The 280621-nt window shown below is 47.3% G+C and overlaps 11 protein-coding genes across 30 annotated transcripts in view; 8 read left to right on the top strand and 3 right to left on the bottom strand.

The window, feature by feature from the left end:
- The window catches only part of DEAF1 (DEAF1 transcription factor), a 77797-nt gene extending 5775 nt beyond the window's left edge, over positions 1–72022 (bottom strand). The window contains exons 1-12 of one of the 5 annotated variants that reach the window (XM_079308301.1): positions 13212–13616; positions 12408–12505; positions 11920–12049; positions 10884–11030; positions 10096–10235; positions 9422–9487; positions 8385–8511; positions 6379–6507; positions 5519–5647; positions 5313–5429; positions 3425–3757; positions 2429–3386 (exon numbers count right to left, since the gene is read on the bottom strand). In XM_079308301.1, the coding sequence (XP_079164427.1) occupies positions 3453–3757; positions 5313–5429; positions 5519–5647; positions 6379–6507; positions 8385–8511; positions 9422–9487; positions 10096–10235; positions 10884–11030; positions 11920–12049; positions 12408–12505; positions 13212–13431 (1608 nt within the window). In that variant the 5' untranslated portion in view covers positions 13432–13616 and the 3' untranslated portion in view covers positions 2429–3386; positions 3425–3452. Of the gene's footprint in view, positions 1–2428; positions 3387–3424; positions 3758–5312; positions 5430–5518; positions 5648–6378; positions 6508–8384; positions 8512–9421; positions 9488–10095; positions 10236–10883; positions 11031–11919; positions 12050–12407; positions 12506–13211; positions 13617–13702; positions 13832–71550 lie in introns of those variants that run through there. The other 4 variants (XM_079308302.1, XM_079308299.1, XM_079308303.1 and 1 more) reach the window with 4 other exon arrangements.
- On the top strand, positions 13831–19771 carry TMEM80 (transmembrane protein 80). 3 transcript variants are annotated; one of them, XM_079308304.1, is made up of 5 exons: positions 13831–14063; positions 16240–16256; positions 17468–17561; positions 17663–17755; positions 18677–19771. In XM_079308304.1, exons 1-5 carry the CDS (start codon positions 13838–13840, stop codon positions 18880–18882), a joined length of 636 nt encoding a protein of 211 aa, XP_079164430.1. In that variant the 5' UTR covers positions 13831–13837; the 3' UTR covers positions 18883–19771. The 3 variants fall into 3 exon arrangements, with proteins under 3 accessions (XP_079164430.1, XP_079164432.1, XP_079164431.1); XM_079308305.1 differs by lacking the exon at positions 13831–14063 and adding an exon at positions 14927–15643 and having other exon boundaries at positions 16240–16336; positions 17489–17561; XM_079308306.1 differs by lacking the exon at positions 16240–16256 and having other exon boundaries at positions 14020–14063; positions 17489–17561.
- Positions 23754–72010, top strand: EPS8L2 (EPS8 signaling adaptor L2). 3 transcript variants are annotated; one of them, XM_079308294.1, is made up of 21 exons: positions 23754–24067; positions 41993–42057; positions 43127–43182; positions 53267–53331; positions 57340–57501; positions 57790–57939; positions 58061–58140; positions 58273–58412; positions 59752–59831; positions 60293–60419; positions 60754–60842; positions 62352–62426; positions 62966–63114; positions 63260–63386; positions 63743–63858; positions 65669–65774; positions 66499–66606; positions 67468–67609; positions 68688–68871; positions 69275–69407; positions 69766–72010. In XM_079308294.1, exons 2-21 carry the CDS (start codon positions 42014–42016, stop codon positions 69835–69837), a joined length of 2205 nt encoding a protein of 734 aa, XP_079164420.1. In that variant the 5' UTR covers positions 23754–24067; positions 41993–42013; the 3' UTR covers positions 69838–72010. The 3 variants fall into 3 exon arrangements, with proteins under 3 accessions (XP_079164420.1, XP_079164421.1, XP_079164422.1); XM_079308295.1 differs by lacking the exon at positions 23754–24067 and adding an exon at positions 25692–25703 and having other exon boundaries at positions 41992–42057; XM_079308296.1 differs by lacking the exon at positions 23754–24067 and adding an exon at positions 40226–40327.
- A 5003-nt stretch (positions 72023–77025) lies between the features above and the next one.
- Positions 77026–100751, top strand: BUB1B (BUB1 mitotic checkpoint serine/threonine kinase B). The gene is made up of 23 exons (XM_079308644.1): positions 77026–77192; positions 77741–77915; positions 78250–78309; positions 78519–78663; positions 79267–79463; positions 79541–79719; positions 79835–80028; positions 82629–82723; positions 84530–84756; positions 85032–85141; positions 85688–85785; positions 86051–86103; positions 86900–86978; positions 87346–87451; positions 87946–88232; positions 89126–89304; positions 91329–91475; positions 91622–91737; positions 92008–92169; positions 92879–93021; positions 96073–96244; positions 96603–96709; positions 100255–100751. The coding sequence occupies exons 2-23, from the start codon at positions 77773–77775 to the stop codon at positions 100442–100444; spliced, it is 3189 nt and encodes a 1062-aa protein (XP_079164770.1). The 5' UTR covers positions 77026–77192; positions 77741–77772; the 3' UTR covers positions 100445–100751.
- Positions 100752–119439: 18688 nt separating this feature from the next.
- LOC306803325 (serine/threonine-protein kinase PAK 6-like) lies at positions 119440–145265 on the top strand. 6 transcript variants are annotated; one of them, XM_079308632.1, is made up of 10 exons: positions 119440–119512; positions 120110–120174; positions 128723–128931; positions 132802–133395; positions 136580–137071; positions 137313–137446; positions 140107–140233; positions 140419–140544; positions 141211–141345; positions 143244–145265. In XM_079308632.1, exons 3-10 carry the CDS (start codon positions 128728–128730, stop codon positions 143409–143411), a joined length of 1980 nt encoding a protein of 659 aa, XP_079164758.1. In that variant the 5' UTR covers positions 119440–119512; positions 120110–120174; positions 128723–128727; the 3' UTR covers positions 143412–145265. The 6 variants fall into 6 exon arrangements, with proteins under 6 accessions (XP_079164758.1, XP_079164757.1, XP_079164759.1 ...); XM_079308631.1 differs by lacking the exons at positions 119440–119512; positions 120110–120174 and adding exons at positions 124577–124706; positions 125069–125260; XM_079308633.1 differs by lacking the exons at positions 119440–119512; positions 120110–120174 and adding exons at positions 124785–124802; positions 125162–125260.
- A 3252-nt stretch (positions 145266–148517) lies between these two features.
- On the bottom strand, positions 148518–189776 carry PLCB2 (phospholipase C beta 2). Of its 4 annotated transcripts, none has more exons than XM_079308624.1 (34): positions 189534–189686; positions 184870–185035; positions 183108–183910; positions 179548–179625; positions 177965–178033; positions 170786–170926; positions 170044–170123; positions 169699–169752; positions 167591–167666; positions 167129–167229; positions 166670–166836; positions 166335–166481; positions 165948–166105; positions 164014–164096; positions 163573–163657; positions 162288–162459; positions 161420–161517; positions 160657–160753; positions 160456–160540; positions 160055–160179; positions 158969–159123; positions 158487–158651; positions 157444–157543; positions 157076–157180; positions 156106–156191; positions 155917–156013; positions 155705–155758; positions 154971–155181; positions 154623–154794; positions 153659–153735; positions 151973–152068; positions 151625–151682; positions 149734–149820; positions 148518–149522 (listed from the first exon to the last, which is right to left on the bottom strand). In XM_079308624.1, exons 3-34 carry the CDS (start codon positions 183189–183191, stop codon positions 149250–149252), a joined length of 3636 nt encoding a protein of 1211 aa, XP_079164750.1. In that variant the 5' UTR covers positions 183192–183910; positions 184870–185035; positions 189534–189686; the 3' UTR covers positions 148518–149249. The 4 variants fall into 4 exon arrangements, with proteins under 4 accessions (XP_079164750.1, XP_079164748.1, XP_079164749.1 ...); XM_079308622.1 differs by having other exon boundaries at positions 183108–184543; positions 184874–185035; XM_079308623.1 differs by having other exon boundaries at positions 183108–183915; positions 184874–185035.
- Positions 189777–189816: 40 nt separating this feature from the next.
- INAFM2 (InaF motif containing 2) lies at positions 189817–190850 on the top strand. Its single transcript, XM_079308643.1, has one exon. It carries the CDS (start codon positions 189985–189987, stop codon positions 190369–190371), a length of 387 nt encoding a protein of 128 aa, XP_079164769.1. The 5' UTR covers positions 189817–189984; the 3' UTR covers positions 190372–190850.
- A 5106-nt stretch (positions 190851–195956) lies between these two features.
- On the bottom strand, positions 195957–233829 carry CCDC9B (coiled-coil domain containing 9B). Of its 4 annotated transcripts, XM_079308626.1 has the most exons (15): positions 233670–233829; positions 227297–227487; positions 219457–219570; positions 218967–219071; positions 218207–218269; positions 217652–217816; positions 214299–214448; positions 208452–208526; positions 206378–206562; positions 204989–205050; positions 204429–204482; positions 203911–204016; positions 203284–203341; positions 202164–202967; positions 195957–197737 (listed from the first exon to the last, which is right to left on the bottom strand). In XM_079308626.1, exons 2-14 carry the CDS (start codon positions 227369–227371, stop codon positions 202194–202196), a joined length of 1986 nt encoding a protein of 661 aa, XP_079164752.1. In that variant the 5' UTR covers positions 227372–227487; positions 233670–233829; the 3' UTR covers positions 195957–197737; positions 202164–202193. The 4 variants fall into 4 exon arrangements, with proteins under 4 accessions (XP_079164752.1, XP_079164754.1, XP_079164753.1 ...); XM_079308628.1 differs by lacking the exon at positions 218207–218269 and having other exon boundaries at positions 233670–233807; XM_079308627.1 differs by lacking the exons at positions 227297–227487; positions 233670–233829 and adding an exon at positions 221759–222129.
- DISP2 (dispatched RND transporter family member 2) lies at positions 232744–251509 on the top strand. Its single transcript, XM_079308621.1, has 8 exons — positions 232744–232892; positions 239992–240438; positions 242719–242748; positions 244487–244610; positions 245264–245379; positions 245638–245756; positions 246667–246764; positions 247737–251509. Exons 1-8 carry the CDS (start codon positions 232813–232815, stop codon positions 251154–251156), a joined length of 4434 nt encoding a protein of 1477 aa, XP_079164747.1. The 5' UTR covers positions 232744–232812; the 3' UTR covers positions 251157–251509.
- A 1390-nt stretch (positions 251510–252899) lies between these two features.
- KNSTRN (kinetochore localized astrin (SPAG5) binding protein) lies at positions 252900–256924 on the top strand. Its single transcript, XM_079308637.1, has 8 exons — positions 252900–253017; positions 253874–254006; positions 254151–254207; positions 254430–254517; positions 255546–255663; positions 255967–256019; positions 256147–256221; positions 256759–256924. Exons 1-8 carry the CDS (start codon positions 252954–252956, stop codon positions 256888–256890), a joined length of 720 nt encoding a protein of 239 aa, XP_079164763.1. The 5' UTR covers positions 252900–252953; the 3' UTR covers positions 256891–256924.
- Positions 256925–257144: 220 nt separating this feature from the next.
- Positions 257145–271718, top strand: IVD (isovaleryl-CoA dehydrogenase). The gene is made up of 12 exons (XM_079308645.1): positions 257145–257319; positions 260093–260182; positions 261469–261520; positions 264127–264296; positions 265711–265804; positions 266056–266192; positions 266715–266811; positions 267885–267978; positions 269060–269141; positions 269604–269708; positions 270341–270413; positions 270511–271718. The coding sequence occupies exons 1-12, from the start codon at positions 257191–257193 to the stop codon at positions 270642–270644; spliced, it is 1257 nt and encodes a 418-aa protein (XP_079164771.1). The 5' UTR covers positions 257145–257190; the 3' UTR covers positions 270645–271718.
- Positions 271719–280621: the final 8903 nt, after the last annotated feature.

Genomic DNA, 280621 nt, shown 5'->3' with positions numbered 1-280621 from the left:
AGAACTGCCAAAATACTAAATTATGTGCTAAAAAACCTCCCTGGTGGTGAAGCCTTTAACTCCAGCACTTAGAACAGCTCCTTCAGAAGGGATAAGGATGATCCCAGGCCCTGACACAGGGCTGAGATCTACGAGCAGGGAGGCAGAGTGCAAACCCCTCACGTTAGACACACTCCAGAGCTGTGTGAGTCCCACAATACTGATACTGCCCAGCACAGAGCACAGCTCCTGCTATTTAAAGCTAAGGCAACCTAACTGCTGCTGTATAGGAGCAGGACAGCTCATTTGCGATATTTAATGACTCCAAAGCTCATTAAATAATAAATATAAATACCATAGCAAATCACACTATACTGAGTGATGTGTAACATACAACAAGGCACCTAAGTTTGTGTATCCAGTTGGGAACCAGCCTGTTTCTATCAGATCTCTACAACAGTGCTCTGTACTAAGTCAGTCTTCCAGGAAGAGCTGAGTCTGCAGCTCTGTTATCATCTCATCTGTGGCCCAGCCTCACCCTGCAGCTCCAACACAAGGACACCACCAGGAAAGGCTCCCCCTGTTTACTCATCCTTGGAAGTTCTGTCAGTGGAACAAAGAAAGTGGTGATTAAGCACCGATTTCCTTTGTATTAAACTGGTCCCAAAAAATCCCCTACTTGAAGAGCAGGAAGACCCCTCTGTCTGTCTCTCATATACTTTAACTGCCCAAAAAGCCATGGGACCACACACATACTCAGAGTGGGAAAGAGACTCATATTACAAACCACTAGGAAATTGGGAAAGGCCCTTGGACCAACACAAAAGCAGAGCCAATTCTTTGACCTTTAGTGTAATTGCTTCCCTGTACCAAGGACACAGTTTTGTCCAAATATGGAATTCACAAGCAGGAATTAATTCAGAGATAGCTATAGAGTGGTACTGACTGGATGGTTCCAGCCGCCAGCAGAGCTTAGAATTGTCTGGATGATAAAAAATACCACCATGAGCATGTGGTTTCACCACAATGCACAAGTGTGGAGTCCCCATTACACAGTGAGAATGGTGAGACACAAGTAGTGTAACTGGGGATGCAGCTACTTCTGGAAAATGAGTTTTCTCTGGAAACATCACGTGCTCATCCTTCCCATGTCAAGTAAGCTTGACACAGGAGGGATTTTAACTCCTATTCCCAGGACAAGAAGTAACTAGAAGAAAATCAAAGAGAGCTGGTTTTGGATCAGAGGGTGTGGAGAAGGAACTGAACAACCATTCCAGAAACCACTGTGAGGATAAACAGAAAGGAAGATGCACACAGACAGGAAAAAGAGCAGAGTGAAGTTCAACAAATGCAGATGTTTATCTCTGAATTGTGCCAAAGCTTCCAATGTTTCAGTGTCTCACACTCCGTGCAGCTTCCCAGCAGTAGCCCAAACCTGGACAGCAGCAGTGGCACCAGTTCTGCAGGAGCAAAGCAGGGAAGGATTAGACTCCCAATGTATCACACACCTGCACATCAAGGATGCAGCGTACAAGAGAGTTTAGCAGAGACAATGTGGCAAAGAGGCTGCAAAGACTGTCCTAGGGGTCCTCAGCTTCCAGCAAAGTCTTCCCACACCTCTCTTCCAGGCCAGTCACTGCACACTCATGCCTATGGATTCAGTGGAAAGCTGACATTAGCACAACACTAATGGCACCAGCACGAATGTGGTGATTGGGAAGGGAGCTCAGCAGCTACCAACGGTGACACCAGTTCCAACACTGCCCCCACCTCTCTCTCCCCAGTCCACAGCAGCAGTTGTGGACCTGTGGGAGAGGGAAAACACATCCAGTATACCCATACTTGGGTGCATGCATGACCTGGTCAGAAGGATCTGAGATCCCTACCGTGCATCAGTTACAGAGAACAGCAGGAAGAAGAAGGCAGTCCTTGTGAAAAATCCCTGTCCACAAGAAAGAGGAGACGGGAATCAGTCAGAGCTCCTGTGAGGCCAGGCAGCTTGCCAGTCCTACCACAGGACTTGTGTGAGTCAGCTTTGCTTGCACAGTCCTCAGCAAGACACCTCTAAAATGTACTGCTTATTTTCCTAAGAGGGATTAATCTGATTTTTATTTATGCCTCAATGTATGCTACACATGAGATGAATGATTCCTGTAAAGGCTGCACAAGAACTGCCAACCCTGCTCCTGGGAAGGCTTCGCCTGGCAGTCAAAAGGGGTAGAAAAAGCCTCGGTGACCAGGCAGTGAGCGACCCGCCCCACTTGCCAGAGGGGCAAATGTCCGGATGCCCATGAAGAATGCCTGGGAAGCCGGGCTGTGGAAGGAGCCCTTAGCACACAAAAGCAGCTAACTGCGACAAAATGGCGAGCCATTTTGCTTCGGGTTTCTTGGAGAGATCAGGGGCTCACTCAGAGGGTCACCTGGGCCCTTCTTCCCCTCCACTCCTCACCTTTTCCTCCCTGCGGTCCTGCTTCTCTGCCCCTACCTGCTTTGCCCTCCTTCACTGTTTCTGCGAACCAGCTCACTGCCTCGACGACCTCGTGCTCCGCTGTCTCCCCGCCGGGGCGAGCTGCCTCCACCGCGTTTCCCAGGCGCAGCTGCAGCCGCCTGTCCCCAGCCGCGACCGCCGCCACCCGCCACTGTGTTTGTCACCAACCCGCCACAGCTCCAGCCCGCAGCGAACAGCCTGTCCTCGCTGCCTTCGCCCAGACAAGCCCGCAGCTGCCGCCTGCACCCACCGCCAGCCGCTCGCAAGAGCCGAGGAGCGCTGCCGCCGCCGTTTGAATCCTGCGCCCGACCACTCACAAAAGCGAGAGGCTCCCGCGGCTCCCAATTCGCACGCTCCGCCTGCTGAGCTGGGGCTGACACAGCGCCGCTGTTCTCGTGGTAACGCTGGCCCTGTCTTCTGTTTCTTTCTCCGTCTCTCTTTTATCCTCTCTGCTCTCTTAGCCCCCTTCAAGAGGACACTTGCCCTTCTTTATATTCAGATATAATACTGTCGCATTTGTGCTTTATTTTCCTCTGATAAATCTATCAAAAACAATCCTCCCCGACTGCCTCATTACATTGGGACAGAACACTTCCCCCTAAACCCTGGGGAGTTTATGCTGTTCCACATATCCCATTGAAAGGCTCTAACAGCCCAGCTCACCTGACAGCAGCCACTGCACCGCTGAACACTCACCAGCTTTCTCAGACCAGGACTCAGTGCCCACATCCCATAAATTTATGGACAGCTGATGGGAAAGCTCAGGATCGTGACACCAAACAGTCTGTACAAGCAGCCTGCTGCCCACACCTCTGGGAATCCCAAAGCGCTTTATTCTTTCCCCATGATACAAATAACTTGGGAAGATTTCTCTTGCTAACATTGCTTTCAAGGCTTGGAGAAACAATTTCCAGTATCACTGCTCCAGGAAGTATTCTGCTCAATTTCCAGTATCACTTGCTGCAGGAACTACTCTGCTCAGCACTCAGGCCCAGTGGTGCCCCTGGCTGAGCCCCCTCAGCCCCTGTGGCACAGTTACCTCTTTCCTCTCCACATCAGCCTGGATCTTGGCCTGTGTAACAGCGGCCTCGCGGAAGGAGGAGCTGGCCTGCTTGGCCTGCTCAATCAGAGTCTTCAGCTGCTGTGCTGTGCTGAGCAGGGAATTGACCATCTCCTCCAGGTAGAGCCAGCTCCGCTGCTCCGTCACCTCCAGCCTGTTCACCACCGAGGGTGACATGGCTTTGGTGGGCGTCGTGGGGGGCACCGCCAGGGCAGGCAGAGAGGTCAACACTGGACATAAGGAACAAAAGAGAATATATAGACACTTAGGGTGTTTCATTTCCACAAAGTGTGGGGGGGTAGGTGTTGGGTTTTGAGTTTATTCTGTGCTGTTTGGATTATTTTTTTAAAATATGGTTTTCAAAATTTCCAGTCCAGGAAAGTTTTTGTTAAACAGATCATTCCTTCTGCAACATCAAGTGCAGGTCTGTGCAGAACAAGCCCATGGGAAGTCTGAAATCCACAGGATAAGAACACCTCCTCTTGAGCTGGATGGCTCTGGGAAGAGTTTAACACCTGCCTGCACTGCTGTGAAGCACCATGATGCAGTGAAAGCAGCATTCCCAGGAGCTCCTCCACCACTGCCAACAATGTTTCCCTCAGCCATGGCTAGGTAAGGTCAGAGTAAATCACTCACTGACCCAATACTTTACAGAAACATCCTAATGTTCCTACCCAGATGTTAATTCTCAGGTTCAAACAAAAAAATGCAAATGTGTGATCCACATCATACTCTCTGTGCTTCCTGAATTCTGACCTCTACATAAGCCTGGCCAGACACTAGACTTAACCCCACACAGGCACCATTACTTCCAAGTGAGTGTATTCCAAACAGGGACTTCCCAAAAACATGGGCTGGGAAGCCCTGTAATGACCTAGCAGTTACTGTGTCACTGAACCACCTCTTTTTCACATTAGGTTTGCATGTAAGCTGGGAGATCAGGGTATGATGGAATTAAATCCAGACCCAGAAACTCCACCAGACACAGTGTCAGCTCAGCTTAGGTAACATTCTGGGAAGAAATGTTATCTGGCTTTATTTTTCCAAAATGTAACTCTAGCAGTAAATAATCACCATCTGCTGTAAAATTCAGTCCAAAACATTCATATCTACAAACAGTGACCTCGACATTCCTCACTGAATTCTTTACTAGCAAAAAGAAGGCACCACCAGCTTCAGGGTTGTGCAGGGTTCTTACCTCAAAATACCCTTAATTAAAACAGCAATTTTAATGACTTTGCACACAAGTGGCGTTGAACTATTTGCACTTAGATATGAGTACGAGATAAACGGGTCTTTTTTATCAGTGTCTGTTTGCACAAGAGCCTATCCCACTCTCCACTTCCAGCACAATATTTATCCCTGCATGACATTTGATAACGTGTCAAACAGGAATTACTTCCGATTCCTTATTTTGGCACAAGTACATCAGGCAAGAGAAAGAATTCACCGGTGAAAAAACAATCAATGTTTAATTAGTAACATCAAGATCTGATTAAGTCTTAAACACAAGAAGATCTTACTCTAGAGACCAGGAACATCCTGTGCTGCTCCAAATAAAGGTCATACAGAAGGGATTGAAAACTGACACCAAACCTGCCCAAAAGTACCCCCAGCATGCACCACTGGAGTCATAAAGCCATGTGAAGATGTCTAGAAAAGCTTCTATGACATGATTTTAACAGGGGCTGTTCTCCTCAGATCGAACACTAAATGTTTATCCCAAAGAGAACAAAAGTCTGGAAGCAAGAACTTTAGAAAAGGCAGGGATGCAAGATGACTCACAATGCAAAATCACAGCAGCCGCCTCTGGCAGAATCAACAAATCAAAGTTCACAATAAAGAGTGAAAAACTTCCCACAGAGGAGAAACCTGCTTGTCCAAATCTTAGTATCTGTAAAACTCACAAGCAAAATAGAGCAAAGTTTAATTTTCTGCCCTAATCTTTACCTTTGCTGAAAAAGATGGGAGGAAATTGAGAGCAAACGTACCGATTTTGGGATGAGATGTTGGCAGTGCAGCCTCAGGGAAAGGTGAGATCTGGCAGTTGTCCTGGTAACTGGGATAGTGAGGCTCTGGATGAGACACTCGGCAAGGCTGTTGGACGTTGGTGTCCTGAACTGCAGGAGAACAAGGGCCTTGGGAATCACTAACACACCTGGCATGCATTTCTTATGCTGCATTCACCCCTATTTTTTTACATTTTACACAAGTTCCTACACTCTCTGGTAGTTCCCAAGGGTTGGAAACGTGAAACAGCAGCAGGATCTCACAAAGTCAGCAAGCAAGGAATCCTGATCCTTGCTCCACCATGCTCTGCTTTAACCATTAGAGCCACAGGTTCCTTGGTTCCATCCCATACACCAAAATATCCACGATCATCACAGGGTTCTGGTTCTCAGAGCAGGATCATTCCTCCAGGAGAGCCCACAACCCAAAGCATGACACAAACTGAGAGAACTGAAATGTATGCCATGCATTTATACTTTGTTTGATTTATCCTGGAATTTTTCAATCTGTTACAACCCTCACCTAGTTTGGGCTTTTTGGAAATATTTTAGGTTAAATGAGGAGTAAAAAAAAAAATTACAGAGGTGAACATAAATCCTAGGAATTCAGCAGAGGTGAACATTAGCAGCTGCCACACCTGGGCAAAGCTTCTCCTTTGGTGCAACTGCTAAGATTTCAAACTGCTGAAATGATTTCACAGGAAGGACAGTGCCTTTAGCAGTGATTCCCTTGAGCAAATAAATCCTTTGCATAGCATTCACAATGTTCCTTCCTGCAGCAGTGGCATCCAATCCCCTTTTCCTCCTCCCCACAGCTGTCTAGGAGACACCTGAGCTCTTACCAGTGGCTCCAGTGAAAACATCCCCCTGTGCTGGGCTCTCTGAGATGATGGCCGTGGCCTCCACGGTGGATGCCCGGTCAAAGGTCAGCGCTCCGGAGGTCGTGATCTGTCCAGAGGGAGTCACGGTGACTGGAAACATTAAAGCACTTTCATAATTAACACTCAGTGTGGAGAACATGCCTGTCCAGCTGTTGATATCCCTGGGCTGTGCCATCCCAAGCTCAGGGGACTCACAGATCACCAGCCTGGGATAACCCAGTTGGGATCATGCCTGTGACCAGCGCAGCTGGAAATGGGAATAAAAGCCCCAATGGGCTTCTGAAGGCTCTGCTGTCCTTCCAAGGCTCTGGGGGCACGAGGACAAAACGTTAATTTGCAACCTAGTACCTCCCAAACCACCACCTTTTCAGTTATTTTATGAGCTATAACTTAACACCTCCCATAAAGATTCAGTGAGGCCACACACTCCATGAATTTCTTGCTGCTTCATGACAATTTTAGCAAGTGTTTGTTGCTACTTAAACCAACATAACAACCTGTGGATTACAGCTAATTCCATGACAGATGGACAATTTTAGCTGTTTATCTACACAAAGTGATAGAATGTGTTCAGCCAATGCAAGGAACGACGCACAAAATCCTTTTGGATAATTATACCTGAGTGGCTTCAGAATGTTTAAACCCATTTAAAAAAGGATTATTTAACTGGTACCATTAACTGGTGATGGCCTGATTCTGTGGCACACAATAATTAAATTTTAAAATACTGTAGCTACAAATTTCTGGCTGGTGAAGTATGTGGCCACTAAAACAAGAAGTTCTCTCTTCCAGTGCCAGTTAACTCTTCCCAGAGAGAACAAGCAGCCTAACAGCACCTCACAGAACAAACCAATACAGATTAAACCTATTTGGGGACTCAAGAAACCAAAGCCATAAAACAGCTCTGCAGAATCCTTGTGTGTTCCTCCTCCTACTGTTGCTGATGATCTAATCTTGCTTTTTTTGCTCCTTTTTTAGATTTCTGTTGCTTCCTCCTTGACTCACTTTGTACTGTTACCGTGCAGATGATGCCAGTGTGCCGAGCAGGAGGACACACGGATGTGACCGGGGACGTGTGAGCTGCATCAGCTTGCAAATTAATTCCTGTTCTCACACAGATGATTTGTCAATCAAAGCAGTAACTAACAAAGCTGCATGTTGGAGAGGGATGTGGAGATCAAAGCACCACCTTCTGTCTCCTTCATTAACGACTTTCAGGCTGCGGGTTTCTTTCCAGCTGTTTCCAGATTTTCTTCTATGTATTACAAGGAATAGCACAAATCTTACTCCAGCTTCTAAGGGACACAAAGCTCAGGGGATGGAATGGGGATTTCTGGCAGAGCAGAGAAGGGCCAGCCTCCCCTAAAACCTAATTCCAACTGGAAATTTCTCAGTTGTTATTTGCGAAAAATCTACCTGAAATCCATTATGGATCCAGGCCAGGACCCCATAATTCTCCCCCCACTGAGAGCTGGTGCAAGAGGCAATACAATCATACACTGTAACCATAGAATCCTGAAATTCTAGGGCTTGGAAGGGGCCTTAAGGTCATCTCCTTCCACTGCCCTGCCATGGGCAGGGTTACCTTCTACTAAACCAAATTGCTCCAAGCCCCATCCAGCCTGGCCTTGAACACTTCCATGCATAGGACATTCACTTTTAGCACAAAATATGAAACCTACTATTCACAGTACAAGGATGTCATAATGCTTAAACATGAGTCTAATGGAGGTCTAGAGCTGCACTTATTCCTATTTAAGGTGTGTCCAGATGTGGCAACACTGTGCTACTTTCTATAAAATCAGAAGTGACACTGAACCAATAAAACCATCCAATGAAAATAATATGACCAAAAAAGTGGTATTTTTTTCAGCTACACAGTTCCAAGGGGCCACTAATGGACATAAAAAACTTAGGGCAACTCTCCAAAAAAAGGAAGCAATTTTTATCAGAAGAAAAGAACCTACATGTAGTTGCAGCAGTGGCCGGAAGCAGAGTGATGTTTTTGGAACAATTCTTCTTCACTGGAGTTGCAGGTATTTCATTTTCTTTTTTCCGCCTTTTATATGGCACAAAGAGTCGTATAGGGCCACTCTGGGTAGAAAAAAAACACAAAGAAAATGAAAATAAAAAAGGAAAAGGCATTAACTGAGGCACCTTTTTGGAGACTTTGGGTTTACTCTAACATTTCCAGGAACAACAGCACGGATTGCCATAGATGATGTGTGGTTTGCAACAATAGACCAAAGCACTCAAAAGTTTTCCAAATAAAAAGAATTTTGAAAAAAAAAAAGTTAAACTCAGCTCTCTCTAGCTGAAGAGGCACAATTTCCCCACTATTATTTAAGAAGCAGAACTGGGCAGATAATCAGCTGCTGGCCAAAGTGGAAGAAGAACAGAGAAAAAGAGGGAGCAGAAGAGAGGAAGAAGTTCCAGACTAGGAAACAAGCACATCAGTCAGATCATAGCAGAAAAGAAACAGAAAGCACCAGGTCAAGCCAAGGTCTTCTCCTGCTTCAGGATTTAAAACTAATTTTTGAAACAAAGTGGCAAAAATTCAAACCCCAAATCAACTAATCAAAAGCCCTAAGCAGTTTTAAAATGAAAACATTGATCTATTGTAAGATTACGATGTCACTTCTTTACAAAAATATTTTTCCAATTCAAAACATTGTGAAATTTGAGTCGAAAATCATGAATAGCACTAACATGCCCAAAAGGCATTTTGCATTGATATATTAATTAGAAAATAAGAAAAAAAAAAAGAAAAAAGCACTAAGTATGACCTACTTTTACTGAGGCTGTTCTGCAATAATGCCAGCAGCTCCTTATCTCCTTTCTCTACGGGGCAGGGACAAAGCACTTGTCCCTGAACTTTCCTGTGTCAGGGCACTCAATTCCCAGGACACTCATGACTGGCCAAGAGCTGTGGCAGCTTGACCAGTTAATTTGTCCAACAAAATAATTAGTTCCTAAAGTAATGGATGTAAAGCCTCCCACTCACCAGTGTCATGTCGTCACAGCAAGCAGCACAAGTACACGAGGCAGCATGGGGATTTAAAATCCCATCCTGGAATCAGAAGTGACCAGTTCAGCATGAGAGTCACCAAAACCACCCAGAGCACACCATGATCCTGCTAAGAAATGTGGATGGCTCCTAGAGTGGTACCCTGGATACTGTGCAGTAACAGAAAGGACAGTTCCCCACACCAGAGAAATGGGGTGAAAGGGTCAGAGGAGAGAAAAGGAAAACCAAACCTTTTCCCCACCCAAAGGCCAGGATATATGAATTTGAGACTTGATTTCTGCCCAAACAGAAATTGACTGTCAGCCTAGTGGCAATGCCAAGTTCTCCAGAGACTCAAATAAAGGACCCAAATAATGAATGGTGAAAGTGAAGAATATGTGGCAGGCAAAGACATTGAAGAAGATCAGGTTACTGAATTACAATGTTGTGGGTAAGAGTTCAATTCCTGTGGCACAGCTCAAGGCTGGGCTTCACTCTGCAGAAACTCTTTCCAGTATAAGCAAGATTCCCATTGCGCTATTTGAGATAAGTCAAAAAGAATTCCCCAATGTCACTGATTCTCAACCAAACCAAGTGCTGCTTCTGGTGCCATCAGCACCTGGCTCCAGCTGCCCCTTCCCACAGAAAGGAGGGAGCAAACTTAACCTTACGTGGATAAGGCACTGCAGGGGCCGCCCGGCGTAGCGGATGCTCCTCTTCCAGTCCTTGCTGCTGGCTCGCCCCGCCATGGCTTCGAACTCCGTGGGGCTGTACCAGTTGTCTCCTTGCTTTATGCACCTGCCACGGCCTCCTGAAGTAAAGCACCAAAATACACTGTTAGGCCAGCTTAAGGATGAGCTTGGCGTGGTCAGAGCTCCAACTCTGGGTTTCAAAAGACTATTAAAATTACTCCTCCACAAGAAAGGTCTTTATTGTATGAACCTCACAAATTTAAGACTTTACTCGATTTGCACTTAAATTTCTGATATTTTTTGTGTTGAAGAAAACTTTCTGTCCATGAAGCAAGCACTGCACTGGGCAGCCAAGCTGGCTGGCAATTTCTGCTGCTGCTTCCCCAGCTTCCCCACAGGGATAAAAGACAAGAGGAACAGCTCAGGAGCCCCATGAAGAGACAAACTCTCTATTTGCATTCCAGCAGGGATTCTTCAGAGCTTTGCAAAAACACAAGTCTACTCATGAGGCAAAAAATCTTTAGAGGAATCTGCCTATTACTGAGGAGACTCATGGCGTGGCAGCCTGGATATTGGCAGGTTTAAGAAAAGTTAAAAAGCCTCTGAAGAAAAAGCAAAACAAAAGGGAACAATAAAATCAAAAGGCGCTGGGCTGGCTTGGAAACTCTTTTGGCTTATTTTCTCTCATGATCAGCCCTTAAGAACAGCCTGATTAAAAGAAGGGCACAGAAGGAGCTGTGCCACCCCTCAGCCCCGGTGGCAGTTACCTGAGCCCAGCCTATTCTTGTACAGAATGCCACTGATATTCCGGCACCGCACCGGGAGCTCGTTCTCGTACACAGACGGGTCCCAGTTGTACTTGGTTCCACTTTTCCCCTGGACAGCTGTCAAAGGGGTAGGAGGAGACTGTGGTCCTTGGAGAAAAGAGAGAAGAAAGGTGTCAGCCACCAAAAGGCAGAGTGGTGTTCCATCCCATGCTCGGGTGGGTGATATGCCAGGGGGTTGACTGGAGCAGCTGGAACCTCCCCCACAATGAGCAGCACACAAAATCTCAGCCTGAACGAACTGAGAAGGGCTGATAATGAAGCAAAGAGATCCTGAGGAAACCGGCTCTAATAGGGAATAAGTGCTGAGATTGTGATTTTATCCTTACACCGCCTGTAAGCCGTGGTGTAAGGAGCTGGCTGGAGATTCCCCTTCCCAGAGCCCATCCCATGGGGAGTTTTAGAGCACTGAAGGTTTGCTGTGCCATCTCGTGGGCAGCCAGGAAACTGCCAGGCAGCCCTGAACAAAACCTCAGCCCTGAACAAAACCAGCGACAGAGACACTAAAGGATCAGCTAGCGACCTGACTGGACATGAAAGTGTGTTCCAGGACCCTTGGAAAGAACTGGGACCATGTTAAAATGATCCGTCTGCCCTCGGGGGTGGAATGGCTATAGAAAGCTCAGTAACGGGGCAACATTTTTTTCAAGCAGTTTCTTTACCAGGGTTAGGGCAAAGAATGAGGAAATTAAACACATTTCTGACAGGAAAAAACAACAACAACAATAAAAAAAACCCAACAAAACAAAAACCAAAAGATAAAAAAATATTCTTTAATTCCCAAGACATACACACAATACTATGTGAGGACTTGGTATCTTAAAGGTTTTTTCCAATCTGAACAACTTTATGGTTTTAAGAGAGGGCAAACCATCTTTATAAAATTATGCACTTATTTTTGGATTGCAGAATGACAAGTAGAGTGGAGAAGCAGCCTGCCTCTGGGAGAGTGACCCAGCACAAGCTGACTGTCTAATACCTGGTGTGAGGGGTGCTGAAGGCCCCTTGATCCCGGTGGTTTCAACAATGCTGCCATCTGTGTGCACCACTATCAGAGTGGCTTTTTCAGGGTTCAAGCTGTCCCCAATTTGGAGGGCTGTTCTCCCAGACTACAGAAGAAATAGAGAGTTTAAACTGATTAAAATACTTCAACACAAATAGATTTCAGTAAGTCACAGGTACCCCAAAACTTCAATCAGTATGGCAGTTATTAGGTTAATTTTTGAGTTTTCAGACAAGCAAATTCAAATATTTCATGTTCCAGGGCATCAGTTCTGTTACAGGATGAGCACGTGTGGGTGAAAAAGTAAAAAAGTTAGGAAGAAAATCCCTGTGTATCCCCCAGCTAATGAGTTTGTGGCTTAATGCCTGGATATTGCAATGTAAACAAGACTTTGACCTTACTACAGCTCTTCATTTACACTGAGAAATGTCTTCAAACGTCCTCAAATGAAAGGACAGACTTACCAACACATGTCCTGAAATTGAAGCTGCATTGGCCACAGATGTGGTGAAAACATTGTCTGCAGAGGCCCCCACGTTGGCTACTGTCACTGTGGTGACTTCTGGAATGTAAAACAGGATTAATTTAATGTTCTGCTACATGCAGAGAGCCTGATGAACAGATTAATTTTATTTTTCATGGCATCTATAAGTTGTTATGAACATAATCACTCTTATTTCTATTGATCCTTGGGTTCAGGCTTTAACCTCATTTAAGCCAGAGCAGTCACTATCAGGTGTGATGAACTAAGGGAAAAATAAGTGTTGCACCTGTACTAGGGATATTCCGAGCTGTGATGCTTTTATTTACATAGGGGTGACTGGAAAACATCAGGATAAACTAAACAACAGTGTGCCTCTGTCATGTATTAATTCCCATGGTGCCATGGCCTGTGCACTTCGTCCAGTTAAGAACTGTCCAAATGTACAGCCCAGCGTTTCTGTGGTGTGCAGAGCCCGGCTTGGCTCAAACCTCTGGGTTTCCACGTGGGGCGAGGGTGAAAGAACAAGCGGCGCTCGGGCGGAGACACCCAGGCTGTGGCGGCCGCGGGGCACGACTCGGCCGCCGGCTCCGGGACACGGGGCCGCGGCGGGGCGGCTCCCGCTCTTCACTGCCTGTGAAGGGGCGGAGTGTGGGATTCGCTGAGGGGGTGGGAGCGCTCCCCGAGGGAGCTCGCCGCGCCAGCCCGAGCGCCGGGGGCGGTGTGGGGGCCGGAGCCCGGGCTGCGGGAGCCCCGGGCGGGCTGAGGCAGCGCTGCCCGCCCTGACCTGCGAAGGCAGCGGCGGCGGCGGCCTCGTCGGCGCTTGGCATTGGCGGGGCTCCCATCTCGATGTGCTCGGCTTCTGCCGCCATCACCGTTACCGCCTCCTCCTCCTCCTCCTCGGGCTCCGCCTCCCCCTCCGCTGCCTGCGGCGGCTCCTGCTGCTGCCCGGGTCCCGCGGGCAAGCCGAGCTGTCCGGCGGCCGGGTCGCCGTCGCTGTGCTCCATGCGCGGGGCCGGGGGTGGCCGAGTCCGCCCCGCCGCCCCCCCGGGCGCGCCTGAGGGGGGGTCGTGCGGGCGGGGGGGGCCGGCGAGCCGAGCGGAGCCGAGCCTGCCCGAGCGCTGACGAGCGTGTTCGGGGCCTTCCGACCGATTTCCGATGAGGCCCGAAGCGGCCCGAGCCGCTCGGGCCTCGCGCGAAGGCGGCCGGCGCGCGCGCTCCCTGGCGGCTGGCCAAAGGGGTGCGGCCGAGTCCGCGCGGCGCGGCCCGAAGCGGTACCTGACGGATCGGGTGAGACCCGAGCCCGCCCGAACGCGGCCGAGTCCCCGAGCAGTGCGGCCCGGCGAGGCGAAGAGTCCCGAGCTCGTTCGAGCGGTTTCCGATATCTGCCGAAGGCGGTAGCGAGGAGCGCCGATGTGTGCCGAGTCCTCTCCGATTGTACCCGAGCTCCGCTCGCCGGCCCGAACGGAGACGCCCGAACGGGCAGCGTCCGAATCCGCCCGAAAGCGACCGAACCGGGCCGAACGCTCCGATCGCGCCCGAAGGCGGGTGGGCGGGGCGAGTGGCCGCGCGCAGGCTGCCGGGACGGCGGAGGAGCGGCGGGTGGGGCGGAGCGGCAAAATGGCGGTACCGAGCCGAGGTGAGCGGTGTCGCGATAGCAACACGACAGCGACACGACAGCCCCTTCCGGGGTACCGGGGGGGCTGTTGCCCACCGGGGTGATTTCTCGCGGGGGGACACGACTAGAGCGAGGTCGAGCCCAGCCCCGTTGGCAAATCGCGACAATCCCGACACGCTGAGGCAAAGCCAGGCGGCGCCGTGAGCAGGGGCTTGGCGCATGGGCGGGCTGAGGAGCACCTTGACTCCAGCAAAGACGCCTTCCTGAGGCCGAGAGACACCCTCTGAAAATCCAGATCTTTCCTTCAATTTGGTAACTGCTGGGATTCAGAGCGGAAAAAATTCATCCTTAGTGTGATCAAAATTATTACTTTTCAAATCTTTCAGAGGTCGAAGTCTTCTTCCGAAAGTGTACATTTCTGTCCTGGGTAGATAAAGGTGGCTTAGAAAATTTTTGCCGAATTCGTAAAAAAAAAGAATCCTAATCCCAAATCTGTGCAGTGAGGTGCTCTGAGTGATGTTAACCACAGCTGCTGCCTTTAGTAGAGTTTTATATTACAAGTTAAAGCATTTTGTTCCCCATGGGCCATGTTCCACTCGAATCCCTGTGCGCAGTGTTAGCCCGTGTGAGCCTGATCGATGAGCACGGCAATTGTGCATTCGGGTTTAATAGTCCCTTTGAGTCAGTCGCTGTGCCGGGTGTGTTCGGGATCCCGTTTTTCCCTGTGCAGTGTCCCGGTCGCTCGGAGGGAGGCAGCGCTTCCTCGGGAATGCAGCCGCCATCCCGCCTGCAGCGCTGCGGGAGGAGCACTGCCCTCTCCTCTTTCTCAGGAAAGAGAGTTCAAGTATAAAGCCTTTTGAGGGGATTCCGTGATTGATTATCATACAATTCAGCATCAGTGGTGTAGCTGCAGTTTTGGATATTGAATGAACGTGGAATCCTGGAATGGTTTGTTTGGAAGAGACCTTGAAGCTCATTCACTCCCACCCCCTGCCATGGCCAGGGACACCTTCCACTATCCCAGGCTGCTCCAAGCCCCGTCCAGCCTGGCCTTGGACACTTCCAGGGATTCAGGGGCAGCCTCAGCTTCCCTGGGAAACCTGTGCGAGGACCTCAGTACCCCCACAGGGAAGAATTTCTTCCCAATATCAAAGCCATTTTTCTTTGTCCTGTCATTCCGAATTGCCAGGATGGGTTGGGAGCCCCCAGTGCCTGTACAGAGAGCTGAGAGGAGAGGATCAGGTCCAGGAGACATTTCAGATCATGGACACATGAATCACCTAAAATCATGTCCCTGTTCCCACTGTGTTCCTAAACTGAACACCTTAATTAGCTGCCTGGAGTTAGGGGACATTATTTTGGGCCTAAATGCATAAAAGTCTGAGGTGAAGAGGACATTGACCTCAGGAATTCAGGAATGAGGATGGTGGGGTGACAATGATGAGCTGTCCCTGAGGAGACAGATGAAATGAAATTAAATGAAATTAAAGGCATTTCACAATTTTTACTCTCCCTGTAACAGAAATCTTGACTGTGCAATTCCTCATGTGTCTGAGAGAGGCCAGGAATATTAATGAGGGTCTCAAGAGGTGCTTTAGTAGGTCAGTGCCATGTTACACGAGAATTTTATGTGATTTTTGCAGAAAATAATAAGGAAAAAAGTGAAATGTGTTGATTGGATCATTGGAAATACTTGGTTTGATTTCTGTGGGCCATCAGAACACAGTGAGGTTGGATGTGGAATGATTTTGTGAAGGGAACTGGTTTGGAGGGATGGTATTTAGAGGAACCCAGAAGTCCTGTGTTCTCCACAAACTTTCTCACAATTTACAAGCAAATGGATCCAGTGTTCACCTCCTTCCTGCATAGTTAGAGGGAATGAAGTGTCATCTGCTAGGAAAGGACAGGATGAACAAGTTCTGGATAATGCCTGTGCACTCCTTCAGGCCTTGAAAGAGCCTCAAGTTCCTCACTGAAAGTGGCTTTTCCCAGTAGGGATTTTCCCCAAATTATTTAAGGCTTCATCTAGTTGAAAAGGTTATTTTTGGAAACTGAAGTCCACGATTTGGAAAACAATAAATGTTCCTGAGAGATGAAAAAAGAGATTCCTCACAGAATTTAGGTATCGTTAGAATGTTTCTGGATTTAGCCTTTTTTTTTTTTTTTTTATTTTTATTTTCTTCTTCTCCATGGCAAGGAAGAACATCAGAGATTGTATCCTTTCTGTACCACTGCTCCCTGCACGTGAGAATCCTGGAGAAGACTGCCTCAAGTGGATTCCTATCTTCTGCCCAGTAATTCTGCACAGTACTGGGTCTGTGCTCCTGAATTTTCCATCAGTGTTATCCCCAGGAAGCACAACTGAGAACACATTGGTTCCAAGGGAAGATGTTTTGTCCAAGTTTAGCAAGGATTTGCCCCAATGAGCTCCTGCTCCTGCAGAAACCCCTTTAGCCCCCCTGCAGTCATGACTTGACTCTTCTTCATAGGAAAGGAGATTAAAAATTGGATTTATGAACTGTTGATGGAGGAGACACACCCCCTCCATCACAGCTCACAGACAGCTGACACAGCTGACAAGGGGTAGTAAAAGCAGCTCTCAGTAGTAACTTCCTCCTCTCTTATGGTAAGTCACCCCACCTTTACTCCTGCCAAGATGCAAGCAACCTCCTAGGAGGAGACACCCTTGGCTCTAGAGATTTCCATGCTTAGAACCTATCTAGTAATTTTTTGCTCCACCTTCCTTCAACTGGAAAAACCCCAAAACCTGGTTTTGTGTTAATAAAATGAGCTGCTCTGGGAACTGGAATCCATCCACAGTGCGTGGGTGGGTTTAGAAACGGGATGGGCAGTTCCTGTAAAAGATGCCTGGGATGAAATCCCTGCTTGGAGATACTCCTAGGATTTTAAAAGGGCTGGGGGAGAGAGGGGAGTGAACTAAGGCTGTTTCTTAGGAATTTGCATCTCAAAGCTGAGCTCAGACAGGTATGGAGCACAGCATTTCCATGCTGTGGGCAGGAACAAGACCTGGCTGCTGCACAGAGCTGCCTTTCTCCAAACACAAGTTTGATGGGGTTTGCCAACTCTCTGTCAACTTCCTTAAGGCTGACTGAGAAGTGTAGAAGTAGTCTGGGGCAATTACACGGATCCCCCTACTTCCTCAGGCAAATGGGTGCCCCACTGCAGACCAAATAAAATTCCTTTAAAAAGGAACTAAAGCCAAGCCTGAAACAGCAAGCTTTTATCCCAGCCTGTGGTGTTCACAGCCTCTAGTTCCTTCCTGAACCCTCCCCACAGGCCAGGCATAGCTGGACCATTCAGTATAAAGAAGGAGTGCAATGTATTTTGGGGTTACTGGGAAATGGTGATTTTATGGAATAGATCCCACCTCATTGCTATGAGAAATCCTTAACAAGAGTTTTCAGCTGTCATCGCTTCCCTTACAGATCCTGCTTTATGTAAATGGCATCTATTACATCTTCTACTTCTTGGCAACTCTTGCAATGATTATTTACAAAAGTGAGTTGCAGGTATTGTCCCCAGAGCAGGCTGTGCTGATACACAGCTGGGTTTTGTCCTGCTGTGTTTTTCTGCTTTATTTACTCTGGTTTATTTTCCAGGTCAAGTTTTCAGTTATCCAGATGATCTTTTGGCTCCTGATGTTACCGTGCTTTTTCTTATGGGCATCCTGGAAGTGCCTCGATTGTACTTGGGTAGGTCATGTTATCAGAGCAACTGGAATGTGATCTGTAAACATGAATCATTTGGAAATGGAGTCTGTCAGTTGAGCAGATATTTGGAGACCCCTACACCTTTTCTTTCACTCTTGGGAACACCTGCAAGCACCTACACCTTCCTTTCACTAAGGACGGTGGGAAAGGCCTCCTGACCTTGTCCAGAGCTTGCTAAAACTTCCTCAAGTCTAGCTTTTAAAAAAACCAAATCACTATTAAAATCTGCTGAATATTCCAAAGACATTTCCGCAGGGCCTTGGATCAATCTGAGTGATTTCAGGGTTGGATTTATTCTGCTGCCTTAAAGCTCTCTGTGTATTTGTTTGGAGCCTGGTCCATGAATAAAGAAGTGGGCTTCAACTCTAATGTATTTAAACACCAAAATCTACTGAGCTAAGCTTGGAAAACAAGCTGCAGGGAAGACAGAAGGACAGCTTCTCCATAATGACAGTCATCTGAAACAGGAATAGATTGGCAGGGAATAGACTCGAAAATGAGAACTGGACTCCAGGAGTGCACTGAGTGTTGAGTGCAGGGCTGGGGGGCTCAGGGAGAGTTTGATGGTTGAAGCTGAGTGCTCAGAAAGATGCAGCTTCAGAAGTGATTCTGTGTTGTAAGAAGAGGTGCCCTGGCTGTGACTATCAACTGATGAACTTACTTAGATTAACTTTGGTTAGTTTTCCTGTTTTGAAATGGATTGTCCATTGGTGTTGGGCTTGTTGTTTGCTGGCAGAGCCTTGATTCAGGCTGGTATTTCAATGTATTTTGAGCTTTTTAGGACTCAGTAAGAGCAAAGTCTGAACCAGGACCATTTCTGAGCAGGAATTATTCTCGAGTTACAGCTTGAGCTGCTGTCAGAGCAAATTGGACAGAAAGAGTTTGGTTTGTGTTTCCTCGCAGGTTTCAAGGGTAACCTGACAGAAGCAGAGGCGCCGCTGGGGCTGAGCCTGGGGCTGACGGTGGGCAGCGTGGTGCTGAGCGTGTACCTGCTGCTGTGGCAGACCTACGTGCTGTGGGCTGATGTGCTCCTCAATGCAGTGCTGCTCTCGACCTACGGGCTCGAGTCGGGGCTCAAGGTCATGGCCATTGCTGCCTTTGTCAGCTGAGCCCCTTCCCACGTGCCTGCCACACATTCCTTCTATGAAAGAGTGGGGCTTCATTTCCACTATCAAATTCCTTTGTGTGAAAACCTAAAGCTTCTCTCTGTTTAAATTTTGGGGACATAAATGTCCTGCCCAGGAGCTGTGTGATGCTATCCACCACTGGCTTATTTATGGGCAAAGGGATGAATTGCTAAACACCCAACGCTCTGGCATTCACCAGGGGTCAGTACTAAATATCCATTCCCAAAACAGGATAGGAGCCAGTGCTGCTGGTGTGGTGGGAGTTTTCATGGCACAGCAGCAACATGCAGCCCAAGTGACACAGAAATGAATCAGGCCAGGGCTCAGTTGTGCCTTGCCACGCACACGTCCGTGTTCGAGGGCACAGCTGCTCTGCTGCTCTCATTTGTATTTCCAGACCTCAGTGGTAATTTCCCTGACTTTTGTAGGGCAGAACCTGATGTATCCCAGAGGGGAAGAGTGGAACTGGGTTTTGTGCATACCTGGAGAGCCAAGCCACAAGGTTTGGCAGCCAGTTCTTACATCCTCACTACGTGAGGGGATGTTTGGTTAAACAGGATGGCTTTAAAATGAACAAAGCCATTCATTCTTCCTTCTGTCCTCTTTAAAAGTCCAACAGCATGTTGGCAGTTTTATTTCTCTTTGGTGTTAAATTTGCTTATTTCTACTATTCTGCAAAAATTACTACATTCAAGCCTGTCTTTTAACTTCTGACTGGTGCAAGTGCAGAGTTTTTTACTGTCTCAAAAATATGTGTTAATGGAAAGCTTCATGAGTTCCTGGGTTTTTGAAGAAGCCTATTTTCTATTCAGAATTTCCTATTTTTGTATTTATTTATTCATCCAAATAAATAATGGTTTAGATCTAAAAAGTGTTTGAAATGCAGAGCATCTTGTTCAGATCTTGGGCTCCAACTAAGTCACCCAAAGGAAGGCCATGGCAAGCCTGGATGTGTGTGAAAGCCTCTTCTGATCCTGATCCTGCTGCTGTGTGCAGCCCTTCTCCTGCCCTGAGAAGGTTAGAGCTGATTTGCATTCACCAGGGGCTGAAAATTGTGGGGTGCAGGCCTGTGGCACCTCAGCCATGCTGCTCTTTGCTTTCTGGTGGGGTAGAAAGGGACAAAAGACACAAATTCTGTGGAAGGGTCCAGTTGCATCCCTCAGTTATTCAGTGGTTGGATTTGATCATCATAGAGGGCTTTTCCAACCCTAAGGATCTCAGTTCCTAAGGGGGGCTTACAAGAAGGGACCTTTCACACGGGCATGTAATGGCAGGACCAGGGGGAGTGGTGTCAAGCCAAAAGAGGGTTGGTTTGGATGAGGTACTAGCTAGAAATTTGTGACTCAGAGGGCGCTGAGGCCCTGGCACAGGTTGCCCAGAGAAGCTGTGGCTGTCCCTGGATCCCTGGAAGTGTCCAAGGCCAGGTTGAATGAGGCTTGCAGCAGTGTGGCGTACTGGAAGATATTGCTGCTCTTAGCAGGGGGTTGGAAGGAGATGAGCTTTAAAGTCCCTTTCAACCCAAATCTTTCTAGTCCCAGGCCAGGTAACAGCAAATTCTGTCCACATTGCACCACCTGACAGTCACAATCAGAGTACAATCAGGGCACAAATCCCCTTGGACAGGTCCTGCTAAGCCAGGGCACAGCTGGCCCTTTGCTGCTCCCACAGAAACAACACAGCAGCAGAACTGGGGCTAAGGAGCACCCTGGAAACTGAACGAGCAAATTCTGTGCTTAATCTGCCTGAATAAAGCTCCCACCTATTTGTCCTCCCACATTTGCTTGGCATGATGGAATGTGCCATCACATGCTTTTTACAAGGAGTGACCAACATACCGAGCTGTCCCTGCCCCATTAACGATCAAAGCACACAAGCAAAACTTCCTGGGTGGGCACAAAAAACCCACAGACTTTTCCTGGTTTTTGCACCTGCCTTACACAATGGTCTGCCCAGGGAACAACTGACATGTACTAAAGGGAATATTGCAAAGTGGAATTTTTACCTGAATGCAGGTGATACAGCAAACAGGGTCACACAGGTTAATGTTGAGTCACAGCCCCTGTGCTTCACCCTCTTGGGGTGATCACCGCAAACAAACACAAAATATGAATTACAAAACATGGCAAACCCTTTGGTCCCTCCCCATCATCCAGGTGAAAAACAAGGATCAGCAGAGAGTACCAATACTTGGCGATAGTGAGGCATGGGGTAAATATGCACATAGGATAACAAATTGAATTTTTGGGCTCATTTCAGAGCAGGGCCTGATGACTGCAAATGCTCAGAGCCCTGGCTGGCTGTTGGCAGTTGCTGAGGTCAGCTGGACTTGCATTCTCACAAGGGTAGGACAGCTGTAGTTTCAGTTTTCCAATTCCAGATAAAATTGTCCATGAACTCTTGCGTGGGGTACTGCTGCTGCAGGCAGCCCTATGATCTGTGATGAAAGATGGAGCCTGGGAGCTTCAGACAACTCCATCCCAGGTATTTCCAGGCTTTCAATGAGAATTGCCATTCTCTTGGTGTCTCTGATTTCATGGTGGCATCTCTCAATACTGAGCTGGTACAAAGACCCAAGTGAATCAGCTCCAGAGAGCTCCCCTAACCAGAAGCTCCTTTCCAAACTGTTCCCACTGCTTGGCAGGGCACACATAGCAAAGCCATTGATGACATTTGCCAGACATACGATTGCTGGAGCTTTTAATTACGAGGCCCAGCCCTTCTGAAACAGGACAAGCAAGTTGGATGCAAACAGCATTAAAAATTTAGAGGAACACATATTTTGAGGAGCTGGGTTTGGGTGGTGTTTACTCGACAAGTCTTTGTTCTCGAGCCATCACAGAGCTGTCTGCCGCCAACCTGATTTTAAACCTGATTTAAAAGGCTGATCCCAAGAGGCAAGTCAGCCTCCTGGGATTTCCAAATTTGAGATACTGGGAGATAGGGTGTTGGGTCCATGACTTTATGATGTCCCTCTGGAGGGGCCTGGTGCTCCAGTAAAGGAGGGAGGCCGAGGACATGCACTCAGTTCCACACCAGGGAGCCATGCCAGGAACCGCCACCATACCACAGGGTGATTCCCTCCTGCCAAACCATTCCATGATTCTCCAGTTGCCTCTGGCCCACCCCCAGTGGCACCAGCTGTCAGGTGGGACAGCAGGGAAGGTGTAATAAGCTCTGCTGTGGTTTTCTTCCCTGCCCAGAGGAAAAGCTGCTGCCTCTGCAGAGCAGTTAAGAGATTTGCTGTGGGGCACAGCAGCTCACAGTAGCTCTGTCTTCATTGTGAATGTGGAGCTGGATAGGAAGCAGTGCCTTAAAACACCATCCTGTCAACTCCCTGTTTGCACCCCAGGGAAGTCAGCCCAGCCCAGCAGTTCTCCTGAAATGCCCTAGTGATTCATTTCAGGGAGTAGGGATCTTCTGTACAAAACCTTCCACCAGGCCCCAGCACAGCTGACATTCCCACTGCATTTTCCTTGTATTGGACTGATATCCCTTCTCCTGCCAGGTACGGCATGCATTCCCGAAATGCTGCTTTCCCAGGGCTGGCCGTGTTCTCAATATATCCCCTGGGCTCCTGGCGAGGAGGATGATGGGGCACTGGGTGGGAGTGTCACACTGGGTATCGGTTCGTGCTCCCCCGCATTAGGAGAGGTTGGTCCTGGTCAAACCCGAGCTGCCGAAATGCCGCCTGCCAGGCAGGGAGCTGCTGTCCCGCTGCCCGCCCGGCTCACCCGGCCGCATTCCTCCCGCAGGAACTCACCGGGGCGGCTCCTCCGTGCGGCGCCTGGACCCGGGCCAGGCCCTGCGCTGGGCATCAGCCCCTCAAAGAAACCCGCAGCAGCGGGGAACTCAGCAAATGTCGGGCTAAGTAAGGAGTTTGGGATTCTCCCAGACCCCTGTCCTGAGGGGGAAGCTTTTTCTTGTTTCTTTCCCTAGTCTCAAAGTTACAGCTGTTTCCTCCCAGGGGTCTCGCTTCACATGGTGACAGGGGTTGAATATGCAGTGTGGGCATGGTCGGGAGGCCTGCAGACGTGCACTTCCATAAAACACTCTCAAAAGTCTCACTTTTGGGAGAGGAACAGCTAACCAGAAGGATCCCAGGCTGCCATGGTCACATCGGTATGACCCAGCTGATATTTTCCCCACCAAGGACACCTTCCATTATACTAGGTTGTTCCAAGCCCTATCTAACCTGGCCTTGAACAATTCCACGGACGGGACAGCCACAGCTTCTCTGTGCCGGAGCCTTAGCATCCCCACAGGGAAGAATTTGTTCCCAATATCTCATCTAAACCTACTGTCTTTCATGGAAGAGATGAGGCAAAACGAGGGGTTTTATGGCCACATAACCTCAAGGAGCACAGTGCCAGAGAGGGGGTGCTCCAAAGGAGACTCTGCTCCGCACCCCTGATTGCTTTGGGGGATGTGAGAGAAAGGACGCTTTGCCTGCTCCCTCCATCTCCCAACACCTTTCCTTGCCGCAGACGTCGGGACAGAGAGCAGGCAGGGGCGATGCTGGAGGAAAACAAGCCGCGAGCCAGCGCTGAGGAGAGCCCTGCACAAAAGGTGCCTTGTTCCCCCCATGAGGCGGTTGGGCAGCACGTCCCCTCCCTCACCGGCGATGGAAAACTGAGCTCCGAGTACTGCTTCACCTCCCCTCGCCACCTTCAACCTTCCCATTGGGTACAAAATGTTCTCGGGAGCAAGAAACCCGAAGTTTAACACGTCCCCCCTGGGCTCTTGGTCGCTTTGCCTGGGGAGTGGGCGAAGGCTGCAGCAGCTCCCGGCGCTCCCGGGGCCACCGGCTCCTGGTTATACAGTAACCTGTTGCTCCGGGTCCCAGCTCCACCTCTCGCTGCCTCCACATCCCTCCCCTCCTCTCTCTGCCAAGGAACCTCTGTCACCTGCTCTCAGACACCCGGGGCGAGCGGCACCGGGAGGAAAGGGCAGCGGGGAGCCGCGGCACGGGGACCCCCAGGCCGGGCGCCGGGTGGGCTCTGCCTCCCACTCTCCTTCAGCGCTCGGGGCATCGGGCTGTGCAGGGAGAACAGGGAGCTTGACTGCTGGAGAATGGCAGCAGGATTTAACTAGGAAGGCACGGAAAACTGGGAGAGAACTCAAGGGAGCTGAGTGAACTGCGGGAGACGAGAGACGCTTCTCAGCACCGGTGAGTCCCCTCTTTGCAAATCCTAAAACTTCATCCCCTTCCCTAACTTTTATCCACTTCGAAAGTCTGTCTGATTCTGCTGGGTCGGGAGCATAGCTGAAGAGGGGCTGTAGCTAGGCGAACTATCAGTATAATTTTCTAATGTTTTAGCTAAAAAAAAAGATGAAAAACTTACTTTCCCCAGCATTGTGTTTTCTGGGTTTGTTTCATGTCCTGGTGATTCCCCACCGGGAGAGATCCAGTAGGTGGCAGTTTCTTGGCAGTGAAATGTCCATTTGGCACAGAACGAGGCATTTTTTCTGCTCCTAATGAAGTCTGGAGACGTAGTTTTGAGCAGCTGTTTGTTTGCAAACCTCGGGATTTCCTCTTTTGGGGACATGGGTAGAATTTCTGGCCGTTCCCCGCCGGGCCCCTCAAAGAGCTGCTGCTCTTGGTGGGTTAGCTGTCCCTACCCCTCATCCTGGCAGGATTCGCCACCCGATTTCAGCACGGAGGGAAGCTCGGAGCTACCCTGTTCCCTCGCCTGACAGCTCTGCCTCCTGATGAGATTTCATCTACGTTAATGAGTCACAGCATTCCCGTCCCCTTTCTCTTATTTTCCTGGAAAAAGCCGATGCAAACTCCACTGAGGACAAGGCTCAGGGACAAATGATGTGACCGACATTATTTTAAAATACTGGAAATAACTGTGACACAGCACAAAAGTAAAATCCGGTGATTGCTTTGCTGTAATTAGGGCAACAGGGAGTTAACGCTTGTGTTGCTGGGCTGCTCCAAAAGCAGGGGTCAGATCCATCCATAATTGCTCATCCAGGAGTGCCAGAACTTGGCTGGGATGTGCCCCAAAAAGGGACTTGTTCTGAGGTAAAGAAATGACAGCGAGAGGCTCAGCCCCCAGCTGATACAGCAGGGACCCGCCAGCAGGGTTTCACCTGCGGATGCTGCAGGCAGCAGCACATTCCTGGCTCTGTTTTGCTCTGTGATTGAGTTTTCAGTTGATTAAGAAGGAAAATTAGTCTTCACAGACAGAAAGGGTAGGCAGCAGTGTTGAATCAAGGAGCCCTTGAAAATGGGACTGGGAAGAGGGATTTGGGATCCACTGTGGGAAGGTGTCTGTGAGAGGCAAAGGTTGTTGGTTGGCCATGTTCAAAAACAAGGCTTGAACTGATGTTAGGGACAACACTACAGCTCAGTTCCACTGTGCTCAGGTCTGCATTGTTCCTGCTGCTGGTTTCCACAGCTGAAGCCTTGGGAAGGAGCTGGTATTCTTCCAGCTGTATCTCAGCTCTCCAGGTGGTCTAGAGCAGGATCTACTCCACTGTACTCAGCAGGGCAGGGTGGGTTTGTCATATAATCACAGAGCTTAGAGGAACAGGGGATATTTTTGGGCACCTGAGGAAAAGTTTAGCATCAGCATTGTTGAACTGGCTGTTGGTGAAGTCCTGGGAAGGGAGCAGCTGTGAGTGACACTGGAACACAGCTGTGATGTGTGCACGCTGCTTGCGTGGGGCCATGGAGCAGTTTGCCAAGACAAGCTTTGAGTTCTTGGCTTTCTGCCCCTCTGCCATCACCCCTGATGTCAGGTTGGGCACAGACACCATGAGAGAGGAGGGCAGCCTGGATTCTTCTCAGCACCAGGAGGAAACATCTTCTGAGCTACGGGATAGGCATTGCAGGAGCAGACAGAATGTGCCTTCAGTGCCCACCTTTGCTAACTGCAAACCACTCCCCATCAGTCAGAGTGACAAAGCCCAGCCCTGAGCCTGAAATAGCCCTGCAGATCATTGCTCCTGGCTCTGCATCTGCCCAACTCCCATGGATGGTGTGATGGGTTGAGGGTTAGGACTAGATGATCTCAAAGGTCTCTTTCAGCTATGACAATTCTGTGAGGGACATTGCAGAGCAGATGCTGTCTGTGGTGATGTCACAGCAGCCACCATTGTATCAGGCTGTGACAAATTGTCATGGCTGGCTGCCTGGATTCGTCCAAGGGCATGAAGAGACAGGGAAGGGTTGTACAGGAGGAACCCCAGCCTGCTTGCTCCACTCTGGTTGCTCAACCAGGCTGTAGGTCCTGAGAGGAGACCCTGCTGGGCCATGGCTGCAGGACCAAACCTACCACAGGTTTGTTGGCATCTGCCCCTGGATGAGATGGCTTGGAATATGCTGGAAAACAAAATGCTTTTCATAGGGTCAAGAGATTGTTCTATAAAAGAAAGATTCAGAAGAGACACTAATGCACTGTAGGACTTGGGAGGTTTCAGTCCTTGTGGCAAAAAAGAAAGGAGTGAAACAGGGAGAACAAATGCGTTGGCTTGTGTGGGCTTGAGAAACATCCATACGAAATAAATCCTGAGTGCGTGGGGGACTCTTGGAGTATTATTCTCAGAGGGCTGGATCCAGGGGTGCTGCTTTGGAGCACTTTCTGTCACACTCTTGGCTTTCTCCCTTTCTCCAAACTGCTGGGTCAGGGCAGGTTTGTGGTTTTGAAGAAGGCTCAAAACCACCGTTTTTGTCCTTGAACGGGGCTGATCAGGGCTCATGACTCTTTTCCACAAGTGCAGTCAGCAATGCTGCCCTTCCCTCCAGGGTGAACAGGAATGCACGGCCTTTAGCCTGCGACTTTGGTGTCATTGGCAATAAAACAATCACTCTTGGAAAATACTTGAGCTAGTCTGGTGACCCTCAAAAACAGAAGTGCCAAGTAAAGTCCACAGACTTCCTGAAGCAACAGGGATGACCTCCTGCACTCTGCTCCCATGGAAGAGCAGCAGCACCTGGCTCTGCCAGCACGGCCTCCTGAACCAACTGTTTGACCAAGGTGCAACAGGTGCCCAGAAAAAGACCCACCTTCTTGCCCAGGAGGTATTAATGTTTCCCACTCCAAAGGAGAAGGGTGGTACTCTAGAAACCCTCCCTGCTCATCTGACTGCGTTGTAGGAGAGTCCTTGCACCATCAGAAATGGTGCCAGACACTGTACAAAACCTGAGAGACGCAGGAGACAAGATCCAGGGAGGCCCAGGAGAGCACAGTTTGGCTATGGATCTCCACCTGCCTACAAGACCATAGTCAGGAATGCAGTAGAGCAGAAGGATTTTCATGGAGTGGGGAGGCTGTGAACAGCATCTCTGTCTGCTTTCAGGGGGTTTGAAATGTCAAGCTCAGGGAAAAACAAGCTGTCACCCATCCCTAAAATATTTAGGTGTTAAGAGGGAAAGAAAGGGGATCCAGGGAGAGCTGTTCCCAGGACATGGCTGCCTCTGCACATAGGTGAGGGTTTGTCTTTTCCCAAGGCAGAGAGAGTTTTCCTTTCTCCTGGGCTGGCGACAGTACCGCCTCCAAAATTAAAATGCATGATGCCAGGGGGGCAGCCAAAAAAATCCTGTCCTTTTACTTCCTGGTAATCCAGATAAATTAGGAAGAATTGCAATTAAAGAAGGGAGGGAAGGGTGTGTAGCTGAGCTGGACCGGTTTGGAGATATTTCCCATTCACCTGAACTGCAATTCCCCAGGAGAGCCCAGCCCTTGTTCCCATTCCCCAAGTGCTCCCAAGGGCGTTACTGCAACGTGCTCACTGCCACTGAGGATCTGCCGAGGAACAGAACAAAAGCTTCCAACCCCCGGGAAGAAGTGGGGAGTCACAGGCTCTGCCTGCTCAGCTGCTCTGGGACAGGGACTGAAGTGCCCAGACAAGCTGCTGGAGCCCTGATTTGGTTGGAAGCACCAAGAGAGGCCTGGAGGTGCCTGTTCCTGCAGGCACAGTGGGATCAGGGGACCCTCACAAGGCAAGGGGCTGATGGCAGAGGCTGGGCTGCTCCAGCCTATCTGGCATGGAACTAGACCCTGCCTGGGATGCTCCATGCCCTTACATCCATCCTTGCCTTAAGAGGATCAACCCCTCTCACCAGCATCTCTCACAAAGGTTCTCCTTGTCCTGCTGAGATGGACAAACACATCTCACATGTGAGAAATCCTCATCTCCAGTGCCAGGGGCACATTCCCTCATCCAGTCCACACTTGGGATTTCACCTGTCGAGGCATTAGCCCACCTATTCACCTCTCCTTCCCACTCCCTGGACACTGCCACAAATTCTAGCAGCAATTTCAGCTGGAATGGAGGAGTTGAGCACCCCTGGGGCAGTGGGATGGGATTTTGCAACAGCCTTGGCTGTCGTGATGGGCAGGTGTGGCACAAATGAGCCCTCACGGCTCATGGGCCTCCAACCCAGCCTTGCCCCAGGTGAAGGCAGAACTTTCCATGGCTAGTGGAACAGGAACACTCCACATTTGTGGGCTGAGGTCTTTCAGTACTGCCTTGGAATGGGACAGCAAATTCTTTCCTATTTTTTGTTTCTGGTTGAGGCATTGACCCTCAAAAGCTTTAATAATTTAAATTTGAGTTTAGTCCTTCCTGCTTCCTTTATTCTTTTTTCTTTTCTCTGTCTTATCAGTCTCAACTTGTCCAGATTTATATCCTACAAAGGTAAAGTGCAGCCCATCCAACTGGCAATAAACCAAAGTTCACCAAACCACAGCTGATTCAGAAAGTGAAATAGTGCTGCTAGTGGGATGGCGATTAAGATCAGGCTGAGTCAACACCACCCTCCCCCAGACTGTTTACACCTAACTTCCCTGTCGCTCAAGATGGACAGAAGTGGGAATTATCTGGGAGCTGAGAATCTCTTCATGCCTTACAAGTGTTGGCTGCTGGAAGTAGAGCTGACTTCTAAAATCGTGGGTGGCTCCAGATTCCCTCACCAGCAAATGCAAAGTGAATTCCAAGCCTCACCCACCTCACTGCTGTGGACGTGCCAGCGGCTTGTCCTCATCTCTCACTCATTCCTCATTGCCACCATCAGGACTCTCTTGGGTCACTCCTCGTCCTGCCACTGCTGCCACCCAGAACTGTGACTTGTGAACACAAACTCTTTCAAGTCCTCTGAACTCCTCTGTGCCCTCTTCACAAGGGCATGGAGTGACAGGACAAGGAGGAATGGCCTTAAGCTGAAGGAAGGATTTACATTAAATATTGGGAAGAAATTTTTCCCTGTGAGGGTGCTGAGGCCCTGGCATAGGTTTCTCAGAGAAGCTGTGGCTGCCCCATCCTTGGAAGTGTTCAAGTCCAGGCTGGATGGAGCTTGGAGTAACCTGGGATAGTGGAAGGCATGGTCCATGTCCATGACAGGGAAATGGAACTTTTTTCCAACTTAAATTATTCAATTTATGACATTATAAGTCAGGTTTGAGGCTTTCAGTGGTGACTCTATGGAGGCAAAGCAGTGACTTCGCTGTCAGTGCTGAGATAAACACAGAGGTGTCCATTTGCCTGAGCCAATCCTTTCATCAGTAAATTCACTTCATAAAAACACTAGGGAGAGGAGAAGAGAGAAAGGTAATTGCACCCATGATATCTCTTAATAAATCATAGGCTGGAGCCTACTCTCATTCTTGACACTGCTGCCTCTTAATTATAGCTGTGTTCAGCTGAAGAGACAGAGGAGGAGAGCTGGGCTCTATGCAGAAGGGAGAACTAATTAAAACCTCTTTTCTCTGGGAAGATATTAATGTCTTCCTCTGGGGCAGAAGCAAATGGCCTTGTCCGTGGCCATTCCCGCGGGTTAACTTATAACTCTGACTTTCACACAGCCAGGCAGTTTGTCCTGTTTTTGGTACCTGGTGCTCTCAGCATTGCTTCTGGGCTGAGATATGGGACTTTCAAAAGTCCTTGAAAACGAAGAGGAATAACATCTACCCAGGCCTGTGCCTGTGCCTGCCTGTGCAGGTGTGGAGGTAAGGTTATGTAGTAGGGATGGCTCCTCAGTCCAGGTACAGACCACAAAAGGGTTTTTCACACTATCCCGTGATATGTTATAAAGGCAGATTTCTGACATGGAGAGAATATCCCAGACTGCACCCAAACAAATCCTCTGATTGGAGTTATGTGGACTTTAACCATGATCCACTTCCCCATGAGAAGAGAATCCACAACCTCAGGCTCATAGGGGAAGGAGTCTTGTACCACCAGGCACCTGCACACCAGCATCTCTGCCTGATCTCCTGATGGGTTTGGGACCTGGTCAGACAGGCAGGCACATTCCTGATTCACCTCTTTTTCCAGCTTAGGAGAACAGAAACCCTACCAAACTGTGGGAGGGGAGTGGTACATCTGAGCCATGGAAATGACAGTTTGACCCACTGAAGTCAAAGGGCTGATTTTATGATTCTATCTATTTATTCTGTGTTTCCATGATTCCCAAAGAGAGTAAGTCAGTAATGCCAGGTAAGTCCAGCTGCCTCTGGAAAGTTTCCATAGCAGGGAATCCAACTGGTGAAGGAAGGCTCTAATCCAGCATCCAGTACATGCTCACTCCAACCTGGCATTCAAGCCAGAGTCAAAACACAAGGAAAATATTGGGTTGGATTCCCCACCACCCACTTTTTCTTTTTTTTTCTTTTTTTAAGAAAGTGCAGGGCAGGAGCTTAAAAAAGTAACATGAAAGGCTTTCAGGGATAATTTCAAGACTGTCAGGTTTGCTGTGAGTTGCTGCTGCTGCTTGGAAACTGATAAAGTTTCATAAGCTAAAAAAAAGCCAGAAAAGCTGTGCCTCTGTCAGAGGAGCTGCTGCACAGAGCGAGGCAGGAGCAGGTTCAACAGGATAAATTGAGAGCAAATGTACCAGAGCTGTGCTCACTGCTGGTCTCTGCCAGAACCAGCAGGGAACACCCAAGGTGTGGTATGGGCCATTGGCTCCTGAGCAATCTCTTGACAAGGAAGCACCTCTTGCCACTACTGTGTCTGCTCCAAGCTTTAAAATGAACCAGGAACAGCCCCTGTGTCTGTGACAGCCCTGACACTTCCAGTGCTCTTCAGCTTGGGAGAGGGACACTGAGGTGCTGCTCTTCTTGAGACTGTGATACAGCCCGTGGCATGGAGACAGGGAATGAGGGAACAGCTGCTTCCTGATGACAGAGCTGGAGGGGATCCCATGAAACCAGCAGCTGGTGAGTGCAACAGGAACAAAAGGAGGTGGCTGAGAACACCGTGCAGAGCCAAGTGTGGAGCATCCTGCCACAGGCCATTCAGGATGTCCAAAGTTTACACAGCTTGGCCAAATGCAGTTGGAGAAATTCAGAGATGGAAAAGGGTACCAGGAGCTCTTCATTCCCATTGCTGGAGGCTGGGAAAATTTGCAGAGAGGCTTCCTGTATTCCTGTCCTGTTCCTGGCTTCTCCTCCAGGTATCCATGAGTGCTGCAGCTGTGTGTGGCCCCAGCCTGCCACCAAGCAGAACTGAGGGCAGGTGATAGAAGAGGTGATGGCCACCCCAGGCAGCTGCCCTGGCTCCTCTGAGCCGAGGGGAGGATGGAAGGGAGGAGAGGAGCTCTGGCCTCAGTGAGTGCTCAGTGGAAGGAAATGTACAGGTTTAGTCACAGCCCAGGAAGGGAGGCTTGAAACCAGCCAAGCAGCCAAAGCCCTGCCACAGCCACGTGCAAACTAGACCAGACAGATCCCAGAACATCTGCCCTACACCTGGCACGAGCCTGGAGACACTCCTGCTCCCTGATCCCTTCTCCTGCCTGCCAACACCTGGTGAGCAAACAGTCAGAGGTGAGAAGGACGATGTGAAGCAGGAGAAAGCTGCGGGGGAGATCTGGGCTGCCACCATCCTCAGCAGTCCCTGGTATTTTCCCAGAGCTGCCTCTGACATGATCTGCCCTTGCCAGGTGCCTGTGGCTGCATGGATGCTGCTCACAGGGGCCATGCTCTACTCCAGCACCACGTGGGTGATGGGCACACAGCTCCTTCTCTTGGAATCCTTTCCTGACAGCACAAGCTGAAGGAGCGCTTGGGTAGCTCAGGACATCTCTCAGCATCCATGAGCTCAGCTGTAAGCCCCCAGGGCAGGATTCAGGAGCACCTGGCTGGGGAGCACCAGGAACAGCCCTCTGTTCTCCTCAGACCACAGGTATTCCTGTGCTCTCAGGGCCGCCTGCCCCTCCCTTCAGAACGACCTTCCCAGAATATACCAGGCTCTCCAGTGTGCATGTTTAGGCACAACTCTGCTTCTGCCAACCTTTCTTTGCTCCAAAGGGGACCCATAAACTTGTGGCTCTTTTAAGGATCAGACTCTAATGACAGTCAGGCCAGCAAGGAAAGTTCAGTGGTTTTAAACCCCAAGGCATGGTAAGCACCACCTGACTCCCCTTTGGCACAGGAGTGGTCAGGGAAGCCTTTGCTCTTTATGGCACTGCATGAAACTCTTCTCTCCTCTTCCCAGCCCTGGAATCAGTCTGGTTCCTTCTAGCCCAGTGCAGACTCCCATCACAGTCTCTGCATGGACCAATTGTGCTTTTTCCTCCTCGCCCTTGCAAGAGATTAAAATTTTTTTGGTGGCAAGATTGTTAAAAACATTTCTGCACTGCAAGATTAGAAGCTGCTATTTGAATTATTTTGATAAACCCAGCCTCACACATCCTTCTATTCTATACAAAACAAAGGGCAAAGGGAATGGGGTTTATTTTGGTTTTGGAATGATCTCTCCTGGGACTGTTTTGGTTACTGGCTAACTGGATGTACAGGCTGAAAAACCCTTCTGTGGTCTCATCCACAGCTTCACTGTAAGCCAAAACATTGGAAATCAACCCAGTGATTTCCTGTGACTGTACAGTTTGTCTTCTGACCCCAGAAACAGAGCAGGGCATCCTTCATGGGTGTGAGTATTTTGAAGCAGAATATGTTTGTACTGTCAATGAATATTATGGTTACTATAGGGACTCTGTGAAAATCCAAAAATCTCAACATTTTGCATGTAAAACAAATCAATGATGGACAGTAAAAGTCCCTTTGCATGAACTCCCATTTCTGCCTTTCAGAGGTGAATAGGAAGGGATAAATCACCATTTTCCATTTAATATTTTACCCTACCTTGATAATATTTATGAAAATACCAACTACAGAAGGAATTAGACTACTACTAAAAAAGCTCAGGTGATGTTTTCAGACCAGAAGCTGACCCGAGCCCCACTGTGTCTCCAGAAGCCCCCACTGAGCTGGTTAAACTGGTGTCAGGCTGTTTTCCTGCAGTGAAACTCAGAGCTGATTTCCCATGTGCCAAGTTTTAGCTCAAATGAATTGTTACAAATAGCCAAAAATACCCGCACAGGATATGAGTAGGAAGCATAAAATAGGATGGGAAGAGATAGCAACAAATGTTGTCATGATTAGCTTAAAAAGGCTGGAAAAGCCTTAAATATCAAATGGGATTTTTAAGAGATGAATCTCCTCCCTTAAATCTTCTGCCCCACCCTCCCAGCAAAAAGCCCAGGATGAGTTTTACAGCAGGAAATTAAAATTACTGATGCTTCCCAAGCTCCTATTGCTATGGGCAGAGATTTGGAGCAGGAGCAGAGAGGAATAACTCCTCACTGGTATTGGCAGAGGGAAAAGGAAAAGATGGGATTCTGTGATCTTCCTACATAGACAGGGAAGGATTTTTAGTTCACATTGACCAATTACTTCATGCAGATTTACCAATCCTCATCCCCAGAGACTTTGAGCTGACATTGCTGGAGAAAAACTGAAGCTAAACATGGCCTCAAAGTGGCTCTCAGCCTAATAACAGCTTTTCTCTGATAGAGAAAAAGCTCTTGGCACACCAATTGCCCTGCTACATGCCTGAATTTCTGCCAGGGAAGTGAATCAGCATTTCAGGGAGTGACCAAAAATGCCCTTCCTTTAGGAGGAGGTGGTGGAAAGGGCCCTTGGATCTCAGCAGCTCTGCCTTGCTCATGAACCAGTCAGCACGGGGGAGTGCACTGACAAACAAGGGTTTGTCATCTCAGGGGATGGGGAACCAGCCACACCCCCACCTTTGCTTGGTGCATTTCAGCCCAGTTTGGGATGGCAGTGGCCAGGCAAGGATAGTCAGGTGGATCATGCTCTGCCTGGGGCTAAAGGTTGGGAATTACTGTGGAAAATGAATCTGCCTGCCAGATACATCTGTTAGGCTTTACAGCTGTCCTGTTAGGGGTAAGGAAGCAGGAATGCTAAGGCTGGCTCATAGGGATTGCACAGTATTGCATATGAGGAGGGCACCCTGTACTTACTCATTACAGCAATCATTTAATGGAAAATTAAGACACTTGAGTGATTAGCTCAAAAACAGCAAGGCCAACCTGTCCCCCAGCTGTATGGCCACACCTAGTGAGAAATTATTGATCCCCACCAGACAAAGCAGGACCACCCAGGGGATATCAGCACGGTCCCTGTTGGACCAGGAAGCTTTGAAGCTTCTGGAAGAAGCAGTTTTGTTGTGGGTGCTTTGCATAAGCAGAGCACCACCTTCCAGCAAGGATGTGACAGTCCTGAGCTTTGTTCCTGGAAATCCCTCCATGACAAACACCACTTCACTGTGCTTCTCTCCATCAGAGCTGTGACATTACTGCAGGAAGCAGTAGGGACACAATGGGAACCATCACAACTCCATCTCAGCTTTAGCCCATCCTCACACACTCTGAGATGGTTTGGGTTGGAAGGAGCCTTAAAACCCATCCAGTTCCAACCCCTGCCATGGGCAGGGACACTTTCCCTTAGACCAGGTTGCTCCAAGCCCCATCTGACCTGGCCTTGGACACTTCCAGGGATGAGCAGTCTGCAACCCCCACCAGTGCCAGCCTTTCACTGAGTCTCCAGCTGTTCCACAGATGCCTTCGAGCTTGGAAAAGCCATCCGAGAAATATTCCAGCTCTACAGGAGGTGCACATGAGGAACAGCTCTCAGAGCTGGTGCCTGCAGCCAGGGACATGAGCACACAGTCAGTTTCAGGATTTTGGTGTTTTTCCTGAACACAGAGGTGATTCAATGCCCTCCTCCAGGCTGGGCTCGGCCGTTATCCGTCCTGCTCTGGAATATGACACGCACAGACAGAGTCACTCCCTATTTTTACTGGCCTCATCTCTGAGTCCTGATTTTTGCACAGAACAAAGAAAAAGCTTTCCTTACATCAACAGCGTGAAATCCTTCCCATGTCTAAAAATCACAGTTTTAAAGCCCTTGCTGCTGGTGAACCAGTGCCCAGAGTACAGCATGGGCTGGGAAATGGGGATAATTTTTGGGCGTTGTGAGGAACCCCCAAAATGCAGGATGCAGGACAGAGAAACCTTCAGCATGATAGCCACTAGTGTTTTGTTCAGCAGACTTTTTGGATACCAGACATACTACACCCACAGGTCCTAGCAGCACTGGAGCCATCCAGCCTTTCCCTTGCATCCTGCCCAGACAGTGCCACGGTCAGCTCCAGCCTCCCGCAGCTCCTTGGCTCCCACCTCCCAGGAGCTGGGTGGTGCTAGGGACAGGATTAGCTCACAGAAGGTGTGGGCACAAAACAAAAACAGGACAGAGGGGAAAAAGCTAAAAAATCCCTCACAAAACTGCTCTCTTCCCAGGAAGCCAAGGAAACACGTCATGCTGGTTTTTCTTCCTGGGGAGTACAAGTGACTCACATGAGGCTTTTTCTCAGTTTGGTAGTTTTGAACTGGGGTCTTTTAATTTAAACCATTTAATGAGGTTTTATGTAAGGAATGCTCATTCATCTCCCTCCATCTTTCCAAAAGCATCCATTAATATTTAATGTGATGTTTCTGGGCCTGGCTCTCTAGCTTTCTAAACTGCAGCCCAAGCATGGATAATGCCCACCGTGGAACCCCTGGCAAGACACACAGCAAGCCCAAACCTGCTCCCTGTTTCCTTTCCTCCCAGCTCCCACAGAGTTCCTCCAACAGAGAGGAAGGGTGTAAATCCAGGAGCTGTGACTTGGGACTCTGCAAACAAGTCTTTCCAAGGGGCAGTGGAGCCAGCCTCAAGCTTTTTTCCCAAGATCTTGGAGACTGTGGCTATTTGTGCATTTTCCCTGGGTATTTATAGAGCAGGGCGCTGTCCAGACTTGCTTTTGGTTGAGTTCTAGGAGGAAGGTTTTACTTTCTGGCAGGAATATAAAAGCTCCTCATTTTTGGTTCAGATCTTTCCTGCTCCAACCTGTGGGCACCAAGGGCCTCCAGTGCCACTGGACTCAGTCTGGGAGCTAAATTAAGGTCTGTTTGTGGATCACCATGGACACATTCTCTCTGTAGGTAGTTCGTGAATCTCCCATCAGGAATCTGTAAATATTAGCACTTTTGCTCTGTAATGCCAGTTTGTGTTTCTGAGCTCCCATGGCTCCATTTCAGCCCCTTGGAGACCAAGAGGAATTCCAGATGGTATTTAAAGGGGGGTAAGGGTCTGCCAAAGCTGGTACAGGGGTGGCTGTGGGTCTGAGATGCCTCAGTCCAAATGAGCTGCTGCCATTTCTGGTGTGCAGGCTGATGAGCACTTGGTTCCTCTCTGCCCAGACCTGTTGGGCTGGGTTATATTTATCCAGGTGCTTGTCTTCTGGAGAATCTCCACAATGTGAACAATTTGATGTGCAGAGCAGGGAGTGTTTCCTTCAGACACCTGGCAGGTTGTACCTGGGGACTGCCTCTGCTGGAATGTGGCATATGCTGTACACACCCTAGAGCTCCACACACACACACACACACTCCCCCCTTCCACAGGCTAATGTCTTTCCAAAGGGATCCATGATCCCGAGTGGCTCTGTCACTCTAAAGGTAACTTGAAAGGGTGGAAGAAGGAAAAAACCAGAGGGCTTGCCACTTTCCCAAACTTGGGTTGCTGTAAAGGCGTCTCAAACAACACAGATAACAATGGGGATTCCCATGGCCACCAGGCTCTACAGACAGTGTCATCTGCATGTGCAGGAATCACCATCGTTAAAACAGAGTGGTGAAGTTCTGGTATAGTCCTGCTGAACAACCAAGGCCTGATTTTGCAAAAACAGGGTTTGGAAATTTTGGATGGAACAAGATCTTGGCTTGCTTCTCTAAGGAGAAACAACAACCTGTTCCTCTGTTCGGCTGTCAGCCTCTCTGCTCTGGATTTGCATTTCCTGATGCTTTCTGACTAACCCAAAGATTATTTTTATTTATGAGTGCATGTTCCCAGTAGACACCCTGAGTTTCATCTGGTGAGCCCTGAAGCCATCCTTACAGGCAGGTTCAGAAAAACAACTCAAAGCAGAAGAGTGGTTCCAGGAGGCTGGGCCAGCAGACCAGAGACCCGTGTAAAGTTGTCAAGTCAACCACAGGCTCTTGGGGTCCCTCTCACAATCACTTTGAGAGATCTAAACTAGTTTGTGTGAATTTAGGACTGTTAGTGTCTCATGAGGAGCCTTGAGCACAGATATCCCAGTGCCTTACTAATGCCCAAAAGCTGTTTTGTTAGTGGATTGATGTGGGATTGATGTGGGATTGTGGCCTTCCCTACCTGCCAACTCCTTCCATATCATCAGAGAGGGTAGGATGGATTGTAGGAACTGGTGGGATACTCCCAGGGGCTGGGGGAGCTGTCTGGAGCAGGAGCTGTGCAGGACACACACACCACGGTGCCTGTGCTCCCTTTGCTCTCCTGTGAGTCCAAGCAGCCCAAGCTTTGCAGCACAGCCCATTAAACAGCTTTCTCCAGCGTGACATTCCTGTTGGAAAACACTCAGCAGCCCTAACAGACGGCGCTTTGTGGCCCTGCGAAGTCTAAGAGATAACATCGTGTGGTGGCCAGCTCATGTTTCTCCCTGACGCTTTATGTTACTCCCGTGGCTGCTGCCAATCCAGCAGTTCTGCCTGGCCCATCCCCCTGGCACGGGATACATGCACAGATAGCAGGGTTACACTGGACCCCTCACCCCAGCCAGGATCCCAGGGATCTCACCAGTGCCCAAGCCCCATCACCTCTTGGTGTGGAGACTCCCTTCAACACAGCTGATGGGGAATTTGGAAGTCCTGTTGCCCCAGGCAGATTTTGGTGGGATGACTGCTGGAAACACAGAACAAGGTTTGTTAGAACTAAGTTAGAACATGCTTGGAAAAACTTGCTACTACTTCTAGGTCACTTAGCTTAAGGTTTCTGGGGGGTTTGGCATGTTTTTCTACTGTTCCAGCAAAAAATGTTCTGTTCTGAATAGCATAAGTCCCTGCTGTTACAATCATATCCTAATATTCTCTGATACCAACAAACTCAGTCTCAGTCTTAAAGGTCTTAGACCTATGAAAAGAAAAACACAAAAACACCAGATGCTGTTATTAATGGTGATGATAATAATAATAGCCCTAATAACCCCACTAGTGTTTCGCATTTGCACATTGTCCAATCTTTACCCAAACCCAGAATTTGACATGCCCTTTCCATGCTCTATAAGCAAGTCTGACCACAGCAGATAAGGGACAACTATACCTAATAAAAATAAAGTACAACAATAGCAGAGATCAGCCCAGAGGGGAGAAAGAGATATTATTCTTTCCCTTCACAATGCGCTTCTCCAGCCTTGGAGAAGAGGGATCAGTGTCACAGCTACCTCTTCAAAGAGACTCAGAGAAAGCCAAAACAATGCATGGCCAGCTTCCATTTGCTATAAAAATCCAGAAATGTGGTGCAGACAATGCCAGGCTCCTGTCACGGCTCCGTGTGTCTTTGGGAGGATATTTGACCTCCAAGGATAAGACTGGCCGGAAAGTCAGGGGGTGGGATTTCCTGTGCTTTAAAGTACAACATGTCTTCACACACCTTGATGGCCTTCAGCACTGATTTGTGCTGGCCTCCCTGAGTCCCTCTGGGACCTCCTGGGCCAGATCAAGGTGCCAGGCTTTAGCTGCAACTAGCTGCCCTGTAGTTGCTCCAGCAGCAGCAGACTGAATTTGAGCCTGGCTTAGCTCCTGGAGTCCGTATCTCATTCCACACCGTGCTCATGTGCAAGGCTCAGCTGCCTTGCTTGGTGACCATGCAGAGACACTGCCTGCACCAGCAAACTGATGGGTGATGGTCTTGGAATTGGCTTTGATTAGGCTGAGTCAAAGGTGACACCTGCACAGCCACATATTGCGTGGTGGCACTTGTGTCTCGCCTCCCTTCCTACACTCCTCCTGCTGGGAAAGGAGGAGGCAGCAGCCACACCTGCTGGGAGATAAGGGGAGATCAGAACTCTCTAATCAGAGCAGGGAGAAAGAAGACAACATCTGGCTGAGGCTGCAGACTGTGGGAGCTCTTAAAGATGCTCCCAAAGGGAGACAGAACCTAGGGAAGGCCAGCCCACAGCTTCATCTCTCATCTTTGGTTCTGTCCATATTTCAGGTGAAGTGCTCATAGCCCTCCCGCACCTTTCACAAGCCCAGCTGACTCCTGATTTAGCAGATTCCTTAGAAAGTCTCCAAACCCTTAGGAAGGTTCCCTTCCCCCTTGCAGGCTTCCAATTCAGATTCAATTAATAGCAGGCAATTAATGCTGAATTACAAGCTTTGGCATGAGGCTCCATCCGGATTTCACTTGGCCAGCACCACACCACGCCCTCACAGTGACCAGCACAAGACTGAGCAGTCATGGCCTGAACGGAGTGGGGAGAGCTGAGCAAAGGGCAAATAGGAAAATAGCAGGAATAAACAGAGGAAAGGGAGCCTGGCATGATAAGGACCTGCTGACTTGGCAGGTGTATGCACTGCTTCCAGTGTCATGGCCTCTTTGGGACATGGGCACCCTGGAAGAGAGGAGAGCCTTCCAGGTTAGCTTATCATGTGGAGAGCCCAGCTGATCCCATCAGTACTTTATTAACCACCATGAGACGAAGAATTCAGGGCTGCTCCTGCTTCACTCACGAAGCCAGACTCCTCTGCCACTCCCTGGAGTCTGCACCTCTGGCAGCCACCTTGGGTTACACCAGATGGGCTCCTCACAGAGCAGACCCCAGAGGTTTATTTTTTGGACACAGCTTAGGAAGGAGAAATAAAAACCAGGGTAACCTTAGCTGGATCCTTGGTTCTTCCTGGTGCTTCACTGCTGGGGCTGGGTCCTGGTTTGAGCTCCATGGGCCAAACTTGGTGACACATTCCTGCTGGAGTAACCTGGATTTCAGTACATTAGTACATGGCCCTGGGGCAGTAAGAGAAAGGGAGCCAGAAATATGACACTAATATGCAGAAACACTCATAGCTATCATCAGCTATGGGACTCAAGTGATTGGGTGGTGCAGACTAAACAGAGCAGAGCGGGGTTTTTAAGAGCCCAAGTTCTCTTTTCCAGGTATCTTATGCTAATGAACAAAGAGATCCAGGAGATAGGAACAGTTTGAGGACTGTAAAAGGAAACCAGCAGACAGCTATTAACAGAGGAAAAATTCACAGGTACCCAAGCTTGGGCACAGGGAAGGGTTTTATTACACTCAGAGGGGTTGGCAGACCACCAAGTTTCTATTCTAATGTGGATATGAATTTATACCTCTTACAGGTGTGCATAGAGATTTCAGTATCAGCCACAGGAGAGACAAAAAGGGGGAATTTAACATACTAGCTACTAAAATGCACTTGAGAGTCCTTTCTAGCAGTATCTCCATGCTGCATGTATTACTGTGAATAAAACAGGCTGAAAGCTGTGAGGCTGAGCCCAAAACATGCTGGGGTTCTCCGTGCAATCTGTGTACAGTCAAGTACTTCACCAACATACCCATAAATGCATCCCTCTGACATCCCACTGACAGTTTTGATAAAATCAGTGAGAAAACTGTCTCTGCCCTCACCTCAGGGTGAAACACACAGCAAAATACCTCAAGTGTTCACAAGTGTTCCAACACGAGGAATAAATATGGATACGTAAGGAATCTAGGGCAGCTCTGCTGATGATACAACAAGCCCTGCAGCAGATAGTCAGCCTCCAGAGGGGAAATCCCAGGTGTCAGGGATGACTCCAAAGTATTCCCTGGGGATTGCACACACTTTAGCCTAGATTCAGTGAAGACAAACCCTTGGAGGAAGCTCCACTGCCTGCCCACGGCTGTCATGGCAGCCCTTGGCACATGCCAAGCACACTCAGCAGTTCTCTTGCAGGAAATCCCACTGAGGACACTGAGGAATGTCTTCCTTTAGGCCAGCAACAAGTATTTCAAAACCTTCTAATTCTGACAACTTTATCATGAGATAAGCAGGGTTTGATCCAGTCACAGAAGGGCCCCTGAACTTTCCAAAAAGGACTTAAAAAGATTTTAAGACTTTGCCTTGGCTTCCCTTCAGCTCACACATGGAGCAGAGGTGAAGGGCTTGGATACCAAAACAAATCATTCCCTGAAATCTTATTATATCTTGTTTTTAGGTTTTGTTTCTCTTCCTTTGTAGTTCTGCTGTCAGAACAGTGCCTGGATCTCTCTCACATTTTCTCCCACATTCTAATTCTCATTGGAAAGAAGAGGAAAATAATCTGTGCTGATCCTGTCTGCCTTTCACTAACCACTCACCGCAGTACATTTCCCTTCATTCCTCAGCTGCCAGTGGAGCAGCATTCAGTTAACTCATTTTTTTTTATGTTGGCAATCCCCTCATAAAGATGCTTTAACAGCTGGTGTAGAGCTTAAAATTACCACATAACAAAAGCTAATGGCACCCTAGGCATGCAAAATGACTTGGGACATACAGCCACGAGCACATGGGCACAGGGATCTGGGACAGACCATGGAGACAAAAGGCCACCTTAATCCCTGTTTAACCTTAGGCAGGACAGTGCTGCTGGGAAAAGACATGCTGGAGCACCACAAAGTTGGGGCGTGCCTGGAATAGAAGGGCAAGAGGGAGATGTGGAAGTAGGTTTTGAAAAAGCGTCCTGGGATGTGTCACCTTCTGCCTGGGTCAGAGCAGTGAGAAGTGACTGAGAGCAGGGAGGAAACACCCTTGTGCTCACCTGACTGCTCCATCTGCTTGGAGACCCCAGCTTGGAGGCAGGGAGGGCAGGATGCACATGGATAAATCACCTGAAAGCCTGTTCTGTAACCACTGACCCTGTCTCTTGTGCTTCTGCTGCAGTTGCCTGGCCTGTGAAGCAACATGAGTCACAAGGGATCCCTCAGCAGCAACCCTGGCTCATCAAAGTAAGGATCTTCCAGTACCACTCCTTCCTACTGTTCAGGGGATACTCCAAGCAGTCCCACTCATCCCCAAAGTCCCTGGTGTTTGTTTCACCCCTCCTGGGCACCTCACAGGCTGGCACTGCCTCACACATCACCTGCCCTGTTTGGTGGCAAACACAGAGGCACTGGGGTGCACTGGGGTTTGATAATGGCACATTAGGTGGAGAGAGCAGAGGGACACCAGGAGCCTCTCTGCCTGCAGCCTCGGGTACAGCACCCTATGGCAACTTCCTAATGGAGCCAGAGCCACCAGCTCTCTCCCTCATTCCTGCACCAGGTATGAGCACCTGAACCATTGTGTGCCCTCAAGGGGGCACGGTGACAGAGCACAGAGCAGCCCCTGGGCACCCATGGGCTCACTGCTCCATGCAGGACAGAGGGACTACAGCACCTCAGATCCTGCTTGGACCCTCCCCTGCCCCAGCAAACTCTGTTATCTCCTGGGTGCTCAGTGCTACTCATGACCCAGGCACAGGGGTGGCCCTACATGTGGTACTTAGAGACCTGATGCCCCAAAACTCATCTGCTTACAGCCAATGCCACCCTCCCACATTCTTACATGGGATGTGTTCTATATCTGAGCACCTCCCTTCAAGGGGTACATCTCCAACCATTGAGAAGGGATCATCACCTTGGCTCTTGCACTGCCTCAGGTTCAGGTGGACTCAGGGATAACATGGAGGGGTCTCCCTGTTACAACCCCACTTGCAGCACACTGGGAGCCGCTGTCCTTAACCCAGCCCCTCCGGAGTTCTGTCCTTCCAGGGACATTGTGAAGGTAACTCTAGTGGGGGCAGGCCTGGCTGGGCTGCTCCGTGTCTTGTTTCCACCGCTGGGTTCAGTGACATGTGCCCGTGGTGTGGATAACAGGTAGGATTGCACAGGGAGCCGCTGGCACAGCCCGCAAGGAAATGCTTTGCATGGAAGGGAAGGGCTGGTCCCTCTGGGCAGCTGCAGAGCTGCTGTGTGAAAACTGATGTTAAAAACACTTAGGAGCTGATGGTTGATTTGCACCTCCTTTCTTTTCCAGTGGCAGCATGGGCAAAGCTGAGGGAGCCTCCAAGCTGAGTGCAAAGGACCTGTATGGTGAGTCGTTCCCACAAACATATCCTAAGTTTCCCGTGGCAAAGGACACATCTGGAGAGCTGGATGTGGATGCTGGGGAACTTTAGGCTGGAACTCAATCAAAGCCACGTGAATCCAGAGTTCCATATGCAACAGTCTGGTCTGACCTGGCAGCAAAAACACATCTGGGCCGACACCTCCCATGCTGGGGACAGTTGGGATTTTGCAGGAACAGAACGTTGCTTCCCCTACCCAGATCCTCCCCAGGTCTGTTAGCAAGATCACCCGATAAAGGGCCTCACAAAAGAAAGACTGTCCTCGTCAGGTTAATGATTATCCTCTTGTAACTACTCAGTGAACCATGAAAATTCCATGCCCTTTGGCCCTTTGGAAGTGCAGGGAATGGGCAGGATGAGTGTTTGTGCACACAAGAGGCAGCATGTTTGGGTTGAGCACATTTAGGTAACAAATAACAGTTATTCCTGATCTCAGCAGATCCAAGTACCCCAGGTGAAAATGTGGCTCTGGGATGGCCAGAGCAAGCATAAACCGTGTGAAAAATCACCTCCCTTAGTTATTTCTGGGGTAAGAAGCTGAGGATTGTCTGGGGTAACACAAGCAGCTTTTGGGGAGTCTGAGCCTGCCAGATCTCCCACCTGAGAGCTGTGGATTTACCTGGTTGATGTTTAATTGGGAAGGAACAGGCTGTGTGAGCTTCCTCTTGGAGATCTTCTATTTGATCAGAGATTGTCCTCGGCAGCTGTGAAGGTGGTTTATTTGTCCCTGAGAAGTGACTCTGTTTGCCTGGGGTTTTGGCTGGAGGTTTATACATGTGGAGTGGCCTGGAGCAGTGTCCAGAGAGATCAACCTCACCTGGGGAGAAGTGGGATGGCAGGGGCTGTATTTACTGCTAAACAAAGCCATTGTTAACATCAATTAGCTTCCCAGAAACGAAACATGAGGATAATGGCAAAGCAGAAATTTGGGCTGTTTGTGGCCTGGATGCTGCAGGGTGGGCAGGTGCCAAGCAAGGGTTTGAACTGTGTCAGTCACTTCTGGAGATGGAAGGATACATGGTAAAGGAGGATGAGGTGTGGAAATTTTTGGTGCACACAGGGCTGCTAGTGCAGACAAACTCCTCCTGCCTCCAAGGCAGTGCACATTCCTTTGGCTGTACTCTGACACTGTGGCACATCCTGTCAGGGGCAGGAGGGCTGTAGTTGCCAGGTACATAGCTCTACAGAGATGTGTGGAAATGAACCTGGGAGCTCACAATGATATTAAAGCCAAGCAGATTTGCAGGCTGGCACCCACGGGTGCAGGCAGCCCAGGGCTCCAGCCATCAGAGTTCCAGTTCTAATGGTGCCATGGCACAAGGAGCACCCCTCAATCCTGTGCCACAAAAGCCAGTGCAGGAAAAGGCTGACAAAACAAACACAGCTCTCAAATAAGCACTTTTCAACACAGGATTTCATCTTGTACATTTTTTTGTATGAACACACCTCAAAAGCAAATTCACCAGTGCTGGGATCTCTCAGACCAAATGCCAGAAAATCTGAAATGAGGACTCTATGTCCCTGGGCCAAATCCTCAGTAGGAGTAAAGCAGCTGCCTGCTATTTCCCTGCCTCTGCTGAAATGCAGAATGAGATCTGCAGGCATTCCCTGCACAAATCAGTGCCCCTTGGCCAGCCCAGCTCCTGTCATGAGCACATCCAGAGGGATTTTGCTTGGCAGCACTTGAAACCCACCTGCTAATTCAGCAAAGGACACTCAGCACGTGTAAACCAATGGTCCCTTTCCACTCAGATCCTCCCTCCCCCAGCATTAATTTCTGCTGTGAGTTGGCACATTTGGGGGTAGAGGGCAATCAATAACTAAAATTGCATGGAGAATTATGTTTCATAATGAAACAAATCACACCAAGCCAAGCTGCCCTTGATTATGTGATTATAACACTGCTGAGGGACATTTGGAGCTGACAAGGCTTTTCATATTTCTGTTTTCCTCCAGTGCAATCAGACTGGACCCTCAGCCTGTGTACACTGCCAGACCTCCAAGAACTGAGTGCAGTGACTCCCAAATTCCCAGCACACAGGCATCCACTCATTTAAAGCTCCAATGCACACAGGTGTCTAAATATTATTTCTAGGTGAACAAGGCCTTGTTTCTTTCTAAAAATGCTTTTTCTACAGTAATACAGGCCTAACATGACAGGGATGCCAACTGTGGCTACACAAGTGCTACTTGAGGGCCAAGGTGTCAAGGTGCCAGGGGCCCAGTATCCACAGGGACTTACTGGGAGTATTAAACCCACCTCAGGGGAGACCCTGAAGAGGGATATTTAAAATTGTCGTGGTGAGGCTGGAACACAGTAGCAGCTTCAGGCTGTGCACAGGAAGGCACCTGGATGGTGAAGATGGAGGTTCACTCTGAGGGGCTCCAGGACACAGTGTGAAGGTCCTTACAGGACACAGCCTCATCACAGGGCTGTTGATGGGTGGGGAAGCTCTGCTGCCATACTTGGCCTGCTGGAATTGCTTTGATCACCAAATATATTGCCTGTCATCGTGTATTCTTCACTGTGGTGAGCACAGTGGTGAGAGGGATGCAGAGAGATGACCAAAGGGAATTCTACAATGAAACAAGCTTAAAGCCCCAAGATACCCTCCTTTGGCTCTGCCCCTACAACAGTTTGATGTGGTTTTCAGCTGCTTTGCCATACTCAGTGGAGTTTCCTGGCTTCATGGGAGCAGGACACTCATCCTTTCCTCCCCCCTCAGTAAAACAGCACCACATTCATTCAGCTCCACATTCTGGAGGGGTCTGTGGCTGCAGAGAGCAGCTGGCAGCAGGGAATGGCTGGCCCCTCTCAGGTTGCCACCTCTCTCCCCACACAGCCACCAGCTGAATAAATGTTAATGCACACCATAAATAAATTAGGCTGCTTCTCTGCTTACAGGCATCTGTTCCAAGCCCAGATGAAAGCCTGTGGGGGGGAAACCAGGCTCCAGCAGAACTCGTGGGATGGACTGGCAGGAAGCATTTCTGCACAGCACCTGCCACAGCAGGAAAGCTGTTGCCACCCCTTTCTGAGGTGACTCCAGGTGGGCTTCTGCAGGTGCTCCCCTCAGCTGCTTCTAGGGCTGTCAAACAGTGCTGTCTGGCTCTCCTGATGGATTAGGCAGGGAAGCAGAAGTTGAGGGTAGTTTGATGATTGCAGTGATTTCTCATAGGGCTGTGGGGAGGAGCAGCTCATTTCTGTTTGGCTGCTGTTTGTCCCTGCTGTGCTCAGCCTCCTTCCAGCCTCCCATTCCAAGCCTGTGAGACCCAGCCAGCCGGTTCCAGCCTGCCCACACATCCTTGATGCACTAATTTCTGGGAAAGAGCCAGATTTGATAGGGCACAGGGCTGGAAAAAGGTTTTGGAGCAATGAGTTAGGCTGGAGAAGCTCAGTGCTGATGGTGATCACTTGACACTGCAGAGCTGTAACCCAAGCCAGGCTGCGGCGCTGTAACAGGACACGAGGCACTAGCACAAAGAGAAGAGCCACTTCCTGCCCAGTGTGGCCTGGACAGGGATCATCTCCCTGGGGAGCCATGGGCAGAGAGGCTCCACTGGCACCAGCATCACTCCTGCTTGGTGCTGGCCAGGCAGAGCACACCAATAGAGAAGGAGTAAATTATGTTTAATGGTCATGAACCAACTCCTGGGGATCTCCACAGACCTCCCTTGTATCCCAGCAGGGTCTCCAACCCCAGCCACATGGAGAAGTCTCTGAGATGAGACCATCCAGCCCTGAGCACAGTGTCCAGACAAATTGCCTGCTGCTGGCTCTCCCACACCCTGCCCAAACCATGAGTTGTTCACAGTCCAGCTGGAGGCCATATGGCTGTCACATCATTATTGACAGGAGCACAGAGGGCTCGTTCCTTCCCCACAACCTCTAGGAGAGGACTTGTGCAGGATTTAACACACACTAGTATTGTTTGCAAGACACAACCCTGGCAGGAGCAGTGGCTAAACCCAAGCCTGCTGAGCCACACTGCTGGGCCAAGAGGATCGTGTCCCTGCCTATAACCACAGGGATTTGGGCAACATCTAAACAGTGCCACTCACTGTCATGTCTTTAAAGGTTTCATCATACTGGAGAAAAAGTCTGAGGTTCAGAAGAGATCCAGCCTTCTTGCTCAGGCCATTAATTTCTCATGTCCTCTGCTGCCAGCCCTGAATAACTCCATTGTCATTCCCCACTGCTCCCTCGATGCCATTCCAGCTCCATTCTTCACATCCCCTTTCCCACCTGAGATTCCAGCTTCAGATCACCCTGCTCCCCTTTGACACTGTGTGTGTGGGTGACCCTTTTATTCCACTCCTTGGGCACTTAATACACCAACTGGAAACAGGGCTGGAAGAAAAAATGGAAGTCAACAATTCTGTTGGTTCCTGTAGATCAAGCCCCAGTGGTGGGTGAGACAGGGAACACATTGGCTCAGTTCAGCCCTGACTGGAGCTACTGGGAGGAGCAGACATAGCTCCAGGTGCTGCTGGCCAGAAGTTTGGGATGATAGTGACAGGGATGCTGTGGAGAGGGATCTCCCACCTCTGACGCTGTTCAGCATCTGCAGTGACCTTTTTTCTTTGTCACCTTGAAACTGCTGAGCACAAGTTCTCTCCTTGCATGGAGTAATTGCTTAGGGCTCACATGGAGGAACCTTTTCCTAAATGGAAATGGGTTTTGGATATGCCCAAGTAGCGTGGGAACTAAAGTTGTGGTTGTTCATACAAATAACAACAACAAAAAAAGGGGGAAGTTTTCACTATGAATTTTTTTCAAGACTCAAATTAAGTGAATTAATTACATCAGGATTCCCCCAATCTTACTATGTTCTGACATTCAGAAAATGTAATTACCAGCTACAGAATGTTGAGAAAACACCACTTGGGGTTTTTTGGTGAAAAATAATTTGGCAGGTTTCTTCCAGGTCTGACTGTAAAGGCAAAAAGGAATATCTCTACCAGTGAACTATAGCCCCTCAATGCCCTGATTATCCTGCTCCCAGTGGACACCGTGCTGACAGACACACTGAACACAAACACACACTGTTCCTCCATGTACTCAGTCCTTGCACAACCCAGGAGCTGCGCCAGGTTTTTATTTGCTTTCCTAGAGTGGGTTGTGTCTTCAGCTAATAAACCAGGAATGTGAGCACTTGGGGCTGAACTGTGGCAAATATGAAGCGTGCCGAGCAGGAATTCAGCTGTGTGAAACCGGGAGCCGCTGCTCCCTGCTGCCACAGCCCATTCACACCTCAGTGAGAGCTGTTCATTCACTCCAAGAGCTCCCACATCCATCTGCACACACCAGCCATGAGTGAGAGCAGACATTCCCAGTGCCACAGGAACCGGTACAGACCAGCTCCAGCAGCTCAGCAAGTACCACAGATCTAACAGCAAACACAGGGAGCTCAGTGCTCCCTAAACTGCAAAATGGATCTCTGTGCTGGCCATAGAGAACAGGGGAGGAGCAAGGCAGGACCTGCAGATTCTCCCGTCAGGAGCTCAGGTACAGCAGGTCAGCACAAGGCCCAAAACCAGATCCTTGACTAACCCTGGGTAACCTGGAGCATCCCATCCTCCTGCCTGGCAAGGAAGCAGGAACCTGGCAGATGCTGAGATCCTGGAATGGAGGTTATTCCATACTGCTTCTCTGTAAGCCAGCCTGGCAGGTTTCTGTGGCTGCCATGAGCACACAGAGCATTTGCTGCCCCATTTCCCTTCAGCAGGCGGGTCCTGACCTGTCGTTTGGCACAGAGCTGCTCATGCTGTGCTGGCAGGTTCCTATAAACAGCATGTGCACTGCTAGATAATGTATAGATAATGTAAAGATTATATAAGGAACTGGCAAGCTCCAGAAGTAATTGCTAGGACTTCCCTTAGGCTGTTGTAATGGATATGGAGGCTGGGGAGGTCAGCAGTGGGATTTAGGGAATGGAGGAGAGGTCCTTGGAGTAGCACTGGCAAGGAAAACAAATCCAATACCTCTCATTCCTCACAGACTGCTCCGTACTTGTCCGTACATCTCCCTGTCTTCTGCTGTGCCTTCTGCCCAGCAACAGCTGTAAAAAAATGTGGGGAGGGACAGGGAGGATGAGGTAGGATCCTGTGTGGTAAAACTAATTAATCAGAGAAGGATGTGCCTGGAGGGGAGGCAGGGGCCACTGTCAGGTTGTACTGGGGGTGCTGTGCCCTTCTGGCTTGACAGAGGCTGTGCATGGAGAAAGACAAGCCTGCTCTGCCTTCCTTAGCACTGCTCAGCATTCCCAGAAACCTTAACCAATTATCCCAGCTGCAAGCTGGTTCCACGGGCAGTTTGTCCCACTAGTTGATCTCCTGTGCTCACTGAAGGGAGAGTTTGCAGCCATGTCCCAGCTCCCTGCTAAATAAGGTTTTGCATGGAAATGAGGAGGGAACTTGGCACTAAAGATGTGCTTTGGCTTTCTGGACCAAGCTGATAACCCCAGCCCTCCAGGATGTTCATCAATCCTGCTTTTTTTCCTCATTTACTACATTCTTTCATCCTTTCCACTCCTTAACATAAAGCAGGACTCTCCCTGCTAGCCAAGATTTTAGTATTATTAGTGGGATTTCAGCCCAGCACTGTTTTGAGCCCTCAGGACCACCTTGTATCTCTACAGTGGTCTCAGCTCTTCCCATTTCCTCATTGATGCTAGTGGGAAATGCCATTCTCACAGCACTGTTTATCTCTAAGATAGTGGTAGATAGCACTCATTGTCATTTTTCCCATTCCTCTGGACATGAAGCAAGATTAAAGCTACTTGGTTAGGAGAGAACAGAAGTGAATTCCGTTAAAGAACCATTTATGGGGTTTTTCCCCTCAAAGGATTATTTTAGGGTCACTGGGCCGGACCCTGAGAGGCAAGAGATGAGACAATTTACCATAGGGTGTGCATGTCTCATGTGTTATCTATGCCCAAGGCATTCAAAGCTTTCTGGATATACATACAGAAAGTATCTGGGATCAGCACAACTCCTCTCAGGGCACAGGAGATCACACCAGCACTTGTTAGGATATCCATGCACGAGTTGGGCTTTTTACTTGCCAGACATGAAAAGGACAGGACAAAGCTGTATTGTTTTCCCATCTCTTTGGCTGTCTTGGCAGACAAAAGGGAAAAAGGACAGTAGTGGTCACTGTGGGCTCATGCCAGCTTTCACTTGTGGATGTTTGCTGTACCAGTGCCACAGCCCTGGAGCTCTCCCTGCCCTTACCTGTGTTATATGCAGAGTCCTCCACTGCCACCGACTCTGAAGGTCATAGTCGATAAACACAGGTGCAGATGGGTGTCTGAGCTAATCTGGGGAAATCATCACTATATTCTTGCAATGCTCATCTATCACATGGGGATTATGCAAATTCTCCCCACCCTGAGCCAGGTTAGGGGTTGGATGACACCTGAAGGTGCTGAGGTCCTGTTGCAGGACGCTGTAGAAATGCCAAGTGTCCTGGTGTGAGGTGTCAAATGAAGCGGGAGGAAATGAAGGAAATGAGCTGCTGCTGCTGCTGCTAACAGGCCAGCATGCACTCATACAAAATTCAGCAGGTCAGGGACAAGGCTGTGCACAAGGGCAGGGTGGAGCCACAGGGGACAGCTGACCTGCCTTCTGAGGTATGGCTGGCAAGCGAATTCACCTGGGTGAGGGAAAGGATCCCTCTTGCTCAAGGAGTCAAACAGCCACAGCTTTTGCTATAGGCATCATTCACAGAATGCCAGAATGGTTTGGGCTGGAAGGGACCTTAAAGCTCCCCTCATTCCATCCCTTGCCATGGGCAGGGACACCATCCCAGGTTGCTCCAAGTTTGGTCCAGCCTGACCTTGGACACTGCCAGGGATGAAACAGCCTCAGCTTCTCTGGGCAACTTGTGCCAGGGCCTCAGCACCCTCACAGGGAAGAACTTCTTCCTAAAAGCATTTTGGGATCAGCTTTGAATCTTGAGCTTGATCAACCCAACCAGAGCCAGATTTATTCAAAGACAAATAATGATGTGTCTTGGAAAGCCCTGCAGTGTTTCACCACATTGTTATGAGTAAATAAACTAAAAAACACTAATTTTCTTTAAAGCACCCACGCTCCTTGGATAGATGTGGCCCAAGCCTGACTCTTTCATGATCTGCAACCTGGATCTTTAATTCTTCCTGTGTTTAAATCAAAACTAAGCACTAGGAAAGAAAGGGATTTCAGTGTTTTGGCACCCTGCTGAAATCTGGCTGGTTCCAAACCTCGTGTCTTATTTGCCGATGCCAGCAGGAAACACAAAAATAAAAGTGTCCATGGGTGTGGGGGTCAGGTAGAAGCCAAGGAGATAGAAGGGATTTCAGGAGAACATGCAGAAACATCCCATTTCTTGCCCTGGGCAGCTTCTGGGACATCACTTGAATGACATCGGGAGACAAAACAGAGGCACTTTGTTCTAGTTCTGTGACTCCTGGAGGTAATGCAGAAATTCCCCCAGGGAAAAATCAACAGAGGGAGGGGAAACATCTGCACTTCTCCCCGTGCCAGGGCTTGCTGCTGTCTGAACAAGGCTATAAAGGGCTATAAGGCCTTTGCTCTCTTGCACTCACTGAGTGCAGGTGATGGGAAGTTGGGCTATGCAGAGTTCTGAGGTTTTTGCCAGTCCCCAAAACTTCCAAGGGCTTCTCTGAACATTTTCTCAGCAGAGCATACTGAGATGTCCCCTGAGTGTGACATGTGCAGCTTCCTTGAGCTTGGAGGAAGGGGAGAAGGCGTTGGAAGGGATATCAGAGTCTGAGGGCAACTAGCTGCTGCCCTGACCACTGCTACAGTTCCATGGGCTGTTTTCCTTCCAGGAGCACAGACCTGTGCTAGCCTCCCACTGGAAACCTCAACCCCTGGTATTCCTTCCCTCCCTCAGGGACTACCAGTTCCTAAGACAGCTCCGCACCCTTCCTCTCAGGGCTGGAGACATTTGCCTGTCCGAATGTAAACTCCCTTTGTTTCCAGACCACCCACCTCAGCCTTTTCCACTCCCTTTGGAAAAGGAGGGGATGGGATGTCTTAAACCCAAATCTGTCTCCATCCCACACGAATGCAGTGTTCTCATTTCCATCAGTGTCATCTATTTACATGAGAAATGCTAAGGGAGGAAATTGAGGTTACTGGGAGGAAAAAAGTGCCTCACATCAGCCCCAAATCCCTGTGGGATGCGCTGCCTGTGCCCTACCCCAGACCTTGCCCCACATTTCAAGTAGGACAGACTGCAATTAAAGCCCCCAGCAACCAGAAAGTGCCACTGAGCCTTTCCTGCCAGCCTGAGGTGGGAAGGGACTGCGCTGCAATGTTAATTTGTTTATTCAAGGTCACTCTGGAATGGCTGAGCAGGCAGCTGGGCTGGGTGTCTGAGGTCTTTCCCCTGAACCATCCCCATTCCACCTCTGAGCTGGTGCTGGTGGTGTAGGAGACGCGGGCTCAGAGCCCTGTAGTCTCCATTAATGCCTCTGCCAATATTCCCAGCAATAAATCGATTAATCACTTCTACTGGGGAACAGCCACCACTCCAGGGCTGTCAGCAATCAGGCACAGAGGCAAAACAATGTTGTGTTTTCAGCCACAGGTGCGGAGCTACAAGGTGTGAAGTACTCGTGTGTTCTGCCAAGCTGATGGCACAGCCTAAAGAGTGTTAGGATAAGTGTTTAAAAGCTTTAGAAATCAGCTTGAATTAGCTTCTTGCCAGGCTCTAAAGAAGAGCAGCGGCATCTTTTCACGATCCTGATCGCTGGGATATCTCCGGGTGCTCAGTACGCTCCCCAAGCCGTGGGCAGGATTGTGCTCAGCCCCGTGCACCAAGAGGAGCTCGATGTAAAAGCTCTCGGCTGGCCAAGGAGAAAGGTGAAATCCCCAAGGCAAAGCTCAAGGAAGGGCACTGCTTGCTCTGGAGAGACACCTGCTGGCAACGCCCGCAGAGCCCAAGCTGGAAGCTCAGGGACTGTGAGAAAGACTCGGAGTTGTAATTCTCAGATGCAATGAAAAACAACCAATGCTTCTTTTCTTGTTTCTTACAGAACAAAGGAAAAAATACTCCAATTCCAACGTCATTATGCATGAGACTTCTCAGTACCATGTCCAGGTGAGCACACACACATGCAATGGAGTGCTAAGAGGCTGAGAGACCAAGGTCAGTGGTAGGTGTCCTTTAGTGCAGTGTGTTCCCTGTGTCCTGGACCTTTAGGAAGCCAAGGGGAAATTGGGAACCTCCTTACCATTAAAGTCTTAAGTCACTGAGTAAAGGAGAATGGGTGGGGAAAAAAAATTTAAATAAATTTAAATGGATTTAAATGGAATTCTGTACAAGGAAAGAGGAAATGGAGAAAGTGTCATCTTCTCCCTCCTCTGTGTCTGAAGAAGAGCAGGAAATGTTGTCCCTCCTGTCACCCTGTGCTTCAAACCCTTCTGATCAGCACAGACAGGTTAAAAACAGAGTTTCAATGGTGGTTACTGGAATTCAGCTTTCCAAACAACACAGACCAGATGGACTATCAGCTTTCAGCTCTCCTCAACTGCTGGCCTTTGACATAACACAAACCACTTCATAAAGACAGGCAATACACCAAATCCATCTCCCACTGCCACAGACACCACTCTAAAAAGAGAAGCCAGCCTGACCATCCCAAGCTTGGCAATTCCTGCAACACAACTTGGTGGTGCAGGACACCGTGGAGGAGGTGGGGCCATTCATCACTGAAAACTGAGCAAGATTAGATAGGAGAATGCTTCCTGAGGTTCATATTTGGGAGATGGGCCCTTTGAAAGCCTACATTTAGACTTGTACAGTGCCTGTTTGGAAAGAGGTCCAGGTTTCCATCAGAGAAACCAACTCAGTGTCTCAGAAGTCACTCATGGATGCAGAGAAGGGACTTTAAACGGTGACATGTTAATGAATTCTTCATTAATTATGCCATAAGCCACCCTTTTTTGAGTCTCTCCCCTGAACTTTGACCAAGGCAAACAGGATTGTGGTGGCAGGCAGTGAGATAGAATGTAGTTTCCTCACGGGAGGCATTTGGCACCCTTTGAAATAATGTGATCAAAGTTTAATGGTGGATGGAGCCACTGCCCATTCTAGTAAAAGCTGCTGTATTTGAATGTCCATCTGGAAGAAAAGGGGTTTTAAGGGATAAAACAAAGCAGCAAGCTTCTACCTCTCAATCCACCCATATCTACAGAAAATGGAAAATAGAAAAATATTCTAATGATTGAGTCAGACAAATAGCTTCCCCTCCATGAAAACTAATTGAACAGTAAACAACAAAGGAATTTATGAAGCTTGTAAAGGTGGTGGATAAAATGATAGAAGAGATAAAAATGCCTGTCATCTTAAGTAAACACATTCTCCTCACTGCTCTGAAAGAGGAGGGCTTGTCACCTCTGCACAGACAAACCTGACTTGGTAAATACTTTGCCATGCACTATTTTACAATTACAGTAACATACACCCAGCATGTTTTTCATTCGTGATTGCATTGCTAATCTCAGCTTTCAGCTCACACACCTGCCAGGAGTTCTGTTTAGACAGTGCCTCACCCCATACCTTTGCTTGATGAATACAGGAATAGGCCTTGCATTGTCCTCTTCTCTGCTCCTTCCACCAGTCTTTGGGAATCATCTAACAGGAAATGGGTCACCACAAACCCTATATACCCCTAATGCCCAAGAGCATGTTTAGAACTTTCTGCCAGTCAGGCCTACCAGTGCTTTAAATCCAAGCCTTTCCCTGCATCCACCTTGTGTGGAGCCAACTGTAACAACAGTTCTTGCCTGTGCATCCTCACAACCATCCAAGGCTCTGTGCTCTGAGTGCACACATCCCTCTTGGGTCCATCTGGTCTGTCAGACCCCAAGAGCTTCTCCAAGGCTCCAGACCCACAGCAGGACATGCTGGAGCAGCATCAGCTTTTGCAGCCTCTTAATCCACTTCCCACTTTGGATTTACCTGGGCTTTTACAGGAAGAAAGGAGTTCTTTCCCAACAACTCTCTCCTCCTCCATGGCCCACTGACGCACATGCCAACTGTGGACACAACCCTCTGGGTTACTGAATCTGCTCATGAGTACCAGAAAGAAGGTACTTGATCCCTAAAAAAGTTATGTCTGATCACTGGGAGAAGGCAGGAAGATATGGGATGAAAGCCAGGCAAAACTCGTGCCGTTACTATGAATTTCCCATCAATGTAGGACTTGCTTAAAAACACCCCGTTTTTCCAGCTCTTGCTTTGAAACCAGACTACAGGATGTGTGCATCACAGAGAAGCAGGCATTTCACTGCTGCCCTCCCCACAAACTTGGAATGCCTGTCAGGACCATTTTTGGGGTGGCTACACTGCTGTCCCTGGCCCCCCCAGGGCAGCTCTACCTGCAGCACCTGAGTGTCCCTGCTCCAGGGCTTAATCTGCTCCTGGCTCTCCACCTTAGCCACTGCTGTTAAAATGCCTATTCTGTACCCTACTGAGCAGGGAAACCAGGATGAGAGTGTCATGCTGGTGAATGGGCCTTCAGTATTCCAGGGACAAGAGAAAAAGCTGGGCTCTGGCCCAGTAAGCCTCCAAGGGTTGCAGGCCCTTGGACTGCACAGATGCCTTGGTCAGGTCTATAAGTTATCCATTCAAAAGTCTCCTGCTTTTTTCTGCTGGAGAAAGTTGGTAAAGACAGGGAAAAGCTTCAGCTGCTTTTTGACAGTCGGGCACGTTCCCCTTCCCGTCTCACCAAGAACACAGCTAGGCAACAAAAGAACAAGCTGGAACAGAACCATTTCCTTTTTCTTTCTGTGTTTTTTTTTTTTTTTGTTTTCCCTACTATCACCTGAACACGTGGCCTTGCTGTGCTATCACTGCCCAAGGGACAATCACTGGGTAAACAGCTTGGCTGCTCTGAGTCCCAGCTTCTCTTGCCTTGCAGTCCCCTGTGCTGGCAGATACAACCAGTTCCTCCATCCACAGGGAGCAACACTTACTCATCTGGACTTTTGGAGTGGCCTTCACCCACTCTGCTGGTGGGCACACTACATTTGGATATGACACACCTCTCCTTTCCACAGCTGCCTCCCTGCCCACCATTCCCTTCCCATGGAGCCCCAGGAGCAGACCAAAGCTGCAAGTGCTGCCCCATTACACAAACTCTGTACATATAGGTGCCAAGTGCAAGGCTTGGATCACCAGACACTTCAGGGTGCAGTTGGAGGAGGGATGGGAAAGCAGCTTGGATGGTTACACTGTAGAGCTGCTCCTGGCCCATGTGCACACATAGGGCAGCGAAGGAGGGGAAGGCAGCAGAGAAGCCTGGCTGATGGGAAAAGAGCCTGCACTGGGTTTACAGAACAGGTGAAAGGAGGTACAAGAACCAGGATAACCAAGCAAAGCCACAGGGCAGGACAGAGGCAAACAGCAAAAAAATTCTTTCCTACAGTCAACAACACCTGTTTTCACTACTGTGAGGGTTGATCTGGATATTTTTGGGGGAAGATAACCCCAACCCTAAGGGGGGCTTAAAGGGCTGGTTAGAATAGGCTGCCAGGCTTTGAGCTCCTGCAGATTTTGCAGCATGGAAGCTCTTCAGAGAAGCTGCTCCCAGAGCATGGGACCCCACATGTTGCATGGATGTCACTTGGCACAGAGGATCAACACTTGCCCATGGCTTCTCTGAGTTCTCTGTCTGGCACAAATCCCACACAAGCAGGTTTGCTACTTAAGACAAGCAAAACACAAATGCTTTTATAGCTTGGCAAGCAAAGCATTAGTTTGACTGCCATAGTTCTACTTCCAAGCCAGGTTCAGAGGGACCTAAGGAGTAACTCGTGTGTCTGAAGCATTTATTCCACTGGACAGGGATCAGAGCTGCTGGAATTGATGAGAGGAATATGCAAGTGGTGAAATTGGTTATGAAAATCCATTATGAAAACCAAATCTTTCACTGCTACAACCAGGCTGGTAGCAACAGCCAAAACTGTTTTATGCAGAAATGCCTTCATGCCTTAGCTCTGAGAGACAGTAATTGAAGCCTCTAGAAATGCTTTCATCAACAATTTATACACCTCAACAAACATTTTCCACCTGTTTTTATCTCTTTTTTCTCCCCACCTTCAGCACTTGGCCACCTTCATCATGGACAAGAGCGAGTCCATCACGACAGTGGATGACGCGATCCGGAAACTCATCCTGCTCAACTCCAAAGAGAAGATCTGGACACAGGAGATGCTGCTGCAAGTGAATGACAAGTCCATCCGGCTGCTGGACTGTGAGACACAGGTACCTGGAGCCCTGTGGGACTGACCCCAGGCTGAAGTCTGGGGTTCAGTGAGCGCTCTTTCCATTCTGATTGGGAGAGGGCAAATTCTAATGAACGCAAACAAGGGTTAATCACTACCAAAATCCTCTCCTGGATTACAGTCAGCCCTGCAGCGTGGCAACTGGATGGTTTTAGCAATGACAAACTAAGGAAGATCAGCCTAGGGATCCCAGGAGTTCCTGCACAGGACCATTCCCCCTCAGTTTAATAGTTCTCCATTGCCTGACCCCATCTCCCTTCTCTTGCAGGAGGAGCTGGAGGACTTCCCCCTGCCAACAGTGCAGCACTGCCAGACAGTGCTCAATCAGATGCGCTATTCCTCCATCCTGCTGCTCGTGTGTCAGGATTCTGAGCAGCACAAACCTGACATCCACTTCTTCAACTGTGACGAGGTGGAGGTGAGCAGAGCCCTCCTGCTTGGTGTGAAACACAACAAAACACACTTCCTGCTGTCTGCCCTTTCCCCATTCCTCCTTCCTAAAGCCAAGCCCTTAAAAACATCTCTGTTTTATCCTTGAGGCGGAGATGGTTCATGAGGACATAGAAAGTGCCCTGGCAGACCACAAGCACGGGAAGAAGATACGGCCACAGACACTCAAGTAAGTGCTGCAGCATACAGCTGGGAGCAACAGCAATAACCTCCTGTTTCCATTGGTTTAGTCACACTCCAGTCTTTTGGAAATGGGTTCTGCAGACACTGATGGGGCTGTTCTGTGTCATTTTCCTTGCAGGGCAAACCAGGAGAAGATCAAGCAGAGACAATCCATCCTCCCCCCACCTCAAGGACCGGCTCCCATCCCAATCCAGCACGATATGAGAGGCTCAGCAATGAACAGGAACAGGGTGGCACCTCCTTCCCAGCATGATCCAGGTACTGGTAGCACTCAAGAAGTGCCTTCTGGGGATGGGAGACTAATTAACCCAGACAGCCAACCTTCTTGAAATGGTCTGTGGTGAAAATAAGTTGTGTACTCATTGGGCATCTTCTGCTCAACAAATAAAAGGTCCCACAAACTCCATGTAACACCCTTATTTGGGGAATACAGAAATGCTAAAAATGCAAAAGCTCCTCAAGTGTTGGTGATCTTAAAATGTACAGACAAGACATTTGGTTAGAAAGACAAATTCTTGGCTCTGCTGACTTCACAGAAGCCAAGATTTCACCCTTGAAAATTTTATTAAACTCTTATCAAGTCAAATGTGGAAATGCAGATCTGAACTCACCCCTCTTATGTGCTCATTTAAAGACTGATTCCAAAACCATCCTGACTTTAGCCCTTTTGAGTGGAAAAAATTTGGTATTTTCCTTTGGAGAAAGAAGTAACAGAATTAAATTCCTAGGAACAGAAACAAGCTCTTTCTCTCAAAAAAAGATCAAAGTGATGAACAAACTGTAAGCATTTTTTACCCCTGCCTATCATACCACCTTCATTTCAAGGAAAACACATAATAGGGTACTGTAACACATCCAAAACACTCCGTTTCTGGGATGGCTTCTGAGGCCAAGCAATTGCTCTGGCTGCTGAATGGAGAACTTATTTGAGACCCACTTCTGCATCATAAAAGAAATATCTCTATTTCTGAGCTGGACCATGAATAAACATCTCTATTCTGATGAAAAGCAGCCCCTCTTACCTCTGCCCTTCCAAAGGATGCTCACATCAGCAGAGCTGGGAATTCTTCCAGGCAGGATTTCTGGCTCTGAGTGCACAGAGCCTGTCAGGAGAGCAGATTACAGGAGAAAGCCTTGAGTGGTGCCTGTTTGCCGAGATCTCCACGAAACACCTTCCTGCTTTTCCTACGAAACCTGTTCTGATGGGGCAACTCATCCCCACACTTACAGATGCTCTAGACTTGTCACAGTCCTTTGCCAAAACTGCCTCCCCAGTTCTCCCACTCAGGAGATCCTGCTGTGCCAGCCCTTTCCAAGCCCCTGCCCTGAGCTGACACCCTTTGCTCTGCACAAGAGGCCACCCCAGCAATTGTTCCCACTGGAATATCCCCCCTACACTGGGCATGTGGCTTCTGGAAGCTGGGACGTGCCTCATGGTTGGGTTTTTTGCAGGATGATTGGGACTTAGCACCTATTACAAACATTATTCCTGAAATGCCTTCACAACCCAGAACAAACACCCAAGCTGGGAGCTACCATACTATGGATCCTATTTCCAACCTCTGATAGTGAATATTTTTCTCTGCCTTGTTTGCAGACTATGACCGACGAAGCTCCGGCTCTCACGACCATGAGGAATCCCGCGCCATGTTAGCACAGAAGATTGAAAAGGAAACGGTGGGTGACAGGGACACTGCACAGTCCATAGGCAGGAGCAGAGGCAGGGAGCAAGGGGCTTCTGCATGAGCAGACATTTAATGCATCACCTGGGCATTTTTCCAGTTGACACCTGCTGTGCATAAAGATAAGGTGGCCAAAAGCAAGTTCCCATTGCTGCATCAGTGACAATGTCCTATGACCTGAGGCAGTTTGGCTGATTCCAGCTCTGCTCCTCCCCATCCCACTTGGGTTATTTTCCAGCTGTCCATTAGCAGGGGTCACTTGTCACATTGGTAAGGACAGCACACAGCCAGGCCCAGCAGCTCTGTGCTTGCAAAGGGATGCATTGGGCTGCATTTCATGCCTGGACTGCCCACTTATGTGCATTCTCCTGGGTAATGCAGCAGTCCCTGGGATTCAGGCTCCCAGCCGTGTGCAGCCCAGGCTCATGTTGGTCCCTTGGGTTTCTGTTCTCACAGCAAATCCTGAACTGCACCCTGGATGACATCGAAGTGTTTGTTGCCCGGCTCCAGAAGGCTGCAGAGGCATTCCGACAGCTCAACCAAAGGAAGAAAGGGAAGAAGAACAAGAAGAAAGGGCCAGCAGGTGCAGTGCAGCAGCTGCAACAAGCAGGGAGCACAGGGATGAAGGTGGGGGGGACACCTCAGCTCCTGGCCCAGCAGGGTGGGATCGATGCCATGGCACAGCCACAGATCCAGGCACACCAGTCTGGGAGGTGCCACTGTCCACGGGCACCTCTGGCAGAGCTCATGGAGCCTCTGGCACATAGAGGGAATTTCCCCTTCCCTGAACCCCTGATTTTCAGAATTTCTGGTCTCAACACCCATTTCTGCTCTGCCTTCTGCATGGCAGGCAGATGGAACCTTCCCAAAGAGGATGCTGTCACTAACGAGTCCTTCTCTGCCCCTTCTCCTGGCAGAGGGAATGCTAACTCTCCGAGCAAGACCCCCAAGCGAGGCCGAGTTCATCGACTGCTTCCAGAAAACCAAACTGGCTTTTAATCTCTTGGTAAGATATGGAGGACTTTCCATCCCATGCAGGGACAGGGCATTTCCCCATGTATCCCAGCAGTGAGTGTTTAGAGTGAAACATGAATGGAAAACACTGACAAGGGACAGCAGTGTGAATTCCAGGTTCTTCAGAACTCAGAACATTGTGACAGGCTTGTACAAGCCTGGGACAAGCTGTTGAACCAAAACTAGAAGCATCAAGTCTGGGATGTGACAGAGCAGCCCAGAGGGTTACAATGCCTGGGTCTTTTCAGATCCAGGCCTGGGAAGTCTCTGCTTGACTGTAACTGAAGTCCCCCATTGCCTCAATATTTCTGGTCCCTCTCTTTCTCCCCTCTGTATTGTGGAGGGGATGAAAAGCAAGAACATGAAGATGTTCCCAGTGCTACCAGCTCTGCTCAGTGAAACACAAGAGACCAGGAGTCTAACAGGGCAGCAGGAATTCTGTCAGTTGTGACCAAACTTGTCCAGCAAATACATCCTCCAAGCTCCTTTCTGGGCAGTCATTAATAAGGAAACCCCAGAGATGGTAAACAACCTTAGTGCAAGCTCCAGCCTTTTCTTTGAGAAGCAAATATGGATAATTTGTGCTTGCTCAGGATTAGAAGGAGCAGCTTATCTCCTGGCAAGAGCACAGGGTTGAGCATGGAGCAGAGCTGGGACTCTGTGGTGGAGCCCTGCCACATTCCTCACCACATGACTGCTGAGTCCCTGGGGAGTGCCCGTTCACTGGGTCACCCTGCTGCCAGCAGTTGTTTTCCACTCTCCTCTCCACATTAATGTTTCATCTCCAGCATTTCAAATGCTTTGCATTTTTACCAAAAAATACAAAGTAGGGACCCTGTCTCCCAATGACAGCAGTGCCAGGAGCCCAGGACAGGAGAAGGAGCTTGAATGGAAGCACAAACTGGAGAGGCTTCTCACCATAGCTCTGCTGCTACCAAAACCCAGTTTTTACAGTAGATTAACCCCAAGTTATTGCTCTTCCATTCTGCCACAGTTCACCTCAAATACCACTGGATTTGGAGCCTTTCAGTGGCCAGGGCAGCTCCGGTTGCCACAGGCAGGACCTTGGTGGAGACTGTCCCTTGTCAGCAATTGCCAAGGGATCCTCAAAACACCAATCCTGTTGTTTTCATTCATGGAACTAGTGGGATTCTCAACCCTGCAATAGGCAGAAGCAACCATAACCCTCACCCATAACTCTCACTAGGACTTTCAAAATAAGCCAAGGTTTTGTGTGTCTGTTCAAATTACCTTCCAAGGCATTGATTTAACTGAGAGGGTATTCCACCATTCCTGAAATTCACTGGGAATTAGAAATGGACACAAAATAAAAATTTTTATAAAAATAAAAACCAAAAAAACCCCAAACTCTAAAAAGTAAAAATTAATGATTCCTACTCCCCCATCTCTGACTCTTCTCATCATCCAGCAACACTCCCCCCATGTGACAGAAAAGAGAAGGCACACTCAGGTTAAGATTAAACTCTGTTTCTCTTTCCAGGCCAAACTGAGGAAGCACATCCAGAACCCCAGCGCTTCGGAGTTGGTGCATTTCCTATTTGGGCCACTGGAACTGGTAAATCTTATTCCCAGGTCTCACTTACTTCTACTTCACACTTACAAGCAGACAGATTGTGCAGAAAGGTTAGAAAATTGCTCATGCCTGGCCACAGCTTTCTCAGGAACTCCAGAAGTGATGCTGGTTGTTCCTGGCCTCTGATCCAGTCTGCAGCTTGCAATCAAACATGGCTCAATATTAGCACTGAAAATGCTTGGAAGCAGAAATCCCAACTTGGGAAAGGAGCCAGAAAGGACACAGGAATAGCAAGATACTTTCCATGTTTTGAATTGTCAGTTTGTGATACTTGTACACTTGTCTGTAGCTACAGCTCATTTGTAGATCAGATCTTGCTTTGACTCCAATCCAGAAAAATCTCATGTTCCTCTGAACTGTCCAGTCTCCTTCAAAGACGTAGGTTGATGATTCTTGAGGTGACTGAGCTGATCCAAGGATCAGTTTTGTCTTTGATTCCTGTTCCTTGTGTGTGCCTGGTTTGACATGTTGACAGTTTCTTGCAAGTTCTCTCTTCTTTGTGTGCTTTGTGTGTGACCCAGATCATCAATAGCTGTGGTGGCCCTGAGCTGGCCAGGTCTGTCCTCAGCCCACTGCTTTCTAAAGATGCCACGGATTTCCTGAGAGGACACCTGACACCCAAAGAGATAAACCTCTGGGATTCCCTGGGGGAGACATGGACCAGATCCAGGTGAGGACAGAGCCGCCATCTCCCCAGGTTCCCCAGGCAGAGGGGATATTTGGATGCCCTGATGCTCCTGCTTCTCCTATGAGGGGATGCTCTCAAAGACACATTCCTTGTCAATGTCACCTCATATTCCCACTTTGTGTCCTAGAGCTGAGTGGCCCCGAGATGCGAATATCCCCACCTACATCCCCAAATTCCGCAATGGCTGGGAACCACCCACAGAAATCTTCCGTGGAGCTCCCTGGGAAATCGACATTGGACACTTGCAAGAGGAGGTCAGTCCTGTGTCCCTGGGGATCCTCTCCTCCCTCTCCCTCCCCCTTTTCCAGAGAGATGGAGCTGCAGGGAGTGTGGTGCTGTGCAACAAGTAGTTGCCTCAAAACTCAGTTGGATCTGCTCGCTCCAGTTAAATACTGAAGGCAAATGAGCTGGTAAAGGGCAGCAATAATCAGCCTCTCCTGACTCAAGGCAACAGGACCCTACAATGTCACTGAGCTCCAGGGACACAGCTTTCCTGAAGAACATCTTGACCAAAAGCTGCCAGACCATCTCATCTCCCACTATCCCTCTCCTTTTCTCTGATCAGCTTTCCCCTTTCCTGGTAACACTGACCCCACGTCTGCCTTTCCAGCTCTCCTCAGCCAATGGATATCCTTACCGGAACTCCTCGCTCAAGCGTGGCCAGGCGGCTGAGCAGACACAGGCTGGGGATGCCTTCAAACAGAATGTCACTCCACATGGAAACAGGTAATGGATCTGCACCCCCAGAGCTTCAGCTCCTCCCCTGGAACCTCATGAACACACACAGACACATGCAGTGATGCTGGGAAGTCGGGGCATCCTGGACACAACTCTGCCACTATAAGTAACCACCAAGAGCAGATAAAGATCAGCTGAGGGATTATTCCCGGGAGCACTGTCTGCAGCAGCTCTGCAAGGAAAGAAATCCCAGGTGTTTTCCTCCACAGGAGGCAAAAATGTAGGCTGACTTCATCAGTCCATCCATAGGTCTTGTTTCCCACCAAAGTGACCCTTAAGGATCAAGTGCCAAAGATGCTGCATGGTGCTTTGGCTTTCCAGATGTGCAGAGATGTTGGAATCATGGAATTACAGAATGGATTGGGTGGGATGGGACCTTAAAGATGACCCAGTTCCAGCCCCCTGCCATGGCCAGGGACACCTTCTGCTACCCCACATTGCTCCAGGCTCTGTCCAACCTGGCCTTGAACACTTCCTGGGATGGGGCAGCCACAGTTTCTCTGGGCAAACTTGCCAGGGCCTCCCACCCCCATAGGTGGGAAGAATATCCCAATATCCCATCTAAACCCACCCTCTGGCAGTGGGGAGCCATTCCCCCTTGTCCTGTCACTCCAGGCTCTTCCCCAAAGTCCCTCTCCAGCTCTCCTGGAGCCCCTTTAGGCACTGGAAAGGGCTCTAAGGGCTCCCTGGAGCTTTCTCTTCTCCAGGCTGAACATTCCCAGCTCTCCCAGCCTGTCTGTGTAATGCTCCAGCCCTTGGAGCACTTCCTGGCCCTTCCTGGCCTCCTCTGGACACCCCTGAGGATCTCTCCACTCATGCCAAAGCCACCACAGGTTGCACAGACAGAAGGAATCTGCCCTAAGGGAAGGGCACACACAGACCTTGCCCTGTTGGAAACACAGGGCCAGGGAAGAGCAGCCTGAGCTCCCAGTGCTGCTGGAAAACATTTCAGCTGAGGAAGGAGCTTTGTTTTGGAGACAGCAGCTATCCCTTGGCTTGAGACACAACCAAAGGCAAACCACTGATGAGAGGCTGAATAAAACAATATATTCCAGTCCTGGCCACCTCTCCCCCAGGGAACTGACAGGGTGCAGGGTTCAGACAACTCTTAATGAGACAGAATTCTAGAAAATGGGGAAAACCCCTCCCCTTTCTTCAGAAGTCTAGAAAAGTTCACTTCCAAACCCAGAACCAGCCAGGCCACCCTTTTGCCTCAGGTTTTTTCCAAGGGAAAGATGGGTCTTCCACCTTTTAACAGCCTCAATGTGCATTTTCCATCACCAGTTACTCCATGGTGCAAAACTTCCATCAAAGTGCTTTTAATTCAGAGTTTAGAGGCTTTATCTGCTTCCTTGTTTACATGAGCTCACACCCTGGAAATTGTCACATCTCCAAACTCTTCACAAATTCCACATCAGTCCTCTGCCATGATTTGACACATGACTTTGCAGGGATTTGAGTCAAGTTTTCAGCTGACCATCCACTTTTCTGTTGCCAGCTCTAGTCTAGGAAAAAACCTCAATCCAGACTATTTTTCCATGAGTTTCTGTTCTAATCTAAAGGATTTATGACCTTTACTATAATAGTCCAAATCCAAAGCAAAATACCTTAAATCCAATTATATCAGCAAAATAACTTATTTTTCTCATTCACCATATCACTAGTCCTGATAGGAACGGGGAAATGATGCAATGTGGAACAGGGAAAGAATTAGGATCATTTCTCTTCTCCAATTCTGATTTTCTTGGCCTTGTAATTGGATGGGCCTCCACTAAAATTCCAGCTTTTCCTCCTGCAGGAATTTTGAGGCCCAGGGAGCTCCCAGGAGATTTGCCAAAATCCGCTATGATTTCACCGCACGAAACGCCAATGAGCTCTCGGTGCTCAAGGATGAAATCCTGGAGGTAGGTGACCATTCCTGGGAAAAGGTGTGTCCCTTCCCCTTCCCAGGGACAGGAGAGAGCTCAGGATACCAGCAAGCACCAGCTCTAGGTGGTGTCTGAGCAGTGACATGGAGCTCTGCTCAGATCCAAAGCTGGAACTGTGCTGTGTCACTTCCTCAGTTCAAACACATCAGTCCCACTGTAACCACAGTGAGGAGAGGGGACAACAACTCCCTGTCCTGCTGTGCTCATCCTGGGTCTGTACTTCACTTCCCTCTCCATGGGGAATTGTTTTCTCTGAAAAACACCTTTTTCATAACTTTTCTCTTCCTGCAGCTGGAGAATGTAGAACATGACTTGGGCTAACACCAATCTGTTACCTGGGGAAAAGGTTTCTGTGCAAAATGTGGCTTTTTATTTATTTATCTATTTTAACACAAAAAGACAACAGAAACTCAGTCATTGGGAAAAAAAAAGATCTGGAGAAACATGGACATTATGTAGCAACTATGAGTTTTTCAGCACACAGACATGCTCTCCTGTTCATCCTTATGATAAATTCTGATGCCTTCCAGGAAAAGTTTCAATCCTGGATTGCATCTGAGAGCAGCAGACCTAATCAGAGCTCCTGGCCTCAGTGATGTCCTTCTGGGTGGCCCATCCTCACTATATTCTGGTTGTGTCTGCCTATATTCTGCCTGTGTCTGTCCATGTTCCCACTAGCAGATTAATTTTTGTCCCTCAGGTGTTGGAAGATAATAAGCAATGGTGGAAGTTGCTCAACCGGAGTGGACAGGCTGGTTATGTTCCATACAATATCCTGGATGTGGTGAAACTGGAAGAGCTCGAACAGGTCTGTAGTCAGGTGGTACCTGACTGGTACCAGCTGCAGGGCACAATCTGCCTCTGGGAATAATCTTGTCATTAGACCCCCTGGATTTCTTAGGATACTATGCACAAGTCAGGATGAACCCTCAGAAGTAGACAAAGTCAGGAGATTCCTGAGTGTCATATGATAAAACTCCATTTTGCCACTATTGCCTTCCCAAATAAGGCCTATCCTTCCCATCTGTACAGCAGCCTCCTGTTTTCCATATTTTTCTATGTCAAGATTTTTGTTGGGGGCAAAATTAAAGATGGACACTTCCCTCATCCAGTTCAGTTAGCAGCAGGAAACACTTCACTTGAGTGGAGGCAGATGGAAATGCCATCTACGTGAGAATTAAGTGAATACTGCAACTTGCACTGCAGCAATATGGAGCTGAAGTGTTCCAAATGCCCCAGGGAAGCATGGAATTGCTTCCCTATTTTGGTATTGAAGAGTCTGGATGAAGCCTAAGGGAGCCCAGTAGGCTTCTGGATAAATCCTAGCTAGTTTAATTGAAATGTCAAAAAACTTTCCAGTCTGCTCCAGGCCCTTGGCAGTGGTCACACCTTACATCCCAGCTATGGAGCACTGAGGCTTTGCCTTTCATTAGGATTGAACATGTTTGGCATCTCTAGAAATCCCTTTTGCAAACTTCAGTCTTTGCTTTGGGCTCTTCATTCCCAGAAATTAACTTCTTCCATGCAGCTCCATGTGAGGTCTCACCAGCCCCACATCAGCACAAGGACAACATGGCAGTTTGTCCCTCCGTGGGTGTGAGGTGAAAAGTTTAAGAAAATTAAAAACGGTGGAAAAAAAATTCTTAATTTTTTTTCCCTTTCTATCCAGTCTAACCAGAGGTACAAAGGAGACCTGAGCCCCAGGGGCTATGGCCCATCCAGTCCAACTCACAAGATGCCTGCCAGCTACGCCGGGGATAAGTGGGGCAGTGAGATGTTATCACGCAACTCTCCACAGGACGCCAAAGAACGTACGTGTGTGTCCCACTCTGTGTCCCACGCTGGGATCCCCTGGATTTGGGTGCTCCAGGGACCAGACCTATCCAAAGGGCTCCCCTGCACCTTTCAGTGTTCAGAAATAGAACAGCACTGAATCTAGAGGTTATTCTAGGTAGAGCCAAGAGAGCAGCCCTGGAGCCTGTGGTGCCTCCCAGGCTCTCAGGCACTCCAGGACGAGCAGGGCAGTAAGTGATCACCCCATTCCTCCTTCCTCCAGTTTGACCTTCCTCCTCCTCCAAAGGAGAGAGTTTCCTTTCTCTTCCAAAACATTTAAGTGTGTCTAAGAAACAGCTCAGGTCAATCTCTTTCTCTCCCTTCCTTTGGCTGCCACACACATGGCACCTGCCTGGCTGGTTCCTTCATGTGGTTCCACAGAATTCCCAGCCAAAAGGGAGAACCACATCCCTCCCTCACCCTGCACATATTGCAGTGGTCACAGAGCAGGAGAGAGACAAGGTCACCTTACCCTTATCCCACTCTGTCCACTCCTGGAAGGAAGAGCTCTTTTGGGACAATGGAAAGCCCTGCAGTAAAAGGGCACAAATCTGTTCCTAACACCGAGTTACCCTCCACAGTCCTCAGGAGTTACGTGGGGAAAGTGACACTGGATGAAGTGTCACTGCAGTTTTCATGGAATCACTGGATGGCCTGGGCTGGAAGGGACCTTTCACATCATTTCATCATGAGTGTGTGACTCATTCCCAGTTTGTACTTCCTGCCTTTTCTGTTCCACTGCAGAGCAAAACCTGGAGCTCTGGGATCAGCAAATTACTGACTAGAAGTAGCAGAGAGAACTGAAAAGGCCGCAATCCCAAAAGTCCAACTGTAGATTCTCACAGATCTGTCCTTCCACATCAGGCAACAGCCAAGGGGTGATGGGAGGAAAATAAATGGCAATGCAGGGGCACAGAAAATGGCAACCACTTTTCTGGGCTGAATTTAAATAAAAATGCTGAGCCACACCCTCATTTTCCTTACAAATTCCCCACAAACACATTTAATGGGATTTTTGACTGAAGACTTGATTTCATTCCCTACCTGTTTCTACAGAACTAATTCACCAAATGGATGAGCTGAATGACGAGCTGCTAAAGAAGATCACAAACAATAAAATTCAGCCTCCTCACAGGAATTTCAAAGTGGAAAAGCCTCAGCAAGTTTTTGTGCCCCTCACCTTTGAATCCAGCACTGAAGAAGTCAAAGCCTGGCTGGAGGCCAAGTCATTCAGCAAAGAGTAAGATTTGTTCTGTTGCCACCTGGAATTCTTGTCCTTCCCTGGAGAAGGAGCAGGGGAGGCTGCTGGCACCATCTGACCTGGGACAACTCACTGGGATTTACTTACAGAGCCTGTGTTGCAAATCAGATTTCAACCCTATTCAATCCAGGCTCTATAACCAGGATGTTCAGAGCCCAAACTCACTCCCTTTTTCTTACAAACATTTTCTTGAAGAAAAATAATGAAGGAACTAAACCCACGGCCTGAAATGCCACTGGAATCCCAGGTGCCACTCTGGCTCAGCCCCAGGGCCCTGTGATCTGGTCCCAGTGCAGCTCCCTGCCCCCACCTCCCACTCCTCACCTCTGGCACGAGGCCACGTGCAGCACAACCATCATCTCCCCACTTTGTGTCTCCCCAGGACCGTGGAGCACCTGGGCATCCTCACTGGAGCTCAGCTCTTCTCCCTCAACAGAGAGGAGCTGAAGAAGGTGTGTGGTGATGAGGGAAACAGAGTATACAGCAAGATCACAGTGGAGAAAAACTTGCTGGAGGTAAGTGATTTTCTGGATAATTCCTGCTGGAATGGGGACTGTACCAGCACTGTCAGATAGCTCATTAAACAGGCATCTTAAGAAATACAATTGAAAAAAATAAACAAAATGCAATGCAACTAAAATCCACACCAGCAATAAAACACACATAAAAATTCTGAAGTGTCTTTTAAGCAAAAAGGCCCCAAATTTATAAGGGAGATCCCCCTATTTCCACTAATTAATCTGCTTTTTACTGATATCACCTATCTCTTTGAAACTAGCTCTACTCCTACAGCATTCTTTAAATACTGTAATTTAACTACAGCTTGAAGTTCAAATCCAAATTTTCAAATCCAAACTTTTGTTTCCATTCCAGAAAAGCAGAGGCGAGTCAGAGCTCCAAGAAATCATGAAGCGCCGCCAGGAAAGGATTGATTCTGCTAATTAAAGTCTCTCTGCTTTATTTCAGCTCTTAGCCCTAAGTAGTGCAGAAAAAAGGGAATGAAAGCAATGATTCCCGGCCCAGGCCGGAGGCAGCAGAGCTCCTTTGGGGTCCAGCTGCCATCAGAGTGACAATTCCTTGAACACTCTTGGGAAGGGTTGACATAAGACCATGTCCCACTGGGAAAGGTGTTTTAATTTTGCATGAAGTATTTTTTTTATAACTATATATTTTATACTGGAATTTTCTGTGCATGCTATCGGAGCAGGATTCACATGGGGCTGGATGTACAAGGGCTGGACTCGAGCAAACAAAGACCCCCAGAGCTTTTCTCCAAGGGCTGTCCCTGCTTCCCCCTTGCTGGCAGAGCAGGTGTGGCACAGCAAGGAGAGGCAGCCTCAAGGCTGGAGCCTGCTCCATGGGAATAAGGCTTTGGAACCCTGCACTGGTTTGGGTTTAAAGAAAGGACATTAAAGCTCATCCTGTTCCATCCCCCATCATGGGCAGGGACACCTCACACAAGCCCAAGTTGTTCCAAACCCTGTCCAGCCTGGCCTTGGACAATTCCTGGGATGGGGATCACAACCTCTCTGGGTAGCCTAAGGCAGCCCCATTTCCATTTCCTCCTCAGTGCAGGTGTCCCCTGCAGCTCACGAGCACAGGCCTGGTGACAGCTCCCTGTCCCCCTGTGTCCCCTCATTGGACAAGGCTGGAATGGCAACACACATTCCCAAAGTCTGGCTGCTTCCTTAAATACACATCTCTGAGCAGCTGAAATGAGCTCTCAGTGCCTAGAAACGAGCAGGAGTGACAGACAAAGGGATCTGGGTGTGGAAATAGGTGAGTTCCACCTGCAGAGGCCGGGGCTCAGGGCAGCTGTGAGCCCTTCCCTGGGGCACTGATCCTGCCCTGGAATGTTGTGCTGTTGCCAAACCCGGCCTCAAACCAGGAGAAGATAAGCCCTGACCATTTGCTCCCGACCCAGGCACACCCACAGCCCTTCCCAGGGTGTTGGTCACTCGTCCCCACCTTCACGTTTTCAGTGCAAAAAGTCAGCTGAAATGATTCCCAAATAGCTGAAACCCCAAAGCACTGGGAAAGGCAGGTTTAACTCCAAATAAATGGGCATAAGGAAAAAAAAAATCTAATTCAGCACAGGATCTTGCTCTTGACTTCCTGTTTTCCTTCATAAAGTTATGTGCATTTGTATATAACAATTTGTAAATAGGGGTGAGGAAAATTTCTCTCCCTAGAGGCAGAATTTGTGATTATGCTTCCAAAATTTACTCTCAGTCTCAAAACTCAAGCAAGCAGCGTAGCTCCTGCCCACAGCAAGGCTGGCACAGGCATCTCTATCTCTGTTTAACTGACAGACCAACCTGATTGCAGAGCAGTGAAGCAAACACAGCTCCAGAGCTGCCCACAGCCCAGGGACAGTTGGGTTTTCTCTCTCAGCACGTGCTGAGTCTTTGCCCAAATTTGTGCCTGTCCTTGCACATTTAATGGAAAAAGCTTTAAAACAGCATCTGGGAAACTCGTGTCTAAATCTGAGAACACCAGTGCACCTCAGTTTTGGCTTTATTCTGAAGTGTCTCCAATGGATAATCAGTTTTCTCCATGTGGAAGAGGACAGTGCTGGCACTAGCAGAGTGAGGGTGCAGGCAGGGGAGGATCCTGGGTTTGGTCACAGCCCTGCTGGGATCTGAGAAGGGCACTCACCTTGTCAGGGAGGGATGAAGAGGACAATCCTCCTGAGAAGCCCTGGCTCTGGATTAGGGTGGAGAAGGGAAGCAGGATGGCAATCACAGGAGGCGAGAAAGTTTCTAAAATGAAAATAAAAACTAATGTTGAGCTAGGAAACACACCACCTTCTAGTCCTGGGGTGTAGAGGAAAGCAAATCACTGGGAATTATTTATCTGGGATTTTAACAGGAGTGTACATGACAGCTCTGTAAAGCTGGGAGCCACAGGAACACTTCCAAAACCAAACTTCAGCAGACCTTATTGCAGAGGAAAATTTTACAAATGTTCAAGCAACTGAGCTGTGCATCTGTTCTGTTTGTTCTGCCTGCAGACACTGCTATAAAGTACTGTACACTGATGTACCTGAGCTAAGGAGACAATGATATAACCATGCACTGTACAAGAGTTATTAAAATAGTTAAGTTATACTTATAAATCCATCTCTGTCTCTTTCACTGGATTTTCATAATGGTTTGACATTGAGTATCAGAAACTCAGAAAAATACCTGAAACCACACATTTCCTTTTGGGTTTGGGGACTGACATTCAACAGGAAGGGTGGTATGGCCTGGATAAATGTGTTTTAAAAACAGGGACAAAGCATGAGAAGGTTGTACAAAATCACATTTGTGCCTATACGGAAGAGGGACTGTGGCAGCTGTCCCAAGTGGAACCATATAAAAAGAGGGAGCAGTATAAACCCCTGACTCAGGGCCTGTTACAAGGATTCTCCAACATTTCCAGCCAAGAGCCATGCTCAGTTTCAGGAGGCAAAAACTTGTTTTCTCTTTTCCCTAATAATTAAGTTACTCAGTTGAAATAATTGGTAATGCCTTTTGCAGATGTTTAGAGGAGTTCAATTTCCAAGTGGGCTCACAGTAACAAGATCACCTGCCCTACAGCCCACATAAAGTTTAGGCGAAGCAAGAGCCCGAAACACCTGCCCTGCTGGCCGGGGTCTCTCAGCGGCTGGAGCTGTACAAGCCATTCCCACCCTTCCCACGGCAGGGAGGGAGCAGAGAGCGCCGAGCTCCTGCAGCGGGGCAGCAGCGGCTCCGCGCCTCCCTCAGGGTTGCGTCCCCTCACGGCCCGCGCGCCGCCATCTTGCGGCTCCGGCGGTCCCGGGCCCGTGAGGGACGGGCGGCTCGGGGCGGCTCGGGCGCCGTGCCGGCCGAGGGGAAGAGCCCCGGGTGGTTCTGGGGACCGAGATCCCGGGACCGGGAGATGCCGGGGCCCAGAGACCCCCGGACACGCTCTGATGGGGACAATGGCGGCGTCAGGGTCGCCAAGGCGACCACCCGCCCCGACCCCCGGGGCCACGCAGCAGCCAATCAGAATCGTTCTCTCTGCCGCTGCCCCTCCCGGCCGCCTCCGACCCTAAATTTGTATAAATATCGATACAATCTATAAAACCTCCCCTTCCCTGTCCTTCCTTACACACCCATGGAGCAAATGTGCTCCATCCTTTGCTCCCAACTGCGCCTCTCCAGCCCAAATCCCAGTTCTCACAGACACAAACCAGACTTTAGGCAATAGTTCCATCAGTGCCTGCAAATCTCAGCTCCCCGTTCTCTCAGATTGCTTGGATTGCTCATCCAAGCACTCACAGCAATCTCACCTCAGCCCAGAGACTCCCTGTCCTCAGAGGGAAACACAGCCTGCTAGGACACAGCTCTGGCACCACATTTTCTCTTGTTCCTGCTGTCCTGGGAAGCCACAGGTAAATCCAATCCCTCAGACCTTGCATCCCTGAACACCAGGAATCTGAGTTTTACCCAGATCCCAGTGCCCTGCACGGCTGTGCTGACACAGGCTGATCACTCTGCACAGCACCATCCCTCATTTCCTTCCCACTGAGCCCAAATCCTCCCCCTGCCCCATCCGTACTGGGGACCAGTGCCTGCCCCAAGCCCAACCAGAGAGCATCCCAAGGAAAGCTGGGAATGGACTGAGAGCTTGGCTCCCCTGACTCCCAAACCAGCCCTTAAATGCACAAATAACCCCCAACCTGCCTCTCTGGTCACAGCCAAAGACCACAACTCCATCATCCCCAAGGAACTCTGGCATTTACCTCTTCACATCTGTCCAAGCCTGTCAGAAGTGCCATTCCCTAGGCAGTGAATCCCAGCAGAGAGGAAGAGAGGAACCCTCTGTCCCTCTGACTGACCCCACAGTGCATGCAGGACTAGTTGGGGTTTTTTAAATTCTATATTTAAAAATTAGTTGAAGAACCTGAAAATCAAAAAATGTGCGCACACAATGTTAGAACCAGTCAACACACACACTCACAGACAGCCACTGACACCCCTTCCTCAGCTTACACAGACTGCAGCCCTTACTCAAAACATTCCTCTGAAGGTGCTTCAACACATCTGCCAACTGCTGCTCCTTGATGGAGAACAGTAAATTCTGGGAAAGTTGGTAACACTGGTGCCACAGGGACCTGCAAGACAGCATGGGGTGGTCTACAAGTAGCTGACAGCTAGGAGTTATCCCCAGACTATGCCCATACATTTTCTATCCAAAACCCCACAGACCAGAGATAAACCATGAAATTTTATAACTGTTCAACCCAGCTGTGACTTCCCTGCCAGGGCAGGGCAGCTCCAAGCATAAGTGGCACAAGGACACACAGTGCACCAAAGATAAGCAAAGATGACAAAAGGACTTGAAATAACTCTCCAGAAGATAAATCCTTGAGGCTGATATGCTCTGAGGTGATGGAACGTACAGATCTAGCGCAGTGAGGAGGATCTAATACCTTCATATAGAAATCCAAGGGAATGGCACATGAAAAAAAAAAATACTGCCAAAACTGAGAAGGAAGATGGAGGAGAACATCTTGCGTACGTCTTCTGGTCTCAAAAAGTAAAAATGTATAAAGGTGCCAGAATAAGCCTGATCCAGGTAAGTACATGAGTAGAGAGCCCTGGGGGTGCCCTGGCAGTGCTGGGACAGCAGTTGGACCTGATGGTCCACAGGAACACCTGAACAGGTCCTGGCAGTGGCACAGCGGGGTGCCACCAGGTCCTGCAGCACAGCTTCTTGAACTTCAGGGTTTCTGTTTTGTGGTACAGATTCACTGGAATTTAACTTCATAAAAATCATTTGGCAAGACTTAACATTAACCCAGGAGCTGTGTGTGATCTCAATCAGTTTAACTAAGGTTTGGGAGAGAAAAACTGCTTTAAAGCTGTGAGCAAACCTCTGTACAATCCTGTCAGGATTAAGGGCAGCAGACCAGGTACGTTGATAAAAATTGCAGAAATTATTTACTTGAATTAATAACAAGGACTAAAATACCTTAATTAATTACTCCTGAGCACAGGAGCTGTAAGTGCTGGTGCAGAGCACCCTGTCTGAAGGAATATTGCAGCAATGACATTCAAGGCAGCAACGCCAATTACCAGGACAAACTGTTACAGACCCAGAACAACACCCAGGGGAAAATCTCCATCCCTGCCCAGAGCAGAGACCTCGGGAGATCTGCCTCAGTGGGGCTCTACGGACTGCTCTCCACTGCAGTGACACAGCGACTGACACCAACATGACCAGAAGAGACTGTTTGTGTTATTTTCTCGACAACTTTGTTTTCATGTCTTCCCCGGGCCGGGGCGATGAAAGGTCTCCCCGAGGGCCGCAGGGCCGGGCCGGGGTTCGGGGTTTTGGGTTCGGGTTCGGCGGGGGCGCGAGCCCCCTCAGAGCCGGGCCCGCTCAGGGCACCTCTCGCCTCAGCGATAGAGGCTGAACCGCCCCTGACCCAGCGTCCCCACCGGGAAGCGCCGCGGAAGATCGCGCTGGGGATCGAGGCCGGATTCAGGCAGCCAAGGGGACGTCGTTCTGGGGATAGGAGCCCTTCATGGCATCATTTTTCTTCCTCCCCAAAGCGCATGCGCGGAATGACGCCATGTTGGAAAGGGCACGATAAGCCTAAGCCGCCATCTTAGGTGTGGTCATGTGCGTTCCGCCCAAACTCCGCCATCTTGCGTTCTGGCAGAAATAATTGTGGTTAATCAGCCATCTTTGCTATTGGTATCACGTGGTTCTGCCCGGAGCCGCCATCTTTTGTGCTGGCAGCAACCGGGCCCCAGCAGTTCTACCACCTCCGGCCCGGGCCGCCCTCTCGGGCGGTGTCGACTTTGATTTGCGGGCCCCCCTCCCCTTTGGGAGCGGCATTTCTCGCTGTCCATCACACACACACAAACACATCTCCACCCCGCGCAGCTCGGCCGAGCCCCGTCCGCCACTGCCCCGCCACCTGTCCCCGGTCCGGGGTCTCTCATAGTTTCTTGCCCTTGTAACACACAAACAGCCTCCCATCAACACCATGGTCACGGTTCTCTAAGTACGAAACTTCATTAGTCACAGGCATGACTAAGACCTTCAGAGCCTGTGAGTTAAGGGCAGTATAAAAAAAAAAAAAAAAAAAAAAAAGCTTTTTGCTCATTCAGTTTTCTTTATGACAAATATCTCTGTTACTGATCACATTTCCAATAGCGGCAGGCAGCTAATCTATGTTCCTGGCAGGGTATTCCTGTCCAAGTCCATTTTTTTTGCAGCTGCCTCATACGTCAGTGTTTGCAGATCCCGACTGCAGAAGGGAACAAGACATCCGTACTCCTGAGACGCCGCAGCTGTTGGATTTTATGAAGATCGTGACTTTCGGGGAGGCGAGCCGCCGGTCCCAGCTCACTGCAGCTCCCTGCGGGAACACGAGGCGGTGCTGCAGGACAGGCGGGCCGCGCTGCTCCCTCTGCCCTGGCAATAAAAGCAGGAATAAAACTGCGCTCCCTGCGCCGAGATATTCATAAAATTCTGGAACGTTCTGGGTGGGAAGGGACCTTAAAGCCCATCCCGTTCCACCCCTTGCCATGAACAGCGACCTTCCACTATCCCAGGCTGCTCCAAGCTCTGTCCAATCTTACCTTGAACACTTCCAGTCACTCCTGTAAATTACTGCAGCCTGTCAAACTAGTTTTTCCTTGGAATGCTATAGGAGAGAAGGTAACTGGTGGGGCTGAACATCACATTAACACTGCCATATACTTCTCGGAGCCACGTTTGGGAATGTCAAACAATGCATTCTTCAGGGATACCTAGAAAGTGAGGTTTTCTGTGACACCAAAGCAGGACTCATCACCAGTTGCGTGAACCGAGCGTCGCAGGAAAAATGAATTTAAAAGAAAAATTTCGTAGAGAATCAGCGAGTGCCAGCGGTTAGCAGAGGGAAAGAACGAGAACACACACGAGTAGGAACAGGCGTATGCCTTTCAGATGGGATTAACTGCAAGCACGTTATTTATATAATTTTTTATTTTTTCCCGCCGCTGCGCTTAAGGTGAAAACTACATTTCCCGTGAAGTCCCGGGGCGACGCAGGACGGCGCCAATCAGGTGGGGCGGGGCGCGGCCAATGGGGAGGTGGGAGAGGTTTGAATTCTGAGGCGGCGCCGCCGTTACGGCTTTTGCCCGGCTGGGCTCCGGTGTCGGTCCTGGCGGCTCGCGCCGCTGGGAGCTGTGCGCGGTGCGTGCGGCTGGGAGGGGTTCGCGGGGCTGGGGCGGCCTGCGCTGCTGTGGTGTCCGTGACGGGGTGAGGGCTGAGGCGCTGTGGGGTGAGAGGTGCGCGGGGGTCGAGGGTTGTGGGGTCTGTGAAGGGCGCGTGGGTCCCGCCCGCCTGTAGGGCTGGGAGGGGCGAGGCTGAGGAGCTGTGGAGTCTCTGAGGGGCTGTGTGCCTTGATGGGCCTTCGAGGATCTGGGGAGGTTATGGGGTCTGGGAGGGGCTGCGCGGTGGTCGGGCTGATGGTTGTGGGGTCCATAAAGGACTGAGTCGGCTTTGGGTGCTGTGAGGTGCGCGGAGCTGATGGTCCTTGAGAGGCGCTTAAAGGGGATCCGTGGGGGGCTGAGGAGCCATGAGGTGTGTGGGGCGGAGGGGCTGTGGCTGTGTGGGATCTGTGGGGGCTGCGGTTCTTCATTATCAAGATTGGCTCTTTTTTTCATGTATTTCCCGTGGTGGGGAATCAAACCCCCAAGTCTCTCTGAAAGTTGGGCATCTAATCGGTATACTTTGGCTGCACAGAAAATTCGGGATGGATAGGCTGAGGAAAGCTGGCTTGTGTCAGGTTTCAGGTCAGTACAGATGTCCCTTCTTATTAAACGCAGGATTAAAGGAGAAGCATTCAGGGTTGGAGGAGAGGTGGTCATGTCCCAGGAGGGCAGCCACGAGTGGGAGCTGAGCAAGGAGAATGTGCAGCCCCTCAGGCAGGGGCGGGTGATGTCCAGCTTGCAGGAGGCACTGGCTCAGCAGGACTCCTCCAGCCACACTGCTGTGCAGCTTAAAAAACAGTAAGTGATGTTATAACAGCTCCTTTCCTCTTACCTTCCTTCCTCCTCATTTTATCTATGTCTTCTTTAACTGTACTAATTTCATAGGCATCAAAGAAGTTTAGTAACTGATGTCTGTACTATTAGCATACTCTAGGATTTTGGAACTAATCACTGCTGGTGTTGTGTAGTACAGACTTCAGCTTTTTAGGTTTGCAATGGAGCATTTTAACAGCAAACACCAGGGAGATTTGACTGTGCTTTTTAGTCAATAATTAACTCTTAGTTTGTAATATACAAGATAAATTTACAGTGATGCAAATGTACTTATTGGATGAATAATGTTATGTTTTAGGGAGTTTGAAGCAGAAATACGATTCTACTCTGGAGATGATCCTCTGGATGTGTGGGAGCGGTAAGTTTCCCTTTATTTCAGAAAAAAAAGAGTTGAACAGTCAGATATCCCTGTAAAAGCAAGGGAAACGCATTCTAACTTAATAAGAAACTATAATTGTTTTTAAATATTAGATATATTTCAATGTTATGCTGGTTTTTTTTCTTCATCTCTATATTTTACAGATGCTTATTAAGCACTGACTTGCTATGAACACATTCTGTCTCTAGGTACATCAAGTGGACAGAGCAGGCCTTCCCTGGAGGTGGCAAGGATGGCAACCTTGCAGCAGTTCTGGAAAGGGCAGTGAGAGCCCTCCATGGGCAGCAGCAATACTACAAAGATCCTCGCTATCTTAATCTCTGGCTCAAGTTTGTGAGTGTTTTGGGAGCATCTCTTGGGTGCTGCTTTTCCTTGGGACCTTGTTGTGTTGTCTGCACACAGCTAAGCTGATTCTGGTGACAAGAGTCAAGCAGTGTTGTCCAATGAGTGCAAAATTAGACATATTTTTCTGCAAACATGCTACTCTTGAATTCTACCAGGACACATTTTCAGACTATTTTTTTTTTTTTTGTTCACTTTGGATAGCTACAAGCTCTAGAAGTTTTTGTTTTGGAAAAGCTGCCTTGAATAAATGTCTGTCCTACCAGATATTTTAGCTTCTATCTTCTATCCCCATCCTTTTAAACGCTAAACCAAGCTGAGTGTGTTCTGGTCCTGCCCTGTAATTTTTGTTGTCCACTTCTTTTCAAAGCAGCTTTTCCCAGCTTTAGCTTGCTGAGCTAATTTGCCAGCTCTCAAACTGATAAGGAATGTGCTATACTTCATAAGCAATTATAAAATTCTATGTACTGACCTTACAGCTGCTCCTGTCAGACTTGTATTGAAATCATTGGGGTCTTGCTGGAGGTGCTGAAGTGCAGATTTTGACTAGGAGCCCTCTGCAGTGTGATTATTGACATACTTGGGTCGTTCCAGGGCGATTGCTGCAACGAGCCCTTGGATCTGTACAGTTACCTGCACAGCCAGGAGATCGGCACCGCGCTGGCCCTGCTCTACATCACCTGGGCTGAGGCGCTCGAGGCCAGGGGCAGCTTCAGGAAAGCAGATCTCATATTCCAAGAAGGGCTCCAGCGCAAGGCTGAGCCTTTGGACAAACTCCAGGCTCATCACAAGTAAGGGAGGAGCTTAGGGACTTCCCTGGGTTCCTGGGGTAGGGAAGCTGTTGACTTCTCCAATGGTTTTTTTCTAGGCAGTTTCAGGCCCGTGTTTCTCGGCAGACACTACGGGCACTTGAGGAAAGTCCTGATGGAGCCAGTATGGGATTGCTGGAAATTGCAGAGCCTCAGAGAAGTTCCCTGGCAGATCTCAAAGGCAGAGGGAAGAAGAAAGTGAGAGCCCCCATTAGTCGTGTAGGAGATGCAGTAAAAGGTACATTCAAGAGCTAAAACAACCTGTTACTGGGGGACTTTCATCTTTTTAATATGAGATTTGCTATTGAATGTGACAGTTGAAAGTTAATTGACACAATTCTTCTTGCTTATAGCCATAAACCCAAACAGAAGCTGCCAGCCTCAGGCTTCTCTGCAGCTTCCAAATACTCCAGGTTTTGCTGTGTTTGATGAAAATTCTGTGTCTGGACCTGAGATTCCCACACTTACAGCACAGTCATGGCCAGCACCTCCAGTTCCCAGGGCCAAGGAGAATGAGCTCAGTGCAGGACCGTGGAACTCTGGCAGGGTAAGGAGGCTCAAAGTGGATGGGGAAAAGAGAGGAAGGTATGTGTGAGTTGATGACTTCTGATTGCTGAAACAGAGGTAGTGTCTTTCTCCCTTAGCTGTGGTTTGTGTGTATTGTAAATACAGATTTAATGATAGAATTGTGAAAATGTTTGGGTTGGGAGGAACCTTATAGATCATCTGGTTTCACCTTCCACTAGCCCAGGTTGCTCCAAGCCCTATCCAACCTGGCCTTGGACACTGCCAAGGATGGATCAGCCACAGCTTTTGTCTGTTCTAGGGCCTCAGCACCCTCCAAGGGAAGGGTTTCTTCCCAATATCTCATCCAATGCCACCCTCCTTCAGCTTAAGGCCATTCCCCCTTGTCCTGCCACTCCATGCCCTTGTGAATGGTCACTCTCCTTTTAAAGAGTTCCTGTTCATACTCTGTTGAGGTTTAGCAGGCTGATATTGCTAGAATAAGGTTAAAACCTCTGTGGAGTTTTAAAATCAAGAAAAGAAAATTCTTGCTCAGCAGAATAATTGGCCTGCTGCAGTGTTTGGAAGGCAGAAAAGCAATGTAACAGGAAAAATATTAGCCAGGCAAGGGAGAGAAGCCAGGCATTAGTTAAATCTGTAAGAAAGAAGCGTTAGAGTTGAATTATACTGGAAAACACAACCAGAAGGAAGAACTTGTTGGCTGTCTTGTGCAAAGAAGGCATGTACAGCATTCTGCAAGTCTTGTTTTGAAGTGCTTGTGAGAAAAACAGAAGAGTGGAGATCAAAAGAATTCAACTGCTGTATCAATGGAATATTTATCCTGGCAATAGGATGACAGAAAGTAGCTTCCAATGGCTTAAACTAAACATCAAAAGAAACAGCTGTGCTACAGGTGTTTAGGCTGTTCTAGAGAAGTGATGCAAGGCATTGTCAATCCTGTGAGATCAGGTTTTTTTCATAGATGCTCAGATACCCCCCAGTGTTGCCATGTTCTTTGTAGCTGAGAAAATAAGAATAGAAAGTCACGAGATCGATGCCTGGAAATAGAACACAAACTTTACCAGACCATATTAGAATGATAATGTAAAAGCAAACCTTTACTTGAAAGCCTTTTGGTACACAAGATGGCAAAAAACAGTGCTCAGAATTCAATCCTTACAATTGATGGGATTGAGCAATTGGAGTATCTGGCCAATGTTTTCCCATGAGAGGAGCAGTTGGTTAGGTAATCCCCCTGGGTTCTGCCCTCCTCCCCTACCTTTATTATACCTGTAATTATGTGGTGCAAAGTAAAATGTCCTTGGAGTAGTAACAGGCAAGACATAGCAAAATTTTAGGAATGTGTCAATATGTACCTGTTCATTGTGGGGAAGAACAGTGGGAAAGTACTGGAAGTTTCACTGAGGCATTTTTAACAGTCTACAAAACTACAAATACATGAAGAATACATAGAGGCTAAAAACTTCAGGCATCGAGATGATGAAAATATTTTCATCTTCTAAATATGAACATTGTTATAAGTGAAGCTTGGTAACAAAAACTTGAATGAGGGAGGGATGCAACCAGGCTAAAATTTAGAGAAACTCCAGGAACATTCTTTTCAGAGAGAAAGCAGTTTTGTTAAATGAATGGGAAAGTTAAGTGAATCACAGGTAGCTGAGAAGAGTGAGGAAGAATTATTAATATAAAATTTCTTTCACCAGTCTCTTTGTGCTGCTTAATACATTCATTCTGGTCTCTGAATGCTTCCATATTTCTTTTAATGTCTGCCCTTAGTGTAGTATCTGCTCCCCTCTTAATGAAATTTCTTAGATTTAATTAAATAAAATATCCTGTTTCTGGCAGAAGAGTGGAGGATGTTTAATTCCACTTGACTGAAGGGCAGTGCAAGAATAACCTTTGGTGAATGCTCTGACATTAAAACCTGTCCAGAGAAGAAGGGGTTTCTCTTACTTACTGCTGGTTTCAAGATAGTTCAGGAAGCAGTTTGGGAAAGGATGGAAAAGAGGAGTGAGTTTGTGAAGTATTCCTACCATGTAACTTTTTTTGTGCTAAAGAATCCCAGGGAATTGAAACAGATAGAAGAGAGTAGTGTGTTGTCAGACTAAATTCCACCTCTTCTCTTTACTAATGGACCTTGGAAGCTGTAAAGGGATTTTTGTGGTGCTGAAATGGCCTCTGATGGGAAAACTGAAAAAAAACCCAAAAAAAACCCTCCAAGTCTGGATGCTGTTGGTGGACAGGAGAATGAATATTATCATAGAATTGGGACAATCTTGGCTGCAAAATGAGGATTGTTGCATCTGTGGAAAATGAAGGGCAGCTGGAATACCCAGCCTGACCAGGATAATGTGTGTGTATATATCCCTCAATATGTATAAAACATTCCTTCAAAATAACAGGAACTGGGGTTGCTGAGCATGCCTTTCCTTTTAGGTGCCAGTGTTCAGCTGGTGGCCTGTGAGTGTCAGAAGGGGATTCATCTTGGAAAAGTCTCCATCAAGTTTATTTTCTGTATAAGAAGACCTCCAAATGAGCAGAAGATGAGGAAAAGGGAGGTGTAGAGGGGTGTGGAGATGGAAATGAGTCCCCAAGTTGCTGATGTTGCCTTTCCTTCCGCAGCGTCCTCGCAGCACGGTGAGCTCTGCCGTGGAAGTGCCCCACCCACTGCCCAGTTTCACCCCCTATGTGGATGATGCAGCTCAGCCACAAATGATGTGAGTCTTGGGTTTGAGATGGGGGATTGAATTTGGAATTCTCAAAGCTGCTTCCTAAAATTGGGACTTGTTTTGCCAAGTACTTAAGCCTCTCGAGCTGCAAGAAGTTAAAAATCTGTCAGCCTGGAAGCAATTAGTGCTGCAGCTTGATGAGAGAGGCTTCAGCAGAGGTTGCATAAGGACATGGGAAATGTTCAGTGCTGCTCATGATGTGGGAGCTTATATCATATTTATATATGCTAATTAGTTTAATAGCTTAACTCAGTGTGTTTACACAAAACCACAAGCTACCTGTCTTAGGGTGCTGTTTGCTGTGAAGCAGCCCCAAATTTAGGCAGACTTGTGGCTGTGTTTTTTTCTGTTTCAGGAACTCTGTGCTCAGCATATCTGGAGTTTTATTCTGAAATAAGCTCTCAGAGTTGCCATGCCAACAGTGTTGCTTAGGTCGTGGAGGAGTGAGTGTACTGCTTGTACAGGGCTCCCTGAAATGCTGATAAATCCCAGGAGACGGGGTGGTTTAATTAGAGCAGAGGAAAACACATTATTTTGCAAGGTTGCTCTACCTTTCTGTGGCTAATGATGGCCAGGGAATAGACAGGCTCCTTCTGAGAGAGGAGTAAAAAAGGTGCAATTACAAAAAAAAATGGAAAATGTTTGGTATTACAGACAGTTCCCAGAGGTCTGAATTGTGTGGAATCAAGAAATGCTGGAGGTGGTGAGCAGCCTGGATTGCATGTGGACTGCAGAATGACTGTCCAAGGCTATGCTATCATTTAGTCAATGAATGTGTAAAAACTGCATTCCTATTTAAGCTGCAAGATTGTTTCCTTTTCCTGAAAGTCAGTGATGCCACACTGGTAAATCTCTTGGCATGCCCATCTCTCAGATGAAGATTTGTTGCATACCAAAGGCAGCAGCTTTCCATGCTGGAGAGGGAAGGAGTGGGTAGAACCAAACACCAGGCTAAGTTAGTTCTAAGCAACTTAGGCAGAAACTTGGTGTGTAGGTTTAGATTATGTAGTTGAAGTCTTAAAAGTAGGGGTTTTTCTGTCTTTGAATTAATTTCCTCATGGTACCGTGGTCACCTGCTAAATGTGGAAGTGTTATGCTGAAACTGTGTAAATGTGATGAAAATCATGCCATCAGCTGTCATCCAAACTTCTTGGCAGAAGGACCCTGTTGTGATCTTGGTATTGATCTCTGCACTCCCCAATAAAGCTTTAAAACCCCAAACATTAGGAGCTCTTGTTCGCCTCATGATCACTCCCACATGTGAGTTTCTGAAGCTGCATTGCTGGTGCTGGTAAAGCTGTACCAGCATTGCTGCTTCTCTCCTGAAATTAGCGTTAAGTTTCATTTGGCCCAAGAGCTTCTGTTTTTAAGTCCTTTTTCTCCCAGACAACCATCCTACAAACCAGAGTTTAGGGATTTGTCATGCCTGTGGTCACACTGCTCAATGGAACTAAATGGAACAGATCCTGCTTCAGGATGCACAGCAGTTCAGACATCAAAATAATTTTATTTGCTTTTGACTTGACCTTATAAACATTTTAGGTTGGACTTGTGTTTTTTTTGTTTATTGTTGTTTGTTTTATTTTAGTTATCACACAATTCTGAGTAGTATGGTGGCCTTTGGTGTTACTCATTCCAATTTTCTTGTGTATGTTTTCTAAGCACACAACAGAATGTCTTCACACTAATCCAAAACCAGGTTCTGAAATTAGCATGGCTAATTTCTCCCATGCCTGCTTTTCTGTGCTATAGTGAAGTTCACCAAGCTTAAGTGAAAAATTTCTGGTTTTTTAGGACTCCCTGCAAAATTGAGCCCAGCATAAACCGTGTGTTAAGTACTCGCAAACCTGAGGAGCGGGAGGACCCACTGCAGCGAGTGCAGCATCAGCAGCAGGATGCTCAGGCAAAGAAAGAGATGGTCATGTACTGCAAAGAGAAAGTTTATGCTGGAGTTGATGAATTCTCTTTTGAAGAGATCCGAGCTGAAATCTACAGGAAGAAAGCGAGGAAGAAAGATGAAGGTATATTCCAAAGTGGGCTGGAGCAAGTAAGGTTTTCCAGATGGAATCATAAAATTGTATTTGCTTCTGTCTGTGATTGCAGCTGCTCCTCTTTTTCTACTGGAATAGTTATTTAACTGCTGTGAGGTACAGAGACAGTAACACATTCAACAGCTTTACGTGGAAGCTGTGGAACAGGGAAAGACCACCAGAAGTTTCAGCTCTTGACAATTTAGGCTGCAGCCACTGATTAAATGTGAAATAGGCATTGGACCTTAGAGTGTTTTCTTCCTTAGATGAAATACAAGCCATAGAACGGAAGAAGGAAGAAATACAAAGGAAAATTGAGGAGCTGGAGAAGAAATTAAAGAAGAAAGATGACAAGCAGCAACAACCACATGAACAGGTATTGTCCTCATTTAACTGTTCTTTTCCAAGTAGCTGCAATTTTAAATAAAAGTACCCAAGAAAGGTGAAAGGAAGCATTTTTAATATTTTTCTAACACATTTTAAACTTATTTTGAAAGGATTCTTCACTAGTAAAGCATATTCTCGCTCTCTCTCCCTTCCATGTTTCCGAAATAATGCCTCCTAGTAAGTATTTTAAATAATGAAGCAAAGTTGTGACTTTGTTGTAAGCTACATAACTGCTTACATATGTCCTTAACAGTTGCAGGGTAGCTAAAATCTCCTATGAAAGTATAAATATGCAAAATAAATATAAAATAAATATAAAATTGCAAAGAGTAAATTATACCTTTTAACTACACTATGTAATAAAAGTGGACTTTCTTCATGCAGGTAAGGTAAGTACAAATAAAAGTGGGTAAAGGCAACCATTATCTATTAGGGCTTTAATGACTACATGGGATTGTCGTCATGTCTTTGGAACATTTTTGCCTGGCTTGCAATTCTACCACTGTAGAACCGAAATGCAACTTTGTTTCCACAGGCAGCAGAGGTAATGGGAGCTTCCACACCTTTGGGAGTGCAAGGATTTACTTTTCCCATTGCAATGGAGTATGGGGAGAAACAGCCTCAGCCACGAAGGTAATGGAGAGGATTTTTAGCGAGCAGGGAGAACACCTGTGATGCCATGTAGGTACAACTAGTAACATGGTTGGGTAGAATGGAATATAGCCTTGGCATCAGCCTGTAATCAGAATCTGTGCTCTTTCTCCATATGTTTGATTTTTGTCTGAGGGATCTTAACCTTGCAAGTAGCATTTGTCAGCTTGGCTTGCCTTTTTTACAGTTTGCTTAGGTTTTGTGAAGGTCTGTAGAATACAAACTTGTTTGTTTTACTTTTTTACAGTGAGTTCCAGATCTATGAAGATACTCAACCACATAAACCATCTTGTTCTGAGGGTAAGTAGTCATGTTTTTTACCATTAATGAGGAGGTTTGGTTAAAGGGAAGTCTTCCATGAATACCAAGAAGGCAGCAAAGTAAAACCTAAAGCTTAGGTGGATTAGAAGAATGACAGTGTGTGTGCTAGTAGTGCCTTTTACCATATTGAGCAAAACATGGAGCATCTGAGAGCTGTCACTATTTGAAAGGACTTCCAAGCAGAAGAGCATTTTGCTTTTGGTAGCTGTAAAGTTTTGTTCTGTCTTTCATGTTTGCAGTTTTACTAACATCTCAGGAGAGTTTAATGCTGTCATTAGATTGATAACTACTTTAAGTCCTTTATCCTCAGAGGTTTTGCTAGGGGAATACAGCCAGAAATTGTATATTGTTGATTTTGGTAAGTTTTGTTGGGAAGGTCACATCCAGAAGAACTTTACTTCTGATTGGAGTTGACTCCTGTTGCTATTGACAGAGGTTACCCAGACTCCTGATGTATCCCCAGATAGCCACAGTGGAAATACATTTTTAAAAGGGGGAACGGAGTAATGAGGACAGTCTTGCAGAAAAATGTACAAATTCTGAAGCACAGTCTAAACCCAGCAAGTTAGCTCACATAATGTGGTGGTAAAGGGGTGGCTCCTTAATATCACAAAACCAAGCCTTTTAAAATGGCTTCTTTATATGCCAGCTCTGTAACTTCCTGTTCCGAGCATACTTTAAGGACTATGTATTAACTGTTTTAAATAATGTTGGATATGCTGTTGGAAGAATTGTGAATATGATTGAACTTCTTGGTTTTTCTTTATGGATGTAGGTCTGCTTCCCCCACCGGCTGCTGCTCCATTTTTCTCTATATTTGATGAATCCTCTACTTTGCCAAATCAGAATATAAGGTAGGATTATTCAAGAGGCAAGGAAAACGGAAGCATCAAAGTGCTTGCTGTAGCAGCTGAAATAACTGTTTCTGGCAGGGGTGTGTGGGGGTGTGTGTTTTGTTTTGTTTATATTGGTATGTTTTATTTAATTACTCGGAGTCCACAATGAGGAAATACTCTCCTGTTCTTCATCTTCAACCTAGAACTATTTAAGCTGCTGTATAAACTTCCTTCATTCTGGAGAGCTGTATTTTTTGCTTACTACTAGTTCTGTGGTAGAAATTGGTTGATTGAAATTATCAATAGACTTAAACTCTCAAGAGGAATTTGTTAGAGATTGGAAGCTGCTCTAATAAATATGTAACTGACTGTAACTTTTTCTTAGTTGTTCAGCAGATCATAGCCGGAAAGGCTCCCGTCGCCCTCTCACTGTTCTTAAGCCTATGGATTCTCTGAGTGCCAAGGAAAGTACAGCAGCAGCAGCAGCCTGTGTAAGGAAAGAATTCATCCCATGGCAGACTTCCTGTCCAGGCAACAGCAATGCAGCCTGTGCTGCTGTCAAACTGAGTCAGCTTGGCTGGACTGGCATCACATGTGAAAAACAGGATTCTAAATGGCTGCCTGGCATGACAGTAATTGAACGGGTGATGATGAGATTATACTGGAAATGTCATGTTGTGGATGTGGCTGCCTCATCCCAGGAAGTGTTCCAGGCCAGGTTGGATGGGGCTTGGAGCATCCTGGACTAGTGGAAGGTGTCTCTGCCCATGGCGAGGTGGGGTAGAAGTCGATGGTCTTTAAGGTCCCTTCCAACCTGGACCATTCTGGGATTTTATACTAAGTAGAATTCATGAAGACTGAATGTCCTATTCATGTTGAAAGGTGGTAGAGTGAAAGAAAAGGAAGGGAAATGTTCAGCTTTTAAATAAAGAAAAATTTGTCATAAAATCTGCAGGCTTTCACTGTATTTTCTTTTCTTTTTCAGGATGAGCTGAATGGAATTGAACGTTTGACTGAGGATGCAATTGTGACAGGCTCCTACAAGAACAAGACCCTTTGTGCCAACCCAGAGGACACGTGTGACTTTAACAGAGCTGCCCACCTGGCCTCAACGCCCTTTCACGGGGTGGTAGCTCAGGGAGTCCTAGCTCCTGCTTTCTCTCAGAGTGAACTGAAGGGAGACACTCCAGAATCCAAGAGTGCATCTCTGAATCAGGAGACACTGGTGTGTGAAGGAGCATACACTGAAGCTCTCAGTGTAAAAAAACTGAGGTAATTAACAGTAAAGGACCGTAAGCCTCTTTTCCTGCATGCCTTTCACTGCTGTGGTTTTAGTGTTACTAAGGAAGGAGTTTTCTGAAAAGACCAGAATATCCTGGAGAGAGTAATTTCTTCAGCTCAGGGTCCACTTTGCCTTGAGCAAATTGAGGAGGTAATAGCAAGCCCACTTGGCATTTCAGCATTACTGCTGTGGGTCTTAAGTAGAAGTTTTTTAACCAAATAACTTGCAGAGAAATTAATAAATGCTTTCTGTCCTAATTTTCAAACATGAAAAGCAGAATCACCAGCTCCTTTTATCCTTAAAAGCTTTTGCACTTATTTTGACTATACAAAATGTGTTTAGTGTTTATAGTTTAGTTCTTCTACAAAGTAAAAAAGCTGGAGAGAAGAAAAGCCTTTTTGTCATTGTTAAGAAAAAACATCTGTTGTATGGGAGTTTCTTAATCTAAAGCTGAGTTGGATTTGCTGGATCTTAGGATGTAAACATGTACACCATGCCAAAGGTGTTTTTTACTCAGGAGGTTCCTTGAAAACCCTGCTGATTGTAATTAGGAGGAGATGTTTTCCACCCTACCCTTCAATGCTTTGAAAGCATGAAATTTTGTAGCAAAAGGAGTGATAAATATTCAGGATGTCTTCTGTTGTAGCAGTCAAATTTAATGGAAGAGAAGATTAAAAAAATCATCTGTAGACTAAGATTTTGAGTATAATCAATCATCAAAATTGAAATGAAGCTCTGACATGACTTCTGGCTAGGGATGGGAAAGATTTTCTTCACGCTAATTAAGTCTGGCTGTGCACAGTATCCTTTCCTAGGCCCTGGGTTGATATTATCTTCAACTTATATCTTTGGAAGTCTGAGTAGTTGATGGCTTTATTTACAGCCCCATCATGGAAGCAAGCCTGGAAGATACTCGCTCATCTGGTTCTTCAGTCTCAGGAGGTTCTCTGTCCTCTGTTACACAAATGTCTGCTATTAAAGACCTGCAGATCAGTGAGAAACTGGAGCTGGCTCAGAGCTTGCCTGCTGAAGTGGTTGTTGATTCTGGAGAAAACATTACTGGTGAGTACTAACCTCAATTTCACTCACAACAAATAACTTGCAGCTGTCACTAAATGTATGGAGTTTTCTGTCCTTCCTGCATCCCACTCTGTTTTGTGTTTCCCATTACTATGACTGTGAGTGAACTTGTCTCCCTTGTCTGAAGCAGCAGTGAGGTGTGCAGTATGGGATGCTTGTCAGCATCCAAAGCATGTCAATATTAAGGTGATAGAGAAGTTACTTAGGGTAGTAAAGCAGGCAGTCTCCACGGGTAATGAGTTCAAATTACAAAATTAAAAATTGGGACTGGATAGCAGTAATAACTTCTAAGGTAGCTTTGTTTTGGTTTGTGTTCATTTTTCTCTGTAATCATACTGTGTGTCTCCTGATGTGCTGATAAGCTACTACTTAGAAAAGAATGAATATGAATTTGGAGTCTAGTGCATGTTGCATAATTTTGGTTTAAATCTGTATTTTAACATGCTGTAACTGTTGTGCTGCTTCACAGTATCCTTCTTATTCCTATTGTGGGAATACAGTACTGGTTCTTAAATAGTCAATTTCTTTGCTTATTTTTCTTCTGGTTAAAGGCCCTTGTTTCTCTCTCTTCTAAATATTTACGTTACAGTTAGAACAGAAATGGTCACAAAAAGCCTTCTAAACCTGGCCTGTGGAATTAGATGTGTGTTGATGATGGTGTTCAAGGTGTTTAATCTGCTTTAACTCCTTTGATTTTAGTTTATGGTGCTTTGTTAGAATTGTGTATTTGAAAATTTGCATATCTACTCTGGAGAGTTATGTTCCATGTGCCTGCAGACTATTTTATAACAAAGCATGCTTGGGACTTGGAGTGCAAATACAATTAGAAGTGATGTCACTGAAATAGCTGGGATATTTTTGATCTTTGTCTTGTTTTTATCATATGTACTAAACTTTCGAGCAAGATGAAAAAGTTCTTCAGAGAAAAAGAGAAGGCATTTGTTCAGATGTTTTAATGGTCCTTTCTTAAACTTTGGATCTTTCCAGTTGCTTTGTTATCTTCACTTCTGCACATCTCCCTTAAACTGCAGCTCTCACCCTGGCTGTAGTAATTCCTAATACTGTGTGAAGAATAACAATTACTTCAGGTGTTCGTTAGTTTATTCCTGCAAAATATGCAGGAATTTCCTAGGTTTGTGATGGCAAAACCTTGGAACACATAATAGCCTTCAGTCTACACTGTTTCCTGAATCTTTCACAGAATTGCTTCCTGAGCAGTACTTTCTGCAATGCTTTTCAATTAAGTGTGGGCATAACAGTAAATAATCTGGTTCTTACCTGTGTACCTCTTACCTGTGAAAGTTTAAAATGTTCTCTCTCATTACAGCCATGACATTTGGGAGAAGGCGGTAGAGGCCACCCAGTTCTTGTGTTTTATCTCAAATTATCAAGCAGAGTAAACACTTGAGGCTACCTTGGTTTTTTACAGATCGACTAATCTATTGAATGACCTTATGTTCTGTTATGAAAGAAAATAAGTCCAATCCTACACGTGTCTTCCAGGAGATAAAAGTTATTAAATTCTTAACAGTGCAGTGAGCAGCAGAGGTGGAGTCCAACTTTGTTTTCCTTTTCTTACATATAACCTCTGCCATAATCAAAGGACTAAATTTCCCTAAACCTCATAATGTAAAAACCCCAAACTAATCACTAACTCTGGGCATAGATTTAAAAAAAGGAGTATTGATTTGCAGAATGAGTTTGAATTCTGCTGTGGCTGAAATAATTCAGAGCTTTGTCTCTTATGAAAGATATTTTGTGTGATGCTACAGTAGAACCCTTGAGACCTCACCATGAAAGTCTGTAAGGCAGTTTTAAATCAAGGGTCATATTGACTTCCCATAGCTACTGGAAAGAGATGAGTTGACTTGCTAAGAGATGAATAGTAAATGAGAATTTGGATCCCAAGTTTCCAAAATCCAGGTTACTTTCAGTGACACATGTAACCACGTTGCAGAGAGTTAACACAGTTTCAGCTCATCTCTTCATGTTTTTTCTTTTCTTAGAGGATGATGCAGCTCAGTTCCTGTGGAGCCCTGACCAGCGTAAAAAGCTTTTAGCTTCTATGCTATCATCACTGGTTGCTTCTCCAGATTTTCACTTGGAGACTGGAACTCTGCCTCACATGGAGGTTGAGAAAGACGTTGAACTGGGTAGGTTCTGCAGTGCAGGGTTTGGGTTCTAATGGATTTGACTTATGGTTTATATTCACCCTCTTAGTTTTATGTGGTGCAGGTGGGGAATGACTTGGGAACAGCTATTTACTGTGGCATCTTATGAATGTAAACTTTCAACACAGGAAATGAGACCTACTGCATCAAAATGGAATATTGGAACAATGAAGAATACAAGATGTTTTTTACCATTCCAACTGGATGCATTTTCCAATGGGATCAAAAGGGATTTGCAATAAAGGTAACATACATGATGGTTATTGTACAAGAACTGTGAACTAGTAAAATCTCATCCATTCATATAAATTTAATTTCTGAATTCCACACGTTAAGTTTGCTACTTCAAGTCCTTTATCTAATTGTGGATCTAAATTAAAAGTTTCTGACTGTGAGAAATGTCTTCTTTGGTCAAATGGGAGGGAAAAAAAAAAAAAAAAAAAGAGGATAAGAAGAATATGAAATGAACGATTTTCACTTTATTCCAAAAATAAATGTTCTTACCTTCTTGTAGGTGTATGCTCAGCCTGTGGCTTGGGATTTTTATATCATCCTTGAGTTACAGAAGCGTTTGAATTCTGACTTCGACCAGAGCTTCAGTGAGAATTGCAGCTGTTACCTGTTCCAGGATGGCTGTGCTATTGTGCACAAGGATATAAACTGCTTCACAATCAGGGTCAGTACAGACAAACCAAGGACAACTGAAGGGGCCAAACTCCTGCTTGGGTGCCACTAGTGAATTTGGAGTGGTGTTATGCTCCTTGCTGCAGAGCTGCTCCTGTTTAATCCTGCAATATAGATGCTCTGTCTTTATCTGTGTACAAATCAGGGCTGTCTGTTAAAGCCTCAATTGGGTCTGGTTTCTCATTCATAGATCATGTGCTTCTCAGGGACAATCTTGAACCAATTTTTCACATTTTCTGTCTTTGTGAGTCCTAAAGGACTGGAGCCAAGAACCGCAGGTTATTCCACAGCAAGATTTGCATCTAAAACTGTTGTTTAACTTGACCTTTTTCAATACATTCCAGTCAGCTACAGCAAGGTCATAGCAATTAATGTCTTGCTGAATGATTTGCGCTCTAAGTCTTGTAAGTGCATTTTGAATTGTTGCATACAAATAGGACTAAAATTCAATAGTGATTTCAGTCTTCAGTTCAATTTCTCCCTCCTGATCTTTTGTCCTATTTTGAGTAATAATGTCTCCTAAGAGCTTACAGTTCTTGTAATTCTGTCTGGGCTGCTCATGGGCAAAATATGATTATAAGGAGTTTATGGTGGGACTGTTACCTCTGTACATATGAATAATGGAACAAAAGGTGAGCTATAAATACTTCACCCAATCTAAGGTAAAAGGGTACAGAGATAGATGTTTATTCTCTTTTCAGGATATTCTCCGTGACCGTAACTTCATCACGAAGGAAATCATCTTCTTGGTTGTTCATGATCTGCTGCTGCTGATAGAGAAGCTGCACAAAGCAGAGATTGTCCATGGAGATCTGAGGCCAGACGTGTTGTTTCTGGGAGACAGGTTTGTCTCTTCCTATGAATATGGGAGGGTACAGAACAGCCATTTCAGCTACAATTCCCATGATGCTGTAACTTCTCCTCTTGAACTGATGTGCTGAAATACTGAGGCCTGAACAACAGGCCCTGAGCCAAAGTTGACCTCTAGATGAACTTTCCAATCAAATGTTATATTTGTATCCACTCATTAACAGGAATCATTAGCAATGTGTTGTGTGTATCCACACATCATCAAAATATGTATTCACCTTCTGATTTTAGAAACCAGATAAGGCCACACCTGGGTTTTGGGGGTGTAGAAGCAAAGCCAACTCCCTGAGTTCCTTCTTGAGCCCTGGCCAGGCTTTGCGAGGAACCCAGTAGAGGAGGCTGACCTCAGATGTTCCCACTCTGGAGGTGGGGTGAGCTTGTTTCTTGCCCACTGCTCGAGCTGGGCCGTGTCCCAGCACAGTCAGTAGCCTCATTATCTGCAGGGGGACACACCCGTAGGAATTCCAAATTCTGGAGAGGCTCTCCAGTGCTTCCCTGTGACAGGGGCTCCCCAGCTACTGTGTGGCTCTGGAGGATGGTGAAGACTTGGGGCAGCTGTATCTCAATCCCTGTAGGCAATCTGGTAGCAATGATGAGCTGCATTGCTGAATTTCTCCTTGTGTAATTCTTTACAGCCTTGCATTATAGAAAATTACACTATTCCTTAAGTTGGTGTCTATGGCTCTCGTGCTGAACCTGCCCACTGGCAAAACACGATTAATTTTGCAAACCAGGCTTTTTAGGTTCCAGTGCATTCTGATAAGAGTGAAAACACTTAATTTAGGAATAAACCTTCCTTTAGAAATAGTATACAATGGCATTGTAAAACTTATGCTCAACAAAATGGTTTCGCTATTACCTGTGTTTTTAAATTTCTGCTTTACCAAGGTTCTGGACTGCTAATGCAAGTTACAATATGGTTCTTAACTTGCCTTCATGTATCTGGAACCCAGGAAATTAGGAGACATAAGACAGGTGGGACTGGAATATCCAGATACCTTAAACAAAGTGTTCAGCTTCCTCTGCAGTCCAGCTTGTACCTTAATGCATAGACCTAATTTTCTTTCTCTTTTCTTCTAAGCTCTTTCCCATGTTATGTTAACAAAGTCACGTATCCCTTGGAATGTGATCTGTGAACTGTGTGGAGATGCCCAGCAACAGAACACAAAATTTTCCAGACCATTTTAGAATGATAATATAAAAGCAAATCTTTACCTTGAAAGCTTTCAGGTGCACAATATGGTAAAAAGCAGTGCCCCAAATTAGATCCTTACAATTGATGGGATTGGGCAATTAGAATATCTGGCCAATGTTGTCCAATGAGAGAAGCAGTTGGTTAGGTGATCTCACCCCTGGGTTCTGCCCTCCTCCCCTACCTTTATTATGCTGGTGATTATGTGGTACAAAGTGAAATGTCCTTGGAGAAGTAATAGGCAAGGCATAGCAAAATTTTAGGAATGTGTCAATAAGTGCCTGTTCACTGTGGGAAGGAAAGCTGGAAAAGTACTGGAAGTTACAGTGAGGTATTTAACAGTCTACAGAACTGCAAATACATGAAGAACACATAGAAGCTAAAAACTTCAGGCATCAGTGGGAAGCCGGAATGTCTAATGAATCAGATATAATTCCATTACATAAATTCACTAGGGCTTTTCTTAGTTATCACTGATATATTAAAAATAGCTCTTAAGTTTAAATTTACTTTGAGCCTGCATTCATCTAAGATGCATATTCCCAGTATATTCTGCTTATACTTTCTTTGTGATTATTTTATGAATAACTTATTTACATAATTATTTATAAATTATATACCTGTACTATGTAAGTACTAATATTTTTGTCGTATCCTGCAATGGGTTGTCTTGTCCTATTTTGGAAGTCAGTGATCTAATAGTGGCTTGATGGATTTGGGTACCTCCTGCTGGATTTCTCTGTGGCAAATACAAAGCAAACAACTGCCAGAAAAGTTAGGATAATGATTTGGGGTTTTTCAGACAGCAAAAGGACAAGTGCATAGTACAAATTACAAAATAAGCTCACAGCATACAATGATGTAAGAAAAGTTGTGAGAGCTGTAATAAGTGGATATTGTTACCTTGGCTTTTGTCTGTAGAGATGCTCCTCCCTGCCCTTCCTGTTTTTCCTCCTTCAACTGTAGACTAGGAAAAGTTTGTAAAAGTATTATCAAGCCTAGTTATTTTTTGTATCAAGTGTTCTGAGATTTAGAAGGAGAGGGAGAAGTGCAAAACATGACACTGATGCCAAGTTGATTCTTGCCTTTTTGCCTTTATCTGTTCTCTATATTCTTTGCATATGGGTATTTGTAGCTCTGTATTGCCTATTATTGCATTGGTAGCTAGCATCTTACCTACTCTATTAGACAGAAAGACAAAATAATTCCAGTGGCTCCAGGCCCCAAGGTCCATGGTTAGGCTCTCTGAGACCCAAAGCTGAAAATCAGCTCTTTGAAACACATTCTCATAAACAATTTAGTTCCTATCCAAAGGAAGTGTTCAGAAAAGGGTAGAACCAGGAGGGAATTACCTCATCACCTGTCTCTAACTGGGGATGCTCATCAATTATGCTAATTTGCTAAACATATAAAAATTGTATCTGCTTTATATGTGTATCTTTGGCACTTTTGCACCGTAAGGATTCTTACAAAGGTAACCCCTTTTTATCACTTGTGTCTGGCTCATAATTTCAGGATCAGTGAAAAGGCATCACACTATTCCAATAGTCCACAAACTTTGTTTCAGGTAACTGTGACAAATACAAAAATAGCATCATCCTTAACCCTTTCTTTCCTATTGCTTACCATGGAGACAGCAGTGTCATCCCTAAGCTCTCTGCTGTGAGCTCTTGCCATCCAGAGCAGCCCTTGCAGCAGTAGTTCTGACAGCAGCCATCAGAGGGGAGCATTGACATGGCTAACACTCACCTTCACTGTGCTTTTAGTTTTAATTCTAAAAGAAAGAAAAAGTTTGTTGGATTGTCTTCTGCCTCACGTGCTTCCTCTGCTCAGGATCTGCGATGCATTTTCAAATGAGGAGGTGCCAAATGCTCTGAAGATGGTGGATTTCTCTCACAGTCTGGATTTGAGGCTAATGCCTCGAGTCAGCTTGCCCTACAACTTTCCCACAGCTCAGACCCCTCATGGACAACAGCTTCTGGCAGAAAGTTCTCTTCCTTATCAGGTGAGTCTCTATTTAGTAGGACATCTTAATTTCTGTGTTTCCTTTGCAAAACCCATTTTCTTAAGCTAAAATTTACAAATGCTGTGGAAAGCTCTGATGAATAAATACTGAATAAAGAGAATACTGCATCTGATGGAATCTTTGGCATTAAGTGAAAGGATTAGCAGTGCTGTTCAGTGATTGTAAGTAATGTATTTAGAAACCTACAACGGAAACAGCATTTTACCTGTTGAAATTTTCTTGCTTTACAAGTCTCTGGAAGATTCTGGTGCAAAGATGGTTCTGACTTAAATGTGTGAAAGCAGTAAGAGCAGAAAGTGATAGACACTGAACTTTGTGATGTTTGTTATGATTGCAGGTAGACTTGGTTGGCATTGCAGATATAGTCCATTTGATGTTGTTTGGGGATCATATCCAAGTCTATCAGGAGAATTCCATCTGGAAAATCAGCCAAAACTTATCAAAGTAAGTCCTTTTTGTAGAGGGGGCTGCTGGGAAAGAAGAGACACATAATTAAATTTTCTTTATAGTGATACCATCTTCAGAGCTTAGAATCTACAACAACTTGGGCTGTTTTTGCCAAAAAATGTTAGTTTTGTGGGGCATGAAATTGTGAAGTTGTTGGAGTTGTTCACTGGTACCCTCAGTGCTGTTTAGGAGACAATTTTAAGTTGAATATCACTAATCCAATTGAGATGATTTTGCTTTTTCCATCCTTTCAGATGAGACTGGCTTGGTCTCTCTGTACCTTACAGATCAAGCTTAGAGAAGTTTGTAAGTGGGTGAGTGGTGAGGGAAGTATATTGCCTCAGAAATGGATTCATTTGGTTTTCTGCCTTTTTCATTCTGCTAAGACACTAATGGCAGGGTGTAACAGTTGTAGGAACAGTACACTTGTACACCAAAGAAAAGAATTTAAAACTGTCATTTAAGATGCAAGTGTGCAAACAGCTGCTCTTTGGAATCTGCTGTTTGTCTCAGATATTAAATTTTACTGCTCTCTTTTAGTGTTTTGGCTATAAGTCTGCTCTGTCTTCCTTTGCTCTTTGTTTGTTCTTAGACTGAACACTTGTTTATTTTGTTAGGCACATACTGCAGGTTTTTTTGCCTTGACATTTCATAAGGATTTTTCAGACCTCTTCACTCATGGCAGCAGTTGCTGGACAGGTATCTGATTCAGGATCATGGATCACTCCTAGGACCATTGCTTTAGGAAAATCTACTACCAGCATCAGAGTTGTCCAGTTCCCTAGCAACCTGCACTGCTTCCATCTCCCAGTTTGTTTTATTCAGCCTTTGGAAAAAATCCAATCTTTTAAAGCTGTGTACAGAGGGGAAAATATTTTTTTTTTCTTTACTGGGTATATATCTGGTTTTCTACTATGATATCCTTTTTTAAATTCTGCAGGAGAATAAATTGAGCTGCTGCAGATGAGGGCACATAAGGGCTGAGTTGAGAAGGCTGGGACATGGTGTCAGGGGCCTGATTAGGCTGTGGATATGGGAAAAACAGAAGTAACTGTGGATAAATGGAGCAGGAGGAATAGTAAGTCTGAGTTGGGAAGGGTAGGGCTGACTGACAATGGAGTTTGGAGGGATAGGGTTAATGGGAAAGGAATTGTAGTCAAAGCTGGGGGTGCTGGATTGGAAAAATTAGGCTTTTTGGCTGAGGTAGAACTTGGAGGGAGCCTTGAGGAGCGAGACCCGTGAAGGGCTAAAGGAGACACAGCAGGAAGAAGGTAAAGCCTGGGCACGAGTTCTGTGGAGCTGGAGCCAGGCTGTAATGGCTTCTTGCTCACCTGTGTGCATCAGTTCATAATTTGGGAGTACAGAGTGCAAACAAGGAATTTTTGTTCCACCCTCTCTTCTGCTTTGCTTCTGAAAGTGTTATAGACTTATCATTCATCTATACTTACTTTTCAGTATCAGTTATTCCAAGAAATGTCTGCATAGGAGCTTTAGCACTGAAGTATAATATCAACAGTGTAAATGAGGCATTTCATTATGTGGGAATAAGGAATTTGCACTCAATCCGTTTCCATTCACACATGAATCTTTTAGTCTGTCTGGTTCTTGTTGACTGATGACACTTCCTTTAGTAGGTTTGAAGCTTTCAAGTAATCTGTGACAAGGAAATTCACTCCTGCAGGGAGCCTTCATGCACCATAACAGGTTCCACAATTAAGTATTCTCTGGGAGAAGAGTCAGCTGATGGAGATCAATTTCTCTCTTCATCCTTTGCCTACAGCCACATGTGCTGGTGACACTTTAACATCTCTGAAGACACAGGATTCTTCTTCCTGTTACTTTTAGTAATTCTACTTTTTTAAAGATGACATTGCTTCTGTCCTTTGTGTTCAAAGGTCTCCAAGTGATTTGGAAAGTGGTTTTTTTTTTTATTTGAGGTTCATTTGAGTTTGTTTGGTGGTTTGTTTTGTTTTTTGTTTTTTGGTTTTTTTCAAGGATGATATTGACAGAATAGCGTTCCTCAAAAAAAAAAGGTTAGAGAATTCAGGTATTGACAACCAGAAGGAAGGTTTCTTACTAGAAGGCAGACTGTAAATACAACAACCATGACTCCCTTATCTTAAGAAAGCTTTTTAAACAGGACTTAATTATTTTTATTAAACAAATGTAGATATAGCAGAATGACTACAAGAGCTACTGATTTTACTACCTGTTCAGCAAAATACCAAAGCAGTGGGGAATTGCAGGGTAGAACACAACATTTTTCTTCCAAGGTCAATGGCTTTCAATAAAAGAGAACACACTCAGAAGGTGACAAAATTAATGGAAAACACTGAAACATTGTAGTAGATGTTTAGGAGCAGGTGGAATGTAAATTCTGACCAAGTTGGTTTTTTCAACTCTGAGCATAGTGCTGACAGCCTGCTTTTCAGGGGAAGGGTTTTATCATTATTAAAGAATGGATATGGTGATTTTTTTCTGTTTTCACTGTACTATTTTAGGAAACTTCATCTGTGCAGGTTTACATGAGGCAGGATATAGAAGCTGCATTTGAATTTTTAGGACTATTTTTGTCGCTCAGAACTACTTTCACCTCCTTAGCAACACTTCATCTCCTCTGCCACACCTCTTGCTCATCTAATCCCACAAAGAAAATGGACTCAAATCTTGCATGTTTTTTTCTTGGTTAGGTTCTGCATTGACTTAATTATTTTGGCAAATACAAGAGTTACTAGTGAAATAGTACAGGCTAGATTCATTTTGAGACTGGCTGCTGCTGTTTTGTGAGTCACTTAGATAAAGCAGAGGCAGATAATTTGTTTCAAAGCCACTGTAACTCCTAGCTCCAGGGAGAAAAGTGCTTCAGTAGTCAGTAGCAGTGCAAGACTGAGGAACAAAGGGTTTGCTCTAATATCAGTTTTCTGAGACTTAAATGAGTCACTTAACCTTTTTTTTCATGTTGTGTGGGTACATCTGGGAGAGGGGGGATTTATTACTATTAATTGTCTCCAAAATGTTATCTGTACAGATCTCTGGCAGATGGAAGGCAGGGAAAAAAGGAAGTAAAACTGGCTCTAAACCACCTTTTTCTATTTAAAAAAAAAAAAATTTCTTGGCACTTTCTTTTAATATTGCCTGGTTAACTTAGCTTGCAAGTGAGTAAATAAGATCTACCTCTGCCCTTTATTCATAAAAGGAGTTTCCCAAGTTGTTTGACTTAAAAATGTTCTTGACAATTCTTCTAAAACAAAACTGTCAAGGCTTAGTGTGAATGGTGGTAGTGGTAGAAGAAGAAACTGTAAACAGTTGGTTTAGACCTATGCAGTTACTATCCAGAAACTTATTGGAGAAACAGAACGGGATCCATACATATAAAATGAACAATACATTTCTAGTTTTCCTTTATATTTACTCATGTGAGTGATATTATTTCAGGCGTGGTTCTCTCAGGATGTTTAGTGCTGAATATAAATGGAGACCTTGATAGACGTGTTTTGTGTGTGTTTGTACTGTTCCAATGAACACTTCTCTATTTGTTTTAGGACCTCTGACAGTGATTTCTGGAGTAAACTTTTTGAGAGAATTCTGAATGCAGATGGTAAGTCCACAGTACCTCTACTGAGGGAGTTGAGAGAGGAAATAAGTGAAATGTTTGACAGCTCCTTCAAAGAACGACTTTTGTTGACCTTAGCTGCTGTGGGAGAAACTTTCCTCCTGGTGAACTCCCAGTGACTTCATAGAAGACAAACACATTTTGTATTCTAGAGAAGAATTTGTTGTTATTTTCTTATGTTTTCAAATGTAAGCATAAAGATTGGAGCCATTTCTGCAATACTTTACATGAAACTTGCTCAAGAATGTTTCTGTTGCCTCTACATGAACCTTTCTGTGTTGGAGGAGTTTGTGAGAGAAAATTGTTTGTCTTAACTGCTGCCTCCCCTTCTTGTACAGCTCCCTAAAAATTGAACACTCTTTGAAATGTCTTTGTCTTGCATTCAGTTGGTCTTTTAATTAGTGTTTAATCAATAAAGTTGTGTTTTGGTAGTGTCGTATTTAACATGGCTTTCAAATGGTTTCAAAATACTTCATTTAGAATCCATGCAGGAGTGCTGCTGCGTGACTGGGAATATTTTGTGACTGCTGGATGCAACAGCCCCTCATTTGGTGGCAGCTTTCATAACCCCATGGGATTTCCTGAACCCTTGAATACAACTTGAATGATTCTACTCGGAATGTGCTCTCATAGAAAGTTGTCACAAGAAGTAGATGAAGTCACGAGTAGAAAAGCTGCAGACAAAAACCTTTTTGCTTCTTAAGGCAAGAGTTTTGTTTGCTTTTGCAAGGGCTGGAGTTGCTGACTGGATTTGAGCATCCCTGAAATCTCAATTTGCCCTAAGTGAGGTGTTGGCAGGCTTTTGTGGGAGGTTTTGTGGATGGTTATATGTGTTAACCTTTTATGTACTGCATTACTGAAACCAGTACAAAGGCTTCATTTTATTCAAGACAACAGAATTTACTGGATCCAAACCCAAGGTAGTAGTAAGTACTTGAACTGTAGGGAAACTTCTCAGACTTGGATGTACTTCCTTGCAGATTCTCCCATACAGGAAAGTGAGAGTAGACAACTGCATCATTAGCAATTTCTTCTCCCTAAGAAGCCAAATTGTGTCTGTTTTTTCATTTCGTTGAATTCTCAAGCCATGGTTCTGTTTGGTTCTCCCCTTTTGTGTTATCTCCAAATTTTGGAGTGCAACTCAGTTTTGTCTTTTCCACACTGCTTCAAGCCACCTTCTTTCCTGCTATTTTTCTGCATATTCCATCACTGTTCCTCTTACTTCAGCCTGTCTTCTTCTTGCTCTCATGGATTCCTCATGCCTTTTTTTACACTTTCTCTGAGCAGGTTATATATCCTTTGAATTCAGGAATAGGACCTAAATGCCCAGCTAGACCAGCTTTAATATCAACTGTAAACTGCTGCTGAAGAATTTATTTTGGTCCATTAATGCCTTAAATAATGCTTCTTGTAGTACATTGATTAGTCATCTATTGAGCTAGCAGATAAACAATGATCTATCTGTAACCAGAGTTTGGAGCCAGGATCACTGGTAGAGCACTCAGGAGTCCAAAGCATAGCTAACTTCTGCTAGCTCTGTTTTATTTAGCTGAAATTTGTTTGCTTTTGCTGATCCTCTAACTGCCTTTTAGACAAAATCTGGGGAATCTCACTTGCTGTCCTCTCACCTGCAATTTTTTCAGTTTATATCCTGCAGCACTGAGCTGAATACCAGGTAGATTAGGAAGAGAAGGCTCCTAACAAAGTATCAGTCATCCCAAGGATTCTCAGACGTGTTTGTAGCCAGTACAGAACAACTTCACTGTGTCTAATTCACACAGAAAGCTTTTTGAGAACAGGCTGAACAGAGATAAGGGCTCTCAGCAGAACTTCAGTAAAGGAAATTGTTCTTCAGGTATTTAAAATATTTAAGTGAACCTATTTGCCTTCACTTAAATGAGATCTAAATCAAAGCTGCAATACTCCATTATTACATTTTGTGTTGACTTGGCATCTGTTTTCTTTCTAAACAAAAAGTGTGCTAATCCTTCTCCATCTAATATAGCTGCCCATGATCAGTTTCTCTTCATGTATGTCCCAGATAACACAAAAGTGCCCCCTAATACTGTAAAATAAGAAACAGCCAATGGCATTATAAATTTCTCCATAATAAACACACACAAATAATGAAGAGGAGCAAGCAGGTATAACAAGAATGAGCAATCATCTCTTCTGATGTTTGTTCCCACTTCTGCTTCAATGGAACTCTGCCTCTGCTGCACAGGTCAGTCTCTGCCTCCTGTATGCCATGAGCTGATTGCACCAACATGTAACAGGAGCTCAGGGAGCTCTTTGGGCATCCTCCTTGTCAAGTGACTCTGCCTCCAACCTTAAACAAGCTTTTCCTGAGCATCACTTTGTGAATCATTGTGTGACACATGAATGCTCTTGCAAGGATGACCTTGCAGGTGGGATTGCCATAGATTTGTCATGAAGTAGGAGACACAGCAGCCTTGCTCACAGGAAATTTGGAGATGAAAATTGTCTTAACATTTTCTGAGGGAAAAGAGGAATCTGTAAATCCTGACGTGACAAAATGTTCCACACTAGGCAGAGGGTAGAATGAAATTGTGTGACAGCCAGATTCAAAAGTCCTAGTGAGGTTATCACTAAAAAAAAGAGTGATGGAATCTGGGCTATGGCAAATTTTAATGCTTGTTATGTAAATAAAACTGCACAAAGGAAAATGGGAATGTGATGGATCATGGTTGTAGCAGGTTCCTTGAGAAAAAAACTTGACCACAAATACAAGAGGGATGTCTGGAATATATCTGTGGGTTTCAACTGCTTTGATTCAGAAACTGAAGGAATCAAATTGTTAATGTCCACTCTGTTAAGCACAATGGGGTCAAGAAATACTTCCAGGAAATCACTGAGTATCCAAAAATGCTAAAGGTAAAAAATGGAGGCTGATCAAATGTGCTTGAGCTGTGGATAGAGCAAGCCTCACCAGTGTCAGCCATTTTCTTCTCCTTAAGCTCTGGGAGCTGCAGTTGGAGTTGATTTCACTGTTTCTAAGGGCTCATGAAGATCATTGCCTACACCTGTGAAATACAGGTGGTCCAGGTATGTCCTTAGTGGCTGTGGAGTCACCAATGATGTTACAGAACCCAACTGCTTTTTAAGGCACACCTGCAGGCAATTACAAGTTTTGTTGTGAGCTCTGAAACTCACTTCATTTGCTCACTTGCCATCTGAAGAGATTGTTTGAAGGAAGCTTGAGGAAAGGTGAGGAGTACTCTTTGTGTTGTCTGCTGGTCTTCAAAGGTATGTGATTTGTAGATTTAAAATCCTAACTCTGAGGTATTTGAGATATATCCTAAAATTTATCAGATAAGTGCACTCAGAATATATGTATCTGAGACTTTTCTAGCCTGGGGTCTGTTCAACAGAAAGATTAAGAAAACCTCAGAAGAGAAAGATGCACTTGATAACTGGTACATTATCAGAAGTGTAAGCTTGAGCTAGCAGATAAAATGATTTCACAGAATAAATTAAGATTTTTGGTTTTTCCAGAGTGAACTAGAAGGGGCAGGCAGTTCAGGAGAGCTATAAGGATGTTATGAGGTTATGCTGTGACAAAATTAAAAGGGCCAAAGCCCAAGTAAAACTTAATCTGGGTACTGCTGTGAAAGCATAAAAATGCTTCTATAAATAAATGAGCAACAAAAAGGACTGAGAAGAATCTCCATTCTTATGGGACTTTGGGGCACTCTTTAGTAAGAAATGATTGAGCCAGTGTCCCTGATGGGATTTAAATAATACATAGATGTGGCACTTGGGGATGGCCTGGTTTCGTGGTGAACTTGGTGGTGCTGGGTGGACTCTTGGAGATCTTTTCCAACCTTAGTCATTCTATTATTTAAAGGAGACAGATCACCATTCCTGCGTGAGCATTAGCAAGTAATTCTGCATCTTTCTTCTGTTCTGCTGCTGATTTCCCAAACAATATTACAAAATGCCTTTGGGCTAAAGTGCAGCTCCTGAGGTGCAGCACTCCCTGCTGTGCCCCGGTGATTTCCCCCAGGATGTGTAAAAGCTGAGTTCTTATTGGAAGTGAGTTACTTGCCTGTGGGGTGTGGAATTGGTGGTTGGAGTCTTTCCTTTAGCCTTGGGCTATGGGTGCTGCAGTCACATGGATGTGCCTGTGTTTATACAGATTGCCCTTAAAGCTTGACAAGGACCATGGAACTCCTTTAACAGTTTCATTATTTTGTTTCTTACTATTTCACACTCATTGCTCCTCTGCTCTGAAACTGGATGCTGTTTCATTTCCATAAAGTTTAAATTATTAAGCAGAATGTGAATATCAAGGTCATTCAGTAAAGACTGAGGAAGAATGTTCCTTTTGTTTGTTCTAGAAATGTTTGTTCTCTACTTTCCTTTTGCAATAACTACGATCTAAAGCTATTTAATTATTGAGCTCATGGTTCCAGCTGGTATGGAAGAGTGATTTACCAACCAGGATGACACAATGCTGACAAAAGACAAATGTTAGTGTTCAGTTTCTAGACCTGAGCTGATGTTTGCTTTCCCAGTGCTTTTGATTCTCTTGAATTTTCAGTATCCTGAGTTGTGTAGTTCCTTGAAGCTAAACTAGTAATGTACTTTGTAGTGTAATACTTTGTATTATCCTTCAGTCAGGAATCATTTTGTAGGAAAAAAATGCTGGAATATTGCAGAATTCAGTGGTTGATATGACTTATTGGAATGTTCCTTGATATCCAGTAAAGGAACTGGACTGTTCTGCAACATCTGTATCTACTCCTAAACAGCCTGGATTTGTACATTAACCTGTATGTGAACTGAACTGGCTACAGCTTGTCCTGTTCTTAAACCACCCTCTTTTTCCAAATGCATTCTAAAATTATTAATTTTTGTTCCTCTCTAAGTTTTTAATCTTCACTTTTCTGTGTTTTGCAATTTTTACGTGCACTAAACGCTCATTCTATGAGAGTAGTGTTGATGTGCAATGCACCCCACACAGCCAAAGCCAAACCAACAGTCACAGGATCCTCAGGAGTCCCTTCCAGCTCAGGCTGCTCTGTGATTCCATGAGTTGAGTGGCTATAAAGCAGTATGAAGCCTTTACATAAACTAGCGTCTCTGTCCCCTCTTTTTTTGTGACAGGTCTTTCCTTTCAGAAGTGATTGTATCTCAGTAATGCTGCAGAGATTTTCAGGGTAGAGGTTGCTCTACAAACACGAGTGTTATTTAGCCTGAAACCCAGTGAGGAGCTGGAAAGATAAATCTAGCTCTAATGAATGAAGTCCGAAAGATGACAGCATTCAGTAATTTCACAGGCTTGGGATATTTTCTGACAGAAAAATTAATTTCTTAGACTTGTTGACAGAAACATCAAGAATGAAGCTGCTGCCTTTGCTTCCACCCACCCCAGCAAAGAGTGGGGGAAGAGAAGCAGCTCTTATAAATAGCTCGGTTCCTGTTGTGTTTGTAAGTTCGGTGCTTTTTGTGTCAATGACATCACCCTCCTCTCCATGGCAACCCCCTACGATGTCAAAACTGCAGGGCAACATCAGGGGTAATCAGACCAGCAGATGAACAGGTTGAATTAAGATGATTTAACTGCAAAATAGTGCAGGGGCAACAGAAGGAGGTGGGAAACAAACAAAGCTACTGGCAGCTCTATTACTCTGGAAAACAGCATCTCTAGTGGCTGGTTCCCCGAACTTGGCCCTCTTTTTCCAAGTCCTTGTCAGAAGGAGGTAGGTGGCAGGCAGGCATCTTATTCTCAATCTCCACTGTGTCTGGAGAGCAGGAGTACAGGTGACTAAGCAGGAGGAGCATGACTGACTCACTCCCGAATTATTTCTCACTCCTCTTCCCCCTCCCATCTATTCTGTTTGTTTTTTTAGCTTTCACCCAACAGCTCAGATTTTTCCCCAGGCTCTGATGAAGAATTAGCAGCAGGCTTTCTTGTTACCTAATGTTCACAAAAATGTGCTTGTGGTTATCCAGGTGAGGAAATAGAAGCCAACTCCAAGAGCAAGAAAAATGAATTAGCTCTTGGATACAACACTTTTATCTGGGAGAAAAAAAAAAAAGGTTCTTCTCTTTTCTGAATGTTGTGTAGGAAATACTAAAGTAACTGACGTGCCAGGAAGCTGTAAATAACTGGCTTCTTTATCAGGATACCTATGGAAAACACCTAATTGCCTCCCTGGCAGCCCTGCTGGTGTTGATTTCTAAACTGACTGCACTAAGGAGAAGCCATGGCACTTGTTGTCTTGATTACAGCTTTGGATTCTGCTGGGCTGCATTTGGGACTCAAGGATCAGGAATATAATGGTTACAGCTGCAGAGTTTCAGCCAGTATGAGCTGTTTCAATCAGCTCAATAAATCTGTCCTCATTTACATCCCTATGAAGTCTGAAGCCATAGAACAGTTTACCTTCCTTTTCAGGGTGCCAAGAGAACTGCTGAAACCTAGTCTGCAGAAGTATCAACTTTGTATTAGCTTTTGCATTTTTTGAAATGGCATGATATGGGACCCAGGCAAATTATGCAGGATGGAGAGTCCTGACATCCAGAAAAGGATGTGACAATACTCCCCACACAGAGAAGGAAGTCTGTGATGGAATAACACTGGATTTGCCACTTGTGGCCTGCAGTTTACAGGGCATGAGAGTCTTTAATCAGAGATTCTCAAACTGTAAGGCTTTGTTATGCCTGTAGCTCTCCCCTCCTGCCAATGTGATGCTAAGCCTGTGATTTCTAGGCTTGGTTGAGGGGAAAATTCATGGAGCCTCTACACACCAGAATCTTGATTAGTATCTTGCTCTTGCCTTTTGTGCAAAATGCCACTCAAGGCACTGTGCCATCCTCTTTGCTGAGCTCACAGCATCAGCCCACGATAAAAAAAGGTCCCAGAAAACATTGACTCACTGCATCCCAGCATCCTGACAGGGCTATATGTCTGCAGTGAAATCTCCTCAGTTGGATCTGTGAGGTTTCAATGGAATTGATGTTTGTGAGGCTGTTTTACCTTCCCTGAGTTGTGCTACCACCTGTACTGCCTGCCGGGAACAGGGGTGGGAGCACTGGGATCGCTGCCCAGCACCTGGCACGGGGCAGTGCGGCTGAGGAAGCAGCTGGAGCTGGGGGGGGTTTGCATGTGCATGAGGAGTTTTCTGCAGAAGCCTTAAGACTAAATTGCTGAGAATTTTTGCCTGAAGCAAGGGATGTTTCCCGTGTTTAAGACAAGCAGCAACCTGCAGTCAGAAGGAAGAAGGGACTGAATTCACTCCAAAAGTATTTCTCTGGGATCATTTTTCAAGGTAAGCCTGCTTTTGTGGGAGGTAGATGGGGCAACAGGGTTCAGCATTCTGAATCTGAAATGACTTCTGCATTTTTGTTACCTTCCCGGTCTGTAGAACTTAGATAAATGTATTATATCTCTGGTACTCCCTTTTTAGGCTGAGAAATCAACCAATAAGAGCTAATTTTCTGAGGTCTGAAGCCATAAGAATGGGTGAGGGAGAATGTTTTTAACACTTCCTGGTGCCTGTGTTCTAGTACTGAATAAATGCCATGGACTCTAAAACATATATTTAAGTAGCAAAATGATGGTATTAAAAGAACAGTGGGTGAATGAAAATAAAATTTAGTAAATAGACGTCAGCTTATGGTTTATTAATTTATTGGTTTTCAACATTGCTAGATCATTTGGTGTTCTGTAAGAGGCAAAATGAAGATGGTTCCTCCCTTGGGAAATTGCACTTTAAGGTTTTTAATTGGCATGGTTTGAAGAAGTGCTGTTGAAACCAAGAGCAAGGAGATAAGATTTTTTAAATTCGAATGACACTTGAACAACCAGTTCATTGTTGAAAACTATTGGTTGAGAAGCCAGAAGGTAGTAGAGAGTTTTTCCTAGCTGCAGGAAAAGTTGAAGGTAGGAAAAAAATTACTTTGAATGTACAGAGATGGCTCTGAAAAAGCTGGTAACATCTAAAAAGTATTTGATCATCATCATCATCCCTTCCTTATACTGAAACTCTTCCTAGCTGGGAACTCTCCAGCCTGAGAAATGTTTGCTTAGGTTGTGGGGTATAAATTACAGTCCTTGATGGCAGTACAGCAGAGCATGGATTTGGCAGAGCTTCTGGAGCTGTAGAGGGAAGGCACTTGCTGAGCCTGGAAATGCAGGGTAGAGTATCTGCACTTTCTCTGCATGCTAGTGCTAATACTTGAATACAGTTCCATTTTCCTCTTGGAAAAGGAATCATGTGTGCTCATAAACTCATCTTCTGGTTAGGGAAGTAACTGTAGCCAGTTAGGGAAGTAACTTTAATAGTCAGTAAACTTCTGGAAAAAAGCGTTGTCAAGTCTGTGAAGAGTGAAATCAAAATACTTTGTTGCCTCTTCTTTTCCCTGCGGAAGGTAACTGTGCTCTGGGCAGGCTGCAGAGTGCTGGGGGAGTTTGCCTGGGGAAGGGCACCTGTGCCCAGTGTTGAGGCAGGGGCTGGTGGCCAGGAGGGCCTTGGTGCCAGCAGTGGTTGTGTAACATTGTGCTGCCTCCGCAGCTGGCGCTGCCAGGCGCTGGATCAGCTCGTGCACTTGGATGTAGTTGCTGCAGCTTGATTCCATTCCGTAGAAATAGTTGAGGGTATTGCTGCCAACTTCCCAGTCAGGAGTCATCAGTTCTGCCTCTGTCACTTGGGGATCGTGAATGAATTAATCTAGGGCAGCTTCCAAGAATCCTGTGTACCCAAGTCTGGAATACATTGTGATCCAATTCAATATCCAGGGACAGCAAAGAACTTTGAAGAGGTGTTTACCCAGGGGGAGGCCATGCTGCACTTCAAACTCCCAAAGAAAACCACAACGTGAGAGAGTAGAGGGGAGCAAGGGAAGTGCAAACAAGGCCCCAGACGAGCAAGGAAACTGGAAAGGGATGGTAGTATCCACCTGCTGTGGACTGGTGGGAAGGCCAGCACAGTAGCCTGTGGCTTTGTGGGGCTATGGAAGGTACTGCTGCTTTTGGCCGTGCCACTTGACATCATTTTAAACTGAAATTCTGCATAAACAGAGTTCAGTGTTGGGTTATCTTCCATGGGGTGGTTCTTTACATCTGGTAAAACCTGGTATTTTGGCTGATACAATTTACTGTTACGGGGGGCAGCTTTCTTGATTTCCAGAGAGCCATGGAACAAGGGATAAATAAGAGGGAAAAAGTGCTGCTGCTGGAGAATGCAAAGCACAGCTACCTAGATAAAGGTGATCCTAATTGAGGAGGAGGAGGATTGGTATTTAATTAAAACTACTCCTAAAACCCAGGCTCTTAACAGTAAAATAAATAATAGCAGGACATGAGTAATTCCTCTGGGGGGGAATGTCGGAGACAAAATTACACTAATGCAGTAATAAGAGGGGCCTGTGTGCAATTGCTCAGAGGAATAGGAACAGGGCAGAATGATTTTTCACTGCTAAGAAGTTCAAATAGGGTTCAAGTTAAAAGGGACAGGTGCTGATTAAAGCACATGCTCCTCAAGCCACTTCCAAAGGCAGAGCTGTCTGAGTTCCTGAGCTGGATGTTCTTGCTGGACTTGGCAATTCCAGCATAGAGACTGAGCTTCTCTGCTTTAGCAAGTGATGGCAAATTCTGTGTGTAACTTGCACTCCTGCTGCTCAGTCAGGGTGTTTTCAGTGAATTAAAAATAAATATTTCAGATCCAGACTTAGGACAACTGTGCCATGTATCATGCATCTGAAGGCAAGAAAGGACATTAAACCAGTTTTTACTTCTTTATTTCCCTCCCACTCCTCATTTTCCATCATCTTAGAGTTCTATCTGCATTCCTCAAGCTGTGATGCCCTTCCTGGGGAGGTGGTTAAACAGCGTGGACTCATTAACCACTCCTGACTGAGTAACAGCCAGTGACATAACATAGTTTCTTCTCCATAGCTGCCTTGCATAATGCTGCATTTCAGTTTTGGTTACTCCTTCTATTTCATGCTTTTCATTTCTGTGACATCCATCTGTTTACCAGACAAGGTTGAGGGGGTTAGAGAGGTGGAAATAATCCCAGCATACAAAAAGAAAAACCCATACAAGTGGGGCTGGATGGGGCTTGGAGGAGCCTGGTCTGTTGGAAGGTTTCCTGCCCATGGAAGGGGGTTGGAACTGGATGATCTTTAAGGTCGCTTCCAACTCAAACTATTCTGTGATTTCTGTGATTCTATGAGTATATAAAGGGGATTTAATGAAGAACAGAGGCATTGGGATGCTGGAATGCCTCTGCCACTGTGGTTGCAGTGAGAGAAGATCATGAATACTTGGGTACCAGGAAAGCAGGTATAGAATATTTTTGTGTTCTTCTTCCTTTCCTCCCCCTCTTACCCCATTTGTGAAAGCAACCAACCAGCTCACAGCTCCCCCCCAGAATCCCCAAGTTTAAGGAAAGAGTAAGGTGGTAGATGTGGAAGGTAATTGTAATTAATTTGTAATCTGCTCTGAAGAATCAATGTAGCCAAACTGTGGCTTTGAGCAGTGTCATTTTTGGTGATGCACTGCGGCAGCATCCCCTGGCCAGAGGCAGGTGGCAGAGATATGGCATAGAGAGAGTGTATAGACAAGATGGTGTGGCTGTTGAAATGAAACATGGCACTGCAAACTAGAAAGCAAATGTACTCAGCAACTTCTGCAGAGACAGTGACTCCATAAACCCATAATGTCAACTTGATTGCTCGGAGCTCAATTGTGTGCCCCTAAGAATTGGTTAAATAGGACTGTCTGCAGGGTCAGTGTTACCTTAGTGATGGCTTTCTAGTTTTTTTACTTTCTTCCCTGCCAAGTGTTATGGGAACCTTTTTACCTCACCTGTTTCAAGCTTTGAGTCTTCTAAATCTGTGATATTTCAAGGCACAGAAAGAGCTGAGGGTCTTCACAACACAGCTGGAGGGCTGTGCTTAGAGGGGGGAAAGGAGGGTGCAAGTCTGTCCTTAATCTAGGCCAGGAACAGAGGAGTTAACATGTAGTGGCCAGAAGGCACTACACAGATCTTAAAATAACCAAGAACAGGATAATTTGGCTTAAAAAACCATCTGGGTCTTGATTCAGTGCTCATTAAAATTCATAGTAGCCTTATGATTGGCTTCTGGAAGAATTAAGCAGGGTGTTACACTTCATAATGAGTACTTTGGGCCTTGGCCAAGAAAGTACATCACTGCATACAATAATGCTAGAAATTAACTTCTTTCCTGTAACATCCAGCTTAGAATGAGGATCTTTCCAGCACTTGTGGAAGTCAGTGAAAAAGCTCTGGTTTCAAGGGATTTTGGATTGCATCCGAAGAACAGATGTTAGAGCTGACTTTGGGAAGAAGTCTCTCTGGGCAACTCATCTGAGCTGGGCATGCTGCAGCAAGCTGTCCCCTTTAGGGACACTCACAGTCTGCAGCCATCAGAGCTCCTGTGTGTGCAGGGAAAGGGGGGAAGTCAGGCTGCAAACCTAGTCCTGGAATGGAGTAATCGGGCCCTAAAAGGAAAAACGCCTGCTTGTGTTTATTTCATTAGAAACCTAAATGTATTAATTAATGGCACAAATATCTTAGAATCTTGTGGCACTTCATCAAGCACGAGATTGCCAGTAGACAAAATGCTCCTGTCTGTGATGCTGCTGAGAAAACCTGATTTCTGCCTCTTTTTTAATAGAATACTGCTTGGTGTTAAAGGGAAGAAAATGCTAATTCTGCTTGCTCCCAAACCAGAAATTTACAAAGCTCTTTGGGCTTTTGTGTACTCTTCCAAGTTCTAAATATGTTCTCCCAAAGCATCTCAAAACAGCAGCCTGGGTGACATAAAGCTGAGCCAATAACTTAAGGAATACCTTTTATTTATTTAAAAACATGTTTTTAAAAGAGCCTCTTGGGCTCTCCTGAATTTTGTGGCTACTCCTAATCTGGGATCTGGGATCACCTTCAGTGTTCTGTGGCTATGCTTAGACTGGGATTGCTACCTGTGGAAAGAAGAAAATTAAGGACTTTTCCAGATAAATACTCAAATATTTCTTGAGTATTACTGTTACCCAGGCTTTCAGTTTTCATTAAAATTCTGAAGAACTAAATAAGGAAATTATTATTTTAAGTGTTAAGAAGCTGCCTTTTTTCTTTTTCTTTTTTTTTTTTTTTTTTTTTTTTTTTTTTTTTAAGGTCACATGTGGAAATGAACTAGTTAATATCTTTATCTTTTGTATTGGAATGTATTTTTCAAAATTCATTTATTTATATATTTATTTCACAACTCAGTGCAAGAACAAGAAAAGGGTTTTTTTTAATTAGTAGTTTGAGGAACAGTGATTAAGTTTTTCAGTTATTTTTACAACGCTAGCCTCAGAATTTCTAAATGTGCAGATTAGGAAACATTACATCTTATTTATAGCTTAAATGGCTATGTCTTGTGTTACTCTTTTCTTCTTTAAGGATGATGATGGATATTTTCTTTAATCTCTCTATATATACACACACATATGTGTGTATCAGTGGACTAGTTTCAGGTGTCATGTTGAAGAGGATTGTGGTCGAATTGTTCCACCATGGCTTCCCTCTCTCAGCAGCCAGCAGGATCTAGACTCCTTCCAAAGGACAGGCATTCTCTCTGCCAAGTGCCAGCGGGTCCATGTGCTCAGGTAGGCTGTGACTGTGCTCAGTTTGGACTCCCTTAACTGTAGGGTAGGGCTGTGGTAGAAAAATGTTCCTACAGTACCAGAGACAGCCGGTGTGTTCCAGTCCTCTCTAATGTGCATTGCCTGACTGTGTGCATGCTTTAGTTCCTTATTGTGGAATCTGACAGCCTTAATAGTTGCACTGATGTTTTGGGTAGTTTGGAAACTTGTTTTCAAGGGAGACAAGTGGTAATTGGAACTTTATTGCTTGCCCACTAGTCTGTGTTGTGCTGAAACTGGACCTCAGAAAAACCAGTGCCTTCTTCTCTTGGGCAGTATTCAGGCTATTAAAAAGTCCAGCCTAAATAAATGCTGGAGGAGATTGCTGAGGGTAAAGAAAGTAAGAGGCTTCTGTGATTGCTCTCAGTAAAGACCAAAACTCACTCTTAGGGGAGGTAGGAATTAACTTGTTCCTCTGTTGCAGCAGTTAGAATGCAAGACAAGGATGTCTCCTTTTTCCCTACCATTTTTCTCTGCTATATCAATAAATCCCAAAGTGGGGATTATAATAATTTAATTCTTTGCAGCCCTTCCTGTTGACTCTGGAGGATCCACTGCTTGTGGAGATGAGGGAAAGTGAGGGTATGGTATTGTGACATGCTGCTCCGAGTGGCAGAACAAGAAGGTCCAGTTCCTGCATTGCAGGTTGTGGCTGCTGTGTTGTGGCATGACTTTGTGTGGCTGAACTGTAGGCCAGGCTCCTGAAACAACCAGAGCCTGAAGAGAAATTAAATAATAGTAAAAACCAAAACAACCCAACCAAACCAAAAAAGCCCAAACCAGGTTTAACCCTTCAACTGCCTCCTATTTCCAGGGAGAGGAAACCAAATGCTTGATCCAGTCTCAGCAGCTGGAAGGGGTTGAAATAAATTTTGGATACTCATTCCCATTGCAATTATCAGCCCTTCCCCTCTTTTCTTCCACAGAGAGAAATAGCTGCTCTGCCTATATCAGCCTTCCCCCCAAAAAATGTCACCCACTCACCACCATGGGTCCAAGCCCTCTCCTGTACTTGCCGTGGGGAAGCTGCTGCTGGGAGGTGACGCCCATTCCCTGACAGGGGATTAGCAGTGCATCTTCCTGCCTTTCCTGGGGCTGAGTGCTTTCAGGGTAAAGCTGCGAGGACAGTTGTTCCCTGCCTCCACAAGGCTGCAAGTGGGATGGGAAACCTGTGCTGCATGGAGGCACGTGCCTGGATTTTGACAAGCATAGGCTCCAGCCCTCAAATTATTCTAAGCTCTTGAGAGTTGGGTTTGAATGTACCCAGAGGTAGAGTGACTATTGACAGCAAATGGTGTTAGACTTCTGCAGCCGTTATTTTAGCCATTAGGAATTCGCTGGATTCTGGCTAATACTTCAGCGATAGCTGACTGACCTAGTTATTCAGAACAGAGGCTGCGGTCTGTATTGCTCCGGTGCCAGCGAGGGATTTCAATCTGCATTTCTATAGCATCCTTAAGGATCGCAGCATGCTTGGAAAAACAACAGATTAAGCCGCCTCTGTTCTGGGGGAGTTGAGCATTGTCACAGTCGTTTTACCAGCGTGCAGAATGCCTTTCCCAAGGTGACCTGGGAGTCTGTAGGCAACGCTGGTTTTCTGCTGTGATGCTGCCATTGCAGGACTGATCATTGTGACTTTTGTGGGAAGCAGAAGATGCACCTTTTGTAGAGAGTGGCACAGGCTTATGTGGTGGACCATGACATTACTTCTGTTGTAACCAAATAAGTCTGTGAATTTTTGCAAGTAAAAGATCTGGAAGAAGTGTGAGGTGGCTGTGCTCCAAGCAGTATTGATATTATCTGCAGTGAACGTCTACTAAGCCACAGGAATTTAACCAGTAGCAAAATAACATGTGCTGTGTTCAGGTGACCTTCTTGAGCTTTAACTTCAATTTCTCAGCAGAGTGGGAGTTAAAATTTTCAAAGAGTCTGATGTTTTCTTACTCTCTCTAAGCTTAGCCTTCTTTCTTTGCTGAAACAGTTGTCAGGCACTGGGGCATTGCACCAGAGCAGTGGTGGAGTCACCATCCTTGGAGGTGTTCAAGGAAGGACTAGATGTGCCACTCAGTGCTCTGGTCTGGTTAACAAGGTGGTGATGGGTCAAAGGTTGGACTTGGTGAGCTTAGAGGTCTTTTCTAACCTTAATGATCCTGTGCTTCTTTCCTCTGGCATTCTCAGTTAAGCAGAATTTGCAGGTCCTTGTGCTGTTTCCTTGCTGGCAGTGCTTTGCTCCACCACAGGAGTTGTTTGGCCCAGGCTGTAATCCAATGTGAGTGTGAAGCAGGATAAATTCCCTTCTTCCATGGGCCCCAGTCTGCGTTGTTTGGCACAGGTAAAGAGGGACTCTGAGCTCCCATGGTCCTGCCAGATAGGAGTGTGGGGATGTGTCCAGATCTTCAACAGCACCCAGAGCTCTGGCAGAGGCAATAGACTTGGTCAATGAACTTCCAGTTCTTCAGCTCTCATGCATTTGTGTTTTGTTTTGAATCAGAAAAAACCTCTCCTGGGTTTAGACTGTAAACCTTGGATAGAAATACTGGATGTGCTCATGCAGCTGGAGTGCAAAGCAGAGCTTTGTCCTGCTGGTGTCTCAGGACACTACCTGGATTATGGCAGCAATGCATAGTAAGCAGGAGGATAACCCAAGTACTGGAACTGGCTACCCAAGTAATGCTCTCCTGGAATGTTCTGCCCACCTTTGGATGGGAAACCCTTAAAAAAAGGTGGCTGAAGTGTAAGCACTTATTTAAAGTGAAACTGCCTCTGAATTGCTCCCTCCTTATCTCCAGGCCTGGCTTCACGTCATGTGTTCATTATGAGACTCCCAGACTTGATTCCTATCTTGTGCTTCCTCCCACCAGTTGGTGCTGATGTGTGAATTTGCAGCATACCTTTTCTCCCAGTGACCCCTTTGTCCTAATCCTTTGGCATATTCTTTCACTTCTCTGGCCAGCTTCTCTAGATTTACAGAACCACTGAAGAGAAGGAAGGGATTCTATGTGGAAGAGCATTTCTGCTTCCTATCTGATCCCTGAGCACAAAGAAGACTTGATGGAAAGTCTGGTCCTGAGCTACAGCCTGGCTTCATAGGTGGAACCCCTGTAGTTCTTACAGGGATTTCCTGAATGTACCAGATTTCCTGTGCCTTGGTGTTAAGCTTTTCCTGGAAGCGCTGTTGAATACAGATCCATTTTCCTTAGCAATTTGCCCAGATCCCATAAGCTCCAGACAGGTGGGCAGGTGTGTTTCTCCTGGCAGAGGTAAAAGAAAGACATTGTATATGGTACAGTTGGCCTGAGTGTCTCTGACCTTTTATTTTTTAAGTTAAAAGTTCCCAGTCTTGCCTATTGGAATATGAAAGCATTTAATATTGGGGTTTTCATCACAAAATCCTCCTCCAGTGGTGATTAAATGGGATTACATGGAACCTATTGCAGCAGCAGTGCAGGATATGAGATCCTGGAGCTCTCCTAGCACAGTGATGTGGCTGGGCAGGGTGAGGAACGAGGTGAGATCAGCACTTTGGATGTGAAATTTGCTTTGCTTTGTGTCTGGGGAGGGGACATGGAATATGGAATGACCTTTGCTGGGAAGATAAATCAGGCAGGCTGCAAAGCAGACGTTTAGTCAACGTACCCTGCAGCACTTGTTGCTGCCAGGAATGGCTGTCCCGACCGACAGGACCTGAGTGAGCAGCACAGAGCAGCCGTAGGAGGAGTGGGGCGTGTATTGCGTGTTTATATAAATGTGCCAGTATAATTATTTATACTGTCTTGTGCAATTCTCTAGGTAAGAAGGGAGCAGTGGGCAGGCAAGGAGCAGTAAAATGTGTAATAAAGGGATAGTTGCTGAAGGGGAAAATTAGAGACGTGTCGCTTTTACTGGGAAATTTTTCTTCAAAGTGTGCAGGACTGCTGGGACCAAACTTGTGAATATAAAGACTGGAAAGTTTCCTAATTTGTCATTAAGGTTGTAGGCAGCAGAGCTTCACTCTGGTTCCTAACTGCCTTGATTTCATCTACGCTTGTGCCTTGACAAGTAAAATCGGGCTCTGCCATTTATAATGACCTCAAGTCTTGTTCTAGAAGACTGTGCTAGCATGTAACCCAGGAAATACAATACTCATGCAAATGTGGAGCCAGCTCTGAGGCTGGATGACTCCTTGCAGACTGTAGAAGCCGTTTGTGTGTGACGCTCCCACGCCACGGTTGTGCAGATGACTCCTCGCTGCCTGGCACAGCAGCAAAGCCCAGCTGCACAGATGACAGGGATGGTTTGCTATCCACACCTACCAGGTTTACACTCTGCTTCCTCATCCCTGATCCTCCACCACGCTGCTCTGCCCTATGAGTTCCAGTACTTTGAGAATGAATGCTGTCCCCCTTTGTTATTTGCTATGATTTTTTTACTATTAAAGGGATCTTTCCTTCTTTTGATTACATCTGTGTATGGGGCCTGCCCCAGACAGAAAGGAACCTGGCTAGCTCTATTTCCTATACCCTGGGGAGGGAACAGGCAGGAAACCTGGGTCACTGTGGCAGGCAGGGACCTGCAGTGTAATGTAGAAGAGGCGGCTGCACGTTCAGGAAGCTAGCAGGTTGGAAAATGAGGATTAGGAACCTCAGACCATCAGCTCCAAATGGTTCTCACTATGAATCTTGAGTCTGTTCCTTCTCCATGATAGTATTGTGGTGCTCAAGAATTCCAACTACAGCTGAGACTGGTGGCTGTACAAAGATACTGCAGCTCTTTTAGCTGGAACGGACAGTAGGGAGGAAAATGGGAATGGGGGAACATGGCTAAAACTTCGCTGGGCTGGCCCATCTCTTTGGGACAAGCCACTGCAAGCAATAATAATGACCACCTAATGATTATTTGTAGCATGTCACTCATTTATTTAAGGGTAGTTCAACTAAACCGATGTTATTAAAAAAGCCCTAAAAAAATCACAAAGGTGGGTTTTTATGGTTTATATCTCTGTTCTTTGGACCTAAAAGTATCTGAGGGTTAAGCCAGTGGTTTGGAGAGGCCAAGAATCCTCTTTGTTTGCAGTGGAGCAAGAGCAGCTTGCTGCCATGAACTCTGCTCCAGGCTGTAATCCCCATAGTGTCCTCTGATGATGGCCCAGTCACCAAGCCCAGCCGGCACTGCCAGAGCTGGTGTCCTGCTGCTTGTGGAAAATCTATTTCCAGGAGTCAGTAAACCCTGAGGCACAGGCAGCGCAACTGGATTAGAGGGTGATCCCAGACTCCAGACCTGGCAGCACTGACTCATGGCGAGGACAGGGGAAAAGTAAAAGCGCCAGGTCATGTGCTGCTCATCTGCAATGCAAATAATTGGGGTGAATTCTTCTACAGCGAGCCATAAAGCAAGCAATCAAAGCTTTCCTTCCTGGAATGACAAGGGACTGGTGGCAGGTCCTGAAATCCGCAGCCAAGCGATACGGGCGGAGATGTCGGATTTGTTAGAAGCTTCAGCAGCTCCCGGCCCCGAGGCTATGGAGCCGAGAGAGAAGAGCTGACAAGTGGAGCTTTAATAAGTCAAGGTGAAGTGGGGTGTGAAACAAGGCGGAGGGGAATGGGAAACGATCTCCCCAAGATCGTCCTGAGACCCGGCACACTGGGATGCCCAGGCGTGAGTCTGAGCTCTTTCTCTCTCATCCCCTCTAGGGACCAAGAGAGGAGACGGTGAGGAGGAGAGATGGTCCCAAGAGGCTCTGCTGTTGGCATCTGTCGTTTTCCGTGGAACAGGAATCTGAAGCTTCTCCACGCTGAGCGCTCCCGTGTCCCATCTGCTACCACGCCCTGAAATCAAACTCGGCAGCTTAGGTGAATCAGGCACTGTACAAACATGTCAGACTTGCCTCCACCCCTTTTTCTTCTCCCGCTTTCTCCGGCCGTCTTTCTCTCTCAAGTTTATCGACGTGTCAGCGGATTCCGGTGGCGGAGCATTCTCACTTCACCTCTGGTCACGGAGCAATGAGGAGTCAGGGGTAAGCGCCCTCCCGCAGACTGGGGGATCAACATTGATTTGCTTGCTTGCTTGCTTTAAAGCCAGAACAACAGTCCTAATGGCCGCTGTTTCGTGGGATTTGTTCCCTGTGTTTACGGAGGACTGGGTTTGTCAGTTTAAACTAAGTCTCCGCTTCCCAGTGGCCGTGCTGCCTCGGCTTAACCCCTTCCCTTCGGAGCTGAGCCGTGCCACTGCCAAGGATTAGCGTAATGATTACACGTGTGTTGGCAGTGCCAGCCTGGGGTGAAGTGAGAGTGGAGTAGTTCGGGAGGTCATACAATTTTTTCTCTCAAGGGATGCTTCTGGAAGGGAAGAAAAACTGGGAGCTGGATTCCTTTGGGAAGGAGTTTGCTTCATCTTTACTCCTATAGCCCAGCAACACCGTCCTCCAATCGGCTTTGCTGCATGACAGTGGGAGAGTTTACCTCCAGACCCTTCTTTCTCCTCTCCCTTGGAACTGTCCACCGCCGGCGTTGTTGCAGCAGGACTGCTAGTAAGATCTCGTGGTTACTTTCCAGGGTCTATGAGGTGGGACAACGTGTGGGACTGAGGTCTGGAAGTTCAGCCAACTGACACACAAGAGGTTAGGGAATGTGAAGGGAAAATGCCTTGTTGGGTCTTGCAGGGTGATGCTCTTAAAGCCTTGGGGTGAAGAAGGGGTTAAAAATTACTCTGGATGATGCTTGAGAGAGCAGACAGCATGTCAGGAACATGCATACTCATTGCCTCTACAGGAGACAGAGCAATATCTGCTCTTAAGTATCTTGTATCTGCAAGGACCCTCACTATACCTTACAGAGAGGTCTAGTTAAACCCTTCCTGTGTGTATTCCCAACCTTCTGGTGCCTGTGCTGGCCAGGATCCTTTCAGAACACTTCCTGAAGCTATGCTGGAGTACTCGTGTGGGGATGGGTGTGTGTGTTTTGGCTGGCTGAAAGCTGCCTAATCTTGTCCTATTTAAGTTGCAATATATGGTTTTATTGGGCATTTGTACTTAATTATTTATGTCAGGTAACCAGTGCATGCAGGCGGGTATTTACAGTGACAGAAAACAGTCCAGTCTGTTAATATTTGCTTTCTTCTTTGCCAGGACATTAATGCTTTAATGTATTTGGGAACAGAGCACTGAAAAAACAGAAGAGCAATTTGTGTCTGGTGAGTGTGAGCTCTCAGGTGAGGCTGGGGATGTATGGGAGAGGAAGAGACCTTTGCCCACTCTTGGTCTGCTTTTCTGAGTTCTCTGTTTGGGTACAATCTGAGTCAGCCCCTAACACAGCTGCTGGGGAAGGGAAACTGCTGCCTCTCTCTCTCTCACTTCAGCTCTGTCCCATGGAAAAGTCTCATTCTTCATGATGTGATAAAGCTTTATGTTGCTTTTAACATTCAGTGCTGCCATGGTATGTACATCCTGTATGCTGTGTGAACAATGATTTATTAATCTAGAAGCAAAGCTGATCAAAAAGTGGAAAGAGCTATCAACAAATAGCTTGCTGGATTAGTAACTGTGCTTCCAGATGGAAAGCCTGCTCTGTGCACAGAGGCTGTTTCTGACTAGATGAGTGTGACTGTGGTTGTACCTGGGGAGGCCACCCTGGGTCCTGCTGCCAAGGCTTGCAAAGTGAGAAACAACACTTGGTTGGTCACAAAATGGTTTACATTCCCAAGGAGAATGAAATTAAATAAGGAGAATTCTTTAAAGTTTGGCTGTCTTGCCTCCAATCAGGAAAAAAAGAGCTCTTTTTAACCTACTTCTGTAATGTTCTTAGGGAAATTCACTAGCAGAGAAAAGAGCTAAATATTTGTGTAAATTGCTTTAAACAAAATTACTTAAAGCAGCTTGGACTAGCTTAGCCCAGCTGCAAGTAAAATCATACTCTGAGCCAGGCTCTGAGCTCTGTATTGCACTGGGGGGGTTTTTGGGTACCCACAGGGGTATCCTGCTGGAGTTCTATCCCATTCAGAGCAGCACATGAGCTCTGGACAGGACACAAGTGAGCAGGAGTAGCTGAAAGCTCACCAGGAGTTGTGCTGCTCAGTACTGAGAGCTGTGGAGAGCACAGCAAACTCTGACACCTCCTCAGGGAGGGTTCTGGACTGTGGCACCAAGCCTGCTCCTGCACCAGTCTCACTGCCTTTGAGGTATAATGTCATAGACTTAGTGCAGTGGAGCACAAAATCAGCACTTGGCTGCTACAGGTCTTGTTCTTAAGGAATTCCTCATTATGGTTTCTAAAGCTGCAGGATTACCATGTGGTTTGAGGACTAATGCACTGCCATTTGGTCTTAGCAATGATACTGTTCTGAGACTGATTTTTCACTTGTCTGGCAAAAGAGAACAGTGGGAAAGGAGGGTGCCCATAGACTAAAAGTTGAAATCTATTTCCCTCAAAAATGTATTAGGAAATTACACTTTCCCTAGGACTCAGCCATTTAACTTATAGTGTTAGTAACTAGATTATTTTGTAATTAAATGATGAACAGAATGTAGCTGTAGCCAATAGTAGTCATTTATCTCATGTTAGGAGTGCACCTCAGGTTTTAATGTACAGAGGGCTGTGTGAACACTCACAACTATGGCACACAGAGCAGGATAACCAATATTCCCTGGGAGAAGACTTGTCTGTTGTGATTTAAATTTGCATCTCAGTGTTGGCAGCTGTGAGCAGGAAGGTACTGAGAGTCAGGCAGGTTGTGGGGTTTAAGCAAATTTGTCCCTCTCTGTTTTGGGGTGCGCTGCCTGGGCTGCAGTTTTCCCATCCGTTATCCTGTGGGAATAACACAAGCAAACTGCCTTGCAGGCTGCTGACAGCAATTAAATATATTTGTATCTCTCTTTGGGAGAACATGATGAGCATTACTAGGGACTGAGATTGTTCAGTGTTGGCTGGAAGAAAGTTTAACTCTTGCATCTCTATACTCGAGTGATCTGGGGAATTGCTGGGGTGTCTCTGTCAGCCCTTTACTGTGCTGCTGGAATGAGGATGGTGATTACCACTGTTTCTGCTGGGACAGGTCTGCTTGTGAGAATTCAGCCCTGCTCCCTGAATGTGTGTCTCTTCCTGCATCCGGCAAAATCTGTGCTGTGCCCATTTGCAGCAGGGAGCTGCATAACCCCGCGTGCCAGAGGCAGCTGGATCTGCAAGAGCGCGCCGAGGTTCCGGGCTCACATGGAGCCCAGTGCTGCAGCTCAGTGCCTTGGCTCCTTCCCCTGCCATGTGACCCCACATGCCAGATGTGGCCCCTTGGCTTGTCCCAATGTAACCTCTTGCCTGATATGTAAGATGTTGCTATTCATGTGAATTTTTTGAGACAGGACCTTAAATGTTCTTATTCTAATCTCGATAGTACTTTTATGCTGATTTTGAATGGATCTGTCACACAAGACGGTGGAGAGTGAAGACCTGAATCTGTCAAGCCCTGTCTTGAAGCTTTGTGGTGCTTTGGATTAACAGCAAAGTACAGCAACTTGTTTTTAACCCTGATGCATCCTTCATGGCAAAATAATCTCAGGAAATCCATGTGGAACAATGTAGCTGCTCTTTGGACAGGGATCAGGGAGGGGTGAAGGTGTGGGGTGAGTGTCAGAGGTGCAGCACAGTGTGGTTTGGTATAGCCAGAACAGGACACAAGCCACATGAATCACCTAAAAGGTGGAGGAAAAGGGTCAGAGTTGTTGTGGCTTTGGTGTCAGCCTGGTGATCTGCAGCACACGTCCTGCTGGCTCTGTGTGCCAAGGACATGATGAGTGAGCTTCCTTCCCTGGTGCTCCAGCAGCATTTGGTGGCTGTACCCTCTCACACACTGAGCCCAGGTGGGAAAGGCTGGTCTTGTAATGAAGGCACTGGCCTGCAGCTGAGGTTTGGGTGTGATTTCTGTCTGTGCTGCTGGGTTCTGTCAAGGCTTCTGGACCTAACGTGCTGGTGTCCAGATCAAACCTGTGGGCAGAGTGTGTCTTGGCCTCCACAGGAACCCTACACCCATGTTTTCCCTCCAGGAACATGTGTTGGGCTTGGATCTGGCCTTGATATAAAGTTAAAAAGCAGCCAGGAGACATACCTGGGCGATGTTGTAGATCTGCTAATCTAGACATAGGTGGGAAGAAACAGGGCTAGTAATTTTTTTCTGTCTCATCTGCAAATGAGGATAATAATTCCCTTTCCTCACCTTTCGTCTGTTTAGATGAAACCTCTAGAGGGTGGGGCCTGACTTCAGAGGCAGACACAATGGGATGGTGACTTCAGATGGGATTTCTAGGGGACTGTAAATAATGGAAAACCTAGTTATTTGTCAAGGGATAAAGTCCATTAGCATTTGGGACATGCCTGTGCTGGTTTTGGAAAGTTCAAGAGGTCTTTTCTTTGCAAGTGCTTTTACATATGTCTCAGAATGAATTTGGTATAGTATAGCTAAAACACATCTACAAGTATATAACCCAGCAGCATCCCAAACAAGCTGAGCAAATAGGCATTCACTGGGTTTTAGATTTTAGTCCTAATTTATGAGCAAGAAAATGGAGCAGGGGAGAGAGAGGCAGCACCAAAGCCTTCAGAAGTGGAGACACAGGAAAAAATGTCAAGCCAGTTGTGCTGTTCTTCTCATTCCTCAGAAATAAACCCACCAATATAACAAATATGTCTTTCCCTAAGCTTATTTCTAGTGTAATATTAATCTGTGCTCTCGTGTGTGTTTGGGCAGGATTTAGAGCATTACATCAGTTTGCTGTGCTGTTGCTTTGCTCCAACACGCAGCTTTGCTATGGGGGGCTGGTGAGGGAGAAAGGAGTAGAAGGAAAGGACTTGAAATGAGGAAAGGGATAGCATAGCAAGGAAATATCCACTCTTTTAGGAGGAAAAAAGTACTTCAACCAGTATTTCTAAAACTAGAATTGCAGACAAATGTGGGAGGTGTCAGGGCAGTGCTTTTAGATCCTGTTTCTGATTTTGGACGGTTTGGCTTTTCTTTTTCCCTTTCACTGACCCTTGTCACCATTCCTTGCTGTGTGAAGTAACATTTGAGTTTGTCAGCTCTTCAGGGACCTAACCTGTCATTTCCCTTTGTTTGCAAACTGCTGTGATCGTTTATATGTTATATATAATAAGAGCGTTGGAAACCTCAGGAAGGCAAACATGAGTATTTTAGAAGGTATGGGACGCAGTGAAATTCCATGTGTGCATATTCACACATACATTTGTGGGAACACATGCATATGACATGCATGGATAACAGCCTAGTTAATCTGTAATCCATTTCAAATGCAGCACATGACAGTGACCTGAGTAGCAGAGTATGGAAATACATTTTTCCTTTTAATTGGTGGCTTCTCTGGGATCTTCATCTTCCTACTGCAAACTCAATCTGCATATTGCAGTTCCCCAGGTCCTGTAGGAAGAGTTCTCCTTCTCTCCCTCTCCTCTTGGAGCTGGCCAGAGCAGTTTGGCAGATCAGCTGTGGGAGGACTTGGAAATTATGGGAATGGCTTTCTTGAGCCCAGGGACCAAGTGTTATCTCTCGTCCGGGGCAGGAGGAATGCAGGGAGCTGCGTCCAGATCTGCGATAGCGACGCAATGAGCTGATGAGCGAGTTCAGTGCTGCAGCAAGGAGGGGGAGGGAGAGCTTATTTTTAACTGGAAACTGCACAAGTGAGACTGAAGTAGCTCTGTGCTGCCGTGCTATCATCAAGTGCATGTGTGAGTGAGTGAGGGAGGGAGGGAGGGAGGGCATGAGCACGGGTCCGTGCGGCGCGGCGTGGAACGTGTGGCTGGACGTGAGCGGGGTGGAGGCAGGTCGGGTGAAAAGGCACTGCACGCTGCTGCCTTTGTCTGGGCGTTGGAACGAGCCACTCCTGATAACATTTATCTACTTTTTTTTTTTTTTTTTTTTTTTCCTCCGGGTGATGTTGCTTCTTTGCTGTGCCCTCCTCCTCGGGTTGTCTGTCTCCCACCCATTCTTCTCTTCCTTACTAACTCTCATTCCCCTTCCATCCTTAATTTTCCCACCCCTTCCTCTCATCTGAGGCTGACCCCTCTCTCTTCTTGCCCCTCCTTCCCAGTTGATCCCTCCCCTTGCTCTGGATCTGCTGGCTGTGGGATTTTTTCTCGTGTTCACTGGCAGATGTGACAGCTTTTGGAACTGTATCATCTAGGAACAGCTATATCTGGAGTTGAAAAACCTAACGTGGTTTCCCAGGCAGCAGGAATGGATCGCTGAGAGAATTTCAATCTCCGACTGCTTTTGTCTTGTGGTAGTGACTTTTATTATTTATGTTTGTGACATTTCTTACAGTATAGTTGTCAGCACTAAATGAAAGACTAAAGTCTAGTAGATTATTATAAAATCAGTGTCACAGTATTTGTGTTGTTATATTAAAGGGATGCTGTCTGTGTTTAAATACAGGTTTGGCTTGATTTACAAAATCTTATGTGCATAAAATGTTCTTATGAATTTCTCACTGACTTAGAAAAGGCCTGGGTTTATGTGTTTTATTTAACAATAAACATTCTTTAGCTGGGTATTGAAAATACAAGTAAATAGCTCTTGCATGAAAACCACAAAGTGAAAGGAGACTGGTTAAATACAGACCTCCTCAATGAGATGCAAAACCTACCAAGATTACTAGAATTCATTGGATTTCAAATAACTATTTTTAGTGTATGTATTTAATTTGATCCTAATGCAGTTTACCTTTAAACCACCTGTCTGATCTCTTTATAATCAGGAATTGATGCTGACCATATAAAGCAAATGCCTTTGGATGCCCAGGGATGTGTTGTATTTGGAGCTGATTACATTTTGTTGTTTTTAAGCTGTCTGTTTTAAGCCAATAAGGTAGATGCAGGCCATGCCAACCAGTCACTTGAAACTGACCATGAACTCAGTAGGTGCTCCTTTCTGGGTTTTGGAAGCATGCTTTTGGCTATGGGATCCAAATGTATTCCACGTGATGACTGTCAGGGATAGGGATTTTATGTAAATATACAAATGTAGTGTTGTGTTTATGCTGCTACAAACTGAGATGGTAAAATAGAACCATTGTTCTGGTTGGGGTCAAAATATCACCTGGGCTTTAAAATTCTGCATTTTGAAGAAGCACTTAAGCTAGAATCATTCTCCTGATGGGGAAATACCTGGCATGTTCAGATAACCATTGGTGCTACAAGTGCTAATGATTGTGGCATTTGTAACACCCTGTTTTACAGGACCCTTTGCCACATGAAGCACTTTAAAGAGCAAACTTGGGACTGTCTGCTGTGCCCTGGGTATCTTTGCATTATGAACCTAAGCTAAGAGGGTGTGACCAGAAGAAAAGGTATTGGTTGAAATAGTAAGATCACCGGTATTGCTGTGGCTGGGTCAAGGTGGATCAAGGAGCTGTCATAACTCACAGGTAGTCAAGGATACTGAACCTCTTGCTGTAATCCTACAGAGATACTCCCTGCCTCCCTTGGAGGCTCTCAAGCTCTTCAGCAGCTCCAGCTGTTGGTTTGAGCACTACTAACACCATGAGCTATTTTCTTTCTGGAATTGTCTGCACTTTTTTTCCCTTAAAGAATTGCCCTCTGACTTCAGTCTTGATTATTAGTTAATAAGCAGCACCTAAGGGACCTGAGAGATTAATCACTGTGTTTGAGGAGCTGCAACACAGACCTGGAGCACAGACACCCTTCCCATAAGTTCTCCATTAAGATGCATTTGGGTTTTCATTGGAACTTGTTCTAAGCAAAGATTATTTGGCTGCAAAATCTCTTCTAGGCAGAGCTGTTGCTTCTAGCCTCTTTTGTAAGGTTTGTTTTCTTTTTCACCTGTGAGGTATCTTTAGTAGGCTGTTGCAATGGACAGTGTGTGTGAAGGTGGTGTTTCACCAAGGATGGACTGCATGATTAGGGGGTTAGATGGAGCAAAGGTCCTGTTGTCATACAAACACTTGCTGTCCCTGTGACTGCAGGATTGTGGTAACCAAACTGGGAGCAGCTGCGTATTGGATTTTCAAGACCCTAGTCTAGCACCAGGGAGCAAAGTCATTGTTCAGCTGATGACTGCACTTTGCTCCCTAAACAAGTTTAGAATGGGACAACCTGGAAAATGTTTGACATAGATTTCGCTGTGATGTGCTGATTTTGGAGACTGGCATCCTCTAGAGGTGTGTTCATGTCTACACCACAGCGGGTTATCTCTCTATGCGGTCTGTCTCTTTGACCCTTGTAAATATTTATTCAGTACAAATAGTTGGAAGCTGAGGTCCTGTACAGGGGAAGAGTGACTGCTACAAAGTTGAAGATTAAGTGGCAAAAATCCTCAGCCTGATGTCAGGGAAGAGGTGGCATTCATAGCTGTAAGTGTTAATGAGAGGCAAATGCCAATAGTCATGTTGTCTGTGGAAAAGGAAGACATGTAAATGTTATTTTCATTTATTGGTGGATGTTAATTGCTTTAAAAAACCTGTGCAGCTTTTTCCCAAAGCAGTGAATAGAGTCATAGACCATCTCAGAGGAGAAGGGACCTTGAGAGGTGCAGCCCAACCCCCATGCTCAAGGCAGGGTCAGCTTGGAGGGTCAGGCTGGATTACTCAGGGCTTTGGCTTTGAAAGCAAACGCCTGAGGATGGAGCCTGCTCAGCCTGTCTGGACAGGCTGCTCCAATGTTGGGCTCTCCTGGTCACAGGAAAGCTTTTCCTTCTATGCTGATGGGACCACTCCTGTTTTGATTTGTGCCTGCCTGTCTCTCGCTCCCACCACTCCCCACTGTGAAAAACCTGGCTCTCAGTAGAAAATCTCCTTACCTCATTCTATCTGGTTTTTGTGAAGATATTGTGTCAATCCACTGCAGTCCTCCAGCTTTCACACCTCTTGGCTGCATGCAGAACTCTGGTTCTTCCTTCTCCTTCATATCTTCATGATTCCAGAAAGGTCCAGTCTCTTAGCTTTCTATCTAAGCATTTTTTTTTTGGTTATAAATTCTTAATTCAGATTTTGAAGTCTCCTGTGTTTGGGTATATTTTCAGTGTTATGTGCTTCCGGCTTGTCGCACTTGCACTGGCTGTTCACACAAGCTGTCTCTCTCAGCCCCTAAGGGAAAAGGATCTTAGTTTTTAATTTTAGCTTCTTCAGCTACCTGCTGACAGAGTTTGATTTCCACCTACCACCTCCTCTCTCCCTCTCGAGCCCTCTGTCTAAGCAAGAAAAGCTGAAATCCAGAGTCAGTCTCGGGCAGCTCTTCCTTTGGCAACAGCTCTGCTGTCTTTAAGTATGAACCAAGTGGATATTACTTGCTTGGAGTAAGCAGTGAGAAGACAACCTGAGCCTTGTTCATAGCCACCTTAAATTTCAGGCTTGTGGTGGAATTAATGCTGTCTAACTGGCTGGACCCCAAAGCCATTTAATGTAGGTACAAGCAGGTAAAATATAAATATGTATCTCTTAATTACTTTTAAAATAGTTTTATCAGGCAATATGAATCTGTGGAAATAAAGGAAGTTGCTAGAAATCCCATCTGAGCCATGAACCTGCAAGGTGGCCTTGGGCAAAATTATCGCTCTCTTGGTGCCTTTTCCTCAACTGTAAGAGCAGGTGATCGACTCTTGATAAAGTGTTTTTCACTGGAAAATGTTCTTAATATGACATAGTTAACTCATAGAATTGGTACCTGATTTTACTGCTTGGGCACTTCAGCCTAGACAGGCACTGACAGCGTTGCCTTCTCCCCTTCAGGCATCATGTTCCGGAAGAAGAAGAAGAAACGCCCGGAGATCTCGGCCCCGCAGAACTTTGAGCACCGTGTCCACACCTCATTTGACCCAAAGGAGGGCAAATTTGTGGGCCTGCCACCTCAATGGCAGAATATTCTGGACACACTCAGGCGCCCCAAGCCAGTGGTAGACCCTTCAAGGATCACGAGGATGCAGCTCCAGCCTATGAAGGTAAGGGAGGGAGACAGATCTTTCCTGTTCCTCAGGGAGTTGCCTCCAAGTTGAGGCACTGTTTCTGGTGCCCCATAAATGGGACTAAGTGTGGTATCTGTATGGAATTCACTGGATAGCAGACTTTGATAGCCCAAGGTGAATGTAACTTCATCAAGAATAAGGACAGTAGGATGCTGACCTGTTGCTGTCACTGTTGAAATAACCAGCTGGCTGCCTGTCACAGTGAGGGGGACCTGTGAGAGCTCCTGTGGTAGCTGACAGGACCCAGGATGTGTTCAGCTGTTGTACAGGGAAGCCAAGAGAATTCCTGGAGAGACCTGTTTTAGCAGGCTTGTCATTTTCGTGTGTGAGAAACTTGGCTGGTAATTAATTTGCCAGGGGAGCCTAAGTGGGGGAGAGAGCAGTGTAGTGCTGCCTTGCTGTTCATGGACAAGTGAGGACAACAAGCACTAAGCTAGGCTAAAACTAAACAGGGCTAAAATGGTTAATAAACCAGCATTTTAATGGAAAGTGGGACATAGTAATGGGACAATGTCCTTCAGTAGGGAAAAACAAGTGATTTTTGTAGATGGATGGATTTAGAAGGCTGCTGGTATTGTCATCTGAGACTATATAAGTGACAGCAAGAACATGCTGTGGGAAAAGGCAGCTTTGTGGTGACCTCTCAGGAAAGGAAATGAAAGATGATGACAGAAATATTGTGCTTAAAGTCTTGGTTGCTTGGGGAAAGGTTTTGTTCCCAGTTTAAAAAACCCTGCGGGGGCCTAAAAACTGAAAGTTGCATTGTAAAACAGAGATGTTGCTTCTTAGGTTTCAGGAGGGATTTTAAAAAAAGTTGGCTATCTGATGAATATATTTAGCTTTTTGTGTACAGGTGCTTAAAACATGGGGACTAAAGGGGACTATATTTGGTTTAATGTGAGCTTCAGTACATAACCAAACCTGCTATTGCCTGTCAGGATCTTTGAGCGGAATGCTGGTTTATAAAGGAAAAACTTGCTTAGGAAGAATAGGTGAAAAAAAAAGGCAGGAGGTATTGCCTGGTGTCCTGAATGTGCTTTGAGGTTCAAAATGTAGTAGAGGGATAGGAGCACAATCCAGAGAAGAGATAAATTGTGTAATAAGAGACCAACTTGGTTAGATCAGGAGCTCCTTAATGAGCTTAAACTGCAGGAGGATTGCTCAGAAGGGTGGAAACTAGGTCAAGTTGTAAAGGGCAAAGAGAAGAAATTCATGTAGAAGCAAAACTGGAAGGCCAAGGCACAGGAAGAGATGTTATTCTCAAAGAACATGAAGGGCACTGAGGACACCTCATGAGTGCACTGAGGAGGAGAAGGAAGATGAAGGAAAGAATTTGTTCAGTGTTGCTTTTGGAAGAAAGTTAACAGATGACACTGAGAATTCCTAAGTGTTTAATGATTTTTCTCTGGTCTTCATTAAGTGTAATCAGTGGGCTGACAATTAGCATGATCATGAAGAGATGGGAATGCAGGCCAGAATAAGAAAAGAGCAGGAACAGAAATAAGACTTAGCTAAGAACTTGCATATTTTCAAGTCATCTGGGCCTAATGAAATTCAAGGAATTGCAGATCAGTCAGAATAATTTCTATCCCCAGAAAGGGACTGGAACAAATAAGCAAGTAATCTATTTGCAGCCACTTCCAAGGAGATAGCAGGGTAATAGCTGGCAGCCAGTCTGGATTTATCAAGAAAAGAATCACGTCAAGCAACCCAATTTTCATTAATCACAGAGTAGGGGGTTTTGTGTCAGGGAGAAGTGATGGCACTCCCCTGTATCTTGACTTCAGTGAGTCTGGACACTGCACCAATGGTGTTCCCAGAGCAAACCCAGTTTTCTTAAGTATTAGGCAATGGATGCTCAAAAAAGCGTGTGGCATCACTGTTGAAACAGAAATGTATGAGAAGAGATTTCCTGGAGTTTGCCCTGAGCCTTATGCTGGTCAGGACTTTCATGTCTGACTTACTAAACCCAAGGATGGTAAAAGCTGAAAGGAGGTGCAAATCCTTAAGAGAACAAGGACAGAGTACCCCAAAGGCTTTGAAAACTAAAGAATAATCTTAAACCAATACTGGTTTTCCCAGTAATTCCAAATGCAAACACTCTCATACAGTGCATAACAAAGCTGACTGGTTTCTGGTAAACTCAATTTGAATTAATTCCTGTTCAATGATACCAATCAATTAGATATTTTTTTCCCAAATGCTAGTTGATCAAGCCCTTGTATATAGTCCTGAATTCAGTTATATTCAGAGTAGTTCCTGGGTTTGTGTAGCTTATAAAAAGGTGCTTTTCTTGTTATAATTTCTCAGTTTTGGTCAGTAAGGCATGAGCTATGTAAGAGCACTCCATATAGATTTGGCTGAAATTTGGATGTTTCCTCATTAATCTGATGCAGTCCTTAAACACAGTAGCAAAGCAAGATTAACTCCCATGGTCCCTGCCTGCTGGGGCTAGGTCTGACTTCCTGAGAGTGACCTGAGTCTAATTCTAGGAGTTTTAGTTCGAAGGGGAGAAGAGTACTGTAGTGGATTTTCAGGAGAGGCCATAGCATGTTGTTGGAGACTTCTTATTTTGAGAATACCCATGTCTTTCTGGGATGACTTTTGTCCATTTTGGACAAAAAGTTCATCTCCCCAGCACATTATTCCATGACAGCAGCTGGGCTGTGGAGGGAGGGGTGTGTGTGTGGTGAGGGAGTAGGAGTGAAGACCAGAATTTCCAGCTGTAACTGGTGTGTGTGCCATGCAGTGAGCTGAATTGTCCTTTATTCATCTTGTTGAACAAAAATCTTCTATTCTGCCTTTCATTCTCAGACTCTGAGCAAACCAGGTGCTTGTTTGTATACTGTGGTGGTGTTCTGTTGAAATTACTGGAGCTACTGTGTTGCACCAGCTAAGTATTAGTCTCAGTGTAATTAATTCATCATGTTTAGAAGATCCCTGGAGCTCAGTTAGCAAACAGGAGATTGCTGTCACTCCAGGGAAGGACTTTCCTCAGGCAGAGGTTCATGAAAGTGTAGGAGTGATCCTGTGCTGCAAATTTCTGTGGAGAAAGGAAACATTTTGGTTCCCAGCACTAGAAAAGCTTCTGTAAGCTTTTCAGTTCCAGAAAAAAACAAGGTAGAACACTACAAAATATACCAACAGCTTCAAGTGTCCTACTTGTACAGAGCTGATGCCTGTTTGGATGGAAGCCTTGTTCTTCAGCGTTTGCTTACAAGGCAGTTGTGAGTTGCTGTGACCCTTTGTTCATCGTTTTTAATTTTAATAGCTTGGCAGGGCAGAGTAGGGAGGCAGAGTTGGAACAGCACGGTCTGCACTGGTCAGGATTGAGATGTATTAGCAGAAATTGTAGAGAAGCAGACTGAGGGACGCTGATTACAACGCTATTGAGAGTGCTTCAGGGGAGAGATGAACCTTCTGTTGGCACAGCAAAGGTGAGTTTTGCAAATGGAGCTTGCAGCATGCTGGAACTTCTGAGAACTAATATTTCAGGAGCTTGACGAGTGCATTAGTGATGTAGTGTCACGGTAGTTTCAGCACAAGAAAGCCAGGAGTGTTGAAATATCCCAGTTTTGCCCTAATATTGTCTTTTAGAATGTAAGCACAACAGCAGAATTGGCTGTTCTGGCTGACAGCACTGCTGCTCTGACAGCAGGATGTAACCCAAGGACTCTTTTTTTCCCTCAGTGAAGGACAATGAAACAAAAGGCAAAAATTGGTAATTCTTCCTGAAATCCTTGAGTTGTCTTGGGCTATATGTGCAAAATCTAACCTGTGACAAGATAAACTGAGCCTCGATTCTTACACCTCTGTCTTGTTTCTCACCTTTCCTGTGTTCCCCAGACCGTGGTGCGGGGCAGCACAGTGGAAGTGGAAGGCTACATCTCTGGGTTGCTCAATGACATCCAGAAGCTGTCTGCCATCAGCTCCAACACTCTGAGGGGCAGGAGCCCCACCAGCAGGAGGAGAGCCCAATCCCTTGGGCTCCTGGGAGACGAGAGACCCCCAGACATGTACCTTCAGAGTCCCGAAGGAGACTGGGCTGACAAGTACGGGAACTACCTCAACTGCAACGGAGGGTCCAAGGTGGCCCGGAGGCAGACCATGTGGCCGGATTACAAATCCCGCCTGGAAGGGCAGTCTCATCCCAACGGGATGGTGACCAAAGCCCAGTCCCTGGGGCCGTCGGAGTTCCAGGGCGCCGATGGCAGCTGTGTGCAGCGCTCCTCGGGGCTGCAGCCCGTGCCTGCCGTGGCGGGGGAGAGCGAGAGGAGCCCGGAGGAGGGCTGGCTGCAGCGGCAGCCCAGCGCCAGGCCCTCGGGGGAGGGCAGCCCCAGCTCCAAATCGCGGGAGAACAGCCTCAAGAGGAGGCTCCTGCGCAGCGTGTTCCCCGCGTCCAGCACCGCGAGCAAGCCAGGCCCTCCCCTGCAGATCAAGGTAAGAGTTATTCACCGGACTGAAATGTTGACTTTACAGTTCCAGAGGTTACATATGCAGCCGATTTAATTGCAAACATCGGGCAACCATCTGTTCTTGTTATGATTAATGTTGGAATCAAAATAGTGCTGGGCAGGGGAAATGTGTGCTCTGCCTGAGCTTCGCGAGGTTCTGCAAGGCACGGCTCAGGATGGCAGCCAGATCTCCAGCAGAAGGTTTGGCGGAGCTGCAGGAGCGTGGGCTGGGAAGGACGAGGGGTCTTAGTCATTACCTTCTGTGAGGTAAAGGCATAACTGCAGTGCCATTCTCCTGGCACCAAAGAGCCTTTGCCATTTGGGAAATTGCCACGATTTGCATTAGTAATGTATTCTTCTGCCTGTGCAAACCAGAACTACCTCGGCAGAGTGTGTTGGTTATAGCTGAATTTGCCAGGCAGGGTTTGCATCAGCGCCCACGGTGCTGTCACACAGGAAGTTGGACTGTTGGATTTTGGAAAGGGTGGGACAGCTCATAGCTATAGCTCCCCCAGGAAAGCTGTCTTGAATGGATGACTCATTTCTTGTTAAACTGGAGAAAATCTCTGGTTCCTGATACTGGATAGTAAATGCAGCCATTGCTTCTCTTCCATTCTGGGCTGACCCAGCATCCATCTTCTTTGCATGGCTTGTCTGGTGGCTTCAAAGCTGGTGCTGGGCCACACTGATTCCTGACTGCTGTGAAGTGCCTGAACTGGGAGGATGATGACAGGAACCACTGTCTAAATCAACCTGTCTGTTCTGAAGGGTGTTGCAGGGAAGGGATGTCTCCAATCCAGCTTCTTGCAGTTTGCATAAGGAGCCAGGCTTAAGGTTTTGGGCACAGTGGGTTTCCTTTCCAAGGGAGAGGATTTTGAAGGAAGTCCCTGTGTAACACAACCTGTACTTTTTGTTGTCTCAGTGACTCTGGGCTAATCTGCACTGCTTTGAGGTCTGTCCTCTGAGCACCTAGAACTGGCCACTTGTGTTTCACCCAGTGTCTTTGCCATGCTCAGAACTTCCAGGAGCAGGACCAGAAGTTACCAGCCAAGTGGATGTGCTTGGGAGTGTTTGAACTCCAGCTGTTTGTCAGAGGAGAGGAGTAGGGAAGACATTGAAGACTAATTTATTTCCCTAACCAGCGAGGGATCCATGCCATCCCTGGTAGCTGTTTATTCTGAGATGTTCTTACCAGCCTCTGATGATCAAAACCTAGATCTCCTGCTCTGGTGGAGCTGGTGATGTGTAAAAAATGTGTAATTGCAGATGAAAGGATCGAGGATATAACTGAATCATGAAACCCCACACTGGTTTGGGTTGGTAAAGACCTCAATGTCCAGTGGGTTACACCCCTGCCATGGGCAGGAACACCTTCCACTAGACCAGGCTGCTCCAACCTGGTCTTGAAGACTTCTAGAGATGGAGCATCCACCACTTGGCTGGGTAGCTGGCTGAAATGGGAAGATGGTGCCTTGAAAAACACTATTTAAACACACATGGGTTTGAGTGCACCTTCCTTATGAAGGGAAGGAGTGGGAAAACCAGTGACACCTCAAAATGTCCCAAGACTGAAGACATTTACATGGGGACTGTCACATAACAGGAGCAGGAAATAAGACTTACACATGGTTAAGCAAACCTGTGTAAGCTTGCACATGTGTTGTGTGCCCTTCTGCATGCTCTGAGTTATATAAAACGTGTGTTTTTTTCTTTCTCCTGAGACAAAACAAGATTTGGGAAGTAAATTCTGTGTTGCTGTGAGCATGTCAGCACAGGACTGCAGGGGTGGAACTGGTGTACAGGGAGGAAGGAACTCCTGACAGGCAGTTGTGTTTGTGCTGTGCCCTGATGCTGCTAAATCGTGTTTTCCAGGGCCTCTGTGTGTGTGAGGCTTATGCAGATTCTGCTCTTGACAAAAATCCTTGATTAAAACCCAAAGTGCATAGAATTAAATCCTACACAATTATTCCCTGTCTGAGACAGGGAAAATGAGTGCTCTTGTAAAAAATTCTCGATTGGCAGTTTTCAGTTCCCATGCCCACATTATTAACTTTATTAATATCTCTCCGAATTGTGAGAGAGAAAAAGCTTTTTGCTTTGAAGTTTCTATTTTGCCCTATAATATAAATGATGGGTTTGCTTTTTCTGAAGTTGCTTCTTTGACAGATCTACTAATCTTTTGCATATATTTATATACATATAATATATGTATTTTACATATACATATGTACGTATATAATGTATTTTGTACCTCACCTGCTAAATGCTGTTGAATTTTAATTAATCAACATTTCCAGGGTGAGTGCTAGCATGACAGTATTTATCCTTCCTGGCATGGGAATGCATATCCTGAAGCCACATTCCCACAGGCTGTGACCTTACTGTATCTCCTACACTAAATAGGGTTGGGCCTGCTTGTCATTTGAGTGGGAGGTCTCAAAAAATGTCCAGCATTGCTAATCCAAATTCACTGTAGGTCAGTTTTAAGCCAGTGAGGTGGCAGGTGGCTCTGTGTAGCTGGAGTCTCATGTTGGCTGCCTCCAGCTGTCCTGGTGTTTGGTGCTTTTCCCAAAGTGGAGAGCTAATTCCATGCCTGATCGACAGGAATGCTCTGCAGGTACCAGTGGAAAGTGCAGAGTGTGTTTTCAGTAGGCAGAGTGTAATTACCCAAAGGGAATTAGGCCAAGACATCAAAGTGATTTACAGCCTTGGCATGAATCCCCTTTCCTTTTATACAAAGGAAGATCAGAGGCACAGAGGGATAAAGGATTTTCAAATTCTCTGCAGCACAGGTTGCCCCTGAGTTTTGGTGGCAAGGTTGGAATGCTTTTTAGCAGCTGGGTTTTTTTTTTCTGTGGGTTTTGTGTCTTGGTGCTTTTTTTGTTTTTTTTAAAGCATGTTCCCTTTAAACTGCCTCAATTTGGAGGCACCTAGAGCATGGCACCCATTCCCTAAGGGAGGCTTGAAGATCTGGATCTAAGGAGATCTTCATCCAAGCCATGTGTTGGGCAGATCTGGAGACAAGAACCTGAAGCTCTTGATTCCAGTCTGCTCTGAGGTGTGCTAGGGCAGAGTGGGATGGCACAAAACTTGATTCCTCACCTCTCTGCTTGTTAATCCGACCATCACTTTTTTTGTTTCTCTCACTTTCCTCTTTGTTCTTCTTGAAGCCTAATGCTTTCTTCAAGCCCCAGCAGTGGGGTTCCCCCCACAGCCCTGCAGCCAAAGCCCAGTCTCTTCCCCCAGACCAACCTGCCTCTGAGTTCCCCAGGATGATTTCTGAAGCTGGGACCCCCCAGAAGTCCCCAACAGCAGAGAAGGCTGTGGCAGTGCCACCAGGCCGGCCCTCCCCGGCAGGATCCCCCAGGAACCGGCAGACCCAGACCAGTTCCAGCAACCTCCACCTGCCCCTGGACTCCGCTGGGAAGGGGCAGCCAGCCAGCGAGGACCCTGTGGTTGTGACTCACGAGCAGTTCAAAGCTGCCCTCAGGATGGTTGTGGACCAGGGAGATCCCAGGGCATTGCTGGAGAATTACATCAAGATTGGGGAGGGCTCCACAGGAATCGTGTGCATCGCTCGGGAGAAGCACTCAGGGCGCCAGGTGGCCGTGAAAATGATGGATCTGAGGAAGCAGCAGCGCCGGGAGCTCCTCTTCAATGAGGTGAGTGTGCTGAAGACAGGGGGGTTCTGCTGTCCACATTGGAACATCAGTGTGGCAAAAGCAAGGGAAGAGCTGGATCCTCTTCCTTTCAGTAGCATTATGTTCGTACCAAGAGCAGCTGTTGCTGAGGGGATGGAGGCTTTGCACTGTGGTCACCAGGCTGTGTGTGCTCACTTGGTTGGATAAGATGAAATGTGGTGAGTGATTTTGTGGTGATCACTTGTATACTGTGGTTTTCCAGGTGGTGATAATGAGGGACTATCAACACGTCAATGTCGTGGAGATGTACAAGAGTTACCTCGTGGGAGAGGAGCTCTGGGTGCTGATGGAGTTTCTGCAGGGAGGAGCCCTCACAGACATCGTGTCTCAGATCAGGTACTAAGCAAAATCCCAAAGCTAAAATGGGAGAGCAAGAACAGCAGAGTGGGGATTTCTGGGACAAATAGGTTCCCTCAGAGATCTTGTGTTTGCAACAACCTGAAACTACTACAGTTTGTAACTGTTGTCTATTTTGAATATGTGATAATACTCCTGGTGTAGAAGGGAATAATTTAAAATATTGATCCCTTTAGATACCCACTAGTCATCTCCTTGATGACCTTCCCTGTAAAGCACAGTGCTCATAAAAAGTGTTGTTTACTATATCTGTTGAATCCTGGCCAGGAACTTCATTGAATAAGTATTAAAGTGCATGCAGAAATAGTTTTCAGTGGTGCAACCTTAGCCACAAATTCAACTTCACTAACTCCCCTGGAGAAGTGCAGCAGAGCCTTGAGATCTGGACTCTTTCCCAAATTTCACTGCCTAAAGATAGCAACAACTGGACACTCTCCTAAATTTGTTTCCTTATCTACACTGCTTCATATTCAATAGTACCCAAAGCATTTCTGTAGGGCAAAGAAGTTGTTCTCAGGTGGCCTCTGGTCCCTCTCAGGAGGTGTTTTGATGATGCAGTTGTGGTGATGGTGTCTTACCCATGACTCTGGAGCACCCTCCTTCTGCTTCAGAGCAGTCCTGCAAAGATGGAAACTGGGGCAGGGAATGCCAGTGAAAAGATTCAGAAAGAAATTCTCATCCTACAGAATTTCTTGATCAAAGACTCACTCTCTTGATTGGATTACAGTTAGACAGTATTGCTAGCACTGATTGTATTTAGTTTTTTAAAAATCATAGTATACCCTTAGTTCACATACATACTTGGCCTGGGTTCTGTCGTGGGCTTAAGGGATGTATCTTACTGTGCTTGGTGGATGTATCTTGTTGGATTCTGTGTTTTGGAAGCACAATTTTGAGAGGCATCAAGAGCCACATTGTCCTCTGTAGCCTCCACAACCCCACCTGGAAGGAGTGTCCCAGACACTTACCTGGGCAGGCCCTTCCAGAGTCCAGTTCAGAGGCATCTCAGGGTCTGCAAGCCAACATTTAACCCTGGGCAGTGCTGAGCTACAGCTCACAGGGCCAGTGAAACCCCTGTAGCTCTTGGCTGGTACTGAGTTACAGATACAAAGTAATGAAGAGGTTTATGAAGGGTGTGTATATTTATATCTACTAGTGAGGCCTCAGCCTAGGTTTGTTTCAAGCAGCTTCCTTTGAACCTGTTAATGAATGCTTTTTTTTTTTTCTCCTCATGATGGAAGCAGGATCTATTATAACCATAAGTAACCATAAGGATCTGTTATAACCATAAGTAATCATATTACCAGAAGTAAGCTGCAAACCTTTATCAGTTTTTCCCAGGAAGGAAAATGCCATCGTTGCAGTCATTAAACTTTTGCTGAGGGGGATAAGTGATTTACATCTCCAAGAGTGAGATAATCCTCCTGTAATCTGTTTTACACTATGCAGTCACTTGACTGAAACCAAATTCCATACGTGACAGGGTGAAAGTGCACCTCTTGTGGTCTTCTGGAACCATAGGGCTTTTCAGGTGGGTCAGCTCAGGCACAATGAGATTAAAAACACTGCTCCTAAAAACATTGGGTTCTGTGCTGGGAAATCTCACAGATAGCCTTTGTCCCTTTCCAGGTTATCATAAAGGCAAAAGTAGTGCCCTGACACCCTTCAGATTTAGTTGCCATCATTGTGGCACAGTGCAGCTACAACCCCATAGCTGTCCCAGTTTGGAAGAGTAAACAAGCAGCACAAGTATATATTTCTCAGCTGATGGTATAGAAAGTGCTGGTTCACTGCACAGTTCTGCCTTCTGAGTGCTCTCTTCTCCTTAGGCTCACTTGCAGACCCAAATTTGAGATTGTTTCATTTCTCTGTCCTGAGCCAGGGGTTGTTCAGAACAACTGCTAGAGACAGGCTGAGAATCCACAGTACTCAAATTGGGTACTTCAGCTATTGTTTTAAATAATTTACTTCTAGCATTGTTCAGTGTAAATGTGCAGAGCTGTCACTGTCCCCAGGTACAGGAGAGAATTTTCATTTCTACCACTTTTGCTCATTTGGGAAGGTTTTTGTATTGCCATTCTAAACAGCAACAGCTTCTAAAGAGGGGGTTCTTGGGGTGCTCCTATTCCATGTGCTAACAGAGGTAGAAATCAGTAGTGTCTTCCTTGCTTGTAGCCTGTGCTACCTTTAGTTAGGTGTTAGTGCACCCCAAGTGTCTGCAGGAAACACCTAAAGGATCCCTATATTCACTGCCAGATGATGCTTTTGGATGTTTTGTGGATACAGTTGCACAACAAACCTTGTGAATAATGCCTTTACTGTATTTGCTTAAAAAAGCTGTCTCACCAGTTACCTTGGCATCAACCAGCACTGCTGCCTCTCAGAGCTGCTTGAAACAGCATCTTGCAGAATGAACTTAGGTACAGAATTCAAAATGTAGTTTCTCTGTATTAAGCTTATGAAAACTCAGTTGTCAACCATCAAGTAAAAATGTTTTCCTCAGTAACAGACATGAAAGAATGGCAAAGGTGAGGTGGGAATTGTCATAGGGAACCAAAGTGTCTGTGCTTTTGCCCCCTGTGCCCCTGTGAAGGAGCAGTGTGCTCTTCACAGGTTAAGTCCCCTGTCCCTAATTGCAGGCTGAACGAGGAGCAGATTGCCACAGTGTGTGAGTCGGTGCTGCAGGCTCTGTCCTATCTGCACTCCCAGGGGGTCATTCACCGGGACATCAAGAGTGACTCCATTCTTCTGACATTGGATGGCAGGGTGTGTTTCCTCAGACAAATTGTTTCCTGTCTTCTGCTGCTGCAGCCTTTGTCTCTTATTTCCTTTCTATTCCCAATCCCTTGTTTTCCCCTTGTCCTCTTACTCTCTTTATCATCTTTGTGGTATTTCCCTCTGTGTTGTTTAAGGCTTGTTTTTATGGTTGGTTGCTTTTTTTCTTTATACAGGTCAAACTCTCTGATTTTGGCTTCTGTGCTCAGATCAGTAAAGATGTACCTAAAAGAAAATCCCTGGTAGGTACTCCTTATTGGATGGCTCCAGAAGTCATTGCAAGGATACCATACACCACTGAGGTAAGGAACTGCCTCTCTAATAGCAGGAAAGCAAGTAGTATTCTGAAATGTCACAGGAAAATAACTATTGGCTTTTCTAGGAAGTTGCCAGATTCTGTTTAGAAAATAAACCCAGCTGTGACTACAGCTTTGATGGTGATGACATCAATATTTCCTAAATCAGTAGAAAACCAGATTGTTCTGCTGCTAGGAACAAAGCATCAACTATTTTATTCTTACACCTAATGCTTGGCCTAGACTTGTATCTGCTGTGGATAGATGTGAGCAAGGACCAGCCTGTGACATGATAGGGATCAGTAAATCAATTCCATAAATGAAGGGGGGAGATGTGAGCTCTGAGAAGCTCACCTCAGGGAAAGCAGACACAAGGGCTCTGGTGGGCAGGTGGCAGCAGACTGACTGCAGTTTTGTTTACCAACCAACCAGGTGTGGTACAAGCAGTTACTTGCACACCTTTACATGTTGCAACACCAGCATGGCTCAGTCCTGGGTGCAAAATTGACTTTGTTAAACTCCTGTTAGAAGCCCAAAAGTATTAAGGGCATCTGTGTTTGACTCCCTTGCTACCATTTGTCATGGGTGGAGTATTGTGGTCTTTGTGAAAGCAACAAAACAAGAACCTGCTCCTCTGGAATGTGTGTATTGATGTGACATTGTCTCCCACAGGTGGATATCTGGTCCCTGGGGATCATGGTGATAGAGATGGTAGATGGAGAACCCCCCTACTTCAGTGATTCTCCAGTCCAGGCGATGAAGAGACTCCGTGACAGCCCACCTCCCAAACTGAAAAACTTCCACAGGGTGAGCATGCTGCCAAACACTGTAGGATTGATGGTTATCATGGGCAAACATCCATATCATCTGTTCCCAGTACAGCTTGCTATGGAAATGATCTTGCTAGGACGTGTTTCCTGGGGAGCAACTTTGGCCTTGGGGTCTTAGCGGCTGCAAGCTGCTGCTAAGAGCCGGTGGCTGCTTTGGGAACAGCCCTGGCAGTGTAAGTGCACCTGGGCATAAACAGAGAGTGCAGGCCACAGATGCTTCAGGTGGACCCAACAGTTCCCAGCTTGCTGATGTCGATTGAGTAGCTTATCCTCCAGGAGAGGGAACAGGAGGATCCCTGCTTTTGGGAGTTTTCAGCTTCATGGCCTTCAGAACTACAAAGGCTGCACTATGGTCAGAGCAGGAGAGCTGAGGACAGATGCAAACTCATGGAGACACTGCAGCAGCTCAGAAAATTAACTTGGCTCCATGGTTTCTTAGAAAAAAGTAGCAGTGACATAATAAATAGTGATCACCTTTCAGTGCCCACTTAAAGCAGCCTTCCTTTCATTCCATGCCCAGCCTCTGAGATCAAACAGCTTCTGCAGCATCCTGAGCTACCCAGCCTTTCCAATTAATCAGAGCATCTGCAGCTGCTAAAACTGAATTATTTAAGAGAGTAGACTGCTGAACTAACAGCACACATTCCAACATCAACAGCTGTTCTTTCCTTTTTGCCTTTGCAACACTCATTAAAATTTCACGGTTCCATTCTGTGTAAAACCATCCTGGTCTGGGTCACACCTTGGTTGGTGACATGGGCCTGCCACAGGCTATGATGGCCAAAACTGGTTATGGTCTTGCTCTGCTCCACCTTGTCCTGGGAAGCAAACTGGCTTCCAGCAGTCTTATAGGCTGGTGGTCATCCTCCCCACTCCCTGCTGGAGTGCAGCTCCAGCTATGGATCCAGCCCTCCATTCTGGGGCCAGCTCACAGCTCACTGTAGTCAGTAGCTGCAGCACTGGGGGCAGCAGGTTAAAGTAATGCCACCTAGGATAATCCCTGCTGCATTGCTAAAGCATGGGCAGATTTATTGACAGGGTTACAGGCAGGATCCTGGCACTCATCCTGAGCTCTGCTCCAGCAATCCCAGATGAAGTCATCCAAAGCATTCCTGAGATGAACAATCACTCAGTGTGAACAGTACTGCAGGATCTACTAAGTAACCAGAGATGGGAAAATGTCCCCAAGTCTAAACTGGATGTAATTATCAGCATTAAATAAATATATGCCAAGATTATTTTTAAATTCCGTTTAACAATGCAAAGGATTAAACCAGCCAGAGATATGCAGGGTCTTGAAGTGGTGCTTGGGGCTGGCTAGTCCCATGCTTTTACACCTCTTCCAAAGGACAAACCTGTGAGGTTATTCAGCTTTTTGCTATTTGTTCTGCAGCTTCTTCATCTTCTTGTACCATTAGCATAAGGGTTTTTCAGTCTCTCAGAACCTACTGGGGAACTTTATTTAACTAACCTGCTGTAATCTGTGGCCGGTAAAAGAATGGATTGATGCCCCCTTCCCACCTTAGTGAGGTGCACAGGTAGCAGGATCCTGCTGAGGTTTTGAGCTGAAATCCTGGAAAGTTTAAGTAACAAAATGGGAAGTAGAAGTAAGCCAAATGGAAGGATGTGGCAGGCGGTCTTATCTTAATTGACTGTACCCCATTCAAAAGAAAACACCTAAGTGTTGTGCCTAGCAGTGACAGAAAGTTATGTCCATAGCTTAAAAAGCATGTGACCCATGTTACATTTCTGGAAAACCAGGGATACAGATTGGGAATGTGCAGGGTCCGTTTAACCACACCCACCTCAGCTGCGTGGTGTTACATGAGCTGTGCCTGGTCCCTTTGTGGGGTTGACTTGGTTGGTTTTTCACAGACCTCCCCAGTTCTGAGAGACTTCTTGGAAAGGATGCTGACACGGGATCCATTGGAAAGAGCAACAGCACAAGAACTTCTGGATCACCCCTTTTTGCTCCAGACAGGACTTCCAGAGTGCTTGGTGCCCCTTATCCAACAGTACAGGAAGCGCACCTCCACCTGCTGACTTTATATGAGGGGAAACTGAAGGGAAAAGGAATGTTTATAAAAAAATATATAGAAAAAATTCAGAGCCCAGGCAGCCTCGACCTGCGCATGGTGCTTGGAACTTGCCAGTGATTGTTTGGGAGGATGAGTGTGAATGCTGCCGGTGCATCCTCAGCCTTGTGTGGCGTCTTTGCTGAAGACAATCAATACAGACTGGATGTGAGGCCGAGCCTGTCTCCAGGATAATGCGGGTATTCCATGGCTCGCGGGTCGCCGCTGCGAAGGATGGCGTTCGAGATGGAGTCTGAAGTTGTGTGTCTGAATGTCTGTGGGTTTCTGCACACCCTGGCTGCTGACTACTGAGCTGGAACCATATTTCCCACTTAGAAATGTGATCTTTGTTTCCTTCATTGTACACTGGAGCCATGAGCTGACTCACTTTAGGGCACAGACCCCTTGGAACTCTTAATGCACAAAGACTTTTTTTTTTTTTTTCCTCTGAGACCTTTTCACAGATGATTTTAATTTCCTTTGGTTAAATGTGGACCTAGAATCCTGCACACACTTCCTTAGGGAGCAGATGTGATATGTATATATTTGTTTCTAAGTGGCTCTCTTGCATCAACATGCTTCTCTTTTTGCTGCAGAATATGTAGGGTTTAGTGGTCAATCTTGAATCCATTTCATGATTTTAAAATTTTGGAGGGGGAAACCCTTGGATATGGGCCTCAAAGTGGACTCTATGAAGACCAGGTGCTCTTACCAGCAGGATCTCATGGTTGAAAAGTCACCACTTGCAACACCTTGTGTGCTGGTTGGAATGTGAACAGCGTGTTCCTGTGGCTGGTTTCCAGGCACCTTGCTTTCCCAGTCCTTTCTCCCAGGAGGGGCTGAGAAGTGCTGTCCTGGGGCAGTTATTGGGTAGCATTTTGGGGATTCTGTAGGAGACCAAATGGAAGTATTTGAGTTATCCTGCATATCCCAGGATTGATTTTTGTGTTTGTGTGCTGCTGTCTGGCTATTGGTCTGCCTTTCCCCATCAGCCCTTTATATTTGGAAGGTTTCTGGTTGTCTAAACAGTTCCTTCAGTTATTTTAACATAGGTTTAGGTATTTTGTATGCTGCACTCTCTGATCAGTGAGATCCTCGAGGTAATTGGACTCTAGGTTGGGATTAACATTGTACAGTGATGGTGTGTGTTGTTGTGAGGTCTCAAGAATATATTTGTACATGTGGAACTGGGATCTTGTTTTGAAACTCCAGATACCAAGGTTTTGGACTTTTAGTTATTCTCAGGACAGTCCTGCTGTCTCAGAAACTGACCTCAGAACTGCATTTTCTTCAGAAGATGTTCATAACCTCTGTCCTCTGCTATTTGCTCCAGCTACAGATCCTGCTTCAAAATTGAAGCCATGGTTGATTACTTGAAGTAATTTGGGATGGAATTCATCTGCACTGCTGCCAGCCATCAAAGGGTGGGCACCCAGTCTGTGGGGCACATAGGTTGGCTCTGTAGCCCATGGGGAGAGGAACAACTCTGGAGGTGATTCAGACACCTGCTGAAGGACAAAACCACTCTGTCTCTTGCCCATGGCACTAGAGAGGTCATAGGTGGTTTCTGTAGACTGGATGTCTAAGTTTGGGGCTGATGGAGTTGGTTGAAATGAATTCATTAAGCTCCTCCTTAACTGCACTGGAAAATTTTTGATGTAAAATGTTTCTGTATTCCAGATATATTGCTTTTTTTTAAATGCAAAAAAAAAGCAGGGCTTGGAAAAGATTTATAATTTGAAACAAACAGTCCTGCTTGTCTTTAGTTGTGAATCCTTTGCATTTGTGTTTTAAATTAAAGTAGTTCTTGATTTATTCATAAGCCTGTTAGAGTGTTGAAATGCTTAAAAATGTGTCTGTAGTTCAGAGATGCAAGTGTGAACCTTGGAGTCTGCTCTTACTTCCCTGTTCTGTGGCTATATGGCTTCTAAAACAAGAGGAAACTGAGGCAGGAGCCTGGATCCTGAGTCCTGAAACAAAGGTTTCTTGGAGACAGGGATGACAAGTTTAATATTTAACACCATTTTATACTGTAGCCCAAATCTGACTAAACATAGTGAGAGAAGGCCCTGGAAAAATTGCATTCAAGTATCTTATAAAATTTTAAAATCTCATTACCATATTTGTGAGGAATGCAGAAAGGATCCATCTTCCTGTGCAGTGTAGAATTTAATTCCTGCTTCTTATGTATCTCTCTTTGCAGTTCATGCACAGCACAGCACCAATTAACTGCTCCATTACTTAGATGAGTGTGGAATCAAACATAAATCCTAAGATAAACCTAGATTAGCTGAAAGATTGAATCTCCGTCTCCAGGGCCAACAGCTCCTTCCCCAGGAACCAGGCAGGAGGATGAGGCTACAGAGCAGGTTTGGAATTGGTATTGCAGTAGTGTTCAGGTGAGGATTTTCTGTATGCTTGGTGATATCTGACTGTACAACAAGGTGTAGCCTCTTCTCTGACGAGCTCAGAGCCTACTCTGTAATTATGCTCAGAGATGATGTTTTCTCTGAGTAGCTTTCCTTTCCTATGAGGGTGCACTCGTGTCTCAGGGTTTGCTGCTGTTCTGTGTCATGTTTCCCTGAATCCTTCCCTTTTATTTTCCTTCCTGTCAGCTTTGCTGGTATGGAGCCTTTTCCTTGCTGGCATAGCCCTGGCAGTCAGCATGCAGGAGGCCTTTGAAGATGGCACATGGTATTTATATGAACAATTTGCTGAATCAAACGGGGAGTCTGTCAGTGCTGTCACATCCCAATTGCACTGGTTTATCTATAATGGTGCCTGACTTCCTCCAACAGGCCTCTGATGTTGAATGCAGCAGCTTATTATCCCATTTATTCTGGAACAGAATAAATCTTTGTCTAGAGGCCCCTGCTTTATGACCAGTGGCAATAGAAGGACTCTGGTTCAAATAAGCCTTCTGAATTTGACATTGTTTGAGACAAACCCCACCCTTCCCCTGCAGGCTGGGGGGAGCTGCTGGCTGTGCCCTGGATCCAGGGTATAAATGGGGATAACAAGTAATAATCTAGAGAATCTTGACATGTGGGATACATGTGGGGCAGGGAGGGTGTGTCTAAAATGGATCAGTTACTGTGCAGCAACTCCTCACATCAGCAGTATCTCAGTTATGGAGGTAAAAAGGACTGGGGTTGTTCAGGTAACAATTTCTCCTCTTTGTGTCCCTTGCTGGGGTTGGTGTCATCCTCTGCTTTAGGCATCCCCATTATCATGTTTTTATTTATACAGTACAAAGGTTGGTCTCACTTAAATATTTTGGGCCAGAGAATGAGGTCTAGAATATGCCACTTAAAAGACGCAAATTTAGAAAGGGTTAGAGACTACCTAAATTTGCTGTTGTTCAGTGTCTGACCAGATGTTATTGTCTCAATTGCCATTGAATTGGAGTTGTGTGTGTAGTGGCTGATGAGAAGCCTGTCTGAGCCAAGTACCACATTGCCCTGTGCTCAGCAGGTGAGCAAAAACACAGGCAGGGCTGCACAGGAAGGAATCCTCAAGGATGCCTGAATCCTGTGGGAAGAAATAGTGCTGGAAAATCAGATGGCCTTTCTTCTCTGGAGTCTGTGAGTAAGCAAACCCTGGTGTGACTGAATTGTGTTGCTGGAGGGATGATTGGGTTCAAGGTGTGCTCAGGAATCCTTGCAGTAACATTTGGTTTAGTGCCTTTATTTATTAACTATTTATTTGTCTACTTTCCATCTTGCATAACTTTTCCCCATTTTGTGCAGACAGGGAGGTGTTGGAGGCACCATGACACACGTGGGCTCAGAGGCATGGAGGGCTTCACCCTGGGGAGAAAGAGGATGATGTGGTCTGTGAAAGGGGAGTGTGGTCTGTGCTTCATGGGAGCCCTGGCCTTGTTTATAGTCATGCTTCCATGTGCACTCTGAAAAATACATCTAGAAGGTGTTTTTTTGCATGGAGGTGAAATCTGTGTAAAAGTTTGCACCTGTTTTTCATGAAATTTTGCATCAATCCCCTGTGCCACTGTTGGATTCCACAACAGAAGTGTTGCAGAGCAGAAACTGTGATGGGGTTGTAAGTTGTTGTGGTGGGTTTCCGTGCTCAGGTTTCAAACATCAGTGAACATTAATGCCACAAATCCCAAGTGCTGAAGTTCCATTTTCATAGCCCTGTGTCATAGACCAGTTGAGCTCTGGTCAATTTTGAATCTGACTCAGGTTTATTCTGTAGGATTCATTTCCAGAGAGGGTTGGAGGGAAAAGCCCAACCCCTGGAACTGAAGCAGTATATGGAGAAGGGGCCACCCTGTGTGTTCTGATCTGACATTGGTATCTGGGTTCCCTCCAGGGAGAGATGAGACAAATTTTCCTTTAAAACAATCTAAAAAGTTCCACTGGAGGAGTTTGAGTGGCCAAAGGTGTAGGATGCAGGGCTCAGTGCTCCTGTGCTCTGGTTTGGAACTGCTAGTGCTGCCTCTCTGGATTTAAGGTAAAATCTCCAACTGTTCCCTAGCTGCAGTTGAACCTTGCTAGGATGTCTGTCCTCTGGTGAGGAAGGGCCTCAAACCACCACAAGACCAGAGACAGGTGGACAGACAAACACACAGGGATATGGACACACAGACTCACACACCCATGGGCACACAGGGACACACACATGGACCAACCACAGAGGTGGACAGACACAGACCCACAGACAGTGTGACTGAGACATGAACACACAGATATGGAGACACAGGGACATGGACAGACACACAGAGGACATACAAGGATTGACAGACACATGGGCACACACCTGGATACAGAGACAGATGCACGTGCTCACAGACATGGATACAAAGACATGAACACACACTCAGACACAGAGAAATACACACAGACACAGCTGGAGAGATGGACACAGTGCCACACTGAGACATGGATGGATACACCCACATGGACATACAGACACAAATGGACAGACACCCAGACACACAAACACGGACACATGCAGATGTACACGTACATACCTGGACACACACACATGGATACAGCACACACAGCCTCACAGACACATACTAGCTGCAGCTAAGTAACAAGTGACCCACTTGTTCAAGAACAGCAGTGTTTTATTTTTTTTTTTTTTAGAAAATAAATAGCTCATAAATGTACAATCCATAATTCCAGTACTCTGGTGACACCACAGGGGAGATGTGGACTCTTGTTGGAACATGCTGTCTTATACCTGCTTGACCTGGGCTTAGGTTTGTTTTATAGCAGCATTTGTAATTGTTTATTAATGCAGCTTGAGGTGTAACTGTTTTCCTGTAGGATACACAGCCTGGTGTGGTTTGCTGTGATTGAGCCCACTTTCCATCCCTATCTCCACCTGTGGTGTCTCTTTGTATCAGTGTTTAAGGGTTTTTGTTTGGTTTGTTTATTGCTGTTTTATTCAACCGTGTGGAAGATGTTAGGAGGAGTTGGACTGATGTGAAGGGATGCATGTGAAGAATGATGAGGGAACTGACTCTAAAAACTGTTCTGAATGCAAAGTAAATATTCCTGTAGCCTTCTGCTCTGTTGTCAACAGAGAGCTGGTCTGCAGGCACAGGCCCTTTCCCATTGCTGAAATACCTCAGAGCCTCAGAGCTGTGGAACACAGGAGGTGAAGTACTCTGAAGGGCGAGCTCTCCAGACTGCTTCCAGATGTCTGGGATAATGTAGTACATTCCTGAAGGATTTCAGGAGCTCCCCAGAATGGGAAGGGATGGCAGTAGTTTGTGAAGCTGGTTGTTACTTCACCATATACCTTCTTGCAGTGAATAGTAAAGATGGGACTCATCTCAGAATATGCTCTCTTCTATCTCCACATCCATTCCAGCTCCCAAGGGCTCAGTCACTGCCAGTGTAAGCCTAGACACTTCTGCCACTGGGGTGTTTGCTTCCAGTTGGTCTGTAAAGCCTTGTTCTCCATCAGGAATGCTCTGACCTGCTTCCTTCCCAGTCTGTGGCTCTCCAGGAAAGCTGGCTTTGGTGTAGTTCTTCACCATCTCCTGAACCTCCATGTTCAGAGCTCTCAATCTCTCCTCATACTCCACCTGTACCTGCTGCCAGAGCTGCAAATGGAGAATCAGGTCATTCCCACACAATGGGGTCAAGCAGAGACACCAGGAGCTCTGGGATGTTGGTCCTTCTGGGGTCTGTGTGGGGCCCCTCATCCACTTTCTTACCCCCTGGTAATGGGTGAGCTGAGGGTAGCAGTAAAGGTTGGTTCTCTGGGGGTTTTCATTTCTTGTGCCAAGGAACAGCTCTAAACGTTGTCCTTACCTGGCTTTCACTCTCCTTGATGGCCTGGAGGCTTGCTGCCTGCTTCTCCTCCAGTTTCTGCTGGAGCCTGCCAGTCTTCTCTGTCATCTTTAAAAATAATAAATTAACCCCCCTCAGGTTCCAGTTTTATCAGCAAGATAAACTTTGGACAGCCCAAGCTCAGCCAAGCATTGCAGACCTAGATCTGCAGCCTGAATTTAGGGACACCACAACAGCCTGGCATGTGAGTGCACACAGGCCATAGGGACAGGGACACAGACACAGGAATACATGTACTCACACAAAGACAGGCAGGCAGAGGTGTACATGGACAGACAGACATGGATACAGGAACACGCAGACATAGGGACAGACACCTATGGACACACACAGGGATACAGACACAGTCTGGATGGACACACAGTCACAGGACACTGATGGAGATGGATAAAGACAGCTGCACATGGACAGAAAAATGGGGACACAAACAGAGCTGAAGGCTTCAACACACATGGACACACACGTGGACATGGACACAGACACAGGCTGACTTGGACAGGCAGGCTTGGATACAGAGACACAGGCACACTGACATAACCAGGGACAGAGACAAACATGGATGGACATGGACACACACACAGAGGCAGATGGAGACACACTGACACATGGATACGGACACACGGATGTGGGTGCACATGCAGGCAGACACACTGGGACATACACATGGATAGACAGACTCGTGGACACACACAGGGATACAGAGACAGACACTGATGTGCATGGTCATGGACACAGGCACGTGACAGATGTGCAGACACATGGAGACACAAGTACACATATGCAGACTGACACACAGACACAGATATGGATGCAGACATGTACAGATAGAGGCAGGGACAGAGAGACAGACACGTGGATGGATATTGACCTGGTCAGAGGCTGACAGATGGAGATACACAGATGCAGGTGCATGGACATAAGGACACAGACACATGAATGGATATGGACTCAGATACACAAACTGACACAGTTACAGACATGGATACATGGATGCAGTCACAGGGACACACAGTCACAGGCAGACACATGAACAGACAGATACAGGTGGACACACACATGGATACAGACACAAACAGGGACACAGACATACAAACACAGGCAGATATGTGGACACAGACACACGCATGGACACATGCGTTCCTAGCAGAGGTGAGGGGACACACAGACATACACACACCTGGACATGGGGATGCAGGCAGAGAGACACATGACACAGACACAGACAGACAAACACACATGGACCAGTGCAAGGACACGCATAGAGACACACAGAGGAGCATGGACACACAGACACAAAGACAGACATGAACATACATTCAGGCACACATAGAAATAGACACAACACACATGGCTGGACACAGACAGACACATGGACACACAGATTCCTACCAGGTAGAACACAGACATAGACACAAAAACACCTGGACACAGACACACACACCTGGATACAGATGAACACACTCACCTGGGCATGGACACATGGACACAGACATTCATGGGAGGACATGGATAGACACACTGACACACCCATGGCCACAGAGGGACACAGACATGTGGACACACTCGAGGAATCAGCTAGAGATGGACAGGGACACCTGCACACAGACACATGTGGACATACACCAACACCCATGGACACACACAGACAGTCACACACAGATGGACACCCAGGCATACACAGAGTCACACATGGAAACACAAATATTGACAGACAGGTGTCTTTGCTCCTGCCAGACTTTCCCATTGTTCCTGAGCTGCAGGTTACAAGTGCCATGGACACTCTGAGTTCCCCTGGCCACCCCCACTGGCAGAACCCAGAGCTGCTGGGGCAGCCTGGTACACCAGAACTCACCCGTTTGACTGTCTGCACCACCTCCTGAATGTGAGAGTTGTTAATTTCTTTCTTCAACCTTTAAAGAAAATTATAAAACTCTGTAAAATCCAGCTGTTCTCCTTTCATAAACCCCATTTGCCAGTACTGATCAGTGCCATATTGATCAACAGATATGTTACAGTCCCATGCTGTCCTGCCACAGGGAGAAGCTGCTGTGATTTTAGGAAAGACAAATAAAACACCACTCAAATTTGGCTGAGCCATAAGGCAAATAACTGGATGCAAAATTCTACTTTTTCAGCTTCCAAGTCAGCAGGAGACCCTGGATCCTGCAGGGACAGGACCCAGGCACATCCAGTCCCACACCTCTCCTGAGCAGCCTTGTCACTGGTATTCCTCAGCACGGCCTGGACCCGCTCCACTCTCTTTGCCTCCATCCGCTTCTTAATGTCTTTAATGTTGCTGTGGAGAGAAGAAAAGAGATCCAGGCCTGGTTACCAGGCCCAGACAGCAGAGTAGTCCTCCACCCACAGCTCTCTGGAGCACTCCACTGTCCAGAAACACCAAATAAGGGAGATTGTACAGCAGGAGGCCTGGAGTCTTAAGGATGTTTTAAGTCCTGAGTCAGGACATGTCCTGGCCCAGCAGTGGAGGGAGTACATGCTAAAGGCAAGTGTAAGAAAGAACAAATGTACAGGAAATTTTCCCTCCTTCACCTTCCCAGTTTCCAGCCTATCCTCCAGTATCCATGCATATATCATGTTCTGTGAAGTCACTCATACTTTGGAGTTTACCTCTACTTTTGGATTTCACAGTTCCTTGCCTTGAAAGGAACAGAACTTAATTTATACACAATGTGACAGAGGCACCTGAGACATTCACTGGCTGTCTCACCCTTCTTTCCAATGAGAAACAGTGAGCAATCACTTCCCTCTTCCAGACCATTCATGATTTACACATTACTGTCACATTCTCTCAAACATCTGTTTTCCTAGCTGTCCTTTGTGCACACAAATTCCTCCTCAGTGCTGGCTGTTCTTCTTGTTCTTTCAAAGACTTTTGTTTGAGAAGGGGTCAGCTCTACACAGATCCAGTGGCACAAGGCTAACTCAATCTTTCTTTTTTTTTCCCTGTACAATTCCCAAAATCCTGTTTGCCACTTTGGCCACTGCATAGCTGGGAATGAAGAGCATCCACAGCAACTGAAGCTCTCTTACCTGAGTGCCAACACCAGTGCACAGCTGGGCTATGGCCAGGGTTTTCCATTCAGATTATTTTATATTTATTCCTGATGAACTGAACTGCCATTTTTATTGCCTATTGCTCCAAGTCTTGATATCTTTTTGGAGCTTCTTCCAGCCAGGGAGATGTGATTGTACTAATGACATCCTACTGTCAGCTACTCACCTGTTTCCTTCTACTTGCCTGAATACACTGAATAGCTGTGTAAATACTCTGGCTTGGGACAGGACACAAAAAGAGGGAGTTTTATCTGAATTTGCAACTAAAGACTGAGACAGGATTTAATGGGACCTAGGAATGAGTGAGGATTTTAGCTTCAGCACAAAGCTCTTGCAAGAACAAATGAATACATGTCTGGCTAGAAACTGGTTCAATTGATTCTGTCAGTTTGTTTAAAGACTGGAGCCCAGGTGCTCAATTCACTTAGAAGATGGAGTGGTTCAGTCCCTGGAAGGGATTAATGTGAGATCCTGACTGCAGGAGACAGAGGTGACAGCCAGGGACCAGCAGTGCTGTTTCCTATCCTTCCCCATCAGTGGCTCCAGGCTGCTCACTGCAGATGGAACACTGTATCCTGCTTGGTGCCTCGTTGGAACACTGTTCTGGGGATCACAAGAGGCATCTCCCCCCCATACCACTCTGTGAGATCCTGTGTCACATCCCCCTGCCTCAATTTCTCACCAAAGGAAAAGAAAACCTTCTCTTCCCCATTCTCACTCCCTGGCTGCAGAGGAGAGCATTGAGAACCAGCAGAAAGTGCTGCTCCAGAGCAGAACTGGGCATTATCTGTGATTCCAGGGCTGTATTTACCTTTCTGATGTGTCTCTCAGCACTCGCAGCTCAGCTGCCTGCTTCTCCCTGGCCAGCTCCAGGATCCTGGCAACTTGCTGTTTAAGGGACAAACACAAGACCAAAAGAGAGCAAAGCATGAGACACTGCACCCCATCTGTATCCAACTGCACCCAGGTCAGCTGTACACCTCCCTGCATCGAATTCCAGAAGCAACACAGTCCCTGAGGTTCAGTGCAAATGCAAACTCCATAATAGGAGTGTGCATGCAGGGCCCACTGTGCCAGTGGACTGACACTTGTGAGACAGGAAGGTTTCATCCCTGGCTCCTCTCCTAAGTAAGGAACCTGATTCCCAGTGCCCAAATGTTATTTTCCCCTCAGGGTTGCACACAGCTTGCAAGAGGCATGTCAAGCCTAAGGAATTGAAGATTTCAGATTTATCAATGCAAATTCCTTCAGAAAACACTAATGGGAAAGGGCCTCCCAAGCTTGGAATCATTCCCCTTTCATTGAAAAAACCAGTATATGCTGGATTTACCACTACCATGGCCTACACTCTGTCCCCAGGCACCACCATGGCCCTTTCTGGCTTTGGCTGAGCTCAGCCTGCAGGACTCTGACTTCCACCAAGTCAAATGCTCTCATGGTGGCATGGTGAACCCTCAGCCCACCTCCACATCACCTCAGCTCCCAGGCTCCCAGAGAGGTGGCACCTGGCACCATGTGAAGCCACTAACCACATTAGCTCCATGCTAAGGTATCAGAAGAGCTGGAGCAGATGGAGCCTCATGTGCTCCAGGGCAGACATATAAAAAAGTTTCTGCAGGATTTTTAGTGGTTCAAATAAATAAGCTTCATGTCTTCATTCTCAGTTACCTGGCAGGTGTGTTCTGGGCCCACATTCCCAAGCTCAGTTTAGTGAATATCCTGGGGCTATTTGGGCTGTCCCAGGATACATTTTCAGGTGACACTTGCAGCCTCACCTCGGTAGCGTGCTGCTCTTTCTTCCTGCGGATCCGACTGTGGTGCTCCTCCCCAAGGTGGAAGAGGTCCATCTCCAGCCTCTCCCTCAGCTCCACAAGGCAGTGCTGATCAATGCTCTCTGCTGCTTTTACAGGATTTGCACTGCTACCAGCATCACTTGGGGTCACACTCCTGCAGGACAGGATCAGGGCTGTGCCAATGCAACCCCAACCTTCCCACCCACCCGCAGCAGGAACAACCCAGGGACAGGCAGATGCCTGCACTGCTCCATCTTCCTGCAGAGAAGGGGAGCCCATGTTTCCCTGGGGATCCTTGCTTTGGGAAGGTGATGCCCAGGCTGTGGTTACCTCTTCTTCTGGGTTTTCCTTGTGCGTATTGTCCTTTTCTTGCCCCCAGGGAAGGCCTGCTCTGAAAAGAGTGCAGAGTATTTCTGCAGCAGCTCCTCCCTCTGTTTGCTTCCCTTCTGCTCCAGCTCCCTCAGCTCCTTCTCCTGCCTCTTCAGCAGCTTCAGGAAGCGCTTCTTCTGCTGCAGCTCAGCAAGGGTGATTGTCTCAGGCTCTGAAACAAAATAAAAAGGCTGAACAGGGCCAGCTCCTTCCTAAGGCTTGGAGTGGGGAAACGAGCATGCAGCTCCAACACATGTCCCTTGATCACCACATCCAAACCAGAGCCCCCTCTGCTCCACACCTTGGGATACCTCTCACCAGGTCCATATCCTGTCCTGGCAAACACTTCTCTTTAGGAATAACTTCTAAACGAAGCAATGTACATAACAGCTACTTGCCAACATATCCTGAGCCAAACAGGTTTCTTCTTGTGCCTTCAGTTCAGTTTTGAGGCACAATCAGACCCCGTTTTTACAGGAATTGGCATCACACTGCATTCAGACACCCAGAAGCAGGTGAACCACACATTGCACAGGGAGTGCAGGTGTGTTCATGGATACCTGTCCTTGAGCCCCAAGATTTCTGGGATTTGTCTTTAGTGCTGGCTACACCAGGCAGGGTTGGGACATGTCTTTTTAATTTGGAAATGTAAGATGACAGGCAGGGCCTCAGCCCAGGTGACCAGTATGAGTTACCTGCCATCTGCATTACTTCTAAGAGGGCTTCATCCTTGGTGAACACTGCTGCTCCTGAAATCCCAAAAGAAGATCCTGTTATTGTCCAGGTTGGAAATGGACAGAGGAGAGCTCACCAGGGCACAGCCCATGTGAAGGATGTTGGTGCCAGTAGTGAAGAATTAATTAAGCTGCCAAGATGCTTAAATGCTTGGAAACTCTTGGAAACTTACCTGTGGACCCATTAGAGGGAGGAATGCTGGGTTTCCCAGTGAAGCCTGCCACCCCGTTAGTCTCAGCAGATGGGAGGTTTGTCTGTGTGCCAGGCCTCTAAAACAAAGATCAGAGGTAAATGAAAACTCCATTATTTCAGGCTGAATCCATGCAAAGTGCTCTAGAGAACAGAACTTGGAAAAACTCACCTCCCCTGAGGTATCCTTGAGCTTCACCAAGCGCTTGTCCTGCAGGTTGAAGAACTTGATGGGGTTGGAGAGGGCAATAGTGAGATCTGGAAACAGACAGCAGGGCTTGGTTTGGATAACAAACAACTCATGGACTCATTTTCCCTGCCCAGCACAGGACTCTGTGAAGAAGGAGCAGTTTGTAACTTTGTCCCTGACAGCACAAGGGAGCACTTCAGTCCCAGCCCAAGACCATGGCTCACAACTGATGTTCAGGGCAGCTCTGTGAAGTGATTTTTGGGAATTCTGCTCCCAAGATCCAGGGCCAGGTTGAGGCTTTTCCCACCTGCACAGTTCCCTGCTCCAATTCCAGTCCAACGTTGTATAAACCTCATATTTTTAATTAAAATGTGTTAAACCAAATTTCTCAGGATTTCCCCAGTGAATAAGGTTCATTTGTATGAACACAGGGGAAGAGAGAGCAAACATGAGAAGTATTCACAAGAGCTCCTGTGGCTGATGGGTTTGGTGATGACTGTTGGTCCCTATGGTGAGGCTTCTGTCACATCCAGCTCTGACCCTTCTCAAAGGAAGGTTCCCCATATCTCAGTACCAGCAAGAACCTCCCTTCTCTTCCAACTCCTAAAACCTCCCTAAAGCCCTGTTCTCTGCAGCCCCTGAGAGACATCACCTACTCCCTCAAGGAAACCTCTTCCTGCCTCTGAACAAGAGCAGGGCTGAGCCATTCCACACTGGAGCCTGGCACACCTGCACTGCACCTCAGGTGGGAACCAGGCACAGCTGCCGTGGAGCCTCCGTGCTCTTCCCAAGGCAGCGAGGCTGTGACAGGATGCTGGCATGCGCTCAAGTCCCGCCCTGACAAGGAACTGAGGGTGCAGCAGGAAAGCATATCCTAGGCTGGAAAAACGCTTCTGAATCCGAGTTTGGAGGAGGCCAGAATCACCTCCCCGCCCATTCCAGCGCTCCTTACCTGCCCAAGCATCCGGCACGTAGTCCTTGATCTCCAGGAACACGAAGAGGGCGGGCAGGGTGAGCGGCATGTTGCTCTCGCTGCGCAGGCACACGTGGTGATAGCCTGGGGCAGAGAGGGGAGGGAGCTGAGCCGGGGCATCCCGTCCCTCCCTGCCTCTGCTCCAGCAGCCCAGGGCCTCTTTGCAGGAGGGCACGGTGGGTATATCATGGGATAAAGCCAAGCCTACAGCAAGATGGACTTGAAAGTTCCACTGCTTGTGAGCACGGAGATTAAGGAGCAAAATGTGCAGTTTTTGTATGGCCTGTATGGCTCCCACTGGACAGGGCTTGAGGGCACAAAAGCTGAAGGAATTCCCACTGATTTACCTGGGTGCATTGCGATGATGGGAATGATACGCTGGCCAATGAACTTCCCTCCTTCTTCCCAAGCCACAATTTTGAGAGATGCCAACTCAGGCATCATGATCTAAGGGAAAAGCAGAGTAAGGCACCAGAGTCCTCATCTCTAACTCCTGATAGCAGCACCCTCCTCCTCCTTCCAACCATACAATTCCATCTCTTCCAGGATGGCACTGCCCATTTCTGCATCTTGTAATTTAAGGGCACAGTTTATCATAGACATCATAGCTGAATGCCCAGAAACTCCACCAAACACAGGCTTCTCAGCCTGCCCAGGATCACAGGTTAGGGCAACAAGCCCTCCAAACCACTGCTTCCAGAAAGAACTCACTGGAGAATGGAATGAACTGGGATGGATAATTTAGCAGACATGGTAACATTTCTAATAAAGGCTTTTGACTCCCTCCTTCCCTGTATTCTTGTGCCATAAAATGAACTCAAAATTATTCTGCCAGGAGTGAAGCCTCAGAGTGTTTCTGAAAGGAAGATATTTCAGCCAAGTAGGCTGAAAATATCTGTAGCTTCATACTGTGCCTGACAGATGAATTGTATGATGTGTACTTGACTTAACTTCCCTGTGCCCTGCAGCTGGATTGGTGATCACTGAATTCCTGGGGAGACACAGGGCAGATTTCCATGTTCTGGCACAACTGAAAACTGGTCCCATTACTGCTCCAGCTTGGTTATTTCTCACTGACAGTTTAAGCACAGAAAATCAGTTCCTTTTTGTTGCTGGAAGTTTTCAAAACTGATCAGTCTGAAGAGGGCATCAAGAGGGGAGACTTTGGATGCCTGTTATTTCCAGAACCATTCCCAGTTCCCCCTTGTCTATTCTGGGAAATATTGATGCAGAGTTGTTTGGGATATTGTTGTTTGGATGTTATCTGAGTGTCTAAAGCCAGGCCTGAGGTCTCCAGTGGGAGTCCCTTGTGCTGGCCTCTCCCAAGGCAGTGCTCATGGCCATCAGGAGCTTTAAGGATTCTGTCTAAATTACTATCAAATGCTGTCACCTTTTCAAAAACAAAAGCCTCCTCTTTCCACACAGGGTTAATGGAGTTGGCTGTGGAGGTCAGTTTGGTTCTGTGTTTGCGTTTGGCATCCCTTGGCAGCCCAAGGAGCTCCACTTCCACATAGGTCTTCACGCTGCGGTCCGAGAGGAACTGACCAGAGAGTACCTGTGAACAACACTGAGTGAGCAACTGCTGGAAGAATAAAACAGAGGGACCCACCCATTCCTTCACCCCAAAGTCATTCTCCCATCCCAAAACAGATATTTTTTGCTTCATCACTTCCTCTCTCCCCATCAGCACAGCCTTGGCTGCCTGTGCACAGCAGATGCTCATTTTCCATTTTCATGTGATTATGATTAATTTCAAATAGCGACAAGCCTGGGAGTTGCCACAGTAACACTTTCCCACAGGACTCCACGGGTTCATGTGGCGCTGAGAGGCCCCGTGGATGACACAGGACGGGGTCCCCAGGCTGTACTTGCCGTGACACAGACAGTAGTGGCCACCAGCCCGTCGATGCGGTCCACAGAGAAGGGGTCGAATTGCTTGTCGGGGCGCCGCATGAACTCGTGCTTGAGCAGGTACCCACACTGCCCATTGAACTCGAACAGGGCCATGTTCTGCTGCATGGGGACATCTGAGAGCAGGGCAACACAGTGAGACAGGGGGGGACAGTCAGCCTGTGTGCTATGAGGGAGCTGAATGCTGCTGGAACTTCCAGCCCCTGCCAGCCCACAGCTCGCAAAACCGTCTTGAAAACTAATTAAGCCTCTCAGCACCCTACAGGGAAAAATATTACAGCAGCTGTTGTAAGGAAGGGAAGTGGCTTGCTTGTGCTTGCTCCTTAAGTCATGGGCAGAACTAAGTTAAAACCTGCTTTAAGGAGCACCCACTATTTTTGGGTGGCAATAAATAGCTGCCTAAGCCCCTTTGCTCCTTCTCCCTCTCATTTTGGGCCTCCTCGGAGTCCATCTTCTGTCTGACACTTCTGAGAACACTGCCTGGTGGTTGCTACACCTGCCTGCACTGTCATCCTCTTCAGAACCAACCTTGCACTCGCTCCCTTTTGTCTGCTATGTTCTATACATAACACAGCCCTCTGAGAAAGGAAGAGGGGTAAGCTTTTCTTTCCTTCTTATGCTGGTTGTGCGGTAAGGAAAGGCCCTTCCTTGCTGGTCGGGTCAAGACCCTGGAAATAATGGCACAGACAGTGCTGTGACCAGATGGAGCTCTGCCTCTGCCTTGTAGAGGCAGCAACTTGGGGGATGGGAGCTGCAGGTGCCCTCATGGACATGATTAAGTGTGACACTGTGGAACAGAACAGCCAGGGACAGTGCCCGGACACAGGGTGACAGCAGTCCACGTGTGTGTATGCCAGGTCTGGGCATGGAAAAGTGCTGTTAGTCTGTGGGAGATCAAATCACAGGAGAACAGCACTTTGGGAAAAGACACATCGAATAACAACCAGAGAAATGGGAGGAAAGGAAGAGATGGGGACCAGGAGCACCTGGGGACCAGCAGCACCTGATCTCCCCTGCTCAGAGGCTGAAGCACACCCCAACACTCACCCATGGTCTGGAAGTTGAGTGCCACCATCTGACAGCCGACATTCCAGAACATCTGGGGCTGGTAATTGGAGGAGTCCATCCGGGTCCCTTTGGGGTAAATGCGGCTCATCTGCCACTTGTTGTATCTACAGGCTCTTTAGGAAACAAGTCCAGAGTGCTCCTGTGTGCCCTGGGGCCAGCCCACATATTCCATTATAAAAACTGCTGGAGCTCTGCTACCAAATGCTCAGAGCCTTCCAGACTAGACCCCAGAGAGGCTCAGGCTCCTTGTCTTTACACTTTTCACTTTAGGACAAGCATCTGGCAGCCTTGACATTGGCTATAGCAGGATGCATCCTGTCAAGAATCTCCCTGACACTCCAAGTACCCAATGGCACTGGAAAAGGGTGACCAAAGGATACTCTACAAACTGCATGGGGAACTTGCTCAATAGATCACCAGCCTTCATCTCGGTGAAGGAAGAGATGACGTAACTCCGGTTCTTCTCTAGGAACAGGAGATTGCATTTAGGAGCCAGGCACGCCCAGTCCCTGTTCTGCACGGGGACTGACAGAGCCAGGAAGCACTCAGCCTGGATTCCTAAGGGACTGAGCCTGACTTACTGGCAGAAACCTCAAAGGAGTTGAATTTGATGGGCTGTATGTAGTTAACCAGGCTGGACATCTCCTCGTATGCCGTCACTTCCAGGCCAGCCGTGCCCTGAGCAGAAAACAATTCAAAAGCAAACAGATGAAGAGACCTTCCCTGCAGATGAGACAAACTGCACTGGGGCCTCCCAGTCAAAGAGCTCTAGTGTGTGCCCTGACCAGAGTGCTCCAGTTTCTCTGGCTTCCCAGCCCTACAGCTCCATGGTGGGCAGGGGCACAGAATCTCCAGGTGGCTGAGGAAAAATGAAATCAAGGGGGATGTCAAAAGCCCAGGACCTCTTTGATCCCTCAGAACATGGAGTCTGGGACAAACTCCTTTCCTCCTTTCCAAAGGATACCAGGGAGATGGAAATGGCAAATAGAACTTTTATTCAAGGGGATGCTGATCTCCTCCCTCCCCCTTCAGTAGCAGCGCTTTCAGTAACAACTTCTCAGGCCAAGGCTAAGCCTCTCCAACACACCCAAGGCAAACAGTAATCTCCTAATCATACAGAGTCAGCAGTAACTCCTCTGCCACATTCCTTATGCTTGCAACAAAATTTCTCTTCTTCAGTTTCTCCTGCGAAAGTCTTCTTGTGTGGGGGATGGAAAGCTCCTGACAGGTTCATTCCCCTTTGCACTTTGGGTTCATCTCTATTCAACAGAGTAAGGCACCAGAGAAAAATGGAGGCCAGCAAAAATCCAAACAGAAAAGGCAAAGAACCAACAGTGACAGCACCTCATCTGACTGCATCTTTTTAATTTCCTCTTCATCCAGGTTTCTGAGCTGGTCATCCTCTTCCTCTGGCTCCTCTTCAGCCACATCACCTGCCCAGACTAAGCACACAAGCCCTCATCAGTGGGCTGGATCAGGAGGACACAGACAGGACCCTGCAGGCTGCTGGCAGGGAAGAGCTCTGCCAAACCTCACCACCAAGTAATGCTGGAACACCAAGGGGAAGAATCCTGCAATTTTATTGGCCTAATCCAAATATGAACTGGTACACTGAGGACCAGCACACTCAAGAGACCAAACCATTCCTGCTGCAGGCTCCCCTCACAGCCAGGAATCACAGTCACTGGGTTGTTTCCCCTCCAAGGTCACACATATTTGTGGGAATAAATGCCCATTTCAGATGTTCTGCAGTGGTGCTCACCTTGTCCTCACATGACTTCATGTGCTCTTAACCATGACAGGGACTGTTCTACCACAGGGGCCCCGAGCCCAAGAGGTGACTGGAAGGGAGGAGAGAGGGGTTGAAGGTTTTATGAACCTCCAAGGCTCTCATGGTAAAGAACTAGGCTGTGGTGAATTTGTGGTTATCAGAGAGCAACAAGCAGCAACAAATTGTTCCCCTTCCCTCAACCCAAAAGCCAGAGTCTATCAGTGGACCACTAAGGGATGATGGGCAGGTTGTAAATGATCATCCCTTTTGGTTGGACAAAGTGTTCAAAGTATTCTGAAGATTTAATTTCTCTTGCAGTTTTCTGCTGCTGCTTGGGCTAACTGATGTAATGATTAGTGCTGGCTTGCCCCAAGCTTGTATTGGGTGATTTAGAAGGCTTTGCCTATTGGTTTTATTAATCCCCCTTCCCTTCAGACATACCAGTATCTTCAGCATCCACAGAGGTTGGCTGCTCAGTGGTTTCTAGCTCCATGTTCCTCCCTTTCTTCAAAGAGCTCTGCCTCTTCCCAGACATAGATTGGTTCTTTTTGTTTTTAATCAAGATTTTCCTTAAGAGATCCTTAGGACTTGGCAGAGGAACTCCTGGCTTCAGCTGCAACAGATAAACTTCATCACAGAATTCAAACACTCACCTCTCCTGTCTCCTTGCCACTGCACAGACTCCTAATTTCCTCCATCTGCCAGCATATCCCACCAGATTAATGCAGATTTTCCTAATATTTCACCTCTGGTTTCAGACCAGCATTTTGCATCTCTCAGCTGCTCTGCCAGCCTCCCTAGTCTCTCATCCTGCTAAAAAAACACCAACATGGCCTGAAGGCATCCACATACCTCTGGCTTCCCATTCCACCTACTTCTCTCATCATATCCCAGATCCTCAGTCCCTCATCAGTACTCAGGCCAGATTTAAACATTGCCTGCAGCAGATTTGAAAAAGATCCCAGAGGAGGTGGCTCAAGACAAGGACACGTGACAGACTGCATAGACAGCAAAGGCCTGTTAATAGCTTAGCTGAGCTCTTGAACTGTTCCCCCCCCATCCCTCTGTTCCTATTGCCTGGACATGGGGCTGGACAGTGGACAGCTGCTGCTGCCTCACTGCTTCTTTCCAGCTCTTCATTGGGTGTCAGTGATTTCAAACAGATGCTTGGGCCAGGTGCCCCAGCTGTCCCTCCTCTGTGCACCCCAAGGACCTGCCTCATGCCCTGTGGAACACAGGTCCCGCTCAGGTGTTTAAAACCATGTCCCCTGGCAGGGCAGTTGTGGCACCAAAGGTGTCACTGGGATCACAGAAATACCTGTTGTACAGGTAAGATGAAGACTGGGGTCAAGCAGATGGGGAGCTTTCCTTTCCTTGGGAGTCATTCCAAGCACATGACACTGACCTGCCCACCTATGCCACCTATGCCTGGAAGGGAATATTTCCAGGCTAGGAGCAGGATTAGGCCTTTGCTCCTGTTTCCAAGTGCTGGCAGACAGAGCTGGACCAGTGCTGTGAACAGAACACACCTGGTCCCCTCGGTACACCCTGGCCATGCAGAGCTCAGTGCCCAGGGCCCCTCAGGTGACAGCGCTAAACAAGAAAACCTCTGACAGTCTTCCACCCATCCCTATGAACCAGGATCCATGTCCATGGCATTATGTCTGTTGTGGCACCTCCCAGCACCAAGCTTTCCAAAAAGGCCTCCTGCCCCAGTCCCTCCTACCGGGTATTTCTCCAGTGGCTCTGTCAGCAGCATGTCTCCAAAAATGGTTCGGCAGTACTCGGCCATCTTTGCCTGCTGCTTGGGCCTAGAGAGATCAGGCAGGAGTGAAGAGGAAAGCAAATACCCAAATCCTGAGTTTGGCATGAACAAAAGATCAACACCCAGAAAATCACCTCAGCTGTGCAGATGTTAAGGTCCCATTTGTAAGTCAACTCCCCTGTTCATAACGCTGCAACCCCAAGGTAAAAGGCTGCACACCTGTGATCACCCCACTCTGCAGCCTAAGGCTCATCTTTCAGCTCTCACCCACCTTCAGTTGCTTCAGAAACCTCAATTAATTCTCCACTTCAGCTCAGCACTTGCTTAAAACCCACCAGCCCTTGCCTGTGTACTGTCTGCTCTGGACACAGCAGACAATGCTCCCAGTCACCAAATACTCACGAGTCCACGTGGTTCTCGAAGGACAGGATCACAGGGTACGGAGATGTTTTAAAAGCACTTTCTGCAATGGCCTCGATGGCATCCTGAAGGAGAGGAATGGTCAGAGAGAAGCTCAGCACTCATTATAACAGACACACAGCTGACCTCACACTGAACAGACTCCAAAATTGTGTCTCAGGAGCTCCTTTCAAAGTCACTAAACTGCTCCCAGTAAGAAGGTGAGAAGTGTCATCTTTTTCACACCTGCCTGGATTTCCAGCTCCAGAGGATCCATGCTGAGCTAAACTCATCAGCTTGTACCAAAACAAAGCTGAAGATGCAACAAGGTGAGTTTTTGGTTTTGCTGCAAAGGTCAGTGTACACATCACTGTATGTGAGAGTGTTTGGCCAGAGTGACAAACCCCTGCCCCAAGCACCTTAAACTGGCACAGAAAGGTGTGTGCAGCACAAGATTAAACCACTGCAAACTCTATCCATACTTACCTCTGAACCTGCCCAATTTTCTATCATTTCTGCTGCTTATAAAATCCTTTTGCCTGGCAGCAAAGAGAGCTGGAGTGTTCAGTCACCAGCTGTGCTGACATTTCAAATGCAAATACCATGGAAACCTTCTCAGCATTAATGATGTAAGAAAATATAATAATATTTTCCCCAAGCCCCTGTTAAACTGCCACAAACTTTCCACTATTTTCGTTTCAGGTCCTGCTAATTGGCAAAGAAGTGCCATTTGCTCCTTTGCAATCACAGTCCCCTGATCATCCCAAATCTTGGATCAGCCATGACCTTAGCAGGGAGGGAGGCTGCCACAGCTGCTCCTCCATGGACCACTGGGAGTCTGTCACAGAAGCCTCAAGGATCTGAGGAGAAGCCTCAGACAATGCTACTAAAAGGCCACAGGAATTGTAGTGGAAGGAAGGTCTATGTGTTATGTAAAAGCAAAACCCAGCACATGCTGTGTTAGCAGGTTATAATTTCCTTGAGGAATGGTCCCAGGCTTCAGCAGAACTCTGCAATTACAGCAGCTACAAATGCCATTATTTCTGTTCTATCTGCAGTGAACTGCTGTGCACAAAGCAGCAGTGATGTCATAGGGCTTTGGAAATTACTGAGTCTGAGGATGACAATATCTCTGACCTTAAGGACTGGTTTGGTTTGTTGGTTTTTCCCCCCTCACACATAAATATTTTAATAGCGAAGTGTGGGAATTAGGGGGAAGACACAGAAGAAAAATAAAGAGCTGGGAAAAAAAAAATCTAAAGCACCTCTACCTGTTGGCAGCAGCTGTGTAAAGGAGTGCAGAAAAAAAAGTCAGTGTGATGCCTTTATTTGTAACTTGCAAGCTGTAGATAAATGCCCTGTACTGCCTGGCTTTGTGCTGTGCTTCCAAAGCCTGGGAGCTGAATCCTCAGGGAAGCCAGCTGCTCCACAAAATACATTCCAACACTCAGGTCATTAGAAAGGAATTGAACCCTGTTCTTTCAAAAGCCTCCATTTGAGGCTGTCAGCCAGAGAAACCTGCTGCAGACCAGCAGATAAACTCATTTTAACTGTGTTTTCTAAAAAGTCATCCTGTTTGCTCCTCTGATGTGCCCCTATCTATAAATCACTGGCCTCATGTCACGTTCTGTGCAGCCCTGTGTACACACACACCTCTGCTCAGCCATCTCTCCATGGCTTCCACCTGACTTCCCACATTTCCCTCATTTATCCATCCATCCATTTTCATCCAGCTATCAACCTCTCTGCTACTCCTCCCATTCCAAAAAATGCACAAACTCCAACCTAGTGCTTATCAGTTCACTTTTCCTTCTACCCACACATTCATTCGCTTGTCACCTCGCCATCAATCTTTTCCTCTCAAACATCTTTGCCCTCAGCCATCTGGCTCCCTCAGCAATCAGGGGAAAGCATCCATGGGGAAAGCTCTTCCCTACCTTGAAGAGGATTTCAGTTGTCATGGTGAAGCCGTGGGTGATGATGGGCTCCTCGTCCGGGGGCCGGCCCTTCCAGCAGTCCAGCTCCACGCAGCGGCAGCCGGCCAGCAGCGTCTGCCGGTACATTTCGGGAGAGGACGTCCCAGAAAACTGCCCAGCTGCAGGAGAGAGGCTCAGCCTTAGCTGCTCACATGGGACAGCCCCTGCACACACAGGGGCAACAGCAATCTCTGCCAGCCTTCAGCAGGTGACGCAGCAGACTGACAAGAGGTTTTCAGTTGCAGGGTGACACTGTCAGCCCGGCCCTCAAAACCCCCAGGGCACACACGTCTGTCCCCCTGGTGTGTCCCCCTCTGTCCTGGGCATGCCTGCCTGGCCCTGCTGTACCTGTGAGATAGGTGTTGTGTGAGGAATTGATGTAGTAGTGCGAGAGTGGCTGCGTCATGTCCTGGTACAGCATCAGCTTGTCCAGCACTATCAGGTTGTTCTCGGGGCCACACAGGAACCAGACCATCCCCTCCGGAGACAGCTGCCCTGCACAGCAAACAGAGCTGTTAATGGTCACCAAATATGGTTCTGGCACCTCTTTGGAAGTGGAAAGAGAGTTAGTTGTAGGAATCAGGCTGACTGGTCCCCAGGGAAGCAGGATGGCAGAGGGCACAAGATCTTCTGCTCTTTCATCCCACCTCTATAGCAAGAGCTTAGGGCTGAACAAGACTCACCTCTCTGGATGTTAAACCCGCTGGGCTCATACTTCTCTATCAGGCTCTGCACCTGCTCAGGTTTGGCTGGTGGGAAGAGGATGTCATTGAGGCGGGTGTCACGCTGCTTCTTGTTGATGAACTTTGCCAGGTGCTCTTTGGTCATGTAGGGCTTTGCTTTCAGATGGCTGCAGTGAGACAACCACAGAGGGGCAGAGGTAAGGCCTGGGAACTACCCCCAAAAGCTTTTCACACAGAAGAGGTTGATCTTTCCTCAGGTTGATCCTCCCCCTGGGCCCTACAGCACAATGAAGTCTCATCCTTTTTATTCAGGCTGTGAATGAAGGCATTAAGTGGTCTGGGATCCTGCCCTTCTAAGGCTTAAGGCCAATCAAACCACACAACATTAAATCCCCTCCTTCCTGTCTATCTTTTGCCACAAGAGACCAAGTTCTGGGCTGTGGCACGAGTGAAACTTACTGTGAAGTAAATATCTCATCAATCTCTGGCCGTGGACACAGATTCATGAGGAACGTCTTGTAAACCGGCTCGGGGAAATCCTCAGGGTTGATGGCATCATTCTGAGAACACGATGAAGATGTGTCAGGACCACAAACCCCTGACCACTCTTACCTGTCAGGAACACTCACAGCTCAGCCCTTGGCTGTGACAACCCCAGTAAGCGACTGGAACATCTGGCCTGGTGTTGCTGCTCCTTGTGCCACACAGTGCAAGTGCTGGAGCCACAAGTGTTACTGGAAGTGTAACATCAGTAAGAACTGATGCCAGCAGGCTGGAGTTAAGGCCTGGCAGTGGTAGGGTAAAGTAAGCAACTAGGAGCATCTCGGCTGATGGTTTTTCACAGCCAAGAGCATCCCAGTGAGGGCAGGGAAAAGATCCTTCTCAAGCTCACAACTTCTGGATACCCAGAGAAACCTTTACCTTGCCATTTGGCAGATGACAAGCACTTAATGCTTCTTCCACCCTCTTCTTGTCTGCAGGGAACATCTGAAAAATACTGACCAGACAGGCAAACAAATATCAGCATGGAGCAGGAGAGAGGTCAGATGGCTGGAGCTGCAGACAGTGCAGGACACTCCAGATGCACAGCAAGGGAGACAGGCAAGACAACTGTGAGCATGAACCAGCAAAGACAGACAGTGTTTCTCCAGGGGAGTAACTGGGGGACTGAGTTTGATAAACCTACACAGGATTTTTTGACTGCTGATTTAAAGCAGAAGATCTGTATTTCTGCTATGGACTCTGTAAGAGCTCTGTCACTCAAAATCCCTCTCTTGTCCTTTTCTGCCCCTCTTGGAAGTGCTTCCTATGGTACTGTGGAGAAGTAACAACAACTGAACTTTCCCTCCCAGGGTCTCCTCCACATCTAAATCCAGCCTCAGTTCTGTTAATCTCCTGGAATCACAGGTGCTCACAGCAAACAGGGGAACAAGGAGTGCCCTGTGCTGCCAGGTGGGAGTGCCTGGCGGGGGCTGCAGCAGCTCATGCAAACCCTGTCCTTTGCAAGGCAAAACTGCAGCAGCCTTGGTATGATTCCAAAGGGATTTGCATATTTAAAGGACAGGCAAATGCTCTTGGAATTTTCAGAATTTTCAGGAGTTTTTAAAGTCTTACATTTACCTGCACTTGAAGATACTGAGTATTTTTATAAACCTTGTTCTTAATCTGGACTATTTAATGGTCTGCATTTCTTGTCATTCTGCAAGAAATGGGCACTGAGGAGAGGTACATCCTGTATCAGATATTTTTTCTAGCTTGTTTCAGAAGAATAAGCTGGTTTCTCCCTGCAGCAATGCTACCTTGCTTGCATTTTAAAGATTAATTCAAAGCACTCTTCCCTAGTGTGTTATTCATTACAGACCTACACATCTTTAACAGCCCTTTGATGAATATTCTGGTTTCTGACAATGAAATTCTGCTGGTTGGTGGTTTAGAAAACAAATGACAAAAAATGTTTAGTGTGGAATAAAGCTCAGCCCTCCAGGAGCCCATTTAGTCAGCACAGCCCTAATCCAGCACAGCTCTGCCTTACAACACACCCTGGGGTCTTGTGTTTATTTGGGGCAATTAGTGCTCACCTCTTGTGATGCTGTAACACAGCACAGAGTAGAGCAGAGTTGTTCAAAACTTCCCAAATGCACTGTCTGCAGCTCCTTATTTTTAAAACAAAAGGTAATTTATGGACCCAAAAGGGAATTCAACATGGCAGTGCTGCCTTTTGTCATTCTACAAGCTAAATCAACAGAGGAACCACAGGACCAGCCTGGAGCGATTTTACTTGGGAAGACACTGAATGGCACAAAATCAATTCCAGATTCATGCCACATAGTGCAGGGGAGAAGGAACAGGCTGTGCTTTGCTTCCCATTCTAATGGGAGCCCTACCTAATGCACAAGGCCAAGCTGAGGACAGGGAAGGACAAATCTCCATCTGTTCTGCTCCTAAACCAGCACTAACACTGGTCCAGGGGCTGCTTTGCTCTCATGCACATCCAGAGCAAAGGCTGAGGGATGGGGGAAGAGGGGAAGGACTGGAGTGGTCACATGGGGAGAGAGGAGACAAGAAAAGCAAGGGAGCCCTGCTGCAGGTGAGCTGAGGAGTCCAGCAAAGAGCTCTCCAAATAGAGAACTCACAATCCTTACAATGCAGGGAAACTTACTCCTCACAATGTAGGGAAACAATCCTATACCTCATCCACCCTTCAGCTCAGGTTTGCAAAATAATTTGTGATCAGAATTTTACCAGAGTTGCTTTGTTTTGCTGATTTTTTTCTTGGCAGCAGCCAGGAAGTGATATCTGTGGCTATTTAAGCCATTTATTGCTGTAGATGAAGGCCTCAGTCTCCTTTCCAGACAAATTATGTGCTACCTAGGTGCAGCAAAAGCACTTCCATGGACACAGAGGGGAAGTTCTCTGCCTCTTAGGTACAGGAAGAGCAGAGAGCTGAAGCAAGTGAGCAACCATCCTCTCACCAGTTGCTCTGCCTGTAGTCTGATTGAACACACAATTAAAGAAATATCCACACTCACTTCCGGACAGGAATCTTTCCCTCTTCATTCAGTTGCAACTTCAGCTTCACTAGACTGTGAAAAAAACCCAAACAAGATTACAAAAATGCATTTATACAATCTTTAGAGACCCCACCAAGTGAGAAGAAAGGAAAAACATACAACTGGGAAAACGATCCAACAGTGAACTGAAAATCAGGATCCTACAGACCATCAGCTTAACCTTGGCATGACCCAGGCCTTGGTCTGGAGGCTGCCAAAGGACCTGGATGCTTAGAAGCTTTTTTTTTTTTTTTTTTTCCCAGTACTGTGAGAAAGGCAGGACATGGATGTTTCAGAGGAAAAGGTTTCTCAGAAAGGACTTACATTTTCTCTAGGAAGGTGTAGCGGGGAGCGTTGTACGCGAGGGGATTCCGGGCAATGGCCATAATATCCTCAGCCCAGTCCTGGAACAGACAGCACAGGGGCAGCTGGCACTACTGACTGCTCCAAGAAATACACAGCAAACATGGAAAGGGAACAGAATCCTGGAATAGTTTGGGCTGGAAGGGACCTTAAAGCCCATCCAGTCCCACCTCCTGCCATGGCCAGGGACACCTTCCACCATCCCAGATTGCTCCAAGCCCCTCCAACACAACCTTGAACACTTCCAGGAATGGGACAACTACAGTTTCTCTGGGCAACTTGTGCCAGGGTCCCCCTACCCTCACAGGGAAGAAATTCTTCTCACATCCAATCAAAATCTACCTTCCTCCAATTTAAGACCCCTTATTCTATGTGATACTTCTGGGCTTGACTCTATCACCTTCCTCCTACCTATAAACACTAGGAGCTGAAACTTTTCCACTTCTCAGCTGCCTATTCATCCATACAAAACACATGAAAGACAACAAAGGACCAGTCTTCTACTGGTCCTTTTCCATGCAGGGCAGGAGCTTCAAGAACAGAGATACCACACCTGACTGCAACATAAACCTGCTTGTTTATAACCTTGTCAGTAATGCTGGAAGGGCTCAGGGTCCTGTCTTCCTCTCTCCTTTCCTGCTCCCCACTGAATGCCCAAATCCTTAGTGGTTCCCTGTACTTCCATGACCTCAGGCCCCAATACCTTGCAAATATTCTCCTTGTAGGACACAAAGTTATGGAAAGTGAGGTCAACCATGTCAGGGCCAGATACAATTGTCAGGGTCTTCAGCAGGAAGGTGCTGTAAGGGTGATCCAAGTTAAAAACCTCTCGGAGCTTCAGGGACTGCAAAAGAAACAGAACACATGGGAGCAGCTGGAGAATGAGGGAAAACTACCCAAAAAAACCAGACCCCAATACACACATTGACCCAAATTCACAGAAAGCATCTCATGGGTTGCAAAATTGCTTAGTGCAATGTTCCTTTTCTTGGCTTTCCTTATTTTTTTATCTTTATTCTGGAATCTGCATTACTGGATCCTCCATGGGACAAGACACCATAACTAACACCCCTGCATCAGTCAGAAAAAGTCAAAGCTGGAGACTGTTCTTATATAAATTTCTTCTGAAACTTGCAAACAAGCAAGGGAAGGTTTGGCCTTCTTGTGCCAGAGGTGTGTAATCGCTTGATTTTATCAAAACACACACACAAAAATGTGTATTAGTGTGACACCCTTACGTGCAACCTCCCTCCACAAGAAAGATGTTTTTTGGGCCCCCCTGTCACCTCAGAGTTGGGTTCTTTCCCTCCAAGCCACATTTTCTGCTGCTGTCAGTTGCTAGCAGTGATTTTCCACAGTAATTCCAGTATCCCACAACAATGGCTCACCAGAGACTTGTTTTGTTAAGTGTAAGGCTCATCTGATTAGTGGTACTTGCATTGCAGCACCATATAGAAGTATTTATAGAATCCTTTAAATTATTCAGCCTTTTCTGCATTCCTATGCATGGTGTCACTAAGCCAAGGTATCCAAGGTATCCCAGAGTTCTACTGATGCTGCTGTTTATAAAGGGAAGAAAAAATTTCCATTCCTAGAATAAAGCCCAGCGATCCATTATCTGAAGTGCAGGACAAACCCCTGTCCAAGCAAATAGGGAGCTGTCAGAGCACCTGCTCCTTTAGAAACATGGCAAAATCCACAATCTGGGGTTGCTGGAGCAGGTCAGACTTGAAAGGGAAACTGGAGCTGGAACCTGAGCACATCTTCAGGTTTCAGTCTGCACCGCAACACACACAGAGCTGCATACACATTTTGTAAGCAACTACACAATTTTTTAAATTTCAGTTTTCTAATATCTGTAACAAACAGGCATCTAAAAAAACAGGATGGCCTGGATTGTAACTCAGGATCATCTGACTGCTGTCTCTTATTCTGGAAAAGCACCTCTCTGAGGGGGGCACTCTGAAATCTGTTTAATCCCAGAGCATTTGGAAGGAGGGAAGGGCAGGAATATGATTTGCCTGTTTTCTACAAGGGAATTTCTAAAATGGCTCCTTCTTGCTTTGTGAGCAGAACTGAGCACCACCAAACACCCACATCTCCTTTCCACACTCGTGGCAACTCCTTGTCGGAGCTCAACTTTCCATTGCCAGCTGCAAAGTGTTGGGGTTTTAACTCCAAACTTAACTTCATCTTGCAAATACACCAGCATTTGTTCCACTCCAGGGCTGTGAGGAGGCCCAAACAATAGTGAACTTGTGGTTGTGCTGAGCTCATTTCCTGTATTTATTATCTGGGCCCCTCCCAGCCCTTCCTCCTCGGCACGCTGCTCTCCAGCAGACATTGGGCACCTGGCTCTCTCACAGCTCTCTGTCCAGCCATGTCCCCTGCAAGCAGAGTACTTTAGCCCTTATCTAGGTGGTGATGCATCCAACACCCAATGAAGATGTGGAGAGAGGACCAAAGACTGTGTGCAGGAGCTCTGAACCTGATGCCACATCATGGCATCTTTCACAACCTGCACTCCTTTAGTGCCTTGTGCCACAGCTTCACTCTGGGATTACTGTCACCTTGCAGGTAGCCATAAAGGAAAAATAAGAATTGCTGCATGAAAAGCAGGACATGCATATTAGCCATGCAAATCATAAGGGAAACACTCCTAGTAAATCCCCTTAAAAAAGCCCAGACAAGCACAAAACAACCTACTAGCAGGGTGGCTGAAGTATGAAGTCAGCTGGTGTTTCATGTCCCACCCTCCTGATTTCCCTAAAATCTTCAGCTGTACAGAGATCCATAGTCCAGAGAGAAACAAATTCGCATGCAAATATAAACAAAGACAGGGACAGACACAGGACAGAGAGAGATGGTTCTTTCTCTGCTTGAAAGAGGGCAGAGCCAACTGACAGCAGGACCTGTTGTGTCACTGTGCTCTTACAGAGCTGTGTCTTGTGGCACTAGGACAACAAATCTTCTCTTTTGGAGAAGAGAGGGCTTGTTTGGTTGCCAGAGGGTAAAAGGAAGCCCCAAGATCTTTCCAATGCCTTTGACTCTGGAGGTAACACTCCTATCCCCCTTAGCCTTGCTGCTCCATGCTGGAGATACTGGCTGCAGAATGGGGAGGGCCAGGGGGTCCCTGTGCCAAGCATCTCAGGGACACAGAGAAAAATCCACAGTGAAGCACTCTCAGCTCTCAGTGTCATACCTAAAGGAACTGGAAAATGCAGCAGCCCAGATTCCCAGGCACAGAATATAGCCCAAGGTGCTCTGCAGTGCAGCAGGGACACAGAGGGGAATGTGTGGCCCCAGAGCTCACTGCATGGCAAAGGCAGAAGCAGGAGGGCCCAGCATGGCAAAGGCCATCACTCACACGTGCCCATCTCCTTGCTCAGCTCCTGCTCCACCACTTATAAATCCTTTGCCAGACACAGGCTTGTACCTGCCTCTCTCTTGCACACTCACAGATTGGTGTCTCCATATGATTGCTCTCCAGTTGGAGGGCTGGAATTAGACTCAGTTCAGCTTCATCCTGGGCTCACAAATTGCTGAATCCCAATGCCAGAGCTGCTCATCCCCTGTGCTGCTGCAGAACCACTGACCACCCACAGTGTTTACAACCTGTGGCTCACAGCCACGGCTCAGCTCCGAGGGCACTGTGATTGTCCTGCATGGATCCTGAACATTCCCACTGGCTTCAACTTTATCACCTCAAAACATGAGTGAAATGCCTTGGTATCATTTTTTCCCTGTACAATGTGCAGTTCAGGCTGTATCTCCAGGTTCAACATCAACAGAATGTGGACAGAGGATGAAGCTGGTTTATAATAATGACAATAAGAAAGAACAACTTCTGGTTTCATTATAAGATATGCCTGTCTCAAAGCCAATGCCTCCTGAAACATCTAAACAAACCCCAAGACACAGCCAACAGCCTAGAAGTCTGGCCTAAAACATTGTGTATTTTGGCCTTAATTATTATTAGATTCTCTGTCAGCATTCTGGGGCCTTGGTGCCTCAAGAAAAGAAACCACAAAAAGCCCCACCAATGCGGGGCCCTTATTGTTCCTCATTACAGAAACGAAAACACAGACCTGATTGTAAATAACAGCCTGATCTGTATCGGCACGCTGCTGAACTACAGTCAATAGCTTTTTAATCTTGTCTCCTTGCTGTTCAAAAGCGCTGCTCATTCTTATCTTTATTACTCTTTGAAAACACGCCAAAGTTCGCTCTGCCCCATCGCAAAAAAACAAAGAAATTCCGCGAAGCAAAGTCAGGGCAGAAACTCGAAGCCGCTGTCGAAGAGCCTCGCAGGGGCGGGTGCGCAGGAGCGCAGCGTAGGAGGGCGGGCAGGATCCTGCTCGGTGGCCAGACCGGGGCTGGGGAAGGCAGGCGAGACCCATTTCCATTCGGAGGCGGCTCCTAGGGCTGGCAGCCCCTGGTGCGCCCCTTTCCACGCTCCCTACCCATCCCCAAGCTCGGATGGGGCCCCAGCTGTGACCCGTGCTGGGGCTGCTCTCTTCCTTCTCAAGTGGTTTTTCACGTGGCTGCTTTGGTGTTACTCTTCTTGCTGTAGAGGTTACACAGAAAAACCCCAAACCTCCTGCCCTGCAGTGGTGGGAAAGTGCTACTGAAAGCAGGGAACTCCCAGCCACCCCCTCCCAGGGAGACTTGTCAGTGCCCTGGGTCTGGAAAGCTCAGGGCAGGTTACATCCTTAAGCCACAGCCCAAATCTGCCCAGCCCCTTGCTATGGAAAGCAGCAGCACAGATGTTCTGCACACAGCACTCTCCTTCCTCTGGAATTTCTTCAGTCACAATCCAGCAGGAAAACCCGGCCACAGAGCAACTGTGGATTGACTGGGGCATCACTTGCAGAGAAGGGGAAGGATTCTTCTTTTATTGTTGGTGCTCTTCCTACAGCTGTGATCCTGCTCTCCTTGTCCTAAATAAGGCTGATGGCCCACTTCATTTCTTCTCCACCTTCAGGCAGTGAAACAAGTAACTCTTTGTATTAATTCCAACTGTTCTACTCCACAGCCACTATTTTGTAACGGGGCAGAACAGCACCCATGTTCATTCTTCTACCTCAAAACAGATTTTCATTTGCTTCACCACACCAGTTTTTTATATTAATGCCTTTTGTAACAACGCCCCAGACATAACTGCCCCGTGTGGAGGGTGTGGTGGTTCATGTGAAGAATTTTTCCCTGCTTTCTGCATTCCTTTGTGAACCTCTGTTCCCAGGGGAGCCAAATGAACACGACCCCAAGGGCTTTAAGCCAGAGGCATCAAGGATAGCAGAGCTAAGTGTAAATCAGAATTTTCCAGACCCACATGGCACATCTTGGTTCAACATCTCTTCAGTGCCCACACAAGACCTCACAAGAGCCACAAGGAAAAAGTGGATAAGAAGCCAGTCTAGTGCTTTTTACTACATGTTATCACAGAATTCCAGAAAACTCCCTGAAATAAAAAAGGGACTTATTTCAAAGGAATGTCTGCAAAATGCAGAATTCAAAAAGCACATGGGATTTTCACAGCAAAGGTTGTCATCAAGTGCATCACTTCTGCCCACTGAGAGTACTTAATAAATCAGTCAGTGCTTGACCTTCACTTTGTTGTTCTTCTGCAGCCAGTTCCCAGGACTAAAAAATCCCATCCCTGGCCTATTACAACAGCCAGAACAGAGCAGCTCCACCCAGGTGCCTAGGGAAAAGTGCTGGAACAGGGCAAACACACTGGCACTTCCCTGACACATTCCTGCAGCTCCCAGCAATTTAGGATTCAGCAGCTTCCTAACTCAGAGGCATTATCTCACATTTAATAACCCTCTAAGGGCATTTCCTTCTTGTACTGACATTTTATACTCACATTTCCATGACTGTGCATGAAGCATCACCCATGGCATGGTGATATGAGGTGGGACAGAGGCAGCAGCACCTCCTGCTTGTGTCACTCCTACCTCTGGAAAATTCCACCTTATATGGTGCATCCTGCACTGGAAGAAACCCTGAATAACTGCTTCAAACCCTGAGTAACTGCTTCATGTTCCCCTTCTCCATTCAGCTCCTAATAGTACACTCCACATCCCATTCATCCTACTCCTGCCAGTCCATCCTACTCAGATGCTCTGCCCCCAGCAGCCACTTCATTCCTTTGTTCATCATGCCTCTCTTTCATAACTTTTCCAGTTCTCACCTCATTTGAGAGTATACTAGGACTGCACATAAATATGGATCCAATTGGGGTGTACACAATAGCATGACTTCCTAATGATTTCCTTATAATTCCTAACATACAATTTACTTTTAAGAAGCAAATACTGCTGAACACTACACTGATATTTTACCATACACCCACGATGTTTTCTGAGCAGCAGCAGTCAGCTCAGGGGCTGTTATTACAGAAGGATGAGGGATTTTTTCTGTGTGCATTGCCTGATTTTTATCTGTATAAAATGTGTCACTCATTAGATCATGCAGTCAATCAGCAATTCAAGGTCTTCCTACAACTCAACCTGATTTTATTGCCCCAAATAACTCTGTACCACTGGCAAATAGTCTTATCCTGGAACTCACCAATTAGCCTTCCTTAACTAATTCCTAAAACCTAGGACATGTTTCTCCAGCCTCCTGTTACTATCAGGACATCCAGCCATGGCCTCAGTTCTTCCCCCAGCAATTTATCATCTGTATCAAACATCAATTCATTTTGCCAACAGGTTCTTCCTCAAAGTTTAACACCCTAGAAAAGAATATCTCATACCTCTCCTTTCAGTCATCCTCTTCCTTAGTGTGCCCCATCTGGAGGGCAGCATCAACTCAAACAGCCTCAAATATTTTATTCTCTCAAATGAAAGTCCAACCTCCAAAAGCATTTTTTAAGCACAATTCCCACAAAACATGAATTTTAGGCTCATTGAAAACTGAAGTATGTTCCATTCTAGTGAATTTCTAAGGAGAAAGGCAGCTTCTCTGAAGGAAATATGATTTTTAATAATGTTCTTGAGCTCTGCTGTGCCTTTAGCACCCACCTTATTATGGTATTTTGAGAAATATTAGTCTTGGGGAGCCCTGAATAGGCACTTTCAGAGCACATTGAGAAAACAGCCACACAACTTATGCAAAAGGCTACTTGAGGCTCAGGACATATTGCAAAACCTTTCCCTTTTGCCTAAGAAACTCACCTATGTCACCATCAGCTTTAGTTCTTTGGCCCCTTTTCCACCTTTGAAAATTACTGCAGTTTTCTGCTTGCCTTTTCCATACATGGAGAAGTTAAAAACAAACAAAAAAAAGTCCCAGAAACAAAGTCCTAGCAAGGGCTGCAAGAAGCTTCAATTATATCTGAAATTTAGAACAAAGCCCTGATCATGTGCAAATGCAAAAATATACAGGGAAAAAAAAAATGAAAAAGAAACTAGTTTTTCTGAAAATGTATTTTCTTCCCTTGAAAGGGAAAACCCCCAGCACACACTGTTGGAATGGCATTGAACTCCAGGTTCTTGGGTACCCTGTGCATCCTTGCACAAGAGCAGCTCTGGTGACTCCATGCAGGAGCATCAGAGTCACCAGCAGGGCTAAGCAGTGCAGCAGGGCACTTGGAAAGGGAATTGGTTTTCCTGGCTTTCTGACATATTCCTTCCAATGAGCCCATCCACCATAGTCTGGAAATGCTGCTTTTGGGTGCACAGAGGGTCCCTGGGAGGTCAGGGACAAGAGTCAAGATGGCTTTTCTGTATTTACATAGCTGTGAAAAAAGGAGATGAGATCCTCTCTACCTCCTTCCTACAGAAATCCAGGACAAACTGCCTGAGCCCACCAAAACCACAGGCAGCCCTGCCTTTCCATTGAAACACTGGACACAAAGAAGCTGTGGACTCACCTTGGGCATTTTGGCAAATCGCCCTGCTCGGGTGTCTCGGATGCTGGTGATATCCAGAATTTCCCTTTCCTACGACACAATAAGGACAAGGAAAGTGAGGAAAGACAAAGGAGGAAGGATAGCACTCCATGACAGAGCCCCCAGAAGCTGTAAGTCAGGTTTGGCTTGTGTCTTTCCCTGTGGAAGAGCTCTCCCAGCAGGAAGAAGGCAGGGAGGGAAGCCATTCCCACAGAGGACACTGCACAGCCTTCCCCAGGCAGTCCCTCCACATCCTCACTACTGGCTTGCTCTCCTGTTTGTTCTTTTAATATCCAACCTGAATTTCCTTCCTCTGTTACTAATTTTTCTTCTCACCATGGGTCTGGAGAACAAATTATACTTGTTGCAGCAGATAACATTATTTTCCAGGACCACAGTCCAGGACAATGTGGATGCCATGTCTTCTGGCTGCATCCCCATTTTATTGTTAAGCGGGAAGTAATTTTACTCCTAATCCCACTCCTTTCTGAGTCCCTAGTGCAAAAGCAGTTCAGTGTACTTTAGCTGCTAATCAACAGCATTTTCCAGCAATGCAAGACCCCTTCCAGTCTGGGTTTCCTTGTGGCACCTATGCTTCTTTCCCCCAGCCCCTTTCTCAGGTATCCCAATGAAGTACCTCCCTTTTCATGGTGACACCAGCTCCCCTTGCCTCACTTTGTGCTCCACTTCTTTCTGCTGGAACCCTTAGAGCAGAAATTCTACTGCCTGAGTGGACCTTGAAAGTAGAACAGGAGTGACATCAAGGGGTGTGACAGTCCCCAGTGTGGTGACACTGTTCTCACTGTGGCAGTGCCTGGTCCCAGCTGGCACTGGGCACAATGTCTGGAAAGGCAGAGCTCACCCAAACCCAGCAGGTCCCTGGCCAGGGCCTGTGCAGGATTGTCTGACTCTGCCATGGCATGTAGGTCAGGCAGAGGAAGTCAAGCTGAACCACAGCCCGCTCTGGAAAGCGGAAGTAAGCCCAGCCTTCCACCTCCCTCTCCATGACTTGATGCTACTCATCAGTGAGGAACTGAATTCTCTTTCCTCCATGTGTTGCTTCTGCCTCTGCTCCAGCAGCTGGCATCTTGTGCTTTGCTCCAGCAGCCTGCAAACATTACCCTGAGCACAAGTTGCTCTCGAGACTCCAGGTAGGCCCTACATCACTATGGTCACTACTTTCTAATTAAAATGTCTGAAACCCCAATGAGACAGTTAATGACCCCACTGTACAGGTTAGGAAAATCCTGTATCTTGCTGGGTGACAGGGATATCAGCACAGCTGTTCTCCATGAAGTCCTTTGAAGGACACGTAATGAGCTTTGCAGGAGTCAAAAAAGGTGAAAACATGAAAGGCACAGAAAGGCCACACTCACACCTTCTGTTCTTGCATTTTCCTGGTGCTGTGAAAACCAGCCTGCCACTGACCAGCTGCCACTTCTTGGTGGGGTGTCCCTGCCAAGAGGGATGAGTTTCTCCCAAGTGCAGGACTCGAGCACTTGCAGTTGGTGTCTCACACAAACCTGGCCTGGCTGGAGCCTGAGCTGGGCAGGCTCAGCACTCACCGTGCTCTGATAGGTCCAGTACACGTAAAAGCCCTGGGGATCCACCCGCAGAATCACAGGAGAAGCATTTGATGTTTCCTGACAAAAAAAAAAAAAAAGAAAGAATGTTGGCACCTTGGGTGACTTGGGAGAAAACATCCAGGAACACGAGATTCCCAGTTCAAATACTGGCAGGTGAACACCCTCTGGGATTTATGAAAACGAGCCCCAGGATTTTAGGACATTTCCACAGTGACACTGTGAAGTTCTAGAAACTGAATCCTGAGTCTCACCTAACCTGTGCATTTAACAAGAACAGCTCTCTTGGAGCTTTCTACACAAAGAACTGAGAGAAAAAAATATCTGGAGATTCAATTAGGTGTTTAATTTGAAAAGTCTTCTTTGACCTGCTTCATTCCACAAGCTCAGGAGCAGCCCAGACCAAGCAGAGAAAGCATTCATCCATGGCATCTCTTATCCAGGTGTTCATGCAGATTATCTGGGCTCTAGCCAGGAAGGCTTCAAGGAGGGGCTGCACCAATGCACCATCAATATGCTGCTTTAGATGGGGATTCTGAAACTCCACAGACTGTCTATACACTGACCATCCAAAGAAGCAGCTATGCAGACACTCATACCACAGGCTGCAATCAGATTAAAGTATTTGGGGCTGATCCTGAACCCCACACAGCCATTTCTGGGAAGGCTCCAAATTCAATTCAGGAAGCTGAAACATGCCACCACTAATAGGAAACCAGTAATGAAATCTGGAAGTTGTACTTGTCCCTTGGCCTCAGATTCTTCAGTTTGGTACTCAACCCATACTTCACTCTAGAGTGTATCTGTATTTTCAGGGGCCTCCATTTCCAGACACAATATTTACAATAAACTATAAATGTAAACTGTGTAAACAACACATACTACGTGGTCCTTTTACTGCCTCCTGTCTTCCTTCTGCTGTGCCAGGGCCAGTGCCAGCCTGACCAGCACCAGGTCTGTGTTCCCAGAGCTCTTGGCTGGCTCCCTGCACACGTGGCCATGGAGGGCAGAACAGGCCCCACGGTACCACCACAGAGTATTGTGCCATGTTCTAGATTACCCTTATCTCCCACAAAGCAGCTTTCTGGAGGGCAAGCTGGGCTGCAAGGAAGCTGCTGCCAGCCAGACTCCTGGGCCTGCCTGGGGGTGCAGGCAGCCTCTCCAATGGGGCAGCTCCTGGCAGCAAAAGAAACCAGCAATCCTACAGAAGATGGTCTGGCAGCCAAAAGGCTGCTTCTCGCTCTGTGGGGCAAAAAGCAAACACTGTCTGCTAAAATCCTGTAATCCATAATCTTTCAGAGACAGGAACAGTTTAGACTCTGCTATGAGGACTCAGAGGCAGCAGAGTGCCAAACCCACACCCATCTGCCCTGCTCAAAAGGTCAGGTACTGCCTTGTGCCCTGACAAGGCTCCCAGCTGGTTCTTTAATTCAGCTACCACCCACATAATAGGTCTTCATCTCTTCAGTCTGTGTAGGAGCCCCAGCTTGCTGCATGCTGAACAAAGCACCACAGAGCTGCTCCTTATCTTGAGGTCCTGCAACTGACTCCATGGGACAGATCAGAACAGTCCTGCCTGTCAGGGATCCACTGCTCTCTCCTCTAGACAGTGCCTTACCAAAGCTGGACAAGGTGAGGGCTCTGTAGATAAAGTATAGGTTTGCTTTTTTGCTGGAAGGCCCTAATTCAGTCCCAAGCTGAACAGTGATGTAAGAGGCCAGTCTGATTTTCCTTAACTCCTTTGCCTCACTTATTCTGGGAGGAGTTCAAAACTGTTACCAACAGTACAGTCAGGCCAATTGAAAGCAATACAAAAAACACAGCACTCATGAATTCTAAAGTGCAGCAATCCTACAATCTGGAGTTCTTATCATCATCCTCTGCAGCCTGTTCTAACCATGGATTGGGAAAGCCCAGTGCAATGGAGCAATGTGGCCAGAACAGCCCACTCATGAAGAAGCCTTTCTTTATTGGTGGAGATCAAGCCTGTAAACTACTTAGTTGAGGCAACCTCTTAGAAATGTTTACAAATACATAAATCTTAAGGGAAGATCCAGATGGGAATTCAGCTCACTGATCAACAGCTACAGCAGGAAATAAACACTTGCTGGGTCTTGGAAGCCCAAATTGACTCACCTTGGGTTTCAGGGGAACCTATCCCAGGAATACCCAGTGAAATAGTTAACAGTTTCCAATTCTTGGGAGAGTGGTCCTCAAGGACTGAACACAAAGTCATCAGCAATTTTAGACAAGTTTGGCTACTGTTACTCTGAGAAAGCAGATTTCAAATTCTAAGAAGCCCTGAGTGCACTCTGCAGGCAGTGGGCTCACAGGAAAGAGGAAGGCTGTGCTTTTCACTGTACCCCAGTGTCATCCTCCTGTTTACGTACTGCTAACAGAGCAACTGGCAGCCATATTCCAGTTCCTATTCCTCATATCCATCCTTCCTGCCAGCTGCACATACACTGCTCTCACTCTCAGTGCTGCTGGACCACCCTGCTGATGCTGTGCACGGGCAATCCACGCCCCCACACACTCCTTTGGGATTTAACATTCTATTCCAGCTTCACACCCACAAAAGTGCTAATCCCTCCTGCACTGCTGCTGCAGGCTCCTTCTAATCATCTCATTTGCAACACTGCATGAACCATCTCCCCAGATCCTTGTGACTAGCCATAATCTGGGCTCTCCCCCTTTTATCAACATTCATGCTCAATAGCAGGCAACACATCTCCACACTGCATGGATGGGTAGCTGTTTTCCTCCTGCTCAGGTTTGTGGCTGCTGGGGTAAGCACTCCTTTGCCTCCTTAGAAAGTGAGGAGGGGAGCACTTACATTCCAATGACCTGCTGCTGCTCTACACTTTCTAACCCTCACACAGAAAGGCAGTGACTGCAGAGCAGCTGTTTTGAAGGTAAAGAGGACAGCGAGCTGTAGAGAGCAGTAGCTTGCTGCAGCACCCTGAGGTTTCAGCCCTGCTAAAGCACAGGCCCTTTGCTGCTCGGTCATTCCCAGACCCAGGGGCCAGGCAGGCGTGGGAGGCCATGGCTCACCCTGACCCACTCAGGCAACAGGGCCATAAGAGGAAGCAACTTGGAGTCTGATTTCATCTCTATCTGCAAAGTGCAATGAGCTCTTTGCTCTTGAGTAGATCCTACCCCTCATGCTCCTCCACAATGTCCAAATGTGGCATTTGCATCTCACCCCACAGAGACTCCCAGCAGTGACCACCTTCCTGAGGGCTGGATCTTATGTCCTACACCAGGGGCTGCACACACAGACCCAGGGCACACTCACTCCATTTGTTTCCATCCTCCACTACAGGAGGTGTAGAAATCACGCCCCTGACCCCTTACACCCACCCCTTTAATTTCTGCCCTCAGTTTTCCTGTTTTTCCCCGTTCCCTCCCCCTGTCCAGAGATCTCTGCTGTCAGGTATCACACTGAACACAGGCTCCCAGCCTCCCCACAGGCCGTGACCCCACCAGGGTGTCTCTGCCACCGCAGGCACAGCCGAGGGAAGGAACACCCCAGTACTCACATCGTCCCATTTGATGAAGCGGTCGCCCTTGCACAGGTACTCCTTCACCTCCGTGGGCTGCAGGATGGGGTTCAGCACAGACATGGTCCTGCAGATGTGCTCCTCAGCTACCAGAAGCAAGAGCAGCTGCACAGTTCACTCCTCCTTAGCCCCCTCTCCTCTATCTCTGCCTCTCACGTGGCAGGGCGTTCTGCCATGGCCACTGTTGGCATCGGAGAGCAAACAACCTCTTATATCCCAGCCCAGTTTAGGAGGGGCAGGGACAGGCAGGCGAGGAGAGATGAATCTGCATTGTAAATCAACAGCTCTCCAGGCAAGCAGAGCCTCACCCAAGGTCACCCAGAGGAAGGCTGGTGATGGCTGGCTTGTGGGCACAAACACCCACTGTCCCTCCGGGAGGGATCCAATCCTTGGAGCTTTGCTGGTGAGGCACCCGGCTCGGTGAACTTCCGCAACTCCACTTCCTTAAATGCTCTCTTGACGAAGTACAGGCATTGCCAGAAATGCTCCAACTGCTTCAGCAGCTGTGGTTACGGAGCAGCTCAGCTCTGGCTACAAGCAGACTGCCCCCTTCATGCAACAGGCCAGATGTCCCAGGAAACAAACTCATTCCTTGCTCTGGACAGATTCCATTTCTGGGGCCGCTCACTGCACTGTCCAGTCTTAAACAGTTTTCTTCTCTTATGGGCTCTTCTGAATGTCAGCCTCAAAGTGAGACAGACCAGCAGGGCAGCTGGAAATTCCCCAGATGAAATAAAACATTCCCAGAATCCCAAGGAATTGCACTATTCTGCAGATTCACTCTGCTCTGCAGCAGATACGTGGGACACAGAACAGGAAAGGTGGGCAAGGTGGGGATTACAGCGACAAAGCAGCAGAGAAGCAACCAAAGCAGAACAGGTTAAAGGCAAACAGGGCCAAACAGGCCTCTGCTTCTAATCTTGGAATGAAGGAATTCCATGTGGGCAGCAGAGGAAGAAAGGAGCTCCACTGGCTGATAGGTGCTGGCTAACCTGGAGAGCAATTTATGAAAGGCCTAACATAGGCAAGATCAATTTTAGTCAGAGGCAGAGCCTCACAACTAATTACAAGTGGAAGTAACTCTGCTACGATTGCTGTGGATTCCCAGGCACATGGTGGGATGCCATCCTCATCTCCTGTCAGAGCCGAGGTTGCCATTGCTCAAGTGGGACAAGCTGTTGGCAAAAGTAGCACAGAGTCTCTAAAAAGTGGGGAAACAAACCCCCCTACTGAGCAAGGGGAGTCAGCTGCATGTTTTGTTCCTTCCTTTCTTCCCAGCCCTGATGTGATAAGTCTGGCACTTTGGAGCAGCCTGGACAGCTGAGGAATGGCCACCGAAGGAATCCTAAAGGCATTCTCAGGTGTTAGCAGCATGAGGCAGGAGAGGTTAACTGGAACTCTAGCAAGTGCTCCAACTGTAAAACAATAAAGGCAGGAAAAGAGAACCCTGAGCAAACCCAGCATCCTTTGTCTTTCAAGGGGTTTACTTGCCAAAAAAAATCTGAGAGTCAGAGCTTCCACATTTTCAGCTACCATGGCATTTTCTGCACTTACCAATCTTGCATTTACAGGAATTGGCTATCCAATGGAAGGCTATTGGCTGTCTTTCCTTAGAGTCACTGAGATATTCCAGTAGCCAAGCCAGTGTCACCAGCATCCCACACTCAGGGAAAGTGGTTAGTCCCAGGCAGAGAAGCAGAAGATGACAAAAGGTGTAGTGAGGAGTGAAAGTTCTCTATACTCACCTGATCTCTTCTGCAAGGCCAGAGCAGCTTCAGGGCTGCTTCCCTTTAAATTAGGCAGCAGCAATGGAGAGAATAGAGAGCATCAACCTTGCCCAGAGGTGCTGCAGTCCTCCCAGCTTCTGGAACATTGCCAACACTGCAGGAAGGCCCTGGAGGTCACAGCTGCAAAGCAGTGAGAGATGGAATGAGCTTTGCCACCTGGTACTGCCAAGGGCAGGTGAGATCAGTCATAGCTACTGGATCCCGTGGCTTGACTGGTATTATCAGTGATCACAGCTTTGTGAACCAAATGTGTTTCCTGCCAGGGCCTCACTGAGAAGCTGCTTCTGTTCTTCCCTCACACCCGGATATTCATCAGCTTTCTCTGCCTCATCAACAAAGCATGCAAGAATCCTGCCACAGCTTAACTCATACATCACTCGAGGTCAGCTTCCCCTAAGGAATAAAACCTTAATTCAATAAATAATGAAATTATAATTAAGACCCGACCAAACACAAGCAGCATGAAGAGCAGTGCCCGAGTTGGTGGCTGCCCTGTCTTACAGGCCACATGATGTCCAACAGCAAGGGCCAAACCCCCACTTGCACAAAGGTTGTCACAAAAGCTGCAGTTCCCTTCCTCTTGCCCAACCCAGCTTCCTTATCTTCCACTTCACACTCCTTCTTTATGGGAGCCTCCATCTCTTGCATGCAGAGATGGCTGATGGAGCAGTGATAGGATAGAGCAGCAGTCCTGCCCTCTGCAGAGAGCTCCAACATCACAGCAGGCATGAACAGCAGCAGTATTTGTTTATTCAAACCATTATTTTCTCTCTCCTGTAAGGCCCATCACCCAGTGCACACTCTTCCCACATCCCTCTGTCTCCTTTCTTCCCTGCCAGGCAACCCACCACTTGCTACAAGTTTTGATACGCAAACATTTCCCTTTTTTTTTTTTGTTTAATATTCTTCCTTCTCTCCCTGTGCTACCTATCCAGCAGCCTGTACCTCCCCCAAGGTGCATGCAGCAGCAAGGCAGGCAGCATCACCCTTCAGACTAGATCTAGGAGACAAGGTTTGCAGACTGATTTAAGCCACACCATTAAACTTCTGACAGGATGGCTCCTGACTTCCAGCAAATTAATTACTCTGTAACCTGCACCTCAGCTTACTCCTGGCACACAGAAAATCCGTTAGAAATCTCTCCCAGCACTGTAGCAGGATAATCACTTTGCCGTGTGTAATGCTGTCCTCTAGTGAAGAGCTGTGACACTGCACAGCAGCAATGAACTCCCGGCTCTGCAATGCCAGCCCATCCCACTGCTCCTGTGGCTGCTCTGCCCTCAGAGCACTGCCAATCCCAAAAGGATTAACAATACCATTAAGACCACAAAGCCAATATTTTCTCACCACCCTGGAGAGCAGAACTGCTGAGTGTGTGTACAGGGCATATCTTGTGTCCCACTTTGAGCCAAAACCACAAGGCCAAGGACTCCTGACAGCTCTGAGCATGACTCTTCAGCCTGATCTGCAAAAGTCACAGGGCAGTGGACTATGGCACAGAAGCGGCCACAGATGCCACAAAACCATAAAAGCAGTGAAGTCTTGTGCAAAAAAACCCCAAACCCCAACAAACTATCTGTCAACCACCAAGCCATGGTTAGGCCTATAATTAGCTGCTCACTGGGCAGTGTGCTGTGTTCACAGCACTGACGGCTTTCAGTGTATTTCCAAACTGTGCAGTGAGTGCTGCAAGCAGGATCACACCATATTTAAACATCCCATATGTTCCTGCCAGGTCACTGCTGCCCAGGGCTGGCTGAATCACACCATTCCTGACTGCTGGGAAAAGAACAAGACTTCTTAAGACAAATCAATAACAGGAAAGGAAGAGCATGAGGAGCTACAGCACACAGACAACACGTCCATCTCATGGTACAGTTCAGTAGCAGAGTAACAAGAACAGGGAAGCAAACTGTACCAGACCTGGAGATGGATGCAGTCAATTGTCCCCTGTATCCACCTCCAGTGCACAGGAAATCAGGATACTGGGGGAGGAAGCCCCATTCTGCTCTTAACTTCATCAACAGTTCCTTCCCACTCAACCAGCCCAACTTACTCCAACTGTTTGCCTACTCAATTCATGAAACTGAACAGGTGTCAGCCATGGTCTTCCCTAGCCCTTCCACAAACTTCACTTCTCTACATGCTAGCCCAAAGCTACAGCATTCTCCTCCTCTCTGCAAAGGCCTTTGCACAGCTCAGAGATGTCCCAGGCATCCTATCCAGGATTCTGCTACTCTCACAAGCAGGGTCTGCATGGAGAGAATCTCAGGCCAACAATCTTCCCTTAATGAAGTCTTCCCTATCCTGCAGCACTGGGATGCTATTCACTGAGTGTGATCATGGGAAATCAATAACACAGGCTCATTTAGCTATATCCTTCAGGGGCCCTTGGAGAGCAAGCAAACATCCCACTGCAACAGGCAGCAGCAGAATTCAAGCTTTCCAATGGACCAAGGAGCTTATAAAGAGCAGGAGCCTGCAGAGCAGTTTTTGGTGTGGTGGGAGGAAGGGTGTTCAGGGGCTCTGCAGTTCTCCTTTCTTGGCAGGAGTCCCTGAGTGCATCACATACCCCTGACTGTCTCCAGCAAATGATCTCTTTTGTGCTCTTCAGGAAGAATCCTAGAGAGGGATAATTTGCAAGCTGTGTCTAGTATCAGACACAGTAACTGACTTTACAAGACCCCAGAGCTCCAATTTTGCACCACAGGAGTCCAGTCAGAGCACAGCTTGGTGTTTTTGCTAAAACCCCAAGGACAAAGCAAACCCCACTCCTGCAGCTCCTTTAGGGGTGGTTGTTAGCAAGGAGCTTCATTTAGGAATGAAGGCACAGACCTGCTCACAGCTGTCTGGAGAGAAACTCACACCCAGTTATTTGTCCACAATAATATGAAAAGCTTTCACCTGACTTTGGCAAAAGCCAAGACTTCACATTAAATGAACACAAGCTTTGTCTTACTCAAAGCTCTGAGAGTAGAGGATTGGCAGAGAGAAGAGAGCCTTAAGAATTTCTTGAATACCATGGAATTGTGTGTTTTAGGAAGGGCAAGGCTCCACTACAGCATGAATGGGTCACAAAGAAATGCAAAAGGAAGGTGAAGCTGTTGGGCTGAAGGCAGATCATTGCAAACCCATCACAATACATTTGCTGAGAATGTTCCAACAATTCTCCTGCACATCCGACCTTATCTGGTTCCTAAGCAGGGAAAGGTGAATTCATATTTTGACAATGAACAGCTACATCTATCATATTGTTAGTGGTATTGGTTGATATGTGCAGATACAAATATAACATTTGGTTGGAAAGTTCATCTAGAGGTCAGCTTTGACTCAGGGCCTGCTGTTCAGGGCTCAGTACTTCAATCCGACAAGCACCAGGCAAGAACTGTCAAGACCTCATGAGGCCCCAGAGGCATTCCCTGTGCATGTCAATCCTCTGCCTCTTAAATGGAATTAAGCAAGAGCATAAGGAAAGGACTTGTGGGAGGTAGTAACTCATCATCATTTCACCTGCTGAACAAAAAAAGGACGAGGAGCTGGAGAAAACCCATCATTGATGAAGAACACATTGAAAAATTACTAGAAAACCCATTTTGTAGGAATTGCTATAAATTCATGCACACAATTAAACTTGTACAGCTCAAGCAATTTTGTATGTGTAACCTCTAGAACACCACAGAAGAGGCAACTCAATAACCTAGGAAAGCTCTGCCAGCTTTGCATCAGCTAATTCTGTTCAGGTGTGAGACATTTGACTTTAAGGAGAACACAGGTGTAACCAATACAATCAAGTGTAACCCATCAGCACAAGAGAAGTCCCAAAACTGGCTAACAAACAATTCCCAGACATGCAGCAGAATGTAATGAACATCAAATACTCCAAGAAGCCACAGCATTTAGTTCAAAATCTTGGGTTGGAACAGACCATGAAAAATCATCTACTCCACCCCCTGGCCCATACAGGCGGGTTTTGTTCCCAAAACTGCTTTGCTCACAGTCCCTCCTAGATGCCCCTTTTGCTCTGGGAGCTCCCTGCCCTGTCCACTCAGTGCCCATGGCAATGCCTCCCCTCCACATAGACACAGCAGACCTGGAGCTTTTAGTCAACACAAGCCTCCCTTTCCAGGAATTACAATTATTTTGCAGCTACTCCATTTATTCCATAATGTATCTTCTTGGGGAAGCCTCTTTGGATAATAGGCAGTTCTCCAGTTGCTGTAGCTTCCTCCAGAACTATAAGTTCTGGTTTACAAGAGATTTCTGTTGCAACCACTACACCTGATTGATGTCAGATTGAAGGGAGGGATAAAATGATTGCAGAAGGCACGACTACATCATTCCCAAAAGTAATTTTCTTGCACCATAAAGAAAACAAGGCTAATTTATACCCCAAATCAGCATTTTAGCTGCCTCTTGAACAAGATAACAGAAGAATTTTGTGAGGAACTAACACCTGTGGTGTAAGGTGAAGCCATACCTTAACAGAAAGTTCAGACTGTATCAATAATGGGCTTGGGAAGAACCCAGTTTGGACGAAACTAAGGCAGCCTTTCCCTCTAAAAATTACCGCTTGGCTCGGGCACCCTTGCAGCCTCACAGAGGTGCAGGCGGCACATACCTGCATCAGGGAGACACCCACAGGTAACTCCTTCGGGAAGCCAAGGCAGAGAGGACACCCCTGACCTGCTCCAGTGCCGGGATTGTTCCAGGAGGCCGTGCCAGGAGCCTTCCCACGGCTCGGCGGGCGCTGCCCGCGTCTCTGAGGCACCGCTCACCCGGTGCCCCCCACCGCAGTGGGAAGGGGAGAGGGTGGGCGCCGGGGGGCTCGTTTTAGAGGTGGCCCGGGCTCCTCCCTCCTCCCTCCCGCCTCCTCCCCCGCCGCGGCTCCCACCCCTCGGGGCGGGGCTGCCCCCTACGCTCCGCCCCTCGCCCCCGGCGGGGCAGCGCGGGCAGCGGCACCGGCGGCAGCGCGGGCGGTACCGGCATGTCCTGAGCGGCGGCGGCGGCCGATCCGGGCCGGAGCCAGCACGGAGGGCTCGGTGGAGCAGCGGGCCAAGGGCCGGGCCCCCATGAAGGAGAAGGAGGCGGGCGCGGAGCGGGGCAAGCCCGCCACTTACACCGGGGACAAGAAGGCGCGCATGGCGGCCAAGACCAACAAGAAGTGGGTGCGCCTGGCCACCGTGCTGGCCTACGTGCTCTCCGTCTCGCTGGCCGCCATCGTGCTCGCCGTCTACTACAGCCTCATCTGGCAGCCGGTGCGCGGCAGCGGCGGCTCCTCCAGCCCCGGCCCCGGCGCCGCCGCCACCCCCGCGCAGCTCCGCGCCGCGCCCGCCGGACCCACGGCGGGGCCTCCGCCCGCGCCGCCGCGCACCGGCCCCGGCCCCGGCGCCACCGCCCCGCCGGCCGCGTCCCCCCCGCCCGCGGCTGCGAGCGGGCCGGGCGCCGGCAGCCCCTGAGCCGGGGAGGCCGCGCCGCCGGGGATGCGCCCGCGGGGCTCGGCCGAGGATGGAGACCGAGGGCTCGCCCGTCCCTGCGGCACCGTGCAGCGCCCCTGGACACTGACCGGAGACCGACCTGGAGACTGACTCGGCCCCGTTTGGACTCGGTGGAACTGCGGTATCTTCTTTTCCCCCCCGGTTTTTCCTCAAAAGGGAATTTTGTGGCTTCGTTTTCTTCCTCACCAGGGCTAGCTTCTCCCTTTGAACCCGCATTGAATTCCTGCGCTGTTTATGCCAGTCTGTTACCTATACAAGGATATCGGTGTCCAAAATTCCTCGCTATTTACAGGATCAGCTGGGAACAATACGAATTTAGAGGCTGTAATCCATTGTTGAAGTAAAAACAGTTTTGTTTAACGATGAGCATAAACTTATTTAAAATATGTGGAAGGTAAATTGACTTGTTTATTATATTAAAATATTTTCCCAATATGAAAGTCTCTGTAACAAAGTATGTTCTCTTCGGTGGTGGGAGGAGGAATGCTGAACTGGAAGGGGTCTGAGTAGCAAAAATTTGGCCGCTGCAATGGGCAACTGTGGTATATGATGTTGATTCATTTGTCATTGGTCTCCGTAGGTGAGGCTGGAGAAACCTCTGTACGTGGCTAATTGTGGAAACGAAGCAGTGGTGCTGGGCAGGTTTGATGTGTGCTGGCAGAGCAGGTGGAGCTGTGGCGGTGGGTGCTGCTGGGCTCTGAGCTGCAGCGCGGTTCTGCCCTTGTGCTGCTGCCTGCGAGGCATGGCAGCGCTTATGGATCGTCCCCGCGCCTCTGGGGCATGTGGAACCAGGGCAGGTCTGGGCCAGGCGGCTCCTGGTGTGTCCTGGGAAGGCTCTCCTCCCACCTCCATGGTTTCCTGCCCTGTGGGCCTCAGAAATTTTCAATTCCTTGATGAGCAGGATGAAAAAATGGCCTTTAATGACTCTGGGATGTGGGATACAAACCAGGAAACCGTAAGAGCCATGATGTTCCAAGCTGCTGCTTTCCAGATGGATGAATTCAGCTGAATCTGTAATGCTGCCAGGCTGTGCTGTATCCCTATGAAAGAATCACAGCAGTTCAGATTCCTTCTGCTGAGGGATACAAGCGTGCTGTAACATGGTGTGCATATTTCAGTTGTGCAGATCACAAAGGTACCATAAAATATGGCACTTGGTGCTTGAAAAGAGCTTTCCTATCAAAATCAGAGTTTGATATGTGAGTTTGATACGAGTTTGTGGTGGTTTGTTACGGCTGCATCATCATCTGGGCATTGCCTTTACAGCATCTGTGAAAGGCAGAACCAGGAGCACAGGGCTTCCAGGGAGAAATGAGGTAAAAGGAGAGTGGTTTGTGATCTTCTCTTCACCCTCCTTTCCAGTTTTCTGGGGAGCATGCAGGGAAGGCTTTGTGTTGTTGGAACAAAAAGCTGGTGGGAAGGACAAAACGATCCCGCTCAGTCACTTTAGCCAAAATCATGGGATCACTGCCACCCTCCTGCGGGGCAGGTGGAAGAGCTGGAAGCACTGTCAGCAGACAGGTGCCCTGCAGCTGTCTCTTCCCAAGCTGCTTCTGTGCTCTCCCTGTTCATCTGCAGGCTGAGTGTCCCACAGCAGCACCAGCTCCAGGCCCCAGGGCTGTCTGTTCTGTGAGTGGGGGTTGTGTTCCTTGGTGGTTCTGCCTGAGGTGCTTGATCCCTCTCCATGGGGCTGCTCACGCCCATGGCAGATCCTGGGCCTGGTGACAGCAATGCCATTTGCTGGCCTTGGGATACAATGTGGTTGTGGGGGAAAGTTCCTGCAGCTCCCTGAGGGAGGAATGAGTGACAGAGAAACCAGGCTCATTGTGGTGCCAGTTGAGTTTAGTCTGCTCCTCGGCTCAGGTGCTGAATGCAGAACCAGTTGGGAAGTGTCTCTGAGAAGGAGCTTGTGTTTAGCTGGTAAAACCTTTGGAGATAAATAAAGCTGCGTGCAGTGCCATGGATGCTGGGATTTCTCTGCTGCTAGCCTGCAGCTTGGAGCTGGTGACTCCAGCGGCTCCGAACGGTGCATCCAATGTGTGCTGAGTGGCCAGGGCCTCCTGGCATCCTTCACTTTAACTACAATTGCTCTCAGAAGACTAATAGAGCCTGGCTGCGTGGCGCAGAGGGGAGAGGAAGTGAATGGAATTAAATGGGCTGCATGGCCCTCTTCCAACCTGTCGTGTAACTACTGAGAGCTGCCTTGTACTCGGGAGCAGGAACAACCTGAAGCTCTTTACCTGGTTTGTGGTTTTGGTAGCAAAGAATCTCTGGGACAGATCTCAGTGCTCAGATCCGCTGGATCAAAGGGAACAGGCCCTTCACTGATGGCTGCCTCCCCTTCTGGTGCTAAAAATAGTTGATGAGCCAGTACGAGGATGGTTGTGGCTGTCTGCATTCCTGTAGGAAAGTGCAGGCTTGGTGAGTTCCCAGACTGTGTTTTTGCATCTTCTCCTCTGCTGACAAACAGATTTCAGTGAAATGCTGCTATTTCTGTACCTATTACAACTGGCTTTGGAGCACCCTGGGGCTTCACTCCGGTTGTACTGTGTGTGAGGAAGGGGAACTGCCTGGGGGAGATGCAGAAGGGTTGTGAATGCCAGCCTAATGGCCAGGGAGCTTTGGTGATTTCAACAGCCTGGTTTTCCAAATCTTCTGGACCAATATGCTTCAGCTACAGTCTTTTCCCTGTCCTTTTCCTAGCCAGGAATCATTGCCCTCTGGAGGTAGATGTGTTCCCGTTGGGATGCTGTTGCCAGCCTGTGATGAGCCCGTTGCTGTGCTTCGTACTTTCATCATGACAGACTGTTGAAGAAATTGGTGACTAAGTACTTTGTAAATACTCTAGTAATAAAAATGGCTCATCTGGACAGGTTTCTAGATGTAAGTTAACTTAAAATTCAGGGCACTAGGGATTTCTTGGGAAGTAGATTGGCTGCAACAGATACTTGGACTGGGAATTTTTGCATTATGTTGCCATCGTTTTACTGAGACAGTCATCTGCATCTCAACAGAATTGCTTTAGTGCCTTAAAATGGTGCAGTCACCAGTCTGGGGTAAAGCTGAGGTTTAAAAGGCAGATGGTTGTGTCATCTGTTGTGTTACTTCAGCTCCAGTTCACCCTTTCCCTTCATTGCTCCTCAAAAAAATAATAAAATTCAGGTTCACTTAGTGTGATTGTATCACGCAAGACAAGGCACAGGGTTGTGTGTTGCTTCCTAGGTAATGACTGTAACCTTGTGATTCCTTGGAATTGCTGGGGAGGGTTGTTCTCTTCACACAACTGCTGTCCTGCGTGTCACCTGCCAGCAGAGCTGTGCCATATTCCCAGTGTGTGCATGTCAATGTGGAAGGGAGATGTCTGGAAATCTTTTGGATGAAGGAGATACTCAAATATGAGTGAAATAATTCAAAGCCTTTTGCTTTTGTGATAAACATCTAATACCTACCCTCTGCCTGTGCACACTGGTCTTGTCCCAGTGAGCCCAGTTTGTCCAAGGAGAGCATTTAGTGTAACTCACGTGCGGAGGGACCAGAAGGAAGGGAAGTAGCAGGGAAAAGAGTTACTGGAGCATGTAATCTGCTCCAGCAGCTGGCTCACGTTTCCATCTCTAAAAGCTCTTTTCCCTGTGCATGTTCTCTTGCAGGCTCATCTGATGCAATGCACGTCATCTTAATCCCAGATTCCCGTGCAGTACTTCTGACAGGGTGTCTTGGCTTAATCCCTGAGCATAGCTGAAAAGCAGTTGTGTGGTGTAGTGATGGTGACAAAATCAGTGGCTGCTTCTGGGCATCGGGGATTTCCCTCAGAGAAGTCAAAGTTGATCTCAGTGTGCTGCTCAAGGGGGTGTTACCAATGTCCTGGAGCTGCTGGAGCACACAGAGAGGGAATGGTGTAAGCAATAGTCACAGCTGAGCAGGAATATGAAGCTAACCAGATGAAACTTGGCTTGTGGCTTGTTCCACAGGTGTTCAGAGGCAGTTTTGGGAAAGCTAGCCAGGTGCTGTGTCACTGCACTGGGATGGTGTGAGCAGGAATCAGCCATGGATTTCCCTGTGCTGCCTGCCAGTGCTGCAGAGCCTGGGAGATGGTGGAGCTGTTGCTGTACAACCTTTCCAGGGAAAGCAGCAGGCAGTGCCCTGAACTTCCCAGCAGGGCTGTACCCTGCTGCTGCTCTGGGTTGAAAAGCACTAATTACTGTATCATGCACTTAAAATACAAAGTTGGTGGCTGAGTGGCAGTATCCTCTGCCACTTGCAATCAGTTTATCTGGAGGGAGACTTTTGTGGCAAACCAGTGAAATTTTCTGTTATTTTTATATCTAGAGACTCTGTATTGGGCTTTACTGGTTAGTGGCCTGTGTGTATGCTCTTGCTGCAGGTATTGGACTTGTTGAGGTAGGAATGGAGAGCTGAACTGCTGTCGGAATTTTGTGTTATTGCCTTCAGTAATTGCTTTGGAAACAAGTATCTCCAACTTTATCCAAATGCAATTTTGTCCTTGGCTTGAAGACTTTTAAATTAACTTCTTTATGCAAGAGCTGACTCACTAGTCTGGGATCAATTCTGATAGTTTTAGCTACAGAGTTGCTATGTTGAAATTGATTTGTAAATTTTTAAGGAAAAGAACAGTGTCTGGTGGCCAGCTGATCCTTTGGTTTGAAGAAAAAAAGCATTCTGCCTAGGAGTGCTGCTGCTTCCCTTGTGTCTGGAAAAGCTGGAACAACTTCCACCAAATCCCTGAGCTACCAGCCACTGCTGGGAAGGAAGGGCTCCTGTGCAGGCAGGTGACTGAGCTCTGTGAGCTGCCCTTCCATTTGCTTGCAAGAAAAGTGCAGTGGTGATGAAGTGCTGGCTCTGATGCCTCAAGGAAGAGGTGAACCTCATCTTCCTGGCATTGCTGCAGAGAGCTTTTGTGGTGAGGAAGCTGAGCTAGCCCAGGAGTTCAGTGCTTCCCAAAGGTATCAGTGCTCTGAACTGGAGCTGTTGCTCTAAATAGCAGAGATTACTGATTCGATTTGGCAATCTGTACATGTGGGACTTAGAAACAGTAAGAAACAGGAGGTTTTTCCTCATTCCAACTTTTATTTCATATAAATAATCCCTCTACATCAGATTTGTCAACTTTTCAGTTTTTTCTCTCACCATAAAGAAGAAACAGCTAAGCCACAGTTGTCTGAAAAATCACAACCCAGGCACCAAACAAAGTGCATTGAGCAAAGTGTTAATGAGCAGGAAAAAATACACTTAGAACAGGCACAACCTGTCCAGTCCCATCCCTGGAGCCTGGATCAGACTCAGTCCTTCCTGGGCATCATTACCTGCAAAGTCACCTGGAAGAAAGGGAAAAAAAGGAGGTAATGGAGGACCAGTGATGGTTTTTGTTTCAGAATGGAGTCTAGGGCAGTAAGGTTTTTTATCTCTTCAGTACTGAACCAGGGCAATGTAAAATTCCTGCCTGGCCATGTGTCCAGCTGCTCCTGGGACACAACAGACTGTGTATTCCATTGACCATGAGGCAAGCTGGCTCCTGGGAAACGCTGGTCATGACTCAGTCTGACTGGACCAAGAGTCAGGTCAGAGACCTGATGTACAAAATAATAATAAATTTAAAAACTAAACAATTGCAAGCAGGTTTTTGAGCCAGGCAGATAAAGAAAATCAGCCTTTAACAGTGATGGAGAAGCTCCAGGACCTGGAACAGTTTTACAATCTTCTATTTATCTGTTCTTTTATCTTTTGGGTAAATCCAAATAAACCCAGTCTGGGCTTTGGTGGGGTGGAGATGTTTCTACTGATAAAACACGAAAGCTGCACACTCTGTTTCTTGATAATACCTGGTGTGATGCCAGTAAAATCTCCTGAATTTGGCACAGGGAGGAAATTCCCAGCTTGTGCTTCATGATAGGTGTCACGGGTCTAAGTCACGTGGAAAAATAAATGTTTGTCTGTGCAAATATTAGTTTATTAAAGCAGCATAGAGTATTTCAGTCCACATGTGCCAACCTGACTCCAGGGCAGTCTGCCAGCCTGGTCAGCCAACATCCTACAGGACATTCCAGGCAGTCTCCACACATACCTGTCCCAGGGATGCTTACTGTGGCATCAAATTTTAGAGCAGCACTTCGAAGTGAGGGTGATGCCCGCTCTGCCCTGTCATTCAGAAGTCAGAAATTTTGTTGTGTAATTCCTTGTGCCTTCTCCTTAACTGGTAGCTGTATTCCAGCTGAGTCCTAGCTTGCTGTAACTGGAAAGCCAAGCAGCTGGAATTCCTGCGTGTTTGTGCTTGTAAGCTCCTTCAGATCCTCCATTTGAAAGGTATCTTTAAGGCCAGGTCAGAAGGTCTGCAGGGCAGCTAAGAGAGGATTCCTGCTCTCTTATTCAAACACAAGGCTATGGAAGGCACAACCAGGAAGGTGAAAATGTTTGATATGAAGTCTTGGACCTCCAGCTCCAGTTTGGCATGGGTCCTGCTGCCAACTGCTTTGGGCAGTGTGGTGGAGGAGGAAGGTTATTGTGCTGTCCCCCTCCTTGCCGTGCTGCAGGGATTACCCTTGGGAGGGGGGCACAGAGTTGGCTGAGTTACTCACACACCTGGTCACCCGAGCAGCCACCTTCCTTGGCACAAAGCACTGTCCTGATGTCCTCCTCAGCCTCTAAAAGGGGAGGAGCTGGAGGTTCTTCAAGGAGGAGGTGCTGGGGTTGATCTGTGCTTGTCAGAAGCGCTCCATCCATCCATCTATCCATCCTGCTCATGCCGTGCAGCCCCTGCCACTACCATACACTTCTGCCAACACTTCAACCACGTGCAAACCTCTAGTACAAGAGCTCTGAACACAACTTCTTCACCCAGCTACTGAACTACACCCTAACACCTCAGCCCTCTGCTTTGCCAGTCACCTCTTCCTGCTGTTCCAGTTGCTGGCACAGCCTCTGGCATGTACCTCCAGCCTTTGGGGAAAAAACAGGGTGTGTGCCCAGAAACCCAAGCCATAAGTTTAAAAAGAATTAGTCATTAAATAAAATAAAGTGCATCCAGTAGACATTTCCTTGGCTTGCCACGCAGCTGCAATATATGCCAAACAAATAGATAAGTGATGGTGTTTTCTCTGTAGGGTGGGAGTGTGTGCACCCTTCCCTATCCTTTGACACACAGATAGGGAAGGGGGATGCCAGAACTGTGGGTGGGGGTGGTGATGGGGACCCCACGTGTTGTGAATGGTGCTGAAGGGCACTGGGCAGATGCTGAAAGTTGATTTCATAGAAGGCAAAAGAGTGAGGACAAGCTTGTGCTCCTCTTCTCCTCCACCGCCTCCAGCACGTTATCCTGCGAAACGAGAGCAGAGACAGCCACAGGATTATCAGTCTCCAAGGAACTGCTGAGCTGTAAATTAAAATGTCTGCTGAGTTCCACCCTGCCCTTCCTGCACAGCTGGGGCTGCTTGGGAGGCACCACTGGGGCATAACCCAGATACCTGCTGCCAAATCTGACAGGAGTGCTGGGGGCTCTGCAGCCCAGGGGACAAGCTGACTCTACCAGTCTGGATTAAACACTCTCAGTCCTCCTCTGGGATGGATACATCAACTTTATTCTTTCCTTATATCTCAGGAACAACAATCCTGACGTGTTCTTGTATGTGCTGGTTTAGCAGGAGCACAAGAGAAGAGGCTGATTTCATGTAGGGTTTTGTGATCCTTCCTGGAGAACCTGGCCTGGGTGTGCAGCACTTGTGAAACCCAAAGGCAGAGGTTGAATCACCTTTTCCTAAAGAAAAACTATCCTGTGAGGAGCCTGCTGTCTCAGAGCTGCTTCAAGCCCCAGACATACTGATATTAATTGGGAAAGGCAGACTTTTTATTCTTTTCTAGTGGCCAGATGCTGCTCAGAATTGCTGAGCTGGCATTTTCCCGTATCCATGTTTAAATCTGTAGATCTGCCTTTCGCTGATGCAGATTTCAGTGCCCAAAGCTCCCAAGAAAGGTCAGGGAGCGGGATATTAAAAAAGCATGAAATCCTGCAAAGGCAGGAGAGGCCACAGGAAGCTTGGTTGCATAAAAAAGAAACTTCTTAAGGAATCATCTAAAGACACAGATATTTAATAAGGAACTGCACTGAAATCTGACCCAAGATGCTGACACACTGATGCTGTGTACAGCTGAGATGAGATTGTTGCTGGAGATTTAATTACTTCTGTCTGTCTGCAGCAGTGAGGGCTGTGTCTTGTTGCCAAGGGCTGCTCAGTGCTGTGGCAGCACACTGGGATTTAATGGGACTGGGAAGGGCCAGAAGCAGACTGTCAGTCACACTTGGTGGTCCAGATAATATAAAGTAATCTGGTTTATGAGTCTGAGCTGACTCCAGCACGAGTTCTCCCTATTGTGGATCTATTTGATCACTGATGCTTTCAGAAGGCTCTGACTGTGTTTCAGTGCTGGGAGACAATTCCCTTTCCTGTTTTGCAGTATTATCCTTTCAATAGACACCTTCTTCCCATGCATGAGTGAGCCTTTACAGCCAAGACACTGGTGGGCTTTAAAGTCATTACTTCTCTTGGTAATTAGCCAGAATGATTAGCCTTTCTCACATTTCCCACTGTATCCTCTTTCTTGTATGCAACTCCAGGGCCAGTGCAGCAGCTGTGGGCTGGCTGTGAGCTGGGGCTCAGGGCAGCAATGCCCCCGTGTGTTCCCTGGGCTCTGCCAGCAGAGTGGGAATTCTGTGGTGGCAGAATTCCCTCTGTGTGTCAGTGTCACAGGAGAGGACTGCTGCAGATCACTGCTCTCTGTCTCACACCTCCCAGCCTGCCTGGGGGATGTCACTGGGATGACCTTCACAGCCAAGCCAGCAGCAGGTCCTTGTGAGACCCACTGGCAGGCCCCACGTGATGGGGGGGATTTGCAGAACTCCCTGAAGCTGCAGCTGAGCATAGCTGATGAAGGTCTGAGATAGCAGGAACAACTATGGATAGATACAAGATTCCCAGTGTTTGGAACAGCAGCAGCTCACCCATCAGAGGCCTGAGTTTAGACATATTAAGCTCCAGTAAATGGACCTCAGGATTCAGCCATGGCAAGCTTCCAAGGACCCTGACAGGTAGCCACCTTTTCCTTATTTTCCCATATTTATTCCTGGGCTTCTCCAATACAATGATCCCTGCACCAGCATTGTGCTCTTGCTTGGATGTTTCTTCCCCTTCACTAGTGTTCACTGCCCACATATCTACAGAGATCACAATTCCACTGCTTTCTGCCTTCATTTTCCTTGACTAAACAATGTTCCCTCAACAGCCCTGGAGCCTTCCCTGTGTGTCCTCAGTCTCCTGCAGCCTTCTCACAGAATCCCTGTGATTTCCAATGCTAACACTGCCCTCCCATGTTGTGCCATCACTCTAGAGATACGGAGACAACTATGTCAAGTCCCATCCCTGACTCTGCATAAACACTAAGCTCTCCACTTAGGTGGTACTCAGAGATGCCCTGGGAATTTAAAATGCCCTTGACATGATGGGCTCCAGAGGGTGGTGTGGGCTGCAGGAAGGACCAGGGAAGCCAATGCCATTCGAGGCAAGCCCTTGACCCTGCCAATCCTAGGCCAACTCCCCAAACATACCATCAGCTGGTATCTTCCTGTCTCCTGAACCTCGAGGAAGGTGGTTGTTCTTCCACAGCTCCCCAACTGTTTTGGGAAGTGCTGGTTTCTGCTTGTGCTCTTTCCTGCACCAACCTTGGGCACTGGTTTGCATCAGAGCTGACCTCTGCTGACCTCCTCAGTCCTGCAGCACTCAGGCCCTGCCTGCCCCACTCCTGTTTACGTCAGCCAGTGCTGCAAGGTCAGATCCCTGGAGCTGCTCTGGAAATCTACCCCCAGCTGCATTTTCTCTAAAGATGTTAAGATTAATTTTCTCAAGAGAATTCAGGGAAAAGCTTCTGTGGTTTTTGTGTATCGTTTACTTCTCTGGGACTTGTTGGACACTCTCCAGGGATTCCAGTCCTGCACTTTGAGTAAATATTTATTCCTTGTTATTTGAAGCAAAGGATGAAAGCTCCACCACACTCTCTGCACAGCATCTCCCACTGATTTGAAGGTGCTGGAGATTTTTAGTGCCATAAATAGACATTGGGAGGGGGAGTTGTGAAACCCACGTGGTGGCTGCACAGGGCTGCAGTTGTGCAGGAAGGGATGTGAGATCTGCATTTAATGTGGGTGGGACACGGGCCCCACGAGCAGGGCAGGGGGCCAGCACATCGTTATCACCGAGTACAGATGTTCCCAGCTGTTACAGACACCTGCTGAGCTCTGAAGTGGACTCAGGGCCCTATTACCAAACCATGGGAATCTCCATCACTGAGATGAGAATGGACTAGTCTAATTTATTGTTTCCTGCTAGCTGGTGTCTAATTAAAGTTATCCTGAGTGAGCAAAGTAGTCATTAATTCCTTCATCCTCTAATTTGGTGGGAATTTTGGTAGATTGGAGAGGCGTGGCTGGACAGTAATCTCCCACTAAGTCCATCCAGGTGTTTCATAACATTCTTCTAAATGCTGTTGGAATTAATTTCCCTCACTTGAAGGAATTTTAGTTCAAACATAGAACCAGCTCCTGCTGGTTCTTGATGTTTTGTCTTTTTGAAATCACTATGACGCTTGCACTTCTCCGTGCCTTTTACATGGATTGGATTATAGGGAAAGTCTTTGTTAGCAGCTTAGCCACTTCATCCCTAAGCTCATTTGTACCTCTGGGAGGAATACTGAGCAACACTGGGGGACACATTGCTGTGTAAGGTCTGCAGAAAAGCTTCTGGAATCTGGGAAAGGCACTTGGTGGGGGATCTGCCTGCCTGGCTCTGAGCAGCTCATTGCCTCGAGTGCCTACTTATGGAACAGAGCTGCTGCCTGTGAAGGAGAGAGGCAGGAGTATCCTGAGAGCCACTCCCATGTTAGGCAAACTGGATTGTGCTCTGAAAATGCTCATCTCTGTTTAGTGTGATGTCCTGCTCTGTGGGACACTGCCTGGAAAAAACATACCTTGCAAAAAGCCCCTACCCTCTCTCCTTTCCCCTTCCTCCTAATTTGTACCCTTAACTTTGTGCTTGTCATCCTTTGTTCCTTCTCCTGGCTTTGCATTTGCCTTGATGGAAGAAAATTGTGTAAAACCTGGAGCATTGCTCCATAACTGGCTCTGTTCTCCCTCCCTTCTGTTTGGTGCATGGGCCTTTGCACCAGAAATCATCTCACCCTGTGTATTTATGCACTGCCCAGCACATTAGTGTTACCATCTGTAATTCAAAGTGTAGCACTCACAGACCTTCTACTGGGAAGAAAATCCCACATACAACCAACCTTCTTCCAAGCTCTGCCCATGAGGAGGGCCCCTGTGGCTTTGCAAGTGTTTTGGGGAAGGACCACACTGACCTCAAGTTGTGATCACCCTAGAGACAGAAATAAACTCATCCCACAGAGGTTATTCCTCCCATCCTTTCTAAGGTCATAGTTTCCCAGGAATAGATCAGTATGTGCCCTAACTAATGTGTGTCATCAACCAGTTTTCTGTTTAAATTTTTCTGTCTGACTTTCCATTCCTTCCCCGCCCACTCCAGGACAGGCCTTTGGGATCCACAGATTTAATTACCTTAGGGATGCATAGCACAGCTAATGAACATTTCTGAACAGTTATCTGGTATAATGCCATTGTACCACAGAAAATGGAGTTGTGGCCCTGTGCTATGGCTGAGAACAATAATGAGATGACTCACCTTATGTCTCAGGCAAGCTGGTGCAATCTGCTAGTTGTGAGTGTCCCCACTGTACTTGCAGTCCTCAGGCTGGTCCCCTTCCTCAGACTGGGATTTTGCCATGTCCTGCTCAGGCACAGTGTTGTCAGAGCTGGCTTTCCCTGGGGGTGAAGGCTCTTGGTGTTCAGTGCCTTCAGCATCCTCACTTCCTTTCAGTGCAAGTGCCTGTCCCTCAAGAGCAGTGGTTTGGATCACTTCTTCCCCTCCTCTGCTCACCAGCTGTCCTTGATCTGCATCCAGTCTGTCTCCTGCTGCTGTGTCGAGCTTTCCTCCGTGGCTGTTGGAAGAGTTCTCAGAGGACTCCTGTTCCAAAGCTGGCTGTATCTCCAATCCAGCTCCATTTCCATTTGCTCCCACAGGCAGTGACAAGGTCTCCTCACTGCCAGGCCTGGTGCCTTGCACAGTGCTCTGAAGGCTGCTCTCTGAAGCAGTGCTGTCAGTGCCCTCCTTCTCCTGGGGGATATCAGCACTGCCTGGCTTCCCGTTGGCATCCTCCCCAACACTTTCCTTGCTTGGCTTGGGCCCTGGCTCCGAGTCCCCAGTGCTGGCCACAGACACCTCTGTGCTGCAGCCCCTTGCTCCCCTCTGCTCCTCCTTCTGGCCATTCTGGGCAGGCTGGACCTTCCCACTTCGCAGCCTCTGTGAGGAGGAGGCTCCGTGATGCTGGAGGCTTGGCTGTTTCCCCTTTTCCTCCAGATCAGCTGTGCAGTTCTCTTCCACCCCTTCGTCACCTCTGCTCTTCTGCTTGTCCATAACAAAGCTCCTCTGAGAAACAAAGGAAGTATTAAGTTCAGCTTATAAAAATACCAGTATATGATATTTCTTGTCTGTGATGGTTCTGAAAACCTGAGAGAAGAGGATGTAGGTGGAGAAGTGTTCAGGGGCCAGAACAGGTAAGGTGGTTGTGCTGAAAGAGGGTCAGTGTAAGCAGTGAAGCTGCTGTCACACCAGGCCATGTGAGGAGTGTTAGTGACAAGTACAGTTACCCAAAACCAGAAGCTGAAATGGGTTAAATTTCAATTTTCCTGATAGTGCATGTATTTAGAAGACTCAGCTGCCAGTCGGAAACTCAGGAACTCACCTGGCCATCAAGGTCATCCTTCAGAAGAGACATGTCCTCGCCTTCTTTTGCATCCCATCTGTCAAGAAAAAATAATCAGAATTTAGGCCTTCAAGGTCTTACAAAGCCACTGTCCCTTGCCTGACATCCAGATAGGGATTCCTTCCAGAGCCATGTATTCCTTGTCTGAACCCCTTGTTCAGGCCTATCCAAAGACACTCATTTGAGACAACTAAATCTTAATGAACTGGTTGTTGTAATTCTAATTGTAATGAACACATAAACTCCAATTGCCAGAACAGACAGCTGAGTCAAAGAAGAAGTTTGCTTGTGCTGATGCCTGCCACAGTCTGGTTCTGCTTGCCTGAGAGTGCCCAGGTGTCCCAGGTGCTGTCCACAACAGCAAACACAAAGGCAGATACTGAAGGCTAAAATTACTTTAAAGTAGCTTGGAAGTCAGAGAGACTATTTACAAGGGTCTGCACTGAGGGAACAAGGGCCAATGGCTTCCCACTGACAGAGGGCAGTGTTAGGTGGGATATGCTTCCATGTGAGGGTGGTGAGGCCCTGGCACAGGTTGCCTCTTCATAATTAGGCAGAGAGTGAGACATGGATGTGCACACCATGACAGTGCTGCCAGCTCCTCACCTTCTGGCTCTGCCTGTCAGTCTGTCCTTCCCCTTGGCTCGGCTGCTCACAGCAGGCACTGCTTTCGGACCAGGGTCGCTCACATTCACTCCATGATGCCCTCCACCTAGAAAACAGGTTGGAAATGCCATGCAAAAGCAGGCAGAACCAGCTGATGAACCACTGAACAGGCCAACACCCTTGCATCCTTGGAAAGGACCTCTGAGGTGGGAAGCCTTTGAAGCTGTGTGCACATATATTTTCTAAAGTAATAAAGAAAAATCAAGAATTTAGGGTGTTTCTTGTGTGTTTTTTTTTATTCCAAATTCCAATCCTTTGAATTTTATTCCTTGGATATGGTATTACTTGTGCTGTTCTTGGAAGATCTCTCCCCTGCACACAGCTATGAGAGCAGCCACGTGGTATGTTCCAAAAGGCTCTCCAAATCTCCAAGTGTCTGGAGAGAACACTCTCCTTGAGGGATATCAGAGGTCTGGCATTTAGTGGGGTGACATAACACAATCCTGTGGTTTACTCACCTCTCCCATCTGAAGGAAAGGACTTGTGCTGGAATTTCCTTGCATTCCTCCCTCCTGCAAGGACACAAGAAAGGATGCACCAAAGTGAGTAAGGGTCTGTAATGGACAGGCAGTAAAAAGCCTGATGTTCAAATAGGGTGTAATGAGGGAAAGCTTTATTTTGCCAGTCCATCTCCTGAGAAACAGGAGTCAGGATGGACTTATGCTAGTAAAGAAGCCAGCATGTGCCACAGGGATCAGAGATGATGTGCTCTGGAATAGGATTGCCTCTTAAACAAGTGTGTGGGAAAGGAGGCAGGGCTGAGCCTCCACACTGTGTTGTACTGGGTTCCAGAAGCCACTGCTCTCCCTGGGAAGGTCCAAAGCTCTAGCACCCAACTGCTCAAATCCCATCCCCCGAGCCCTCTGCCCAGCAGGGAGGGCTGAGCCCCCAGCTCAGAGGAGTTTGCCCAGGAAAGCAGAGCTTCACAGCTGACAGCCACGGCAGCTGCTGCGGCACTGGGATGCGCACGATCAGCGTTCACTAGCGTCAGGACAGAGTCTAGGTGTCCCTTGCCAACCTTTCTTATTGCTGGGATTATCCAAGGCTGGCTCCCCATCCTTAACAAAGTCCTCTTCAAACCTGCAGGTTAAAAACAGGCATTGTCAGACCTGATCATCCTCCTCCAGTGTGCAAAGCGTGGGCAGGAGCCCGTGGCACAACGCAAGCTCCGGCCTTTGGCCCTTCTGCATCTGCCCACAGGCAAACCTCTGCAGGTTTCTCAGCAGCAGCAGCTGAAGCTGCATGTGCTAACTGAGTCTGTGAAGTAGTTCTACCCTAAAGAAGAACCTCTAAAACCTTTACATCAGTACCCATATGTATATATTAAATTTTATGAACATCCTATAGATGCAGTGTAGCTGTACTACACTCAAATGCAGATTCCCAAACTTCCAAACACAATCTGAAGTAGCTTCAGGTCTTGCCATCTAAAATCAGACCATTTGATTGGCTTCTAGTCCTGCTTGTTTTATATTATGGCTTTTGTCTTAAAAATAGATTTTTGGAAAAACAGTAGGGCTCAGGACTGTCTTGACATCTACACTCAGCACGCACTTAAGTCAATTCACCTCTAATTATTGGAGTCTCAGCAACTGAAAATTGATGTGTTTGGTTCCATTCCTCAGCCAAAGGATCGTCTCACTTACCTGTCCTGTACAAACTGTTCTATCACCAAACCTTTGTAACAGTCCCTAACTCCACACCCCCAGAAGATTATCCTCCAAGTCATCCTCCAAAGCTCTCCAGCTGGTGTGACCCAGCACAGTCAGAGGGATAGTCATGAAGGCAGGGACGTGTCCAGCCCCATTCCCAGCTGTCCCCCATTGCTACTCTCAGTATGACACAGTATGTCCCTGTATGACACAGGTGCCTTTTGAAGTGACCCCCCCTTGCCCCACAGTGCCCAGTCAGGCTCAGTTTATGGGCTGGGGAGGATTTGGGCATGTTGGGCTCTCCTGTGCTTGAAAAGCACAAATAAGTGGTGGTAGTGATAGAACCTGTGAACTAGCAATGCAAGTTCATCCATCCATCCATCCATGTTTCTGGAAGAGCACCTGTACCTTCCTATCATTAGATTTGTCCATGTGGAAATGCAGAGGATCCTCCAGGTGCAGACTGAGCCTGGGTTCATGCTCCCCTCCCTCCTACTGCCAATATCCTAGTTGGACCAAAAGCAGGCAATCTTTGTCAGCACATGGTGTCCCCCTCTCAGGAGAGCTCATATCAGGAAGAAAACATGAGAATCACTCTGACACCAGATCCCACTTACGGGCATGGTCTGGAAGAGGCAGCAGTGTGGATTTGGTCAGGCACATGACAGAATGGGATTGATAAATATCTGCACAAAATCCCACCACTGGCTTTAGGCTGCTGCAGGCAAAACACCCTGGAACAGGGAAGAACCTACATGTGCTCTGTCTTCTCTACATCCCAAGCCCGTCGCCACTCGCCCTTGGCATTCTTGTGGCGTGCCAGGCGCTCCAGGTCAATCTGCTCTCGCTCCCTCTTCCAGCGGATGTACTCTGAGCGCTCCCGGCCAGTCATGGGGAAACTCGGGTCTCCAGGGCTCTTCTGGACTGGCTTCCCACCATCCTGGTGCAGGGAAAAGAGCTTCTGGTTAATAAAAATGTTCTGATACAGCTGCATTCAGGGTATTTTGTACTGTCATCACCACAAATGCTCAGGAATATTTGAAAACAGCTTGGGATGAGGTCAGCTCCTTTCTCTGAAATCAGAAACCTGGTGTGTGCACCAGGACTCTGCTTTACCCAAAGCCTAAATACACTGAGGCAGGGAAAACTCAGGAACCTTTGCTAAGGTTTACTTAGAGTCAGTTCCTGGAGTGCTCGTAACATCTCTCAACAGGGTTTGAATGATGAGTTCCCCAACCTGAAGACTTTGGGATACATAAATCAAAGTTATGCCTGTGAAATCCTTCACAGTGAGAAGTCAGGGAAGGAAGCCAGCCTTCTGTGACCACCAGGCATCCAGGGGAGCCCAGAGTCACAGAGCTGGGGCCAATCCTGTGCCCAAGAGCAGCATTCCCAGAGCAAAGGGGCTCTTTACTGCTGTCAGGCTATTGGTTTATCACTCCTCATGACAGACTGGTTAAGGGCTGACACTACTCAAAAATTTAAAGCTTAATGGAAAGACAGCTCAGAGCTGATGGAGCATGTGGGGGGGAAGCAGCCCAGCTGTCAGGTTAATGGATGAGGTGGAAGCAGGAGCCAACAGGCTGTGGTGTGTTGTCAAGCAACAGTGTGTAGGGAATAGCTTAGTGCTGAGCTGAGTCCTGGGGTGCTAATTACCATAGGTAATTCATCACCTTACACACGTGTCCTTCCATGCCAGCCACCCTCACACCTTCCCCAAAGAGGAATTAACTCCTCAGCCTTGCACTGTGGGTAAGAGAAGCAGCAGGAAGAAGGGACTGAAAGCCCTGTTACCAAGGTGACCCACCTGCGTGGGCTGGAGCTGGGGTGGCACCAATTGCTCCTCTATTCCTCAGCTGGCAGGAGCTGGGGAGCTGACACCATGTCCCCAAGGAGGCAGAGATTAAGTCCACAGAAAGGCAAGGCAAGGCACAGCAGGGCAGGCACTGTCCCTCGGCTGGGGCACAGCCTGGGAGTGCTCCCCACTGCTTCCAGCCCCATGGTAAGGCACAGTGGGTCCTGCCAGAAAGCATCCTGATGCATCCATAAAGCCACAAGTGAGGGAAGGACTGAGGCTGATGCCTGTACTCTCTCGTGGGGAGAAGCAGAAATGGCTGGGGGCCACAGAGCAGGAGGAGCAGGTCCCTCACCTCAATTACAGTGTAGCTGAGATTAGCTGGACTACAGGCTATTGTGCTCCCCCTTCCTGCTCTGGGGGGCTCAGCTGGAATTAGTATCTAAGAGCCCATCTGTGTCCTCCTAATGAATCACACTGAGGTGGGGTTATTCTATTTGTGCTCCATTAATTAAAGCATCTGCAGGCTCAAGGGAGCCAGCATGTCTCCAGGCTTTGCATTAAACAGTCAGTGGGAAGGCCTGTGCTTTAATTTACCTCCATCCTACTCAGCTCCTGCTGAAATGAGGAGATGTAGCTAATACAGCCTGAGCTTTTCAATGCACAAGGAAATGGTTTTTGGAGAGGAACCAGCCAAAGCTGTGCTGGGGTGAGCATGTTACCCTTCCTAACATCCCTATGGCTGTATGAAGGGCTTGAGCAGGCACGACAAGGTGTGGAGGCAGGTCCCTGTCACCTTTCCAGTGCTGCTTGCTCCAGGTGTGTCAGCTGCTCAGGAAAGCTTTGGATGATGAGAGGAATGAACAGTGGAAGCCACGTCAGAGCACAGTGCTGCTCCACAGAATTACAGGATGGTTTGGTTCTGAAAAGACCTCAAAGGTCATCTTCCTTTAGGACTATGGTGGGGAGACACATTCTACTGGTTTCCTCTTCCAAGACATGGGTCCCCACAAAGGGACCTGGGCCCCACTCACCTTCCGGCTGTGCTCAGTTTCTGGGCCTCTGTCACTGTCTGATCTCCTCTTCTCTGCTGCTCTCCGCTCTTCTCCCTGCAAGAGAATGAACACAGGAATTATTTCAAGGATTAAGCAAGGATTCCTGGCAGGGGAATCAGGACCTGACCCTATGCCACCTAGGACATGTAAGAACTTCTCAGAAGAGATCAACAAAAGAGGATCGATTGTTTCTGGGGCCCCAAACCAAACTGATGCAGGAAAAAAAGAAGTCAGAAAGCAAGGGGTGTATGAGAAAAGCATTCTCACAGGTCCCTCCTTCTCCCAGGCAGGAAGCAGAGTGGTATCCTGCAAAGTCCTGTTTCTTTCCAAGGCAGACCAAGTTTCAGGTACCTTTACAGATTTGGACCATTTTAGGATTTCACTGTACAAGATCTGTGAGGTGCAGTTACAACCCAGCATGGACAAATTAGGAGTGATTTTACTCCCTGGCAAACACAGCATTCTTCTACCAGGGTCCATCCCTGCTCCCATGGGGTTTACCCATGCTGCCACCAGATTGGCAAACTCTGCTCCAGTGTTGATATTCCCCTGCCTGGCAGGAGGTGACAATCAGCATCTGTTTCTTAGTAAGCTACAGACATCAAACATGGGCCAAGCCAGGGGTTCTCTGTCCCCAAATGGAATGAATAACAGAGACAGAGCCATGTCAGAGGCCAGGGTGGGATTGCAGTGAATCTTAACAAAACAGTCTGCAAAGCATGAAGATCTTTTAGGAAAGGCTTCCTGCCTGGTTGGACAGCTACAGGGCTGGGCCTGTGGGGGGCTGAGCTTGTCCTGCTGCCATTTTGCAGTGCCAAGCAGAACTGAAACACAAAGAGGAACGTGGCAGCACAAACTGCCAGCTCAGCCCTTCCAGAAAGCAGCAGCGTGGCGAGGTCCAGCCCAGGCTGGAAACAGGACTTTTATTCCATGTATTCACCACACACAGCTTTAGTTTTACAGGGAAACTCAGGATATCAGTCTTGATACCTGCAGCTCTGCCCAACCTCCTAAGGCAACTCATACTGCTGCAGCTTGTTCTCATGTACCCCATGGAATCATGCATGGAATGAGCTGGGGACACATTTTTTGGGGGATTGCCCACACGTGCTAAGTCTGAGGCAGGTGGGAAGTGAGGCAATACAGCTCACAGACTCACTGCACTTGGTGCATGACAGCTTCACTGGTCTGACTGGTACCTCCAGTAGAGATGGAGGTTTGTTCAAACAGATTCTTGGAAATAACAAGGAAAATGTTAGCTGTGTTGTACTGGGATTTCTCAGGGAGGATTTGGGAAAAATGCAGAGGGGTCTGTGCTCAGAGAAGCTGCCCCTCACCTGTTGCAAAAGGGAATATGGTGAAAAATGACACTGGGGATTTATGTTGCTGTGAAAACTTATACAACCAAAAAACACTCCCTCTGGACACCAAGTCACCTGCTCTGGCAGCCCTGTTTGAAGAACCCTGTAGTGAGAGACTGAATGAATTTCTGCAGTCCCAAACTGAGCATTTATAGAGAGATTAAACAGCAGAAATCTGGAAACTTTGCTCTCCTGGAGCCCTGCATCCCAGTGACAGTCCCATTTGGAATGCTCATTCATCAGTGCCCACCACAAACCTGGGTCACAGAGACACTGCACAACTCTCCATGCTTTTACACCCTCACTGCAAGCCAGCTGCCTTTTGCCTTAGTCTGCTTCTATTTTTGCTTCTCAGAGGATGCTGTGGAAAATGGAGAAGACCACAAAAATGTAGTTCTTTTGTATCAGGACAGCAGGTCTGAGCTGTGCAGAGGTCAGCTTGGCTCTTGCACTGGCTCAGGAGCAGAATTCCCCACTGTCCTGCTGCTCCAGTACTGCTGTTCCTGTTACCACACACCCAGGCCAAGAGGGAGCAAAACATGTTTTGCTTTACCTTCTTCCTCTCTACCCTCAAAATTAAGAAAAATGACATGGGCATTATCATTCCTAGTGTAACTATTCCTGCAGAGCAGGACACAAAAGCATGAAGCAGTCAAGGAAGATTATGATTGTTTATCCTAAGGTTTCTGCCAAGATTTCTCAGTGCAGAATGGCCCAGGGTGGGGCCCTGGGTGGGGCAGTGCCTGCTCCCAACCAGCCCTGGGATCCCAAATGCCTCCTGCCACTGGGTCTTTCTGACTCCCTGGCACACATAATCCCAGCTAATGTCACTGTGCAGTGGTGACAATATTGATGCCGTTATGCAGCCAAGCATGGGTTTATACTAGCAGTTCTCCAGAAGCTTTGACAGGCTTCCACATCTCTGGGCTTCTTTTTTTAATGTCTTCTTTTTTTAAAAATAAGGACTATCAGATGAGTTATACAAACCTTTTGGTACCTACTTCTCCAGGCACATGTCAGCACCACAAGTGGCATTTCTTCTTGAAGAAATGAGGAGATTTTTGTAGGAGCTTAAAGCTGTTTTTCTAGTGTTCAGATTCCCCACTGGGCAGGATTTTTGAAACTAGTACATGAGAGGATTTTTTTTTTATAACTCTTTTGAAAAATCTGCCTCCTTAATTGTGCTGCCTGAAGGGAGCTAAAGACTTTTCAGCCACCGTCTCTGCCTATTTTCCCCTCCCATCTGCAATGTAAAAGCAAGTGTTTCTCCTGGCACAGGTTTGGTTCCTCTCCTGTGCAAGCACCAAGTCCAACTCCTCTGTGTTAGTCCCTGAAAGAAGCTTTTGTGCCTCTTGATTACAGTAATTTCTGATACACCATCCTGGGCAACTCTGTTAATAAAAGAACAATTTAAAAGCCCTGAAGCTCTATCAACTGCCCATTTAAGAAATGATTTGTAACCTGTTAATTAACCATTGTGCTCCACTGGTCCTGGGCTGCTGGCTCCAAGCTCTAATGCACTAATGGTCCTGAAATACTGCCAAAGCATGGAGTGGCTTTTTAGGGCTAAAAATGAAGGACTGTCTTCAGCCCTACATGCAGGATAGCCCTGAAGCAGGTTTGGGGGCAACCAGGAAGAGATGGGTGCCAGATGTGGCACTTCCAAGCCAGCAGTAGCACTGAAGGTCGTGAAGCTGCACCAGTAGCACAATGGGCTCTGCAAGGAGACAAGATAATTTGGTCTTTTCAGCCCTGTGTGCTAGCAGGGAGTGAAATGGCACCAGGGCTGTCTCAGAAGAGGAGATCATGAAAGCATCTTTTTTCCCTTGCATTTCCTCTTTGGCAGCTCCTGCCCCAGCTGTGCTGCAGTCTGGGACTTACAGCGTGGGGTAAGCCAGAGGCACCACGAGCAGCAAAAATGGGAGTAGTTTTCTTCTTTGGGTTTTTTTTTTGTTTTGTTTTGTTTGTTTGGGTTTTTTTCTTTATTGAATTTCAAAATGAATAAAAATAGAGAAAATGTGTGGTAACAAGGACACCCATCAAATACTTTATTATAATAAATTTGATGAGTGCACAGAGGAGGAAGCAAATTTAACAGTGGCCAGGCTACTGGAGAGGAAGTGATGGATAGGATTCTTTCTCCTAGGCCTTTGCTGGAACACCAAAAGAGCAGGGAACCAGTTGGGACACGAGGTAAAAAGGCCCAAAGGATGAACCATGGTGGGGTTAATGAGAGACTGAAAGTTAATCCCTGAACTGAGGGTCCCAGCTCAGGTCCTAACACACAGCTACCCAACCAGCATCACTGACACCCCACCAGGCTCTCCAGCACTTGGGGATGAAAATGAAGTTTCTCTTTTAACAGCTGATTAAAGGATGGAAAAGAAAAAGTGGCAAGAAAATGGTGGTTTCCATGGCAGAAGATTAGCAGGAGTGTGCCACTGGAACATGTGCTGTTCAACATGCTCATAAATGGTCTGGAAAAGGAGCTGAAGAGAGAGATGACAGTTTGCTGATGATACTAAATCATCCAGGGCAAAGAATGTAATTTGCCCGGAAAGAGCTGCGAAAGATCTCTTGACATTGAATGCCTGCATCATAAAATTACAGCTGAAATTCAATATCAGTAATACAAAATAACTCACACGGAGAAAAATGTCCCTTCTTGTGTACACACACACAGTAATGAGTCCTGAGCTATGATTAACAGTCAGGAATGAAATGTTGGTGTTACTGTGACTAGTTCTCTGAAAATGTTAGCTGAATTATTTAGGAAAAAAAAAAAAAAAAAGCAAAGAAAATGCAAACTTGCTGGGAGAAGAATAGAGAACAAGCCAGAACATTGTTATGTCACCGAGTACATACTGGAGAGCCCGCAGCTGGAATACATGCAGTTCTGGTCTGCTTGTACTGAAAGAATATGGTAAAAATAACAAAAGCACAAATGGGGACAATGAGAATAATCAGAAATAAAGAACAGTTCCTCAGCAGACAAGTCTAAATAGGGACAATCTCTTAAGTTACATGAGATAGCTGAAAGGAGAAGTGAAACAGGTCGATAAAATCATTTGTGCTGTGGGAAGTGACCAGGGAAGGATCTATTCACTACTTCCTCTGATGCAGGAACATCAAATGGAGCTGCCAGGGAACAAGGCTGAACCAGTCTGGGATTCTAAGCTTTGATGATTTTATGGCTTTAGCCAGTGCAGCCTTAGGCCTGCCCTCATGCACAATCTGAATCCAGATGCTTTGAGGCTAGTATGAGCAAGGCATTGCCAAAAACACATTTATGGATGCTCAGCCTCAAATTTCATATTCCATAATGAAAGCAGATGAGACGTGCTTCCAGGGCAGTCCATACACTTAAAAGAGGGCACAGGATCTAAAGCCAACATCTAGGCACTCCTCCTGCTGCCCTCTCCTAGTACAGCCCCAACCCTGATGACCTCAGAGACAAGTGTTTAAACAGGCTCAGCAGAGAGCAGAAGACAGCTGCCTAGCACATTACAGAAATATATTTGACAACCTCAAGGGAAGGAATAGCACAGTCAGGTTATTCCCATTACATCCAGGAGTGCTGGTGATGCCTAGATTGAAGAAGTAATGTCTGTCATGGGGACTACTGGGGTTACCAGTGGCTCAATCAGGCAGCTCATTTGAGGTTTATGGCATTCAAAAAGCTGCTTGGCAGCCAGGAGAAAGGAGCATCTGGGCTCTTGGAGCCTAGGTAAGCCCTGGGGAAGAGAAGAAGCTGAAGATGAGCGTGGGTAGCAGCAGCAAAAGGTTGGCACTATTCCAGAGAGGGGCTGCAGATGTCTCCCAGCATTCCTGGGCATGTTTGGTAGCTACTCCAAGTGTTGGTTTCCTACACAGCCTTTGCTGACCCTGTTTGCTGCCGGCATTCTTCCTTATCTGTGCAAACTCACAAAGAGGAAAATAGCACATGCCTCTGTGTGTGTAAAGAGAAAGGTATTTGTAAAGAAGTATTTGAAGTATGTTTCAAAGATTAACAAAGCTCAGCCAGCTCACTCAGCAGGTGATGGCTGGGCACAGCAGGATGTGGTTCAGAGACAGATATTGCCCAGCTCTGGCAATGTTTAAGTCATGCAGTGAGTCAGAAGGACACTGCTCCTGTCCCAGACTCCTGTGTGGCTCCAAAGAGAAGCTGGTGAGAGAGGAGGTGAGATCCATGCCCCATATCTGGCAGTGCTTTCATCAATCCTTCCAAAGCAGAATCTGTTTATGAACCCAGAGTGTTCAGGAGGCTTCTAGCTTTAGCTAGGATCACAGGGGAGGGAAAAGATCGTGGCTTTCTTCTTTCACAGGGATGGAAGGCAGAGATACAGACACAAGCTGCACTATTAACACACAGCATCTCCCAACATCCTGTGGCTGGGCCCTCCTCACGCCAGCAGAAGTGGATGCCACGGACAGGTTACAGGCCAGTCACTAGCACTGTACTCACCTTTTCTTTGTTATCCATGGTGATGGCAATCTGCATCCTCCTTCCCCGTCGGAAAGCCACCAAATGGTCCATCTCCTCCTCGCTCAGGTCCGGCACTCGGCCCGGCCCAGGGAAGCTCTCGGCGCGTTTCTCGCTCACAATCCTCTTGCCCTGGAAGGCACAGGCTGAGGTAAGGACACCTCCATTAGCCCTCTTAGGAGAGTGGCCATCCCAAACTGCAAAGGATTTTGGGCTGGCAGAAGAGAAAATGAGCTCAACAGTCAGTCCCCTTGGCTTATTAAGTTGCCACCTCACTCTAAGAGATCTGTGAGATTACAGAGGTGTGTTTAGCTGAGCACAACGTTGGCATGGAGTGATTTACCCTGCTTGGATAATCTGCAGCATGAACACAGAGGGATGGTTTTATTTTGTGTCTGTGTCCTTGAAACAAATGTGAGGTTGTCCCCTCCCCATACAACACATCCCAATAAAATGTGAGGCCATCTTGGAGCATAAGCCTAGAAGATGGAAGAGAAGGGGAACAGTTTGGTTCTTTCTCTCCAGCCTAGTCCATATAGCAGTTAATCCCCTGAAGTGTATCAATTGATAATTTATCATTTAATAGTCAGTGTGTGTTCATATTTCTGGAATTATTTATTTAGAAGTGGAATACTTACAAAAACTGATACATAAACTCCTTGAGCAAGGGCAGTTTACCTCTCTCTCAGATACTATTTACAGCCATTTGTATCAGTGTCATGACTTTACTACATGGATTTACATCTGGTTCTTATTTTGTTAATGATCTTTGTTGCTGGCTGATGTCCTGCCAGTGCTCTCAGCCATCAATTCCACAAAATGAGCACATCTTTTGTACAAAAAGACATCCAATACATACTTTTTCTCATTTAAAAGTATCATCTTTCAGGTCAGTCATGTGCCTTTTTATTTTTGCCTTACAAGGAAATGAGAGACTTAATAAGTCATCTCCATTGTTATCTCTGATCTACTTATTTTCTCTTCATTCCTATGAAATCTTCTCAACTTCACCAGGGATGAAGGAAGCTCAGCAGCTTCCCTCTCTAAAGGATGGTGCATTTTACTCTGTTTTCCACTTTGGGCTTTCACATTTACTGGAATCTTGATTTAAAAGGTACTCAAAATCTCCAGGGAAACTTCAGTGAAACTTGGGAACTCTTTGTTGCTATGAAATTGTTTTTAAAAACAAAAAGCACACCCAGACATCTGATTTGTAGGGAAGACTTGCAATCAGGGCCTTTGTCGGGACATGTGATACCAAGAAGCCTCACATTAACCTCATTTTCCCTCAGCTGTGCCAGGAGTGCAGATGTTAGTGTGGAGGGAGCCTTGCTGTGCACAGCCTCCATCAGCATGACCTTTTTTATGGGTTCTCAGTCATCGAGCTTCCTAGCACATGATAAATGTTTTAGGAGACACTGGAGTATTTCCAGCAGCAGAACCTCAGTCTCTTGTTTATTCATCTTTCACATCTGTGTGATTTTGCTGTTTCAGCAGAGATAATTCTTGAGTCAGTCTGATGCAGGGAGAGGAGTGGTCCCTGCTCTGCATGTCCTGCCAGCCCCAGATGAACAGACACAGTGGGAACCTTGGTACATATTCCCTTGGGGACTTTTAGCTCTGCTTTTGGGTTCAGTAATTCTAGGCTGTACTGCTGAGGTTAGAGCCTGAACTGGAGACTGGCCTGGCTCTGCCCTACCCAGAGCACTGGTACGAGGTGTTTGGCACTCTACTTAACATATTTTTTTATTAAGAAAGTAACCCTAGATATGGTTTACAGCAAGCTATTAATCCACAAGTTGTTCATCAAACATTTATTCAGCTTAAGTCAACAGCTGTTCCCTAGAGCTCTTCAGTGTTTAGGTGTTGATGGCTCATCCTTTAGACACATAACAAGGTCACAGAAACCTCTTGCCTGGGAGGTCTGGCACTGGGAGGATATGTGAAGGTGACTTCATCACTTACTGTCTGAGTAAGTCTCTCATGAGACCCAACACAAAGAATCTCATACCCAAAACACCTCAAGCACAACAGAAGCCTCAAAGAGCATCACTGGATTACAGGGAGGTGACACCATCCCCAGGCCACTGGATGTTAAAAGGCATGGTGTGAAGGCTGGTGTGTGGGCAAAGCCTTTAAACCCTGCATTTATTGAGCAGATGGCAAGGAAAACTCAGAGGAAATACAGGAAACAGCTGTTTAACAGAGCTGTGGTAGCTACACACATCCAGGCTGGGAGACCACCAGATTTTGTGTGTAATAACCCTCTGGCCTCCCTCCCTTTACTACTCCTCTCCTTTCTTCCCTCCCTCCCCATTTTGCTTCCAGCTAAGCTGCCTCGCCTGAAGGAACATTCTGCTCAATGTGTCTGCTGACATGTGTCTTCTTTCCTTGTTTCCTATTTTAAATCTGGGTGATCTCCCAGCCTGCTTGTCCCACATTGGGAAATCTTGGTTCTTGGTGCCCCAGCTCCCAGAGTGAGAGATGTCATATGAGGAGAGCATCCATGCAGAGCCAACGGGGACAGAGAGCAGGGTCATAACCATAGTGCCTGGCACAGCCACCTCCTCCCCTTCACAGGGCTTGTCCTGGGTCATTCCCTGCCTGACAGATATCTGGGACTCTGGCACCAGCTCTTTAGCTTAGTCAGAACTACACCACTCCCCTTACAGAGACACTGTAAGGGGAGATCTGCCCATCTCATGTCTGAGGCATGCCCCAGATTGCAGAGGCAGTGTTAAAAATACTCATCTGAGATGTGCCAAGAAAAAGAACAGGGGAACAAAGGAAACCCCTGGTCTTCTGTCCAGTTTGTGCAACTTTCCAGCTGGCTTTCCTTTGGGGTGTCTTGCTTGACTGTGATTTAGGTTATTGAGGATTGGATGCGAGTGGTTCTCTGCATAGCAGAGGAGCTCTGGTGCTGGGACCTTGCAGTGATAATAGGAAGGATGGTCGTGCCTCATTCAGCTACACCAGTGTCACCAAGCAAGTCCCTCTTTCCAGGCACAGTAACACAGTTTAACACCAGAGTTAACACCAGGAGGGCAATAAGGTAACTGATCCCTCAGAAAGCAAACTGCCTACACATGGCTGGGTGTTAGCAAGGGGTTAGCAAGGCCTGAGGGCTGATTCCTGGAAATCAGATATAGAGAGGGAAGCATGTGGTAGCTCTGAGGTTGTGCTGAAGAACTGAGAAATGAGAGGAAACAAACACTAAGGGAACTATTCCCTTTGGATGTGGCACGCTAAACAGAAAGCTCAACTGAGAGGCAGAACAGAAGCCCTTTTGTAAATCAAGAGGCTGCAGTATAAGAGCAATCCTCTTCCCTCCTCACCTTTGCTTTGTTGTCCATGGTAACAGCCAGCTGCATCCTCTTCCCCATCCTGAATGTGAACATATGATCTGCTTCCTCCTCCTCTTCCTCTTCCTCACTGCCAATGACGAACCCAGGACTTGTAGGACAGGGGCTTCCCCATTTCTCACTCACCACCCTTTTGTCCTGGAAAATGAACCATTTCCATTAGCAAATCCAGGCCCCTGACTCAGGGATGTGATTCCCTTCCCCAAACACACCTGCACACAAGCGGGGAGGCAGCTACAGAACAGACAGCCCTTGCCCCCAGGAAGTTCTCTGTGCCCAGCACACTGCTGTGACATTCCTGGGGAACAAGGGGCTTGTTGTCTGCTCAGCAGCAAAATCCACAAAAACAGCAGGGCTGAAAAATCCTTTGCACTTACAAATCTGACATTTCAGACTAAAATGCCAGAGTTATGGGAAAGAAATGTCATCCTCATCTCTTTCTGCAGCACACTGAGTTAGCTTGGGAAAGCCTAAGTCCTGCTGGAGGTGGCCTTGGAAGCCAAGTGGATGGCTGAGGGTGGTGCTCACCATCGAGAGGGCTGGGCTATCTTGTCCATAGTGTTCAGTCTGGGTAATTGCATCTTTCAGGTCCTGTATGAGAGAAAAATGTGTGCAGCAGCGCACCCTGAGAGAGGCGAGGGCCGTGGCCAGGGTGGGTAGGGAGCAATGCACTGGCCTGGATCCAACATCCCAGAGTGCTGAAAGCAGGGTGGGCTGGCTCAGCAGGCTCTGCATGAGCTCTGGCAGAGGAGCTCATCAAGGGTTAAGGCAGGACAAGCCCCACGCTGCCAGGATGGGTGGGCAGAGCTTATCAGATTTGGTCCAGTTAGGAAGGAAACCTGGGACTCACAGCCTCTGGCCCAGGGCCACTTGCTTTGCTCACTCCCAAAGCCTAAGGACACTATGTTTTCCCAGCCTATGGCATTCTCAGAGGCACTCCTGATGCTCCAGTGACACACACACATACACCTGATACCCTCTGCCTGCATATTTGCAGTGATGCTGACACCTTGGGCCTGTCCAAGGCCGAGTGTGCCTGTTTGCACACCCAGCCATCTGACAGTTATCTCTTTGTGTGTGGGTAGAGGTGCCTGGGCATGGCTGGAAACGTATATGCAGCACTTAAAATCGCTCTGATCACACATCTCTGCAGAATTAACCCACATTTTTCAGAGCTTAGGAGCTATTTCCTGTGCCTCAAATGGATGGTGTCTCTCAGAAATGCCACTGCAGCAGCAGCAGGACTGGAGTGAGAGCTGTCCTATGGTGAAGAAGAGGCACCACTTACGTTGTGAGCTTTGGTGATGGTAATAGTGAGTCCATCCTGCTTGGGCCTTCTGGAAGTAACAGCCATTCCCTCCTGTTCTGCTCGCTTTTTGTCCTCTTCTATTTCCTGAAACACAGATATCCCCTTACCACAAGCCTGTACCTGGAAGCTGTTCATTTTCCTCTTTAGTTCTACCAAACAGACCCAACTCCACCTCTAAAATGGAGTGGGCCAACTTATGTCCCAGTTATGGGGTGCAGAGGAAGGTAAAGTGGGTGAGGTGATGATGCAGAGGTGAGGCAAGTGACAGTGACTGTTCTCCAAAGCTACTCAAGAATTGTAGCTAAAGGTTAAGCTAAAGGCAGAGTTCTGCCCACCCGCTCTGAGTGTTTCCAATGTAAACATGGTATCTATATAACACAGTCATTCTGACTGTGCTGACAATCTTCTTTACACTGTAAGTTGAGGACTGCAAATCAGAGCTGGGGAAGGTAAAGACCCACAGACTCACCTGGTACCTTCGTATCAGCGCTTCGTTCTTTTTCCGCAAAGCCAAGATTTTCTTATCGAGTTCAACATCTTTCTGCTCTTTCTTCCTTAACACAGCATCATCCACAGCAGCATCCTGGAAACAGGAGCAAAACTCTTCTCAGTCATCATTCCAACAGGATGAAACCTGCTCCTTCTTTCTGAACAGGGTGGGAAGTGAAAGAGTCTTTCCCCGCCACTTCTCTCTGACTTTTTCCTGGAGCAATTGACTTCTCCTTTTCTTACAATTTTTGTTCAGCAATGAGGTAGTTTGCACTGCTGCCCCACTTCAGTAGCTATCAGTGGGCTCCAGAGGTAACACCCTGCTGATCTGTATGCAGTGCATGACCCTTACCTTTGTGTGTTCTCGGGCACGGGGGAGGTGTGCTGGGTGTCAAACATTAGTGAGGGAAGAACCTGCTCATGGGCACCAGCCCATCTCACTGGTGTCCCCAGTGAATGGTATCTGATCTAACAGACCCTGCCAAGGGCTGCTCTGCCAGGACACAGGGACATGGGCACACATCTGTGCCCAGGTAGGACAACACATTCTTCTGCTGGACAATGGGATTTTGTAAAGATCTGTGGGAAAACAAACGGCTTTTCCATTGCCATTCATCATCGGGTATGCGACAGGTGAGCAGATTGCCTTTGTGGGTGGATACAGTTCCATGGGCATTTTGCAAGGCTGATTAAAGCCAAATTCGGTGTTTACCTGAACAGAAGCTGTCCTGGGAGCACTAAATTGGCAGGTTCGCTGTTTACTGAGCTCTGGGGTGTTGGCTGCTGAGGGTGGGATCAAAGTGGTGCATGCCCTCAAACACACCCTTTTCATCTTCAGATTCTTTTGAAGGAGAACTGGCAGAGCTACCGGCCTGAGAAAAATTTTAAAATCCCTGCAGAGGTTGTATTTGTGCTCTTCTCTTTTCAAAGCAAAAAATGGAAAAGGCCTGTCAGGCTGCTCTCCCTCTGCCCATTTGTCAGCATTTTGTCTACGCTGCAAGACGGCTGGTGCCGGGGGGAGGGGGTCCTTCCATTTCCAGCTGGAAACAAATCACTGGAAGGAAAGTTTGCTGGTGTTCAGCACTTCTCCTCTCCTTTATTAACCAAGCCATTAAGGTGTTTCTCTCTGCACAACCTGCTTCAGCAAATGCCGGGAGCTGTGTGCGAGAGGTGGTCGCTGGCCCGCACACCCCGCGGCCGAAGCGCTGGGCAGCGTGTGGAGCCCACGCTCGGCTCCCAGGGGCTCACCCATTGTACACTTCAGCCCAGTCAGCGTTTGCTCGTCAGCTGCCGCCCCGAGCCAGCCGATAACAGGGGGCCGTGCCCTCTCCTCCCTTTCTGGAACGAACCCGCTGCTCCAGCCCGTGCTGAAGCTGATGCTCAGGATGGAAAGTGGCTCCACCGTTCCCTCCCCAGAGTAAAGCTCTTCCGGGGACCCAAGGTGCCCGTATGTCACCGCGACAGAGAGTTATAAATGGCTTTGGCAGAACAAACGTGCGATGGCTTTGAATCAGCAATCAGCTGAACCCAAAGCCTCCCCAAGAGCAGGACGTAGCCAGGGAATGAGAGGCCTCATTCTATTGCACATTAAAATGTCACAAAAGGAGAAAATATTAAGCTATCGGCTTCAGGCTTCAGTTAAATGACGACATCCCGTTGTGTCACAGCCCCCCTCCTAAGTGACACACACACTGGCTACGCAGCTCCTTGGGGGCTGGAGGGACACCTCTCTCCAGACTGTCTCTGCGTCAAGTGTTTTCCCACACACTTCTATGATCGCCTGCTTCTGCAGCGAGACCTCAGAGACAGCAGGGTTGGCAAAGTGCGAAAGGCGGGAGAGGGGGAGGGAAAGGGGACAGCAGCGGCCCGTACTAACACTCTTCTGCGTAAGCAAATATATCCGCTCTTTTTAAGAAATATCCTCTTCCTTGACAGCAGCAGCCGAATCCCTCACTAGCATAGGCACCATCTAGCACTGCCTGCGTTTCTGTTTGTTGTCTGCCTCCCGGGAGGCACCTTGTCGTGAGCCAGCCACCGCTGCCTACCCCGGCGAGGGATGTCAACGCCGGCACCCAAAATGCGCCCCCCCAGCACCCCTCCCGCGGTGCCGTATGGCTCGTTTGCTCCCCGTGCCTGCTGGCAGCCAGGCGAGGCAAGAAAACAAAGCGACAGCCACCGAAAGGCCACCCTGAAGGAAGCGAGTGCAAGTCCTCGCGTGGCCTTTTGGGGTGAGGGACCCCAGCGCCCCCGCCCCTCCCAGGCCCCGCGCAGGCAGCACTCACAGCTCGGTGCATGTTGGACATCGGCGGCGGAGCCCGGCGGATTCCAGAGCAGAGCTAAAAGAGGAGAGCCATCAGACGGCCTTTCTCAGCACTGGTTGCACAGCATACAAGATCATGTTTTGATTACAAAAGCCTCGTCTGGGCTCCCAGCCAAAAGCACTGGCTGCCTAATATACCAAGCACAGACAGGGTTTGGAGTGCCTGTGTCCTCCTCTCCAATCTCACTCTCTTTTTAAAAGAAACACTCCCCCTTTTCCCCCCTCCTGACTCCTTTTAACTTCCTGATGCCACAAACCCTCGTTCAAAGTGGGAAAAGCCGGCTGAACAATGACGGATGGATCAGGCAAACAGCTTGGCTTCGCTGCGTGGCCATTCACAGGGTCGTGTTGTTTGTTATGCATGGCTGGCTCCATGCCTGGCGGGGCCGGGAAATATCTGGGGTCCTGGATGTCTTGCGAGTGTGAGTGTGTGCACGAGCCTGCATGGGAAAACATGGGTCAGATTTGCCTTTTTCTGTTTAATTTCAGTGTTCTCAGGGAATGATTTCCCAGTGTTACAGTGGGCCTTTCTTTCAGGAAGGAACAGGAGAGTGATGTGGGGTGGGCATCACCAGCTGGCAGCAGGACTAGCAGGACACACACAGCCGAAGCAGAGGGACTCCTATAAGTCCCTGTCTGAAAGCTGCCAAAACAACCCTCAGAAGAGTCACAAGTAGCAGTGGGGCTTTGAGGGAATTCAGCTGCTGCATCTTGGGTCACCACATGAACCCCTACCTTACCATAGAATATCCTGAGTTGGATGGAACCCACAGGATGATCCAGCCCAATTCCTGGCTCTGCCCAGACACCACAACAACCCTGCCCTATATCTGAGAGCGTTGTTCAAACCCTCCTTGATCTCTGGCAGCTTTGGGGCCATGATCATTCCCTGGGGGGCCTGCTCAGTGCCTGACCATCCTGTGGGGGAAAGAACATTTTCCTGATATCCAGCCTAACCCTCCCATGACACAGCTCCAGCTGTTCCCTTGGTTCCTGTTCCTGGTCACAGAGATCAGAGATCGGAGCTGCCCCTGTGCTGCCCCTTGTGAGGAAGCTGTGGACCCCAATGAGTCTCCTCCAGGCTGAATAAACTTCAGTCATGCATCCTGACTGTGTGCTACATTCTCCCTCAGCACAGACTGGCTGCCCTCTCCCTCTATGCTGAGGGAATGTGAGGCAAACAGGAGATGGAAGCACACCAGGGAATGTTTTGTTGCCCAAGGACTGATGCACAGCCCAACCCTAATGTGGGCCCTGCTATATTCATGTTAAAAAACCAAGCTGGTCCACTGCTGCCCACTGTCCACTCTAAGACCTTTGAGCAGGTCAACTCTCCACAAAATCCAAGAAGTCTGACCTGAAACCCGGAGTGGTTAAGGGAAATCTGCCAAAGACTTTGCAGAACTCAGAATCTGGTCCCTTCTCTGTTCATGACTTGGGCTGTTGGACATCATGACTAAGGCACTAAGGAGCTGGAAGCACAGCTTAGTAAAAGCCCTTGGAGGGACAGACTGACCTATATTAATTAGTAGCTACTCAATGATGAAAGGAAATTGAAACCATTTCCTAGGCAGTGCTTCTGGATTCAGGCTTGATGAAGGAAATGAAGACTCAGTGTGGAATAGAAAATTGGGAAAAAGACCCAAGAGCTTTGCTGGAGACGAAGTGCTTATTGAAAGGTTTGTGGTGGACACAGCTGTGCAGGAGATGCAGAGTCATATGGATCTTTACCTTCACCTGGGGATGCAGAGGAACTGTGGGATGGCACTGCCTTGGCTTTCCAAGCTGGCACACTCTCTTGTGAGGGTGGAGTGGTATCCCATTTTTGGCTGGGCTGGTGGCCACAGGGACAAGGTCACTCAGGGCCTGAGTTGAGTCAGGGAGTCAGTGTTCATGGAAATACTTTGTCCAGCACTGGTGGATTAAGCTGTTTGTATGGTGGTCATGCCTCTAGCCTCAATGAGACTGCACACTATGTTGATGCAAAAGTTTAGGTTAAAACAGAAACCATTACCCCAAATTCCAAGGCCAGGTTCTGTGTGCAGTGCAGGGTGAACCCCATGTGCAGCTGGGTCCATTGTGCTGCCCATATCATGCTCAAATTATCAAGACTTAAGCCAAGTGCTCACAAGGAGTTTCTCCAGACTTCTCTAGACCTCACAGCCATGGCATCCTATGTCCCTGCCATTCCTGGCAGTGTGGCCAAGCTCTTCCAGCAATTAGCAGTGCCATGAACAGGGGTGAAGATCCACCCCTAAAATACCTTTGTCTTTGCTGATGTCACTGGAGAGCTGTATTTCCCTCCAGGGCAGTGTTGGCTGCTCCTGACCTCAATACAAAGAGCTGACATGTCTCAGCTGTCCTTTACCATGTCTGAGTGGCACAAATGACAAGCACCTACTTCTGCATTATCATCTGAGATCAGTGGGAACTCTTAGTGACCACAGCAGACACAGAAACCCAGGGGCAAAAGGGCCCAGCCAAGGGAGCAGCATCAGCAGCTGCAGTAGTGAGGCAAAACAGGCTGGTTTGGGGATCTGCTTGTGCCCTTGGGACAGTCAGAGGAGAAAACAGAGCCCTATACATTTGGCAAAATTTATGGGATTACGAATACGCATGCACATTTAATTATTCCCAGCACTGTGGCCAGGAAGGGCAGCAGTAATACCACAGGTGTCCCCAGTAAAAAAACTATCAAAACCCTTGATTTTCTCTACAGTGCAGTGTCGATTCCAAAACTGGCACTGCCTTCCCATAAGGTCTGTGCCTACTTTAAGCTATGGACAATCCTTCTGGACCATCATCCAGGCACTGCAGATTCCAATACCTAGAGGTTTGCTTTTGGGAAGAAGAGCCAGAGAAGGTTCCTAGTCTCCTGCTCTAATGAGCAGGGTGTGCTGGATGCATGACATTTTGGGAGTCCTGCAGGACTTCAGAACACACCAAATTCTGTTCATGCCAACACTGCACCTGGGTGGCTGCAGAACACTAATCCTGCTCTCTCCAGCCACTGGTGGCAGCGCTTCCCACATGCAGCAGCTTGACAGAGTACTTCAGACAGCAAGTGTATTCTGCACCCTTGTGCAACAGGAAGGACATCTGGAGAACCAGCCTCATTACTCACTCAGCAATTTGTACACCACACCTAGTGTTACTCTCTTTATTCTTTCAAATCCCAGAGGACTTTTCATAGGTGGGTTGGGTGGGTTGGTCTAATTCTGGGCTCTTTTGTGCTCTGGCTGGTGCCATCTCTGAAACTGCTCAGCACACTGGAGTGGTCAGGTTGGTTCTGTGGTTTCTGCTTCATGGATCTCTCAGCTCTTGCTGACCTTGGGCTGCCCCTGAAGGAGAAGTCCTTGGGTTGGACAGCAGCTTCCTTCAGGAAAGCTTGGAAGCTGGAACAATCAAGAGGATATAAAGGGGATTTTGCTTCATTGCCCTGCTTTGGCTGCACTGCACAGGGGCTCAGCTGACTGTCCTTAAGCACAGCCTTCAGCTGCCTACTTGGAGTCCTTGCTCTCCACTCAGGGCAAAGTTTGCTGGAAATTTTTCTGAGGCCAAGGAAGGAAAGCAGGGCAATGACCTCTCCATTTTGTGCTTGTGACAGTGAAATAGTCCCTTTCTCTAATTGTATGCTGTAAGACCTTTCAGTTTTGGCACAAAGAACCACCCTGACAGGATCCTGCCATCTCCCTGCTCTAGGACAGCCCTCAGCAGCTGGCACAAAGTTTTGCCCCATATTTTATCAGTAAGACTCTGTCTCTCTACCTTACACAAAGACTGAAGGATAGAATGCAATTCTTAAAAAGAATGCAAAACCTGCCTGCCCCGAGAAGCATTCCTGGCATGCCTTCATCTACCCTTCCACCAGCAGGAACTGCTTTGGCTTGAAACCCTCCCCCCTTTTCCTTTTGCACTCTGTGAAACTCCTCCAGAGCCACTCAGTCCCATGCTGCCACTTTTCCCAAGTGCACTTCACCCAGCCTTATCCTGGCTCCTCTCCATTTTTTGCATGACCGCTATCGAGTCAACAGATGGCACTCGGGAACTGCTGGGAGGATCTGGGAGGCAGCTGCCAAAAGCCCACTGAAGGAGCTGAAGGCTGGCTGCTGTGAGAGGCTGTTTTTATATTATGTGTTAGGACTGCAGATAAGGCACAGGGCCGAGTCTCAAGGCACGGCTGTGTGCAGCAATGTGCTGCCCGAGGCTCCTGAGCTGAACTAGCAATACTTTTCCAGGCCTTGGACAGAGGGAGGGCTGGGAACACAGTGTATCAAAGAAGAGTTCCTGGAGGCCTGGAGGCACACTTCCTACCAAACACACAGCAAACTTCCCCACAATAAGGCAATTCCTCTTGTCTCTCCCTTGCCTCCCCCAGCTCTGGTGCTTCAAGCAGCTGCACTGCAGGATTAAAAAGGGGTTGAGGTGTTTTCTCCAGCCAGGAGAAAGGTCAGCATACTCCCTAGACTGAGAGGAGAGACCAAGCAGGAACCTTAAACAGGCTTTAGCTGGAGAGACTCATGGGGATCAAAGGGCTGCTGAGACATTTGTTTTAAAATAGACCGATGTACAATTAAAATTAAAACTGCCAAAGACAGTTAAAGGATGTAATGGCAGCTTGGTCGTGCTTAAAAGCACAGGGATCCCAATCATGGCACAGCACAGAAACATCTCAGGATGTACAGAGCAGCCCTCTTCCTGTTTGGAACAAGACATCCCCTCTTTTCCCTGTGCATCATCCCAGCCTGCAAGGTCCTACTCCAAAGTCCTGTGAGTGAGTTCTGTTTATACCTGTATTTAATGCCATCTTGAAAAACTCATGATCTTGTCAGCACTCCCAATATTTTCTGCTCCTGAAAACTTGTCATTCCAGTGTAAGAACCTCTGAAGTTGTCATAGGCTGAGCAAATGAAAAATGAATCTTAGTTTTTCCCACTTGCAGACACACTCAACAGGGACAAATACAGGTTTGCTGACCTTGTTCACTATCCAGCCTTCAGATGTAGGACACAGAACCCAGCCTTGGAAGGGTGTGAGGCTGTGGAAAGTGGCTGGGACAGCCAGTCAGGCAGGTTTTTTCATCTTTTATGGAAATGTAGTCCCTGGGGAAAGCATGGAATGCTGCAGACAGCAACTTGTTTGCCCTGTCATCAGCAGGGGCCCAGGGAGGTTCCCTATTCCAGCCCATGACTTCAGCTCAGATCTAAGAGGACATGGACAGCCCAGTGACCTGGGCTCACAAGCTGCAAATGAGCAGCCAGGAGCCAGCTTGCTCTTGAACATGATCACATGCCCTTTCTGAACTCCAAAAAGTCAAAATTATTCCTTGTATGGCTGCTTTGGGGCTACACGAATGGTAATGACCCACTTTGAGTCTGATGCAGGAAGAAAAAAGTGACAAATTGGGTGCCTCTCATCCCAGCCAAATGCCATGAAAGTCTAACAAACCACCTTATTTCCCTTTGCCAGCAGAACCCAAAAGCAAGCTCCAGAGACCAACCTTGGCTCCAGGGTCTGAACTGGACTGAAGACTCCCCGTGGGCTCCAGCGGCGCCACTTCACACGGATGCTGCATGGATTCCAGCTGGGCTCAGCAGGAAGACTGGCTTTTCTTGTGCAGGGGGTCAAGGTGTGCAGCTCATTGGGAGGACAAACACAGGAAGGACCAGCCTGCACGAGGCTCAGAGGCACCTGGGAAGGGAGGAGATGAAAAGGGGAGTCAAGGTGGCAATTAAATATTAAAGGACTAGTTCAACAATAATTAGTGCTTGGGTGAAGGGAAGGGGTGGAGGTGCATGTGGTGCCTGGAAAATAGAATAGATCTTTCCAACAATGTTAGAGTGAATGTAAAAGCAAACCTTGAAAACTTTCAAGTACAGGATATGGCAAAAATCGCACGTGGTATAGTAATTCTACAATTTTTGTTAGTCTATTAGTATACTTATCATATACTGTCCAATTAAAAGGTTAGTTGATTAAGTAATAATTCCTGGGGTGCCCACTGGAACAGTTCAGAGTTTTCTTTTGCCCCACTTTTGTTATATCTGGTCCAGATTCTGGTTGGAAAACAGATCATCCTTGTAGTTGGTTTTCTTCTTGGAATAAGACTACACAATATTTAGGTTTATAAAGTTACCTTATTGTTCCTAAATGTAAGGAAGAAAGATAGGAAAAATACTAGAAGCTACAGCCATACTTTAGCAATCTACAATCCTACAAATATATGAAAAATATAAAAAGGTAAAAGTCTTAGGCATCACTGAAGCATTTGCAGATTTGCTAGGCTGTGCCTGGCAGCTGAGTGCTTCACTCAAGTGGAAAAAACTTCTGAAAGTGCAAATAATCCCTGGTCCAACAGGATGGAAATCATAATTCAAGAGGGTGATACCTTTCTCTGGGCATCCATTTTGGGTTCATCCATTTTGAGCTTCTGAGCCAGGTGATTCTCCTTTGGGAATGTGGATTTTTGTTGGCACTTCTGACTTATCTCTGCAGCAAGGCTGAGGTGTTTCTCAGGCCTGGGGACACTGTGCAGTCCAAACACATGGGACTAAGGTGGGCTACAGTACAGTGTTTAGAATTGGGTTTGTAAAAAGGAAAAGTTCTATTTCCTTTCTCCCTAGAATATTTTGTTTCCTTCAGTACCATCAAAGGAATTGATTAAAAACACTCTTTCTTTGCACTGTTGTTATTGAAACCTTTTATGAGAGAGGTTTGGAACAAACACTTAAAGATGCCTTTTTCTGGAAACACCAGATGAAATACTTGGAGCATTTCTGAAGCTCAGTTACTAAGAAAAAAAAAAAAAAAAAAAAGAAACATTTCAACAATATGAGAAATGTAAGCTTACCACTCCACTCATGTATCTGCTCTTCACTCATGTATCTGCTCTTGAGCAAAAAAAAACCTGGCTTTTATCCCCCCAAGGCTCTGATCCTGCTGAAATGAACCATTTTGGCCAGTTTCCTCTCCAAAATGTCAACTGGCTCATCTCTGGATGACACTGACTCACTGGCACTGGTGCCATTTGGACCTTGTTTAGGCTGTGAAGGTATTGTAAGAGGCACAGCTAGTAAAGGTGTGCCACATATCCCAGTGCCTTCTCTGGCCTTCCCCAGGCTGAGAATTTATGTCCCAAATCCTCATAGGAAGAATATACATGTGCAAGGGATGAATTAGTCTGGGATATCTCAGGATGCTCGGAGGGAACTGGCTCATTGTCAGACACGCTTGGAAGTGGTGTGAACATATGGGCAGCTTCAGAGGGAATGTGGCTGCACTCCCAGCACACAGCACCAGGAAAATGGAACAATATTGCTACAGTGAGACTTCCCCTGCCAAGACAAAGTGGAATTGGGTCTCCATGGGCCTCCTGCCCCTTCAAACACACTGCAGATTCAGCACATCTCTTATTTGCTTCAGTTTGCAATGTACCAGTGCCCAGAAACATAACTCCATATGCCTGCAACCTTCTCAGCCCTGGTATTGGGTCAACAGCTATTCAGAGGTTTCCAGCACTGCAGGAGCTTTGCAGAAGACTGAGAAAGAGAGAAGGGCCCTGCATGGATCTCTCCTTTCTGTGCAGTATGTGGGTCGTGCTCCAGCACACACCCTGGGCAGAAATAATAACTGATGATCAAAAATGGCCTGTGAGCCTCATTCCTGAGCCCCTTTTGACCTCATGCTTTAAAATGGTCCGTACTGGTGGGGATGCTTCTTACCAACACAGACAATTGCACAAATTTTGGAAGGTGATGGCTTCTCCAAGCCCATCCCAGTACAGAGTGGTCACAAATGGCACTGAAAAAATAGACACTAAATCTTATTGTTGTATGTAGTTACACACCTAAAAACTCAAAATTTTGCTGCATCTATGGCCAAAAAGGCCATCATGGACCAGTAGCATGGAGGAAGAAGGTGTAGTGCAAATATCTGCAGACACACACATTCTTCTGTGTGCAATGATCTTGCTTGTGCTGTGCTGCTGGGATGGCAGCAAATCAAACTGGCTGTGTGGAGGAGAGCCAGCATCCATCTGGACCTTTCTCTACAGGCACCCAGCACCAGTGGCTTTGGTGTAAAATGTAAACATTCAGACAAACAGCTCTGACTCAGGTCCTGGCACTGAAACCATGACTAAGGCACTTTATATCTGTAAATTAACCCCTCCTGAAGTTTCAGAAGGTGGGCAGCTACATTCAGCTGTAAAATAAGCTCTGCACAGTGAAGTGACTGGAGCTCAGTTGGCTAAGGCAGCACATGGCCCCTGCCAGAGAGCTGCTCTCTGGCTAAGGAAGCAATTCCAGTGACTGAGACAATGGGAGGTTTAAGCAGCTGGAGCAGCCAGGACTGCTGCTGTACCCTTCCAGCACAGGAGGTGTCTGGCACTCTGACTGGCTTCAAGCAGCAGAAATACCCTGGCTATTTCATTGCTGCAGTGAGCACTGTCAAGTTCATATGCTGGCTGCAGATCTATGAGCCATTGCACATTGCCTGGAAACCAGCAGTCTGCTGCAATACAAGGCAGCTGCACAATGATCCCCAGCCCTGCTTTGACCATGATGACTTCAAGTGCTTGGGTGCCCATGAAACTCGTGACATGAGTGTTTTTGCACTGTGCAAAACATCAAGGTGGTGTCACCATGGCAAGCTGTCAGCTTTGAGGATGGTTTCCCTGAGATGCAGTGTAGCATTGCCTGCAGAAGGAAAGGCAGGGATGCATCCCAATCCAAAGAGACTGCTCTGGACCACTTGGCTTCCATCCTGCTGACTCACTCATCGTGGTTTGCCAGGCACTGTAAAAGAAGGAGTTCCTCTGGATGAAGGATGTTCTCATCTTGATGGAATTGTCTTGTGGGAAGGATTTATATTCCTAAAATAGTTTGGGAACCCCATTTACTTGTCCTTCCTGCTCACCATTAAGTTGTTTCTGTAAGGAAAAGGAATCTTGGGATCAGCACATGCCTTTCCTAGAACAACACTGAGATCTGCCCCATCAGTCTCAAACTGGCCAAGCACAGGGAGGTCACAGAGTGGCAATAGTCCAAAACACAATGCATTAAGGAGAGATCAGCTTCTGGCTGATGGAAGAGGCAGCTCCTCTTCTGCTGCACTGCAGGGACAAGAGCCAAGCAGGCTTTGAAGTAAGGGACTCCAGGATTCCGGGTTCCTCCCAGCCCTGGCCGTGCAGCAGCAGCCCCAGGAGGGACACGGGCAGTGCTGCTGCCTGCCTCGGGCAGTGCTTCACAGCCAGCTGGGAGCACAAGCCCTGCTGTTGCCCCTGGCTAAGGGCAATGAAAAATAATTAATCCATGTGTTGAATACCTTGCAGCAGTAGGGAGGAAACCTGCCAAGCTGTGGGAGTGAGGAAGCGTGATCACCCCCACTCACCAGACAAGGAGTTCACACCTCGGGCTTAGCCAAACTAAAGCTGTAAGATGTGCCTGTCTGTCAGAAGCGATGGGATATTTGTAATCCAGCTGATTCCCACCATCCTTGCAGCTCCCATGGCTCTATTATTATCATTACTGTTGCAACAATTATTATTTAGCATCGGGAAGAATGAAAATGAAATATCACCCATGTCCTTGTCACCACATTAATACTAGTCAATCTTTCAGCAGATACCAGGTTTCAGTCTTTCCTGCTGGGCCACACAATACAAGCTGCTCTGGAGCTGCTCCTTGCAGTGGATCTGATCCTACCAGGCAAGTGACATTTCTGTGGCTAAGGCTCAGAACAGCAGGCTGGTCCCCTGTGGCCCAGGCTAGCAGAGAGCACCACGCTGGGCCAGCAGCGCTGCCTGCAGCCTCAAAACTCCCTCCTGCTGGGTTTGGAGAGGTGTCAGCTTTTGGTGGGGGAGAGTCACCCAGCCCGGCATTAGGAAAAGCTTTTTGTTCTTTAAACTGCCTCGGGCATTTAAGTCATTAAGGCAGGAAGGGCTTACTCTAAGCAGTTAGAGGATTAGTGGGAGTTATAGGATACTCTCTGCTCTAATACTTTCCCTTTTGCTTCAGCTGTTCTGTATGTGTGAGGTAAAAAGGATGCCACCCTCATGAGAAAGAAGGTCACTGCCACTGTGAGGTCCATGGACATGGCCGCGGAAGGAGAAGGTCACAGCCATCCTCACAGCTGCACCAAGGATGATGACAAGTCAGAGAAGGTCTCTGTCACTCCCATGGCAATACACACAGCCATGAAAAAGCCCCAAGCCCTTCCTACACGAGACATTGGTATGGTCAGTAGCATGAGAACTGCTACAGAAGGAGCAGCCACCTTCCACCAACTCTGTGGGAAGCTATCCTCATGCACAAGGAGACACATGTAGCTACCACCCAGCCCAGAGCAATGTCATGTATGGATAGACAAGGACCAAAGGATCCTGTAAGGAGGTGGACATGCCTGACCTCCCTGTATTCTCCATGTTTTCAACTCAGTTGTTTCAAACCTACCATCAATTTTAAAAAATCATCTACTTATTTAATGCTTCCAAAAGCCAGCAATTGAAAATGCTGCCCTGCACCTGCCACACAGGGCCAGGACGCGCTTCTAGGAGCATTGCCAGCCCGGGCCAAGCAGGAGCACAACTGCGGAGATGAGGGACTTGTCACCCAAAGGATGCCCGGTGCCTCGAGCTCCTGTTCCGCACGCACACGCTCAGCCCCATCTCCGACAGCCCGGCTGGCCTCAGGGTTCACAGTTCCCCCCGCAACTCTCCTGGTGCCGGCGGCTGCGCCCCCGCGCCGGGCCCGCCTCCGCCTCCGCGGCCGCGCAAGCGCCGCGCCGAGCCGCGCAGAGCCCAGCCGGGCAGAGCCGAGCTGAGCCGCGCCGCGCCGAGCCGTACTGTGCCAAATCGGGCAGAGCCGAGCCGAGCCGAACCGCGCCGCGCCGAGCCGTACTGTGCCGAATCGGGCAGAGCCGCGCCGTGCCGAGTCGAGCCGAGCCGGGGCACTCCCGCCGCCGCCGCTCCGGAGCGTTCAGCACCGCGGGCACGGACAGCGCCCGCAGCCGCCGGCCATGGAGGCCGCACCCTCCCCGCCGCCCCGGGAGCCGCGGCCCGAGGGGACGCGCCGCGGTCGCGACCCCGCTTCGCCCAGGTAGGAGCAGCGGGATCAGGACAGGGGCGCGAAGCCGGTGCCCAGGAGGGTGGGAACCGCCGCCCTGCCGCCACCCCGGCTCTGCATGTGGAAGTGGTCGGTGGCACCGGGTTTTCCTGGGACCTGGGCCCCCAGTCCCGGCGAGGTGTGTCCCGTCCTCCCACCGGGGGTGCAGACAGAGTCCCTCTCTGCCTGCCGGCTGCGCACCCGCGATTCGGGCGATGAGCGCTGCCCAACTGGGGTCCTGGTTGCTCCTGCCCCGGGGCCAGGAACCCCATGCAGAGCCAGTCCTGCCGGCGGGGCTTCCAGATTTGGCCTCCCAGGCAGGTTTCAATCCTGCAATATAGTGTTCTCTCCCTTCTGCAGCAACGGGAGACCTATTGTTGGAAAGCTCAGCTTGTTTCAGACAGAACCTTATTGCATTCAGCTGTGGGTAAACATGGGTTTCTGTCCAATGATCTCCCTAAACCCGCACGTCCCTCATCCCTCTGTGCCATATGCTCCCTTACCTGGTGTCTTAAGCCAGGTTAGCAGCCACAATCATCAACATTTTCTGGAAACATCAACAAGCTCATAATCATGGGCAAGCAGCCATCCCATATTCACAAGTACATTGGCATTTGTTAGACTCACAGACCTAAACTCTTCAGATTCTGCTTGACTAGAGCACATCCCGAGGTCAGCAGCACACAAATCCTTTCTGAAAGCCCAAGGGTTCCATTTCTGTCTGGTACAGGATATTCACGCTGAGAGCCCCACCCGCCCGGGGGCACTGACAGGGCACTCACTGCTCATCAGACGGCTCTGATGTCCTCGGCTGTCCAGAGGCTGCCGTGCCTGTGGGTCTCAGTCTCCAGCAACTCTCGCACAGTCCAGCACTGGTTTAGACCTCGTGCATTCAATGGGGGCCAAGCTGTCGCTGGAGCCATTTTCTTTGCTTGTCTGAGTATTCCTTGGCCATTCAGACAGGTCTTGAAATTAGCACTGCAGCCAGCAAGAAGTAAGTTACAGAGAGTTAAGCCACCTGAAAGGGGTATTTCAAACTTCACCCATGCTGTTGACTCAGTCTTAGCTCCCTGGTCTCCATCCTCTGCCCTAGTCAAGGCTCTTCATTATCAATGCTCACCTCATCAGCAGAAAAACACAGACATAACAAAACATCACCTTCCTCCTGGCCTCTTTCAGCCTGGGACACCAAGGTGTGGATTTTCTTTTCCTTTCCCTTTCCATTTCACTCCTTTTTTTCTTTTTTCAAAACGAGGCTTAGCGAACATGATTTTCCCAGTGCAGACAGAACTGTTCTGGCACTGAAGGCTGGGTGGGAACCTTGAGCCCTCCATGTCTGGCTCCATCCCAGCACACACACCTGTACCCACGACAGCAGCAGCAGCTGCCTGGTGTAAAGGTAAGGCTGTTTGCACGAGTCAAGGGAAAGGATTATAAAACTAAACTTTTCCTGGCAGACTACGTGGGAAGCAGAGTTTTGCAGTCTCATTAATTTTTCATGATGATTTAACATACTCAGGAGTCTCACTAACAAAAAGACTGTAGGTCTTCTCAAGGGTATGCACGATCCTGCTGCTAGAGTAAAAAAGCAAAACAAAAGAACTCTGCAGGAATTGTTCAGTGCACAAGGATTTGCCGCAGCCAAAGGAGGAGATGGATTGCTCAGGAGTGCCTGTCTCTCCCTGTCAGGGAGACAGAGAGCTAGATAACGAGGTGACAGTGAAAGGCAATGAACCCTTCCCTAATCCCAGGGAAAGGGCATTCTTATCTCCTTAGAAAATACAAGGAAAAAAGCTCTTTTTCTCAAGAGCTCCAGTGCAGTTTTGCTGGTGGTATGTTCAAAGAGAAATTTAAATTCCATTATAAGAGCACATTCTTAAAAAGTCATTTACAGCTCTCGAGGAAAAAGCTATTAGTCTAGATGGAAGCTGACCTATAGCACATGGATTTAATCCAGAAAGAATTCATATTTCTTTTTCATTTGGGAACACTTGTACAGCTGATATGCAAACAAAACCTTGCTAGAGGAATTTAAAAAAGGGGAAAAAGAATCAAACTAGCTTCTTCTTTTAAATGAATGAAATTTTGTGGCACTTAAAGTCTAATTGAGCAAAGGTTCTTGCTGAAAAAGGGCTCTGGTTGTAGGCAAGGTACAGACTTCTGCCATTTTTCTCCTTGTTTTTATTCCCCCTTGAGATTCCTCTGGCAACAGGAGAAGTTGTAGTTTGAGTCAGGCATCAGACAGCTCCATTCACTCGGTAGGTGTTTCCCATCTTTCATATGCAAAGTGCTTCTTGATCCTCTCTTTAGTATGCAAAGGGGGAAATGATCTATTAAAAAGAAAAAGCGCTTATAGCAATGGATTTGGGGATGAGGGTGGATTAGGCAGACAGAGAAAAGAGCCATTCCTGCAAAAAGCTGAATATTTTTGGCCCATTACCCTCTCAGAACAACATGTGCTCTCCTGCTGCATGGCGTGGAGTGGGACAGCAGGACCAGGGAGTGCCAAAAACTGGAGTGGCTTAGGAAAAGGAAGGTGACCGTATGCTACTATTTCCCTGCCCGCAAAGCTTCCCCCATCCCAGCTCACCTCTGTCTGCTGCAGAACGAAACCATCCCGAGGGGAATATGCTGGGAGCAAGAAGCCAACAAGACATGTTTCCAGGAAACTCCCCTGCTGGGGCTGAGTGAGCAGGCAAACCCTAAAGCCAGGTCCTGCAGCCATGAGCTGTGGGGCAGAAGGATGCTGGTCTCTGAAACAGGCAGATAACCCCTGCCAGGGGTGTGGATTGACAGCATACAGCCCTTGGCTCCTGCCACAGACCCTGCCACAGTGTCCCACCACTGCTCCACATCTCTGCACACCTGGAATGGCAGAAAGCTGACTCCTTAGGAATCTTGACCCTCTCTTTCCTGTTTCCTTGTGGGAAGAAGCTCCAGTCCTTTTGCTGGGTCCCCAACACAAGGTAGGGTGTTTGTGCCCTGGTTCTTGTCTCAGAGAAGCACTGCTGCACTCAGAGTGGCTCAGGCAGGTCCATAAATTGGATTATTATTCTGTCTAGACATCTCAGGGCAAGAGATGGGGAGGCAAACAGCGAGAATGACACAGCTCACTGCTGTGGGTAACAGAAGTCCATCCCTTCCCTTACACCCCTTCTTTTCTCCTTTCCCAGCATGTCTCTGGTCGCATCCAGCTGAGCCTGGAAAAGAAAATGGAGGCTGTCTGCTGCCTCTGTAGGCTTCTCTGCAGCCGAGACACCATTTCTGCCCATTTAATCAGAAAAATACCATATATCTGATACAGCCCAGAGTGGGAATGAATGTCAAAAATAAGTCTTTGTCAGTCAGTGTTAGCGTGGCAAGCAGAGTCCAGTGTGGGGCTCTGCCCTCTTCTGCTCATGCCTGACAGCAAACAGACATCAGAACTCCCCAGAAACATTTTTCTAGCATATTTCAGGGTCCTGAGGGCCCAGAAAAGTAATAGCGACATGGTTTCAGGCAAAGAAGGAGCAGCCTACGTGTCTGGTGCAGACCTGAGAAGACCAAAGGTTAAGCTCACCAGCACTACAGCTAATTGGAAGAGCAGCAAGTGGAGACTCGAACTCTGCTGAGCTGCCAGCAGTGATTATCCAAACTGATCATTATTTGCAAGCTCCAGGTTTCCCTGGAGATTGTGGATGGCCAAGGTCACATCATCATGTAGTTGGAGAGGGATGAGCATAAGGGAACTCATATCCAGAGGGTGATTGACAGAGTTGTAATTGTTTAGTCTGAAAAAGAGATAATGGAGAGAAGTCACGAATGAGTGATCCAAACTTGCCAAAGTTATTCTGGAATCTGAAGTCACTGAGAGCCAGGGATTGAGTTAGGAAATGACACACAGGGGAACAGCAGAACTTGACAGCATTTCACAGCAAATATGGGAAACAAGGAGAGTGTGATTTTGTGTGAAATATTAGACTCAATGTTATAACGTATGTGCAGAAAACCCGGAGACAATCTGCGATATCCAAGAGTTTGGCATCTGCTTTCCCCACCAGGAGGTTTTGTAGCCCAGGAGTTTATGGAGGAAGAATTTTTCATTGCATGGTCTCCTGCCTCTCCCCAACCATGTTCAAAGTGCATTTGTTCTGTCCAGTGTCATATACTCACCCTCAGATGAGGCAGACAGGCTAGTTAATTCATGAAAAGCCTCTGGTTCCAGATTACTGTGCAGATACAGTAGTTAAAAAGGATAAGAATTTTGCTTTTCCTTTGAAAAAAAAAAAAAAGATCGGAACACAAGGTGTCAGTGCAGCAGTGTCTTCATGAATTATTATGCAGTGTAAGAGAGCATCACCTATTTAAAGTGTGCAAAAACTGGGGAAATCAATGGGATCAAGGTCAAGGAAAAAGAGGTTACAAGAAGTGAGTCAGAAAATGTCTAGATCTTGTCAAAGCATAACATTACTATGACTTCAGCTCTCTGATGAAAATCCCCTGCAGTACAAAACTACAAACTGCAAACTGGACACATGGAAGGAGCAGGATGATTTTACATTTTAAGCCTGAGAGTGTGGCTTGAGGCACCCTCCAGGTCAGCTGTCCCAAACAACCCTTGCAGCTCACCAGCACTGTAGGGGACATGGTGGTTCAGCATGCTCCCATCAGGCTACCTCTATAACTAGTAGTGAAGTGCAACGACTAATTAAAGATGTAATTTTATGTGCTGACTGCCACAGACCCTAATCTTTCCCTGGTCTGTCTGCAGTGCTCCTGCCCTGTGCTGCACCTGAATCCCTCCCTGTGCTGAGACAGCTCTGATGAGGCTGTAAGAACCCAGACAAGAGCTCAGATTGCATCTCCTGAGCAGCTTTGCTGGCACTGCATTTGTAATCTCATATATGACAAGTGTGGAGTCTCCTGTTGTGAACTACCTTTACACAGAGCTATAACACAAATCACATGCTTGAAAGGCCAGGTAATCCTGTCACTAATCCACCTGGGACAGGACAGCAAGTACTTCAAGCCTATTGTTGATGTTATTTGACAAGTTCTGTGGGTGACTGGGATATCATTGTCACAGTTCAGGAGCTTCTGCTTTGCCAGCTGCTCTCCCTCTTGCTGCACTGAGCCAGCTCAAGTCTTACCCGTACCTTGCCTTGCAGCTCAGAGGCAAATGAGCAATAGAACTGCTGGGGACAACCTTATCTCAGCCTTATCTCACTGAGGTGAGATAAGATGTGTGCACACACCTGTCTCCTGGTTTTCTGGCACCTGCTTCCACACAAACACTGACTTCTTCCCAGCTCCTTTGCATTTGCACATCAATTATGGCTTCTGAAGCCAGGAACCCAGGAATGTGCTGTGTCTGAAACTGCTGCAGCTTCCTTTAGGCTTAGAAACTAAATGTAGCATTGGATGGAGCTTAATCAGTCAAGATTTCTCTGTTACTAGTCCCTGGACTGGTACAGTGTGCAAGTGAAGCTAAGTGTGATGCCTGTGCCATCAGAGTCCATGTGGGCACCGGTGTAACTGCTACCACAACCATGACTCTGCTGTAATGATTTTAATGAAATAAGCCCATTTTGTAAAATCATGAAACACAGTTTATCAGTGTTGATAAACTCAGCTGATGTTGCAAAGTACACAGCACAGACTGCCAAGGCCAGTATGTCCTGCTTTCTGGAAAAAATAGCAATTTTCAAGCAATACTGAGCTAATAGTATTCTCCACATTCTTTTGTCTTTTATCATCTCATGCCAGTTAACTTTGGGTGCAATTCCAGAAATGTGTAATCACTAAAATTCTGCCCTTTTTCCATGGCTGTGAGAAAAATAAATGAGAGGGGACTCTACAAAACACAAAAACCATCCTTTCCCGAAGTTTTTACCTTCATTTTTTCCCACATCGCACCAGGTACCTCAGGCTAAAGTTCACCTCACTGCAGTCTTGCTCCAACACTCATAATTCTTTGATGACTTGAGACACTTTGTGATTCTGGCTGGCCTGAACTGTTTGTCCTTTTCAATCCTGGATGCCAGGCACTGCAGTAAGACACATAATTCAGCTGTGAGAGGCCATGGCACGTGCTCTGAACAAGGACCAGAAACTGCTGGCGTTTGCATCTCTTGGGACAGCAACTCCTAAAGCATTTTTAGGGTCGGTCTATTGCTTGTGAAGTGTGTCACATAGACTAAGCAGTCCCTCAAAGTATTATTCAAACTTTCTCCAAGCTAGCAAAATCTCTCAGACTCCATAAATAAAGAACTATAGGAATTAAATCATGTTTTAAATTCCTTGGAGAAAAGAAAGTGTATCCTGCAGGCACCTCATTACTTGGGAACTGGAGTCTGCAAATGTTTTGCTCAAGTAAATTCAGCAGCCAGAAGTTTCAAAGGATCTATAGAGATCCCAGTCCATCCCCTTCCTACAAGGTAAGACCAACAAAATTTGTTGCTGTCATCCCTGGGAGATGTGTGTCTAAAAAGTTGCTGAGGAGCCCAGTGGAGCATGCAGGATATGGGAGCCATTAAAGAATGTGCCAGGCTGGAAGCTGAAGGCCCTGTTAGATGTCTCAGCCCTCAGGTTCACTGCTCAGCTATGTCAGTGCCAGGGATGACTCACTCTCCTGCTGACCCAACGTGGAGCAGTGCCAGTCCTCCTGCAGAGCAATCACACTAATTAATCCTCCCAAGGAGCGCAGATAATTGAATGACTTCTTCACATGCAGATCCCTCTGGTTTCTGTTTGTCCAGGCCTCTGTAATCTCTCTGGGTAATGAGTTAGGACCACCCCTCTCCACAGTGAAATATCCTGGAGAATTTTTGGGTCAGATATTACCCAATTTTTCAAACTTTTGGAGCAACACACACAAAGGATGGATTACAGGATTCTCCATCACTTGGGATTCTTGAATGAGTCATGGATGTCTTTATAAAAAGTATAATCCAGTTCATCCCTTAGGCAGACACCTGGTACAGGATACAGTGGGTGAGGTTTGACATTTGTGTTATGTGAGAGGTCTGTGAGCATCTCCAGTTCTTGGGATACAACTCCCCAGTGCAGCCTTTCAACCTCTCCCATTTTATCTTTCCCTTCATTTCTCTCATAGGGAAAAACAAAATTCAGGACCTTGCCAGACCTGCCTTGCCATGCCAGAGATCGGGAACGCTGAGCTCAGCTACAGTGGCACTTCCTGGGAAAAGATCTGCCCAGTCCATCACTGCCCCATTCCTGCATCCCCTGGGCTGGGGGAAGACAACTTGCCCTCCTCCAGCCACACGCTTGGGCCAGTCTCCACCCAGTCCAATGGCCAGGTGCCATCAAGCTCACAGGACTCCCAGCAGCACCACCCATACTACCCCTGCAACCAGGAGGAGTCCCGAGGCAGCTACAGCCTGCCCTCGCTCCCTGGGCACGGCGAGAGGCCCGTGCTGTGCTCCCACCTTTCCAGTGGTGATCTTGTGCCGGTTTCCCAGCACGAGGCCTCGGAAACGCCCTGGAAGCAGTGGTCCCCCGGGCAGCGGCGGCCGGTGCAACACCATGTTGTCACAGTCAGGTAAGAGGCACGTGGAGGGTGGCTCAAAGGAGCATCTTCCAGACTTGGTGGGGGAAGGTGGGAAGGATGAGCAGGGACTGAGCTGGGATGGATGAAACATGGGTTTGCTCTTCAGCTCGGGGCAGCAGCTGCTCCAAAACACACAGAAGGATCCAGTTTGCTCTCTACCTCTGTGTGGGCGTGCAGAGAGTTGCCATTCCCATGCCAGGGAGAGGTGGGATTTCCTTCTCAAGGGAGTGGCTGGCTAAAGTCAAGGTGACTCAGTCCCTCCTAGGTCATGCAGTTGTGAATATGCCCATCTTCCTCTACCTTCGTATTTTCTCCCTTTGCACTCCAAGCCACCCAGCTGCCAGTCCTTTATCTTGGCAGAGTTATATGATGGCAACAGAGTTCATTCTTTCCTGCCCTCACAAAACCTCTAGCCAGTGCTGGCAGAGAGTGGCAGCAGAGGGTAAGCGCTGGCTACAGCTGAGCAGTGAGAAATACGAAAGTGGGGAGCATTATTTGGCTTTCCAGGTTGGGCAGCAATCAGTGTATGAATCCTTTGTTGCCCATGACAGAATCCATTTGTGTGCAGTGCCTGGGTAACAACAGCCTGAGCTACAATCTCTGCTCCTTCCAGCCAGCACCATCCTTCCTCCTGAGTGTGCCTTGTAGAGTCCACTCTTGGCACAAGAGATTATGATCCCATCACTGCTGTAGCTGTAGCCACTGAATCCTGATAAAAGACGACACAGGATTCCTTTCTTGCCTGTGTACAGCATTGCAGTGTTAGGATTTAATTTGCTTATGTTTGTGCTTGTGTAGAGGAACTGCAGTCAAAGTCCTTTTTCTGAATAATTTTCCTGGATCCTTTTTCTGGATCCTTTTTCATTCATACGCTATCAACAAAATTGCCAACCACGTCCTCTGTAACAGGCTATTTAAGCAGGAAGCACAGCTGGATTGCAAATGCCTGGCAGAGTGTGCAGCACCAGCAGTCAGAAAAGTGATAACATAATAATGCCAGAATGAGGTTTTTAATCCAAGCAAATCTGCTTGAAGAGCTATTGTGAGGGAATTAGCACAGGATGGGCAGTGTACTGCTGGAGAGAGACCTCACTTTGATAATCTGGGGAGGCTTTTGCTCTGCTCCTCTCTGTCCAGAATCTACAGAGCATTAGCGTGACGAGCAAAACACAGAATCATTTATTACATGAACCACCCGGAGTGACTCTGCCATGGGGAGCTCTCTCCACTGCTTTTCCATTTCTCCCACTCACAACAAGGCCAGGAAGGATGAGCTGCCTCAAGATCCCCAGGTGGCGGCTGCATGGAGGGGGGGCCATCTGCCCAACACAGATACTGGAGTGCAGCAGGACCTTCTCCCAGTTTAAGCAGGAGTGTAGGAGGGTGAGAGGAGGAGGGAGCACTGGCTGAGCAGAGCTTGGCACAGCTGTGGAAGGAGGTGGAAGCTATTCTCTGGAATCTGTGGCCAAGCCAAGGCCGTGCCAGACTGGGGCATGTTTCAAGGGAATGTTTCAGTGCAGAGAGACACAGCAGAACAAAAGGTCCTGTAAATATCTGACCCACCAAGATGCAGCTTTTCTGACAGAATGCTGGTGGAAAGTTTCTTCTCAGGGATTCATTAACAAACTTTGGATTCCCTGGGGAAGGCTTCTTTATTTCTACCCCCCCAAACAAAGCCTTTCAAGTCAGAGTGACAAATGCTCCTCCGTGAAGAAGATCCAGATAAAATATTTTTAGCAGCTCCACTGGCTTTCTGCTCTTGCAGCCTGAAAAGCCATTGTCTTTGGAGGGACCCAGGAAACAAATGAGTCATCTTTTTGGGAAATCCTCACTGAGCTAAACAGGAAATAAAAACTATCCACAGTTGTTGCTAGCCCAACTCATGAGATTTGATAAAGATGTTTCCTTTTGTCAGGAAACACTTTAAGAAGTGCAGGGAAAGCACTTAAATCAGATAGATTTTAATGGATGAGATCTGCAGTGGGATTTCTATAGGAGCTGCATACTTAAGTCCAGTACTCTCAGCAGGGTTTTCTGAGAGGGTCAAAATTAGGAGCAACTACATGGCTTCCCATCCTTTTTGGTTAAAATTGGAGAGGGAAAGGCTCTATTATTCATTAAACTAATATACACAGTGACAGAACTGTGTCAGAACTGGCTCATCTTGGTGCTTACAGCCCTGCAAGGGTTAACCTGCTCAGGGATCAGCCCAGCACTTGGCTTCCCAGGAAAATAATAAATGAACACATATTTTTTCCTTTCTGTCTGCAGACATGACAAAGCTTTCAGGATGCCAAAAAGGTATGTTTAACAGCAAAAGCTTCCTGTCCTTGTACCCTGTGATCAGTGCTCTCCTGTCCTGCTATTGGGAGAAGCAGAATGTTACTGCTGGTGACATCCCAGCAGGCCCAGCTCCAGAGGCGAGGTCAGCGCTCCTGGGGCTTTCCACTCCTTGGAAAAATCTCCATTTGCTTGTGAGATCAATTTAACCTGCATTAATGAATAGTAACACTGTCTCAGTAGCTGTTCTTGGGCAGCTTGGGGCCTGGCTCTAGCCCATACAGTAGCTTTATATATCTCTGTGTATGTGTGTATTATATGTGTGTATATATATATGTGTATGTAAGATTAATCCAGCTTGTCCTATCAGAGAAGCAATAAGGAAAAGAGCCCATCCATGAAATAAACTCATCTTTTCAAAAGACAGAAAATGTTAACTACATTGATCAAAATTAGAAAATAATTGGATTGCTTTCTATTTATGTTTAAAATCTGACTTTTGTAAACTATTGCTTCTGGATGGTTTGGATAAGCACCTCTCATCATCAGTAACTGCAGCTGATTTTTTTTGTTCTTTTCTGGTAATTGGACATACCCAAAACAACCTTCAGAAATTAGGTACTCTAATGAGTAAAGAGCAGTTTTGTTCATTTTCATAGTTAAGATTTTGTCTGTGAAAACAAACTTTATAAAGCAATTGTAAATTGCAAAAAAAAAAAATCAAAAGTCATGTGAAAAGGTGCTTGAAGTGCTTGTGATGACTTCTAATGATGAAATAGCTGCAGTAGCATCCCAGTCAAAGGGCCAAAAGAGCAGGCAAGGAGAAACATTCCATCTCAAATAAAGTCACTTCCTTTCACAAATACTTGTCAATTATTTTTGAACAAAGAATTTCTTATATTTCAGAAATACATCAGAACATAAAAGAACCAACCTGCCAAACCAGAGCAGGAACCCATTCTGCTATCTTATATCTCAACTGATATTTCTGAGAAGACAAAAATCTTGACAAAGTAAAACCTGCACTGGTAAAAAGTGTGGGAGAATAACTTTCATAGATCCTCCTATGTGGGAACCAGTTTGTGCCAAAGAAAAAGCAGGACTTGGATAGAAAATTTTACACCAGCTCTTTAAGAACAAAAGTAACGGGCAAATAATACTTTGGTCAGTTTCTCTGGAAGGGTTTTGATGTCACCAAAATGTTGTGATGTGATACATCATTATCATTATAAAATTGTGTGTATTCTAGTGAATGCATGTGAATTTAGAGCAGTGTCTAAATACACAAATTTAGGCCAATGACAGGGACTCTTCAGAATAAACCCAAAGATTTCCTAGGGTCCAGTTTGGAATTCTGTAGCCTAAACTGTTGCAGCTACCAGCTGACATAGCACAATGCAGAGGAAATTAAGAGAGGCTCTTTCTAAATGCAATCTTTGAACTTAAACGTTTAAAGCCTCATTTTGCTCGAGGACAAGAGTCTGTTTTTTATTATTTCTGACTGAAAAAGCTGGAAAATGCAGGGAGGCAAAATGTAATTACCCGAGTTAATTAGAGCTGCCTACAAACATCCAGTTAGAGTTGTAATATGTTCATTAATAGCTGCACTAGAGCCTCCAAGCTTCACAATAAATAACTGCGCAAACCAGGGACTCTGCTTTTCCCCTTCCTGTTACTCACACCCCAGTGGCTCAGCAGCAGGTTTTGTGCAGAGAGCAGAGCATCTCACCCGCTGCAGTTTCTCCTCCTGTTGCTGCAGTTACTCGCAGCTGATGGCAGAGTGGCCCCTGGCTGTGCTGGTGCTGTGCTCCGTGGCGGCGGCGATCTGCACTGTGGCCGGGCTGCTGCTTGGGAATCTGCCGGACTTTTCAGAGCCCCTCATGGTAAGTCCCTACACTCCAGGGATCAGGAGGAACGTAAGGAAAATCCATGCCCAACCAGCAATATCATCCCTCCAAGATGAGCAGAATGTGCCAGTCCTGACACACAGGAAGAACACAGCCCATGCCAGTGGCACACACCAGCCCAGATGGATAGAGGAGCTGGCTTTGGCTCCTACAGTCTGTGCATGAGGCTTTTGATTTGGAGAGCATGCCCTGTTCTAAGCACTATGCACATGGAATGTTTTCCATGTGGAATGTCACATTTCCTAAAATCATCCCTGCCTCTGGTTCATGGAGGAATCTTGAGAAAATAAGAATACCCTAGGAGCAAGAAGAATGCAAAAAATGAAAGTTTGTGTCATTTCTGGAAGGGACTACTACACTTGAAAAGGAGGAGAACTTCTTAGGAGATCAGGGAGAGATAACTGCAGTCATTGTTGATGGGAAGGGATGGAGGAAAGGGAAAGAGGGAAAGGGAAAAGGTTCATTTTTTTCTCTTATCTCTGGGATGTAGTATTTCCAGGGAAAGTTTAATTTGTGTATCCCTCCAAGATGTAGTAATAGTCTCATACAGTCTCCATGTGTTGGAGGAGGCCTAAGGACAGCTGAGCTGAAGTGGAGCTGTGACCTTGGTGCCCTTTTCCTTGGTGCAGGGTTTCGAGCCACGGGACACTGACATTGGAAGGAAGCTCATTGTGTGGAGGAATATCGAGAGCCATACAGGCTACAAGAAGACTCTTTCCCTTTCTCCCTATGCCAAGAAGAAAAGGTATTTGAGCTTGGTTTGGGGGATTTGGGGAACATGCTGGTTGTAAAGTCACATATTCATTATTCCAAAATGTCTATGCCAATTCCATACACCCTATGCTTAAAAGCAATGAGGCATTGGAGAGTTTGAAGTCTGTGTGCCTGCAGTGAGTTTGGGCTCTCTATTGCTGCGTGTGGCCAGAGCCTTGTCAGCGATGTAACTCCCAGCCAGATGCTCTCTTGTTAATAATAACAGTTATTAACAATAATCTCTTACTAGCTATGATGACCTTGGCATTGGCAGAGGACAGAAGGCTGCTCAGGGAGAACAAGCAGCGAGGACACGGAGAATGGTGGAAACCATCTATGGAGCAGATGGATTCTTCTGTGGCCCCCCAGGTGACTGAAATCTTGATGGGGCAGTAAATACTGCCAGAACTCCATTGACAGAACTGTCAGAGTTCAGGACACAGGGAATACTCTGAATTTGCTCTAAGCAAGCAGTGTGTACAATTCCACCAGTGAGAGCCCTGACAGTGTCCTCCCAGCACTTCATACCTCAGTGGTCAGAAAAGGCTGGTTCAGAAATTCTAAAGAGTTTTTTTCCCCTCCTTAACTCTTTGCCATACTTCTTGTTTTCCCTTTAGAAATATACCTTGAAAGCAAACATTAAAGGACCAATGCTTTCCCCATTTATCCACATAAAAAGGAATACTCTGAAAAAGTGTATGCCCTGCTTGCTGTATGTTCCCTCTCCCTTGTCTGCTCCCTCTCCCTCTCTGTTCCTTCTTTCTTTGTGAAAAATGTAAATGGTCTAAAATCTGAAGAGAAAAACAGAAAATTCCAACACCCCCCGATTTTGTCCCCAAATAGGCACTAGTAAGTAGTAAGAAGAGGAACAGCATGCAGATATTTTTATTCTCTTCCTTGCCTTCTATCCACCTCTGAAACAAGTCACACATCAAACCCACAGGTCCTTGGGGGTTTTTGGCTGTGCTTGAGCTCCTCCCTTGTTCCAGGGATGCAGAACCAGATGCCAGCAGTCACTAAAGGAAAGCTGACATTTGATTTTGAAAATGCCCTGATGCTGCTGACCAATTTCAAGGGGCAGGGGTGAGGTCACACAAGGCACATGCTCACTACTGTCTTCTGACCTGCTTCCCTCCAGGGAGCCCTCCAGAGCAGTCCTATGGACAGAGATACATATTTATGTTTTTCTGTGAAGAGAGAGTCTACTCCAAACAGCCTGGCTGATTCATCTTCATTACCTAATCCTTTTACAATTTTTTTTTATTATTATTTATTACAGAAAAGAGCTATTCTCAGCTGGTATTTATGTCCACAACTGCTGGGAGTTTATGGAACTTGCAAGCAATTCAGTCTATGTGTCAAATGGAACAAGACAAGGTCAGTGAGGAACACGTGTACAGGCTGTCTCTTTTCTGTCTGCTGCAATCTTGATGTCTTGCTGAGAGGATGCCAGACAAAAAACAATGCAAGCTAGGCAACAGGTTTCATCTGGAGGAATCCAAAACCTTTTACCTACTTGGCAATACAGGGATGATCCCACCTGCCAGTTGCAAATTAAACAAGAATGGAGACTGAACAGGAGCTGGTCCAGAAGCCAAAGGCGTCCATCAGAAAGTGCTGAGGATTTTGGGCAGCAGAACATAATTATGGAAACGGAGCTACCAGCTTGGGGACTGGTGGCAAGTTTTTACAAGTGAGAAGTTTAATTGCATGAGCTGCATTTGCCATAGGAGCCAGATTTTCAAATCTGCAGTTATAAGTAGATAGGGTTTAATTTTTGCAAAAGGATACCAACTTTCCATAGCTTTGGTGTTTGGGATTTGTCATGGGGAAAATGGCCAGGGTTGGGGAAAGGGGAGGAGAGGAGAGGAGAGGAGAGGAGAGGAGAGGAGAGGAGAGGAGAGGAGAGGAGAGGAGAGGAGAGGAGAGGAGAGGAGAGGAGAGGAGAGGAGAGGAGAGGAGAGGAGAGGAGAGGAGAGGAGAGGAGAGGAGAGGAGAGGGAGAGGGAGGAGAGGAGAGGAGAGGCGAGGAGAGGAGAGGAGGAGAGGAGAGGAGAGGAGAGGGAGGAGAGGAGAGGAGAGGAGAGGAGAGGAGAGGAGAGGAGGGAGAGGAGAGGAGAGGAGAGGAGAGGAGAGGGAGAGGAGAGGAGAGGAGAGGAGAGGAGAGGAGAGGAGAGGAGAGGAGAGGAGAGGAGAGGAGAGGAGAGGAGAGGAGAGGAGAGGAGAGGAGAGGAGAGGAGAGGAGAGGAGAGGAGAGGAGAGGAGAGGAGAGGAGAGGATTACTGCAGCAAGTCAGGAACACTGGGGCTGCAAGAGAGGGTGTGACCTGATGCCCCCTCATGTTTTTCAGATACGCTCACATGTGCATTTTAGAGACCTCTGCCAGCGCACTGAAGCCAACGAATGCTGCCCGAGCTGGTCCCTGGGGAACTACATTGCTGTCCTGTACAACAGGTCTTCATGTCTGGAGATAACTCAAGGAGACATCTCCCACACCTTGGCCCTGCTCCGTGCCTGTGCTCCAGACTACCACCGAGGTGTCCTCACTCCATCCTGCATTGGCCCCGAGGCTGTCAGACAGAAACACTCTCAGTGTGCCCAGGTCCCAGAAAAATGCACCCGCTTCAACGCCATCTACCAGCTGCTTCACTTCTTGGTTGACAGGGACTTTCTCAGTCCCCAGACGATGGAGTACCAAGTGCCCTCTCTCAAATACAGCCTGCTTTTCCTGCCAACAAGAAAAGGTGAATCTATGATGGGAATCTACTTAGACAACCTTGAAACCTGGGATCTGTTTGATAACTACACGTCTATCACTGGAATGGACCTGGGCCTTAAACAGAAACTATTCCAGCACTACCTTCTACTGGATACTAAGTATCCAGTCCTGGCAATATTAGCTATTTTTCTAATAATTTCTTTTTATTTACGCTCTGTGTTTATTACCTTGATGGTCCTGCTTGCTGTTGTCAGTTCTTTGATGATCTCCTACTTCTTGTACAAGGTGGCCTTCAGATTCACCTATTTCCCTTTTGTAAACCTGACAGCAGTCATCATTCTCAGCAGCATTTGTGCCAACCACACTTTTGTCTTCTTTGACCTGTGGAACCTCAGCAAGAGCCAGAACCCTTCTGCTGGGCTTGCTCAGTGGGTGAGTCAAACCATGCACCATTTTGCCTATCTCATGCTGGCCTCGTGCTTCACGACCGGTGCTGCCTTCTACGCCAGCTACATCAGCAACATCACAGCCATCCGCTGCTTCTCTGTCTACATGGGCACCTCAGTGCTGGTGAACCTGGTTTTCATGATGACCTGGCTGCCCTCTTCGGCCGTGCTGTACGAGCGCTACATCGCAACGACCTGCGTTTACAAGCCAGAAGCCTACTGGAACAACAGCAGCCACAAGAGAGTTGCTCTCTCTGTCCATTATGTCCTCCGAGCTCTCCAGAACACACTGTCTGAAACCTCCAAGCTCCTCTTTGAAAAGCTTCTGCCTTGTGGGGTCATCAAGTTTCGGTACATCTGGATCTGCTGGTTTGCTGCCTTAGCCATAGGAGGTGCCTACATTTCCTGTTCCAACCCTAAACTCAAACTCCCAACTCTGGAGACATCGTCCGTCCAAGTGTTCAGGCTGAGCCACCCCTTTGAGAGGTACGATTCCGAGTACTGCCACCAGTTCATGTTTGAGAGGCTGGAGCACGGAGAAGGGCAGCGTATGCCTGTCACCATAGTCTGGGGCATTCTGCCCGTGGATAATGGGGACCATTTCAATCCAAAAAGCAATGGCACCCTAGTGACAGACACCACCTTCACCATCCAAAACCCTGATGCCCAGAAGTGGCTCCTCGAATTCTGCCAAAAAGTGAAGAACAAAACTTTCTATTACCCTGATGCAGAACAGAAATCTACAGTGTGCTTCATGGAGGAGTTCCTCAGGTGGATGGACAGTCGCCAGTGCTCCCAGCGAGACCACAGCTTCAACCTTTGCTGCAACCAGTTCTCCTTCCCTTACAGAAGCGAAGTCTTCCTGCACTGCATCAAAATGATGCTCCTGGAAGAGGGCAGGGAAGGGGCAGAAACGTACGATCTGGGCCTCAGGTTTGACGGGGAGGGAAATGTCGCTGCCTTAGTGCTGCAGTTTCAAACTATTTATTACTATACCTTCAACTACAGCAGAGCCAAACAATTCTATGATGAAATCAGCCTCTGGATAACAGAGGAAATGGAAACTGCCCCCGTGGGGCTTCAGAATGGATGGTTTACCAGTAAACTAGAGCTGTACAACCTCCAGCACAGTCTCAGCACAGAAACCATGGTGGTCATGGGGCTCTCCATAGCCATTTCCTTCGTGGTGCTGCTGCTCACGACCTGGAACGTTCTCCTTAGTGTTTTCTCTGTTACTGCCATTGCAGGTACTGTCCTGGTAACCATTGGTCTTTTAGTCCTCTTGGAGTGGCAGCTCAACGCAGTGGAGTCTCTCTTCATTTCAGCTGCAGTAGGTCTCTCTGTTGACTTCACAGTCAACTACTGCATCTCCTATCACCTGTGCCCCCACTCTGACCGCCTGAACCGAGTGGCCTTTTCCCTAAAGCAGATGAGCTGTGCCACTGCCATGGCAGCTTCTGCTCTCTTCTCTGCAGGGGTCATTATGTTGCCTGCCACGGTCCTGGCGTACAGGAAGCTGGGGATATTCATCATGATGATCAATTGTATCAGCTGTGGGTTTGCCAGTCTCTTCTTCCAGTCGCTCTGCTGCTTCTTCGGCCCGGAGAAGAACTGCGGGCAGATCCTTTGGCCTTGTGCCCACACCATGAAAGACTATTCCGATGACTCGGGGCCGAACGGAAACTTTGCCTGTGGGGGCAGCGAGAAGCAAAACCGGTTGCGGAAGGTGCAGGAGTCCAACACTGCAAACGAGCAATACGAGCTCCAACCCTTGTCCAGGAAACTCAGCGACAGTTTTGACAACAGCACTTCCACAAGCAAGCTATCCAACCGGCCCTCTGTGCTCTCTGAAGACATACAAGTTGAAGAGAACAGATGCCCTCGAGTGGGAACGCACCCCTCTCTGGAAAGAGAGAGACAGAGTCTGCAGGACACCCTTGGAGACCAGCAGGTCAGCCTGTGTCAGTGTCCCGCCCTGCAAACTTCCTCTCCTTACAAGCACAGCACCTCAGAAACAGAAATTCACAGTGAGAGACTCTGTCGAGATTGTCGCTGTCGAAAGTATGGTCTGAAAGCATGGGATGGCTCTGGGCTGGACCACATCCAGCCGGCTGGCATGAAAGAAGAAGGGCAGCTCAATAAATCCCAGTGCTCCAGTGACACTGCCCAGCAGCAGTCAGATTATACCTCAGACCACAGCCCCCTCCCTGCTGCTGACATCTACAAAATTCACAGATGCCTTTGTTCTCTTGGCAGCTCTTTCGATATGCTCAACATCTCCAGTGAGACGTCGATCAGCGATTTTGAGCAAGGCCTGAAGCTAGCTGAATCAGCCAGTTCCTGTCCCGACGCCTTGGAGCTGTCTGACTCCTACGGGAACGCGGAGCGAGGTTACCTGAACGGGAAGAGAGATACCCTGCGGCTGGACCTGAGGGAGACTGTCTTTGATGTCTCTCCAGCTGCATCGCAGCAGAACAGCTCTTCATGGAAAAATCGGTTTGGATTAGGGAACGAAGGGCCAGTCGTGCTGCCCAACAGCCAGCCAGACATGCCGGATGTTTGGATCAAACGATCCAGTGCACAAAGTTCCGGTTACAACAGCTGAGACCTTGTAGAAAGCAAAGCTGCTGCTAGGGAAACAGGAAGCCTGAATGCCCTTAGAGCTGTAAATATCAATTTTTTCCTCCCACCTCTCCTAGAGCTGAGACTGAGACTATTTCTTAGTATTTCAGCTGTGCAAAACGTGTGTTTTCACAGGAATCAGCAGATCTGATGCCAGTGAGAGGACGTGAGAGCCATCGTGATGGACTACAAGCCCTTTGACTTCCAGTGTCTGGTGCCATGTTCACAGCTGTCCACAGGACTTACCGAGTAAACCTGGTTTGTCATTTCCTACAAGGTGATTAGGTTTTGTTTGCTTGAGAGAAATAATGAGGTGAAGCTTCCCAGGTATTTAACGACAGAGAGCTCATGTAAAAAAAAAAAAAAAAAAAAAAATTAAAAAAAAATCCAAAACTGAACTACTGAAAATCTAGGTATCAAGTGAAATGTATTGTGAATAACGAAAAAAGTTAAAGTATTTAATTTTCTACTTTGTGCAAAGGCCAGATCCATAGACTCCATCAAAATAACTCAGATATTCTAAGTCTGTCAAGACTTCCAAGTTGACACAACCTCTTCCTGGCCATGGAAGAGGGTGCAGAATCCAGCCCTAATCTATTTCCAGTAACAACTTCAGTTTGTTTTATTCGAAGGAATTTTAATACTGCCAAAGATTTTCAGTGTGAATTTCCTCCTTGAGAAAAGAGTCCTTGTCCCCACCCAGACTCAGGTGCCTTGTGTCCTCTTTACAGTGTGTTTCCACTCAAGGCATTCCCCTCAAACATGTAACTTTTTAAAATTCACAGATCTCGTGAATCTGGAATTTTAGGGTTTTTTCCCCCTCTACCAGAAACAAACAGGAAAACAAACATTTATTTGCCCTTATTTGTTGAAAAATAAAACATTCTCTCTACAAGTGAATATACAATAAATGCTTATAACCTTTCCTAAAATCTGTGTGATGCTTCATTTTCACTAAGAGCACTGGGGTTACTAATCTTTTAAGTGCCTAATACATTTTCCAGAGGGAAGCATACATCTTTAAAATACTTACTCTTCTGGTATCTATGAGTTGTCCCTGCGCTGTGGGAGACAGACAACTCCCTGATACCCATTAGGGATGGGGGCTTTTAAAGCTAATAATCGAGTTTGAAATATGTCAAACATGTGGTGTGGTTCTGTATTTTTTATGTTCCAGTTTCAGGATTTTATCCTGAAATTGTCATAGTGAATGTTCAGGTGGGTATTCAGGCAGCCCAAGCCACCCTCAGGCTGGAACTGCAGCAGCCTCCACAAGGAGCTATCGGGAGAGACTGCCCACCCCTTAAAAAACATGTGAGCAAACACTGAAAAAACGTCTTTAAGTCAGAGAACATTTTATACAGAGGCCTCATTTCACCTTGCAGCATTACAGGGCAATTTTAGTACCTCACACACGAGCAACACCGGCACCCTCACAGCTTTTGACTCCTACCTACACCTCCGCACAGACGGCGACAAACCCCTCGATCTACCACGGGGTGAGGCAGTGGGAGGGAGGAAAGGAAGGAAGGGATCGAAGGAACTGCGCCCCGCCGTTCCCTGAGGGTGGGAGCCTCCCCCGCAATGGCGGCCAACGCCTTCCCTGAGGGAGGGGGCACGAGGCGGAAACGGCGCGAAACAGACGGGGCGCGAGCGCCCACGCCCTCAAACCCCGCCCCGCGCGCTCTGCCCGCGCCCCGCCCCGCCCCCGCGCATGCGCAGACCCGCCCAACCGTCCCTGCGCGGTCCGGTTTGAACTCGTGAGGGGAGCGCGGCCGCCATGGAGGGACGGCTCTCCCGCATCCCCGTGCCCGGCCGGCTCCAGCGCCCCGAGCCGTCCGCAGGTGAGTGCGGGGCACGGAGGGACACCCGCGGGCACGGCCTCCATCCCTGCCTGGCTACGTGGTGGCTGATCCGAAAACTAATTAAAAGCTTTATTCCACAGTTTTGTCCCTATTTAGGGTTTAGGTTAACGCTCAGCCTGCTGTATGTACCCTCCACCGGCTGAAGGTAGCGGCCCGCTGATGTGAAAGATGCTTCATTTACAGTGTCTTACTTTTCTAAATCTTTTAATGCCGCTTACAGCACTTTATAGTATAAGCTGGAGGCACCCAGGATTAGTGTTAAAAATATGGGAGCTGGGCTGTATGGGTGGAAATTGCCTTGCTCTAATGTAAATGTTGTAATGGATGTGTCATTTGAAAAATATTTAACTTGAGGGAGAAAAACCAGCTTCCTAAACCACTCAGTAAACAAAGCTTTATATAGTCAAACAGTTGTGATTCAAGAGAAACAAAGTCTACATAAATTTTTATTTTCTTAGCTATTCACTCAACAGCAAAATATGCTTAACAGAGTTTCATGTGGGCTGTGTTTGTTTTGCTTCCAGTATTGAACAACAGCCTTGTGGCACGATGTCTGCTTGATGCTGAGACCTTCTTTATTGTGTATTATCATTTCAAACTCTCATTAGTGCTAGCCTGGTAATCTTATTTTAACACTGTCTGCATCTGATCTATTTCTGGCTTATTCTGGACCCTTGATCCTGGGTAAAACTTGAGGACTGCTCTTAGTTACTTGTACGCTAAAGTCTCCATTCTAGCCAGATGTAACTGCTTTACCTCAAAATAAAGGCTTAAGAGACCTTAAAGGAGGGTACTTCTAGGCCATGGTGTTTTCACAGTTGTCTTTTTCTTGCAGAATTGCCAACTGCCTTTCCTTCAAAGAGAAAATGTGTCAGCAAAACATCAGAGCCAGAGTTCAGTAGGGTTCCCAGTATTAACTTTGCCTCAAACGTTCCAGTGGACAGTGTCTTCAAGGCTGCAAACCAAGGGTAAATCAAAGCAAAATATTGATGGATTTATCTGGCAGGTGTCCTAAAGATGGCTCATTCTGCACATTTTGTCAAACTAACAGGCTTGGTGGTCTTCAAGAACGCTGTGGTTTTCTGGTAATTGTATTTTATTTCTGTTTAAAGGTTGCGTAAGTCTGTCAAGAGAGTGGAACCGGTTCCAAATAAGACAGTGGCAAGACGGTATGTCCCTCTCATCTCTGCTAGTTGTCCTTGTGCTGTGGTATTCCCCTGTGGAGGGTCATGATGAGCTCTCACCCATGTGCAGCTTTCTTGCCAAGTTTGCCAGTTAAATCCGTTGGTCAGAAACAAGAGCAAACGCTTAGAAAAGGGCATATTGGTGAAATTAGGAGGTGTGCAACACTGGTATTTTTGCCCCTGAGTCTTTGCTTTTTAACTCCACAGCCCTCTCAGCAGATTCCAACTGGAAGCAGAGCTGAAAAACAAGAATCAGTTGGTGGAAACACTCAAACAACAACTAGCAAGAGGAGAGGTAAGGATAGGAGTGAAAAATAAATAAACCGTTGAGTAATTTTTATGTTCCGATTCATACAGGGTCATGTTAAGGATAGTCTTGCCTGTTTTCTTGTCTTTATCAGAATGTCTTTGTATTCTTCTGCAAGTTGTTTTCCCATCCTCTCAGCTCTGGGGAGGCCAAGCTGGGATTATTTTGTCTGGTTCTGGGCTCCTGTTACAAAGGAGATATGGATGTACTGGACAGAGTCCAAGAAAGGGCCACAGAGATGGTTAAAGGACTGGAGGGAAAGGCTGAGAGAGCTGGGACTGCTCAGGGACTTCTGTTTCAAACAGATCTGATTTTGTGGAATCAGGTTTAGATGCAGAATTGGCACTTCATTTTTCTCAGGCTCTAAGAGATAACTCCAGGATGTGCTTAGCACTACCTGTGCATTTAACCCTCCTGGTAACATACAGCTGTAAAATCTCACTTTATTTTCCAGTTCTCAATCTGTGGAATGATCATTCCTCTTATCTCACAGCTTGATTTTCTTAAGAGCCTCTGAGACTTTCTATGAAAACATTCCCAAAGCTTCTGACACAATCAGCCAGATCACCCTAATCCACATGCTTATTGATCCTCTTGGAGAATTGCATTCAACTTGGGAGGTTGATCAGCTTATCCAATTGCCTGGTAATATCTGGGATTGTGTAGGGAATAATGCTGTTGCTTAAAGACAAAAGACACTTTTCTTCACAATGTTTATGTACATAAATATATAAATAAGGGAGAGCACAAGATAAGATAAAGTTGCCTAAAAGGAATTCCCCCACAATCAAATTTTTCTAGTAATTGCTCTGATGTAATAAACGTATTAATCCTGTCAAGAACTAGGAGCAAGGACCTTCAACAGCCTAATTTGCTGTGGTGCTAGAGACAGAAGGCAAGGTCTGATTCTTGGTGCCAAGTGCAGCACAGCTTGTGAAGTTGTTATTGTCAGTACTACTAAGGAGAAGACAATCTCCTTGGAAACTTGCCTCACTTACAACCTGTGTTAATGGCAGGGCACCAAGTTAAGGGCGTTAAAGAAGGAGAACGAGAGGCTGGTCAGTGAAGTTGAGAAGCTCAAGAAAATTCAGGAGACTTGCATGACAATTTTAGAAAGCAGAAACATCAGTCCTGGTAAGGAGTTTGCACTTTGCTTACATCCTGGTACTCCTTCTTCAGAATGTTTTTTTCTTCTGTTGTGACTATTCATAAGAAATTTGGATTGTGCTTCCTATTTTAGGGAATACTACTGGAATTACAGGGTTTGGGGGAGTTTTTTGTCACTTTAGAGAAAGAGCTGCTTCCGGTAGTAGGCCCTGGCCTGGATAAACTAATTTAGTATTTTTTTGCTGTAGAAAGTTACTTTGAAAAGCTGTTTGTTCTCAGAGTAACATGTGTATTAGAGATTCACTAATGTATCTCCTGAATTACTTACAGACAGCAACATAGAGGAGGAAAAAGGGACACGTGCTTGCCGGGAAAAAACAACAGTAAGAAAAGCTTGCAATGGGCTTTGAGGGGACTTTGTGCCCCTACCCTTCTCTCCTGATGCTGAAACAGCTGAGACTCATATTTATTTGCATCTTATTAAAAGTAATTTTCCTTTTGACTCTTCAGATGCTGACTAAGAAGGTTACAGAAGAGTTGACACTATTTTGTCACACAGTTGCAGAAGAGAAGGAGATGCTTGAGGTAAGACTGACTCAACCAGGCAGTGAGCACCAGGCCCTCAGGGAGGTTATTTTGCTCCTCCCAGTCCTCCTTTCCCCACATGAATCAGGTGAAAACCTGCCCTATTTCTCTATTAATAGAAACACACTTGTTGAAGAAACTGTTACCCCTTTTAAAGAGAGGGATCCACCAGCCTGGTTGTTATTCTGGAAGTCAGATACTTTGATTTCACTTGGAAACTGTTGCAGAGCAGAGACCCTGGGTAATCTTCGGGGGAACTAAGAAGTGTGCAAGCCCAAGTGGCTACAATAATTACCCGTATACAGACCAAAATAGTCATTAAGTTTGAGTTTGACAATTCTTGATAAGAAGCCCAAGAGCTAAAATACTTTCTGAATTTTGATTATAGATAAATTTACATTTTTCCACAAAACCAAGGTAGAAGAAATCCCAGAGATATCTTAGTTTGAGAGGAAGAGCTCAGATGCATTAGGACTTGTCTGTTCTTTTCCTTACCCTGGTGTTAGTAAAAGGTGGTGTGCACTGACTCCTTCACAGGCAGCGATGGCCAAGTGGAAATCAGCACAAGAGGAGAACCAGCGTGCCCTGGAGAAGCACTCCTGCTTCCAAGCTCAAATTAAGGAATGGACAGCCATGCTTGAAGGGCTGGAGAAGCTCCTGGCAATGTGAGGCATGAGGATGGACTGGCATCTTTGCTGTTTCACCCCTAGTTCAGTGGTCCCTGTTTGTCAAGCCTGGTTCCTACGTTTGGCGGGGTGGGGAGGGAGGGAGGGCTGCGGCAGCAGCGATGGCAGCTGATTGTGTCGGGCGCTCGCCGCTCTGTTCCGGTCTCTCGTTCGTGGGTTGAGTTCATTAAAGGTGCAGCACGGACGCGGGCTCCGCCGCGGCTCCGGGGGGCGGGCGGCGGGCGGGGCGCGGCGCTGCGGGGCCGGGCCGCGCCTGCGCGCGGGGCAGCGGTGGGGAGCGGCCATGGCGGCGGTGCTGGGGCGGGCGGCGGGCGCGGCGCGGCGGTGGCGGGCGCTGGCGGTGCCGCGGCGCGGCGGCGCGGGGCTGGCGGTGGACGACACGGTGAACGGGCTGAGCGCCGAGCAGCGCCAGGTACGGCGGGGCCGCGCCGCGCGCGGGGGGTATGGCGGGGCGGGCCGGCGCCCATTGGCCGCGGCCCGGGCGCGCCGCCCAATCCCCGCGCGTGCGGCGGGGGCGCGCCCCGGCCCCCGCGTCCGCCTCGGGCCTGGGGATCGGCGGCGATCGTCAGAAAGGCGGTCAGCAAAGGAACGGTTTGCTGGAACGTCACATCCTCCAAAAGGAATGTTGCAGCTTTCCCAGTTTGTTCTCCTACCCAATGGGGCGCTTAAAGATTTAGGATAATTCTTAGAACTCATTACAGGTTACAGCGTTCCTGTAAGGGGCAGCACATCTCTGTTCTGGTGACCAGTGATAGGAACCCAGGGACGGGCAAGAGCTGGGTCAGGCGAGGTTTAGGCTGGGTGTTGGGAAAAGGCTCTTCCTCCAGAGGATGGTCGGGCACTGGAACAGCGCCCCAGGGAATGGTCGCGGCCCCAAGGCTGCCAGAGCTCAAGGAGCGTTAGGACAACGCTCTCAGGCACAGGGTGAGATTGCTGGGGTTTCCTGTGCAGGGCTGGGAGCTGAACTTGCTACTGAAAACCTTCAAAAACAAGACTCTAACACTGTCTTTAGTGTTGGTGAGTAAGACATTACGTTATTCCTGACCAAGAGGTGTTTGTGTGGCTGACAAAGTTCTGACCTCCACACCAACCCAAGACACAAAACTTTTTCACTTACACATTTTTAGCAAACAAAGAAATGAATGTTTATTGGTTCTAAGTTGCATCATTCTTGTTATTAATTAGTATTCTGTCCTCTATTGGTTATTATTTTTTCACTCTGCATGCTAGTCTGGCCCACTTTCTTTAGTCCTTTTATCATTTTTTTTCTCAAATGGGTAGTTTGCAGCTTTCTGGGTTTAATCTCCTCTGTGTCTTCTGGTTACTCCAATATGTCTTTGAAGAGCCTTGGATTTAAGATCTCAGGTGTCCAGTCTTCAGCTCCATCAAGTTTTGTTTATTGGAGCGTCTCAGGATTAGTTTTAGCAAACTAATTTTAGCAAACTTTGATTTCCTCATCAAAGTATCAATAAGTGTCTGTGAAAAAGAAACCTAACTAGTGCTGACTGCAAGTGGGCATGCTTACAATTAATTAAAACAGCTAATTAAAAATTAGTTAGGAAAGTTACATCATTTCTAACAGACTGATGATCTTTGTGGTCCCTTCCAGCTCGGAATGTTCTGTGATTCTATGATCTTAGCTTTGCTGTGTTCTGTGTGCAACAGGAGCCAAGTGCTGACCATTCCAGATGTATTCCCTTCTGCCCCCAGGCTTGGAGTGAAGGGCAGTATCTTCCCAGGGCTGCTCCACACTGGCTCCTGCCAGTGAAACACGGCAGCTGCAGCCTCATGTTCCAGATAATTCTGATGGTGCAAAATAAACTTACTTGTTCTTTGTTCTTGCTACAGAATTATTCCTTGCCACGTTTGTGTTCATGTTTATGGCCTTATCAGCTTGATGGTTTTTTGTACTTCTTATTAAGATGTAAAAGAAGATGTAAAATATTCCTCTTGTTCTTATCTGTCTGGTGGAAAAGCTAAAAAAAGAAAGATCAGAAATAATCTTCAGTAATATTAGTGAAACTGTGAATTAAAAGCAATATAACTACTATAAACTGGCCTAAGGTATTAGAGCTGCCTGAGTCCATCCTCAATCTCTAATTGATTAAGTTTTTTTAATTATGGTTTTAAGCTTGTTTTATTTTTAGCTCTTTGCTGAAATGTAATGCAATCAGCTTTGTCACAGTGGAAAGATGTCTAATGTCTTTTGGGTTTCTTTTTAAGTTTGTAAATTTAGCAATGGAGAGAAAGTTTGTTTGATAGTACTGGAATTCAGAGTCCCTGTGATTGTGGAAATTTAACATATCTTCTCAACTGTGAAAAAGAGGATGCTTAGGTTTTGGGGCTCAGAGAAAGGCAGATGAGTGTGGGCACATTCTGGTTTGTTGCTCCTGCCCCTTATAGAGATTCTGGTTTAACAGCTCAGGGTTTCAATCTCTAAAACTGTTGCTTCACCAGATTTAATGTGTGGAAATAAAAAACCAAAAAGAAAAAAAAAATTAAACTCTACCATGAGATCCAGACCAAGTTTTTAACTCCTCCTGTTAAAAACATTTAGGATACTGTATATATTTTGTTACTATGTGTATAGACTCTGTAACATGTATGTACTTAAGTGTTTAGTGTTTAAAATTTAGACAAATATTTTGGCTTTTTAACACTTGAATCAATAAACATTCCTGGCTCTATCAAGATTCCTCACTTAGAAGGTAGTAAGGTTAGATAATGTAGTTCCAGTTTGACACACAAACACGTTTTAATTAGTATCTCTGGTTATTACAAGCATCTGCACATAATTAAATGATGCTGTAAGCAGCTACTGGACGGGCTTAGCACATTATAAACTCAGTTCATCACTTTCCAAAGTTCCCTGCCCAAAAATATGCCTGGAACCCCGGAGCAGGCAGGAGTTCAGGAACATTCTTTCATGTCAGGGTACAATTAAGATTAAATGCTGAGAAGGTCTAAAGTACATCAGCTCCTTTTTTATAAAAGACTAAAGAAATGACCCTTTAATATCATATTTTGGCCAATTACCTGAGCCATGGATTTCCTAATGGTCTTGTGCTTCTGGATTTGGGATGCTGGAGTGGCCTGTGAGGGAATGTTGGCAGAATCCAGGGGAAGAAGATGACAATATATTGCTGAGATGTAACTGATGTGTTTTTCCTTCCCTCTTTTCCCAGCTTAGACAGACCATGACAAAGTTCTGCCAGGAGCATTTGGCTCCAAAAGCCCAACAGATTGACCAGGAAAATGAATTCAAAGGGATGCGGGCAAGTATTTCATGTGTGGCTCTGAAAGTCTCTGTGGGCTTTGATCTCTGCATTAGTCCAGACAATCCCAAGCTACACCACAGGAACATGTGCATTAACTTTTCAAACTTAAAAGCCACAGGGAAAACCTTTTATTTATTTCCTGCTTTATCATTTGTTACCAACTTTCAGCAACCTGGGGCAGAGCCCACGATAATAGTCATAATAAAGATTGATAATGGTCTCATTTAGATTCTTATTATGGGATTTCTGCCTGTCTGTTCTGGCTCCTTCCCCAACATGTGCTTTGTATACTCTTGGCTCAGTCCCTTTCTTGGACATGAATTTCCTCTCAGATTTGCTGTGAAGATATTGTGTGCAAATACTGAAATGTGGAATTTGACTGTTGAGCTGAAACTTGCCTTTCTAATAAACCCAACAAATTCTGTGCCACGGGGCACTTTGATTGATGGAAATGAAAGATCTGACTGTTGGTTTTTATAAGCTCCACAAGACTCAAAAAACTCTAAACATCTGCCAGGATTTCCCACAACTCTGATGTTGACATTTCCAGGGGTCTTTGTGCAGCTTTGAAGTGAAGTGTACAAATTTAGCCTGGCATTCCAGATGTCATCCAGAGCTATTGTATGATACTTTTTGAAGTCTCTGGAGATATTTCCTAATAGTTATTGCTGGACACCAAGGCCATGTGAGGAGCACTCATCTATATGTCCACCACATAGCAGAGGAAAGGAGCAGCAGGGAGATGGCCCCAGCAGGGCACATGTGGGCCTCCCTTGGTGACAACGTCCTTTGCTACTGCATTTTGTCATGGCTGCAGCATTCCCATTATTTTTTAATCTCCCCCAAGGAGGCTTACTTGGCTTTAATTGCCAGCTCCTGTTTTACTGGAAGAGCTTAAAAGTGCCAGCTCATAGCAACACTTCATATTTCCAGGATTTTGGTAATTAATAGCTCATACTATTACACAAAAATTTTCCTTAGAGTGGGCAAAGAGTTAAATCTTAGGAGATGTCCTTCTAGAATTAAATTTAGGCATGGGAATTTTCACTGAATTCTACAAACTCCTCCCCTGTGTAGCATAACTCCTGTCCTTGAATCTATGTGGTTCCTCAGTTCTGAGGATGGAGCTGGGCTGTGGGAGGAATGGGCATTAGGGATGTATTTGCCTCATTCTCGTGATATCTCGCAGATAAACGAATGTGTCCAGTGAGCTACCTGGGGAAACTTGTTATGCTGATGCTCAGACTGCCAGATTGGGTTGATTGCTTTTTCTATATTTGTAGGAGTTTTGGAAGAAACTTGGAGAACTGGGAGTTCTGGGGATCACAGCCCCTGGTAAGTCTCTTCTGATCTTTTACCTTCTGATGTGGGGTTCCTCAAATGAAAGAGAGACTACTTTAACTCTCACTTTTCAGTTCACAACAGCCTTGTCTGTGATGTGGCATCCATTTTGTCCTATCTTTCTGTTTTAAAAAGTTCTTTCCCAGCTGTTTTTCTTCTTCTCTTTGAATCCTCATCCCTTGTTAGACAAAATGCTTTTCACAATTTAGAAGCACTGGTTACTCCAGATGTTATGTATGCAGCTCAAACTTATTTGTGCCTTTCTAACATGAAGCAAGTTTTGAGGAAGGAGAGCTAGAGATTAAAGTATCCCAGAACAAACATCCATCTGTAATGGGAGAAGTTAAAGGGTCTAAAATAATGCCCTGAAAAGCTGTGATAACTAATGGGGAGCTGACCACAGCCAACCAGTTGGAAAAAAATCAGGGGAAATCTTATTCAGCCTTACACAGGTTAGTGAAAAGTGTTGTGATGAGTGTTACAGATGAGTGTGATCATGCTGAATGCACCAAGGCAGGGTAATGAAGAGAAGCCCTTAGTGGAGAAAGGCAGCTGATGGGGCCTTTCTTCCCCCATGGAAAAGTGTGTTTTCTAGATGTGGCTGGGCAAAGGCTCTGCAGAATCCAGCTGAATAGCAATGCATCAGAATAATGCCTGTGCCTCGCTTTCAGTGCTGAAAGACTTTGCATTTCTGCTTTCTTTCTCTATCCTCTTCCCCATTTACTGTTGCTTCTGTTTTTCCTCACTCTTACCTTCTTTCTTCTTTGATGTTGTGCCTGAGGCTTACAGCAATTTCCCACACTATAAATAAGGCAGCCCCTCACAAGTCCTGTCCTTCTTGATTTTCTCAAAGGTTTACCTCTCAAACTCTCCTACACCCAGGATTTTTTGTTTTATTTTGGATTGGGGAGCTGCACGTTTCTTTATTGATGTTGGTTTTGTTGGAGGAGGCTGGGATTTAGGATGTGAAGTTCCTGTGGAATCTTAGGAGGGTATACACAATTAAATGGCATGTTTGGGCACTGGTGCATCAAGTCTGTTAAGGGAACATTTTGAATAACAGTGCTGCTTGTTTTCTTCCTAAGATAACTGTGGTGTTTGTAATTTTCCATTTGTTTTATAAAGTGCAAAGTGAAGAAATGTAAACATGTAGTTTTCATGGAATGATAATACAGGCATGTCATATACAGAGAGTAGCTTTGAAAGGGCAACATCTTCAAAATCACACCATGGTTTGTGTTACACAAGGAGGTTTCTGGCAAGATCTTTTTCCTGTTCCTCTTGCAGTGCAAAGCAGCCCTGGATTTGTGCTACTTACCTCATCTTTATTGAGGCAAAAACACCATACTTAGCCATTATATAAGAATTAATTAAAAACCCTCTTGTTTTGGTATATATGAGAAATTGTTAAGCCCATCTTTTAGGATACTGATTTCAAACCCCTAAACTTGAGTTTGTGGTAGAGAGAGAAGATTATAGACGATAAAGGTTCCTGCAGATAAAGGCAGGAGTCAAAATGAGGGACACAAGAGGAATGGCTGCATGTAGTGCCAGTGGCTGTGGTGTTAATTTGAGGAATTTGGGACAGCAGCCCCCTGGAGCTGTGCCCTTTGATCACTCTGAGCACGCACAGAGATTTACTCTTACCCTTCTTGCTCTTGCTTGCAGCCTCCACATTGATGACAAGTAAGTGCTCCCAGTTTATCTCCCCAGCTGCTTTTCAAAGTTCATGTCCTGATGTAGTGCTTTTCTTAGCAGTAAAACCACTTGCTTCCTACCTGGAGAACAAAGCTTTTAGGTAGGGAGGTGACTGCATTTGTGTGTATATAAATGTGTTTAGAGTACATGTGTATATATTTATGTTGGCTGTTGGCTCCTCAAGGCTGTTACACATTTCTCAGCCTTCACTTTTTACCTTCCTTCTCTCTCCCTGTTTTACTGTGTGACTTTAATCTTTACTATTAGTTTTAAGCCCAATTCCATGTGCCTAGCTGGGCTCCCAGTGCTGCTCTGTCTCACTTCATCCTCTCTTGAAATCTACATGCTTGTCACTGACAAATTACATTAATGGGTCATTCTCCTCCTTGATAGGCCACTCATCAAAGTTCTGGTGTCCTACTTATTTGTGGGCTTAGAAAAGTCCTTAGTGCCACTTTTTTTGAGCAGTCTGAGGATTTTTCACGTTTAGGAGCAAAACATACATGGATTTTACAAACCTTGCCTGTGTTTCTTTGTTCTCACCTTAAGAACATTTCAGCTTGGTGATTTAATATTTGTGATAATACTAAGGTTGATAAGAAGGAGTCATTATTGTGTAATGTCAATAGCATGTTCAAGATCTGTCCTTGTGCATGTTCTGCATATAAACTATGTTATACAAGTCAATTATGGATTATGCTGAAGACAAAATATCCCTGTGACTTTAAGATGCAAAAAATGAAATTCAGAGAGGATGAGGAAACCTTGAAGTGCCCAGCTCAGGGATGGCAACAGTCAAACCCAGAAACATTCTAAATGTCTCGGATTTCACTGGAAACTGAGCCCAGCCCCAGGATCTTGTACATGTGGTGGGTAACAGGAGCTTTTTCCTCTTTTCCCAGTGGAATATGGTGGTTCTGCCCTGGGATACCTGGACCACGTGCTGGTGATGGAGGAGATCTCCCGTGCGTCAGCGTCCGTGGGGCTCAGTTACGGGGCCCACTCCAACCTGTGCATCAACCAGCTCGTGCGCAACGGCAACGAGGCCCAGAAGCACAAGTACCTGCCCAAGGTGTGTGGCTGGAGGAGGGGCAATCCTGGAAAGCATTTGGGTTCTGGCTGCAAGGATGACATCTTGAGAACCAGCAGATTTCAGTGACCAATAGGAAATATAGAACTTGCCAAACTTGCCCTTCTCTAGCTTGTCAGTTTTTGTCCTATTAATCCATGTTGACCTCATCCCATTCCCTAGTCCTTGTCTGCAGGCAGCACAGACCAGCTGTCTGGAGCTATGTTACTAAGGGGGGCTTTGAGGTGACATTGGAGAATATTCTTTCAGATTTCCAAATAATTTTGAGATTTCTGAATGAAAGTCACTGCTTCCCCATTTTATATTCTCCATTTCTCTGTGCCCAAATGCTTTGTTTGGCTGTTAATTAACTACGTGTGAAACTTCATCATCACTTGGGGCATTGATGTTGTAACTCAGAAGTGCATTAATTAGATTTCAGTTTTTAAATGCATGTAAAAACAATGAGCACATTGAATCCCAGCTACTGAGATAATCAGTGAAATTATCAGCACAAGAAACTTGATTTAAATGACGCACAAAGTACGGTGTCACTTCCTCGAAGCACCATGCAGCCTGCAAATGTGTAACCCCAAATTGTCCTCCTTCCTCGGGTGTATTTTTATGCTTCATTCTCTGCCTTTCAATGAGATGTGAAGTAACTTCAGCTCTGACTTGTTTTGGCTCCTGACAGAGCACTAAAAGGTGCTTAACTGGATTTGAGCACTACATGGGGACTTCTGTAGCAATGCGCTGATGGTTCGAATTGGTGGAATGTATCTTAAGCATTGAGTCCGTTTTCTTAAAAGAGTAGAGATCAAAGGGAGGAAAAGATGGATGAAGTACACAGGGAGGGAAAAAAAAGGCAAGGAGAAAAGGGCAGGATGAAATAACAGTGAAGCAGAAGCAACAGCTCTGCCAGAGCCTAGTGTGAGCAGACACAGGAGGAGGGTCCATCTGCAGTTGTGGGGTGAGTGTGGGGGGACTGGGCTGTGAGAACATTGCAGAGAACTTTCCCATCCCATTTCACCCCTTTGTTTGCCTTTTGTGTTCACCGGCTCCTGTTTGTGTAAAAGGGCAGCAGAAAGCCCAGGCAGGAGCTGGGGACAGGCATATGGCTGCCTGCATGGTTCCTTGGCACCTTCCTCGTGTGTTGTGCAATCAGGGCTGTGCTTGTCTAGCTCAGACAGAGCTGAGTCACCCTTCTCATCCCACTGGGATTTGGTTCTGTTCCCTCAGCACAGCACAAGCAAGATCCTTGCTGGGGCTGCGCTGGGAACAGCAGCTCTTGTTTGAGTTCTTGCAGAGACTGCAACTGTGGAGGTTCAGTGCAGAAAAACAGGTGGGAGGGCTAAAAAGGGAACAAAAACAATGCTGCTGGTCTTCATCTTTTGCTAATATCTGTCTTTTCTTCCAGCTAATCAGCGGGGAGCACATTGGAGCCTTAGCCATGAGCGAGCCAAATTCTGGTTCTGATGTTGTGTCCATGAAGCTGAAAGCAGACAAGAAAGGTAAAGCCTTTCCTGTGCTGCCCAGGGAGGTGCTGGAGACCCCATTCCTGGAGGTGTTCAAAGAACATTTGGCCATGGCACTCAGTGCTCTAATCTGGTTCACAAGGTGTTGATGGGCCAAAGGTTGGACTCAACGTTCTTGGAGGTCTTTTCCAACCTAAGTGGTTCTGGGAAGCTTGTTAGGGAATAAATCAAGTGGGAATACCAACATTGCTATCGTGAGCTGACAGATTTAATCTCCTGTTTTCCAGGAGACTACTTTGTTTTGAATGGGAACAAATTCTGGATCACCAATGGGCCGGACGCGGATGTTCTCATCGTCTACGCTAAAACTGACATGACCGTTGTCCCGGCCTCCCGAGGCATAACCGCCTTCATCGTGGAGAGGGTAGGTTTAGTCATCCCCACGGGGTTTTAAAGCAGGATCCTTCATCCTAACTGTCTCATCTGGAAGTCAGCTGGTTTTCTTTCTGTAACTGCCAGCCTCTTCCTCAAAGATGAACGACTTTCTGCCTTTCTGGCAGGAAAGGAACCTTTAATAAAATAAAATCTGAGATCAGCAACCTTCTGATGGATGTAACTTCATTATTAGGATAGTTCAGTTACTGGCAGAGCTTCCAACCCTTGCTGTAGGAGAGCCTGTGTTGGCAGCTGTCCAAATAATTTATTTATTTGCTGTTTATGTGCATTAGAAAATGGGTGCACAGGGTTTGTATGTGTGTGTTTCTCTGTCCATTTGCTTTCTCTGCACTTGCACTTAGACCTGGTCTTGTTCTTAGGTCACTTTATTTCCCTCCTGGCACCCTACACATGTTCCTGTGGTTGGGGGAATTTCATAGATCTCTCATTATTTTCTTCAGTCAATCAGAACCGAGATGTAAAATGTATTTTTACTGCCTTGACTTTGCAGGGAATGCCAGGTTTCAGGACAGCCCAGAAGCTGGATAAACTGGGAATGAGAGGGTCTAATACCTGTGAATTGATCTTTGAAGACTGCAAGGTCCCCGGTGAGTTGGGTTCAAATCATGGTGGTTTCCTCTATTCTTGATCAGATAAATTGAATCACTAATTACACACATGTTCAGCCCCTGACCTGAAGGGCTTTGCAGATGCTTATCTGCTCTCTGGCAGCCTCTGAGGGAGCTGGTGGAACTGGAAAAATGCAATCTGCTGGGTTGCAGGGAGGGAGCACATCCTTTGTCAGGTCACTGCTCTTTCACCCTCATGGACCTAGTTCTTAACCACTGCTTCTCCAAAGCCTTGGTGAGGCTTCCCAAGAAACTTGTTTCCATTAGAGCTCCTGTCTTGTATGGAGGTGAGCTGCTTTGCTCTGAAGGTTTTTTCACTGGAGACTTTCCAGCAGGCTTTTGTAACATTTCTGAGTTCTTTTGGGGCCAGGGCCTGAGGATAGGCATCCTTTCCCTTGTTAGTACAGCAGAGGCCTCTGTAATAGCAGTATTTGTTATTCCATTGGCAACTTTTGTTGATAGAAAAATCTCAGCCTGTCTAGAGCAAATAGAGAAAATGTCTTATCCAGAATCATAAAAATCCTGATTGCACATTTGCAGAGCAAGGAGCTCTCCTGCTCCATATATATACATCTTCAAAAGCTAAAGTGAAAGAGTTTCAGCTGAAATCTAAAGTTTCTAACTGTCTTGGATCCCTCCACCCTGAAATCATAAAGGCCAGTACCCCAGAGCTCTGATCATGTCCCAGAAGTCATGCACAGGGAACAGCATGTTCTCGTGGAAAGAGGATGACGTGGAGAAGCACATCACTGCAGCAGTGGAAGTTAACACACTTGGCACTCTGGCTATTAATGCTCCTTCTGATCTTTGGCTTTGGAAGCTGAAACAGTTTTTTCCAGGAAATTGTTCAGGCTATTCAGTAATTTTTCATTGAATCCCAGGATGGTTTGGGCTGGAAGGAACCTTAAGCTCATCCAGTCCCGCCCCCTGCCATGGGCAGGCACACCTTCCACTGACCCAGTTTGCTCTTCTCCCATTGAACACAGGCCTTCAGTGAGCAGCTTGTCTGAATTTTGCACATAAATAAATCACTTTTCCTTTGCTCTTTGCAGCTGAAAATGTCTTGGGGACACTGAGCAAAGGAGTCTACGTTCTGATGAGTGGATTGGACCTGGAGAGGCTCGTCCTGTCCGGGGGACCCCTGGGGTAAGGGTTTATCATCTTTTAAAGGTTGTAAGGCCAGAAGGGTCCTTGGTAATCACCAAGCCTGGTGGGGATCCCCTGGGGCCTGCAGCTCTTGGTAGTATGCATTCTGGATTGAGAACTGGGTTACTGGGACAGCAGAAGAGGAGAGGCTGGGTCAGATGTGGGAAGGAAACAAGGTGCAAGGAGATCCTGTGGCTGCTGGGTGTCCCAGTCCAGCACCAGCACAGCTGCTCAGCTGGACTCTCCTGGAAGTGCTCAAGGCCCTCTCAGCAGCCACCACTCACTTAAATGTGTTCCACCTCATCCTTGAGCTCTCAGCTCCTCATGCAGTGGTTTTCCAATTTGAAAGCATCTCTGTGGAGCCCCTGTGAGGGACGAGGGATGGGAGAAGCAATGCCAGAAAGAATGTTTGCAAGTCTGCCTGCCAGTGTCCACTGACCCTCCAGAGGATCCTTTAGAAATTATCTTTCTTGATAAGAAATTTTCCAGAGACATAAATCTGCTTCAGTCCCAAGTTCCTGGCTTTTGTATTACTCAGGGAATAACCAGCTCATTTGTGTTATCAATTCCTTAGAATCTAACACACTATCCAGAGATTCTCAAACTGGCTTGTTCTTCATTTATTCAATCCTTAAGCTCCCCAGTAATTATTGGCACCCCACAGTCCCTTTGTCCTCCTGAGTGGTCTCGCTTTCCTCTTGTGGAAAGACCAGCTTCTACAAAGCAGGAGGAGGATTTTTTTCCCCTCTGTTTTCACCTGTCCTTTTTTTTTTATGGTATTGGCTGGTACTCCTTGAGTTGAGGGGCTCTGGAGATGAGAGGCAGCACAAACTGTCCTGGCTGTGGTTGTGAGAAAGCTCTTCAAGTCTCAGTCCCCTGAATTAAAAGGTCAGACCTTCACACAGGATGTCCCAAATGAGCACTGGGGAGAAATATGGGACCTTTGGATTTTATTCTTGGCCTTGAGTGGAGCTGTAGGAAGACAGCAATGAAAACCTTTTTGCCTTGGGTTACACTTCCAAAGTTAAATCCTTATTAATTAATAGTTCTGCTATTTCTCTTTTCCCTCTGCTCTTCTTAGGCTCATGCAAGCTGTTCTTGACCATGCAATTCCATACCTGCATGTCAGAGAAGCATTTGGACAGAAAATTGGTCACTTCCAGGTCAGGCAGAAAACAAATTGGGAATTTTTGTCCTCTTTTCTCTTTAAAACTGAGAAGACTGAGAGCTTTGTTGTGGGGGCTTTGCATGGAGAAGGTCACCTGCTGTTCATACTGGGGCTGCATGATGTGATAATGGGCAGCCTGGGCTAGTGGAAAGCTCCTACTCATGGCTAGGAGATGGAACTGGTGAACTTTAAGGTTTCTTCCAACTCAGTGAATCCTGGGATTCTATAGTGTGGTGAGAAGGTGGAAAGACCTCTGAGCTGCTCCCCTGAGATCACTGTTGGTGCGTGAGGGACTGTGGCTGATATCTGGGGGTCCGTGGATTAACAGAACCTCCAGCTCCCTCATGTCTGCTGGGTCCATGTCTCCTCCTGTGTCTAGTTTCTCTGAGGTATTTTTGGGAACAGGTGGTCCCCCTCTCTCATGTTAATTAGCATCCCTTGTCTTTGGTCTGTGCAGCTCATGCAGGGCAAGATGGCAGACATGTACACGCGGCTCATGGCCTGCCGGCAGTATGTCTACAACGTGGCCAAAGCCTGTGACCAGGGCCACTTCAACGCCAAGGTGAGCTCAGCTCCTGCCTGGGACTGTGTGTCCTGGGGCAGTTCCTCCAGTCCCAGAGCCTCAGCTGGGGGGAGCCTCTGTATCATGAGTCACCACAGCCCAAAGGGTATTTTTTTCAACCCAAAGTACCTTTTTTTACTTCAAGCAAACCTCCTTCTACAAGGCAAGAGATTTAGCAGCATCAGTAGGTGTTTATTGGAAGCCCAGACAGATGTCCTGGCTGTTGTAAGGGCTGTAGCAGTTGTTTGAGGTGTTGTCACCTCCTCCTGTCACCATGCCTCTGTTAGAGGAGGATGTTGAGTGTTTAACAGTGGGAGCACAGAGCTCTGCATCCCAATGCAATTCACAATGGTCTCCTGTGGGATTGATGGGCCTTTGTCACAGAGACAGCTTCTCTGGTGCACTTTTTATTTTTTTCCTTCTTCTGTCTTCCTGTGGCCTTTACAGACCTGCTGTGAGTGTTCTGTAGTAACAGGGACACTGCTGGAACTCCCTGTCCCTTGCTTTGTGATGAAGTAGTTTCAGGGTTCTTAGCAAGTATCTGTAGAGTGATGGCAGCTTGGGGGCAGCACAGGGGGTGGAGACAGGCAGGTGACACTTTTCCTGACTATCCCATTGTGCCTGTCCCGTAGGACTGCGCTGGAGTGATCCTGTACTCAGCAGAGTGTGCGACGCAGGTGGCCCTGGACGGGATCCAGTGCCTGGGTGAGTCACTGACGGCTGGGCAGAGCCAAGCACGGTGCAAGAACATTTCCCTGAAATCGAGGGCAAGGAGTGACCTGTGGCTTTTTGTGCGTGGCAGGTGGGAACGGTTACATCAACGACTACCCCATGGGGCGCTTCCTGCGCGACGCCAAGCTGTACGAGATCGGGGCGGGCACCAGCGAGGTGCGCAGGCTCATCATCGGCAGGGCCTTCAACGCCACCTTCAAGTAACACCCCCGGAGCAGGGACAGCGCCGTGACCACCACGAGGCCTTGACCGCGCATCTGCAGCGCACAACTCGGCTTCTTCCTGCCTGCCATCCCAGCATGGTCACTTGTGGAGACCCCTCTGCCTGCTCGGGGAACAGATGCTGCTGGACTGAGCTTAGACAAAATGAATCAGAGGGTACATGGAAGGAGAAGTGATTTTTCTCTTTTGTGATCATCCTGATTCATGGTGTTCATGAGCTTTGATTATCAGCTTTGCAAGGCAGAGGTTCATCCCCCCATCAGGCAGGCTGACGAGGGGTGTGCAGCCACTCCTGCACACAGAATGTCAACCAAACACACCAAAATGGACAATGAGGGAACAACTTTGTTCTTTCCAAAAAGCCCAGAGTGCCACTGAACAGTTAGAATTTAGCATATTGCCATTGGAAGGTGAAACTTCTGCCGTGACCTTCCAGTGGGATTAATATCTTCCATTTTGGGAACTTGACACCAAACCACATTGTGGGGTTGCTATCATGAATGCTTAAAACCATCAGTGCACATGCAGCGTTTTAGGTGCTGATTCCTAAAACCTCCTTAAGTCCCATGTGTGTTTCTTTGCAGAATTCCTCTTCTGTTTGCAGAATTCCTTTCCTATTCTGGCTGCTTCTGGAGTTATTTGGGTGCAGGCCCGAGTCCTTGCTGTGCTGACTGACTGCTCCCACCAGGTCATTCTCTCTATGTTGTCACGATCCATCACTCTGGGGACAGTTAGCACGTCAGAGCTGTGACATCTCTGAATGAAGCAGGCAGAAAGAGCTGACTTCTTTGGGGTTTGGTTCCCTCTGAAGGTTTCTGTTTGAGCCAAGCCTGTGCTCACACTCCAACTCCAGGCAGCTGAGCAATATGTTTGTGAGTGATCTCAGTGCATCTTGTATCCAGCAAATCAGGGCTTATCCAGCTTTTTAAAGGAAATCACACAGCATCCTTCCAGCATTTCAGTGTGAATCGCAAATCAAAATGGGCTGCTGGAAATGTGATTGAACAGTTAATTAAACAGTTGCCATGTAGGCAGCTCCCAGCAGTTTTAACAAAACTCACCTTCCACTGCGTGTATTTTTTTGGTTGTAGTTGACTCCTGTCTGTACCAGGTGACAGTAGGCTAACACAGAATTTTACAATGCCACAGGTTGGAGACAGTTCACCTGAATTGCCAGGTAGGTCATCAAGAGTTTATAAAAAGTCAAAAAGAGCCAGAGCTTCTGAAGTCCTGGTTTTAGCACCTTCCTCCAAAGCCTCATATTTATTCAGCCTCAGTGGGTGGCTGTCACTCAGGAAGTGTCCCAGGGTTTAATTTTCAGCCTAAATCTCTGGATAGAGGGTGGACAGAGATGCTTTGTCAGGAATATTTTGTTGAGCTGCATCTGAAAATGCTGTGGAGGTGAACCTTGAGTTGCACTTCATCTGGCAAATACTTTGTGCATTGCTGACCGTGGATGTAAGAATTTAGTTATGTGACCAAACATTTATCTTTTATCACAAAATAATTCCTGGATCACTGTTAAGATCCATTCCTGCCAGAGGAAGTTTTCTAGGGAGTGTCAGAGCCATAACAGGATGGTGTGATATTCAGATTGGTAAAAATAGGTATTCTAAGGTGGAAGGAACTCAGAAATTTTTAAACCTGTCCTTCAACACTGAAGAGGTCTGGTTTTAATGCACATAATAAATAATGCCTTCACTTTCCAGGCTGATCAGCACCTTGGAGTTGAAGGCAAAATGAGTCAATGTCTAACAAATCTTGGGACAGGGGCAGGGACAGATTCATAAATCCTCAGCAGGGTTGTGTTATTCAAATCTCACTCCCTTCCATAGCAGCTGTTTTGGGAAAGGGATGGGAGAGTTTTTTAGGGAAAAGGGGGTTAATCTTCATACAATACTAATAAAATAAGCTTTTGCTGTGGTCTGTGTTCTGGGGGGGAGCCCAGCAGAGGGGAGATGCAGGCACATCCACCAAAGCACATCCAGGCTGGCAGCAGCAACAGCTACATTGTTGCTTTCCCTGCCTATTCCTCTCTTCCCAACCACAGCTTTCCCCCATAATTCTAATTTAAAAGAGATACATTTAGAGAGCTCATGCAAGCTGTGCTTTAGCAGAGCTAACAAGGAGAGCACGGGGTTGAGCTGCTGGACATCATCCGAATGGTTTCTGCTGTGGGTATGTGATGGAAATTGTTCTGGCCTGACAGCCTTTGGCTGGTGGCAGGGCTGGATGTGCTGCATCTTCCCTGTTTTTCAGCATCCTTGCCCTGCTTGCAGCTGGCTGGCTTGCAGCAGAGAAGGCATGGAGAGCAGTGGGGGGAATTATTAATGAAGGTGTGCAGTGGGTTGACCCTGGCTAGGTGCCAGGCACCCACCAAAGCCTCTCAATCACTGCCCTCTGAAGCTGAACTGGGAGAAAAAAATGTAAGGAAGGCTCATGGGTTGAGATAAATATGGGGAGAGATCCCTCACCCAGCAAAACTGACTAGAATTAGAGATGTTAATTGAATTTATTGCTAACAAAATCACAGCAGGATAATGAGAGGTAAAAAAGCCCTTAAAAGCATCTTCTCCCCCACCCTCCCCTGCTTCCCTGCTCTAACTCCTCCCCCCACAGTGGCACAGGGAGACGGAAATGGTGGTTACACTCAGTTTATCACAAGTTGTTTCTGCTACTGCTCAGGGAGAGGAGTCCTTCCCATGCTCCAGCATGGGGTCCCTCCCACAGGAGGCAGCTCTCCATGAACTTCTCCAATATGAGTCTATCCCATGGGCAGCAGTTCTCCGCCAACTGCTGCATTGTGGGCCATTCTTTCACGGGGTCAGTCCTTCAGACTCAACCTGCTCCAAGGTGGATCCCCACAGGTTCACAAGTCCCACCAGGAAACCTTCTCCAGCATGGGCCCCTCTCTGCATGTGTCTGCAGGTCCCTGGACACACGGGCTTCCTACAAGTTCACAGCCTCCTCTCAGGCATCCACCTGCTGCAGGTGGAACTCTGCACACCCATGGCCCTCCATGTGCTGCAAGGGGATGATCTGCTGCACCATGCTGTGTACCACAGGCTGTAGGGGAATCTCAGCTCTCACCTGGAGCAGCTCCTGCTCCTCCTTCTGCACTGACCACACCACATCTTGCTGTCTGCAGGGCTGTTCCTCACATATTCTCACCCTACTCTTCTCTGGACCCAATTCTATCTGTATGAATTTTTTTCTTCTTCTTCTTAAATATGTTATCCCAGAGGTGTCACTGCCATTCCTGATTGACTCAGCCTTGGCCAGCAGCACGTCCATCTTGGAGCTGCCAGGAATGGGCTCTATGGGACATGGGAAAACCTCATGGCAGCTTCTCAAAGAAACCACCCCTGTAGCCCTGTGGCTACCAAAACCTGGTGATGCAAACCCAGTACAAGGTAACAGAGTTTATTTCAGCAGTGTGGGATTTGGAATGAGGTTCAGTTAGTGACAGGAAGAGACAACAGAGCCTCAAGCTGCACCAGGGAAGTTCAGGTGGGATATAAAGAAGAATTTCTTTACAGAAAGAGTGGTTGGGCACTGAAAGGGGCTGTCCAGGTAGGTGTTGGTGTTCCCATCCCTTGAGGTGTCCAAGGAATGGACGTGGCACTCAGTACTCTGGGCTGGGTGACAAGTGGGGATTGGTTTGACTTGGTGATCAGCTTGTGACCAAAAATCTGGGTCACACTGAGCTGGGGCAGTGCCAGTGTTTGATCCAGAAACTTAAGGGAAAAGTGGAAGATACAGTGGAGAAGATGGGCTTGGACATCTGCAGTGTTCTGCCTCGTAATTCTCAGGGCAGAAGGGATCACATCTCTGTCCAGTTTTGGACAGAGCTTGAGTTTAAACAGAGGCTGTGTTTGTGGGGCTGTCCACAGCGTGAGGGAGCTCTTTGCTTTATGAACACACCAGAGACATGGTGTTAAAATCTGTTTGTGTGGTAAAACTGCTGCAGAGGGTCTGTGGGGCCAGCTGGGGTTAGAGCTCATTTGCCCAGGGAGCCATGGCTCCGTCATGGGGCTGGGCTGTGGTTAAAGCAAATCTTGCCTTGTCAAGCGAGGTCAAACCACACTAAGAGGTGCAGGATGTGGGAGAGGAACTCGTGTTTGCACAGCACCTCAGGCAAGGCAGTGGCTCTCCCCGATCCTCCACAGGTCTGAAACCACCACTGCGTGCAGTGGTTTACCTCCCAAAAAAGATGTCCTGGATCCCACTGGGGCTGCCAGATGGGATTCCTAGCCTACTGCATTGCTCTGGGACCACTGGCTCCCTCTCAGCAGCTCCCTGGAGAGCCCCTCTGTCCCACTGCCTGTCCCTCCTGCTTTCAGGCAGTGGGGATCATGTATGTTCGTGTGTATGTGGGACAGAGGATGTGGTTTCTTGCCCGTGGAGCTAGTCCATGAGCGGAAGGGAGGCTTTGGTAACCTGTGGGAAGGATCGTGTTTCCCCTCCCGTGCCGGGCTTTGAGCAATTTCAGTACAGGGTGACACATAACGAAAGTGTCATCGCGTCCTGAATTCACTGTACAGAAATGTGCTGAAGCCAAGCCCTACGGTGATGCTCCATCCCTGCTAACGAGCCCCCCTCCTGCTCCTGCCTCCCTTCTGCGGCCCAGCACGATGTGTTATTCAAAACACCAGTGTGTTTAGATTCCCGCTCGCCTCAGCCTCCTCGGGGCTCCGGGCTGCACTCGCTGCGGTTCAACGCCGCTGCCGGAGCAGGGACCTGCTGCTGTGTCACCTCCGTGTTGCTCATGCGGGTGATGAGTCGGTGTCTTTCCCAGGCTGGAGTGAGAGCCCACGGAGCCGCGTGTATCGGCTGTCAGGGATGCAGGCAGAATGGACGCGATCCCTGCGTCCTGGCCGGCAGCTGCCCGCTCCTCCCGCACAGCTGTGCCGGCCACGCTCCCTTCGCAGCGAGGCACCCGCTCTTCCCAGCCACGGCCCCGCAGGAAGATTAGAAAGAGATTTCTTTTCAATCTATACAAGAATTCACAACTGTGAAGGGGAGACAAAAACATTCTTGAGCCGAGGGCACAATATTGTGCGAGGGAGGCCCGGGGGGGCTGCGGGATTACTGTAGCGCAGCCCAGGGTCGCCTCGCTTGCACCTGCTGTTTGCTGAAAGGCTGATGCTGAGCAACAAGCAGCTGATGCTGAGGCCCAGTTGTCAGCCTGAATGGGGGAAAAAAGGCTGGAGCAGCGTGCTCGCCAAAGGGAAATGGCAGGCGGCCCAGTGCCGGAGGGAGGAGGGAGCCGGCAGTGGGGGAACGGCAGCCGGCTCCCCCTTGGCACGTGGAGCTCCGGGCAGACCCGGAGGTGTGGGTCTGCCTGAGGATCTGTCATTCCAAAGGCATCCAGGAAAAGGGGAGTGATCCTGAACCTCTGAAGAGATTGCGAGCACGAGCTCTCCCCAAATCACCCTGAATGCTCCTGTGCTGAGCTGCCACAAAGGGCAGGAGATAACGTCCCCACCAAACCTGAAACTGAAGTTGCACTGCTGCAGGGCACCCTGCCCTTGTCCACTGCTGTTCCCCAGACAGGAAGAAAGGTACTTTACAAGAAGAATTTCTTCATGGAAAGTATTGTAATTCTTCATTGTCCAGCTGTAATGGGCTGCCCATGGAAGTGGTGGAGTCACCATCCCTGTCGGCGTTCAAGGAACAACTGGACATGGACCACAATGCTCTCATCTGGTCACCAGTTGAACTGGATGATCTTGGACATTTTTTCCAACGTAACTAATTCTGGAATTCTCTGATCTGCTGTTTCTGCTCACAGCCCCTGCTCAGGCAGTGACATTGACAGTCAGGTAGATGTGCCCTGCAGCACGAGGATCAGAGTGGCACTCGATCACTCAGCATTGTCACCCAGAGGTGCTGAGGCACCTTGGTCTCTCTGGGCTCTACAATGAGCACTGAATCACCCTACTCAGCTCATCCATGGAACATCACTTCTGTCCACAGCACTGTCCCCATGGGGAAGGGCACAGAGAAAACAGGCAGTTTCTGAAGGGTGTCTCAGTGTGTTGAGGGGCTCAGCACAGGCACAGCCCCCTCCTGTGTGGGGCTGTCTGTGGCAGAACTGGGACCAGCCAGAGGAGGATTTTGCAGACCTCTTCTCCAGCTGCCTCCCAGATGAGAGGGGCAGGAGTGAGCGTATTCTCCTGCAGCTATTGCTGAGATGAAAATAATCCACGTGCCCTGGGTGTCTGCAAGGTGAAGGGGACTGTACTGCATCGATGTTCCTCCTGTGAGCCAACCTGTGCCAGGGCATTAGGAAACAGCCTGTGTCCTCTCTGTGCCTTGCTGCAGAGCTTAAAGCTTCTCTGGAGGGACAAGCCCAGCGTTGGTCTGAAGGAAAGGAAGGAGTGGTAGCTGCCTGGTCAGTGCAATGCAAAGAAAAGCAAATGGTTATTTTTGTATCCCAGTGAAGTCCCTTCTGTGATTTAGCACCTGGATACTCCGGTTGGCTTCAGGAGAGGGAGCTGCAGAGAGGGGATGGTCTGGCCCCATCCCTGCCAACTAAGCACACTCAGGAAATCCCCAGGGATGTTTTTTTTGCTTGGGCAAAGCTGAAGCTTCCAGCACTGGGAGCCTCTGCGCAGCTCCCCTAGGCTCCAGTTCCCCAAGGAGCATCAGCACTGAGCACTCACCTGGGGCTGGTGTTCCCAAGAGCCAGCGTTTCCAACACAGCTCTGCAGAGCTCCCTCGTGGGACCATGATGGTGTGTGGAACTCAAAGCTGGTAATGTCTTTCCTGGGTGTTTATAGGGACCATCTCCTGCTCTGAGGGTTCTCACATACCTGCTGAGATGGGACTCCCTTTGCAGGGATTGCTGTGTCCACAGGAGTAGCCACTGTCTGCCTGGGACTTGGCACTGGTTTCTGTGTCACAGAATGCAGGCATCCACCTTCCTGTGCATTTACTCAGCATGTCTTGGAAAATTGGAAGTCTTCTGCAGCTTCCACAGGGTACTCTTTTTCATGGAAAACCCCATTCATCTCTATTTCTCTATCTCAGCATCTCCTGGGAGCCAAAGGCAGGATCAAGCCCTTTTTGCCTGGTATCCTTTCCACACAGGAATACCCCTGAATACCCCTGAGTGCCCCAAAACTGCAGCTGGCAGCATACTGGGTCCCCCTTTCTCTGCTGCCAGTCCTGGGTCTGGCTGGAGCTAAACATCCTCAGAGGCAGGAATCCTTTGCCTCCTGCTTTTTGCTTAATTTGCCTTTGCTCCCAAGCCAGGGTGCACCTGGAGAGAGGCTGTGCTCTGGCATGGAGCTCATGCCAGGAAACCGTCAGAAGCCACAGACAGGAAGATGATTGAAAAGCCAACACGCTCCAGCAGAGTTCCTGGTTTGAGCTGGAAAAGATCTGGTTTTGGTGAAATGCAAAAAATGCTGCAAGCTCAGGCAGGTCCCACCCCTGTGCTGTGATTTGCTGAGGGCAGGGTGACACTGAGCCCCCAAAATTCAGGTCCTTGGAAGGATACTGAGCAGAACCAGCCACAGCATCCCTTGGGAAGAAAGGGCTCATAGATTAGCAAAATCTTGGGATTCCAGGGAATCCTTACCTCTATGGCAGCTATGAGTTTGCCAAGAGAATTTATTTACCCCTACCAGGTGAGCACCTTATCCACCAGAAGGACTGGACCATGCTAAGGGGTTAACATGCCAGAGTTGTCAAAAGCAGCAAAGAGCAAAAATCCTGGCCCCAAAAATGTGGGCTCATAAGTCTTGTGATTAAAAAATACAGTTTGGTATTCTGGGTCTGGATTTGGTGTCCAAACATCAATGATTATTGCACCTTTCTCTGTGGAATTAAAATGTGTTTTAAAAGCTCAACATATTTCCTTCCCTCCCAGAGGCCTAGAATAACACAAAAAGGCTCATTTCAGCTACAGGTGGATCAAGACCAAAATCTGCCTCATTTTCCTCTTCCTGCCTGATATTGAGGTGGGATAAAGAGGTAGAAAAGCCACAGAACAGCCAAAAAGGAAATGCTGAGTACAGTCTGCACGGAGGCAAGTCACTGCTGCTCAGACCAGTATCTTTAATTGCTGCATCTTTTCTGCCTGTGCCCAAGGAGCTGATCCCAGGTGACTCCAATGGACAGTGTCATTTAAATCAATTATCTCCCTATTTGGAGCCATCCACCCTCTCCCTCCTTCACTGTACAGCCACGAGCCCCATAATTTATTCATCCTCGGCTGCACTTAAACATCTGCTCCACTGCCATTTGAGTTTGGCAGAGCATTAGCTTTAAAATTTCATGAAACATAATGCAGGTGGCAAAATCAGAAATTAAGGATTATAATCACGGCAAAGCTGGGTTGGTGAGCTGCCTCCAGCTCAGGACAAGAGACGCCAGGAGAACTCCTGGGGATTTAATGCCCCTCAGGTGTTCAAATCACATTTTTATTCCCTTTTCCCAAAGGTTGGGGGATTTTTACATCACCACTGCTCTGGTGGATTTTAAAGCGAGGGGAGCACCTTGTGCTTGTTGCTCCTTGGGTTTTGTTGCTCCACTGCAGCTGCCACAAAATTTTTCTGGCTAGAGGGTTGTTTTTGAAGAGTGATGTCCCCTGAAAGGTGCCTGAAGACATCTTTGCCCATCAAATTTGGATTATTGGGATTTAATTATGTTCTCCACCCTGGCTGTGCTTGTTGGAAGAAAGAACCATGCTGGAGCCATGCCACAGTTCCCTCTCCAACCCTGAGACAGGCCACAAAGAAGGGATGAGGTGCTGGAGCAATGCTGGTTTTGGGAAAAAATCAGAAATCCATATGTCCCCAATCCCTGCTTTCACCACAGAGCCACAACCCTCTAAAACACATTGGTTATCCGCAGCAGTTCCCTGTGTTTATAGCTAATGAAGAGAGCTTTGGAAAGAAAATATTTGCTTTAGCAATTCCTCTTTCATCTATTAACCCAGTTTCCACTGTTGTGCAAAGCTGGGTGGGAGGGATAGAGGAGCAGAAGGGAGGGCAGGGGGCTGGCTGGGGAGGTTAGAAGGAATTGAGAGACCTCTGTGCCTCTGGATCTGGTGCTGACGATGCTGAGGGACTTCGGGATCCAGCAATTTCTGAGCCATCAAACATCCTGTCCTGCAGAGGAGATCAACTCCTACTTCTCTTCCCAAGTGTTAAGAGGAAGACTGAGGGGATTATTTAGTGCTCAGCTGTGCTTTGATGCCTGGGAAGCTTCTGGAGTACGGGAGGTTTTAGATCTACTGAAGCACCTGGCAGATAACCAGGTGATAAAAGAGCCAGCGTGGGTTTGTCACGCAGAGATCACATCAAACCCTTGAATTCCCCTCTTTGCTGAGGAAACTGCATGTGTGGATGAAGAAGCTGAAATGAGACATATCCTGACTTTAGGAAGGCTTTAGACCTCGTGTGATATTTTGGGAAGGAAACAAGGCTGGTCAGGCTGGATACACACCTACTGTGCAGCATGGCTTGCCAGAAAATTCTCTCCTGAAGGCACAGCCAAGCTCCAGCCTTGGCAGGGCAATGAGGGGCTTCCCTCTGTACCAGCCTCATGTTTGGTCCCCTATGTTCAATCTCCTTGGATCAAGGGGGTTGTTTCAAAGGGAGGAACCAGTCAGCTCTCCAAATCCAGTCCCTGTGCTGCAGGAAGGACTTACATGGACAGCACCAAGCCTCACTGCTGGGTTGGAGGCACCAGTCTGGGCAGTCCAGGGCTGCACAGGTTCTAATCTGACAGAGAGCAGCACAGGGACATTTGGGACAGAGATCATCTGCTCAGACCCAAATGTAGGGCAAAGCATAGGAGTAAACATGCTCTGATGGAATTTTCAGGTTATGCTTTGAAGTCTCAAGGATAGGAGGGGGGGAGGAGCTATCTCAAAGGGTTTAGGGCTTCAGTTTTATTTGGCTTATGGAAGGAAAAGAAGTGGGGGGAAAGAGGGTGACTTTTAA

This window comes from Erithacus rubecula (assembly GCF_903797595.1).
Source record: "Erithacus rubecula genome assembly, chromosome: 6".
NCBI classification, from domain to species: Eukaryota; Metazoa; Chordata; class Aves; order Passeriformes; family Muscicapidae; genus Erithacus; species Erithacus rubecula.
Note: the sequence above shows the minus strand (reverse complement) of the source record. Positions and strands in the feature narration are given on the sequence as shown.

Bases quoted from the DNA above. Each gene is read 5' to 3' on its own strand.
- TMEM80 (XM_079308304.1), top strand. From the start codon at position 13,838: ATGTGTGCCGAGTCCTCTCCGATTGTACCCGAGCTCCGCTCGCCGGCC. The intron at 17,562-17,662 runs GTGAGTTGCAGG...TTTATTTTCCAG, and splicing joins TGCAATGATTATTTACAAAA to GTCAAGTTTTCAGTTATCCA. The intron at 17,756-18,676 runs GTAGGTCATGTT...GTTTCCTCGCAG, and splicing joins AGTGCCTCGATTGTACTTGG to GTTTCAAGGGTAACCTGACA.
- EPS8L2 (XM_079308294.1), top strand. From the start codon at position 42,014: ATGAGTCACAAGGGATCCCTCAGCAGCAACCCTGGCTCATCAAA. The intron at 57,940-58,060 runs GTGAGCAGAGCC...TTTATCCTTGAG, and splicing joins TCAACTGTGACGAGGTGGAG to GCGGAGATGGTTCATGAGGA. The intron at 60,420-60,753 runs GTGCAGTGCAGC...TTCTCCTGGCAG, and splicing joins CAAGAAGAAAGGGCCAGCAG to AGGGAATGCTAACTCTCCGA.
- BUB1B (XM_079308644.1), top strand. From the start codon at position 77,773: ATGTCCCAGGAGGGCAGCCACGAGTGGGAGCTGAGCAAGGAGAATGTG. The intron at 87,452-87,945 runs GTAAGGAAAGAA...TTTCTTTTTCAG, and splicing joins CAGCAGCAGCAGCAGCCTGT to GATGAGCTGAATGGAATTGA. The intron at 96,245-96,602 runs GTGAGTCTCTAT...TTATGATTGCAG, and splicing joins AAAGTTCTCTTCCTTATCAG to GTAGACTTGGTTGGCATTGC.
- LOC306803325 (XM_079308632.1), top strand. From the start codon at position 128,728: ATGTTCCGGAAGAAGAAGAAGAAACGCCCGGAGATCTCGGCCCCGCAG. The intron at 140,545-141,210 runs GTAAGGAACTGC...TGTCTCCCACAG, and splicing joins GGATACCATACACCACTGAG to GTGGATATCTGGTCCCTGGG. The intron at 141,346-143,243 runs GTGAGCATGCTG...GGTTTTTCACAG, and splicing joins AACTGAAAAACTTCCACAGG to ACCTCCCCAGTTCTGAGAGA.
- PLCB2 (XM_079308624.1), bottom strand. From the start codon at position 183,191: ATGTCTGTGCTGAACCCCATCCTGCAGCCCACGGAGGTGAAGGAGTAC. The intron at 162,460-163,572 runs GTAGGAGGGACT...TATCTGTTGCAG, and splicing joins AGCCACTGGAGAAATACCCG to CTGAAGCCAGGAGTTCCTCT. The intron at 152,069-153,658 runs GTAAATACAGCC...TTCTCTCCACAG, and splicing joins CTGAGAGACACATCAGAAAG to CAACATTAAAGACATTAAGA.
- INAFM2 (XM_079308643.1), top strand. From the start codon at position 189,985: ATGAAGGAGAAGGAGGCGGGCGCGGAGCGGGGCAAGCCCGCCACTTAC.
- CCDC9B (XM_079308626.1), bottom strand. From the start codon at position 227,371: ATGCAGCATCCGTGTGAAGTGGCGCCGCTGGAGCCCACGGGGAGTCTT. The intron at 218,270-218,966 runs GTAAGTGGTGCC...TCTCTCATACAG, and splicing joins CCATCACCAAAGCTCACAAC to GACCTGAAAGATGCAATTAC. The intron at 204,483-204,988 runs GTTGGCAAGGGA...GTGTCCTTGCAG, and splicing joins TAATCCCAGCAATAAGAAAG to GAGGGAGGAATGCAAGGAAA.
- DISP2 (XM_079308621.1), top strand. From the start codon at position 232,813: ATGGAGGCCGCACCCTCCCCGCCGCCCCGGGAGCCGCGGCCCGAGGGG. The intron at 244,611-245,263 runs GTAAGTCCCTAC...TCCTTGGTGCAG, and splicing joins ACTTTTCAGAGCCCCTCATG to GGTTTCGAGCCACGGGACAC. The intron at 245,757-246,666 runs GTGACTGAAATC...TATTTATTACAG, and splicing joins ATTCTTCTGTGGCCCCCCAG to AAAAGAGCTATTCTCAGCTG.
- KNSTRN (XM_079308637.1), top strand. From the start codon at position 252,954: ATGGAGGGACGGCTCTCCCGCATCCCCGTGCCCGGCCGGCTCCAGCGC. The intron at 253,018-253,873 runs GTGAGTGCGGGG...TTTTTCTTGCAG, and splicing joins GCGCCCCGAGCCGTCCGCAG to AATTGCCAACTGCCTTTCCT. The intron at 256,020-256,146 runs GTAAGAAAAGCT...TTGACTCTTCAG, and splicing joins CTTGCCGGGAAAAAACAACA to ATGCTGACTAAGAAGGTTAC.
- IVD (XM_079308645.1), top strand. From the start codon at position 257,191: ATGGCGGCGGTGCTGGGGCGGGCGGCGGGCGCGGCGCGGCGGTGGCGG. The intron at 266,812-267,884 runs GTGAGTTGGGTT...TGCTCTTTGCAG, and splicing joins TGAAGACTGCAAGGTCCCCG to CTGAAAATGTCTTGGGGACA. The intron at 267,979-269,059 runs GTAAGGGTTTAT...TGCTCTTCTTAG, and splicing joins CTGTCCGGGGGACCCCTGGG to GCTCATGCAAGCTGTTCTTG.